The sequence below is a fragment of the Tachyglossus aculeatus genome, chromosome 6 (assembly GCF_015852505.1).
Source record: "Tachyglossus aculeatus isolate mTacAcu1 chromosome 6, mTacAcu1.pri, whole genome shotgun sequence".
NCBI lineage: Eukaryota > Metazoa > Chordata > Mammalia > Monotremata > Tachyglossidae > Tachyglossus > Tachyglossus aculeatus.
Window position 1 is genome coordinate 36,450,967 of NC_052071.1, and position 223,575 is coordinate 36,674,541.

Here is a 223,575-nt window from a genome sequence, read left to right on the forward strand (position 1 = left end):
TTCATTAGCATGGCTCAGTGGAAAGAGCACAGGCTCTGGAGTCAGAGGTCATGGGTTCAAATCCCAGCTCCGCCACATGTCAGCTGTGTGACTTTGGGCAAGTCACTTAACTTCTCTGGGCCTCAGTTACCTCATCTGTAAAATGGGGATTAAGACTGTGAGCCCCCCATGGGATAACCTGATATCCTTGTCAGCTCCCCAGCAGTGCTTTGCACATAGTAAGCGCTTAATGAATGCCATTATTATTATTATTATTATTAGCCCAGAGAAGTCCCAGCATCCCTCAGCGAGCCAGGCCTCTGGGAAACCATTACTCCGGGATGGGGGTGTGTCCCTGAAAGTGAGGCCCGGCTCTCCTTTGACCCCAACTGGATCCAGTCACCATGACTACAGGGGTCTTCTTGGAATCGACCAGACTAGGGCCAAACTTGGTCTGATTGGTCCAGATGGAAGGGGGAGTCTAGTGTGGGTAACGAGGAGGGAACTGGTGGCGTCGCTTTGGGAACAAAACATGTTCATCCCTTTGTCTATAGTGCCCAGGGGGTGTTTCCGCCCCAAACTTCCACTCCTCCAAGGCCTTTCCCAGTAAGTTGATCGAATTCATCTGCACCCATCCACTCATGTTCAACCCCGTGTACCCCCTGCAACGCCGGCCCCTGTTTGTGCGCACGGGCCCCAACTCCACCTTCACGACTGGGGTCATGGACATTGTGGATGCTGCGGATGGAAACTATAAAGTGTTCCACCTGGGCACAGGTATGGAGAACGCGTTCTGGGCACAGGGCATAGGGCTGCACCCTGCCCGCCGCGCCCAGCCGAGGGGAGCCAGAGCCCAGCACGTCTCTGCCTCTCTGGTGCCGGTGGGGACCCAGAGGGCCCCACCTGAGCTCCTGGGCTCACTGGGCGTCCGTGTCCCTCAGCCCACGGTACCGTGCAGAAGGTGGCGGTGCTCAAGGGCAACGGGACCACTGAGGCCATGAACCTGGAGGAGGTGGAGGTGTTCCAGGTGAGCCCAACCATCCTCTCACCCGTACAGATGCCTTCTAACCCTGACCCTTGGGCATCCCTTCTGGATTACTGCATCAGCCTCCTCTCTGATCTCCCATCCTCATGTCTCTCCCCACTTCAATCTACCCTGCCTTCCCTCCCAAACCCTGCCCTCTCCCTGACTTTCCCATCTCTGTTGACGGCACTACCATCCTTCCCGTATCACAAGCCCGCAATCTTGGTGTCATCCTCGACTCCGCTCTCTCGTTCACCCCTCACATCCAATCTGTCACCAAAACCTGCCGGTCTCACTTCCGCAACATTGCCAAGATCTGCCCTTTCCACTCCATCCAAACTGCTACCCTGCTCGTTTAAGCTCTCATCCTATCCCATCTGGATGACTGCATCAGCCTCCTCTCCTATCTCCCATCCTCCTGTCTCTCCTCACTTCTATCCATACTTCATGCCGCTGCCTGGATCGCCTTTGTCCAGAAACGCTTTGGGTATGTTACTCCCCTCCTCAAAATCTCCAGTGGCTACCAATCAACCTACGCATCAGGCAAAAACTCCTCACCCTGGGCTTCAAGGCTGTCCATCCCCTCACCCCCTCCTACCTCACCTCCTTTTCTCCTTCTTCAGCCCAGCCCGCACCCTCCGCTGCTAATCTCCTCACTGTTAGGCCTCGTTCTCGCCTGTCCCGCCATCGACCCCCGGCCCACATCCTCCCCCTGGCCCGGAATGCCCTCCCTCCACACATCCGCCAACCTAGCTCTCTTCCTCCCTTCAAAGCCCTACTGAGAGCTCACCTCCTTCAGGAGGCCTTCCCACACTAAGCCCCCTTTTTCCTCTCCCCCCACACCCTATCTCCTTCCCCTCCCCACAGCACCTGTATATATGTTTGTAGATTTATTACTCTATTTATTTTACTTGTACATAATTACTATTCTATTTATTTTGTTAATGATGTGCATTTAGCTTTAATTCTATTTGTTCTGACGACTTGACACCTGTCCACATGTTTTGTTTTGTTGTCTGTCTCCCCCTTCTAGACTGTGAGCCCATTGTTGGGTAGGGACCGTCTCTATATGTTGCCGATTTGTACTTCCCAAGCACTTAGTACAGTGCTCTGCGCACAATAAGCGCTCAATAAATTCGATGGAATGAATGAATGAATGAATCCCTTCCCATCTGTCTCCCCTCTGAGGATCCACTTCTTGGGCCCTGACCTTTTTCTGTTTTGCCCCTCCTGCCTCAGAACCTCCCATTCTGCCCCACGTCTCCCTCTTCTCTCTCTTTTCTGTAGTATTTGTTAAGCGCTTACTATGTGCGAAGCACTGTTCCAAGTGCTGGAGGGAGGGGATATAAGGTAATCAGGTTGTCCCACGTGGGGCTCACAGTCTTAGTCCCCATTTTACAGATGAGGGAACTGAGGCACAGAGAAGTTAAGTGGCTTGCCCGAGTTCACACAGCTAAGTGGCTGAGCCGGAATTCGAACCCACGTCCTCTTACTCCCAAGCCCGCGCTCTTTCCACTGAGCCACGCTGCTTCCCTGCTTCCCAGCAGCCATGCTGTCTCCTCCTGCCCACAGACTGCAGCGCCGGTGAAGACCATGATGATCTCGTCTAACCAGGTACGGCCAGAGTCCTTCTGCCCCAAACCATGCTGGGGGAGGTGGAAGGATGGGAAAAAGGCTGCGGTGAGGTTGCGCTGTTGGCGCGGGGAGCGACTGTGCCCTCGATGGCCCCTCTGATCCTTCTGACCTGCAGGAAAATCTATTCGTGGCCTCGGATACGGGTCTGAGCCAGCTGAAGTTGCAGCGCTGCCCACCTTACAAGACATGTGCCCTGTGCTGCAGGGTCCGGGACCCCTACTGCATCAGTCCTTTGAAGAGCTGCTCCCCTAAAGTCAAAAGGTCAGAGTTGAGAGTGGCGCTGGGGGAGGGAGGAGCAAAGCTACAGGGAACGGAGAGCACCTGTGTACATTACTGGCTCCACCCAGAAGTCTGTCCTCTCCCATGCCTCAGTGGTCCCGAAACGACCCCAAGGCCAGGCTGCCCCTGTGTAACACCAGCATTGAGCACAAGACGGGCACAGTTCTCACCTACCTCACCGGGCTGGCATCACTGTCCCCGCACCCATGAGCAGTTGCCCACGAGGCTGGGGGCTCCGCTCCACCGCTGAGCTACTTGCGGGAAAACACGTGCGTAGTCGCAACACCAATCCAAGTAACCCACATGTGATCCGTGGCTCCTGAAACCTGGGCCAGGTCTGACAGGCACAAAGCCACCCCAGCTGCACCCAGGCCAGGTTTGGCCAGGTCCCCATTTTGGTTGGCGAGGGGCTGCAGTATGGCAGGGCAGGGCCGGGCTGAGCCCCCCGCCCCACCTCCACAGACTGAAAGTGAGTCACCTTAATTCGAAGTGGCCTGGGCATCCCTCACGGGGCACTGAACCAATTCATATTATTATTATTAATCCCCATTTTACTGATGAGGTTACAGGCATAGAGAAGTTAAGTGACTCGCCCAAGGTCACACAGCAGACAAATGGCAGAGTCGGGATGAGAACCAATGAGCTTCTGAATCCCAGGCTCGTGTTCTCTCCCCTACTCCTGGCTGCTTCTCTGCTCAGCTTCTCCATGTGCTGGAGCTACTGAAACTCTCAGGAGGGTTGACCTGGCCAAAGAACAGGGGCACGAGTGGGATGAGCCAATACTGGGAAAATCTCTCCCTAGCACCTCCTCCTTCCTTAGTGCCCCTTCCCATTTCCCGCACCCACTTCCTGGCCTCCCAACTACATTCCCCGTGCCCCTCGGTCCTCCCTGACCACCTTGGCCGTTCCGGCACCTCACGGTGGAGTGGTAGTACCCGTCTGCCCGGCCACTGGGTCCCCGCTTCAAGACCAAAGAGAGGAGGGACTGGCCCCAAACTGCCCCTCCCACCGTGCAGAGCGGGGTAGGGTGGGTGGGAAGGGAGGGGGCATCACTCAGAGTGTTTGGCTCTGCCTCCTGCCCACCGGCCATTGAGCAGCTTCGGCCTGACTGTGCAGGGCTTGGGCCCAAGGCTGCTGGGGAAGGAGGGAAGAGCGAAGAACTGAGCGACAGTTGTATCCAGTGGGCACTCTTCTCTCCTGATAACCCTGTTCCCCTTCTCCACCCTCCCTCTCCCACGGGTGCTGTTAGTGCTAGTGACCCGGGGCTGGTGAGGCGGGGTGCCAACCAGAAGACTTAGACTTAGCCAAGGAGTACATATGCCACCATCTTAAGGCCTGTATATGCTAGCCTCTCCTGCCTTCACCTAGGTCCCACCTTACCTGTACAGCTGGGCCAGTGAAGACCTCGGGGTATCGGCAGGGGAGGAGTGGAGAGGCTAGCAGCCTGGGGGAGGGACTTAAATTGTTACTGCTTCATTAAAGGTAGGGGTTGCATCCCACCCGCTCTGCAAAATGGGGAGGGGAGGCGGTTGCTATTTGCTGTGGTTATTAAAGCCAGGAGTCACTGCTTTGCGTCTGGACCCGAGTGTTTGCTTCCAGCTTGTCGGTGAAGAGGGTAGGAGGTTGTGAGCTCGGCTCTGACGCATGAAAGCTCAACTGGGGCAAAGAATTCCCCTCCCGTTGGTAGGAGACACCCAAGCTCTGCCCGTCACCCCTCCCAGAACCGGGCACCAGGCTAGAAAGCCAGCAGGGTGAACGGGAGGGGAGGTTGGAGCTTTGAGAAAGCCATGTCATCACTTTCATCCATTTCCCCCACAGCTGAACCCCAGAGGAAAGGTGTGCAGTGTGGTCTAGAGCGTAAAGCACGGGCATGGGAGTCAGAAGGATCTGTGTTCTCATCCTGACTCCACTCGTCTGCTGTGTGACCTTGGGCGTCACAACTTCTCTGTGCCTCATCTGTAAAATGGTGACTAAGACTGTGAGCCCCATGTGGGACATGGACTATGTCCTATTCGATTAGTTTGCATTTACCCCAGTGCTTCATAGTGCCATGCACATAGTAAGCACTTAACAAATACCTATTAAAAAAACCAAGCCTCCCACCACCAGTCCCAGGAGGTTCAACTTAAAACCAAGCAGGCAGGGGGCTCCATCCCGGGACCCTCCTGGATACCTGTGATCTCTCACACTTTCCCCTCTCAGCTATGTGGGCGCTGGGGATTGTCCCTGCCCCATTTTTCAGTCACAGGAAAGAAAGCCCCCTCAGTGAGGCCCTCTCCGTGTCATTGCTTCCGGTGGCTGAGGGGAGCTGGGTGAGAGGGGGCAGGAGGGCAGGGATACTGGCCTGGGCTGAGTCACCTGGGCTCCTGCTCAGGGTCACGCAGGGCAAGCAGGATGGGTGCCAGCTCCCTCATCCTCGGGGCAGCCAACAGTACTGCCACCCCCACCCACAAAATCCGGGGGTTCCTGCAGCTGAATAGCTGCAGCCTGCTGTGATGGCCTGGAAGAGAGAGGGTAGGGCCTAAAAAGGTCAGAAACTGGCCCAAATCTCTTGCGTTGGGGAAGGTTAGCTACCAAGAACAGGCTCAGTCATCCTGAGCAAGACAGACTTGGCGGTTGAGGCCTCAGAAACTCCCGCATCACATTCTTTGTCTGGCAGGACAGGACCACAAGTAGCCGAGACCTTCAAGCTTTAATTCTACCTCCCTAGAAAACGTGAGAACTGGACCCATGGCTCTACAGCTCTTACTGTCCGTCTTCCCCTACCCAAAATCTTTCTTCCCGTACTCCTTTTCTTCCAGCGGCTCTGGGAGCCGGAGGGCATGGGTTCCAATCCCAGCTCTGCCGCTCGTCTATCGTGTGACCTTGGGCAAGTCACTTTACTTCCCCTGGGCCTCAGTTACCTCATCTGTAAAATGGGGATTGAGACTAGGAGCCCTGTGTGGGACAGGGACTGCATCCAACCAGATTATCTTGTATCTACCCCAGTGTTTAGTAATCAGTGCTCAATGATTATCACAATTCCTATTATTCTACTTAGACGGTGAGCTTCATGTGGGACCTGAGGTAATTTAGTTTAGTGCTGCTTCTGGCCTGGAAGGCCCTCCCTCCTCATATCTGACAGACAATTACTGCCTCCAAGTGTAAACACTTGGGATTGTACAATATAACACTTGGAATGGACGCTGAGGTTTCCTCCCATTGCTCACCCCCACCAGCTCCACGACACTTACGTACATATCGGTAATTTATATAATTGTCTGTCTCCCCCCCTAGAGTGTAAGCTCACTGTGGGCAGGGACTACGTGTTACATTGTACTCTTCTGAGTGCTTAGTACAGTGCTCTGCACAGAGTAAGTACACAATAAATGATTGACTACAGTGTTTGGTACATAATAACCACTTAAATACCACTGTTATTAGGTTCCTCTATCGCTCCTGTGCCACCGTCGTAGCTGGCTCCAAGTAGCTCTGTCCAGTTAGGAGTGGCACAAGGGAAAGGAAGGGAATTTTCCTGAGTCCCTTGATGCTATGTGGTCCCCCACCAGCCAGTGCAACAAAATTGTGTCCAGGACAGCCCCCAGGCCCCAAGGGACGCAGGGACTAGCGCGCCTGGCACCATTAAACACTGCCCACCCGCCGGCTGCTTGGACATTAGGAATGATGTACCCCGCCTGGAGCTACCGTGGTGGTCACGGGCACGTGAGAGGAAGGACTGTGGGGAATGGTTGGTAAACTTAGTCATAGACCTTTGTTGTTGTTTTTTAACTAGATGGTAAGTGTGTACGAGGGCCTTGGGAGGAGAAAGACTGTGAGCCCACTGTTGGGTAGGGACTGTCTCTATATGTTGCCAATTTGTACTTCCCAAGCGCTTAGTACAGTGCTGTGCACACAGTAAGCGCTCAATAAATGTGATTGATGATGATGATGAGAAAGGAGGAGGCCTGAGGTAAGGCTTGATAAATACGGATTCAGCATTAGGCCTTTCCCCCACTGACCCTGTTAGCACTTGATAATAATAATAATGGCATTTATTAAGCCCTTACTATGTGCAAAGTACTGTTCTAAGCGCTGGGGCGGTTCCAAGGTGATCAGGTTGTCCCTCGGGTAGCTCGCAGTTTGAATCCCCATTTTACAGATGAGGTAACTGAGGCCCAGAGAAGTGACTTGCCCAAAGTCACACAGTTGACAACCAGCGGACTGGGATCTGAACCCATGACCTCTGACTCCAAAGCCCGTGCTCTTTTCCACTGAGCCACGCTGCTTCTCTTGTAGCTCTGCCAAAGGCTGTGTGACTTTGGGCAAGTCACTTAACTTCTCTGTGCCTCAGTTACCTCATCTGTAAAATGGGGATTAAGACTGTGAGCCCCCCGTGGGACAACCTGATCACCTTGTATCCTCCCCAGCACTTAGAACAGTGCTTTGAACATAGTAAGCGCTTAATAAATGCCATCATTATTATTATTATTGTACAGTGCTCCGCACACAGTAAGCGCTCAGCAAATACGATTGAATAAATGTTAGGGAGAAATGGAGCTGACAACATAAATAAATTGGGAAGGCAGTTTGAGAGATGAGATTCCTCTCATTGCAGCATTGTTGTTCCTCCCCTCACCCACACAAAAATCAAGAGAGGTACCCACCCCTGTAACTTGAATATCTTGAACCAACTGGAATTTCCCCACCTCGCCTGGCCCCAGCCACCCTCCTATGGAGATGGTGGCTAGGGGCGGGGGGATGGCAGGACAGGTGGGCAAAGCCTGGGTAATCACATCTTGGTTTTGGAGTCAGAGGTCATGGGTTCAAATCCCAGCTCCGCCAATTGGGCAAGTCACTTCACTTCTCTGCGCCTCAGTGACCTCATCTGTCAAATGGGGATTAAGACTGTGAGCCCCCCGAGGGACAACCTGATCACCTTGTATCCCCCCTCCCGCGCTTAGAACAGCGCTTTGCATATAGTAAGCACTTAATAAATGCCATCATTGTTATTATCTTGAACTTGTAGATTCCACTGAGAGACCCAAGCAGTTTTAGTCACCCCAAGTCGTAGCAGCTGTAAGGTGTGAGAGGAGGAAGAGGGAGAAGGTGGGTTGGGGGAGAAGCATATCATGATTCTCATCTTCACCGCCACATGGCACCTGCCATTCCCCTCTCCCCTACCCCACCGCTCCCGGATGCCAGGAAGAGGAAAACTGAATGGGGAACAAAGTCCAACTTCAAAGTGGCTTGTTCCCCACATCACAGCTATTCCTCCCCACTGACCCTCAACACGTGTGTACGCGCATGCTCACATGTGCTCCTTCCTCTCAGTGCCGCCAGCCGCCCAAGTTAACCTCCCGTGTTGGGCGGGTGGGAGGGGGAGGAAGGGGAATGGAGGGAATGCCTTCCTGCCTCTCACCCCTACATTATCGGGCACCTCTTTCATTAGCTCATCCTCAGCCTGTCTCCTAGGGGAGGGTCCCTTCTGCTACGCTCAGTTCTCCCAGGTTTGTGAAAAGGGAGAACGGCTATTTTCTCACTTTACAGATAAGGAAGCCGAGTAACTTGCCCAAGGCTACACGGCAAGCAAGTGGCAAAACCAGGATAAGACTTTCAGGCTCACGCTCTTCCCACTAGGCCGCACCGCTCTGTAAGTGCCTGCCCAATCCAGAGCAGATACCGGGCCTGCCTGAGGGTAGTGAGGAGGTCTTCCCTAGGTGCAGGCAGTCTCAACTCCAATTTCTGACCAGCTGAGTGTCCAGGGCAGCAGGCACAGGCTTGGGGCTTCTGAGGAACCGTGGGCCTTGGGCTCCCATCCCATCGCTCGGTTCTGGGGGCCAATGCCGCCATTTAGGAATCTATCCTTTCCTAACCTGAACTTCTCTAAAGAGGGCTGGTTCCGGGCCCCTTACGCCCAGTCTGTTCAATCATCACCTTATAAGCACTAATTGTAAGCACTAATAAGTGCTTAGTACAGTACTCTGCACACAGTAAGCGCTCAATAAATGACTGAATGAATGAATCGCCTGAACTAGGGTGGGGCCAGAGTCTCTGGCCTTCACAGCTTCTGCTCCTCCTCCTTTTGGCCCCTGTTCTTGAGCCCAATGGGCTACCTAAGACAGCCAACCAGTCTATCCCATAACCACCACATTTGGGCACGTGAGAAATCTTCCCTGGGTCCAACCTTGCCCCCGTCCCTCACCGAATTCCGGGCAGGCCCTGGGGACGAGGCCAAGGAGAGAAAGTTAGTGAAGCCCACTGGGCTGGAGTTAGGGGAGGGCCAGAGCAGCAGACTGTTCTCAAGTGGAGCCCCAATAACAGGTAGGAGTGTGGGGGGGACGACTCATCGCTCAGAAACTATCCCTCATGGAAGCAAGGACACTGAAGCCCTAATAGCCGAAGTGGAAAGCTCGGGCTGGGAACTGAGGGAGCTGAAGAATCAAACATGCCCGGGAAGGGGATGGAAAAGGGATCGGAGGGGACAGGGATACTTACCTGTGCAGGGAGGAAGAGGAGGGAGCTGGGGGGAAGCGAGATCATCTGCGAGAGTTGACAACGGGTCGCTGGACAGAGAGCAGAAACTGGATGATCACAGTCCCAGCACCTCTCAATTCCTACCAAAAAGCCACATGCTGGGGAAGAGCTTCCCACCCACCATCTTCAGGCCTCAGTCGAGAACCGAGTACACCCAGTCCTGGACAGCGAGCCGCCTCCTGCCTCAGAGAAATGTGGAGTGGAGTCATTTTTTTCAAAAAACATTGCTAACTGCTTTATTTCTAACAAGAGGAAAATAATAAAATAAAATTAAAATAGGCAACAGCGGGAACAAAGTGTTTCCTGTTTGCTTTTTCCTTTGAACAAATTAATTACACGCCAACAACGGTCTTTCCTTACAACGTGAACCGGGGGGGTGGGGGGATGGCAGAGAGAGAGAGAGAGAGAGAGAGGGAGAAAACGAGAGAGATAGGACAGAAGAAGGAAGAGCTGAGAAGGCCATGAGGAGCAGCACCAAGGAAGCTTTCTTTAGACCACGGGGAGCTTCATTACCTCCAAAGTTTAATAAAAAAAAAAAAAAAACATAATACAATAACGTAATGTGCCCTCCCCTGGGTAGAGACAGACTGGCGAAAATGAGAGAGAAAGAGTGATACAGAGAGAGAGAGAGAGAGAGCACACAGAGGAGGTAGAGAAAGATAAAAGAGTGAAGAAGTGCGAGAAGGTGGAGAAAGAGGCGGAAGGAGTTGAGAGGAGGGGTTAGTGTAAGCACAGCCCCCGAGAAGGGACTTCTGGGCCTCTGGGGGAAGGCTTTAAGGAACCAGGTGTCGGCACCTGGGGGAGGGAGGGGCAAGAGAGAGGCCCGGCAAGTTGCATGCCTCTCACAATGACTTCTCCCTGCACGGGGAGGGTATTCAGTCCCATCACAGGGGCCCCGGAGCCCCACTGGGGCCCGTCGGTCCCTTACCCCAGCCCCAGAGTTTTGCATATTTACCAGCGATTAGTGGGAGCCAGCTTGGCGCGTCAGGGACCCCGGGAGGCCCCGGGGTCCCCCCGACTTCCTTCCCTCCACTCCCTGGAATGGTGCTGGCCAGGCCGGGGAGAGGGAGGGCCGCGTGTCCGCCCATCCGCCCCGGGGGAATGCTGGTAGGAGGCCCCATGGGGGAATGCTCCTCAGTGCCCGGGGAAGGGGTCCCGCGACGCCCCGCCCCACCTCGGGGCCCCGTTGGCCCCCCGGGGGAGAGGCGGCGGCGGCGGTGGGTGGGTGGGGCGGGGCGGGGCGGGGCTGGGACACGACTCCGGCTGGTGGCTCCGGTCCTGCGGGGTGCCCGTCGAGGCTGAGGTCTGAACAATACCTTGGATTCAGAATAGGAAAGTTACATCCTTCTGGGCAGAGTCCAGGGCACAGCTGGCGCCAGGTCCAGAAACAAGAGTGAAAGGTGGTTGGGAGGGAGGTGCCGGGCGCCTGCCCTTCCGGTGCCCCCAAATGTGGGGAATTAAGTTAGAGCCAGCGTCCTCAGGGGCTCGGGGAGGCGGGGCGGGGTCCGCGGGCCCCGCCCGCCCCGGCTGTGTGCAGCACGTCTGACTCCTGCCGTCACAACTGCTGGACACAGACACGGAGAGACGGGAAAATGGGGTCAGGAGAGGCGGGGAGGGGGGCCGGACCGGGGCCGCCCGCCGCCGGGGAGGGAGGCCGAGCGCTTCTGGATTCTCTCACCTCCACTCCGTTCTGGCTGCAGTCAGTGTCCGCGAGCTGTCCAGGCTCCAGGGCCTCTTCGCCCGCCCGCACTCTCTTTGGCTCTAGCTCCTCCTTGGGCACCGGCAGGTACTCGCCCCGTTCCGTCTTCCGTTTCCGCTTCTTCTCCGAATCCCGTCCCCGGGCCCTGGCCCCTCGCCGTTCGGCCTTCTCCAGCTGCGGGCGGGCGAGCTCCTGAGCCTCGGCCATCTCCCCCCCGCCCCGGCCCCTCTCCCTCCACACCGGTCGCCCATCCCGCCCTCCGCTCCCCGGGGGCCGAGGCCGCACCTCCAGTAGTGTGCGCAGCCTGGTGAGGTCGGGCTCCCGGGCGGCCTGCAGGAGCTGCCAAATGCTGTGGTTCTCATCCAGGGTCACCTCCAGCAGGTCGCCCTCCATCATGAGCTCCTCCAGGGGACCCCGGGCCGTCTCGGGCAGCTCCAGGACCGGGCCCTCGAGCCGCGGCAGCAAGGACGACAGCAGTTCCAAGTCTGGGAGGGGGCCCGAGGGAGAGGATTGTACACTGTAAACTCACCGCTGGACAGCCAGCTCCTTGAAGGCAAGGAGCGGGCCTAGTTTATTGTACTTGGACTCTCCCCAGCATTTAGCTCTGCATAAGCGTCCAATAAATAATAATAATAATGATAACGACGGCATTTAAGCGCTTACTATGTGCAGAGCACTGTTCTAAGCGCTGGGGGATACAGGGTGATCAAGTTGTCCCACGTGGGGCTCACAGTCTTAATCCCCGTTTTACAGATGAGGTCACTGAGGCTCAGAGAAGGGAACTTGCCCAAATATCACCGGCCGAGGAGAGAGTGTGGGGCTAGGTTCACAGCCCCCGCTCCTCCTCCTCCTGTAGTATTCCTCGGCTGGTGGGGAAGATGTCTACAGGGATCCTCCCCAGTCTCAAGTTTCTCGAAGGAACACGGCGGGCGGGGGAGGTAGGCGGTAATTGTAGCCCGACCCCAGGGCCCCGGTGGCCTCCCGCCCCGCTCCGGGTTGCACCCCTTACCTGAGCTCACTGGGCAGGCCTTCTCCGGTGTCGTGTTGTCTCCGTTCTCCAGGGCCACCTGGGAGAGGTGGGGGTGAGGGGAGCAGCCAAGACCCCCTGCTCCCTCCCCAACTCCCCCCGGCCCCGCTCCGTGAGGGAAGCCTTCCTCCCTGGGATCTCGGGGGGTGGCCAAGGCCGGGCCTGGCCCGAGACGCCCCCCTCCCGCGCGCCCTTCACCTTGGGTGGCTCATTGCAGCTGCTCTCCTTGAGGGTGGTGGCCAGGCGGGCAGGGTCTCCCTGCAGCCGCTGCCGCAGGTCATCCAGTCGCCCCAGCAGCCCTGCCACGTCCCGCGAGGCCAAAACCTGGCGCGCCCGGTCCTGCCACGTGATGGCACGCTCCGTCAGGCACTGGAGGGCCTCGCCCTCGGGCAGCCGCACCGGCAGCTTCTGCAGGGCCACCAGCAGGGCCAGGATAGTCTCCAGGCGGGGCCGGCGTGACCGCATGCACAGCGGGCACAGGAACTTGGCATCCCAGTCCCACCAGGCCAGGGAAGGGCGCTGGGTGCCCAGGCGGGGGGCGGCCACGCAGCCCCCGTGGAACCAGTCCCGGCACAGGTCGCACTGCAGCGTGGCCTCACCCGTCGGCTGCCCGCACACACAGGAGGCCGCCGACGTGGGCAGAGGCGGACACGGCTTGGCTGCGTTGGTCCGGCGCAGCTGCAGGATGCCCTCCTTCTCTTTCTGCTCCCCCTCCTTGAAGGCCAGGATCTGTGTGAGGAGGGTAGCATCAGGGGCAACCCACCGCCCGAGTCCCGCTCCGGAGCCGGACCCCCGGGACGGGGAGGCCCCGAGGCGTTCCACGTTCCCTCTTGTGTCCTCGTCAGGTGGCCCCCTCTGAGGAGAGAAGGCGCTGGCTGGAGTGACTGGCCGCGGCAACCCCGGGGTGGGGGCTGGGCCCGGGACGCGGAAACACTTGGCTCACCGGGGATGGCCCCATCCCCCCACGTCCCCATTTCCCCTCCCCGGTCGCCGCCACCTCTCACCACAGAGCCCGGGTCCCTGAGGTCTTGTGCGGAAAGGCCCAGGCTCTCTGTGTCCGATTTGTACAGTCCCAGTTCCTTCTCCTTTTTCCACTTGGTGCGTTTCACGCTGTCTGAGCCTGCATCCGCGCAGGGGCACAGCACCTGGGGACGCGAAGAGGCGGGGCCGGGCGCCTTAGAAGGTCGCAGTCTCAGCGTCCTCCTCCCGTCCCCCCATTCCTGAAACCGGGAATTCCCGGGAGTCGCCCCCCGGAAGGAGAAGCGGGTGCGCCCACCGGCGCCTCACCTCAAGCAGGGTGTAGCACGAGTTCTTCTTCAGGAAGGTCTTGGAGGCCTTTTCCCGCCACGAGTGGGCCGTCAGGACCTGCAGCTCCAGCTGCCGCAACTCTTCCAATCCCACGGGCAGATCTCGGCCCACGGCCACCAGTCCCTCCAAGTCATCCAGGCATGGGTAGTGATCTCCGTTCTGCAGGGGTTCGGAGGAAGTAAGGGTGAGGGGGAAAGAGGAAAAGGGGGCTCCTTGAGGCATCGACTGGAGGAGGGAGGATGGACTTGGGGAGGCCATCACTCACCTGGATCTCCTCCACGTCGGCGATCCAAGCCCGGGCCTTGGCCAGTGCCTCTTTGAGGGCAAGGATGTTGGGCAGGTGGACGGGGATGTTCTCAGCCTCCCTGATGATGGCTTCCAACGTGGCCGGGGGGTGCTTCTGCCTGCAGGGCCGGTGGGCATGGGGAAGGACAGGGAGGTGAGTCCTTGCGGGTGGGGGTGGGAAAGCGTCCCTCTTCATTCTGCTCTCTGGCCCCGGACTGGGTCCCCCGGAAAACAGGGACAAGCTTTGCTGCGGGCCAGGCCTCTCACGTTGCCTTTCCCACCGAGGCCCAGCTTGTCCCGTACTGCCTTTCCAATATTAAGATGCGGTGGGAAGCCCAGAAGGTAGGCCTCCAACCCTGCCATCTCCACAACAAGCAAGGACCATCCCCGGCCGGGAGGAGAACAAGGGGAAACCCCACCGCCCGGGCCTAGCCCAGAACGGGGGCCCGCAGACCTGGCCTCCAGGCAGATGTGAGCCTTCTCCTCCCAGCGCTCCGCGATGGTGAGCAGCTCCTGCAGCTCAGCGAGGGCCTTCTCCACGGCAGGGCTGGGGGCCACTCCAGCCCCGGAGGCCAAGAGGCCCCGCATGACGGCCAGGGTGCCCCGCTGGGCGGGGGGAGCCAGGGCCCGCTTCACTTCCTCCAGCCAGCGGCCCTGCTGGACCTGCCGCCTCAGCCGCTCCGCCTCAGGCACCTCCACCCCCATCCGCTGCCCCCGTTCCAGCAGTCCGGGCAGCTGTGCCAAACTAGAGGGCAGAGCCTCTAGGGCCTCCTGGACCTCCAACTGGAACGCTTCCACCTTCTCCAGCACACCCTGCAGCAAGGACGGAGGAGCGGGGAAGTAGGGAGACGGGGATGAGGCTCTGCTCAGAGCCCTAACCTCGGAACCACTTCCCCAAACCCCCTTCCCTTCCCTTGCCCTCATTTCTAACACCCGCTCTACCTTTCCTTTCCGACTCACCTTGACATCGCCGATCTGATGCATGGCACACGGCAGGTTGCCCATCTCCTCGATGAAGGTGCGCAGCTCTTCCAGAGTCAGGTGTGGGGGCTCCACCCTTCATTGCCAGAGGTGGGCGGAGGGAGAGGAAGAATACATCAGCCACAGGGTAGAGGATGGGAGACCGGGGAGGACGGAGAGACCGCCCATCCCCGCTCCGCTCCCCTCCCCATCAATTGAGGGGCCAGGTCCTCCATGAATCAAGGAGGCCAGCTGTCGTGCCCATCCTTCCCCAACACTGGATTCATTCCAGGACCGCTTCAGGGAGGCACTGGTCTTCTCCAGTTCCCTTCAGGTCACAGGACATTTCAACCCAGCCCCTTCTCCCAGCTAGGCCAGCCGACCACCCCCCAAGTCACCGCTCCACACGGTACCCTGGTTCCTGGCCGCTGACCAGCCCCAGTGCTTGGGAGACACATTTCTCGGCCTGGGTCAGGCAACTCTTGAGCCTCTGCAACAGATCGCTGTGAGGGAACCTCCGCTCCCGAGCCTCCGACTCCAGGGCCCGCAGCTCCTCCAGGCCTGAGGGACGGGGGGAGGGTGCGTGTGTCGGGGGAGTGTGAGGGGAAGGCAACCTGCTCAGCTCAGGCAGCCTCCCACTCCCCTCACCAGCGCCTGGGACACCCAACGTCGAGGGCTTTGGATGGAAAAGAGGGAGGGAAGTCGAGCAGGCCTCAGGGAATAGGAATCTGAGGCTGACAGGAGCTGGGGGGAGCCATGAAGAGGAAGGGCTTGGGAATCCGGGTGCCACTCACTGCGCTTCCGTCCATCCTCCAGCTCCAGGGCCACACGCACTTTGTTAGCCCAAGTGTCAAAGGACTCGGCCCGAACTTTCAGTTTATGCAGCATGGCAGGAAGCTCATCCAAAGTGTACCGGTACCTGGGGGTGCCCAGCGGGGGCGAGGGGGACACAGGCACATCGGACTTTGCTTCCCCTGCCTCCCCATAAAGCTCTAGCGAGCAAGTCCCAACTCGGCCCAAGGGGTAGGAAGGGCGCCTCACCGTAGGTACTGCTTGCTGCTAGGGCACTTGCAGAGGTCTTCAATGTGAGAGAGGCAGACCAGTCCGTCGGGACAGTCATAGCAGGCCAGGGCTGACAGGAAGCAGGTGGTTTTGCACTTAGCACACTGGCGCTCGTCGTCGGGGAGTAGCTCGAAGGCTTCGCGCTCCGCCTCGGTGATGCCCTGTGGGGAATTTGAAAGGGGTGGTGGAATAATAATAATAATAATGACGGCATTTTACTAAGCGTTTACTATGCGCAAAGCACTGTTCTAAGCGCTGGGGTGGTTACAAGGTGATCAGGTTGCCCCACGGGGGGCTCACAGTCTTCATCCCCATTTTACAGGTGAGGTCACTAAGGTCCAGAGAAGTGAAGTGACTTGCCCCAAGTCACACAGCTGACAATTGGCAGAGTTGGGACTTGAACCCATGACCTCCGACTCCAAAGCCCGGGCTCCTTCCACTGAGCCACGCTGCTTCGCTGGAAGATGGCAGAGGTCGGGGAGAGGGCCATCCAGCCCCGGGACCCAGCTGATTTGAGTGAAGGGTGCGGAGGGACTCCCACGTGCATGTGCCCCCTTCCCAGCCCCCCTCCAAAAGCCAGAGGAGTGCCCGTGGCTGGTGAGGAGGAAGCTGCCCGCCCCGTGCCCTCGATTGCCCTCCCCGTCCCCTTCCCACCTTCTCCAGCAAAGCCTTTCGCAGCCGCCGCTCCTCCTGGACCATGATGAACATCTCTTTGTGCACGGCCGCGGCCAGGTTCAGGTCCAACTTCTCGGGACAGGCGGCCATCTTGCAGATGAGCTCCTCGTGAGAGAAGACGCAGTAGCGCCGCAGCCGCCGGTAGTGTTCAATGCACTGACGCCCGGCGGGGAGCTGTGGAGACGGGGAGCGGTGACGTCCTGCCTCGGTGAGGAGCCGGGACCCCACCGGGACTATGCCTGTCTCCCCCTCCCCAGCCAATACAACGAAGACCTCGACCCGGGGCTCCTCCGCCACCGACCCCTCTCGGCGTCGGGCCCGCTGCCCAGCCTGTCCCTTCTCCCGTTTGCCGCCCGCTCACCCAGTCGGCAGTGCAGAAGTTCACAGCTTCGGCAAAGTTGTAGCCCTGGTTGAAGCCGCTATGGTAGGCCCGGGGGAAAGTGATGACGAACTCCCCCGCACACTGGTTGGTGCGGACCACCTGGGGAGAGGGGAGAGGTTGGAGTGGACCGAGTCGGGGGGAGGGGGTGGCGGGACTGAAGGGGGCCGGCAGGCTGGCACTCACCGGCACGCCGTGGGACATGAGGGTGTTGGGGTTCATGAGGGTGACCAGCTGATGCAGAAGGTCGGGCTGGCTTTCGAAGAGCTCCGGGGTCAACTTCTTCATCACATCCTCTAGGTGCTCGGCTGCAAACGAGGGCACCCCATACCAAGTCTTGGGCTCACCCCTGCTCGGTGGGAGAAGGGACACGGAGATCACACCGGGAAGCATCACTTGCCCCAGATCTTGCCCAGGTGTGTGTCTCCCTCCACGCTGTCCCACCAGAAGGCACACCGGGACTAACACCCACGGGTGGCACTTGGGGGGCTCTCACCAGTGGAGGTAGTTAATGGAGTAACTCCAGTGATCCTCGATATGCCAGCAGAAGGCAGAGAAGACCATGCCCACGTACAGCCAAGGCACCTTCATGCCCGAGATGTCGGCATTGATGTGACACAGGACCGACTGCTCCAGCACAGGCATCACGTTCAGGTTCCAGCCACTGGATGCGTATTCCTGCCACAATGTGAGACACAGAGATTTCATCGGGTAGTACTGGGGCAAAGAAGAGGAGGCCCAGGGGTCCGGGGCAACCCAGCGGTCTAGCAATCTGGCCCCTCTGCCTGGCTGAAAGGGGCTTTAGGGGAGCAGGTGCTCCCCGGGGGGGGGGGGGCGCAAAGGGCTCCCCTGAAAAAGCCACCAGGCCCCCAGCCTAGGCAGAGTCAGGGGCTCAGGGGGCGGGTATGGGGAGGCCCTCACGCGGGACCACCTAAGAGGGACCCTGACAGCCAGAGGCCAGGCGGATGCCTGATCTACCTCAACTCAGAGAAGAGGGAGAGGAGTGAGCCCGCATCGCCCACGCCCAGTGAGAAATCCCCAAAAAGTTTCCTTCTCCAGCCAGCCCAACCAGGCTGAGCGGTCTGAGTCAGGGCCAGGAGAAGCTCCTCTTTGCCTCTGCATCCTCACCCACCCAGATCTCCCTGCCCCACCCTCCAGAGAGCACCAAGCACCGTAAGAGCTTGGCGTGGGAGGGGAGAAGAGGAAGTCAGGGCCCGTGGTCCTCCACCGACCTCCTCTTCGGGGGACAGCTGCCTCTTGCCGTCACTGATCGGGAAGCCGCTGCCAAACTCCTTGGAGTGGATGTCGGCGCCGTACTCCACCGTGACATCCTCCTCGATGCTGTTCACCAACCTCCAGAACTCCTTCTCCACCAGCTCTGTGGGGACCATCTAGAGGAAAGGCGGGAAGGGTCACAGAGAGGGGTGGCAGGCGAGGGTCCCCTTCCTCACTGCTCTGGGACCGCTCTCGCTCCCAAGTCCCCCCCAGGGGTCTTAGCTGGCTAATCACAGATGGCACCCCGCCGGATTCCCGGGCGCCGTCTCCCTGCGTGGGGCTGGCGGGAGGGGCCGTTGGGTAAGACCGGCCACCTACGTGCACGGGCATGTTGAAATAGTCGGCCTTGAAGGAGTCGGCCATCTCGCCGAAGCTCTGCAACGTGTACTCTCGAGTGGCTTGCTCAAAGCCAAACGCCTCTGGGGGCCGCTTGCATTCCTGAGATAACGATAAAAACAACAATAATATTAATAACAACAATAAAACAGCATTTGTTAGGAACATATGTGCCCAGCAACGTCCTAAGCACCGGGGTAGATACAAGATCATCAAGTCAGACAGTCCCTGTCCGACATGGGGCTCACAGTCTTAAGTAGGAGGGAAGCAGCACGGTCAAGTGGAAAGAGCCTGGGCGTCAGAGGACCTGGGTTCTAATCCTGACTCCGCCATTCATCTGCTGTGTGACCCTGGGCAAGTCACTTAACTTCTCAGGGCCTCAGTTACCTCATCTGTAAAACGGGGATTAAGACTGCGGACCCCACAAGAAACCTGGACAGTGTCCAACCTGATTAGCTTGTATCTGCCCCAGTACTTCATTACAGCGCCTGGCACACTTTAAGTGTTTAACAAATACTAATAGGAAAAGAAAAAACAAAAGACAACATCAACGACAAAAAAAATAAAACAAACCATACACGTATTGAATCCTTATTTAATAGACGAGGAAACAGGCACAGAGCAGTTAAGCGACTTGTCCAAAGTCACACACTAGGCCACGCTGTAAGATGGGAGAGGATTTGAAATCGGGAGGTGGCTCAAGAGGGAAAATGCAAGAGATTCACCACCCCTCCACGAAGCTACTCAGTCCCTCAGCTCTAGCCTCTTCTTGGGGACCTGTGGATTCACGGGTCCCAGTGTGAGGTGTCTCACTGTTCCCAGAAGATGGAGAGGGAGGAAATGCCCGAGCCAGAGGCCAGAAGGAGGCTTACCACCCCTCCCTGCCCATTACTACAGAGCAGAAGTCTTTAGAGGTTGGGTCTTTGCCCGGCAGCTGTGAACAGCAGGCACGAGACTACGAGTTATAAGCCAGGCAGCTCCAAAACCGGGGACCCGGACCCGCTTAGGGCAGCTATGGCTAGAGAAGCGACAGAAAAGCAAGAACTCCGGCTACCAGAATCTGTCACCCGGGTAGCAGGTCTACGGTGGTTCAGCCACTGACCAGACCGGGAAATACTTAAGGAGGTGGCTGTCCTAGGCACCCCCTACTACTGAGTGCGCTGCAGCTGGAGGCCACGTCAGTTTCCTTTCAGGCCTCGGGAGCACCCCACCTTCCGCTTCTTCCCATCAAACCCTCACCCCAGAAGAGAAGGCCAAGAAGAAGCGTTCCCCATCCACCAGCCAGACTTCTTAGCACTAACACGCTTAGTTCCGGTAGTAGCAGAGTCTGTCTCTGGATTTACAGTGTAAGCTCTAAGCTAGGGGCAGGGAACGGGTCATTTTGTGACACTGTACTTCCCAAGCACTGCCCCAAACGGTCGTTCGATAAATGTTTCTACTGCTCTCTCCGGGCCCGGTCTTCGTCGGCCTGGGTGAAACTGTTTACAAGATCAAAGCTGGGATCCCTTCCGTCAGACAATCTCGGATCCAAGAGCTTTCCAGGAGCAGGTAGAAATCCTGGCTTTCTTCGCTCCCACAACCCCGGGATGAAGCAAGGGAGAGGACAAACCCAGGGCCCCCTGTACGTCTTGACTGAAGCTGCCACTGGCCCAGAGCCCAGATGGGTCAACTCAGCCCCCTGCCCGCTGTCCTTCCATCAGAGGACACTCTCTAACCTCAGCCGCCCTTGTCCAGAAGCGGGCCTTTCAATGGACGTATGCCCAGGTTTTCCTTGACACTGGCTACACCACGGTGATTTGAAGCGAACCCCTGGGGTGGGACAGCGGAGGTGGTAGTGACGCTAAGTCCGCCTCCCAAAGCGTCGGCATCACTTCTCCCGTTCCCACATCGGCGGGCCGCAGGTGTTGGGAGCCACATCAAAACGACGACTCCTCAATCCCGGTGGCTCTACAGGGGGCCGACCGCAGCCGTTCCTAAAACCCAGAGGGCACCTCTGCTTCTTAGCGGGGATGGAAAACTCACCAAGAGTTTGGAGCGCAAGCCCCGCCCTGGGACAGGGTTCAATTGGTGGGCACCTGGCATCACCCAAGAGCTAAAGTCACAAGACAGTCGAGAGGGTCCCTCCCTCCCGTCCCCGCCCCGCAGACAGCCCACCAAAAGACAGAGAAAGAGACGGAGACAAGAGACGTAGAAAGCTCAGACAGCTTGCAAAAGGCCCTAAAGCTGCCAGTCAGACTGCCAAAGGCCATGCCAGGGGGTGCAGACACTGGTGTTAATTTGATCCTGCCAGGCCTGGAAACAGCCCTTCTGGGCTGTTCAATTGTCCCAATCTGTTCCGGGATGACCAACTGAGTCTTAGACCAACTGGACTTCCAAGACCAAGTCACACCTGGACAGGCGGGGTCCCAGGGTGAGGCAAAATCTGTTCCACCAGAGGACTCGGGAGATTGGGACTGAGTGCCCTCCACCTCCTGGGGCCCCTCCTGCTTTGATGGCAGTTGGAAATGGACTCCCCCAGCTGAACTCCAGGCACCCCAACCACCACCCTCTCCCACTGGCCCGACTCCCCACGGCGGGCAGGCACCCTCGGGCAGGACAAGACTAGCTCCTAGATGCGGGTCCTCGGCACCTCCGTGACCAGGGCAGGCGAGGGGGTCTTACCGCCATGACGCACTTCGGGCAGCGCCAGACGCCCTTGGGGATCTCGGGCAAGGGAGGCAACAGGCAGAATATGTGGTAGTTGTCATCGCAGCCGTCGCAGAGGAGCAGCTTGTCATCCTCATCTCCCCGGCCACACATTCGACAGATGTACGAGTCAATCTGAAGGAGGAAGTTGGCGGGCGGGGGGGGCCCACGTGGGTTTCAGAACTCTCCGAGGCCACGTCACCCATCCCCAGGGAGCCTCGCTGATACCTCCCGGCTACCCCCACCCTCGACTGCTCCGCGGAGGGTCCTTACAAACTGGGCATTGCTGTGGTTCCTCCGCAGCCGCATCGTCATCTTGGTACAAGGCTCGGGGCTGTGACTCAACTCCTCCTTGCTGTCCAGATAGGCCTTGGGCGAAGCTGGCTCCAGCTTGAGGTCGACACCTGATTCTTCCTTCACCACCACCGTGGGGGGACACTCTGGTCCATCTTTGTCTGGGCAGAAACGCAGAAAAGGCAGCTCAGCAGGGCCCGAACTTGGTAGGAAGCCCAGGCTTCAATGCCTTAGGCTCCCCTCTGTCCAACTACCGAGGTGCCCACCCGGATGGGGTGCAAGTCTCCTGCCCCCAATAACCCAACCTGGCTCTATCAGACTCATCGACCAGACAGGGTAAGCAGCGAGTAGGCATCGGGTCTACCTACTCCGTTGTAGCGTGTTCTCCAAGCGCTTAGAACAGTGCTCTGCACACAGTGAGCCTTCCATAAATTCCACTCATTGACTCAACAGCCGCTAGCAACTCCACGTCATTTCCTGGCCCTTCTCCCGGACTGTGACCTCCCTCACCTTTCTTTCGTAAGGTTTTGTCTTTGGCCATGAGCCCCAAGCCCATCATTTTGGGCCCAGCTCCGTAGATCTGCAGCTTCTTCAGCTCTGGGTTCTTCTCAATGTCCTCTTCGGTGGGCTCGGGCTGGGAGGGGTGGGGAGGGAGGGGAGAGGAAAGGGAAAGTAGGATAAGTCACGTGCAGAACCAGGAGGCCCCCGGGGCCCTCTCCCACTGGTTTCCACCAGCCCGGGTCAGGATCCGGAGGTCAAACACAAGAAGAAACATATTCTATGGCTTCCCTCTCTCCATGAACTCCCTTCTTTCGGCCGCAATACAGCAACGAGAAAGAAAGCAGGAGAGAAGCAGCAGCTGCCTCCGCCCTGACCCTTTGGGAAGCATCCTTCAGCTCCGGGGGCCCTAGCCCCCTGGCCCCTGTGGGGTCAGAGACGGCTCCACATTTCATTTGCAGAGTGGTGATGAAGCAGAGAACTGGGAATGTCAAGCAGGCCCGGCGGGCCAGTATAAAACGGACAACCTTGGGAGTATCGGGACCAGGCTAACGAGCTTGCTTCGGACCGGAGATGCTGCGCTTCAGGAAGGACACGTGCCTGGGGTCCTTCTCCTTGGAGAAGGCCCTCCGCTGCTCTGGGGAAGGAGGGTGAAGATGCTGATGTGGGAAGCAGCAAGAGAGGAAAGAGGAAAAGAGAAAGGAGGCTCGGCGGGGAGGGTAGGGGAAGCAGGGAGGATGGCTAGACTTTCCACTCTAATTTTACTCTAGGAGGAAAGAACACTGGGCCTTAAAAATTCTCGATCTAACAATGCAGAGAGGGAGGTTTGGGTGGTCAGGGCTCTTCTGCCCCTGCCCCAGAAGCCAAGGGGGTGGCAGGACCCAAAGCTGGGTCTCTGTCCTGGAAAAAACAGCATGGCCTTGTAGAAAGAGTCTGGCTCTGGAAGTTAGAAGACCTGGGTTCTAACCCCAGCTCTGCCACTTGCTGGCTGAGTAACCTTGGATAAGTCACTTGACTTCTCTGGGCCTGTTTCCTCATCTGTAACTCACTACCTGTTCTCCCTCCTACCTGGACTGTAAGCCCCATGTGGGAAAGGGGTCATGCTCAACCTGATTATCTTGGATCTGCCCCGGTGCTTAGTATAGTGCTTGGCATAGGTCTTCATCGAGCGCCTACTGTGTGCAGAGCACTGTACTAAGTGCTTGTGAAAGTACAATATAATAGGGTTGGTAGACGTGATCTCTGCCCGCACGGAGCTTAAGAAATACCACAGTTATTATGCGGTCTGCATCCCCCGTGAAATGTCTTGGAGAAATGGGCAGCAAGGAATGAAATGCCAGCCAAGACTCAGCAGGGAGGGACACTGGTTGGAGAGATGGGGCAGCCACGTCCTCTCTGCCAGATGAGGATGGGAGAGCCATAAGGCTGGAGCCAGAGACGGCAAGACCAAGGGATAGACGGTCCTGGTGAAAGAAAGTTGCCAGAAGGCCCCAGGATCCCACTGGAAGGGGCTGGGAAGGGAAAAGAGGGAGGGGAAGCCTCAGTTCCAGTGCAGCTGGGGAAGGGAAAAGAGAAAGGGGGTAGAAGAGCGAGTGAGACGGAGATGGGGACACACAGAACATGAACAGTACCCAGGATTGAGGTGTTCGCTCGGGGAACAAAGACGGTGCGCTGGCGGGATCAGTGCACAGTTCAGACTCCTGTGTGAGAACGACAAACGGGAGGGAGGAGAGGTCAGCGATTCCAAAGGAGACCCCCCAGGGCACAGAGTGGGTGGGCAGGATAGGCAGAGCAGAGCCAGAGAACAGGGACAGGGCTGGGCACCAGCACAAGGGTCCTTCTCTCCCCTTTGGCACCGAACGCACACAAGCGACACTTCCTCTCTCTTCATGCTGAATGGGAAACTCCTCTCCCTAGACGGTGAGGGAGGCACGGGACAGCGGTGGGGAGGGTCGGGGGTGGCGAGAGACTGCGAGGAGCCCTCTGTGAACTGATGCAGGCAGAGAAGAGGCACTGGGATGGCAGCAAGAAATAGGCCTAGGGAAGGGCTCGCCCACCCCAAGCTGAATGGCAGACAAGGACTCAGTGGGCAGTGAAACCAGAGTCTAGCACCCAACCAAGTGACAATCAAGGGACTTCTCCAAGTGCTCATCTTGGTCGGAGGGCGAGGACTGACTGCTCTCTGGGAGTTGGCTCGGATCCAACAGCCACCGTCCACCCCGAGGCCTGCGGTGGACGGGTTCCAGCCACGGGTGAGCGTCACCGCTCGGGGTAAGGAAGGAGGTGGGCACTCACATCTGGTTGCAGCCTTTTTGCCCGCCGTCCGTAGCTGTTGAACTTGGACGGTTGCACAGATTGTCGCAGAGGGATGCTGTGGGGCTTGTACTCCTTGTCCTTTTCCTCGCTGTCAAATGGGCGGGCGGTGCACTGCTGGGGAGGTGGAGTCAGAGTCAGAGCCCAGTCCGGGGGGATCCGACTACCCCACCCCGCAGTCCAGCTCCAGTTGCCCACCACTCATGGGATCCTCTTCCCTAGAGCCTCCCTCAACTCTCGAGGCCTCCATCACCCATTTCCCCAGGGATGAGAGGCTCACTCCTCCAAAATCTGGCCCTTCCGAGAAGTCTCTCTAAAGCCCCCACAAAGCAACTGTTGGCCAAATGCTCTCTCAATCCTCTCCCCCATCCTTTTCCCAGTCTGCTTCTTTCAGTCGGAAGCCCACGAGGTTGGGATGTCATCTTTTCCCACACATGTCCAACCCAAATACAGACAACGAGAAGCTAAGCCCCCATTTTTCCACTGCCACGCTGTCTCACTTTGAGACGAGTGGATCAATTCTGTTAAACCAGAATTGAACAGCTCCCCCAGTGAAGACTGCCAATCTCCTGGCCCAGCCAGTTTATCGCTAGGCCATGGAGGAGAACAGAGAAGGGGCAAGGAGGACCATGCTCCCTCCTCCGAGGCCCACAAAACGTTAGGCAGGCTACACCAGTCAAACCTGTTCTGCCCAAGACAAACCTAAGGAACCCTGGAAAAAGGTGAAGAAAATCTTGGTCCCACAATTCACATTCGTTTGCCCTCCTGGTCACCCAAACTAGGCCCAGTGGGTGACTTTCATGCCCCAGTAATGGCACTGAGGGAGATGGGATTACTTGGAACCCTGACTGGCCGCTCCCTTCTTACTGAACCAGGGTTAAGATGCAGGATTCCCTGAGGGATGGGATGGGGCAATAAAATATCAGACTGTCTTCCTCGGAGCACTGGCCAAGCCCCCTGCCTGACAACCCAATCCTAATCCCCGACTCTCTGGTCTCTCAAAGACCATGATGCCCCTTCCTTGTCCTTCACCCTGTTCCCAGCAACACATAAACCTCTCGACCCTAAGAAAATCAGGACCGCACAGAAGACCGGCCTGGTGAGGCCTAAAACATAGGGTCCGGCGGACCTCCCCTACCCCCCAACAGCTGCTTACCACCAAGTTGGCTCCGGACTGGTACATCTCATAGGGGTAGACGATGCGCTCATAGTGCGAGCGAAGCAGTGAACCGATGTTTTTTCCAGGAGGGTAATTGAGGCGCTGGGCCACCCGGGCCCATCTGCGATCCTTGCAGATGGCTTCATAGCCGCCCTCTTCTACTACAATCTGGAAGAGCACCGAGTTAGCTTTAGAGGCTTCCTTATCAAGAGTGGTGTTGCTCCTTCACCCTCCTAACCAGCTCAAGGCATAGGAAGGGAGCAGTGGCTAGGGTAGTGGTTGTGGTTATCTCCCTCCCCTTCCAAAGTTCCCAAGATCCCCTTCTTTCAAAGATCCTAACAGAACCTGGGGGCAATTGACAGGTTCGACAATCTTCCACTCAGTTGGCAAGCTTCTGGGACCCGGGATTCCTCCATTTGCTCTCTCCTGAGGTGCTAGATGCCCACCCAGCCATCCCCCCGCCCCTGGGCCGAGGCAGAGGGGGCCGAAAGGTACAGGCACCCAGAGGGGGGTGAGGGCAGAAGGGCTCCCGGGCACCTACTTTGCTGAGGCTGTAGAGGTCCAGGATCCGTCGCTCCACGTTAGGAATCTTCAGGGAGGATCCTTGGATTTCCCAGAATTTGGCAATCTGGTCCAAGTAATTTAGCTTCACTCGCGTCTGAGCCTGAGGGAGACAGACAGCTTGATGAGGATGGACTAGGGGCCCTGGGGCCTACCCACCCGGTGATTTTTTCACCTCCACACTCAACCACGGGGATCAGAGTGTTGTCCTGAATGGGGGAAAGGAGGTAGGGCTCTCTTTGCTCTGCGCTAGAAAAGGAGATACCTAAGGGGTTGATTGGATCCAACCAGAAACACTTCACAAGAACTCTTGTTCTCTTTCCCAATTTTATTTTTTTTAAATGGTACTTGTAAAGCCATGTACCAGGCACTCTACTATGCACTGGGGTAAGTTCAAGACATTCATTCATTCATCTGTATGTGCAGAGCACTGTACTAAGTGCTTGGAAGGTATAATTCGGCAATAAAGAGACACAATCCCTGCCCACACTGGGCTTGCAGTCTAAAGACATCAAAACAAACAGGCATCAGTATACTTAGACTGGACACAGTCCCTGTCCCACCTCGAGCTCACAGTCTAAGTGGGAGGGAGAGAAGAACCTCATCCCCATTTTACAAATGAGGTAACTGGGGCACAGAGAAGTTAAGTGATTTGCCCAAAGTCACAGAGGAGACAAGTGGCAGAGCCGCAATCAGAGCTCAGATCCCCTGCTACCCAGGTCCAGGCTCTTCCCCCTCGGCCACACTGCCTCCCCACTTGCCCTGCAACCCCTACACTGGGGTAGGTTTAATAATATAAAGTAAGGTTTATAAGGTTTAATAAAATAAGGTTTATAAGGTTTAACCAATAAGGTTTAATCCAGTCTTATTGGTGGGTATGGGCCAACGGTTCTATCGCTCCCAGGGGACTGATACGGTGGAAGTGTCAGGCAGCCTGGCGGTTTGCTCAAGGATGTAGATATCTGGATTCAGTGCTCTGACCCATCCCAAAATAAGCCCCTTGCCCCAAGTTCCCAACAGGGCTCAAAATCAGGAGTTGTTGGTATTTCTGATACAGACTGGCCATTAACTGTCCTCCCAGCCATCCAGCTTGCCCACTGTTACAAATTCCATTCTTCTTCTGAGGGTACGTGCCTGACTCCAGGCGCATGACCTGGTGGACATTTGCAAAGCTAGCTTCGCAGGTGGTTGGGACACTGCTTCGATCTATTGAGTCTCACACGAAAAGATATCTGGAGGGAAGACGACATGACACGCTTGTCCTCCTTCAGTGAATTTAAAAAAAAAGTCTGAACTATAAGACTAGTCCGCAAAGTCCGGGGCAGTGCTAAGGATCCTTTCTGGCTGGAGTCCGTGGCCAGACAGCAGCCCCTAGAAGGACCCCGTTTCCTATAGGGACCCAAAACTCAAGAGTGACTGTCTGGGGTAGGGATAATAATAATAATAATAATAATAGCATTTATTAAGCGCTTACTATGTGCCAAGCACTGAAAGGGGACTCCAAATGGGCCCTGGAAAAAAACAAGGGGCGGGGGGAGTGGAGGCATTGGGTGTCACCTTGGCTTCTCTCCCTCTGACTCTCTTGCCCTCAGTAAACCCTTGAAGAAATCATCCATGAATCAAGGACCTCAGGCTGGCCAATCCTTGAGGTACTGCCACAATAGGGCTTTCCTAGCCACTGAATCCTGGCTCAGACTCTGAAAAACCGCCCAACACATGTCACAGCCCAGCCAAATCTCCCAACATCAACTACTGGTATTTGTGGTGTGTAGATCATCATCATCATCATCAATCGTATTTATTGAGCGCTTACTATGTGCAGAGCACTGTACTAAGCGCTTGGGAAGTACAAATTGGCAACATATAGAGACAGTCCCCACCCAACAGTGGGCTCACAGTCTAAAAGGGGGAGACAGAGAATAAAACCAAACATACTAACAAAATAAAATGAATAGAATAGATATGTACAAATAAAATAAATAAATAGAGTAAAAAATATGTACAAACATATATACATATATACAGGTGCTGTGGGGAAGGGAAGGAGGTAAGATGGGGGGGATGGAGAGGGGGACGAGGGGGAGAGGAAGGAAGGGGCTCAGTCTTGGAAGGCCTCCTGGAGGAGGTGAGCTCTCAGCAGGGCCTTGAAGGGAGGAAGAGAGCTAATCAATGTACTAAGATCAATCAGATCAATGTACTAAGTGCTTGGGTGAGTACAACGGAAGGAAGAGACATGATCCCCACCCTCAGAGCTGATAAGCGTGTCAATGCCCCACACTTGCACCAGGGTCCTACTGCTGTCACTGACAAAGGGAGATAGGTCTGACATCAACAAAGTCCCAACTCACAAGTCAGACACCATCACTGTGTGCTTAACAAAAATCACTAATAATAAAAGTAAAGAGCTCACAGTCTAAGTGGGAGGGAGAAGAGGACTTTAACCCCCATTTTACAGATGAGGAAGTTGAAGCACAGAGAAGTGAAGTTACTTGCCCAAGGTCACACAGCAGGGATTACAACTCGGGTCTTCTGACTTCTAGATTCAGGCTCTTTCTAATAAGCCACACTGCTTCTCTCCTTTGGACCCTCAACTGGCTCTCTCCTCCACCCGACTACTTCTTTCTTCCACCCCAGTTGGCATTAGAATAAATGGAGTCACTGGGCCTCATTCTTTCCTCTCCCGCCACTGACTTCATGGTTATGCCCTATCTTCGGCTTCGAACTCACCCCCATCCCCCCATCCGATCCAGTGGACCACAGCTAACTCAATCCTCAAATATGCCTCCTCTACAACTGCCACTTCAGCATTTCTGTGCCACCTAAGCCCTTGGGTACTCAAACCTCTCATAGCGCTTATGTACATTTCTTTATACTCTCTACCGCTTCCTCCTACCTACAGTTTATTTTAGCGTCTGCCTCCCCTGTTAAAACTCTAAACTCCTAGAAGACAGAGATCAGGTCTACTAGTTCTACTGTACTCCCTCAAGTACTTAGTAAGGTGCCCCGCACCCAGCAAATGCGCAATAAATATTGCTTGATACAGGGCCAGGATCAAAACATAGGTTTCAGAAGGTCCTGCTCACTTTCCAACAAGACAAACGCACCTCAAGTGAGTTCAGGTAAGGGATTTTGAGAGGTCATTCGGCAGGAGAGAGAGAGAGGTGACAGCTCACACATCTGACTGTTTAAGGAGCAGGATCACTACAGAGGGTGGCAGGTGGCCCAGGCTCCAAAGGCCACTGAGGGACAGCCACGTCGGACAGGGTAGGTGGAACAACCCTGACCTTGTTGCTTTCTTCGGTGAGAGAGTGTGAGCAATAGTGACTTGGGAGCTACCTGGGGATTAGATCACTGTACAGTCCCACAGATGGACAATCCTAGCTCATTTTGGGAGGTGAGGTGGCGACAAGCTCTCAGTTGCCCCGCAAGGTCAGGGATTCCCCAAAAGAACTGCTGCACCGCTCCTCTTGAATCAGACTCAAGCCCTTCACCTGGCATTTGCACCAATACAGAGGCCTTGAGAAATTCCTCCCTCTTCCCCATGGCACTGTGCCATCGGTTCCCTTCGACCTAGACAGGAGGCCATAGGGTCTCGGAGCTCCTCCTCATTTCAGTGTCTTAAGTTGACTCTAAAGTCCCTCAACCACCAGCAAGGCTTCTGCCCCCTGAGCCGGTCAATCACAAAAGCCAGGTGCAGCGTTCCTGGGAGAAGTGAGGCAAGAACCGTCACCGACATCCTCCGCCACACCCTTCCTTGAGAACCCAAGAGCAGGACCTCCTCTCAGCCATACCACTGCAGACTACACCCACACACCCCGGGCCCGCATTTCCCTCTGAGGAGTCACTTGCACAGGATCTCCCTCACCCTCAAATCAAACCTTAAAGAAGAAAGGCTTCCCCTCACAATTTATGGGGCTCAGTTTCCCTGACCACAAAGAAGCCATGATGAATTAGTCAGCTAATAACATCTACCGGGGGCCAATTGTGGGACGAGCACTGGACTTCACAAGGCATCATCTAAGACGGGGATGTGGTTTGATGCGATGATTTATTACGACAGTACAGAAGAGACGCGAGTGGGGGCACAGGGAGACGAATGAGCTCTTTGAAGACAGGTCCAAGGTAGCGTGGGAGGAGGGAAGGGCGCAGTCCGGCCCTGGAATCAAGCCCACCCTGCCCTGACACCTCAAAGGAAGCAGGAAATAGGAAGTAACCTATTTGGCCCAGTGGATAGAGCCTGGGCCTTCGAGTCGGAAGGACCTGGGTTCTAATCCCAGCTCCACCACTTGTGTGCCGGGTGACCCCGAGCAAGTCGCTTTGCTTCTCTGTGCCTCAGTTCCCTCAACTGTACAACGGGGATTAAGTCTGTGAGTCCCATGTCAGACATGGACTGTGTCCAACCTGATTAGCCGGTATCTGCCCCAGTGCTTAGAACAGTGCTTGACGTACAGTAAGCACTTCAATACTATCATCAACTAGAGAAGCAGCGTGGCTCAGTGGAAAAAGCCTGGGCTTTGGAGTCAGAGGTCATGGGTTCAAATCCCGGCTCCACCACTTGTCAGCTGTGTGACTTTGGGCAAGTCACTTAACTTCGCTGTGCCTCAGTTCCCTCATCTGTAAAATGGGGATTGACTGTGAGCCCCCCGTGGGACAACCTGATCGCCTTGCATCTCCCCCAGCGCTTAGACCAGTGTTTTGCACATAGTAAGCGCTTAATAAATGCCATTATTATTATTATCAAGGCCTCCCGGGGTGATGGCTGATTTAGATATGACCAGAGAGAGTTTTTCTCCTGACCCCGTTTCCCAAAAAAGCGTTTGGGAGTGGGACGGGAAGGGCAGAGGGTGCCAAAAACCAGAGCCCACAAATGGTACTGACAGGCTACCTCACTGGATGCACTCCCAACCTTCTGTGAAAATGAACGTGGGAGTCCAGTCCTCCCCGCTTCCCCCTGAAAGAGTTTTGTCTGAGCCCCCAGCCCCCGCCAAGCTCAGGAGACTAGTCCTAAGTGGTAACTACCCCACTAATCACCTGGTTCCCAGAGAGCCAGAGTCAGTTGGACCTGTTCTTGCCTGGGAGCCTCCCTCCCAAATTACTACTCTTACCTCCAAGTGTCTCCCTATAAAGCCAGTTACTGAGTATAACATCATTGGGTGAGTCCTGGGGACAGGGGAGTGAGCAATGTCTAACGAGAGCTAGCCACTCCTGGTGGCACTGAGCACAACTCCTGGGCTAGCGAAGGTCTTCCCCCAGGCCAACAACCACACCCAGTCTAGCTTTTTCTCTCTCTCTCTCCCCACCACGAGCTGAGGCGAATCCTGCCAGTGCCCCAAACCAGAGCTCTTAGAGTGAAGTTCTTAGGGACTCAAGTGAGGAACTGGATCCCCCTCCGTCACCTAGTTTCCCCTGCAACCGGTTTTGGGAGAAGGCAGCTGGGAGGTTCCATCCTAGCAATCCCAACACAGCTCAGCCTTCTTTACATTTGGTCCAGGATCAGTTTAATGGAGTGGACCCAGATGATACAATGCAGGCCAGCCCGCACCCTCAGCTCCTCTGCCGCTAATCTCCTCACCGTACCTCGTTCTTGCCCGTCCCGCCGTCGACCCCCGGCCCACGTCATCCCCCTGGCCTGGAATGTCCTCCCTCTGCCCATCCGCCAAGCTAGCTCTCTTCCTCCCTTCAAGGCCCTACTGAGAGCTCACCTCCTCCAGGAGGCCTTCCCAGTCTAAGCCCTCTCCTTCCTCTCCCCATCGTCCCCCTCTCCATGCCCCCGTCTTACCTCCTTCCCTTCCCCACAGCACCTGTATATATGTATATATGTTTGTACATATTTATTACTCTATTTATTTTACTTGTACATATCTATTCTACTTATTTTATTTTGTTAATATGTTTGGTTTTGTTCTCCGTCTCCCCCTTCTAGACTGTGAGCCCACTGTTGGGTAGGGACTGTCTCTATATGTTGCCAACTTGGACTTCCCAAGCGCTTAGTACAGTGCTCTGCACACAGTAAGCGCTCAATAAATACGACTGATTGATTGATTTGCTTCAAAAGGTACTGGGGGAGATTGTTGCCCACGGGCTCTTATGGAACAGAGGACCAGGGCCTTTGAAGAAGCGTGGGGAGAAAGTAGGGAGAGAGGGAGGAATGGAGGATGGCCTGGGAGTAGGACATTTACAGGGGCAAAGAGTTGTGGAGTTTTCCTTCTGCAGAGCCCGGGGCATCGTCTCCCCAAGTGACCCTGGCAGACCAGCCATCACCCTGTTCGGAGGGCACTAACACTGTTCAACCAACCGGGTTCTGCACTGAAACTACGGAATGCCCTTCTCCAAATTTTGCAGCCCCTGTTTGTCTACTCACTTGCTCCATGCTGAGCCCCCAGGGTAGTCAAGATGAAGGTGGTCAAGAATGAGGGAGTGCAGGTGGCACTACGCAAACCACTGTCACCAATCCTTTACATATGTTCTCAATCCTCTTCTAACCTGCTCTCTTCATTCTTCCAAAGCTCAGGTAATACTACCTCGATCTCAAGTCTCGCACCTCTGTCCCCTGGCTCTTACCACTCCCGGCCTGAAACTTTTTTTTTTAATGGTATTTAAGCAATTACTATATGCCAAGCACTCTACTAAGTGCTGGGGTAGATAGACGGTTGGACACAGTGCATGTCCCACATGGGGCTCAGTTTTAATCCCCATTTTGTAGATAACAGGCAGAGAGATGTTAAGTGACTGGCCTAAGGTCACACAACAGACAAATGGTGGGGACTGGATTAGAACCCAGGTCCTCTGACTCTTGGGCCTGTGCTCTTTGTACTAGGCCATGCTGCTTCCCTCTGCCTTTCCTTCCCAGCCAAATCCAACAGACCACAGCCCGACCCGTTATTCTAAGCCCTTCTGAAAGCCCACCCTTCTCAATAAATGTCCTGTCATCCCTGGCACTTATACTCATCCTCAGTTCTTAGGTATATGTTTAGTCAATTGATCATTCAATTATTTATCTTACTGTTTGTAAATACTTCTATGTCTCCCCCCCCACTAGAGCGTAAGCTGCTCAGGGGCATGAAATTCATTCCTTTATTCATTCAATCGTGTTTACTGAGCGCTTACCATGTGCAAAGCACTGTCCTAAGCACTTGGAAAGTACAATTTGGCAACAAAGAGAGACAATCCCTACCCAACAACGGGCTCGCAGTCTGGAAATGTGTCAGGTCTTGTTCTGTACTTTCCTCCAGTGGGTGCTCGACAAAGACTATTATTGCAACAAACTCCTCACAGGCGTTCCTGCCTCCAGCCTTTCCAGTTCACACTTCACACTGCTGCCCGGATCACTTCTCAAACAGGTTTGTGATTGTGTGCCCACTCCTCCAAACCTCCAATGGTTGTGCTTTCCTCACCACAATAACCTCTTGAGCTTCAGCTTTAAGGCACTCAACCAGCTCCCTTTCCATTACTTATCCTCGCTCCTCTCCCGCTACAGCCCAGCTCACCTGCTGCGCTAGAGACAACCTACTGCCTGTGCTTCCTTGCCATCGACCTCTTCTTCACAGCCTCCCTCCCACCTGGAACTACCTCCCACTTCACAACTGGTAGATCACTAGTCTCCTCCTCTTCAAGGCCCTACAAAAAAAATTCACATCTCCTCCAGGAGGCCTTCCCTGATTCATCTCATTTCCCCACCTTATCTCCTCCCTCCCATTGCCACTTCCGCATCAACTAAGTGCACTTGAGTCTTCACCCCCACCTAGGGCCTTATATTCATCTCTTTAAACTTTGTTGCTTCATCCAACCTAATTTATCTTAGTGTCCGTCTCCCTGCTAAGATCCTTGAGAGCAAGGATTGTGTCTCCTACCTCTACTGCTATACTCTCCCAAACATTCAGTACACAGAGAACGTGCTTAATAAATACTACCGATTAATACTATTACTACGACAGTCTTCCCACACTAGAAATACCAGGCCGAGTCCTGTTTCTGATGGGAAACTACGGCAAACTTTAGGGACGGATCCCTCTGAGCTCAACTGGAGGTTAAGGGGAAGCACCTGGAACAAGATATCTGATACAGGAACACCTGCCTATGGGGAGTGAGGATTATGTTGCACAGATGAGCTCGGGGGAGGGATGAAGCCCCCGCTGAAGGCTCCTAGGTTCAGCACAAAGCCCATCCTAATACCTGCCTGAGCACTGTTTTCACGGATAGTTGGTCAGTGGGTACAGAAGAGAAAGATACTCTACAAGACAATCTATTTCTTAGTCACAGAGCACCTGCTCTTTAGATTTTTTTAAAAGCCTCAGCCATCCTCCCCCCGCCGCCGAGACAGCCAGAGGCTCGGCTAGCCCCATTTTGCAGAGGGGAACGCAGGCGCAGATAGGTAAGGTCCCTTGCCTAGGCTCGCCGACGCTATCCGCATCGCCGGGCTACCTCAGTACCCCAGATGCCCAGCTTCAACGCCACGCACCAAACCTCCCCTGGTCCCATCCCCATACCTCCAGTTCATTCAATCTCTGAATTCGGGGCGTAAACCTGAAGTTATCCACTTCCACAGCAAATGGCGGCTGCCAGTCCTGGAAGAAATGAGAAGGGAATGGATTACTCTATCATGTATGCCTCGGGGCTGGGGGAGCAGGAGAACAAGCCAACCCAGTCACATGCAGGGGCAGGGACTCCATTTAAAGCACTCCCTCGCCTTTCAAATTCACACTGATTGTAATGCCTGCACCCAAGGGGACTGCAAGAATGTGCTCTGCCTATGGGCAGCCTTTTCGTTACATATTGTTTACTTTCCATCTCTGTACGACTGCACACCCAACCTGTTTCTCTAGAAGGTCATCTGGGTTACAGGATTATATAGGGTAAAAAATCCCATATGGAGCTTTCCTGTGACTGAGAAATGCTACGGCTCCATGAGAACAGCAGAGCTCTGAGCTGTAAGCTCCTCCTGTCTCCCCATCTGCAGAGCATATATAGTCACTAGATAGCCACACTATACGGGGTACTGTTCAGGCAAATATACAGCTACCTGCTCTAGGAGTGGACATTAAAGAGGACATAAGTCATACTTAAACACCAACAAACCACGTAACCAGATACTACTCTTTTAAAGGTGAGTTCTCCATTTTTTTTTATTTCTGCTTTCTGGAACTTAAAAAAGTTTGATAAGAGTTAAGTGCCTCCATGGGGTTGAGCACCGTACTAAGCGCCGGGCTAGATGCAAGATAATCAGGTTGAACACAGTCCCTGTTCCCCAAGAGGCTCACAGGTATCGAATCTTCATTCTATGTAAGAAACGGGCCCAGAAAAGTGAAATGACCTACCTAAGGTCACACGGCAGATAAGTGGCTGAACCCAGATCTAACGGAAGTAAGGTGGTCTAAAGGAAGAGCCCAGGCCTGGGTGTCGGAGGCCCTGGGCCCTAATCCTGACCCTGCCACCTGACTGCTGTGGGACCGTGGGCAAGTCACAAGTCATTTTACTTCTCTGGTTTCTTCATTTGTAAAACGGTGATTAAAATAGCTGTTCTCCCTCCTACCCGCACTGGGAGGTCCGTGTGGGACGGTGACTGGGTCCAACCTGATTATCTTGTATTGACCCTAGCACTTAGCATAGTACACAATAACAAGCACCACAGTTATTATCATTAGGTGCTCTGCTTCTCAGGCTCATGCTAATGAAGCAGGTCCCAAGCAGAGGAACCAGAGAGTGAGAAAGAAGCTTCCCCCCCACCCCGGGGGCTTCAGGAAGGAAAGACGGAGAGCAGCAAGGCAATGAGAGGGTGGAGAACTCTGCAAGACCTGGAGAGTTGAGCTCAGGGCTCCTGGACTGAGCTCCCCTCCTCTGGCCCTAGTCTCCCACCCCAAGACTCTGAAGGCTTGAAAGCTGCTCCCCAAACATCCAAACCGTGGCTTCTCTTAGGGGGAGTCTGTTTAATAGTTAAAGAAGTTTGAGAATGCAGAGAAGAGTAAGGGTACAGATCATATGGGCTACCTTCCTGGCAACTTGTACAGGGAACTAGGATGGCCTAGTGGAAAGGGCCCAGGCCTGGGAATTCTAATCCCCGACTCTGCCAGCTGCCTGCTGTGACAGCAGGGGTAAGTGACTTCACTGTGCCTCAGTTTCCACGGTTCCCCCTCCTACCCAGACTGTGAGCCACACTTGTGGGACAGGTACTGTTCTGACCTGATTATCTTGTATCGACCCCAGCGCTTAAGTACAGTGCTTGATACATAGTAAGCGCTTAATGCAATTATTATTATAAGGAGGAGGCCTGGGATGGCCACACGTGCCCAGGACCCTTGGCACACCCACCCCATCACCATTTCCTGCCACTCCCACGCCCCCTCCCCCCCCCCCAAGCTCACTCCCAGCCATCACCACTGCCAGAGAGGGTTAGCACATTTCCCTCTTTCCACTCCAAGAGACCGGCTGAAGGGGGTGCTGAGAAGAAACCAACACCGACTGCAAGTCTGTGCCTGCCACGGTGAGCTACCAAACACCACAACGAGCTCTTCCTGGGAGAATTCCTTTATACACTACAAGCAACTGCACTGATTTTCCCCCCCGCCCCACAATCAAGACCTCTGATTATAGGGTTCGAAGGAAAGGTGCCAATAGCAGGGGGAGGGTTGAACATCTAAATAACAGCCCAGTGGCCTGGAAGGCTTTTCTCGTACCCCAAACATTTATTAAAGTTGGAGCAGTTGCAGGGGCTGTTTACAGAATTGCTCATACTCCCCATTCCAGCTCCTCACTTCTGGTACAGCCTCTACTAGGCTCTCTCTCCCTGCCCAGTCCCTGCTGAGGTAACACCGGCCTCAAGTGTCCCTTCCACATTCTGAAAGGGAAGGGGAGTATGAACTGCAGGTTGTCATTAGTTCTCCACTCATTCCAAATCAGCATTGAAGCCTTCTCTTTTCCCCCCACTTCTGAGAGAGGGGAGGGGAATTAAACTGTAACCTCACTTTAGCTAAGAGCCTTTGGGAAACCTGGCTATAAGTTTGCCAAACTATTATTTGGATGGGATAAAATGAGACACACACATACCCCCGCCCCCTCCTCCACCACTGGCCCATACGGGCACCCCTCAAGGTCAGGACCAGTGCCAGAATGGGGGGTAAAAAAAAAAATCCACCACACACACAGACACACACATGCGTGCACGTGCAGTCCAGCTAGGGATTTTTCATTTCTCCCTTCCCACTTCTCCTGGCTCCCTGGCTGTCCATTGTTCCCCACTTCGGAAGCGACTTTAATGCTTGAGAAGGGAGTAGTTCTTGCCGCCCAGACAATGAGCAGAGCGTGGTTCTTGACATTAAGGGCAGATTCTGCAAGAATCGGCCCAAGAATACGCTGAACTGACCAAATCTGAACCGAGCCAGGGCTGAGGGGGCTCCCGGTCCCCGCTCGACCACTTTCTCCCAGCTGAGCAGCAGTAAGCCAATGTCCTCAGTTTCCCCCGTTGCCCTCCGGACCCCCATGGGCAGTCACGGGCACCACAGAGAATCCACCTGGCCGAACAGAAACCAGAGCGGTAGGGAGAGGCTGTTGCTTGCTGGGTTTCTACCTCCATTTCATCACAAGGCAAGGGTGGGGAGGTGAGGGGGAGAGAGGGGTGTTCTTTTCCCGGCTGTTATTCTAGATAAGAACAAACGACAGCCCATCTGCCGGGGACCCGGCCTCACAAAGCCCTGGAGGGCCCTGGCTAAAGTCAAACATTTTTAGGGGGATTTTCCTCCCTGAAGTTTGCAACCTTGGGAGCCGCACAGAAGAGAATGAGTTTAGGGTTTTGTTTTTTTAAAAAAAAAAACGGAGCAAACACTAGGTGGAATTGATACTGCTGCTTCTGCTCAGCAGCTCCGAGAAAGGCCCCAGAAACTCCACAATGGCTGCTGGGGGAAGTGAGGGGTTGGGAGTCGGAGGGGAGGAGGAGCAGGAGCCGAGGCCAGACTCCCTGGAGAACTGCCCGGCTCGGGCTGTCCCGGGAGGAAGGAATGAGATGGATTCACACGGCTGGACACCCGGCTGGAGGAGAGGGTGGGAGGGCGGGGGAAAGAGGAAGTGTCTCAATGCCAAGTGAGATCACAGGAAAAAGCAGGACTGGGAATCCTGGAGGGGTCTCCAATCGCCACGAGGTTGGCAGGGAAGAGGACTTCTCGGCTGTGAACCTTGCAGGCCGTGGGGCTATGTTAGGGCCGCAGGAGACAAGAGCCCTCTCGCTCTCCCCTCGGTCCCCTCCTGCTGTTTTCTAGACAAAGGCTCTCACTCTGGCAGCCATATTGGACATGTCACTATTATTAGGACTCCGTGGCATAAGGTTTGAGCCCAGGCTCATTCGCCAAACTCTCCTTCTGCCTCTTCCTTAACTAGGCCTATTCTGATGCCCTGGGAACTTGCCTCCTCTCTTCTGCCTACAGTTTAGAAACCAACACTACCAGGAACTGAGATCCTGAAAGCCTTCCCATCTAGGCATGCGCCCTGACCTCTGGGCATTCCCTCACACCCCTCACCAAACCCCCCTCCCTCACCTGGGTCATAACGCAACTTGGAAAAAAACAAAACGAAAATATGAGCAATCTGGCTGACTGTGCCCAGAGTCTCCCTGAAAGGAGTGGGGGAGGGAGACGGGGAAAAGGGAGGGAGGGAGGGAAGAAGATGAAGGGGATGTGGCTTAATACCTGTGCCAGAATCCCCAAGCGGGAGAGAGAATTAAATCCAGGGCCAAGACTTCCGCGTGGCTCAGGCCACATGGGTCCAAGATGATATTATTAACAAAACCAAACTCGACGGACTTTAGCGATTATCGCTCCAACCGCTTCTTCGCTCACCGCCCCAATCACCTGTAAAGGCCGGGTGCAACCCTAGCCCTTTTCCCAGCAGAGGCAGACTGTCCCAATACCCAGACACTGTATCAATCAATCAATCGTATTTATTGAGCGCTTACTGTGTGCAGAGCACTGTACAAAGCGCTTGGGAAGTACAAGTCGGCAACACACAGAGACAGTCCCTACGCAACAGCGGGCGCACTCCGGCAGCAACTTCACAACTGGCCTCCCAGCCCAACTGACTCTGGATTTAATTCTCAGCCAATTTACTTTCGACCACCCCAGGACCCTGAACAGTAGCAAGTGAAGTGACACTTCCCACCAACCTCCTTTCTGAAATCTGAGAAGGTGGTAGGTGTTCTCCGGGGGTCCCTGACTCCACACTTTCCCATGCTGGGCTTACCACACTCCAACTCTGGCAGAGAGGAATAAAGCTGCCCACTGTACTGGACCGATGCCTCTTTCAGTGAAGAATAGACTTCTAGACGTGTGAGCCCACTGTTGGGCAGGGACTGTCTCTATATGTTGCCAACTTGTACTTCCCAAGCGCTTAGTCCAGTGCTCTGCACACAGTAAGCGCTCAATAAATACGATTAAAAAAAAAAAAAGAATACCAACTTGGAGGCCGGCAGGCCCACAGCTAGGAAAGTTACACGCAGATCTTCCAGCCAGGAACTCATACGAGCTCTAAAGGAGAAGGCCTAGGCTACCTTACCCACACAAAAAAGAGTGTCTAAACTAACACACAGGCAGTGGGTGAGTGATGGGAAGGGAGAGGACGGCGTATCTAAAGCCTCTGAACCCAGTTGGCTGATGGGATCTAACAAACTCTCTCCTGGGTGGAAAGACAAAAGTTGTCGTAAGGGTTGGAAAATCCCACAGAAACAGAGTCCAGCTCCTTCGGTCGAGTTTTCTCTGAGCGGGGCCAGGAGGAGAATAAAGCTTAGGACAGAAAGGCCAAAGGGAGGAGACCAAAGTTAAGCAGTGGCCGGGGCAGGGTTGCAGACTCGCCCCTGGGCCTCCTAGAGCAGCCATTTCGCCTGGGCACTGCCAACTTAGCCTGCCCGGATCCCCCAACTAAGTGGGGCCGCCGTAAGTTGGCAGGAAACAGGGCACCCCGTGGCAAGTGGAACCCGTTGGCAGCCTCATTACCAGGATGCCACTAGCCCAGAGACAGGAAACCCCCTACGTGTTCCTGTATTTAGCAGCCGGGCGCACCCAAATCACCAGGTTACACTTGAATGCATTTTCTGCCCTGGCGGGGAGGCAGGGGCAACCTTGCGGAGGGAAGTGAACTAGTAGAGGCCCTCGGCTGACCTTTCCCCCCTGAGGTCTACACCTTCTGTTGTCCAGGGTGGCCGACAACGTCGAACGCGGGGCAGTTTCACCGTCCCTTCCGCCTGGGCCCCGCCCCGGTTGGAGATTTGTTGCCAAAGAGCAGGGGTTATTCAATGCTGGCCAGGCTCGACTTTTTAGGCCATCAATGGCCCAAGGATCCGGGCGGGTCTCTCCCTCCCAGCCCTGCAGAACCGGGGGTCGGGGGGGGGGGGGGAAGAGACCCTTTCCCCGCTGGTAAATCCCAGTCCGACCGTCGCTGCCATTCAGGTCGCCTGGCACCCAGGGGTGCCCGGATTCCTTCATTCCACCGTATTTACTGAGCGCGGGGCACTGTCCTAAGCGCCTGGGAAGTACAAATCTGCAACAGAGACGGTCCCTACCCAACAACGAGCTCCCAGTCTAAAGGGGGGACAGACCCCAAAACAATCGTATTTATTGAGCACTGCCTGTGTGCGGGGCACTGTCCTAAGCGTTTGGGAAGGACAAATCGGCAACGCAGAAAGACGGTCCCCAACAACGAGGTCCCAATCTAGAAGGGGGAGACAGACTGCAAAACAATCGTATTTATTGAGTGTTGTGTGCGGAGCACTGTCCTAGGCGCTTGGGAAGGACAAATCGGCAACATAGAGGGACAGTCCCGACCCAACAACGGGGTCTTAGTCTAGAAGGGGGAGACAGACCACAAAACAATCGTATTTATTAAGCGCTGTGTGCGGGGCACTGTACTAAGCGCTTGGGAAGTACAAATCGGCAACATAGAGGGATGGTCCCTACCCAGCAACGGGGTCCCAGTCTAGAAGGGAGAGACAGACCGCAAAACAATCGCATTTATTGAGCACTGAGTGCGTGCGGGGCACTGTACTAAGCGCTTGGGAAGTACAAATCGGCAACATAGAGGGACGTTCCCTACCCAACAACGGGGTCCCAGTCTAGAAGGGGGAGACAGACCGCACAACAATCGTATTTATTGAGCGCTGACTGTGTGCAGGGCACTGTACTAAGCGCTTGGGAAGGACAAATCGGCAACATAGAGGGACGGTCCCTACCCAACAAGGGGTTTGGGTCCTCCCCGGGCACGGGGGCACTTCCAGCCCTCTTCCCCATTCCCAAGCGGGCCTCTTTTTTATGGCATTTATTAAACGCTTACAATGTGCAAAGCACCGTTCTAAGCACTGGGGAAGTTACAAGGTGATCAGGTTGTCCCACGGGGGGCTCCCAGTCTTCATCCCCATTTTCCAGATGAGGTCAATGAGGCCCAGAGAAGTGACTTGCCGAAAGTCACCCAGCTGACAACTGGCGGAGCTGGAATTTGAACCCATGACCTCTGTCTCCCAAGCCCGGGCTCTTTCCACTGAGCCACGCTGCTTCTCTCTTTGCCCTGCCCTCAGCCGGGCACCTGCCCCAGGTACTTTCACTCAATCGCATTTATCGATTTTATTCAATCGTATTCCCTTCAAAGCCCTACTGAGAGCTCACCTCCTCCAGGAGGCCTTCCCAGACTGAGCCCCCTCCTTCCTCTCCCCCTCCTCCCCCTCGCCTTACCTCCTTCCCCTCCCCACAGCACCTGGATATATGTATATATGTTTGTATGTATTTATTACTCTATTTATTTTATTTGCACATATTTATTCTATTTATTTTATTTTGTTAATATGTTTGGTTTTGTTGTCTGTCTCCCCCTTCTAGACTGTGAGCCCGCTGTTGGGTAGGGACCGTCTCTATATGTTGCCAACTTGGACTTCCCAAGCGCTTAGTCCAGTGCTCTGCACACAGTCAGCGCTCAGTAAATATGACTGAATGAATGAATGGGCGCTTACTGCGTGCGGAGCAGTGTGAGCCCGCTGTTGGGTAGGGACTGTCCCTTTATGTTGCCGACTTGTATTTCCCAAGCGCTTAGGACAGTGCTCTGCACACAGTAAGCGCTCAGTAAATACGACTGAATGAATGAGTGAGAAGCAGCGTGGCTCAGTGGAAAGAGCCCGGGCTTTGGAGTCGGAAGTCATGGGTTCAAATCCCAGCTCCGCCAATTGTCAGCCGTGTGAAGCAGCGTGGCTCAGTGTAAAGAGTGTGGGCTTGGGAGTCGGGGGTCACGGGTTCGAATCCCCGCTCAGCCACTTGCCAGTTGTGTGACCTTGGGCAAGCCACGTAACTTCTCTGTGCCTCAGTGACCTCATCTGTAAAACGGAGATTCAGACTGTGAGCCCCTCGTGGGACCACCTAATCACCTTGTAACCTCCCCAGCGCTTAGAACAGTGCTTTGCACATAGTAAGCGCTTAATAAATGCCATTATTATTATTCATTCATTCAATCGTATTTACTGAGTGCTTACTGTGTGCAGAGCACTGGACTAAGCGCTTGGGAAGTCCAAGTTGGCAACATCTAGAGACGGTCCCTACCCAACAGTGGGCTCACAGTCTAGAAGGGGGAGACAGACAACAAAACCAAACATATTAACAAAATAAAATAAATAGAATAAATATGTACAAGTAAAATAGAGTAATAAATACGTACAAACATATATACAGGTGCTGTGGGGAGGGGAAGGAGGTAAGGCGGGGGGGTGGATGGGGAGGGAGAAGAGGGGGAGAGGAAGGAGGGGGCTCTGTGTGACCTTGGGAATGCCACAACTTCTCCGGGCCTCAGTGACCTCACCTGTAAAATGGGGATGAAGACTTTGAGGCCCCCCCGTGGGGCAACCTGGTCACCTTGTAACCTCCCCAGCGCTTAGAACAGGGCTTTGCACATAGTAAGCGCTTAATAAATGCCATTATTATTATCCAGTGCTTGGAACAGTGCTTCACGCATAGTAAGCGTGCTTAAATGCCATTATTATTATCCAGCGCTTAGAACAGTGCTTCACACATAGTAAGCGTCCCCCTCCCCATCCCCCCGCCTTACCTCCTTCCCCTCCCCACAGGACCTGTATATATGTATATATGTTTGTACATATTTATTACTCTATTTTACTTGTACATATTTATTCTATTTGGTTTATATGTTTTGCTTTGTTGCCTGTCTCCCCCTTCTAGACTGTGAGCCCGCTGTTGGGTAGGGACCGGCTCTAGATGCTGCCAACTTGGACTTGCCAAGCACTTAGTCCAGTGCTCTGCACACAGTAAGCGCTCAATAAATACGACAATGAATGAACAAATGCCATTATTATTATCCAGCGCTTAGAACAGTGCTTCATACATAGTAAGCGCTTACCAAATGCCATTATTATCCAGCGCTTAGAACAGGGCTTTGCACATAATAATAAGTACACTACGGGAATAACAATAATAATGGTATTTGTTAAGCGCTTACTATGTGCAAAGCACTGTTCTAAGCTCTGGGGAGGTTACAAGGTGATCAGGTTGTCCCACGGGGGGCTCACAGTCTTAATCCCCATTTTACAGATAAGGGAACGGAGGTACAGAGAAGATAAGTGACTGGCCCAAACTCACACAGCTGACAAGTGGCGGAGCCGGGATTTGAACCCATGACCTCTGACCCCAAAGCCTGGGGTCTTTCCAATGAGCCACGCTGCTTCTCTAAGCGCTCACATAGTAAGCGCTTAACAAATGCCATTATAATTATCCAGCGCTTAGAACAGGGCTTCACGCATAGTAAGCGCTTAACAAATGCCATTATTAACCAGCGCTTAGAACAGGACTTTGCACATAGTAAGCGCTTAACAAATGCCATATTATTATCCAGCGCTTAGAACAGTGCTTCACGCACAGTAAGTGCTTAACAGATGCTATTATTATCCAGCACTTAGAACAGTGCTTCCCACATAGTAAGCGCTTACCAAATACCATCATTATTATCCAGCGCTTAGAACAGTGCTTCACACATAATAAGCGCTTACCAAATACCAATATTATTATCCAGCGCTTAGAACAGGGCTTCCCATGTAGTAAGCGCTTACCAAATACCAACATTATTATCCAGTGCTTTGAACAGTGCTTCCCACATAGTAAGCGCTTACCAAATGCCATGATTATGATTTGTCCGTATTTATTCTATTTATTTTATTCTGTTACTATGTTTTGTTTCGTTGTCTGTCTCCCCCTTCTAGACTGTGAGCCGGCTGTTGGGCAGGGACCGTCTCTACATGTTGCCAACTTGTCCTTCCCAAGTGCTTAGTTCAGTGCTCTGTAAACAGTAAGTGCTCAATATATATGAATGAATAAGCACTTACCAAATGCCATTATTATTATCCAGCGCTTAGAACAGTGCTTCCCACATAGTAAGCACTTACCAAATGCCATTTTTATTATCCAGTGCTTAGATCAGTGCTTCACATGTAGTAAGCGCTTAACAAATGCCATTATTATTACCCAGCGTTTAGAATAGTGCTTCACATAAGCACTTAACAAATGCCATTATTTTCATCCAGCGCTTAGAACAGTGCTTCATAGTAAGCGCTTAAAAATTGCCATTATTATCCAGCGCTTAGAACAGTGCTTCACACATAGTAAGCGCTTAACAAATACCAATATTATTATCCGGCGCTTAGAACAGTGCTTCCCACATAGTAAGCACTTACCAAATGCCATGATTATGATTTGTCCATATTTACTCTATTTTATTTTGTTACTATGTTTTGTTTTGTTGTCTGTCTCCCCCTTTCAATCGTCTGTGAGCCCGCTGTTGGGTAGGGACCGGCTCTAGATGTTGCCAACTTGTCCTTCCCAAGCGCTTAGTCCAGTGCTCTGCAAACAGTAAGCGCTCAATATGAATGAATGAATGAATAAGTGCTTACCAAATGCCATTATTATTACCCAGCGTTTAGAACAGTGCTTCCCACATAGTAAGCGCTTACCAAATGCCATTATTATCCAGCGCTTAGAACAGGGCTTCCCACATAAGTAAGCGCTTCCCAAATACCAATATTATTATCCAGCGCTTGGAACAGGGCTTCCCACATAGTAAGCGCTTAACAAATACCATTATTATTATCCAGCGCTTGGAACACGGCTTCCCACATAGTAAGCGCTTACCACATGAGATGACTATTATCCAGCACTTGGAGCAGGGCTTCCCACATAGTAAGTGCTTACCAAATACCATTACCATTATCCAGCGCTTGGAACAGTGCTTCCCGCATAGTAAGTGCTTACCAAGTACCAATATTATTATCCAGCGCTTGGAGCAGGGTTTCCCACATAAGTAAGCGCTTACCAAATACCATTATTATTATCCAGCGCTTGGAGCAGGGCTTCCCACATAAGTAAACGCTTACCAAATACCAAAATTATTATCCAGCGCTTGGAGCAGGGCTTCCCACATAGTAAGCGTTTACCAAATTCCCGTGATTATTATCCAGCGCTTGGAGCAGGGCTTCCCACATAGTAAGCACTTACCAAACACCAATATTATTATCCAGCTCAGAGCAGGGCTTCCCACATAGTAAGCGCTTACCAAATACCAATATTATTATCCAGCGCTTAGGACAGTGCTTCCCACATAGTAAGCGCTTACCAAATACCAATATGATTACCCAGCGCTTAGAGCAGGGCTTCCCACATAGTAAGCGCTTACCAAATACCATTACCATTATCCAGCGCTTGGAACAGGGCTTTCCACATAGTAAGCGCTTACCAGATACCAATATTATTATCCAGCTCTTAGAGCAGGGCTTCCTACATAGTAAGCGCTTACCAAATGCGATGATTATTATCCAGCGCTTGGAGCAGGGCTTCCCACATAGTAAGCGCTTCCCAAATGCGATGATTATTATCCAGCGCTTGGAGCAGGGCTTCCCACATAGTAAGCACTAACTAAATACCATCACTATTATCCAGCGCTTAGAGCAGGGCTTCCCACATAAGTAAGCGCTTACCAAACACCATCATTATTATCCAGCGCTTCGAGCAGGGCTTCCCACATAGTAAGCGCTTCCCAAATACCAATATTATCATCCAGCGCTTGGAGCAGGGCTTCCCACGTAAGTAAGCGCTTCCCAAATACCAATATTATTATCCAGCGCTTGCCACATAGTAAGCGCTTCCCAAATGCGATGATTATTATCCAGCGCTTGGAGCAGGGCTACCCACATAGTAAGCGCTTACTGAACACCAATATTATTATCCAGCACTTAGAGCAGGGCTTCCCACATAGTAAGCGCTTACCAAACACCAATATTATTATCCAGCTTTTAGAGTAGGGCTTCCCACACAGTAAGCACTTACCAAATACCAATATCATTATCCAGCACTTAGAGCAGGGCTTCCCACATAGTAAGCGCTTACCAAATACCAATATTATCATCCAGCGCTTGGAACAGGGCTTCCCACATAGTAAGTGCTTCCCAAATGTGCTGATTATTATCCAGTGCTTGGAACAGTGCTTCCCACATAGTAAGCACTTACCAAATGCCATGATTATTACCCAGCGCTTAGAGCAGGGCTTCCCACATAGTAAGCGCTTACCAAATGCGCTGATTATTATCCAGCGCTTGGAGCAGGGCTTCCCACCTAGTAAGCACTTACCAAATGCCATGATTATTACCCAGCGCTTAGAGCAGGGCTTCCCACCTAGTAAGCACTTACCAAATGCCATGATTATTACCCAGCGCTTAGAGCAGGGCTTCTCACATAGTAAGCGCTTACCAAATACCAATATAATTATCCAGCGCTTGCCACATAGTAAGCGCTTCCCAAATGCGATGATTATTATCCAGCGCTTGGAGCAGGGCTTCCCACATAGTCAGCGCTTCCCAAATGCGATGATTATTATCCAGCGCTTGGAGCAGGGCTTCCCACATAGTAAGCGCTTCCCAAATACCAATATTATTATCCAGCGCTTGGAGCAGGGCTTCCCACATAGCAAGCGCTCACCAAACGCCAATATTATTATCCAGCGCTTAGAGCAGGGCTTCCCACATAGTAAGCGCTTCCCAAATACCAATATTATCATCCAGCGCTTCAAACAGTGCTTCCCACAGAGTAAGCACTTACCAAATGCGATGACTATTATCCAGCGCTTAGGGCAGTGCTTCCCACATAGTAAGCCCTTACCAAATACCAATATTATTATCCAGCGCTTGGAGCAGGGCTTCCCACATAGTAAGCGCTTCCCAAATGCACTGATTATTATCCAGCGCTTAGAGCAGGGCTTCCCACATAGTAAGCACTTACCAAATGCCATGATTATTATCCAGCGCTTAGAGTAAGGCTTCCCACATAGTAAGCGCTTCCCAAATGCGCTGATTATTATCCAGCGCTTCGAGCAGGGCTTCCCACATAGTAAGCGCTTACCAAACACCAATATTATTATCCAGCGCTTAGAGCAGGGCTTCCCACATAGTAAGCGCTTACCAAATACCAATATTATTATCCAACGCTTACAACAGGGCTTCCCACATAGTAAGCACTTACCAAATGCCATGATTATTATCCAGCGCTTGGAGCAGGGCTTCCCACATAGTAAGCGCTTACCAAATACCATTATTATTATCCAGCGCTTAAAGCAGGGCTTCCCACATAGTAAGCGCTTCCCAAATGCCATTATTATCCAGCTCTTAGAACACTGGTTCCCACACAGTAGGCGCTTCCCACATAGTAAGCGCTGACCAAATACCAATATTATTATCCAACGCTTACAACAGTGCTTCCCACATAGTAAGCACTTACCAAATGCCATGATTATTATCCAGCGCTTCGAGCAGGGCTTCCCACATAGTAAGCGCTTACCAAATTCCGTGATTATTATCCAGCGCTTGGAGCAGGGCTTCCCACATAGTAAGCCCTTCCCAAATACCAATATTATTATCCAACGCTTAGAGCAGGGCTTCCTACATAGTAAGCGCTTACCAAATACCAATATTGTTATCCAGCGCTTAGAGCAGGGCTTCCCACATAGTAAGCGCTTACCAAATACCAACATTATTATCCAGCTCTTAGAGCAGGGCTCCCCACATAGTAAGCGCTTACCAAATGCCATGATTATTATCCAGCGCTTACAACAGTGCTTCCCACATAGTAAGCGCTTCCCAAATGCGCTGATGATTATCCAGGGCTTGGAGCAGGGCTTCCCAAATGCGCTGATGATTATCCAGGGCTTGGAGCAGGGCTTCCCACATAGTAAGCGCTTCCCAAATACCAATATTATCATCCAGCGCTTGGAGCAGGGCTTCCCACATAGTAAGCGCTTCCCAAATACCAATATTATCATCCAGCGCTTGGAGCAGGGCTTCCCACATAGTAAGCGCTTCCCAAATACCAATATTATCATCCAGCGCTTGGAGCAGGGCTTCCCACATAGTAAGCGCTTCCCAAATACCAATATTATCATCCAGCGCTTGGAGCAGGGCTTCCCACATAATAAGCGCTTCCCAAATACCACTATTATCATCCAGCGCTTGGAGCAGGGCTTCCCACATAATAAGCGCTTCCCAAATACCAATATTATCATCCAGCGCTTGGAGCAGGGCTTCCCACATAGTAAGCGCTTCCCAAATACCAATATTATCATCCAGCGCTTGGAGCAGGGCTTCCCACATAGTAAGCGCTTCCCAAATACCAATATTATCATCCAGCGCTTGGAGCAGGGCTTCCCACATAGTAAGCGCTTCCCAAATACCAATATTATCATCCAGCGCTTGGAGCAGGGCTTCCCACATAAGTAAGGGCTTCCCAAATACCAATATTATCATCCAGCGCTTGGAGCAGGGCTTCCCACATAATAAGCGCTTCCCAAATACCAATATTATCATCCAGCGCTTGGAGCAGGGCTTCCCACATAATAAGCGCTTCCCAAATACCAATATTATTATCCAGCGCTTGGAGCAGGGCTTCCCACATAAGTAAGCGCTTCCCAAATACCAATATTATCATCCAGCGCTTAGAGCAGGGCTTCCCACATAGTAAGCGTTTACCAAATACCATGATTATTATCCAGCGCTTGGAGCAGGGCTTCCCACATAGTAAGCGCTTCCCAAATACCAATATTCTTATCCAGCGCTTAGAGCAGGGCTTCCCACATAGTAAGCGCTTCCCAAATGCGCTGATGATTATCCAGGGCTTGGAGCAGGGCTTCCCACATAGTAAGCGCTTCCCAAATACCAATATTATCATCCAGCGCTTGGAGCAGGGCTTCCCACATAGTAAGCGCTCACCAAACACCAATATTATTATCCAGCGCTTAGAGTAAGGCTTCCCACACAAGTAAGCGCTTCCCAAATACCGTCATTATTATCCAGCGCTTGGAGCGGGGCTTCCCACATAGTAAGCGCTTCCCAAATACCACTATTATCATGCAGCGCTTGGAACAGGGCTTCCCACCTAGTAAGCGCTTAGCAAATACCCATATTATTACCCAGCGCTTGGAGCGGGGCTTCGCACCTAGTAAGCGCTGACGAAACGCGGTGATTGTGGTGATTGTGTGGTGTCCCTTCCCCCCGTCCCGTCCCCGTCCCCCCGGTCCCCCCGTCCCCCGTCCCTCACCGCGGGCGGCCTGATTTTGCAGATGCCGGACTTCTCGGCGATGGGCCTGATCTTGGCGATGTAGCCCAGCGGGTCCCGGAACTCGGCCCAGCTGGGCTCGAACACGGGGCACTCGGGCGGCGGCAAGAAGTCGTCGGAGCCGGGCTCCATGGCGGAGCGGAGTCCCTCCGCCTCCTCTCCTCGCCCTCTCCCCTCCTCAGGGGGCCATGGCGTCGCCCACGGTCCGACCCCCTCGCTATCGCCTCACACCCGCCGCCGCCGCCATCTTGCCGCCTCCTCCCCGTCCCGTCGCCCTCCCACCACAACAAACCGTATCCCTCCGCGAGCCCCCCGCGGCCCCCACGGCCCGGGCCGCCCCCTCCCGTCGGACCCCCCGGACTTCCACGCTCCCACCGGGGACCGAAAGCGGGGATCCCCGACCGACAGGGCCGGAGGGAGCCGTCCCCGCCGTGGAGAAATAGTCCCGGGCCGGTGGAGGGACACGGCGACGGCGCGCCTGCGCCGGGTCTCGTTGCGGACGGGCACGTTTAAAGGGCGGGGTGCGCATGCGCGCTGCGGAGGGCGACAGGAAGAGAAGCGGCGGCGGCGGAGGGCGCGCTGACGAGGTCGCGGCCCGCCCCTTCAAGGAGGAGCTGAGGGGAAGCCTGGGGAATCATAATAATAATAATAAAATAATAATAAAAAAATAATAATAATAAATATAGCATTTACTAAACTCTTACTACGTGCAAAGCGCTGTTCTAAGCGCTGGGGAAGTCACAGGGTGATCAGGTTGTCCCCTACTTCCCAAGCGCTTCGTCCAGTGCTCTGCACACAGTAAGCGCTCAACAAATACGATTGATTGATTGATAATAATAATAATGGCATTTATTAAGCGCTTACTACGTGCAAAGCGCTGTTCTAAGCGCTGGGGAGGTCACAGGGTGATCAGGTTGTCCCCTACTTCCCAAGCGCTTCGTCCAGTGCTCTGCACACAGTAAGCGCTCAATAAATACGATTGATTGATTGATTGATAATAATAATAATGGCATTTATTAAGCACTTACTACGTGCAAGGCCCTGTTTTGTACTTCCCAAGCGCTTAGTCCAGTGCTCTGCACACAGTAAGCGCTCAATAAAGACGATTGACGATGATGTTCTAAGCGCTGGGGAGGTTACAAGGTGATCAGGTTGTCCCATACTTCCCAAGCGCTTCGTCCAATGCTCTGCACACAGTAAGCGCTCAATAAAGACGATTGATTGATTGATTGATTGATGGGGGGTTCACAGTCTTCATCCCCATTTTCCAGATGAGGGAACTGAGGCCCAGCTTCCCCTTTTAGACTGTGAGCCCACTGTTGGGTAGGGACCGTCTCGATACGTTGCCAACTTGGACTTCCCAAGCACTTAGTCCAGTGCTCTGCACACAGTAAGCGCTCAATAAATACGATTGATTGATTGATTGATGAGGGATTCACAGTCTTCATCCCCATTTTCCAGATGAGGGAACTGAGGCACAGCTCCCCCGTTTAGACTGTGAGCCCACTGTTGGGTAGGGACCGTCTATATGTTGCCAGCTTGTACTTCCCAAGCGCTTAGTACAGTGCTCTGCACACAGTAAGCGCTCAATAAATACGATTGATTGATTGATTGATTGATTGACTGTCTATGTTGCCAACTTGTACTTCCCAAGCGCTTAGTACAGTGCTCTGCACACAGTAAGCGCTCAATAAAAACGATTGATTGATTGTCTCTATATGTTGCCAACTTGTACTTCCCAAGCGCTTAGTACAGTGCTCTGCACACAGTAAGCACTCAATAAATACGATTGATTGATTGGTTGATTAAGTGACTCGCCCAAAGTCACACAGCTGACGACTGGCAGAGCCGGGATTCGAACCCATGACCTCTGACTCTAAAACCCGTGCTCTTTCCACTGAGCCACGCTGCCGGCCCTCAGCCTTCCCGGGAAATCCTGGGAAATCAATCAATCAATCGTATTTATTGAGCGCTTACTGTGTGCAGAGCACTGTACTAAGCGCTTGGGAAGTCCAAGTTGGCAACATCTAGAGACGGTCCCTACCCAACAGCGGGCTCACAGTCTAGAAGGGGGAGACAGACAACAAAACAAATTAACAAAATAAAATAAATAGAATAGATATGTACTAGTAAAATAAATAAATAGAGTAATAAATATGTGCAAACTAGCTCGCTCTCTTCCTCCCTTCAAAGCCCTACCTCATTCATTCATTCTTTCAATTACTTATTGAGCGCTTCCTGTGTGCAGAGCACTGCACTAACATCCCGCCCCTTGAAGGAGGAGCCTCTGGGAAGCGAAGGGAATGCCGGCCTCATCCTTCCCGGGAAACTAGCTCGCTCTCTTCCTCCCTTCAAAGCCCCACTGAGAACTCACTTTTTATTCATTCATTCATTCATTCAATCGTAGAACTCACTTTTCCTTCATTCATTCAATCGTATTTATTGAGCACTTCCTGTGTGCAGAGCACTGGACTAACATCCCGCCCCTTGAAGGAGGAGCCTCTGGGAAGCGAGAGGAATGCCGGGCCTTAGCCTTTGCCGGGCCTTAGCCTTCCCGGGAAACTAGCTAGCTCGCTTCCTCCCTTCAAAGCCCTACTGAGAGATCACCTCATTCATTCAATCGTATTTACTGAGTGCTTACTGTGTGCAGAGCACTGGACTAAGCGCTTGGGAAGTCCAAGTTGGCAACTTATAAAGACGGTCCCTACCCAACAGTCTAGAAGGGGGAGACAGGCAACAAAACAGAACATATAAACCAAATAAAATAAATAGAATAAATATGCACAAGTAAAATAGAGTAATAAATATGTACAAACATATATACATATTCATTCATTCATTCAATCATATATCTCGAGCGCTTCCCGTGTGCAGAGCACTGGACTCTTTTAGACTGTGAGCCCACTTTTAGACTGTGAGCCCACTTTTAGACTGTGAGCCCACTGTTGGGTAGGGACTGTCTCTATGTGATGCCAATTTGTACTTCCCAAGCACTTAGTACAGTGCTCTGCACATAGTAAGCGCTCAATAAATACGATTGATTGATTGATTGGACTAAGAGCTTGGGAAGGATAAATTGGCAACGTACAGAGACGGTCCCTACCCAACAGTGGACTCACAGTCTAGAGGGGGAAGACAGACAACGAAACAAAGCATATAAACCAAATAAAATAAATAGAATAAATATGCACAAGTTAAATAAATTAGAGTAATAAATATGTACAAGCATATATACATATTAATTCATTCATTCAATCGTATTTATCGAGCGCTTACTGTGTGCAGAGCACTGGACTAAGCGCTTGGGAAGTCCAAGTTGGCAACATCTAGAGACAGTCCCTACCCAACAGCGGACTCACAGTCTAGAAGGGGAAGACAGACAATGAAACAAAGCATATAAACCAAATAAAATAGAGTAATAAACATGTACAAACATATATACATATTCATTCATTCATTCAATCGTATTTATTGAGTGTTTACTGTGTGCAGAGCACTGGACTAAGCGCTTGGGAAGTACAAGTTGGCAACATCTAGAGATGGTCCCTACCCAACAGCGGGCTCACAGTCTAGAAGGGGGAGACAGGCAACAAAACATATAAACTAAATAAAATAAATAGAATAAATATGTACAAGTAAAATAGAGTACTAAATCTGTACAAACATATATACATATATACAGGTGCTGTGGGGAGGGGAAGGAGGTAAGGCGGGGAGGATGGGGAGGAGAAGGAGGGGGCTCAGTGTGGGAAGGCCTCCTGGAGGAGGTGAGCTCTCAGTAGGGCTTTGAAGGGAGGAAGAGAGCACTTCCCAAGCGCTTAGTCCAGTGCTCTGCACACAGTAAGCGCTCAATAAATACAATTGAATGAATGAATGAACCCGCAGGGACTTGGGAATCCTCGAGCTGGGCAGCAAAAGGGACCCGATTTGTTGTCTGTCTCCCCCCTTCTAGACTGTGAGCCCGTTGGTGCGTAGGGACCGTTTCTCTAGGTTTCCGGCTTGTAATAATAATAATGATAATAATGATGGCATTTGTTAAGCACTTACTATGTGCAGAGCACTGCTCTAATAATAATAATGTTGGCATTAAGCGCTTACTATGTGCAAAGCACTGTTCTAAGCGCTGGGGAGGTTACAAGGTGATCAGGTTGTCCCATGGGGGTTCACAGTCTTCATCCCCATTTTACAGATGAGGGAACTGAGGGGCAGAGAAGTTAAGTGACTTGCCCAAAGTCACACAGCTGACAACTGGTGGAGGCAGGATTTGAACCCAAGCGCTGGAGGCGGATCCAAGGTGTTCAGGTTGTCCCACGTGGGGCTCACAGTCTTCACCCCCATTTTACAGATGAGGGAACTGAGGCTCAGAGAAGTGAAGTGACTTGCCCAAGGTCACACGGCAGACACGTGGTGGAGCCGGGATTCGAACCCATTCATTCATTCATTCAATCGTATTTATTGAGCGCTGACTGTGTGCAGGGCACTGGACTAAGCGCTTGGGAAGTCCAAGTTGGCAACATCGAGAGACGGTCCCTACCCAACAGCGGGCTCACAGTCTAGAAGGGGGAGACAGACAACTAAACAAAACATATTAACAAAATAAAATACATAGAATAAATATGTACAAATAAAATAAATAAATGAATACAGTAATAAATACATAAAAACATATATCCATATATACAGGTGCTGTGGGGAGGGGAAGGAGGTAAGGTGGGGGGATGGGGAGAGGAAGGATGGGAATGACCCATGACCTCTGACTCCAAAGCTCTTGTACTTCCCAAGCGCTTAGCACAGTGCTCTGCACACAGTCAGAGCTCAATAAACACGATGAAATGAATGAACAATAATAATTGTGGTATTTGTTAAGTGCTTACTATGTTCTAAGTACTGGGGAGGATCCAAGGTGATCAGGTTGTCCCACATGGGGCTCACAGTCTTCATCCCCATTTTATAGATGAGGGAACTGAGGCTCAGAGAAGTGAACTGACTTGCCCAAGGTCACAAAGCAGACTTGTGGCGGAGCTGGGATTTGAACCCATTACCTCTGACTCCAAAGCTCTTGTACTTCCCAAGCGCTTAGCACAGTGCTCTGCACACAGTTAGTGCTCAATAAATACAATGAAGTGAATGAACAATAATAATTGTGGTATTTGTTAAGCGCTTACTATGTTCTAATCGCTGGGGAGGATCCAAGGTGATCAGGTTGTCAGACGTGGGACTCACAGTCTTCATCCCCATTTTACAGATGAGGGAACTGAGGCTCAGAGAAGTGAAGTGACTTGCCCAAGGTCACACAGCAGACATGTGGTGGAGCTGGGATTCGAACCCATGACCTCTGACTCCAAAGCCCGTGTACTTCCCAAAGCCCTTGTACTTCCTAAGTGCTTAGCACAGTGCTGAGCACACAGCGCTCAATAAATACGATGGAATGGATGAATAATAATAATTGTGGTACTTGTTAAGCGCTTACTATGTTCTAAGCGCTGGGGAGGATCCAAGGTGATCAGGTTGTCCCACGGGGGGCTCGCAGTCTTCATCCCCATTTTACAGATGAGGGAACTGAGGCTCAGAGAAGTGAAGTGACTTGCCCAAGGTCACACAGCAGACATGTGGCGGAGCTGGGATTCAAACCCATGACCTCTGACTCCAAAGCTCTTGTACTTCCCAAGCGCTTAGTACAGCGCTCTGCACACAGTAAGCGCTCGATAAATACGATTGATTGATTGATTGATTATGAGCCCACTGTTGGGTAGGGACTGTCTCTATATGTTGCCAACTTGTACTTCCCAAGCGCTTAGTCCAGTGCTCTGCACACAGTAAGCGCTCAATAAATACGATCGATTGATTAACAAATACCATAAACAAACAAACAGAAAAACCCAATTCCTTCTTTGGTCCAGGTCAAGGACGCTGAGCTCAGCCCGGAGTTTCCGGATGAAACTCTTGAACCTCAGTAACTGACGCTGCCTCAGACTCCTTGATTGTTATTAATATTATTATTGACATTTGTTAAGCCCCCATTACGTAGCAAGCACTATACTGTACCAAGATAAACTTGAATAATTAATATTAATATAGTATTAAGTGTTTTCTATCGGCCAAGCCCAAGTTAATCGGTTCAAATGCAGTCCTTGTCCCAGGAGAAGGAGAATCAGCCTCGGCCTTGTTATCAAGGTGATTAAACCCCACTGAACAGCAGGCCGGGGGTCCTGATTAGATCATCATCATCAATCGTATTTATTGAGCGCTTACTATGTGCAGAGCACTGTACTAAGCGCTTGGGAAGTCCAAATTGGCAACATCTAGAGACAGTCCCTACCCAACAGCGGGCTCACAGTCTAAAAGGGGGAGACAGAGAACAAAACCAAACATACTAACAAAATAAAATAAATAGAATAGATATGTACAAGTAAAAGAAAGAAAGAAAGAAAGAAATAGAGTAATGAATATGTACATATATACATCTATACAGGTGCTGTGGGGAAGGGAAGGAGGTAAGAAGGCGGGGGATGTAGATCCAAGGGGTAGCTTCATCTTGTTCTCAGCTACTCCTTTCAGAATCAATCAATCAATCGTATCTATTGAGCGCTTACTGTGTGCAGAGCGCTGTACTAAGCGCTTGGGAAGTACAAGTTGGCAACATATAGAGACGGTCCCTACCCCACAGTGGGCTCACAGTCTGGTCAGAAGACCAGAGAACAAAGGGAAGATGTGCTGTGAAGTGCTCCCCGTTTACAGATGAGAAAACTGAGGCATAGAGAAGCTGAGCGACTTGTCCAAGGTCACATACAGGCAAGTGGCAGAGGCAGGATTAGAATTAGAGGATTGATTGATTGATTGATTGATTGAGACTGTGAGCCCAATGTTGGGTAGGGACTGTCTCTATATGTTGCCAATTTGTCCTTCCCAAGCGCTTAGTACAGTGCTCTGCACATAGTAAGCGCTCAATAAATACGATCGATGATGATGACTACCATATTGGCCTAGAAGAGATCCAAGAGGACCCGCCCTCTTGGGTCTGATCTTCCTGGCGTCCCAACATCCTTCCGTGAGCTCGTCTCGCTGATTATGAGGTGGAGAGCCCAGATCTTGCCTGCCAGACAATCAATCAATCAATCGTATTTATTGAGCGCTTACTGTGTGCAGAGCACTGGACTAAGCGCTTGGGAAGTCCAAGTTGGCAACATAGGGAGACGGTCCCTACCCAACAGTGGGCTCACAGTCTAGAGGGGGGAGACAGAGAACAAAACAAAACACATTAACAAAATAAAATAGAATAGATATGTACAAGTAAAATAAATAAATAGAGTAATAAATCCGTACAAACATATATACATATATACAGGTGCTGTGGGGAAGGGAAGGAGGTAAGGTGGGGGGGATGGAGAGGGGGACGAGGGGGAGAGGACACAGGTCAGACACATCTCTCAGTGTGGCTCAGTGGAAAGAGCCCGGGCTTTGGAGTCAGAGGTCATGAGTTCAAATCCCGACTCCGACAGTTATCAGCTGTGTGCCTTTGGGCAAGTCACTTAACTTCTCTGGGCCTCAGTTCCCTCATCTGTAAAATGGGGATTAAAACTGTGAGTCCCCCCTGGGACAACCTGATCACCCTTGTAACCTCCCCAGCGCTTAGAACAGTGCTTTGCACATAGTAAGCGCTTAATAAATGCCATCATTATGAGAAGCAGCGTGGCTCAGTGGAAAGAGCCCGGGCTTTGGAGTCAGAGGTCATGGGTTCAAATCCCAACTCTGCCACCTGACTGCTGTGTAACCTTGGGCAAGTCACTTCACTTCTCTGAGCCTCAGTTACCTCATCTGTAAAAGGGGGATTAAGATTGTGAGCCCCACGTGGGGCAACTTGATCACCTTGTATCCCCCCCAGCGCTTAGAACAGTGCTCTGCATATAGTAGGCACTTAACAAATGCCATCATTATTATTATTATTATTATTATTATTATTATTATTATTATTATTATCTCTCCCCATCGGTTAGGGGGTCTGCAGCCATCTGCGGAGAACAGAGAAGCAGCATGGCTCAGTGGAAAGAGCCCGGGCTTTGGAGGTCATGGGTTCAAATCCTGGCTCCGCCAGTTGTCAGCTGTGTGACTTTGGGCAAGTCGCTTAACTTCTCTGTGCCTCAGTTACCTCATCTGGAAAATGGAGATTAAGACTGTGAGCCCCCCGGGGGACAACCTGATCACCTTGTAACCTTCCCAGCACTTAGAACAGTGCCTTGCACATAGTAAGTACTTAATAAATGCCATCATTATTATTATTATTATTATTATTATTATTATTATTATTATTATCTGGATCTTCCCCATCTCAGCTACCTCATTTGGTCCCTGCTGATCTTCCTCTGTTGTTGTTCCTCCACTCTCTCCAGCTTCACCGTCACCAGGCAGAGAATGTGAGGAGGGGCAGGGATGCGAGAGGAGCCTTTTTACAAAAAGCAGTGTGGCAGAGAAGCAGCATGGCTCAGTGGAAAAGAACATGGGCTTTGGAGTCAGAAGTCATGGGTTCAAATCCCAGCTCTGCCAATTGTCAGCTGTGTGACTTTGGGCAAGTCACTTAACTTCTCTGTGCCTCAGTTACCTCATCTGTAAAATGGGGATGAAGACTGTGAGCCCTCTGTGGGACAACCTGATCACCTTGTAACCTCCCCAGCGCTTAGAACAGTGCTTTGCACATAGTAAGTGCTTAATAAATGCCATTATTATTATTATTAGCAGAAAGAGCACGGTCCTGAGAGTCAGAGGGCCTGAGTTCTAATCCCGGCTCTGCCACGTGCCTGCTGTGTGACCTTGGCCAAGTTATCTAACTCCTTGGTACCTCAGTTTCCTCATCTATAAAATGGGGATTCCATACCAGTTCCCCCTCCCGCTTAGATGGGGAGTCCCACGTGCAACAGGAACTGTTCGATCTTGTATCCACCCCAGCATAAAGTACTTAACAAATACCACAGTTATTATTATCATCAGCAGCATCATTATGATTACTACCTCGTGGCTCAGTGGAAAGAGCCCGGGCTTTGGACTCCGAGGTCATGGGTTCTAATCCCGGCTCCGCCAATTGTCAGCTGTGTGACTTTGGGCAAGTCACTTCACTTCTCTGCACCTCAGTTACTTCATCTGTAAAATGGGGATTAAGACTGTGAGCCTCCCGTGAGACAACCGCATCACCTTGTAACCTCCCCAGCTCTTAGAACAGTGCTTTGCACATAGTAAGCACTTAATAAATGCTATCATTCTTATTATTATTACCTCCATCCTGCTGTGCTGGGGCCTGGAGGGAGAGGGAAGATAATGGAGAGAGGGTCTGCTACTGCCTGACTCCTCTGCAACTGATCCTCAGCTCATCCCTTTCATCCCCTTTTGAGACTGTGAGCCCACTGTTGGGTAGGGACTGTCTCTATATGTTGCCAATTTGTACTTCCCAAGCGCTTAGTACAGTGCTCTGCACATAGTAAGCGCTCAATAAATACGATTGATGATGATGATGATCCCTTTCCCCGCCAAAGTCCCGGCAGGCCCCTTCAGTCACCAGGTCCCTAGATTGTAAGCTTGTTGTTGTCAAGGGAACATGTCTACCAACTCTGATGTATTCTCCCAAGCAGTCAGTAATAATAATAATAATAATAATAATAATGATAATAATAATAATAATAATAATATTTGTTAAGTACTTACTATGTGCCAAGCACTGTTCCAAGCACTGTTACAAGATACAACCTGATCTCCTTGTAACCTCCCCAGCGCTTAGAACAGTGCTTTGCATGTAGTAAGTGCTTAATAAATGCCGCCATCATCATCATCATCATCATCATCAATCGTATTTATTGAGAGCTTACTGTGTGCAGAGCCCTGTACTAAGCGCTTGGGAAGTACAAGTTGGCAACATATAGAGACAGTCCCTACCCAACAGTGGGCTCACAGTCTAAAATAAGTGCCATCATCATCATCATGGTGATCAGGTTGTCCCACATGGGGCTCACAATCTTAATCCCCATTTTACAGACGAGGTAACAGAGGCACAGAGAAGTTAAGTGACTTGCCCAAAGTCACACAGCTGACAATTGGCAGAGCCGGGATTTGAACCCATACAGTGCACAAAATAAGCGCTCAATAAATACCACTGACCATTGGCAATCTCTGCTCATGTCTCAGAGAGTGCAACTCTATTTCGCTACCAACTCTACCTCCATCTGCCTCAAGTGGGAGCGGAGCCAGGATGCTTCATCGCTAAATGTGCTCACCCTCAAATACAGTCCCTGCCCGGAGTAGGCTTTCAATTATTTGCTGTTTGTCTTTGTTTTTTAGGACCTCTCCATCATCATCATCATCATCATCAATCGTATTTATTGAGCGCTTACTATGTGCAGAGCACTGTACTAAGCGCTTGGGAAGTACAAATTGGCAACATATAGAGACAGTCCCTACCCAACAGTGGGCTCACAGTCTAAAAGGGGGAGACAGAGAACAAAACCAAACATACTAACAAAATAAAATAAATAGGATAGATATGTACAAGTAAAATAAATAGAGTAATAAATATGTACAAAAATATATACATATATACAGGTGCTGTGGGGAAGGGAAGGAGGTAAAATGGGGGGGATGGAGAGGGGGATGAGGGGGAGAGGAAGGAAGGGGCTCAGTCTGGGAAGGCTTCCTGGAGGAGGTGAGCGCTCAGTAGGGCCTTGAAGGGAGGAAGAGAGCGAGCTTGGCGGATGGGCAGAGGGATTGGGGGCATTCCAGGCCCGGGGGAGGACGTGGGCCGGGGGTCGATGGCGGGACAGGCGAGAGCGAGGTACGGTGAGGAGATTAGCGGCAGAGGAGCGGAGGGTGCGGGCCGGGCTGGAGAAGGACAGAAGGGAGGGGAGGTAGGAGGGGGCGAGGCGATGGACAGCCTGGAAGCCCAGGGTGAGGAGTTTCTGCCTGATGCGCGGATTGATTGGTAGCCACTGGAGATTTTTGAGGAAAAAAATCTCCAAGTTCAATCTCTCCAAGTTCAGGTAGAGCTGTGAAGGTGAAAAAAGCCTGTGTAATGAGGTACAGCGTGGCTCACTGGAAAGCACATGGGCTTGGGAGTCAGAGGTCATGGGTTCGAATTCTGACTCTGCCAACTGACAGCTGTGTGACTTCGGGCAAATCACTTAACTTCTCTGGGCCTCAGTTACCTCATCAGTGGAAAGCGCCCGGGCTTTGGAGTCAGGGGTCATGGGTTCGAATCCCGGCTCCGCCACATGTCTGCTGTGTGACCTTGGGCAAGTCACTTAACTTCTCTGAGCCTCAGTTACCTCATCTGTAAAATGGGGGATTAAGACTGTGAGCCCCACGTGGGACAACTTGATCACCTTGTATCCCCCCAGCGCTTAGAACAGTGCTTTGCACATAGTAAGCGCTTAACAAATATTATTATTATTATTACCTCATCTGTAAAATGGGGATTAAGGCTGTAATCAATCAATCAATCGTATTTACTGAGCGCTTACTGAGTGCAGAACACTGTACTAAGCGCTTGGGAAGTACAAGTTGGCAACATCTAGAGACAGTCCCTACCCAACAGTGGGCTCACAGTCTAGAAGGGGGAGACAGAACAAAACCAAACATATTAACAAAATAAAATGAATAGAATAGATATGTACAAGTAAAATAAATACAGTAATAAATATGTACAAACATATATACAGGTGTATATATGTAAGCCCCCTGTGGGACAACCTGATCACCTTGTAACCTCCCCAGTGCTTAGAACAGTGCTTTGCACATAGTAAGTGCTTAATAAATGCCATTATTATTATTATTACTACCCACTTGAAGAAGGAAAAGAAAAGTTTTTTTTAATGACATTTATTAAGCGCTTACTATGTGCAAAGCACTGTTCTAAGCACTGGGGAGCAAGGTGATCAGGTTGTCCCATGCGGGGGCTCACAGTCTTAATCCCCATTTTACAGATGAGGTAACTGAGGCCCAGAGAAGTTAAGTGACTTGCCCAAAGTCACACAGCTGACAATTGGAGGAGCTGGGATGTGAACCCGTGATCTCTGATTCCAAAGCCCGGGCTCTTTCCACTGAGCCACGCTGCTTCCCAAAATTTCAGGTTGAGAGGACTCTCTAGATGGCCAAACCAGTCTCACCAACCATAGTTTCCTCGGTGGTCTGAGCTGAGGGTTAGAAACTTCCAAAATTACACTTCCCAATTCAGATTGCGGCACCAGAAACGGACTCCCCGTTCAGCCGTGATTCCCAACCCTCAAGTCATCAGGGAGTTATCGTAGATGGGGTTCAGCAAGGTTTACTGACCAACTAATAGACCCCACATTTTCAAGAAGAGTCAAACTTCACCACCGAATGATTCCGCCTAACAGCCCACCAGTCCAAGCCCTCCAGCACAAACGGACACAAGGACCCCCTTCTGATCTCTGTAATACAACCCCCAACCATAGCTTTACCCATCATCATCATCATCAATCGTATTTATTGAGCGCTTACTGTGTGCAGAGCACTGTACTAAGCGCTTGGGAAGTACAAGTTGGCAACATATAGAGACAGTCCCTACTCATCATAAATAGTCCTGTGCCTTTCTCTAGATTTAAGCTTGTTGTGGGCAGGAAACAGTGTCCGCTAACTCTGTACTCTCCCAAGTGCTTGAAACAGTGCTCTCCATATAGTAAGTACTCAATAAATACCATTGTTCGATTGCTTGATTTCTCCTGTGGGCCGAGTCCTGAGGGACGGCAAGTACCTTAATGTTTACACCCTGTGTTTACACTCAGGGCAGACAGCCTTCATCAATCGTATTTATTGAGCGCTTACTGTGTGCAGAGCACTGTACTAAGCGCTTGGGAAGGCCTTGGGCCTTCCTCTCTGAGGGGAGGGGAGCTCGGCTGTTTTGTAGTATCTTCCAGAGATGATTGAGTCATCAGCTTTTTGATGACTTCCAGCTTCTCCTGGGCTCCTCCTTAAATTCTGGGCCGACGGCTGCTGTTAACAGGAATTTTTGGGGGTGCTTGTGTTCAATTTTGGGGTCTTGACTGGCCAGGATGGAACTCAACAAAATCCCTTTTCTCCTTATTTTTAAGACAAAAGGCAAACTTTTCTCCACACTTACCAGTTTCACGTCCGTGCACTTTTACACACACACAGAGGCACTCATACCCCCTCTCCATTAGGGCATCTTTATATCCCCAGACATTTGTAGTTGTTGCTGGGAGAAGAGACTTGCATAGACACGGCTTGACTCGTGGGTCTCAAGGTTGGACAATCTATTGTTTGGATGCCCCCAGGCCTCTTTTAGGACGAGGAGATCTGAGAATAGCTGGCCAGGGAGGTGGTCCCCATTGGTGGCCAGCCGTATCGAGACCCTTCGACAAGGGAAGGAGGCCCGCCGAATGGGCAGGAATATACCGGGCCCGGGGGAATTGTCCTCTGGATGCTTGGATGTGCTTGGGCTAGGATTAGAAGTAGCTTTGGGATGGGCAGATCTTTGCTCCTGCAGATGGAAATGGAGAATTCCCGCCTGAAAACCTCCTCCTTACAGTGATGGGAAGTACAGGAGACACTAAACAAACACAAATGGGAAAGGAATGAGGCTGAGAGGCCTGGGCAGCTGCCTCAGGAGAGAACTGTAGGAAGGTGGGAAGTGGAGATGTTGGATCTGAGGGGAGCCGCTCTAGAGATGTGGAAAGGGCGAAGCTGGGAAATACATTAGAGCAAAGGGAATGATGTGAGAATCGGGAGGAAGGGAAAGCAGAGAGGAGAGGACATGATAGTGACTTGGAGGTGAAAAGATAAGGTTTTCTACAGGTCACCAATTCCACTCTGTGGCAGAAGAATGTAAGTGGAATTATTATGGTATTTGTTACGCACTTACCGGGGGCAAGTACTGTTCTGAGTGATGGGGTAGATACAAGATAACCAGGTTGGACACTGTCATGAGCTAAGAGGGAAATCAGGGAAACGCTATAGTCCTTGCATTCAAAGATGAAACCACAAGCCAGGGAAATGAGGGCCACGGTGTATGATGAAGAGGTGGGGGCCACTCTATTCCGACCTTTGTGTCAGGTCAAGGGGTGTTTAGCACCATGATGTCCGTGGAGGGCAAAGCTGGGGCTACTACCTTATTGCACGGCTGGCCCCGAGAGAAACAACGTTCTCAGTCTGCAGGTTGGAGCCAAAGCCCCTGAGGCTACGGCCCCAATTCCTGGGTCCCCAGGAACCCAGGGTTCCCCTTTAATCTCCCAACTCGATGCTAAACTCAGGACCATATTAGAGGAGGAGAAGGAAAAGAGGGAATAGGAATTTGGAGAGGCACCCGATTGTCCCGTGGCAAGGGTCTCCGTTCCGGGAGCTGGTTCAATCCTAGCCTGGGGTTGGGGTGCGCGTATACGTTGGGGGTTGAGGGAAGGGCTCTAGTTTTGAGGAAAATGGCAGAAAGTTTGGATATTCTCAACCCGGTCTCTCTGGTCTTCCTCCTGCTCACCTCCTGGCACCCAGCTGGCCAACCTCCCCATTCGCCCACCCTCCAGCTTCACGACCCCACAAGGGGAAGGAGCAGGCAGAGGCCTAGGTGAGCACACGCCAAAGACATTTGGGCATTTATGAGGCATCAAATATACATTTTTATGTACAAAGAGAAGAAAAAACCTCGATCGCAACAGCTTAAATCCCTTCCGTCCACACCCCGCGGTATCAAAACCCAGCCGCTGCTAGGGAGAGAGGGTAGTTAGCGGGGAGGAGGGTAGTGAAGGAGTCCCCGCGCACGCTCTGGTGGGCACTGCCCCTCCAGTCCAGCAGCCCCAAGTGACGTATTTATACTATATACAGTCAGGGTCTGTACAGCAACGACAAGGTGGCGGACATGCAAGGCTGAGGGACGGTGCAAGGCGAAAGCAGCGAGAGAGGGGTTGGGGGGAGGACCCAGATTGTAAAAAATATATTTATAATAAATAAAAAGGGAGGAGGTGCTCCGAGGGTGGGAGACAGGAGGCCCAGCCGGCAAGGGCAGTCGCAGGTCACAGTTGCCTTTTCCTCGGCACAGGGAGCCTCAATGGAGCAGGGTGGGCTATTTGGAGCCTCTGCAAACCTTGGGCCTGGGGTGGGGGAAGTATTGAAGGGCAGCTTTCACTTCCAAGGTGCCACCCCCCCGGAGCGTATTCCATGGACTTGGGCCTCGCTTCACTCTTCACTACATTCCATTTCCAAAGTCGCAACAGGGCACCTTCGGACTCCCCCTGCCACCCCTCTTTCCCCAAATGATCACCCCTCGCTTGCATCACCTCCGTCTTCTTGACTTTCTTAACCTCAACTGCCAGGGCAAAAATAATGCCCAGTCACATGGTGGCCCCTGAGCACCCTCTGGGGACCCTGCAGGGAGCAGAAACGGGGCGGGGGTAGCTTGGTGGCTGGGGGAGGGAGGTATATGCCCTGTTGGAGGTTGGGGGGGGGGGGGGGTGTATGCCCAGGGAGTCTAAAGTGCATTGGCATTTGTTTGGTTAGGACAGAATGGGGTTGGGGTGATGATGATGGGGCCCTCTCACTGGGCATAGGAGGGGGTTCCATCTCCCTGCTTGGAGGCTCACACACAGGGGGAAGTGGGGGAGAGCCACTCGAGAAGGGGGAGTGGCGATGGAGGGGTCGTCAGGCCATCCCCTAAACCCTAAGGGCCTCATTGAGGTCGGCCGAAGGAGAGGAAGAAAAAGGCTTCAGTTCCACCGAGTTCCAAATTCAGCCCTCCCCAGGCCAGCCTCCTCCCTCTCCCCTCCTCCAGTCGGGTAGCCCTTAATGTGTTACCGGCAAGAGCCGAGGAACAACCTGGCCCCGCGCTGCTTCCTCAGCCCTCCCGGGAAAGGAAGAACGCCGACTCTACCCCTTTTCCTCCTTGGTGCCCCCACCGTCTTCCTGACCATGTGCAAAATGGCAGCTCCTGGCCTGCCCACCAAAAATACTGAGGGATCAGGAGGCAAGGCCCAGAGTCAATGGCTGCTGCTCCTTCCTAGGAAACTGAACAGAGGGATGAAGGGGAGGAAGAAAGGGGTATCAAGGAAGAAGTCAAAGGGACTTCTTTGCATCGCTTCCGAATCCAGCTCCAAATCTGCGGCTGCAGCAGCTGGTGGGAAAGGAGAATGGAGGCAAAGGGGAATGGCGGGGGGCGGTTGGACGATTCGTTCACGCCACCCTCTAGAGAGAGCAGCATTTGAACGTAAGCACAAACGCATGTACGTCGGTTGGCCGGCTAGGGCATAAGGGGGGCGGGAAGGGGGGTGTAAGGGAGTGTGAGTGTCCGTCCGTCCCCCGTCCTGGCTGGGGCCAAGGGTGAGTGGATGGGTGGGTTTTGGGGAAGGGTGGGAGTCCATACGCATACACATACATGTCCACACGAATCCTTTTACCAACCTGAGGTGGTTGCTGAGAGTGCCTGTTCTACTGCATATACTTAGTTATGTACCCCGGGCAGGATATACCACACACGGTAGACGCCCTATCCCCCACTTCCCAGAGATAAGCCAAATTTACAATCAGGGGGCTTGAACAGCTTTGAGGGCTAGGGAGGTCGGAGTACGGTGCAGGCGGCTGCACCCTGGACCCTAACCTCCCCTCCACGGGATTCTCTCAGCCTTACGCGGCAGCTACACTGAAAGCCGGCCCTTCCTCCGCTCCCCGGCATCGCCACATTTTGGGCCTCCCCGAGGGGGGAAAAGAAAAAAAACCAAACGAACAAACACACAGGGTGAGGCAAGGGTGGAGGAGGTCCCTGCTGGTTGTAGAGTCAAGCAACACCAAAAAGAAGGGCAGAGAGGGCAGAAGGCCGAAGGCGTGTTCCCGCCCAGCCACGTGTTCCGTCCGGTTCCTCATCCTGTCAATGTGCTGAACTGTGTCCGTTTGCTCCTGAAGAATCTCGTTCGGCTCTGGTCACTCTGCCCCGTAGGCCTTCCAGGGGATCAGGGGACCCTGGGCTGGATCTGAGTAAGATTTCACAGAGGAGAGGAGAGAAGAAGGGGCAGGAAAAACTGCTCCTCGTCTCAAACTGGCCTAGAAGAGAGGACAGCGGGCAAGTCGGGAAGGGCGGGGGGGAGAAATGAGAACCCTGTGGGGGCTGAGTTTAGCCATGCCTGACCGCCTACCCCAACAGTCGAGGATGTGTCTATCAGTGTGTCCTGGGAGATTTTCTATATGGGTATAAAATTCAGAGATTTTTATATAAATAAATATATTCTATATATTTATATAAAATCCCTGAATATCTATTTGGAAAAGGAACGGTTTCAGAGGTCAGAGGTCTTCTTCCCCTAGGTCAAAGGGCGACCCTGGGGCTGCTCAGACTACGGTACTGATTCTGTTGACCGGTTTGGGCTTGGGGTTGGCGGTGGGCGGATTGGCCAGTCCCGTCGGCCCCACGCCATGCAGAGGGGCATGCGGGGCGTGAGGGGAAGTTGGGGGCACCGGAGAGTGGGGGGTCATCGGGGTGTGAGGAGTGAGGGGGGTGTGAGGCGAGGGCGGAGGCAAGGGCGGGTAAGAAGGGTGCGGGGGAATGGGCGAGTGGGGCGAGAGCGGGGACTGGGGGTGGTGGGGATGCGAGTGGGCGTGGGCGGCGTAGGGGCCGCCTGCCTGGCGTTGCCCTGGGTGCCCGCCGTGCTGCTGCTGCATCAGTTGGGGGTGGTGGCTGAAGATAAAGTGCTTGGGCCCCTGCTTGTGTATGGAGTGGCCCGGGGGCGGGCCGGGGGCCTGGTGGAGGTGCTGAGGGTAAGTATGGCTCAGGGCATGCTGGGGCGCGGGGCTGTACAGGGGCAGGGGGGAGGTGGGCTGATTGAGAGGATGGCGCCCATGCAGAGCAAACTGGGGGTGGGAGGAGGCCGGGGCGGCTCCCCCCCGCTTGGCCGCCCGCCCCACCCGCCCCAGCGTAAAGTGCTGGGGCGCCGGGGGGCCCTGCCCGTGGTAGCGATGAGGCCCCACGGGCGGGGCGGAGGCTGGCGGCGGGGGGATGACCGACTGCTGGGGAAGCGGGGCAGGCTGCTGGGGAGGGGGAGGCAGCGGAGGCTGGTGGTAGGGAGGCGGGGCGGGCCCCTGACCGTGGCAATACTGGGCATGCAGCGCCTGGATTTTGGACTGGCCGTCCCCCAGCGGGCCAGGCCCGTGGAGGTGGTGGGGATGGGCGTGGTGGGGGTGGTGGGAAGAAGAGGCCGACGAGGAGGAGGCCGAGGCCTGACTGGGAGGCGTCTGGAAGGGCCCCTTCCCGCGCTTGCTGCCAAACAAGGAGCCCAGGAAGGAGGAGGAGTTGGAGACGGGCCGCTGGCTCTTGTACTCCTCAGGTGGTGGAGGCGGTGGCATCCGTTGGTGGGGGCGGGGACTGCTAATAATAGACCCCTGGTGCGGAGGGAGGAAAAGGGGAGTCAGCCCAGATGGGGGGCGGGGGGGGGGGGGCACCCCCTACTCACCGGCTACCCGCAGCCCCGACCTCAGCCTCCCTCTTACCCCGGGGACTTCCACAGCCCTGCTGGCTGCTCAGGGGGACTGGCCAGAGCTGGGGTTCCCAAGGCGGGAGGGTCTGGGATGCCTGGGGGAAGGGACCCCCCCCTCCACCCCCCTCATGGAGCTGGCTGGTTCCTCTCCCATCTCCTGCCTATCTAAGCTGTACCCCCTGGCACTCCATTTTGGCCCGGGGGGTGGGGAGGAGCTTTCTGCCCCCACCCCTCTCCCCAAAGTCCATCTTCATTCCCCCAAAGTTGCCCTGCTCTCAGAGAGGCGAGAGGGAGTGTGAGAGTAGGAGGCGGGAGGGACAGACAGAGAGTGAGGACAGACAGACAGACAGGCCCGCCGCCCGAGCAGTAGCGCTGCCTCCCTTCCTTCCTCACTCTGGCGGTGCGCCTGGATGTGCACGGCTACGTCTGGGGGGCAGGGCACGTCTCCCGGGGCAGAGCCCCCGCCACTGAGTGGGGCCACCTGCCCCGTCACCCCCTTCCGGGTGCGGCCGAGGGAGCGGCCCATGCAGACGCGGGGGGCTGGGGGCCGGGGGGCACCCCACTTACTTCGATGGTGCTGTCCAGCGATCCCACGCTGTTACGCCGCCCCCGCTTCCCTGCACCCGGGGACGCAACGAGCCAAGTATTAGAGCAGCGGACCCCTGCCGCCGCCAGCAGAGCTCAGCCCCCCGCCCCCCCACCCACTCCCCACCCCCGGACCCCTGCGCTACACTCGCTCGCGGGAAGGTCGGAGCTGCGCTCCCGGGCCCTTGGCTCTGCTTCTCCCCATTGCTTGAGGGGGGTCGGCTCGGACCCGTGGACTACGTTGAGGCCCCCAATCCCTCTTCCCGAAGGTCTCCTAGCACAGGATCACAGGAGGGATTTGTTCCCCCTGCACAAGCTAACGGTCCATCTCTAAAGGATGCTCTCACCCCGTATCTTCCCCCAAACCCAATTCCCCAAGGCCAAGCGGGGAAGCAGAGGAGGCAGAAAAAGAGGGAGTGGAGAGGACAGAGACAGAGAAAGAACATGATCCTCCCCACCCTCGGATGCTACCTGCTCTGAACTGGCTAGACCACCCAGCTCTTGGCTCCTCTCTCCCGGCCCTGCTCTGACTGCGGCGCCTTGGCTTCCGCCAGTAGCGGCGGCGACAGCGGCAGTCCCTGGCAGCCGCGGGTGCTGCCACGTGGCGCTCGCTCCTGCCGCCGAACGAGGGGAGATGGTGGCGAGGAGGTGGAGTTGGGAGTTAGATGGTGGAGGGGTCCGAAACTGCCCGCTCCGACCGTCTGAGGAAGCCCAGCTTAGGTGAGGAGGAGACCGTGGGGAGGAACGCTTCTCCCTCGACTGGACCCCTTAAGGGTCGGGGCCTCCGACGCGGTGGGAAGGAGGGTTTTCCAGGCTCCCGACCCAGTCCCTCCATGGGGTTGGGGAGCGCTCGACAGCCCCTCACCTGCGTCTGACAGATCCCGCAGTGAACTGCTCAGGGTGCTGCGCTTGAGCCCGTCCCCCAGCCCGTAGGTGTCCTCCAGGCTGCTGCGGGGCAGCGCCCCATTGACTGTGTCCTTGGGGCCGGACGGCTGCGAAGCGTTGGGTCGCATCACCCCCTTCTGCTTCTCCAGCTCCGCTGTGGAGGGGGCGGGGGTGAGCGGAGCCTCTGCCCGGCTTCCTGCCCCCGCGCCCCAGCTCCGCGGCCTTCCGGGCCCGACGTCCCTCTCGTCGCATACCCGATCCCAACCCTGCCGAGAGCCCTTCCCTCCGCTACTCCGGTAAGACGCCGGTCCCCTGCTTGGGCCAAGGGCAGGCCGCGACACAATGGTTTCCGTAGCTTCTGCAGATGGTCCCTCGGGTCTACCTTCAAACGGGGGCTCTAGGACACTTTGGCACCGCCCCGAGGGTAAGCCTTGCAGTGCCCCCTCTCGTGCGGGCGCTCCCGCTGCCAACTGGGGAGCGGCAACGGAATCCACTCTGGTGAGGTCTCCGTTTTGTCTGGATGCCCAGAAGCCCCCTGAACTCATCCGAGCCCCAAGGGGGCCCGGGAACCGCTTTGAGCCACGGTGGGTGGCACCCAGAAGGGGCTTCCCAAACCTTCCAGGGCAGAGGCAGTCCCCCAACTGCCCAATTCCGGCCGCTGGATGACTCTCTGAGGCGCAACTCCCGGCAGCGAGTGCCGTACTACTTCTAGCTCCCACCAAGGACCTTAGTTGCCCACTGTCTCTCCTACTGGGCTGCCAGTCCCCATGGCCTCCACCACTCTCATGGAGATCCCTCCCTTTCCCAGCTCTCACCTCCCTTCCCAGCCCTCTTCTTTCCAAAGAACCAAGGGTCTCCTCTCTTCCAGGCTGGCTACCCAGAGTGGGAGGCCCTCCGGCCAGACCTCCCAACGGGAAGCCCTCCCCGCCCCCAAAAGGCTTGACCCTCACGGGAGTGTTGGGCAGCGTCCAGGCCTAGGCACTCACACTCAACACGGTACTTCTCCATCTCCTGCACCTCGGCGATGGACTCGCGCAGGTCAGAAGTGAAGCGGAGCCGGTCCTGGAGGCTGGGCGCGTTGAAGATGATGAGGACCTTCCGCTCCCCGCCTGGCACGGCCGACAGGAGCTTGATGCCAAACTGGTAATCTGTCGGGGCATCAAGGCTGGATCAGCTCTAGACTGCGAGCCCGTTGTTGGGTAGGGACCGTCTCTATATGTTGCCAACTTGTACTTCCCAAGCGCTTAGTACAGTGCTCTGCACACAGTAAGCGCTCGATAAATACGATTGAGTGAAATGAATGAATGAATCAGCTCAGGTGGTTGGAGGAAAGCAGGAGGGGAGAGGTCGGTGGAAGGATATGGCTCTCTACATCTGGTGTGGGTAGGGTTTTGGGCTCCGGAGGAGGGGCCTACAGTGCACTGGGAAAGACCCTTGGGTGGAGGGTGTAACTTGAGGAACCTGAATGATTCTGAAGGGTGGAGGGGTTGCCAAGAATGACCAATGTCAGGGTTGAGGGGGTGAGAGGAGGAAGGGTAGAGGGGAGTTCTTGGACGGAGGCACTCACAGGAGTTCTGAAAGAGCTGCATCTGCATTTCCACAAGTGGAAAGGACTGACGGAAGCTGTAGGTCACCAGGATTTTCTTCTTCTGGAAGATCTTCGTCACCTTCAGAGGACGTGGAGTTAGGGAACAAGGGACGGGTCGGTATTGGGGATTTTCCACTACACGTGGCAGGGCCCCTCCTCCCCCAGTCCCCAGGGCTCAAGGCTGGACAACTTACAGCAGGGGTATTTGGGGAACAAACAGCAGATTGTACATGCTCAATAAAAATGGACAATCATATATCTTCCAGAAGGTCTTCTCTGACTAACCCCTCATTTCCCCAACCTATCTGCCTTCCCCTCTGTGTCACCTAAGCACTGGGGTCTGTATCCCTTAAGCTTTTTGATACCTTGCTTTCAGGCCCACAGCACTTACATCCAAATCCTTATCCTCATCCAGCCCTGGGTGCTCCTGGGTCCCCAGTCACTCCAGCATCAGACCCATCAGCTGTCTGTTCTCAGTCAGGGACCCCTTCTGCACCTTAAGGTTCCCCCACATCCCCCGGGGTCCCCCTGCGGTCCTCGCGTGTCTCTGGGCATCCCATCAGCAGCATCCTCACCACAAGGAGGTCATTGAACAGGAAGACCTCACGCTGGTGCAGGCCGAGGCGCTGGGGCCGGTTGGGATCGGGGACCTCGTAGAGTTGGCAGCAGCAGACCAGGCGCCGGTGAGGCAAAGACAGCACCTGGAGGCAGGGAGAAGGCCTCAGAATGGAAACTACTCCTTTGGGGATTGAAAGCTCTCTAAAGGTTGGGCCTGGGCTGACAGTACATTTTGTTCAGCTCTCAGCACGTTGTATATGCTCAATAAAAATGGTCAATCCTATTTCCTCCAGAAGGTCTTCTCTGACTAACCCCTCATTTCCCCACCCTATCTGCCTTCCCCTCTGTGTCACCTAAGGGTCTGTATCCCTTAAGCATTTTGATACCTCACCTTCAGGCCCACAGCACTTATGTCCATCTCCGTACACCCCGCCACGTCCCCAAACTGTAATATATTTTAATATCCGTCTTCCCCACTAGACTGTAAGCTCCTTGAGGGCAGGGACTGAGTTGGTACATAACGCCCTGTACGTTTTCTCCCAAATGCTTAGTACAGCGCTCCGCACACGGTAAGCACTCAATAAATACCACTGATTGATGGATTGATAGAAAGCAGCAGCAGCAAAAGCTGGGCCATCTGGCTTTCTCATTCAGTGGACCCCAGGAGTCCTCCCTCTTCCAGAGGATAGCTCAATCTGGGGTAGTTGTGGCAACGGGAGGTGCTTCAGGAACTCCAAGCAGGAAGATTCCTGGGCTCAAGCTGGTTGGCAGTGTGGGGCTGAGCACCCGACCCTCCGTTCTCCCCCGGCCCAGGGTACTCACCGGCTTCTTGCCCACAATCATGCGCTCCACAGCCTGCACCTGGGACACGTGGTCGTCATTGGTGCGTAACTCTCGGCCCTGGATGCGTTGGTAGATGCCCACCAGGAGGTCCCGGGGAATGTCTTCCCCATTGTCCACTCCTGGAGGAGGCAATAACACAGATGCCAGGTGGCTTGGGTCCTCGGGCTTCCCACTCCTCTCCCCCTTCCCAGGCCTTTGGATTGCTAGATCATCTACTGTGCCAGCAAAGGTACCCCTAGAGCAGAGATTACTTCACCCCCTTATTTTCTCACACTGGAGAAACACACAGAAAGGGGAATAGAGCAGAATTCTCTCTCCCTACTTACATGGTGGGCCCCGTGTGGAACAGGGACTGCATCCATCCCAACGTAGCCAGCATTTAGAACAGTGCTTGGCGCATAATAAACACTTAAATAGCATAATTATGACCGGGGGGGGCGGGGGAGGAACAAAACAGAAGATCTTGGGGCAGAGTGGCAGGGGGCCATCATCACCTCTCAAGTTCTTGATGAAGTCATCCAGCTTCATCTTGCGCTCGGCCTTGACGCTGGGGCTGTACATATCGGTGTTGAGCAGGATGATGGCGAAGGCCAGGATGAAGATGGTGTCTGGGTTCCGGAACTGGCGCACCAGGGGAGGGTTACACACACAATATCGCTGGCTGGCGGGGCGGGAGACAAAGGGTTAGGCTTCCCAAGGGCTGACCCCCCGCAAAATCTTCGAACCCCGGAGGGAATGCACCCACTGCTCCTTTGGGGATGGGCACAGGTCAGGGTCCCAGCTCCCCAGTAGGCCTCAAACTAAGTCCGGGGGGAGGCAGGTAGGTAGAAGGTCCGGTGAGTAGTGGCACCAAGAGGTTTCATTTGGTTTGATTCGAAAAAACAGACCCTGAGTAACCTCAGTGTTCGGAAGGTGGCCCAGTCGAGAGGGGTCCCTCCACTCTTCCCCATCCCCCCTAAAAACCCTCCAAGCTGGAAAAACAGACAATGTTCTCCATGTTTCTCCCATACATTTTATTAGCAGCTGGGTGAGGTGGGAGGGGAGGGAAAGTGGGTCAAGATGGGGATCCACCCTTCCACTTGATCCAAGTGGGTTTCTGAGGGAAGGTGGCCTTTGCGGTAAGTTCTACACAGCGTTGTGGGGCTGGAAAGAGGACACCCTGAGGCACTGGGGGGTGAGGGGGCAGTAGGGACAGGCTCACCTGAAAGCCTCAATGAGTCGCTCCACTTTCTGGGCCTCACCCTGCACCCGAATATGTGCCTGGAACTTACGCAGGGCATCATCCAGGTCCATGGAGGAGAAGTCCATCTCATCCACCACGCAGCTGGAAGAAAAGAGGGGGTGAGGGAGGCTTCTCCCACAGATACACGCCTGCCAACACATCAGTACATCCGCACACTCATACGGCACACCCTGACATACACACACACACAAAGCCTCCTGTCAGAAACCCCATCCAGGAGAGTCAGACGTTGGGGCAACTCCTTCCCAAAAGAATTTTTAAGCCAGAGAGACTGCCCATCTTTCTGCCCTTTAAGGTCTCTCCTAGGTGCCTTCTTTCGGTGCTTTCAAATGCGATAAAATTGCTCCTCCTGTGGAGGCCAAGAATAGAGCTGCAACCACTCCCAGCCCTGCCCCTTCCCACCCCGCCTCTCCGCCCCCCACAACGGCCTGCCCCGCCGAGCCCCCTCACTCGAGCACGTCGCGGTTGAACTGCTTCTGGCGGTTTCCCAGGAACTCTCCGATCATCTGGCGACTCAAGCCCTTGCGCTCCAAGATGAAGTGGGCCACCCCGACGGGTGTGTCTGACAGGAAACCCCGCTCGATCAGATACTGGATGCCCTTCTCTGGCTTCCTGCAGGAGTTTGGGGGGGAGAGGAAGGAGGGTGGTCACATTTCTTTTAGACTGTGAGCCCACTGTTGGGTAGGGACTGTCTCTCTATGTTGCCTACTTGTACTTCCCAAGCGCTCAGTACAGTGCTCTGCACACAGTAAGCGCTCAATAAATACGATTGATGATGATGATGATGATGTCTGGAGTTCTCCAGCGGTTCCCAGGCCCAGGCTGGGTTCTTTCCTTAAGCCTGACCTAAAGCCCACCCCCCATTCTTGCTCAGGTCCGGCTCCTAGGCAAGCCTCCCGTCCCTCCCTTTTCCTCTTCTAAGACATATCAATCAATCAATCATATTTATTGAGCGCTTACTGCGTGCAGAGCACTGTACTAAGCGCTTGGGAAGTCCAAGTTGGCAACATCTAGAGACAGTCCCTACCCAACAGTGGGCTCACAGCCTAGAAGGGGGAGACAGAGAACAAAACTAAACATATTAACAAAATAAAATAAATAGAATAGATATGCACAAGTAAAATAAATAAATAGAGCAATAAATATGTACAAATATATATACATATCCCCGATGGAGCCCTTTGTAGCAGTGAATCCCAACCTCAGAGCCTTCTTGCCTCCCTTCCCACCCCACCCCTCTTGCACTCTTAGAGACGCATCCTTTTTAGGTTCTTTAGAGGGAAGGGTCCTCAAAAATCTCCAGTGGCTGCCTGTCAACCTACGAATGAAGCAAAAACTTCTCCCTCTCGGCTTCAAGGCTGTCCATCCCGTCGCCCCCTCCTACCTCCCCTCCCTTCTCTCCTTCTCCAGCCCAGCCCGCGCCCTCCACTCCTCTGCTGCTAACCTCCTCACTGTACCTTGTTCTCGCCTGTCCCACCGTCGACCCCCGGCCCACGTCCTCCCCCTGGCCCGGAATGCCCTCCCTCCCCACATCCACCAAGCTAGCTCTCTTCCTCCCTTCAAAGCCCTACTGAGAGCTCACCTCCTCCAGGAGGCCTTCCCAGACTGAGCCCCCTTTTCCTCTCCTCCTCCCCATCCCCCCCGCCCTACCTCCTTTCCCTCCCCACAGCACTTGTATATATGTTTGTACAGATTTATTACTCTATTTTATTTGTACATATTTACTATTCTATTTATTTTGTCAATGATGTGCATCTAGCTTTGTTTCTGTTTATTCTAATGACTTGACACCTGTCCACATTTTTTTTTGTTGTCTGTCTCCCCGCTTCTAGACTGTGAGCCCGTTGTTGGGTAAGGACCATCTCTACATGTTGCCAACTTGTACTTCCCAAGCGCTTAGTACCGTGCTCTGCACATAGTAAGCGCTCAATAAATACGACTGAATGAATGAATGTTGCTGACTTGTACTTCCCTTAGTCCAGTGCTCTGCACACAGTAAGCGCTCAATAAATACGACAATGAATGAATGTTGCTGACTTGTACTTCCCTTAGTCCAGTGCTCTGCACACAGTAAGCGCTCAATAAATACGACTGAATGAATGAATGTTGCTGACTTGTACTTCCCTTAGTCCAGTGCTCTGCACACAGTAAGTGCTCAATATATACGACTGAATGAATGAATGAATGAATGTTGCCAACTTGTACTTCCCTTAGTCCAGTGCTCTGCACACAGTAAGCGCTCAACAAATACGACTGAATGAATGTTGCCGACTTGTATTTCCCTTAGTCCAGTGCTCTGCACACGGTAAGCGCTCAACAAATACGACTGAATGAATGTTGCCGACTTGTAATTCCCTTAGTCCAGTGCTCTGCACACAGTAAGCGCTCAATAAATAAGATTGAATGAATGAATGCTTTGTTGTTTGTCTCTCCCATCTGGACTGTGAGCCAGTTGTTGGGTAGGGACTGTCTCTGTATGTCGCCAACTTGTACTTCCCAAGCACTTAGCACAGTGCTCTGCACACAGTAAGCGCTCAATAAATACGACTGAATGAATGAATGAATGTTACCGACTTGTACTTCCCTTAATCCAATGCTCTGCACACAGTAAGCACTCAATAAATACAATTGAATGAATGAATGTTTTGTTGTCTGTCTCTCCCCTCTGGACTGTGAGCTCGTTGTTGGGTAGGGACTGTCTCTATATGTTGCCAACTTGTACTTCCCAAGCGCTTAGTACAGTGTTCTGCACACAGTAAGCGCTCAATAAATACGATTGAATGAATGAATAAATATGACTGAATGAATGAATGTTGCCGACAATAATAATAATAATAATAATGATGGCATTTATTAAGCACTTACTATGTGCAAAGCACTGTTCTAAGCGCTGAGGAGGTTATAAGGTGATCAGGTTGTCCCATGGGGGCTCACAGTCTTAATCCCCATTTTACAGATGAAGTAACTGAGGCACAGAGAAGTTAAGTGACTAGCCCAAAGTCACACAGCTGACAATTGGCGGAGCCGGTATTTGAACCCATGACCTCTGACTCCAAAGCCCGGGCTCTTTTCCACTGAGCCACGCTGACTTGTTCTTCCCTTAGTACAGTGCTCTGCACACAGTAAGCACTCAATAAATACGATTGAATGAATGAATGTTCCCGACTTGTACTTCCCTTAGTCCAATGCTCTGCACACAGTAAGCGCTCAATAAATACGACTGAATGAATGAATCAATGTTGTCGACTTGTACTTCCCAAGCGCTTAGTCCAGTGCTCTGCACACAGTAAGCACTCAAATACGGCTGAATGAATGTTGTCGACGTACTTCTCAAGCGCTTAGTACAGTGCTCTGCACATAGTAAACACTCAATAAATACGATTGAATGAATGAATGTTGCCGGCTTGTACTTCCCTTAGTCCAGTGCTCTGCACACAGTGAGCGCTCAATAAATACGACTGAATGAATGAATGATTGAATGAATGAATGAATGAGAGCTTGTAAAATCGGCGGGCAGGAGGGAGAACCATACCACCCAACTTGCCAGCAGGTGGCGCTGGTGCTCTTCGCCACAGCAACTTGGGTAAGTTTCCAGAGGGGAAATTAATAAATAATAATAATAATAATAATGGCATTTATTAAGCGCTTACTATGTGCAAAGCACTGTTCTAAGCTCTGGGGGAGATACAAAGTGGTCAGGTTGTCCCACGGGGGGCTCACAGACTTCATCCCCATTTTCCAGATGAGGGAACTGAGGCCCAGAGAAGTGACGTGACTTGCCCAAAGTCCCCAGCTGAGCCGGGATTCGAACCCATGACCTCCGACTCCAAAGCCCGGGCTCTTTCCACTGAGCCACGCTGCGAGTGGGGGCTCTCAGCCCTTCCCTTCTCCCCAGGAAGCAAACGGTCGTTGAGCCTCTGGGGAAAGAGGGGATGAAAAGGAGAAACAGAGGAGGGGAGAAAGGCTACCCCTAGGGTCAGCTGAGGGGTGGGCAAAACCAGAGATGACCAATTCCTCAAGCCCTCTGGTCAAAGCCAAAAATCATTTGGTGAACGACCTTGGCCCTAAGAGGTCCTGAGCACACCCGTTTCCCCCTCTCCCCACCCCAGCTAGAGAAGAGTCCAGTTCAAACCCAGGGCCCTGGAGCTTCGAGAAGCAGCGTGGCTCAGTGGAAAGAGCCCGGGCTTTGGAGTCAGAGGTCATGGGTTCAAATCCTGGTTCCGCCAAATGTCAGCTGTGTGACTCTGGGCAAGTCACTTCACTTCTCTGGGCCTCAAGTACCCTCATCTGTAAAATGGGGATTAAGATCGTGAGCCTCCCGTGGGACAACCTGATCACCTTGTATAAGTGATCACCTGATCACTTAGCACATAATAAACACTTAACAAATACCATCATCATTATTATTATTATCCCACTCCATCATCCCCAGTGATGATGACGATGGCAAGTGTTAAGCGCTATGTGCAAAGCACTGTTCTACGCGCTGGGGGGAGATACAAGGTGATCAGGTTGTCCCTCGGGGGGCTCACAGTCTTCACCCCCATTTTACAGATGAGGGAACCGAGGCTCGGAGGAGTGAAGTGACTTGCCCGAGGTCACACAGCAGACGTGGCGGAGCCGGGATTAGAACCCATGACCTCTGATTCCCAAGCTCGCGCTCTCGCCGCTGAGCCACGCTGCTTCTCAGTAGCAGCTTAGGGAAACAGCGTGGTCTAGCCGAAAGAGCACAGGCCTGGGAATCGAGAGCCCTGGGTTCCAAACGGGCTCCGACACCTCCCTGCTGTGTGACCTGGGGCAAGCCACTTAACTTCTCCCTGCCTCAGTTTCCTTACCTGTAAAACGGGGATTCAAAACCTGTTCTCCCTCCTACTTAGACCGTGGGCCCCACGTGGGACTGTGTCTGATTTATTTGCACCGTATCTACCCCAGTGCTTGGGGCATAGCAAGCGCTGAACAGGTACCACTATTATTATTCTCACTACTGAGCAAGCAGGGTGGGCAGAGAGCCCTGCCAATTCCTCTGCAGGCTAGATTAAGACTAGTCTTGCCAAGAGGCAAGGAGAGGGGTCAAACTGACCTCCGAGGAACATCTTCTGGGCGCTGCTCCCAAAGAATTGTGGCTCTCTGGAAAACCGCCAAAAGGCCAGGATCGGCCCATCCCTTCCTGCCCGCCAGCCCTATGATGGACTCTGAGCCTTCGCTTTAAAGGAAGATGCCGAGGGCTGCCGGACGGGCACTGCCGAAGCGGGGGGTGTACCCGTCCCACCCCGTGCCAGGGTAGATCCGGGGGTTGTGGCTTCAGCGGGGTGCTGTGCCCACCCCTCAGTGCTCCCTTCCTGGTGAGTGGACCGGCTTGGGGCCTGCCCGTGGATGCAGAGGCGGCGGTCAGGCCTCAGCCAGTGCTCCTCTTGTCTGGGAAGAAGTTCCACCCGAGGGGGAACATGTGGGCGATCAGAAGGGTCTCAAGAAGGCTCCCCGAGCTCGGCTCAGGAGAACGACCGAGGAACCCGGTTCGGGAGTCGGGGGGAAACGACACGTACTTGTTGAAGAGGTTGAGGCCGATGCGGTACTGGCGCCGCTGAACCACGTCGTTGTTGAAAGCTGGGGAGTCCCAGCTATGGCGGGTCTCGCGCTGGTAGGTCTGCTTGCAGAGCGGGGCCGGGGGCTCCCGCAGGCTGTCCCGAGACGAGGAGCCGGAGCTGCAGTTGATGGTCTCGTTCGAGTTGGTGGTGCTGTTGAGGCTGTCGTTGTCCCCGTCCGAGTTCTCGCCCGCCTCGCACTTGTTGAGCAGCCGGCCGCCCCCGCCTCCTCCCCCGGGCCCGCCGCCGGCCCCGGGGGCACTGTTGATGGGCGCGGGGGCCGGCGGGGGGCCCGGGGGCGGCGGGGCGGGGGTCTCCTGCTGGGGGTGGTAGTGACGGTGGGGGTGCGGGGGGCGGGCGGGCGGCCCCTTCAGCTTGAGGGTCCCGTGGGGGCTGCAGTTGTCCTGTTCGTACACCAGCTGCCGATTGAGCGAGCCCCGGTCGGAGCGGTCGCTCAGGTCCACCGAGCTGTCGCTGGGGGGTTCGATGGTGAGGAGGGGCAGGTGGGCCCCCCGGAGTCGGAAGTCCCGGCACTCCATGCAGGGCGTGCTCCTCCGGCTGCCGTTCTCGCGGCTGTCCTCTCGGGCCGGCGGCGGGGCCCAGTATTCGGGCCGGGGCGGGGGGGCCGGGAGGCTCGGCCGGTTCGGCGCTCGGGGGCCGCTCCAGGGACAGGGGAGATGGGGGGACGCCCTCGTCCAGGTAGAGGGTCACGTCGCTAAAGGAAGTGGCTGTACTGTCTTCGTGCTGTTCTTTGGATTCGCTCTTCTCCAGAGGTCCCGGGCCTTCCCGGGTTTCGTCCCCGTGGAGCGCGTGGCAGTTTAGGGCGTCGTCGATGGACTCGGCCAGGGACTTCACCTGCGGAGGCACAATTGCGGGAAGAGAAGGAAGGGGGAATGCCCACAGAGTTTAGCAGGGAAAGGTGGGGGAGCCCCCCGCTCCCCAGCTTCCCTCCTTCCCCAGCAGAACTCCGCAGGAATTCCCTTTTCCCACCGCCCCCTCGTGATCTCACGGTGGCTGGGCCAATCGGCGGCCTCTAGTTTTCATTAATTGCGTCCCTCTCCTCATCTCAGCCATATAGGGTGCACAGGGGAGCGGGAAGCAGAACCATTCAAAAGATTCCAGACTAGAAGACTAGGGGAAGCAGCGGTAAAGAGCCCAGGCTTTGGAGTCAGAGGTCACGGGTTCAAATCCCGGCTCCCCCACTTAGCTGTGTGACTTTGGGCAAGTCACTTCACTTCCCTGTGCCTCATTCCCTCACCTGTAAAATGGGGATGAAGACTGTGAGCCGCTCGTGGGACAACCTGATCACCTTGGATCCCCCCCAGTGCTTTGCACATAGTAAGCGCTTAATAAATGCCATCAGAGAAGAAGGGCCAGGGTTACCAGAGGACAGGGAAGGAAGGGAGGGTGGAAGGGATAGAACCCCTGGGTCGGAATCCTGGGCTCGGAAATCATTTTGTCCAGAGGCCATCTCGTCCCCGCCTCGTCCCGATCTTATAAATCTCCAGGCAGGAAGCGGACATAAGTTGTTCCGGCCTGTGACCTGTTTCAGCGTTCTGACAATCTTAAGGTCTGGAAGTTCATCCTTCTAACAAAAAGCCTTCCTGCCAGTCTCGGTCCATCTCTTCCGGCCCGTCTTCGATGGAGACGGAGAGCGGCCGAACATCAGCCTCCTTAAAACAACTCTTCAACCTGGATGCCGCGTTTCCCCTTCTCACCCTCCCTGAATTGGGTCCTCACTTTGGTCGAGCGGCCTACCAGCGTGATGGGAATGATGGCAGTGACAAGAACAAGGGCTTCGGGTTGGGGGGCTAGGGTGCCTTCGCATCTAGAGATCTCCGCAACTGGAGATCTCACCCTGACAACAGGGAGATCTCACTCTGACAACTGAGTATGGCTCAGTGTATCCGGGCAGATCACATCACCTAAAGAGGCTTCCATCTTGTCATCAGGCAAAAGAGGCGACCACGAGTTCTTGCATCGGGGCAATATACTGGAAGCCCTGGACTAAATAGCGGTCCCTGTTTTTTCAAATTTGATCCCCAAAGGACGCCAGACCCTCTGGTAACCCATCTCAGATTTGGGGAGGGAGAAACAATCTGGTCTCCCCCAGCCTCTATTTATTTATTTTATTTGTACATATTTATTCTATTTATTTTATTTTGTTAATATATTTTGTTTTGTCGTCTGTCTCCCCCTTCTAGAATGTGAGCCCGCTGTTGGGTAGGGACCGTCTCTATATGTTACTGACTTGTACTTCCCAAGCGCTTAGTACAGTGCTCGGCACACAGTAAGCGCTCAATAAATACGACTGAATGAATGAATGAATGAGCATTTTGTCAGACGAGAAGTAGGAAGCGGAAACTCTGGAGAAGCAGCGCGGCTCAATGGAAAGAGCACGGGTTTTGGAGTCAGAGGTCGTGGGTTCGAAACCCAGCTCGGCCAACTGTCAGCTGTGTGAGTTTGGGCAAGTCACTTCACTCCTCTGTGCCTCATCTGTCGAATGGGGATGAAAGACTGTGAGCCCCCTGTGGGACCTGATCACCTTGTAAACTCCCCAGCGCTTAGAACAGTGCTTTGCACATAGTAAGCGCTTAATAAACGTCATAGAAAAAAAACTCTAGCAACTTAGAGTAGCAGTCTAGCGGGGGGGGTCCAGAGATCAAGGAAAAAACACTGTTAGGAGCCCCGTCCCAAGGCTTGCAAACAGACTGCGGGAGGGAGGGAGGGAGGGGCGGAGGTCAGGACCAGACCTGGGAAATCAGACGGGGAAACGGGTGGTCCGAAAGGTGTAGGAAAGGGGGCAAGAGGGGGATAGCGGAAATGCGGAGAGGGGCCGGTTCTAGAGTCCCGACCTGCTTGGAAAAGGAGTCCTCGAGTTCGGTGATGTCGTTGGAGAACTCCCCCGAGGTGGTGATGGAGCTGCCCCCGTCGATGCCGCCGCAAGAGCCACCATAGGGGAGGCCCCGCTCCAGCCGGTGGGTGCGGGCCCCGGACATGGCACTCTCGTCCAGCGAGGCGGGCTTGCCCTCGAAGTACGCGGCGTTCTGACTCTTCTCGTACTCCTCGAAGGAGAACTGCATGCGCATGTTGGACAGGATGATGCGGCGGGACATGCGGCTCTCGGAAGCCGAGCTGCGCAGCCGCTCGAAGTTCTTGTTCATGCGGTACTGGCGGAAGGCGGTCTGGATGGTGCGGGCTGCTCGCCGGCTGAGAAAGGAGCCCCCGTACTTCCGCTCCAGCATCTCCACCTGTCATGGAGGGGGGAAGATTCGCTGAGCAATCCAAGGTAGCAGCAGCCCGGAGATCCACCGTCCTGCCCCTTTCCGAGCGGCTCTTCCCCCCCCGAGCCCCAGCTCTCCAACCGGCTCCCTCTGCCACCCGCCTCCGTCGCTTCATTCCCACCACTGGATCCCGATTCCGACATCTCCCCGCCTTCAAAGCCCTACAAAAATAATTCCTCCCCCAAGAGGCCTTTCCTGACTAAGCCCTCCCTTCCCTTTCCCTTTCAGTGGAAGCCCTCCCTTCCCCAGCATGGCTCGGTGGAAAGAGCCTGGGCTTGGGAGTCAGAGGTCATGGGATCGAATCCCGGCTCCGCCCCTTTCATTCAATCGTATTTATTGAGCGCTTACTGTGTGCAGAGCACTGTACTAGGCGCTTGGGAAGTCCAAGTTGGCAACATATAGAGACGGTCCCTACCCAACGGCGGGCTCACAGTCTAGAAACTTGTCAGCTGCTTGACCCCGGGCAAGCCACTTCTCTGTGCCTCAGTCACCTCATCTGTAAAATGGGGATTAAGACTGTGAGCCCCACGTGGGACCACCTGATTACCTTGTATCCCCCAGTGCTTAGAACAGTGCTTTGCACATAGTAAGCGCTTAACAAATACCACTGTTATTATTATGAGAAGCAGCGTGGCTCAGTGGAAAGAGCCCGGGCTTTGGAGTCAAACTTCGTGGGTTCAAATCCCGGCTCCGCCGCTTGTCAGCTGGGTGACTTTGGGCAAGCCACTTCACTTCTCTGGGCCTCAGTTACCTCATCTGGAAAATGCAGATGAAGACTGTGAGCCCCCCGTGGGACCACCTGATCACCTTGTAACCTCCCTAGCGCTTAGAACAGTGCTTTGCACATAGTAAGCCCTTAATAAATGCTATCATTATTATTATTATCATTCCCCTATCTACCCAACCTTTGGTGTCGCTTAAGCAATATGTTTGTACATAGTTATTTCTCTATTTATTTATTTATTTTAGTTGTACATCTCTATTCTATTTATTTTATTTTCTTGGTATGTTTGGTTTTGCTCTCTGTCTCCCCCTTTGAGACTGTGAGCCCACTATTGGGCAGGGACCGTCTCTATATGTTGCCAACTTGTACTTCCCAAGCGTTTAGTCCAGTGCTCTGCACACAGTAAGTGCTCAATAAATATGATTGATGATGATGACTTCGATAACCATCCCCTCTCCCAAGGCCCACAGCTTTTATGCCCACATCCTGATATTCTGCCCCTTCCCCTATCTGTAATTTATTTTCACGTCCGTCTCCCCCCTCTAGTCTCTGAAGTTCCTCGCGGGCAGGGACCATGGCAACCAACCGCATTGTACTGTACCCTCCCAAGTGCTCAGTACAGCGCTTCTGTGCACAGTAGGCGCTCAGTAAGTACTCCTGATTCAATCACCGATCTGCCCTCGCCGCCTCGTCAAAAGCCTGTGTGCTTTCACCCTTCACGGCCCTGCTTCCCTTCACGGCCCTGCTGAGAGCTCACCTCTTCCAGGAGGCCTTCCCAGACTGAGCCCCTTCTTTCCTCTCCCCCTCGTCCCCCTCTCCATCCCCCCGTCTTACCTCCTTCCCTTCCCCACAGCACCTGTATATATGTATATATGGTTGTACATATTTATTACTCTATTTATTTATTTATTTATTTTACTTGTACATTTCTATCCTACTTATTTTATTTTGTTGGTATGTTTGGTTCTGTTCTCTGTCTCCCCCTTTTAGACTGTGAGCCCACTGTTGGGTAGGGACTGTCTCTGTGTGATGCCAATTTGTACTTCCCAAGCACTTAGTACAGTGCTCTGCACATAGTAAGCGCTCAATAAATACGATTGATTGATTGATTGATTTCACCCGGCCACAATCCCCGAGCCCATTCAAAAAAAGGTTTCCCTCTGCGTGTCCCCCTGACTTCCGACAACCGCGTCCCACAGTCCACCGTTGGCCCCATCCTCCTCTCACGACCCCTTCCCTTGAGTCTCCCACTGTCGGCGCTCCCCTCCGCCCCTCCAACCACCCCCTCTTTCCCTTCCCCCCCCCAAACCTTCTTGTCCTGCAGGTCTGTGGAGAGTTCATAGCTGTCGGACAGGGCCTTCGAACGTTTGATCTCCTCCTCCTCCTGCTTGCGCAGGGCCACACTGGCAGGTTGCAGGCGGGCCCGCTGGGCCCAGGGCAGACCGCCGGGTGGGCCGGGCATGTGAGAGGCGGGTGGCGGCAGGTCGTAGGGGTCGGCTCCCTTTCCCAGCTCACTGCAGCGGTAGGGGGGCTGGCTGCCTGGGCTATCCCCCACGGGGCCCAAGTCACCGCCCTGGACATCTCCCTCCACACTGCGGAGGCAAGGCGGAAAATGGTGAGGCGCTCGCCTGGACAACTCCGACAAAATCTCTTCTGTTTAGAAATCCGTGTCCAAGACCTGGAGCCAGGAACTACGATCCTGGAGCCAGGAGATATCGCCGGCCCACGTCATCCCCCGGGCCTGGAATGCCCTCCCTCTGCCCATCCGCCAAGCTAGCTCTCTTCCTCCCTTCAAGGCCCTGCTGAGAGCTCACCACCTCCAGGAGGCCTTCCCAGACTGAGCCCCTTCCTTCCTCTCCCCCTCGTCCCCCTCTCCATCCCCCCATCTTACCTCCTTCCCTTCCCCACAGCACCTGTATAGATGTATATATGTTTGTACATATTTATTACTCTATTTATTTTACTTGTACATATCTATCCTACTTATTTTATTTTGTTAGTATGTTTGGTTTTGTTCTCTGTCTCCCCCTTTTAGACTGTGAGCCCACTGTTGGGTAGGGACTGTCTCTATATGTTGCCAATTTGTACTTCCCAAGCGCTTAGTCCAGTGCTCTGCACATAGTAAGCGCTCAATAAATACGATTGATGATGATGATGATGATGATGATGATGATGATCCCAGAATCCCACAAGTCCCTCCCAAGCCTGCTCACGCCAGCTTCCCTGCCTTGGGTGCTATTGGGATTTCTTGGGGAAGAGCAGATTGTATGGGATGTGGAGGAGGGAACTGTCAACAGGGCTCCTGAGCCCCTCTCCCTTTCCCTCTAATCAATCAATCAATCGTATTTATTGAGCTCTTACTGTGGGCAGAGCACTGTACTAAGCACTTGGGAAGTCCAAGTTGGCAACATATAGAGGCAGTCCCTACCCAACAGTGGGCTCACAGTCTAGAAGGGGGAGACAGAGAACAAAACAAAACATACTAACAAAATAAAATAAATAGAATAGGTATGTACAAGTAAAATAAAAAAAGAGAATAATAAATACGTACAAACATATATACATATATACAGGTATATACATATATACAGGTCTACTGGGGTCTGAACAGCCACTTCAACCTGTATAGAGGGATTAGGGTAAGAACACAAAACACACACACACACCCCAAGGCAAATGAGACAGACACACCACGGGGATACTGCTGTGGATATACACGGGGAAGCGGTGTGGACTAGTGGAAAGAGCACGGGCTGGCAGTCGGAGGATCTGGGTTCTAATCCCAGCACCACCACTTGTCTGCTGTGCGACTCTTGGGCAACTCACCCAACTCCTCTGGGCCTCAATTACCTCCTCCGTAAAATGGGGATTAATGTGAACCCACGTGGGACACGGACTGCGTCCAACCTGATGAGCTTGTATCTACCCCAGTGTTTAGTGCAGTGCCTGGCACATAGTAAGCACTTAACAAATACCACAAATAACAACAAAAAAAAAAAAGCATAGAGAGGGAACATGCATGGAGATCCGGTAAAACCCTAAAGACAAGAGACAATTAGTGTGATACTTAAAGACTCAGACATAAGATTCAAGAAGAAACGGGGCCACAGACCAACACACCCACACAATAACATAGGGTAGATACAATCTGTGCCTATGTACACGCTTTAGCCCATGCTGTCTCTCACATACACACCCAGACCCACACATGAATCTGGAAGCACGAGGTAGACATCAACTCTTGAGATGACGATCATATCCCTACTGAGAGCTCACCTCCTCCAGGAGGCCTTCCCAGACTGAGCCCCCTCCTTCCTCTCCCCCCTCGCCTTACCTCCTTCCCCTCCCCACAGCACCTGTATATATGTACATATGTTTGTACGGATTTATTACTCTATTTTATTTGTACATATCTATTCTATTTATTTTATTTTGTTATTATGTTTTGTTCTCTGTCTCCCCCTTCTAGACTGTGAGCCCGCTGTTGGGTAGGGCCCGTCTCTAGATGTTGCCAACTTGGACTTCCCAAGCGCTTAGTACAGTGCTCTGCACACGGTAAGCGCTCAATAACTATGACTGAATGAATGACTGAATCCTATTCCACCCAGAACCACTTCCAACTGGGGACCTGGGGAGGAATTACCACTTCTTCCACCCTCCCAGCTGTTCCTCGGCCTGGCTTCTGTCCTTCCTTCTCACCCCACTTTGAACATCACGGGGTTAATTTTACTCGGAGAACCAGCCCAACCAGTTCTGAGAGCAGGTACCATGCCCACTCCGCCAGCCACTGGGTTATTATATAAATATCATCTTTCAGTGCCCAGGAGGAATCTCTAGCACTGGTGGGATCTGAGACGCTTGGATCTCCACATCCCATTGAGAATTCCCACTGGGGGTTCCCAGTGGCAAGCAGGTCTTCTCAGGGACACAAGGAAGTCCTTCGCAGAATCTGTTGTCCCTGGCATGGTGACTCTGGGCACCTCAAACCGATCCTAACATCTTCAGTCAACTAATAATGGACAACTTCCACAGATCTTATTGTTCCTTGGCACACGGGCCCCCAGCCACCTGACGCAGAACCTAGCACATTGACCTTAATTACCTCATTTGAACCTTGGGTCTCCGACACCCCGAATCCAGGCACCTCAGGCAGAATCCAGAGTCTCTGGCCAACAGGAATATTATAATAGGAATCTTTTCTCACAAAATGCTGCCCACTCTCCAGTGGGAGTGAAGGCAGAGAAAAGGAGACAGGCTCTAATTTCCTCCAGGTGCTGCCAATTTCCCCTCCTCTACCACAAGTCACCTCACCAGCTGAAGCTGGAGTTCCTGATTCCCCGCTTCCCAGCAACCAAGAAAGAGTTCAAATCCAAATGTCAGGGCAAGCCAGTGGAAAGAGCATGGGCGTCTTAGGACCGCCACATATCCGCGGTGTGACCTTGGCCAAGTCACTTAATTTCTCTGTGCCTCAGTTCCTTCCTCTGCAAAATGGGGTTTCAATACCTGTTCTCCCTCCTGCTTAAGACTGCGCTCCCCATGTGGGATCTGATTATCAATCAATCGTATTTATTGAGCACTTACTGTGTGCAGAGCACTGTATTAAGCGCTTGGGAAGTACAAGTTGGCAACGTATAGAGACAGTCCCTACCCAACAGTGGGCTCACAGTCTAGAAGGGGGAGACAGAGAACAAAACCAAACATATTAACAAAATAAAATAAATAGAATAGATATGTACAAATAAAATAGAGTAATAAATATGTACAAACATATATCCAGGTGTTGTGGGGAAGGGAAGGAAGTAAGACGGGGGGATGGAGAGGGGGACGAGGGGGAGAGGAAGGAAGGGGCTCAGTCTGGGAAGGCCTCCTGGAGGAGGTGACCTCTCAGATTATCCTGTGTCTACCCCAGTGCTTGGCACGTAGTAAGCGCCTAACAAATATCACGGTTATTATTTTACGACCCCTGAAAAACTGCTGCTCGCAAAGCCCCGCCATGGGCTTCCTGCCCCTCCTTCCCTCATCCCGGGGGATCCTCACATGTAGAGGGCTGCTCTGCGAGGGAATTTCTTCTTCTTCCTCATCTCCTCTTCCTCCCCTCTCTGCTCCCAGGGATGGCAGAGGGATGTGCAACGGGGTGAGGAAAGGGGCGCCCCGCAAAGAACACCGAGAGCCAAGTGTAAGTGTGGGCCGGGCGGTGTTTGTATCCCTGGCAGGCAGGACCTATCCCTAGGGGCCTGGTGGAATTTTAGGCCCCGGTTTCTTCCGGCCCTCCCTTCCCGGTGCCCTGGCAACCCTGGGGCCTCTTCTCCGATGATTCGCTCTTTAGGTACCATGGCAACTGGGCTGCCAGGTAACAGGACTAGCTAGTCAAGGCACCACAGAGCTCCTGCCCGGAGATCCCCCTCACCATCCCATCCTTTTCCTTCCCACCCTATGCCCAGTTCCGGGGGTGGGGAGGAGGACCCCCAGAAGACGAGGAGGAAAAGCTGCATCCCGGATCGACCCGGGAAATCAGTGGGAGACTCTGCACTGCTCTCACCATCTCAGGGACTGCCTGCTGGCAGGAGGGATTGAAAAGACCGAGTGCAAGGCCCGTGCCTGACACGATGCAAAGGCTGCACGGGATTAAAAGGGGGGGAACGTTCCTCTATTTTGGGAGACGGGGTGGGGAAGGGAACGTGATGATGAGGCAAGATGAGGAAGAAAGCGAGAGTCACTGGCAAAGCCTGGCACTTCGGCTCATCCACCCGAGGTCTCCTCCCCATGGTAATCTCTCTCCACAGAGGCCCTGACCCTACGGCCCCTCGAAAATCACGATGCCCACATTTTATCCATCTCTGTATTTTCTGGGTGGGAAGTCTGGCCGGGAAGATGGGCTTCGACTGGCACCTGTCTACATGTTTTGTTATGTTTTGTTGTCTGTCTCCCCCTTCTAGACTGTGAGCCCGTTGTTCGGTAGGGACTGTATACGTTGCCGACTTGTACTTCCCAAGCACTTAGTGCAGTGCTCTGCACACAGTAAGCGCTCAATAAATGCGACTGATTGAATGAATGAATAGTTCTAGTGTGAAGGCAGCTTTCCCCTAGCCTTTCCACAGGCTCCCCAGGTTCGTCCACCAGAACAGACCAGAAAGCAGCAGAGGAGGCAACCCCGGGGCCATTGTTGGAAGGAGCAGCTGACAGCAAACGCCGGGAGCTGGGGCAGAGGGGTGAGCCCTGGGTTACTGAGGGATTGATCATCCTCGAAGAGCCGCGATCTGGGAGTACAGCGGGAATACGAGGAGCACAGCGGGCTGCTCGGGCTAGCCGATCCAAGGAGGGAAACAGAACGGACGAGTCGGCTCTGGGGGCACCGACTCTGCGGGGGGAAGAGGGGCGGTGATGGACGGCTCCAAGCTGGGGGCGAAGCACCGCTGCTGTCGTGGGGTTGGACACGGCTTTCCCAGGTCTGGGAAAAGCTCACCAAGGGCCAGGCAAAGCTTTTCCGAGGTTAGGAAAGGCTCTCCTGGATCCAAGATGAGGCTTTCCTGGGGCTGGGCAAGGCTCTCCTAGGGCCAGACAAGGTTTTCCCGGGGTTGGTCAAGGCTTTTTTTAGGGGCAGATTAGGCTTTCTCGGAGCCAGGTTAAGGTTTTCCTGGATCCAGACAAGGCTTTCCCGGGGCCAGGTTAAGGTTTTCCGGCATCCAGACAAGGTTTTCCCAGGGCCAGGGTAAGGTTTTCCTGGATCCAGACAAGGTTTTCCCAGGGCCAGGGTAAGGTTTTCCTGGATCCAGACAAGGCTTTCCCGGGGCCAGTTCAAGGTTTTCTGGCATCCAGACAAGGCTTTCCCAGGGCCAGGGTAAGGTTTTCCGGCATCCAGACAAGGCTTTCTCTGTACCAGATTACGGATTTCCTGGGTCCAGACAATGTTTTCTCAGGGCCAGGTTAAGGTTTTCCTGCATCCAGACGAGGCTTTCCTGGGGCCAGGGTAAGGTTTTCCTGGGTCGAGATAAGGCTTTCTCAGTACCAGATTAAGGTTTTCCTGGGTCCAGATAAGGCTTTCTCGGTACCAGATTAAGGTTTTCCTGGTCTAGACAAGGCTTTCCTGGGACCACGTTAAGGCTTTCCTGCATCCAGACAAGGCTTTCCCGGGGGGCAGGTTAAGGTTTTCCTGGGACCAGACAAGGCTTTCCCAGGTGCAGACAAGGTTAAGGTTTTCCTGCATCCAGACAAGGCTTTCCCAGGACCAGGTTAAGGTTTTCCTGCGTCCAGACAAGGCGTTCCCGGGGCCAGGGTAAGGTTTTCCTGGGTCCAGACAAGGCTTTCCCGGGGCCAGGGTAAGGTTTTCCTGGGTCCAGACAAGGCGTTCCCGGGGCCAGGGTAAGGTTTTCCTGCGTCCAGACAGGGCTTTCCCGGGGCCAGGTTAAGGTTTCCATGGGTCCAGACAGGGCTTTCCCGGGACCAGGTTAAGATTTTCCTGTGTCCAAGCCAAGGCGTTCCCGGGGCCAGGGTAAGGTTTTCCTGCGTCCAGACAGGGCTTTCCCGGGGCCAGGGTAAGGTTTCCATGGGTCCAGACAAGGCTTTCCCGGGACCAGGTTAAGATTTTCCTGCGTCCAGACAAAGCGTTCCCGGGGCCTGGGTAAGGTTTTCCTACCTCCAGACAAAGCTTTCCCAGGGTCAGGTTAAGGTTTTCCTGGGTCCAGACAGGGCTTTCCCGGGGCCAGGTTAAGGTTTTCCTGGGTCCAGACAGGGCTTTCCCGGGGCCAGGGTAAGGTTTTCCTGCGTCCAGACAAGGCGTTCCCGGGGCCAGGTTAAGGTTTTCCTACGTCCAGACAGGGCTTTCCCGGGGCCAGGGTAAGGTTTCCCTACGTCCAGACAAAGCTTTCCCGGGCCCATGTTAAGGTTTTCCTGGGTCCAGACTGGGCTTTCCCGGGGCCAGGTTAAGCTTTTCCACGTCCACACAAGGCTTTCCCGGGGCCGGGTTAAGGTTTTCCTACATCCAGACAAAGCTTTCCCGGGGCCAGACAAGGCTCTCCCGGGACCAGGTTAGGGTTTTCCCAGGCTTTCCCAGGGCCGGGCTGGAGCCACACAGGGCGTTCCTGGGATCAAGTCAAGGGTCTCCGGGGCCTGGCAAGGTTTTCCAGGGGGGAGAGAGGGAAGAAGGGGGTGGGAGGGGGGGCTTACCAATGGAGGAGCTTCTGCTGCAGGAGGGTGGGCGCCTTGTCGGAGGCGCAATGCAGGCACCACATGCCTGGGGGCACCGGGGGCACCGGGGGCACCGGGGTCAGCGTTGGGCAGCGGGCGAGGCGGCTCCTTCCTCCATGGCAGCGGCTCCGGGGCGGTGCCCAGCAAGGGGAGGAGACGATGGAGCCGAGCAGGAGCCGCCCCCCGCCTCCGACCCGCCCCTCACTCACTCATTCACTCACTCAATCCTATGTACTGAGCGCGCACCCCTGTCCTAAGCGCTTGGGAAAAAGTGCCAGGCGCCAGCCTTACCCTGGCCCCTGGAACGCCTCGCCTGGATGCAGGAAAACCTTAACCGGGCCCTGCCAAAACCCTGGAGGAGCGGCTTGGCTCCGTGGAAAGAGCCCGCGGTCGTGGGTTCGAATCCCACCACGGCCCCTTGTCTGCTGTGGGACCTTGGGCAAGGCACGGGGCCTCAGTGACCTCCTCTGTAAAATGGGAATAAAGACTGGGAGCCCCACGTCGGACAACTGGATCACCTTGTATCCCCCCCCAGCGCTTAGAACAGTGCTTTGAACATAGTAAGCGCTAAACAAATACCATTATTATTATGTAGTATTAAGTGCTTACAATGTGTCAAGCAGTGTTCTAAGTGCTATAATAATAATAATGACATTTATTAAGTGCTTACTATGTGCAAAACACTGTTCTAAGCGCTGGGGGGATACAAGGTGATCAAGTTGTCCCACGTGGGGCTCACAGTCTTCATCCCCATTTTACAGACAAGGTAACTGAGGCACAGAGAAGTTAAGTGCTTGTGGTCGGTGGGTCTGCTGTGTGATCTTGGGCAAGTCACTTCACTTCTCTGGGCCTCAGTTCCCTCATCTGGAAAATGGGGATGAAGTTAAGTGCTTGTGGTCGGTGGGTCTGCTGTGTGATCTTGGGCAAGTCACTTCACTTCTCTGGGCCTCAGTTCCCTCATCTGGAAAATGGGGATGAAGACTGGGAGCCCCACGTGGGACAACCTGATCACCTTGTATCCCCCCACCGAGCGCTTAGAACAGTGCTTTGCACATAGTAAGCGCTTAACAGATGCCATCATCATCATCATCATTGTCTGGACCTGGTCCCGACCCAACGACGGGCTCCCTGTCTAGAAGGGGGAGACGGACAGCAAAACAATCGTATTTATTGAGCACTGACTGTGTGCAGAGCACTGTCCTAAGCGCTTGGGAAAGTACGAATCACCAACAGATAATAATAATAATAGTGATGGCATTTATTAAGCGCTTACTATGTGCAAAGCACTGTTCTAAGCCCGGGGGAAGTTACACGGTGATCAGGTTGTCCCACGTGGGGCTCACAGTCTTCATCCCCATTTGACAGAGGAGGTCACTGAGGCCCAGAGAAGTGAAGTGACTTGCCCCAAGTCACACAGCTGACAGTTGGCAGGGCCAGGATTTGAACCCACAACCTCTGACTCCAAAGCCCGGGCTCTTTCCACTGAGCCACGCTGCTTCACTGATAGAGAAGACAGGGACAGATAGAGACGGTCCCTACCCAACAACGGGCTCCTGGTCTAGAAGGGGGAGACAGACAGCAAAACAATCGTATTTATTGAGCGCTGACTGTGTGCAGAGCACTGTCCTAAGCGCTTGGGAAAGTACGAATCGCCAACAGATAATAATAATAATAGTGATGGCAATTTTTAAGCGCTTACTATGTGCAAAGCAGTGTTCTAAGCCCAGGGGAGGTTACACAGTGATCAGGTTGTCCCATGTGGGGCTCACAGTCTTCATCCCCATTTGACAGAGGAGGTCACTGAGGCCCAGAGAAGTGAAGTGACTTGATCCAAGTCACACAGCTGACAGTTGGCAGAGTCAGGATTTGAACCCACGACCTCTGACTCCAAAGCCCGGGCTCTTTCCACTGAGCCACGCTGCTTCGCTGATAGAGCAGACAGAGACAGATAGAGACGGTCCCTACCCAACAACGGGCTCCTGGTCTAGAAGGGGGGAGACAGACAGCAAAACAATCGTATTTATTGAGCGCTGACTGTGTGCAGAGCACTGTCCTAAGCGCTTGGGAAAGTACGAATCACCAACAGATAATAATAATAATAGTGATGGCATTTATTAAGCGCTTACTATGTGCAAAGCACTGTTCTAAGCCCGGGGGAGGTTACACGGTGATCAGGTTGTCCCACGTGGGGCTCACAGTCTTCATCCCCATTTGACAGAGGAGGTCACTGAGGCCCAGAGAAGTGAAGTGACTTGACCCAAGTCACACAGCTGACAGTTGGCAGAGCCAGGATTTGAACCCACGACCTCTGACTCCAAAGCCCGGGCTCTTTCCACTGAGCCACGCTGCTTTGCTGATAGAGAAGACAGAGACAGATAGAGACAGTTCCTACCCAACAACGGGCTCCTGGTCTAGAAGTGGGGAGACAGACGGCAAAACAATCGTATTTACTGAGCGCTTACTGTGTGCGGAGCACTGTCCTAAGCGCTTGGGAAAGTATGAATCGCCAACAGAAAATAATAATAGTGAAGGCATTTATTAAGCGCTTACTATGTGCAAAGCACTGTTCTAAGCGCGGGGGAGGTTACACGGTGATCAGATTGTCCCACGTGGGGCTCACAGTCTTCATCCCCATTTGACAGAGGAGGTCACTGAGGCCCAGAGAAGTGACTTGCCCCAAGTCACACGGCTGACAGTTGGCAGAGTCAGGATTTGAACCCACGACCTCTGACTCCAAAGCCCGGGCTCTTTCCACTGAGCCACGCTGCTTCGCTGATAGAGCAGACAGAGACAGATAGAGACGGTCCCTACCCAACAACGGGCTCCTGGTCTAGAAGGGGGGAGACAGACAGCAAAACAATCGTATTTATTGAGCGCTGACTGTGTGCAGAGCACTGTCCTAAGCGCTTGGGAAAGTACGAATCACCAACAGATAATAATAATAATAGTGATGGCATTTATTAAGCGCTTACTATGTGCAAAGCACTGTTCTAAGCCCGGGGGAGGTTACACGGTGATCAGGTTGTCCCACGTGGGGCTCACAGTCTTCATCCCCATTTGACAGAGGAGGTCACTGAGGCCCAGAGAAGTGAAGTGACTTGACCCAAGTCACACAGCTGACAGTTGGCAGAGCCAGGATTTGAACCCACGACCTCTGACTCCAAAGCCCGGGCTCTTTCCACTGAGCCACGCTGCTTTGCTGATAGAGAAGACAGAGACAGATAGAGACAGTTCCTACCCAACAACGGGCTCCTGGTCTAGAAGTGGGGAGACAGACGGCAAAACAATCGTATTTACTGAGCGCTTACTGTGTGCGGAGCACTGTCCTAAGCGCTTGGGAAAGTATGAATCGCCAACAGAAAATAATAATAGTGAAGGCATTTATTAAGCGCTTACTATGTGCAAAGCACTGTTCTAAGCGCGGGGGAGGTTACACGGTGATCAGATTGTCCCACGTGGGGCTCACAGTCTTCATCCCCATTTGACAGAGGAGGTCACTGAGGCCCAGAGAAGTGACTTGCCCCAAGTCACACGGCTGACAGTTGGCAGAGCCAGGATTTGAACCCACGACCTCTGACTCCAAAGCCCGGGCTCTTTCCACTGAGCCACGCTGCTTCGCTGATAGAGAAGACAGAGACAGATAGAGACGGTCCCTACCCATCAACGGGCTCCTGGTCTAGAAGGGGGAGACAGACAGCAAAACAATCGTATTTACTGAGCGCTTACTGTGTGCGGAGCACTGTCGTAAGCGCTTCGGAAAGCACAAATCGGCAACAGATAGAGCCGGTCCCTACCCACCAACGGGCTCCCAGCCTAGAAGGGGGAGAATAATAATGGTATTTGTTAAGCACTTACTATGTGCCAAGCACTGTTCTAAGCATTGGCAAGGTGATCAGGTTGTCCCACATGGGGCTCACAGTCTTCATCCCCATTTTACAGATGAGGTATCTGAGGCCCAGAGACGTGAAGTGACTTGTCCAAAGTCACACAACTATTTATTTCTTTATTTTATTTGTACATATTTATTCTATTTATTTTATTTTGTTACTATGTTTGGTTTTATTGTCCGTCTCCCCCTTCTAGACTGTGAGCCCGCTGTTGGGTAGGGACCGTCTCTAGATGTTGCCAACTTGGACTTCCCAAGCGCTTAGTACAGTGCTCTGCACACAGCTCAATAAATATGATTGAATGAATGAATGAATGAAAGTGGCAGAGCGGGATTAGAACCCATGACCTCTGATTCCCAAACCTGGGCTCTTTGCCACTGACTGAGCCACACGCCTCCCCGCCCCGGGGAGACCCGTCCTCCAGCTCCAATCAATCAATCAATCAATCAATTAATCGTATTTATTGAGCTTCCGGGCCCCCACGCAGAAAGGAGAAAAGCACCTCCCAAATAACACCCCTGGAACTGCGTGCTCCGAGGCCAAAGGGCAGCACACACAGGTCACAGGCCTACAGAATATTATTATTATATATTATAATAATTATATTATATATATTATATATATTATATATATTATTATAATTATATTATAATATAATTATATTATTATTATAATAATAATGATGGCATTTGTTAAGCGCATACTATGTGCAAAGCACTGTTCTAAGCACTGGGGGGAGGGATACAAGGTAATAATAATAATGGCATTTATTTTAGACTGTGAGCCCACTGTTGGGTAGGGGCTGTCTCTATATGTTGCCAACTTGTACTTCCCAAGCGCTTAATACAGTGCTCTGCACACAGTAAGCACTCAATAAATACGATTGATTGATTGATTGATTGAGCGCTTACTGTGTGCAAAGCACTGTTCTAAGTGCTGGGGAGGATACAAGGTGATCATGTTGTCCCACCTGGGGCTCACAGTCTTAATCCCCATTTTACAGATGAGGTAACTGAGGCACACAAAGTTAAGTGACTTGCCCAAAGTCACTCAGCTGACAATTGGCAGAGCCAGGATTTGAACCCATGACATCCGACTCCAAAGCCCGTGCTCTTTCCACTGAGCCACGCTACATATCTATTCTATTTATTTTATTTTGTTAGTATGTTTGGTTTTGTTGTCTGTCTCCCCGTTCTAGACTGTGAGCCCGCTGTTGGGTAGGGACCATCTCTATATGTTGCCAACTTGGACTTCCCAAGCGCTTAGTACAGTGCTCTGCACACAGTAAGCGCTCAATAAATACGATTGATTGATTGATTGATAATCAGGCTGTCCCACGTGGTGCTCACAGTCTTCATCCCCATTTGAAAGATGAGGTCACTGAGGCCCAGAGAAGAGAAGCGACTTGCCCAAAGTCACACAGCTGACAAGTGGCGGAGCCGGGATTAGAACCCATGACCTCTGACTCCCAAGCCCGGGATCTTTCCACTAAGCCACGCTGCTTCTCAATAATAATAATAATAATGATGGTATTTATTAAGTGCTTACTATGTGCCAAGCACTGTTCTAAGTGCTGGGGTAGATACAACTATAATAATAATAATGATAGCATTTATTAATTGCTTACTATGTGCCAAGCACTGTTGTAAGTGCTGGGATAGATACAACAATAATAATAATAATTATGGTATTTGTTAAGCACTTACTATGTGCTAAGCACTGTTCTAATCGCTAAAGGTAATCAGGTTGTCCCACGTGGGGCTCACAGCCTTAATCCCCATTTTACAGGTAAGATAACTGAGGCCCAGAGAAGTTAAGTGACCTGCCCAAAGTCACACAGCTGACAAGTGGCAGAGCCGAGGTTAGAACCCACAACCTCTAACTCCCAAGCCTGTGCTCTTTCCACTATGCCATGGTATTTGTTAAGCGCTCACTATGTGCCAGGCACTGTACTAGGTGCTGGGGTGGATACAAGCTAATTCATTCATTCATTCAATCGTATTTATTGAGCGCTTACTGTGTGCAGAGCACTGTACTAAGTGCTTGGGAAGTACAAGTTGGCAACATAGAGAGACGGTCCCTACCCAACAGTGGGCTCACAGTCTAGAAGGGGGAGACAGACAACAAAACAAAACATATAAACCAAATAAAATAAATAGACTAAATATGTACAAGTAAAATAGAGTAATAAATATGTACAAACATATATACATATATACAGTACATATACATATACAGTACATATACATACATATACATACAAAACACATAAACCAAATAAAATAGACTAAATATGTACAAGTAAAATAGAGTAATAAATATGTACAAACATATATACATATACATACAGTACATATACATACATATATATGTACAAACATAAATAGTGATAAATATGTACAAACATACATACATATATACAGTACATATATACACACATATATATGTACAAACACATATACATATATATACATATATACAGTACATATATACATATACATATATATATGAAAGGTGCTTTGCACATAGTAAATCAGGTTAGACGCAGTCCCTGTCTCACAGAGGGTTCAATCTTAATCCCCATTTTACAGATGAGGTGACTGAGGCACAGAGAAGTGAAGTGACCTTGCCCAGGGCCATACAACAGACCAGGGGCAGAGCCTGGATTAGAACCCATGACCTTCTGACTCCCAACCTTGTAAATCGGGGTGTACGAACCCCAGCCCCCCGACCGCAAGCGGAAGTATCGTCCTCTCCCAAGCGTTTAGTGCAGTGCTCTGTGCGCAGGAAGCACTCAATAAATACGGAGTGAATAATAATAATAATAATAACAGCATTTATTAATCAATCAATCAATCATATTTATTGAGTGCTTACTGTGTGCAGAGCACTGTACTAAGCGCTTGGGACGTCCAAGTTGGCAACATATAGAGATTTATTAAGCGCTTACTCTGTGCAAAGCACTGTTCTAAGCGCTGGGGAGTTTACAAGTTGATCAGTTTGTCCCACGGGGGGCTCACAGTATTAATCCCCATTTCACAGATGAGGTCACTGAGGCCCAGAGAAGTTAAGCGATTTGCCCAAAGTCACACAGCTGACAGGTTTTACCCAGAATCCCCCCTTCTAGACTGTGAGCCCGCTGTCGGGTAGGGACCGCCTCTCCGTGTTGCCAACTTGTACCTCCCAAGCGCCTAGCACAGTGCTCTGCACACAGTAATGTGTAATCAATCAATCAATCAATCAATCGTATTTATTGAGCGCTTTCTGTGTGCAGAGCACTGTACTAAGCGCATGGGAAGTACAAGTTGGCAACATATAGAGACAGTCATCATCATCATCATGAATCGTATTTATTGAGCACTTACTGTGTGCAGAGCACTGGACTAAGCGCTTGGGAAGTACAATTTGGCAACATATGGAGACAGTCATCATCATCATCATCAATCGTATTTATTGAGCGCTTTCTGTGTGCAGAGCACTGGACTAAGTGCTTGGGAAGTACAAGTTGGCAACATATAGAGACAGTCATCATCATCAATCGTATTTATTGAGCGCTTACTGTGTGCAGAGCACTGGACTAAGCGCTTGGGAAGTCCAAGTTGGCAACATATAGAGACAGTCATCATCATCATCATCAATCGGATTTATTGAGCGCTTTCCGTGTGCACAGCACTGGACTAAGCGCTTGGGAAGTACAAGTTGGCAACATATAGAGACAGTCATCATCATCAATCGTATTTATTGAGCGCTTTCTGTGTGCAGAGCACTGGACTAAGCGCTTGGGAAGTACAAGGTGGCAACATATAGAGACGGTCCCTACCCAACAGTGGGCTCACAGTCTAAATAATAATAATAATAATAATAATAATAATAATAATAGCACTTATTAAGCGCTTACTATGTGCAAAGCACTGTTCTAAGCGCTGGCACTGTTTTAACTGAATGAAGTATGGCCTCAGAGCCCAGAGAGGGGGGTACCCAGCCGCGTGATGAATTTACAGGTGTTAGCCCCTGTCCGAGAGGGCGGCCCGCCCAATGTCCAGCAGAATGGCGTCCAGGACATGGATCCTCGTACCGTAACACGCCAAAAGGGGCAAGTGGGTTCTGGATCCCGCGTGGCAACATATAGAGACGGTCCCTACCCAACAGTGGGCTCACAGTCTAAATAATAATAATAATAATAATAATGATAGCATTTACTAAGCACTTACTATGTGCAAAGCACTGTTCTAAGCGCTGGCACTGTTCTAAATGAATGAAGTATGGCCTCAGAGCCTAGAGAGGGGGGTACCCAGCCTCGTGATGAATTTACAGGTGTTAGCCCCTGTCCGAGAGGGCGGCCCGCCCAATGTCCAGCAGAACAGCATCCAGGACAAGGATCCTCGTCCCATAACACGCCAAAAGGGGCAAGTGGGTTCTGGATCCCGTGAATCATCATCATCATCATCAATCGTATTTATTGAGCACTTACTATGTGCAGAGCACTGTACTAAGCGCTTGGGTAGTACAAATTGGCAACATCTAGAGACAGTCCCTACCCAACTGTGGGCTCACAGTCTAAAAGGGGGAGACAGAGAACAAAACCAAAGACACTAACAAAATAAAATAAATAGGATAGATATGTACAAGTAAAATAAATAAATAAATAAATAGAGTAATAAATCTGTACAAACATATATACATATATACAGGTGCTGTGGGGAAGGGAAGGAGGTGAGTGGGCCGGGGGTACAATTAATTGTGGATCTGGGGGGAAGGAGCTCCCTCCTTCCCTTCCCTGCTTCCAGGCTAAATCCCTGGTGCCCCATCTCTGACCCAGGGCTGGGCCCAAACCCAGCCCCATCCTGTTTTGATCAGTCCCTCCCGGGAGTCACAGGATATCCTGCAGAGGCGACAACTCGGGTCAGAAGCAAAAAGGAGTGAGAGACGAAGGCGCCTAACGGTCCCCCACTTGCATCATCATCATCATCAATCGTATTTATTGAGCGCTTACTGTGTGCAGGGCACTGGACTAAGCGCTTGGGAAGTCCAAGTTGGCAACATAGAGAGACGGTTCCTACCCAACAGTGGGCTCACAGTCTAAAAGGGGGAGACGGAGAACAAAACCAAACATACTAACAAAATAAAATAAATAGAATAGATATGGACAAGTAAAACAAACAAATAAAAAGAGTAACAAATATGTACAAACATATATACATATATACAGGTGCTGTGGGGTCTCCCTGCACCCTTCCACACGCAGCCATGGGACAGAAAGAGGCGATGCCCATCGTCCGGAGAAGCAGCGTGGCTCAGTGGAAAGAGCCCGGGCTTTGGAGTCAGAGGTCACGGGTTCAAATCCCGGCTCCGTGTGTGACTTGGGGCAAGTCACTTCACTTCTCTGGGCCTCAGTGACCTCCCCTGGAAAATGGGGATTAAGACTGTGCACCCCCCCCCCCAACAGTGGGACAACCTGATCACCTTGTAAACTCCCCAGAGCTTAGAACGGTGCTTTGCACATAGTAAGCGCTTAATAAATGCCATCATCATCATCATCATCTGGAGAAGCAGCGTGGCTCAGTGGAAAGAGCCCGGCCTTTGGAGTCAGAGGTCACGGGTTCGAATCCCGGCTCCGCCACTTGTCAGCTGTGTGACTTGGGGCAAGTCACTTCACTTCTCTGGGCCTCAGTGACCTCATCTGTCAAATGGGGATTAAGACTGTGCACCCCCCATGGGACAACCTGATCACCTTGTAACCTCCCCAGCGCTTAGAACAGTGCTTTGCACATAGTAAGCGCTTAATAAATGACATCATCATCATTATTATTATCTGCCCCCAAGAAAAGCAGCAAAAGTTCCACATCTCCTGCCAGGATATCACCTTGGCGGAAGTATCAGTCCATGTCATTCTGTGGAGGGAAACAAAGGCTCAGATGAATGAAAGGGCCTTTAATCCAGTCATGACTGGGACTGGGGAGAGAAACTCCGAGACAAACTCATTCCAATTAGTGGATTCCATCCTTTCAAAGGCAGGAATCCTAGCTCCCGGTGACTACCTACTCTCATCCGATCCCACCTCATCAGTCACGGGGAAAGAAAACATTGTTGGAGTCCTAACTGGCCTAGCCTGGTAGTTTCCACGCCACTCCAAGTGGGATCTCGGGGTCTCCCCCTCGGCCCCCTTGGTTTGGGGGGCTCTTCCTGGCTCCTCCTGCCGACTCTAGATTTTCTGACTCTCCTCGGGATCCAAGGAGGTATGGCCAACTCTGTTAAAAATAGATTCCCTTAACCATAATCCACCCAGCCCTCACCTTTCTCTCCCCCGGTCCCTCAAACAGAAACCAGGGCTCACCTCCCCCACGCCGATACGCGAGAAAACTGACAATTCTTTTGGTTTAATTTCTCGCTCTCTTCAAGGGGCTGTTTTAGTGCACAGCCTGCGCAGAGGGCGAACCGAGAACCCGAGACGGCGTTTCCGGAGCCTGGCCAGTGTTTGATCATCATCATCATCATCATCAATCATATTTATTGAGCGCTTACTGTGTGCGGAGCACTGTACTAAGCGCTTGGGAGGTAGAAATTGGCAACATATAGAGACAGTCCCTACCCAACAGTGGGCTCGCAGTCTTAAAGGGGGAGACAGAGAACAAAACCAAACATACTAACAAAATAGAATAAATAGAATAGATATGTACAAGTAAAATAAATAAATAAATAAATAGAATAATAAATCATCATCATCATCAATCGTATTTATTGAGCACTTACTATGTGCAGAGCACTGTACTAAGCGCTTGGGAAGTACAAACTGGCAACATATAGAGACAGTCCCTACCCAACAGTGGGCTCACAGTCTAAAAGGGGGAGACGGAGAACAAAACCAAACATACTAACAAAATAAAGTAAATAGAATAGACATGTACAAGTAAAATAAATAAATAAATAAATAGAGTAATAAATCTGTACAAACATATATACATATATACAGGTGCTGTGGGGAAGGGAAGGAGGTAAGATGGGGGGGATGGAGAGGGGGACGAGGGGGAGAGGAAGGAAGGGGCTCAGTCTGGGAAGGCCTCCTGGAGGAGGTGAGCTCTCAGTAGGGCCTTGATGCCTGATTATCCCTCGGGCCGGTAGCTGGCCTCTGACCCAGAACGGGTTAACCCAGCAGGTTCAAAATTCCCAGGAATCAGGTACCGGTCCTGGGCCGGGGGCTGATGAGTAAATTTAGCTTGAAATAAGCATTCCTTAGGTAGCAGTAGCTCGGAGACCCCCACACCTGCTCCTGCTGTTCAGCTTGCTGCGCTGCTTGCACGCTCTCCCCTCTAAGCATCATGGCTGTAATTTCCCCTCCATGCCCCTCTCCTCTCCTTCTCCTCCCCCCACAACACACACACACACACACAAACACACACAGAGGAGTGGGCTCCTTGGCCTCTCCCCTTCTCTTTGGTTGCCAGGGGAACGGCACCGACGAGGTCGGATGAGAACCTCATGGGACGGATGGAGGAAGGAGGCCAAGGGTTGCATCTGATGCCGTTACGTAACAGGGCTAACACCCGGTCACCCATGAAGAAACCTATCCGGACACACAACTATTGCTTCCTACGCAATGGCAGGGGAGCACCATGGGGGCCCAGAGACACGTAAACACACAGATTCACACATACATGTGCTGCTCTGCCCACACAGAAAAGGCGCAACCCCTCTAAACCGGCTGAAACGCAAACCACAGTCACCCAAATACCACCGCTCCACCAGAGATTAACGCATAAACCTTTTTAAACATAGCGTCACGTGACAACCCCACAGCACTTGTGTATATATGTTATTTATTTATATCAATGTCTGTCTACTCCCCTAGACTTTAAACTCGATGTAGGCAGAGAACACACCTACCGATTCTGTTCTGTTGTACTCTCCCAAGCGCTTAGCACAGTACCCTCTCCCCCTCGTCCCCCTCTCCATCCCCCCATCTTACCTCCTTCCCTTCCCCACAGCACCTGTATATACGTTTGTACAGATTTATTACTCTTTATTTATTTATTTATTCATTTTACTTGTACATATCTATTCTATTTATTTTATTTTGTTAGTATGTTTGGTTTTGTTCTCTGTCTCCCCCTTCTAGACTGTGAGCCCACTGTTGGGGAGGGACTGTCTCTATATGTTGCCAACTTGGACTTCCCAAGCGCTTAGTACAGTGCTCTGCACACAGTAAGCGCTCAATAAATACGACATGATGATGATGATACCCTGTGCACAATAAAAGCTCAACAAGTACCACTAGTTGATCATTAGAGAAGCAGCGTGGCTCAGTGGAAAGAGCCCGGGCTTTGGAGTCTGAGGTCATGGGTTCAAATCCCGGCTCCGCCGCTTGTCAGCTGTGTGACTTTGGGCGGGTCACTTAGCTTCTCTGGGCCTCAGTTCCCTCATCTGTGGAATGGGGATTGGGACCGTGAGCCCCCCGTAGGACAATCTGATCACCCTGTCACCTCCCTAGCGCTTAGAACAGTGCTTTGCACATAGTAAGCGCTTAATAAATGCCATTATTATTATTTTTATCTTAGGCTGAGCCCCAGCTGGTACAGGGACTGTGCCCGATCTGATTATTCTGCAGCTTTCCCGGCAATTAGCACGTAGTATGTGTTTAACAAATAAAATTATTGTTAATATTATGAATAATAATAATGACGAGAATATTTCAATGTTTCACAAACACCGTGCTTCAATATTCCTACATGTTTGTCAGCAGGAGACATACACACACACTCACACACTACCACTAGGCATCCAACATAAACTGGCATTCTGGACAGCTAATAAATGCTTATTAGTTTTATGATTATTACTACTAACAATACGGGGGGAGGGGTGCGGTATGTGAACCTATATACACACGCGTACAGACACCAACCCATATCATGTAAATAATCACGCTTTCCATACCACATACTGACACGCGGGCACTCACTCTATATTTTGGCTCAGCACTAAATGGTGCCATGGAGGAGCGGGAATGATTGGGCCCATTCTGGCCCAGACTCACCCTCTCAGGGCTGGGCCCAGGGAGGCAAAGTTAGCTTTGCATCCATCACACAACCAATCGCGTGTATTGAGCAAGTACTGTGTGCAGAGCACAACAGAATTAGCAGAAATGTTCCCCTGCCCATAATGAGCTTACAGTCTAGAGCCTCGTATAGGGCTGAGCACACTGGGAGAGGATGAGTGTCAAGTTGATGATGATAATGAAGTAGGCTAGGACACTTCCGTGACGTTTATCTTCTGCAGTTTTTCTCAGTGTGGGGGGCTGAACACCATAGTTATTGATCTTTGGAAATTATTTTGTTGCTCTTAATGGAGACGTGAGAATTAGTGTGGATCTACATTCAATCTCTTGCCCTGTCCCCCGCCTCTTCTCCCCCTCCTCCCCTAGGCTCCCTGGACTTGTTTTTCTCCTCTCAATTTCTTTTCATCCTCTTTTTCTCTTTTCCGTTCTCTTTTGTTCAGCTTCCTCTTAACCTTTATTTTTTGTATCTATTCTATTTTATTTTGTAGTATGTTTGGTTTTGTCTCCCCCTTTTAGACTGTGAGCCCACTGTTGGGTAGGGACTGTCTCTATATGTTGCCAATTTGTACTTCCCAAGCGCTTAGTACAGTGCTCTGCACACAGTAAGCACTCAATAAATAAGATTGATGATAATGATGATGAACTCACCCCTACCCAAAGCCTCCCATTCCCTGCTCCCTCCAGATCTGCCACTCCCTTCAAAGTGTTCCTGCTGGAAGGGATTTCCCCTCCCCATTCCCGCTGGCACCAGAACACCCAACACCAACAAAACCACGGTTGGGCCCGGAGGCTGGGCTGGGAATGTGGTTGCTATGGGAATGAATGGGGGGCAAGCACGGTTGCCATAGATTCCATAGGATGAGGGCGGGTGTCTGGATGAAAGAGATGGAGGGGATGATGGATACCCAAACCACGGCAACGAGGGAGCAGTCATTCATTCAATCGTGCTTACTGTGTGCAGAGCACTGTACTAAGCACAAGGAAAGCAGCGTGGCTCTGTGGAAAGAGCCCACGCGTTGGAATCAGAGGTCATGGGTTCAAATCCCGGCTCCGCCAAGTGTCAGCTGTGTGACTTTGGGCAAGTCACTTCACTTCTCTGTGCCTCAGTTATCTCATCTGTAAAATGGGGATTAAGACTGTGAACCCCATGTGGGACAACCTGATCACCTTGTATCCCCCCCAGTGCTTAGAAAAGTGCTTTGCACATAGTAAGCGCTTAACAGATACCATTATTATTATTATTATTATTATTAATGAAGGGCCAGGGGGGGCCAGATAGGGATGAGGTGAGTGGATTTGGAGGGGGAAAAGAGGTGTCTTTTCTCGCTGGGCTCGACTGGAACTAGGGGGGATAGGAGGGTCCCAGATGTCTCATTCCTGCCACCCACACTCTCCCCAACCACAGCTATATTTAAAGATGCTTCTGTTGCCACGCTTTAAAAATCCCCAGCTATTCCGTGCCTGGCCTTGGAGTCCCTGACCGGTGGTTTAGGTTTGGGGCCTGGCAGCCTCCCCCACCAGTGCTGAGGTGCTGTTTGCCAAGAGTCCTGAGTAGCACAAGCTGCTCTCTCTCCCAGAGCCTGGCACAGGGCCTTCTGGTTTGAGCAGCCCCGAGGAGTAGTAGGGGATTAGTGGTGTGCAGCTTCGTCAGGTGAGAAGACAACGGCCTGAGGGGCAAGAGGCCCAGAGAATGAAAGAACGAGTTCACAGTGGATGAGAACTCAAAAGTCCAGTTTATCACTCCAGGCCTCGAATTGCATTCCCTCCTAAGAGCTTGGAGTCTTGTCACTTAGTCTGCTTTTACCCTTTGCCTTCACTTGATTAGATGACCTGAGGGATTTGACACTTTGCCCACACCCCCTCGTCCTGGAGGCCGCAACCATCTCCCCCTATCCTAGGTCTGGACCAAAAAGCCTCAGGATCATCCCCGAGGAGCCAGCTCAGTAGGAGGGAAGTCACTGACACAAGGCAGAACACATCCGTTCCCTACGTTCCAGGTGGGAAAACTGAAGTCCAGGGGAAGTAATTTGTTCCAGCTCACCCAGGGTGTTGGAAACAGATCCAGGAAAAGAATCCAGGATCCAGTTTCCCAGTTTTTTTTTTCCTCCTTTAAACCCTGCAAACCTTCAATCCCTTCTGGCAAGACTCTGGTTAAGTAGAAAACTGCATCCTAGCAACGGAGATGAGGTGGTCCTGACCTGGGCAGAAGGTTTGAACAGGTCGCAGGGAACATCTATAGGGGAAGGCAGGGAGCTCTAATGGCCCAAGGGTCCAAACGAGTGGGAACCAGTTTCTATAGCGGTGGGATCTGGGGCAGATATTCTAGTACCCGAGACCAAACAAAAAACACTTCATGTCACAAGAGCCATGACCTTGCCCATCCCTGCCCAGAATTCTAGGAATGAGACAATAAAAGAATAAGAGAAGCAGTATGGCCTAGTGGAAAAGCACAGGCCTGGTAATCAGAGGACCTGGGTCCTAATCCTGTTTCCACCACTTGTCTCTGTGTGACTTTGGGTAAGTCTCTTAACTTCTCTGGGCCTCACTTACCTCATCTGTAAATCCTCCTCCCTCCAATTTAGAATATAAGCCCCATGTGGGACAGGGACTGTGTCCAACCTGATAAACTTGTTTCTATACCAGCACTTAGAACACTGCTTGACACATAGTAAGCACTTAACAAATACCATAATAAAAAACTAGGCAGCCTTTCTGTGCCTTAGACTCTCCAGGGAAGGTTCAATGTCTCAAGGTCCTTTTCCATAGTTTTCCCTCCATTCCTCATCCTCCCGGGATCTTTAGCCTTCACCACAGTCTTACTTTCTTCCCCTCAGGCCCAACACAACTTCAGACCCTGCTATTTAATCCTGTTCCAACCCATCCCTTCTTTCTCCTCCTTACTCGGAGGCATCTCCTGATCTGAGGAGTCATGCACTTAACAAGGTGGACCCTGGAGTCCTCAGTCTCCAGATAAATTTCGTCTCTGGGGCTAAAGCAGAATATCAGGGGGAGGGATGAAACATCATTTAAGGCACCTGAGAGCTTTCTTCTCTCATTCTTCTTGATTCCCCCTGCCACCCACCCCCACTTCATTCATGTTTGGAGTGGGATTTCAGGGGGAGTGAGGAAAAACAAAGGAAGAACCATATCTCACACGCCCCAAACTCTCGCCTCGCCCTCATCTAGTTCAAACTCTTTGACCCTGGCTTCAAGGTTTCCTCCTCCCTAGCTTCCTTTATTCTCTCTCCTCCAAGATTCCCATCTGCTGCCCTTTCCCAGCCCCTTTTCAGTCTGTCTTACTGCAGACTCTGTGCCCCACACCTAGAATGGCAACCTGCTCAGCTGTTAAAGATCTTCCCAACAAAGCCTTCACAGAATAAGAGCAAGAAAAACGCTATCTCTTGCTCCCATCCCTTTCTTCCTCGGCCCTGTCTTCCCACCCCCAGAAAAGGAGGAGGGACAGAAATAAAAAGAGAATGATGGCCATTTGTTCATCTCATCACCTCCTGGAGAGCATAATGTGAAGAACCCAGGGACCTTTCTAGAACTAAAAGAAATTCAGGGCCACATTCGGAGTTGAACTGGAGGTGATTAGGTCAGCATTTAAGTACCTTTGAGGGGACCCGTGTGGGTATCCCACCAATGGAGATGGAAACGGCCCCCTCGGGTCTGTTCTATTTGGTTTGCTATTTGGTTTGGTCCTGACCCTTCTCAGCAGCATAGGACAAAATGCCCCCTTTGAGCCCCTGGCTTTGATGACCATGTGCCATTTGGCACTGACTCTTGGCGGCAAGTACCAGAGAGTGAGTAGGGGCAGGATGAATACCAGCTGCTCATGATCTCCAGAACAAGAAGAAGTGGTTAAAGGTGCAGTGGGAGGGATCTCAGTTAGACCCTGGGGTGCATACCCTGGATGTATGGGTCACAAGTCCCAGAAACGGGTGATTGAGGAAGGTAAAATCTCTTTCCTTAAATCTTTAAGATTTTTGAGGGGCGGGGGAGTTGAGAGGAACCTTAGTATCTAGTTTCCTGGGGTTGGCCCTCATTCCCCTCTTCTTCTCCATTCCACATCACATTTGGATTTGCATCCTTTATTCACCCCTCCCTCTTTAATGCACATATCTGTGATTTATGATTTATATAAATAACTGTCTGCCCCTCCAGACTGTAAGCTCATTGTTGGTAGGGGACATGTCTACCAACGCTGTTATACTATCCTCTCCCAAGTGCTTAGTACAGTGCTCTGCAAACAGTAAGCACTCAATAAATACGATTCATTGATTGATTGTTAGTTATGCAAGACGTGCTGAGGCTTCAGTCCCCCCCCAAATAATGGGGCAAATGTTCTGGAGAACTTCATCTCTTTAAGTCCAGGAAGGGCATGGCTAATAGCAGGGGGCTGATTTAGTGGTAACTTGTGTCCATTCTTCACATGCCTGCCCCTACCCCTCCGGGATACTTTATTTTATCAAACGACTGCCCAGTACAAAACTCTTCCTCCCCACTCTACACAGACCCCCAACTCTCTCCCGCATTTAAAGCCCCCCTCCCTCCCCGGATAAAATCCCACTTCTTCCAACAAACTTTCCCCTATTAATTTCCCAGCAGCCTGAGCCATATCATCCCTTTGGTCAGCTCTAGCATTTATGAACTCATTTTCACTCACCTCAGCATTCATGTACACATGTTTGCTCAATTATTTTGACCACTCGGGTTGTAAATATTTTTATGCCTATCTCCCCCTTTGGCAGAATAAGCTCCTTGTGAACAGGGAACATGTCATTTCTTTATTTTCTGTACTTCCTGAACGCATATAGTATACGTGTCACTTACTATGCCCAAACTCCTCACTGTTGGTTTCAAAGCTGTCCATCACCTTGTCCCCTCCTACCTCACCTCCCTTCTCTCCTTCTCCATCATAGCCCACACACTCCGCTCCTCTGGTGCCGCTAACCTCCTCACTGGGCCTCGTTCTCATCTGTACTAAGTGCTTGGGAAATATAAATTTTGAACGGAGGTGGCTCTGCCTCCTTGGATCTCTAGGAAAGTCAGAAAATCTAGAGTTGGCAGGAGGAGCCAGGAAGAGCCCCCCAAACCAAGGGGGCTGAGGGGGAGACCCCGAGATCCCACTTGGAGTGGCGTGGTAACTACCAGGCTAGGCCAATTAGGACTCCAACAATGTTTTCTTTCCCCGTGACTGATGAGGTGGGATCGGATGAGAGTAGGTAGTCACCGGGGGCAACGATTCCTGCCTTTGAAAGGATGGAATCCACTAATTGGATTGAGTTTGTCTCAGAGTTTCTCTCACCAGTCCCAGTCATGACTGGATTAAATGCTCTTTCATTAATCTGAGCCTTTGTTTCTCTCCACGGAATGACATGGAATGATACTTCCGCCAAGGTGATATCCTGGCAGGAGATGTGGAACTTTTGCTGCTCTTCTTGGGGGCAGATAATACTAATAATAATGACGGCATTTATTAAGCAAAGCACTGTTTGCTTAATAAATTTGTTATAATTTATAACAAATAACAAAAACTGTTTGTTTATTAAGCACTATGTGCAAAGCACTGTTCTAAGTGCTGGGGAGGTTACAAGGTGATCACATTGTCCCATGGGGGCTCACAGTGTTAATCCCCATTTTACAGATGAGGTAACTGAGGCCCAGAGAAGTTAAGTGACTTGCCCAAAGTCACACAGCTGACAATTACAAATACAAATCGGCAACACGTAGAGACGGTCCCTACCCAACAATGGGCTCCATTCATTCAATCGTATTTATTGAGCGCTTACTGTGTGCAGAGCACTGTACTAAATGCTTGCATGAATTGGTGTGCTGTCCCCTCCCTCCATCCAGCACTACTGGGAGGGGAGTTCAACTGCTCTAAGGTCTCAGAGAAACCCACGCTGAAAAAAAATAGGGAAGAAATCCCCATCTTCAAAGCCTCCTTCAAGGCAGGGTGGCCTAGTGGAAAGAGCACGGGCCTGGGTTCTAATCCCAACTCTGCCACTTCCTGCTTTGTGACCTTGGGAAAGTCATTTAAACTTCTCCGGGCTTCATTTTCCTCATCCATAAAGTAGGGATTAAATGCCTGTTCTCCTCTCTGTTTGACACTGAGCCCCAAGTGGGCTAAGAAGTGGGGCAATACGATTATTTTGTATCTACCCCAGCGCCTAGTACGGTGTTTGACACACAGAAAATGCTTAACAAGTACTGCATCTATTAATTATTATTATCCTGACAACCCACTTGAAAAGAGAGGCATTTCTCAATTAAGTCCCGCAACCCCTGACTGTGTCATCCCAACAGCCTCGTTTAGCACTTATATATGTACCAATGCACGTGCTCCATTTATTTATAGAATTCATTTATTTTTCCCTACTCTTGTTTTTATCAGCTGTCTCCTGCTCCCACTTATGTACACAATTTATTTCTTCCCATCTTCCCCCACTGGAATGAAAGCTCCTAAAGAGCAGGGAAAAATGTCTTTTTCTTGTGTTGTAATCCTCCAAATGCCCAATACAGTGCTCCGCACACGGTAGCTGCTCGATAAATGCTAATACTAATAACAGTCATGAAGGTATTTGTGAAGCAGCGTGGCTCAGTGGAAAGAGCCCGGGCTTTGGAGTCAGAGGTCATGGGTTCGAATCCCGACTCCGCCACATGTCTGCTGTGTGACTTTGGGCAAGTCACTTAACTTCTCTGGGCCTCAGTTACCTCATCTGTAAAATGGGGATGAAGACTGTGAGCCCCACGTGGGACAACCTGATCACCCAGTATCCTCCCCAGCGCTTAGAACAGTGCTTTGCACATAGTAAGCGCTTAACAAATGCCAATTATTATTATTAAGTGTCTACTATGAGCCGGGCACTACATTTGTACTTCCCAAGCGCTTAGTACAGTGTTCTGCACATAGTAAGCGCTCAATAAATACGATCGATTGATTGATTGATTACATTAAGCACTGGGCTTGATACAAGATCATCAGGTTGGACACAGTCCCTGCCCCACACAGGGAATTGGGATTCCTCCGTCTTGTTCCAAGATGACATCTCCTTTTCGCGACTACTCTAGGAGAGCCAGATGACCTCAAATTTTTTTTAGTAATTTTCCCAGTACATGGGGAGTCACAGTGACGACCAGAGAGCCTGTTGCAAAGCTGAAACCAACCCTAAGCTTAGATTCGGTCATTCGCTCAAGAAACTACAGCACTGGGCTCGATACAAGATCATCAGGTTGGACACAGTCCCTGCCCCACACAGGGAATTGGGATTCCTCCATCTTGTTCCAAGATGACATCTCCTTTTCACGACTACTCTAGGAGAGCCAGATGACCTCAAATTTTTTTTAGTAATTTTCCCAGTACATGGGGAGTCACAGTGATGACCAGAGAGCCTCTTGCAAAGCTGAAACCAACCCTAAGCTTAGATTCGGTCATTCACTCAAGAAACTACAGCACTGGGCTCGATACAAGATCATCAGGTTGGACACAGTCCCTGCCCCACACAGGGAATTGGGATTCCTCCGTCTTGTTCCAAGTTGACATCTCCTTTTCACGACTACTCTAGGAGAGCCAGATGACCTCAAACTTTTTTTTAGTAATTTTCCCAGTACATGGGGAGTCACAGTGATGACCAGAGAGCCTCTTGCAAAGCTGAAACCAACCCTAAGCTTAGATTCGGTCATTCACTCAAGAAACTACAGCACTGGGCTCGATACAAGATCATCAGGTTGGACACAGTCCCTGCCCCACACAGGGAATTGGGATTCCTCCGTCTTGTTCCAAGATGACATCTCCTTTTCGCGACTACTCTAGGAGAGCCAGATGACCTCAAATTTTTTTTAGTAATTTTCCCAGTACATGGGGAGTCACAGTGATGACCACAGAGCCTCTTGCAAAGCTGAAACCAACCCTAAGCTTAGATTCGGTCATTCGCTCAAGAAACTACAGCACTGGGCTCGATACAAGATCATCAGGTTGGACACAGTCCCTGCCCCACACAGGGAATTGGGATTCATCCGTCTTGTTCCAAGATGACATCTCCTTTTCGCGACTACTCTAGGAGAGCCAGATGACCTCAAATTTTTTTTAGTAATTTTCCCAGTACATGGGGAGTCACAGTGATGACCAGAGAGCCTCTTGCAAAGCTGAAACCAACCCTAAGCTTAGATTTGGTCATTCACTTAAGAAACTACAGCACTGGGCTCGATACAAGATCATCAGGTTGGACACAGTCCCTGCCCCACACAGGGAATTGGGATTCATCCGTCTTGTTCCAAGATGACATCTCCTTTTCGCGACTACTCTAGGAGAGCCAGATGACCTCAAATTTTTTTTAGTAATTTTCCCAGTACATGGGGAGTCACAGTGATGACCAGAGAGCCTCTTGCAAAGCTGAAACCAACCCTAAGCTTAGATTTGGTCATTCACTTAAGAAACTACAGCACTGGGCTCGATACAAGATCATCAGGTTGGACACAGTCCCTGCCCCACACAGGGAATTGGGATTCCTCCGTCTTGTTCCAAGATGACATCTCCTTTTCGCGACTACTCTAGGAGAGCCAGATGACCTCAAATTTTTTTTAGTAATTTTCCCAGTACATGGGGAGTCACAGTGATGACCACAGAGCCTCTTGCAAAGCTGAAACCAACCCTAAGCTTAGATTCGGTCATTCGCTCAAGAAACTACAGCACTGGGCTCGATACAAGATCATCAGGTTGGACACAGTCCCTGCCCCACACAGGGAATTGGGATTCCTCCGTCTTGTTCCAAGATGACATCTCCTTTTCGCGACTACTCTAGGAGAGCCAGATGACCTCAAATTTTTTTTAGTAATTTTCCCAGTACATGGGGAATCACAGTGACGACCAGAGAGCCTCTTGCAAAGCTGAAACCAACCCTAAGCTTAGATTCGGTCATTCGCTCAAGAAACTACAGCATCCGAAACCCCCCCAGCAAAACTCAGCACGCACTTGAGATCTGGAGCCCCTTATACCCCGGTCCTTGCCAATCGCTGGTCTGATACCAGCCTCGGCCTAGTCAGCTCCCTATCCCAAATGGTTCAGATTGAATACCGAGTTCTCCCTATCCAGGAAGAGGGAAGGGGGAAGGGAGAAGGATACGTTTGTGTCCTCACCCTTGCCCCAGGGAAAGATCCTTGTCAGTCCTGTGCGACTGTGAGCCCACTGTTGGGTAGGGACTGTCTCTATATGTTGCCAACTTGTCCTTCCCAAGCGCTTAGTCCAGTGCTCTGCACACAGTAAGCACTCAGTAAATACGATTGAATGAATGAATGTGCACAGTAAGTGCTCAATAAATACGACTGAATGAATGGCTTTGTAACAGAAGCTACTCTCTCTGTCTGTCTCTCTCTCCCCCCATCTACTCCAAATTCCCCTTCCCCTCCACATTACTCCCCTAGTTATGAAACCTGGCCCTTGCACCCTCGGCCCCACAGCATTTAGGTACTTATCTGTAATTTATTTTATTGTCTGTCTCCTCCTCTAGACTGCAAACTCCTTGTGGACAGGGAACTGTAGACTGTGAGCCCGTTGTTGGGTAGGGACCGTCTCTATGTTGCCCATTTGTACTTCCCAAGCACTCAGTACAGTGCTCTGTGCGACTGTAAGCCCACTGTTGGGTAGGGACTGTCTCTATAAGTTGCCAACTTGTACTTCCCAAGCGTTTAGTACAGTGCTCTGCACACAGTAAGCGCTCAGTAAATACGATTGAATGAATGAATGTGCACAGTAAGTGCTCAATAAATACGATTGAATGAATGAACTCTGTTATATTGTATTCTCCCAAGAACTTCCTACAGTGATCTGCACACAATAAATACCAATGGTGTAAGCCTGACCAATAACACTGTCCCATCTCTCTGAAGCACCTGGAACTCTACTGGAGAATGGCCAACGGCTCCATTTGTGTTTATTGATATCATCATCATCATCATCATCATCATCAATCGTATTTATTGAGCGCTTGTACTAAGCGCTTGGGAAGTACAAGTTGGCAACATATAGTCCCTACCCAACAGTGGGCTCACAGTCTAAAAGGGGACAGTCTTAAAGTTGGACAGTTGGGCAGACACTTGCACGGGTGGGTTCTTAATACTATTTGATGATAATGATATCTAACCCTAATGACCTCTTTTATGGCTCTTGTTCTTTCTCTGTCTCTCTCTTTCTCCCTTTTTCACCCCTCTCTCACCCACACACCCTGCCCCACAGGTGGGTTCTTCATATTATTTGATGATAATGATATCTAACCCTAATGACCTCTTTTATGGCTCTTGTTCTCTTTCTTTCTCTCTCTTTTTCCCCCCCCTCTCACCCACACACCCTGCCCTCTCCACATGCTGATTTCCTTGGGCACCGTTCAAATCAATCTGCCCAAGGATGGACTACGGAGAGACCGGGCTCTCCTCCTCCTCCTCCTTCTTCTCCCCCTCCCACTGGGCTTCTCAGAATAGCTGTTTCTCTTTACCTCACCCTCCTCATCTCTCTCCCGAGTCTGATCCGAGCTGGAATTCTGTGAGGCTGTCGGTACAACAGCAGGGCCATGGAAATGGGAAGCGTGACTTTCCAGGGAGGGGTCCCCATCAAGGGGTGGAGAGAGTAGACACCGGTCCCAGTTATACAGGATGGGGGCAATGTGAGGTTGGATTCCTGGGTTCCCTCTGCCTTTTTCTGGTTCAGAGGAATGCAAACCAGTGGTTGATGTTCCAAGGAAGGCCTGGTGACCAGAAGCAGGTATTTCCTTCTTATGCAAGCCGAATCCCGAAGCCAAGACTTTTCCAGTCACCATATTTCCCCCGCCACAAACTCGCTACTCAAAATCTCTCTTCCTTTTTTGGGCTAATCCAATCTCCGGCTTCCTCACTCACCCGCATTTCCCTGGCCCTGTAAATTGTTTCGCTGGTGGTGTTCATCTGTTCCTGAAACAGGAGCCTGGGTTGAAGGGGTGGGCCTCAGGCTCCCCAGCCTCCCCCTCCGACCCACCTTGCAGGCGATGGAGTGGATGCGTGGGTTCACCGTTGCCTGTCTGGGCAGTCACCTGGTTTTCCCACTCCATCCTAAAACCTACCAGGAAACATGAAGCCCGTGGGAGCTCCCCACAGCCCCTGCTCCAATTCTAAATTGTGTGGAGATTCAATCCACCTCTTCCTGCTTTAAGTCAGTCAATCATATTTATTGAGCGCTGACCACTGTACTAAGGTGGAGTACAATATAACAACGTGACAGACACGTTCCCTGCCCACAAGAAGCTTAGAGTCTAGAGGGTGAGCCAGGCATTAATGTAAATAAAAAAATTACAGATATGTCCCTAAGTGTTGTGGGGCTGGAAGGGGATATGAATAGACTGTGAGCCCACCTTTTAGACTGTGAGCCCACTGTTGGGTAGGGACTGTCTCTATATGTTGCCAATTTGGACTTCCCAAGTGCTTAGTACAGTGCTCTGCACGAGAGGCAATATTCTATTCTATTTATTTTATTTTGTTAGTATGTTTGGTTTTGTTCTCTGTCTCCCCCTTTTAGACTGTGAGCCCACTGCTGGGTAGGGACTGTTTCTATATGTTGCCAATTTGGACTTCCCAAGTGCTCAGTACAGTGCTCTGCACATAGTAAGCGCTCAATAAATACGATTGATGGTGAATAAATACGATTGATGATGATGATGATGAATAAAGGGAGCAAGTCAGGGTGACGCAGGAGGGAGTTGAAGAAAAGGAAAAGAGGGCTTTGCCGGGGAGGCTTCTTGGAGGAGATGTGCCTTCAGTGAGGCTCGCCATGACCTGATGTCTTAGCCATCTCGGACCCGGCACTACCCTTCTTCGTTTGCCAGCCAAAACTGGCCTTCTGATTCCAGGGCTGTCCCAGCTGCGACTGCTCAGACAATCAGAGTCTCCAACTGAGATTCCCTCACTTATTCACTCAATCAATCGTATCGGTAGCGCTCAATAAATACAGTCCGCTCAATAAATACAATTGAATGAATGAATGAACCTATTGAGCGCTTACTGCGTGCAGAGCACTGAACTAGGCGATTGGGAAGCACAAATCGGCAACGTATAGAGACGGTCCCTACCCAACAACGGACTCACGGTCTAGAAGGGGGAGACGGACAACAGAACAAGATGGAATGGGGGCCCTTCCAGGGGCCTGGGGCACCATGCCAACTTGCCATCATCATCATCATCAATCATATTTATTGAGCGCTTACTATGTGCAGAGCACTGTACTAAGCACTTGGGAAGTACAAATTGGCAACACATAGAGACAGTCCCTACCCAACAGTGGGCTCACAGTCTAAAATTATGGGCAAACTGGGTGGCCTAGAGCATAAACCTGGGAGTCAGGGTACCTGGCTTCTCATCTTGGCCCCACCACTCGCCTACTTTCGTGACCTGGAGTGAGTCTAAACCGTGCCTCGGTTTCCTCATCTGATCCCCTCTTGAAACTCTGAGCCCCATTTGGGTCTCAGATTAAGCTGGCTCTAACTCAGTGTCCAGAACAGTTCTTGGCACATAAAAAGCTCTTAACAAAAATCAACATCATCATCATCATCATTACAATGGCTCTACATTCCAGCTTAGCCAAAGAGCAAATAGTTTGAGGGGTTCGATTTCCTAATCCAGAAGGAAGCGCTCAATAAATACGACTGAATGAATGAAGGAAGGAAGGAAATCAAGACGGATAGAAAGACCCAGATGCTCAGCCTGACCCTTTCTGGTTTTGCTCTCCCAACTCCGCTGATGCTCCTAGCTGCTCAGGAGGAGACCGGACAGATGGCAGAAGGAATCTGACTCGTCCCTCTTCCCGAGGCAGACCGTTCACCCGTTTTCTGTCGGCCTGTCCCAGGAGAGCGGAGATAAAGGGGTTCTGGAGTTCAACAGGTGCATGGGGGAAGGGGCGTCGGCATTCCCAGCTCCCCGCTCCGTGCCTTTCCGCTCCCCCGCCCAGCCTTCTGGAGCAGCCAGACAGGGTGAGCACCCAGGGAGCAGGTTGCATGGCAACGACAGCGCGAGAGCTCCCCTGTCACCACTGAGCTTTTTATAACTTAGCAGTGGGAAGTGGGCGGCAAGGGAGCGAGGGAAGGGCCGCCGGAGGGGCGGGGGGCTGGGGGAGAAGGGATGTTGCCTCCGGAGAGCCGAGGGAATGACAGCACGGGTCAGGGCCCCGAGGTACCGGGGAACTGACGGTTGGGTGGCACGATGCCAACGGGCTGGGGAACAGAGCCCTCCCCAGCCCCCGAGATGCACAGCCTGGAGGAGAGGGGGGAGGCAGAAAGGATGACAACACCCTAATGTCATTGGGGGTTAGTGGGAGAACTGGTGTTTGTTTCGCACTGGAAAATCCCGAGATCACATCCACGTCCACGTGCTGTCGGGGAAAGGGCAAGGGCTAGGGCACCGGGGGACTCGAACACCCCTGCCCAGTTCCACCGGCTCACGGTGGACGCTAAAGGAGGGTCACGTGATGAGGATGATGGTGGCGGCGGTGATGATGATGACAGCGGAGGGCCTGAGCGTGGAGGGCGCAGCTCCTGTGGGTGTGAATAGCTCTGAGAGGACACGTGTGTGACACACGAGAGGCAGCGGTGTATGACATGTGTGGGAGAAAAATGGATGCCTTTGAGCAACCTCCCCTTAAATCCCGTGTGAATGTCGGCCCTGGGGAGAGGATGACAAAGAAAGGAAAGAGGCAGCGGGTTGGCACGCAGACAACAAGAGGGAACTTGGCTTAGCGGGTCAAACTCATCCCCGGCAAAAATCATTTCCATCCCGGGCCGCCCACGCCCTCACGCCCGCTCCCTCGGAAGGGCTGGCTCACCGGACCGAAAGCGCCCAATCAATCCGTCCCCGTTGCCCTTGGCATCGTCCTCCAGGATTCGGGTGGGAGAGTTGGGGGCACACCTCCGGGAGGGACCCCCGGGAGCGCGGCCGAGGCGGTGCGGCTGCACCATCTCCTGGTGATGGAGGACGATGGCTGGGGGAGGCGAGCGAGGAGTTCTACCACCTACCGCGGCCTAAACCCAGACTCACCCCCCCAAAGCTGTCCCTCCCAGGCAGGACCCCCCTAAAGTAGGCTCCATAGCAGAGCGCAAGGAGGGTCCCAGTCCGGTTGGGATCTAGGATTCTGGCCCCGATCCAATCAATCAATCAATCAATCAATCGTATTTATTGAGCGCTTACTATGTGCAGAGCACTGGACTAAGCGCTTGGGAAGTACAAATTGGCAACACATAGAGACAGTCCCTACCCAACAGTGGGCTCACAGTCTAAAAGGGGGAGACAGAGAACAGAACCAAACATACCAACAAAATAAAATAAATAGGATAGAAATGTACAAGTAAGATAAATAAATAAATAAATAAATAGAGTAATAAATATGTACAACCATATATACATATAATCCCTTCCCTTCATCCCAGGAACACCGAATATTTTCCAGTTCCTATCTTTAAGGGCCTCTGGGAGGTTGTGAGGGACAGGGCCCTTTCGTCTGCTAGCCAACGGAAGGGACGGGATCACATCGGGGAGAGGGCCTGCCTCACGGATCATTCAGGGAATCAATCGAACGTCTTCATCCCGGATCGGCAGGAACGGAGAGGCAAGGCCTGGGACCCCAGGATCATCATCAATCATCATCAGTCGTATTTATTGAGCGCTTACTATGTGCAGAGCACTGTCGGTTGACCACAGCCATGACTCAGGCTCCTTATGTTTCCTCAGAGAGAAAGAGACGAGACTCTCTCGAGCCCCTGAGTCTCAGGGGACAAATGCAGGAGTCAGTTCCCTCCCTAAAGGGGAAGTAGGTGGAAGAGTCACACAGGTCCTGCCCCTAAAAAAAAAACTTCCTTGACCCTAAGCCATCTCCCTTGGTCTGACTCACTGGGGGTGGGGAAACTGAGTCAGAAGTCAAAGAAGAGGTGAGAGGGTTACACCAAGCAAGCAAACGTAGGGTCCTGCAGGAGTCAGTTCCCTCCCTAAAGGGGAAGCAGGTGGAAAGAGTCACACAGCTCCTGCCCCAGTTCCCACCCTAAAAAAAAAAAAACTTCCCTGACCCTAAGCCATCTCCCTTGGTCTGACTCACTGGGGGTGGGGAAACTGAGTCAGAGATCAAAGAAGAGGTGAGAGGGGTCCACCAAGCAAGCAAACCTAGGGTCCTGCCTCTCAGTCCCCAGCTTTCATTCCAGTCGATCAATTTCTAGACCGTGAGCCGGTTGTTGGGTAGGGATTGTTTCTGTTTGTTGCCGAATTGCGCTTTCCAAGCGCTTAGCACAGTGCTCTGCACAGGGTAAGCGCTCAATAAATACAACTGAATGAATGATCAAGTGCTTACTCTGTGTGGAGCACTGTACTAAATGCTTGGGAGAGTACGATACAACCGAGTCGGTAGGCACGATCCCTGCCCACAACGAGCTTATACTCGAGACTTTGCTCTCCCAAGCACTTTGTACAGCGCCCTGCACATAGTAAATGTTCCATAAATACCACCGATTGACTGAATGGGTAGGGATTGTTTCTGTTTGTTGCCGAATTGCGCTTTCCAAGCGCTTAGCACAGTGCTCTGCACAGGGTAAGCGCTCAATAAATACAACTGAATGAATGATCAAGTGCTTACTCTGTGTGGAGCACTGTACTAAATGCTTGGGAGAGTACGATACAACCGAGTCGGTAGGCACGATCCCTGCCCACAACGAGCTTATACTCGAGACTTTGGTCTCCCAAGCACTTTGTACAGCGCCCTGCACATAGTAAATGTTCCATAAATACCACCGATTGACTGAATGGCGGAGCCCGCTCTCATTCAGCAATTTCCAAGCGAAAAACCCCGGGGCCGGGACCGGGAAGGGTCAACCAAGTGCAAGCTCTAATCCCACCGGGACGCGGCTCCCTAGGGAAAAGGCATTTAGCCATTTTCCCAGGTGGCACCGGGAAATGGCTGGACTCAACTGGTTGGACTCAAGAGACAGGAGAAGATAGCAGCCTTTTGTTTATTGAAACTCCTTTGTACACAGCAGCACAGCCTCAGAAAGGCCTTTTCATCCCGTGTCCCATATTTACAGGGGGGAGTGTTGGGCAGGGAAAAAAGAGAGGAGAACAAGTCACAGAGCAAAGGCAGCAGCGACGGCGGAGACGGCGGGAAGTGGAGGCAGAGGGGGGCCGGGGAGTATCATTACCTTCTGCCCGCCAGGGCCACGGGGAAGCGTGGAAGGGGAGGAACAGGGCTCCCTTTGCTTCCCCGGCCTGCTCTTGCGGCCCCCATCCCTCTAAGGTGCCTGCTTGTGCTTGGGAGCGGAGCTCCTTTCCCTGGTTCTCAAAGGCCTCCCTGCCCACCCCGGCACCTGAGACAGAGCTGCAGTCCCTATCTTCCCAGGTCCCCGTCCTGCTCCTGTCCCACTCCCGGAGCTCAGTCCCTCCGTGGCCGCTGGACTAGAGATGGACCGGAGCTGGAGGAGGCTCGGGCGGTCCTCCGTGAGGGCCACGGCACGGCCATTCCACATCCGAGGCTGGCATCCTGCCTCAGCGGCCCGGGGCCGGCTCGGGTGGGCAGGCATAGGCGGCAGCAGCAGCGGCTGCCCATCTCCCTCTCCTTCCAGGTTCTCGGCTGGCAGGTCGAAGCTCAGAGTCACTTCCCGGGCTGGGCTGGTCCAAAGGGGTCCAGGAGGCTCCCGGTCTCCCCGTAAGCAGCCAGCCATCCCGCGGGAGGGTGAGTGATTTTGATGCCGCTCGGTGGGCCAGCACTGGGCTGGGAGATGTTCCCGGAATCCGTGGGGATGAGCAGCAGGGGCAGGGCCTGGCTGGGGGTGCCCGTATTCCCAAACAGGGGGCCCGACTCCCAGCTTGGGGTCCGGAGGTCAGGGACATCCTCACCAATCCTGTTCCTGAAGCAGGGGCGGAGGGGGAAGCGGAGGGCAGGGGAGAACGGGGAATGCCAGACAGCCGCTGACACCCTCCCGGCAAAGGGACCCCCGCACCCCCGGCTACCCTCCTTAGGGGAAAAAGAATTGGTGGGGGCAGCGGGGATGGCAAAGAGGTGGGGTTAAGGCTTTCGCTTCTCTGCATAGAAAATGTCGGAGGGAGAAAATGGGGGGCGGGACAGAGGGGAACGACCCCACTGCCTTCAGGACAACCAGTCCTGAAGGCCTCTCTGAACCAAGGTGAGGAGTTGACCCCCGAAAGGGGACAGGAGTGTGCATTGCCCCAAGGGGCAAGGGGGGAGAAGGGGTCATGGGTTGGGCAGAACTGTGAGGTGTCCTTGGCCTCCTGGCAGAGAGGAGAAGGAGGGAGGAGGCCTAGTTCAGAGAGGAGATGGAGGGAGAGAAGACTGGGGGCTCAGAGAAGCTCCTGGAGGGATCCCAGTAAAGTAGTAGCTCCAAAGATCCCTTCAGGGGGAGGGCAAAGAGCTAAGGCGGGCACACTCTTTCAGCGCCTATGGCAGGGGGCGAGGAGGCGGGGCACTAGCAAACCAAGACTTCTGAGCTCCCTGACTGAAGGGTGAAGGCTGGGTCAGAGAGCCAGGGCGGCCCCGGGCATCTTTGTGTTGGTTGTCTGATGCCCAGGGCCGGGGTCCGGAGCGAGGTGCGGGGCGGGGGGGAGGGTGCAGTTATCGGGCCTGAGAGGCGCAGCCCCTCACCTCCAGGTTATCTAGAGGAAGGGCTGCTGCACTCGGAGGCGGGGCAGCAGAACTGGTGGCCATCTTCATCCTCCTCATCTCTGGGGAAGGGGCAGGAAGGTGGGGGGGGGGGGGAGAAGGGGGCAGCAGGGCCACAAGCAGCAGGTGACAGAAAGAGGGGGAGAAGTGTTAATCGCCTGAGGGAGGCAGGCAGGCAACGGAGATGGAAGCATGCATGGCCCGAAGGAGGAAGGCAGGCAGCAGGAGCTCCTGGGTCCCTTGGCTGTTTAAGGAGAGACGCAGCGTGGCTCAGTGGAAAGAGCCCGGGCTTTGGAGTCAGAGGTCATGGGTTCAAATCCATTTGTCAGCTGGGTGACTTTGGACAAGTCACTTAACTTCTCCGTACCTCAGTTACCTCATCTGTAAAATGGGGATGGAGACTGTGAGCCCCCCCATGGGACAACCTGATCATCTTGTATCCTCCCCGGCACTTAGAACAGTGCTTTGCACATAGTAAGTGCTTAATAAATGCATTATTATTATTATTCTAGACTGTGAGCCCACTGTTGGGTAGGGACCGTCTCTATATGTTGCCCACTTGTACTTCCCAAGTGCTTAGTACAGTGCTTTGCACATAGTAAGTGCTTAATAAATGCCATTATTATTATTATTATTCTAGACTGTGAGCCCACTGTTGGGTAGGGACCGTCTCTACATGTTGCCAACTTGTACTTCCCAAGCGCTTAGTACAGTGCTCTGCACACAGTAAGCGCTCAATAAATACGACTGAATGGGTGAATGAATGAGAAGGGGTGAGGAGAAAAGGCAGTCTTTCCGGGTATGGAAAGTGGGTAGGGATCCCAGGAATCAATCCCATCGGGTGCTGACTTGATGCTCCAAAGAGGGCAAGCTCTAACCACAGTGGTGACTGTAAACTTCCAGCTCCTCCCTGGGCCTTAGGATGTCCCCAGTCTTGCCGACACTTCTGGCGGAGAAGGGTCGGCCACTGGAATTAAATTCTTCTTCCCTCATTTGTGGAAGGAGGACGACGGCGGCATTAAAAAAGGAGAAGCCAGAATCTGCTTCCAACATCACTGCAGAGGTAGGAGGTGGACTCGCTAAGGGGGAAGGAGTCGGATTCTGCTTCCAACGGAGGAAGGAATTGGATTCTGCTTCCAACATCATTAAAGGGGAAGGAGTCAGATTCTTTTGTGGGCAGGGAATGTGTCTGTTATTCATCATCAATTGTATTTATTGAGCGCTTACTGTGTGCAGAGCACTGTACTAAGCGCTTATTAGCTTAGTACTGTTATTATCTGTTATTGTTATGTTATTGTTATATTGTTATGTTATGTTATTGTTATGTTGTACTCTCCCAAGCGCTTAGCACAGTGCCCTGCACACAGTAAGTGCTCCATCGATCGATTGCTCCCAATATCATTAAAGAGGAAGGAGTCGGATTCTGCTTCCAACATCATTAAAGAGGAAGGACTTGGATTCTTCTTCCAACATCATTAAAGAAGAAGGAGTCGGATTCTGCTTCCAACATCGTTAACGAGGAAGAGCATGATTCTGCTTCCTACCTCAGCGTGGCTCCCTACATCAGCGTAGAAGCAAGCATGGCTCAGTGGAAAGAGCCCGGGCTTCGGAGGCAGAGGTCATGGGTTCAAATCCCAGCTCTGCCACTTGTCAGCTGACTTTGGGCAAGTCACTTCACTTCTCTGGGTCTCAGTTACCTCATCTGTAAAATGGGGATGAAGACTGTGAGCCCTCCGTGGGACAACCTCATCACCTTGTAACCTCCCCAGCGTTTAGAACAGTGCTTTGCACACAGTAAGCGCTTAAGAAATGCCATCATGATTATTATTATTACATTGCTATCAGAGAGCGAGCAGGTTCATATGTTTTCAGAGCCCAGAGGCCTTCTCAGTCAGGTCCGAGCCCTGCGGTGGTTCCTAGCTTTTGTCAGTCCCATTCCCTCCTCATCGTTTGCAGGGCTTCCTGATGGTGTTGGGCTCGGACCATCTTGGACTTGAACAGAGGTGGGAGAAGGGGAAAGACCTCATCCGCAGTTTCAAGACTGCCGGAGCCCACTCCGAATTCTGTCTTTCTCGTCAGGGCCGCTGCTCCCGGCCTAGCCCCGTTTTCTTGCAGAATCTTTGTTCCTCTTCAAGGTTTGGGGATTGGACAGGCCCCCCCTCGGGACCCTGTGTTTTGATGGTTGCCTCCAAACATCTGAGGGCCAGTCTGCCGTGGAATATTCCCAGGGAGGAGCTGGAGGTCTGTTTCACGAATTAGGCAGCATCAGAGTCACTCTGCTTCATACATTACTAGAATGCTCCTGGAGAGCGGTCCTGCTTCCCGCATCGTCAGGAGAGAGGGTAGAAGTCACTGCCTCAAGGCCAAGCCTCCTACCATCCACTCCTGGTTCCTGCTGCAGGCTTTCTGCTTCCAGGGGATTGTTGCCAATTTGTACTTCCCAAGCGCTTAGTACAGTGCTCTGCACATAGTAAGCACTCAATAAATACGATTGATGATGATGATGACTGGGAAAATGGGCACCAGGGTTCCTGCCGAACAGCCAGCCACACTCTCCCCCGGGTGCCACCTGTGATACCAGTGGTTAAAGTCTCCCCTAAACTGGCCGGAGGTGAGCCGACGTGAGGGGGGCTAGGCGCTCCCAGAGCTGAGGTTTACAGTCACCTTTGGAGCCAAAGTCTGACCTCCCTGAGGAACGACCCTGCTGGGATGGAGCCAGGAGGTTGCGGCCTTGGGTGGGAAGGAGGAGCGCATATGGCCCTGTTGGTGGGATGATCTTATGGAACCCCGGAGACTGTGGCAACCAAAAATGCAGTATCTCCTCATATCCCGTTCCCACCCAGAGGAAAGGACTATGGGATGAGCGAGGGGGGAAAGGGTGAGAGCTTCGGAGGAGAAGGAGAGAGAAGACAGATCAAGGTCGAGGGATGCCATGGTGACGGTCTCTCTCACACCTACATACATCCCTAACCCTAACCCCAACTCTTAGGTCTTCCTGTCCACTCCCCTGAATCACCTCTCCTCTTCCAAACCAGAAACCCCACGAACATCCAGCCTGTACAAACGGCCTCATTTTTCACCCCTTGGCATGGCCCTGCACATACATGTGTTCTATTATGTCTTCCCCACGATCACCTGATTCTCCGCCCACTCTGTTTTCTCTTTTTTCTAATGGTACTTGTTGAGCACTTACTATGTACCAGGTACTTCACTAAGCACTGAGGTGGATACAAGCTAATCAGGTTGGACACAGACCATGTCCCACATGGGGCTCCAAGTCTTAATCCCCATGTTACAGATGATGTAACTGAGGCACAGAGAAGTTAAGTGACTTGTCCAAGGTCCCAGAGAAGACAACTGGTGTAACTGGGATTAGAACCCAGGTCCTTCTGATTCTCAGGCCTGTGCTCTTTCCGCTAGGCAACACTGCTTTTCTTCCCCACACTTCTTTCATAGAACATAACACTAACACTCAAAATAGTCCCATTAACCCAATCTCATGTGATAAATTAACCCACATCCCCTACCACATTTCTGCCTCTTTTTCCTCTGCCGTTTGTACGCCTGTGTCTCACACATTTTTGCAGTCCTTCTTTCTCTCTCACACCTCTATACCTCACACCCACCCGTCTACCTCATAAGTGTAGACCTCCTTAAGCAGCGTGGCTCAGTGGAAAGAGCCCGGGCTTTGGAGTCAGTGGTCATGGGTTCAAGTCCTGGCTCTGCCAATTGTCAGCTGTGGCAAGTCACTTAACTTCTCTGTGCCTCAGTTACCTCATCTGCAAAATGGGGATGAAGACTGTGAGCCCCCAGTGGGACAACCTGATCACCTTGTAACCTCCCCAGAGCCTGGAACAGTGCTTTGCACATAGTAAGCACTTAATAAATGCCATTATTATTATTATTATCTATTCCATTCCTGCCCCTTTTTTCCTACACACACTTACTTCTCCCTTACCCTGACTTACATGGACACATTCAAATCCTTCCCTTGCCACAGAAATTCATACAACCCAAATTCCCACAGACATATTTACTGTCAGTGGGGACACTTCTTCCCTATGGGTTCATTCGTTTTGCCCTGGCAATTCTTCCCTGCTTAACCTCCCCAATCCACCATGGGCCTAGACTTTCACCCATGTCATTCACACTCCAACTCTTGAATAGCAACGGGTGCTACATACCTCATGTACTGGCTTACTTTTTATGGTCTTTATTAAGCACTTACCATGTGCCAGGCACTGTATTGTTCACTTGGGTAGGTACAAGCTAATCAGCTTAGTCACAGTCCCGGTCCCACATGGGGCTCTCAGTCTTAATCCCCATTTTCCAGACCGAGGCACAGAGAAGTTAAGTGACTTGTCCAAGGTCACGCAGCAGATGAGTGGCGGAGCTGGGTTTAGAGCCCAGGTCCTCTGTCTCCCAAGGCCGTACTCTTTCCACTAGGCCATGGCTGCTTCTAACCCATATATATCTGTCCCACTTAAGTGCAAATAAACTCTCAGTCTCATTATGCATCACTTTTAACTGTTTTTCACCACATCTTCACACATACACACACACACACACAAAAAAAAAACCACTGCCTCCTCCAGGCTTTGATTCTTCTGCATATTCACTCCTATCAGCCTACAGTTCCCTCGAACAAGAAAAATAAATCCTCCGCTCCCTTCTCAGAGGCAAAGCCAGGAAACAGGCTACTAAGTGCTCTTGAGACTGTAAGCTACTGGTGGACAGGGAACATGTCTACCAACTGTTATACTTACTCTCCCAATCACTTAGTACAGTGCGCCGCACACAGTAAGCACTCAGTCAATACCACTGCTCGATTGTGACTCCTGGCGATCTCACTCCACCTGAGATCAGACACCAGGAGCCCAGAGTCGCAACTCCTTTTCCCTTCCTCTTCCATCCTCTAAGTCTCACTTGAAGATTTGGGAACAGAACCCACATGATCTTTCTCCCTGTTTCTTGTTTCCTTGTCCCTGAGAGCCAAAACAATTGCATTCTGCCCCCCCGAACCCATCTAACCTCTTAACCCAGCCATTAACCCATCACCTCCCTGCACTTCCAGAGCTTAAGACTCGCTCTCTCTCCTACCTCTCTGTCCCCCCTCAGCCTCATCCATGCCAGAGGTAAGTCAGCAGGCACATGAGCAGGAGTGGAAGGATCACAAAGGAAGAGAGGTAAAGGTTTAGGGGAGAAACTATGGGCCAGGCTGAGGAGGTACTGCATTTTTAGGTGGGAGTGGGAAGGGGCTAGCTCTTACCTGCACTCAGCGTGCCTGGCAGGGGGGACTAGCTGCATGGAGAGGAGCGACTGAGCAGGGCAGCAATACTGGTGGAGTGTGTGAGACGTTGTGGACCTGCAGGAGCAGACAGAAAGAGAGAGAGAGACAGAGACAGGGATGTATGGAGAGACAGAGAAGCAGAGAGAGGGAGTCAGAGGAAAGAGAGACAGCGAAAGAGAAAGAAACGGAGGGACAAGGTGAGAGAAGCAAGATTAGAAGAGGAAGAGAAGAGGGGCAGAACGGGGAGAAGAGGGAGAGAAAAGGAGAAATCAGAGGTGAGAAGGGAGAGAAGCAGAGAAGGATGGCAGGGCAGAGGATAGGGAGGAAGGAGTGGAGAAAAAAAGAAAAAACACAAAGTCAAGAAAAAGAGGACAGCACTGAAACCACAAACAAAACACGTAACAACAGTGGCAGCAGCAACAACAAAGGGACATGGGCATCTGACACACCTTCACACACAGCACAGTCCCACCCCGGGAAGGAGGGTCCGAAGGGGGTGGGGTGGGGGGATGCCCAGGGGGAGAAGCTGGGCCACAATGGCATGCAAGGCAAGAAGGAGGAACGGGGAGGTGGGGGAAAGAGCGAGGTGGTCCCTCTCAGCCTGGAGTGCCACAGCAGGATACAGGGTTGAAAGAAATGGGCGTGGGGGGTGAATGCTACCTCCAGCCACTTTTCCCCCCAGCCCCGCCAAAATAGAGACACACGGGTGCCCACACAGCTCTGACACAGTGAAGGTGAGGAGCGGGCAGACACAGATGGAGGAAAAGGGAGAGAGGAGGCAAGGAGAAAGGAAAAGAGAGGTCTCAGAAGCCCTGGTACGGGGGACGAGGGGATGAGAGTCAGGCAGGGAGAATGTATCTGAGTGGGAGGTTTTCCGCGATTAGAACCACAGCAGAGATACTACGAGGTTCTGGGCCGGGCCCTGGGGCGCTCTCTCTAGAAGGCCATGGGTTGAAATCTCCAATACTTCTCTCCTTCTCCCCTCCCCTCAGTGCGTGACACCAGTGACTAAAGTCCACGAGGCTAGGAGGGGCGGCGGCGGGGAGGGAGAGGCGGGTAGATGGCAGGGAGAAGGCGGTACTTCAAGGATAAAGGGCGAGAAAAGGCCACTGTCCTGCCTGGAACTGACGGTCAGGCTGGGTGCAGGGAAGTCCCAGGAAGATCCCACCAACAACCACCTCAACTGCCATCCTCATCAATCCTAACACTGGGACAAGGAGCATGGAGTCTGAAGCTAGGCTCCATCCCCAAGGTCACGCGCGTTTGGCACTGAGGCCCTCCCTTAGGAGATGTCCAAATCCCCCCAACTCAGTGGCCCGTCTGCTCCAATATCCAACCGAGGCTGCAGTACGTGGCGCCCAAGCCCGCGTGCCTATAGTTTGCCCAGCATGCCTTTGCCCGTTATCTGCACCATGAAGCTCAAAGCCCTGCTCATACGCATATGCCCATCCTCACCCGCATCGATCGCCCCAAAACACGACAAAGCAAAGAACCAGAGGTTTCACGAGAACCTAGCTGTCCCCACTGTTAGGACTGCTGCTCCCCGGCTGCCATGAGGTGGCTTTCCTTCGCTGGCTCTGAACGACACGTAAGTTCCAGGAGTTGTGCTTAGCCGATCGCCCAAGCACCCAAAACAATGCCAAGAGGACGGGCCACCCAGCCAATTCCCCATCATTTTCCCTTAGCCAATTGCCCCTTCCCAAAATGCTAATGGGAGACACTAGCCCCTGCGGTCTCCCTTCAACAGTTCCTCAACTGCCTCTGGAATGCCGTAACCCAAGCGGGAAAGTCAAATGTGACAGTGGCATAGCAGTGTGACCTAAAGGAACGAGCACAGGGCTGGGAGCCAAAGGACCTGGGTTCTAATCCCAGCCTACTACTGGGTGACCTCGGGCCAGTTACTTCTGTGCCTCAGTTCCCACCTCTGCAAAATGGGGATTCAATGACAGTTCTCTCTCTTATTCAGACGGTGAGCCCCTTGTGGGATCTGATTGACTTGTATCTATAACAGTAATAATAATAATGGCATTTATTAAGCGCTTACTATGTGCAAAGCACTGGGGAGGTTACAAGGTGATCAGGTTGTCCCAAGTGGGGCTCACAGTCTTAATCCACATTTTACAGATGAGGTAACTGAGGCACAGAGAAGTTAAGTGACTCGTCCGAAGTCACACAGCTGGCAATTGGTGGAGCCGGGATTCGAACGCATGATCTCTGACTCCAAAGCCGGCGCTCTTTCCACTGAGCCATGCTGCTTCTCTTACCAGCACTCAGTACAGTGCTTGGCATATAGTAGGCACTTAAAAGCACCATAGTTACTTTTAATACCACAATCCTAGTGACACAAACGGTGTAGCCGGATAGAGCAAGACAAAGCCAGAAGACGGGATCTGGGACTTTGGGGCCACATTTAATTCCCCAAAGCCCAAACCGACGCAGTGGTCCTACAAAGAAGACAAGACTCCACATTATTCATTCTTTAAAGCGTGATTCCTCCCTGCCCAGCTTCCCCTCGGAGGAGTGAGGTACTCTCCCTTTCCCAGTGGGAAAGACAACCCAGGTAGGCAGGACTTATTGGACAGAGAAGGCTGGAGAGGGGCCGGGATCAGTTTTTCAGGTCCCAAGCAAAACATTCTCATTCATTCATTCATTCGATCGTATTTATTGAGCGCTTACTGTGTGCACAGCACTGGACTAAGCGCTTGGGAAGTCCAAGTTGGCAACATATAGAGACGGTCCCTACCCAACAGCGGGCTCACAGTCTAGGAGGGGGAGACAGACAACAGAACAAAACATATTAACACTGCTCTAAGCGCTGAGGAGGTTACAAGGTAATCAGGCTGTCCCACGGGGGGCTCACAGTCTTAATCCCTATTCTAATAATAATAATAATGATGATGATGACATTATTCACTGTCCACGTTGAGTCCACACCTCTCCACTTCTGAAAAACCTCCGAGGGTCGCCCCCCCCCAAGCCCCGCCTCAAAAAAGCCTCCTTATCACCAGCTTGCACCCTCCTAATAATGACGACGGCATCTATTAAGCGCTTACTATGGGCAAAGCACCGTTCTAAGCGCTGAGGAGGTTACAAGGTAATCAGGCTGTCCCACGGGGGGCTCACAGTCTTAATCCCTATTCTAATAATAATAATGATGATGATGACATTATTCACTGTCCACGCTGAGTCCACTTCTGAAAAACCTCCGAGGGTCGCCCCCCCAGCCCCGCCTCAAAAAAGCCTCCTTATCACCAGCTTGCACCCTCCTAATAATAATGACGGCATCTATTAAGCGCTTACTATGGGCAAAGCACCGTTCTAAGCGCTGGGGAGGTTACAAGGTAATCAGGCTGTCCCACGGGGGGGCTCACAGTCTTAATCCCTATTCTAATAATAATAATGATGATGATGACATTATTCACTGTCCACGTTGAGTCCACACCTCTCCACTTCTGAAAAACCTCCGAGGGTCGCCCCCCCCCAGCCCCGCCTCAAAAAAGCCTCCTTATCACCAGCTTGCACCCTCCTAATAATAACGACGGCATCTATTAAGCGCTTACTATGGGCAAAGCACCGTTCTAAGCGCTGAGGAGGTTACAAGGTAATCAGGCTGTCCCACGGGGGGCTCACAGTCTTAATCCCTATTCTAATAATAATAATAATGATGATGATGACATTATTCACTGTCCACGTTGAGTCCACACCTCTCCACTTCTGAAAAACCTCCGACGGTTGCCCCCCAGCCCCCCCTCAAAAAAGCCTCCCTATCATCAGCTTGCACCCTCCTAATAATAATGACGGCATCTATTAAGCGCTTATTATGGGCAAAGCACCGTTCTAAGCGCTGAGGAGGTTACAAGGTAACCAGGCTGTCCCACGGGGGGCTCACAGTCTTAATCCCTATTCTAATAATAATAATAATGATGATGATGACATTATTCACTGTCCACGTTGAGTCCACACCTCTCCACTTCTGAAAAACCTCCGACGGTTGCCCCCCAGCCCCCCCTCAAAAAAGCCTCCCTATCATCAGCTTGCACCCTCCTAATAATAATGACGGCATCTATTAAGCGCTTATTATGGGCAAAGCACCGTTCTAAGCGCTGAGGAGGTTACAAGGTAACCAGGCTGTCCCACGGGGGGCTCACAGTCTTAATCCCTATTCTAATAATAATAATAATGATGATGATGACATTATTCACTGTCCACGTTGAGTCCACACCTCTCCACTTCTGAAAAACCTCCGAGGGTTGCCCCCCCCAGCCCCGCCTCAAAAAAGCCTCCTTATCACCACCTTGCACCCTACTAATAATAATGACGGCATCTACTAAGCGCTTACTATGGGCAAAGCACCGTTCTAAGCGCTGAGGAGGTTACAAGGTAATCAGGCTGTCCCACGGGGGGCTCACAGTCTTAATCCCTATTCTAATAATAATAATAATGATGATGATGACATTATTCACCGTCCACGTTGAGTCCACACCTCTCCACTTCTGAAAAACCTCCGAGGGTTGCCCCCCAGCCCCCCCTCAAAAAAGCCTCCCTATCATCAGCTTGCACCCTCCTAATAATAATGACGGCATCTATTAAGCGCTTATTATGGGCAAAGCACCGTTCTAAGCGCTGAGGAGGTTACAAGGTAACCAGGCTGTTCCACGGGGGGCTCACAGTCTTAATCCCTATTCTAATAATAATAATGATGATGATGACATTATTCACTGTCCACACCTCTCCACTTCTGAAAAACCTCCGAGGGTTGCCCCCCCCCAGCCCCGCCTCAAAAAAGCCTCCCTATCACCAGCTTGCACCCTCCTAATAATAATGACGGCATCTATTAAGCGCTTACTATGGGCAAAGCACCGTTCTAAGCGCTGAGGAGGTTACAAGGTAATCAGGCTGTCCCACGGGGGGCTCCAAGTCTTAATCCCTATTCTAATAATAATAATAATGATGATGATATTATTCACTGTCCACGTTGAGTCCACACCTCTCCACTTCTGAAAAACCTCCGAGGGTTGCCCCCCCCAGCCCCGCCTCAAAAAAGCCTCCTGATCCTAATAATAATGATGGCATTTATTAAGCACAGTCTTTTAGACCGTGAGCCCACTGTTGGGCAGGGACTGTCTCTATATGTTGCCAACCTGTACTTCCCAAGCTCTTAGTACAGTGCTCCACACACAGCAAGCGCTCAATAAATAAATAAGATTGATGATGATTAAGCGCTTACTGGTGATCGGGTTGCCCCACAGGGGGGCTCACAGTCAATCCCCATTTTCCAGATGAGGGAACTGAGGCCCAGAGAAGCGAAGCGACTTGGCCGAAGTCACACATTCTCGCCTCGGCTTTCCTCAGACCACGCGGGGGGCAACTCTCAGCTGCCAACCTGGGTGCCCGGCCTCTCCTACCCGCCGCAATTTCCCCTTCTCAGCCGGGGCCTCTCGGAGACACAAACCAGGAAGCGAGAGGGGACTGTCGAGTCAGCAGCTGAGAGGTTGGCCGGAGGCCTCGAGCAGGGGGGGATCTGTGATTTTGACTTACCAGATCATTGCGGGGGTCTCCATGTGGGTCTGAGTCTGTTCCAGTGGGTGGACACCCCTTGGCAGGCCTCACACCTTTCTTTCTCTCCACCTCCCCACCCCCAAGTCTTTCTTTTTCTTTCTTTCTTTCTCTCTCTTTCACAACACCCTCAGCCTGAAAGGAGGAACCGGGGGAGGGCCGGGCTCCCAGCCAGCCTGAAACTGGAAACTGCTTCTTCCCTCCCAGCCGAGAGGCTCGGAGAAGGGCTGACGGAAGGAAGAGGTGGCAATCCTGAGGATGGAGGAGAAGAATAATAATAATGATGGCATTTATGAAGCGCTTGCTATGTGCAACACACCGTTCTAAGCGCTGGGGAGGTTACAAGGTGATCAGGCGGTCCCACGGGATAATAATAATAACGATGGCATTTATTAAGCGCTTACTAGGTGCAAAGCACTGTTCTAAGCGCTCGGGAGGTTACAAGGTGATCAGGTTGCCCCTCGGGGGGCTCACAGGCTTCATCCTCATTTTACAGATGAGGGAACTGAGGTGCAGAGAAGTGACTTGCCCAAATAATAATAATAATGATGATGGCATTTATTAAGTGCTTACTATGTGCAATGCACTGTTCTAAGCGCTGGGGAGGTTACAAGGTGATCAGGCGGTCCCACGGGATAATAATAATAATAATAATGATGGCATTTATTAAGCGCTTACTATGTGCAAAGCACTGTTCTAAGCGCTCGGGAGGTTACAAGGTGATCAGGTTGTCCCTCGGGGGGCTCACAGGCTTCATCCTCATTTTACAGATGAGGGAACTGAGGTGCAGAGAAGTGACTTGCCCAAATAATAATAATAATGATGATGGCATTTATTAAGTGCTTACTATGTGCAATGCACTGTTCTAAGCGCTGGGGAGGTTACAAGGTGATCAGGCGGTCCCACGGGATAATAATAATAATAATAATGATGGCATTTATTAAGCGCTTACTATGTGCAAAGCACTGTTCCAAGCGCTCGGGAGGTTACAAGGTGATCAGGTTGTTCCTCGGGGGGCTCACAGTCTTCATCCTCATTTTACAGATGAGGGAACTGAGGCACAGAGAAGTGACTTGCCCAAATAATAATAATATTGATGGCATTTATTAAGCGCTTACTATGTGCAATGCACCGTTCTAAGCGCTGGGGAGGTTACAAGGTGATCAGGCGGTCCCACGGGATAATAATAATAATAATAATGATGGCATTTATTAAGCGCTTACTATGTGTAAAGCACTGTTCCAAGCGCTTGGGAGGTTACAAGGTGATCAGGTTGTTCCTCGGGGGGCTCACAGTCTTCATCCTCATTTTACAGATGAGGGAACTGAGGCACAGAGAAGTGACTTGCCCAAATAATAATAATATTGATGGCATTTATTAAGCGCTTACTATGTGCAATGCACCGTTCTAAGCGCTGGGGAGGTTACAAGGTGATCAGGCGGTCCCACGGGATAATAATAATAATAATAATGATGGCATTTATTAAGCGCTTACTATGTGCAAAGCACTGTTCCAAGCGCTTGGGAGGTTACAAGGTGATCAGGTTGTTCCTCGGGGGGCTCACAGTCTTCATCCTCATTTTACAGATGAGGGAACTGAGGCACAGAGAAGTGACTTGCCCAAATAATAATAATATTGATGGCATTTATTAAGCGCTTACTATGTGCAATGCACCGTTCTAAGCGCTGGGGAGGTTACAAGGTGATCAGGCGGGTCCCATGGGATAATAATAATAATAATAATGATGGCATTTATTAAGCGCTTACTATGTGTAAAGCACTGTTCCAAGCGCTTGGGAGGTTACAAGGTGATCAGGTTGTTCCTCGGGGGGCTCACAGTCTTCATCCTCATTTTACAGATGAGGGAACTGAGGCACAGAGAAGTGACTTGCCCAAATAATAATAATATTGATGGCATTTATTAAGCGCTTACTATGTGCAATGCACCGTTCTAAGCGCTGGGGAGGTTACAAGGTGATCAGGCGGTCCCACGGGATAATAATAATAATAATAATGATGGCATTTATTAAGCGCTTACTATGTGCAAAGCACTGTTCCAAGCGCTTGGGAGGTTACAAGGTGATCAGGTTGTTCCTCGGGGGGGCTCACAGTCTTCATCCTCATTTTACAGATGAGGGAACTGAGGCACAGAGAAGTGACTTGCCCAAATAATAATAATATTGATGGCATTTATTAAGCGCTTACTATGTGCAATGCACCGTTCTAAGCGCTGGGGAGGTTACAAGGTGATCAGGCGGTCCCACGGGATAATAATAATAATAATAATAATGATGGCATTTATTAAGCGCTTACTATGTGTAAAGCACTGTTCCAAGCGCTCGGGAGGTTACAAGGTGATCAGGTTGCCCCTCGGGGGGCTCACAGTCTTCATCCTCATTTTACAGATGAGGGAACTGAGGCGCAGAGAAGTGACTTGCCCAAATAATAATAATAATGATGGCATTTATTAAGCGCTTACTATGTGCAACACACCGTTCTAAGCGCTGGGGAGGTTACAAGGTGATCAGGCGGTCCCACGGGATAATAATAATAATAATAATAATGATGGCATTTATTAAGTGCTTACTATGTGCAAAGCACTGTTCCAAGCGCTCGGGAGGTTACAAGGTGATCAGGTTGTTCCTCGGGGGGCTCACAGTCTTCATCCTCATTTTACAGATGAGGGAACTGAGGCACAGAGAAGTGACTTGCCCAAATAATAATAATATTGATGGCATTTATTAAGCACTTACTATGTGCAAAGCACTGTTCTAAGGGCTCAGGAGGTTACAAGGTGATCAGGTTGCCCCTCGGGGGGCTCACAGTCTTCATCCTCATTTTACAGATGAGGGAACTGAGGCACAGAGAAGTGACTTGCCCAAATAATAATAATAATGATGGCATTTATTAAGCGCTTGCTATGTGCAACACACCGTTCTAAGCGCTGGGGAGGTTACAAGGTTATCAGGCGGTCCCATGGGATAATAATAATAATGATGGCATTTATTAAGCGCTTACTATGTGCAAAGCACTGTTCCAAGCGCTCGGGAGGTTACAAGGTGATCAGGTTGCCCCTCGGGGGGCTCACAGTCTTCATCCTCATTTTACAGATGAGGGAACTGAGGCACAGAGAAGTGACTTGCCCAAATAATAATAATATTGATGGCATTCATTAAGCGCTTACTATGTGCAACACACCGTTCTAAGCGCTGGGGAGGTTACAAGGTGATCAGGCGGTCCCACGGGATAATAATAATAATAATAATGATGGCATTTATTAAGCGCTTACTATGTGTAAAGCACTGTTCCAAGCGCTCGGGAGGTTACAAGGTGATCAGGTTGTTCCTCGGGGGCTCACAGTCTTCATCCTCATTTTACAGATGAGGGAACTGAGGCACAGAGAAGTGACTTGCCCAAATAATAATAATAATGATGGCATTTATTAAGTGCTTACTATGTGCAAAGCACTGTTCTAAGCGCTCGGGAGGTTACAAGGTGATCAGGTTGTCCCTCGGGGGGCTCACAGTCTTCATCCTCATTTTACAGATGAGGGAACTGAGGCACAGAGAAGTGACTTGCCCAAATAATAATAATATCGATGGCGTTTATTAAGCACTTACTATGTGCAAAGCACTGTTCTAAGCGCTGGGGCGGTTACAAGGTGATCAGGTGGTCCCACGGGATGAAATGGAGCACAGCCTAGAGGATAGAGCCTGGGCCTGGGCATCAGAAGGACCTGGATCCCAATCCCGGCTCCACCACTTGTCTGCTTTGTGACCTGGGGCAGGTCACTTAACTTCTCTGGGCCTCCTCTGTAAAATGGGACTAAAGACCGTGAGCCCCATGTGGGACAATCAATCAATCAATCAATCGTATTTATTGAGCGCTTACTGTGTGCAGAGCACTGGACTAAGCGCTTGGGAAGTCCAAGTTGGCAACATAGAGTCCCTACCCAACAGTGGGCTCACACCCTAAAAGGGGGAGACAGAGAAGAAAACCAAACATACTGTGTCCAACCTGATTATCACCAATCGTATTTATTGAGCGCTTACTGTGTGCAGAGCACTGTACTAAGCGCTTGGGAAGTACAAGTTGGCAACATATAGAGACAGTTCCTACCCAACAGTGGGCAAGTACCCCTGCAAGTACCCCAGCACTCTGTGAGTCCGTTGTTGGGTAGGGACCGTCTCTATATGTTACCAACTTGGACTTCCCAAGCGCTCTGTACACAGTAAGCGCTCAATAAATACGACTGAATGAATGAATAAATAGTACTTGACACATAGTAAGGGCTTCACAAATACTATTATTCCTCTTATTATTATTATTCCCACTGCTAGAGGCCTCCTGTCTAGAGAAGAGATGGGCTGGACTGCCCCAGCTTGAGGAGGATTTGCTTATTGTTGTGGGCAGGGAAAGTGTCTGCTTATTGTTGTATTTTACTCTCCCAAGCTCTGCGCATAGTAAGTACTCAATAAATACGACTGAATGAATCGCTGATGAGTTCCCTTCCCCACAGCACCTGTATATATGTTTGTACATATTTATTACTCTATTTATTTATTTATTTATTTATTTATTTATTTATTTATTTATTTTATTTATTTATTATTTTACTTGTACCTATCTATTCTATTTATTTTATTTTGTTAGTATGTTTGGTTTTGTTCTCTGTCTCCCCCTTTTAGACTGTGAGCCCACTGTTGGGTAGGGACTGTCTCTATATGTTGCCAACTTGGACTTCCCAAGCGCTTAGTCCAGTGCTCTGCACATAGTAAGCGCTCAATAAATACGATTGATTGATTGATTGATTGATTGATTCACCAGGTCCTGCTCAGAGGACTGGGATCTGGGCTGATCCAGGTGGGCCTCTGGGGGAGGGGGGGAACTAGAGAGGGGTGTGGGGAGGGCAAGGATGTTGCCAAATGGCTTGGCAAATGGCCCTTTGAGGAAGGCTGTCCCGGGCCCCCCAGCCCTAAATAATAAATAAAGATGGTGTTTGTTAAGCGCTTACTATGTGCCAAGCACTGTTCTAAGCACTGGGGTAGCTACAACGTAATCACGTTGTCCCACGTGGGGCTCACCGTCTTCATCCCCATTTTACGGATGAGGTCACTGAGGCATAGTGAGGTGACTTACCCAAGGTCACCCAGCAGTGGCGGAGCCGGGATTAGAACCCACGACCTCTGACTCCCAAGCCCGTGCTCTTCCCATCGAGCCTCGCTGCTTCACACTGTTTTTAATTCCTTTTAATTTAATGACTGGCTTAATTTAAAAGCCGACTGCTTTTAATTCCAGAAACAGAACCCTGGGATCCCAGCGCGGCTCAGTGGAAAGAGCCCGGGCTTGGGTGCCAGCGGTCATGGGTTCAAATTCCGGCTCTGCCACTTGTCAACTGTGTGACTTTGGGCAAGTCACTTGGGGATGAAACATTTGTCCCCGTGGGACAAATAAGACTGAATGAATGAATGAAAAGAGCTCAGGCCTGGGAATCAGAGGACCTGGGTTCTTGGCTCTGCCACTTGTCTGCTAAGTGACCTTGGGTAAGTCACAACTTCTCTGTGCCTCAGTGACCTGATCACCTTGTAACCTCCCCGGCGCTTAGAACAGTGCTTTGCACATAGTAAGTGCTTAATACCATCATTATTATTATTATTATCCCAACACCAAGGCACCCCAGGGCCTAATTCCCTTTCAGCTGAAGTTTAGGGCAGCCTTTTGGCAAGCACTAGGAAGGGGCAGAGAACCCAGTGACCTTGGGTAAGTCACAACTTCTCTGTGCCTCGGTGACCTGATCACCTTGTAACCTCCCCAGCGCTTAGAACAGTGCTTTGCACATAGTAAGCGCTTAACAAATACCATCATTATTATTATTATTATCCCAACACCAAGGCACCCCAGGGCCTAATTCCCTTTCAGCTGAAGTTTAGGGCAGCCTTTCGGCAAACACTAGGAAGGGGCAGAGAACCCAGTGACCTTGGGTAAGTCACAACTTCTCCGTGCCTCGGTGGCCTGATCACCTTGTAACCTCCCCGGCGCTTAGAACAGTGCTTTGCACATAGTAAGCGCTTAACAAATACCATCATTATTATTATTATTATCCCAACACCAAGGCACCCCAGGGCCTAATTCCCTTTCAGCTGAAGTTTAGGGCAGCTTCTCGGCAAGCACTAGGAAGGGGCAGAGAACCCAGTGACCTTGGGTAAGTCACAACTTCTCTGTGCCTCGGTGACCTGATCACCTTGTAACCTCCCCGGCGCTTAGAACAGTGCTTTGCACATAGTAAGCGCTTAACAAATACCATTATTATTATTATTATTATTATTATTATCCCAACACCAAGGCACCCCAGGGCCTAATTCCCTTTCAGCTGAAGTTTAGGGCAGCCTTTCGGGAAGCACTAGGAAGGGGCAGAGAACCCAGTGACCTTGGGTAAGTCACAACCTCTCTGTGCCTCGGTGACCTGATCACCTTGTAACCTCCCCGGCGCTTAGAACAGTGTTTTGCACATAGTAAGCACTTAACAAATACCATCATTATTATCCCAACACCAAGGCACCCCAGGGCCTAATTCCCTTTCAGGTGAAGTTTAGGGCAGCCTTTCGGCAAACACTAGGAAGGGGCAGAGAACCCAGTGACCTTGGGTACGTCACAACTTCTCTGTGCCTCAGTGACCTGATCACCTTGTAACCTCCCCGGCGCTTGGAACAGTGCTTTGCACATAGTAAGTGCTTAATACCATCATTATTATTATTATTATCCCAACACCAAGGCACCCCAGGGCCTAATTCCCTTTCAGCTGAAGTTTAGGGCAGCCTCTCGGCAAGCACTAGGAAGGGGCAGAGAACCCAGTGACCTTGGGTAAGTCACAACTTCTCTGTGCCTCAGTGACCTGATCACCTTGTAACCTCCCCGGCGCTTAGAACAGTGCTTTGCACATAGTAAGCGCTTAACAAATACCATTATTATTATTATTATTATTATCCCAACACCAAGGCACCCCAGGGCCTAATTCCCTTTCAGCTGAAGTTTAGGGCAGCCTCTCGGCAAGCACTAGGAAGGGGCAGAGAACCCAGTGACCTTGGGGAAGTCACAACTTCTCTGTGCCTCGGTGACCTGATCACCTTGTAACCTCCCCGGCGCTTAGAACAGTGCTTTGCACATAGTAAGCGCTTAATACCATCATTATTATTATTATTATCCCAACACCAAGGCACCCCAGGGCCTAATTCCCTTTCAGCTGAAGTTTAGGGCAGCCTTTTGGCAAGCACTAGGAAGGGGCAGAGAACCCAGTGACCTTGGGGAAGTCACAACTTCTCTGTGCCTCGGCGGCCTGATCACCTTGTAACCTCCCCGGCGCTTAGAACAGTGCTTTGTACATAGTAAGCGCTTAATACCATCATTATTATTATTATTATCCCAACACCAAGGCACCCCAGGGCCTAATTCCCTTTCAGCTAAAGTTTAGGGCAGCCTCTCGGCAAGCACTAGGAAGGGGCAGAGAACCCAGTGACCTTGGGTAAGTCACAACTTCTCTGTGCCTCGGCGACCTGATCACCTTGTAACCTCCCCGGCGCTTAGAACAGTGCTTTGCACATAGTAAGCGCTTAATACCATCATTATTATTATTATTATCCCAACACCAAGGCACCCCAGGGCCTAATTCCCTTTCAGCTAAAGTTTAGGGCAGCCTCTCGGCAAGCACTAGGAAGGGGCAGAGAACCCAGTGACCTTGGGTAAGTCACAACTTCTCTGTGCCTCGGCGGCCTGATCACCTTGTAACCTCCCCGGCGCTTAGAACAGTGCTTTGCACATAGTAAGTGCTTAATACCATCATTATTATTATTATTATCCCAACACCAAGGCACCCCAGGGCCTAATTCCCTTTCAGCTGAAGTTTAGGGCAGCCTCTCGGGAAGCACTAGGAAGGGGCAGAGAACCAAGTGACCTTGGGTAAGTCACAACTTCTCCGTGCCTTGGTGGTCTGATCACCTTGTAACCTCCCCAGCGCTTAGAACAGTGCTTTGCACATAGTAAGCGCTTAACAAATACCATCATCATTATTATTATTATTATTATTATCCCAACACCAAGGCACCCCAGGGCCTAATTCCCTTTCAAGTGTGAGCCCACTGTTGGGTAGGGACCGTCTCTATATGTTGCCAACTTGTACTTCCCAAGCGCTTAGTCCAGTGCTCTGCACACAGTAAGCGCTCAATAAATACAATTGATGATGATGAAGCTCAGGGCAGCCTTTCGGGAAGCACTAGGAAGGGGAGGAGAACCCAGTGACCTGAAAGAAACAAGAGCTGACGGGCCACCGGCAGGGAGGTGAAGGGCACTGCCAAGGCCCCGCAGGCGTCCTGCCTCTCCACACAGCCGGCTCATTTCCTTCCCAGGAAGGCCGGACCCACTGTTCCGGAACAGGAAGCCCGAGGAATCCCTCGCAGGCTCGAACCTCCTCCCCCCGGCCCCCACCGTCTCCAAGCCTGATATCCCAATTCCCAGCGTGGCTCGGTGGAAAGAGCCTGGGCTTTGGAGTCAGAGGTCATGGGTTCAAATCCCGGCTCTGCCAATTGTCAGCTGTGTGACTTTAGGCAAGTCGCTTCACTTCTCTGTGCCTCAGTTCCCTCATCTGGGGATTAAGACTGTGAGCCCTCTGTGGGACAACCTGATCACCTTGTAACCTCCCTAGCGCTTAGAACAGTGCTTTGCACATAGTAAGCGCTTAATAAATGCCACCATTATTATTATTATTATTCCCCTTTTGTCAGGTGCCCCAAATGGGGGGCTTTTTTCCCCAAATGACCTTGTGGGAGGTGATGGACCTATGAGTTGGGAAAAGGAGAGAGGCAGTGTGGCTCAGTGGAAAGAGCCCGGGCTTTGGAGCCAGGAGTCATGGGTTCGAATCCTGACTCTGCCAGTTGGCAGCTGTGTGACTTTGGGCAAGTTGCTTCCCTTCTCTGGGCCTCAGTTCCCTCATCTGGAAAATGGAGATTAAGATCGGGAGCCCCCCGTGGGACAACTGGATCTCCTTGTAACCTCCCCAGCGCTTAGAACAGCGCTTTGCACATAGTAAGAGCTTAATAAATGTCATCATTATTTTCTAGACTGTGAGCCCACTGTTGGGTAGGGACTGTCTCTATATGTTGCCAACTTGTACTTCCCAAGCGCTTAGTTCAGTGCTCTGCACACAGTAAGTGCTCAGTAAATACGATTGATTGATTGATTGATTGATTGATTGATTCACCACCCACCCCCAGGGAGGACAGGGTCGGGGTTGGAAGCGCTTAGTACAGTGCAAGCGCTTAGTACAGTGTTCTGCACATAGTAAGCGCTCAATAAATACGATTGATTGATTGAACTAGGTTGCCGCTGGCGGAATCCCTGTACATCTGGGCTGACCATGCATCCGCAAGACATTTGGATTTTGACTGGAGTGGACTGCACATCAATCCATCAATCAATTGGGGCTACTCATTAAGTACTTAGAGAAGCAGCGTGGCTCAGTGGAAAGAGCCCGGGCTTTGGAGTCAGAGGTCAGGGGTTCGCATTCCGGCTCCGCCGCGTGTCTGCTGTGTGACCTTGGGCAAGACACTTCACTTCTCTGAGCCTCAGTGACCTCATCTGTAAAATGGGGATTAAGACTGTGAGCCCCACGTGGGACAACCTGATCAATCAATCAATCAATCAATCAATCGTATTTATTGAGCGCTTCCTGTGTGCAGAGCACTGTACTAAGCGCTTGGGAAGTACAAGTTGCCAACATATAGAGACGGTCCCTACCCAACGGCGGGCTCACAGTCTAGAAGGGATTAAGCCTGTGAGCCCCACGTGGGACAACCTGATCACCTTGTATCCCCCCAGCGCTTAGAACAGTGCTTTGCACATAGTAAGTGCTTAACAAACGCCAACATTATTATTATTACTTATTATCATCATCGATCGTATTTATTGAGCGCTTACTGTGTGCAGAGCACTGGACTAAGCGCTTGGGAAGTCCAAGTTGGCAACATCTAGAGCCGGTCCCTACCCAACAGCGGGCTCACAGTCTAGAAGGGGGAGACAGAGAACAAAACCAAACATACTAACAAAATAAAATAAATAGAATAGATATGGACAAGTAAAATAAATAAATCATCATCATCATCAATCATACTTATTGAGCGCTTACTATGTGCAGAGCACTGTACTAAGCGCTTGGGAAGTACAAACTGGCAACATATAGAGACAGTCCCTACCCAACAGTGGGTAGGTGCAGAGCACTGGGATAGGGGCTTGGGAGAGTACAATACCACGGAGTTGGAAGACTAATTCCCTGCCCACAGATTGATTATGTTGCCAACTTGTACTTCCCAAGCGCTTAGTACAGTGCCCTGCACACAGTAAGCGCTCAATAAATACGATTGATGATGAGATAGCTTACAGTCTACAGGGGGAATAAAATTCACCAGGGACACGGTTCGGCTTGTCATTGCCGGATTACGAATCGCCAGATGTCTCCGTCCCCAGGTGCATACACCCCTACTCCTCTGCTCTCCGCACCAGCCAGATTCCCAGATCCATTTTCCCAATCCCTCTCCTTCACCACCCAGCCGAACCTAGACCTTCCTGGCCTCCTCCAACCATCTGGCAGGACCCCAGGGTGGTACGGTGCTGACACAGATACCGATGGAAACCCCTTTATTGCAGGTGGTTGTCACCGGAGCCTGGGCTTCCAGGCTGTCCATCCCCTGGCCCCCTCCTACCTCACCTCCCTTCTGTCCTTCTCCAGCCCAGCCCGCACCCTCCGCTCCTCCGCCGCTCACCTCCTCACCGTACCTCGCTCTCGCCTGTCCCGCCATCGACCCCCGGCCCACGTCCTCCCCCGGGCCTGGAATGCCCCCAATCCCTCTGCCCATCCGCCAAGCTCGCTCTCTTCCTCCCTTCAAGGCCCTACTGAGAGCTCACCTCCTCCAGGAGGCCTTCCCACACTCAGTCCCTTCCTTCCTCTCCCCCTCGTCCCCCTCTCCATCCCCCCATCTTACCTCCTTCCCTTCCCCACAGCACCTGGATATATGTTTGTACATATTTATCACTCTATTTATTTATTTTACTTGTACATATCTATTCTATTTATTTTGTTAGTATGTTTGGTTTTGTTCTGTCTCCCCCTTTTAGACTGTGAGCCCACTGTTGGGTAGGGACTGTCTCTATATGTTGCCAATTTGTACTTCCCAAGCGCTTAGTACAGTGCTCTGCACATAGTAAGCACTCAATAAATACGACTGATGATGATGATGATGATTTATTACTCTAGTTATTTATTTATTTATTTTACTTGTACATATCTATTCTATTTATTTTATTTTGTTAGTATGTTTGGTTTTGTTCTCTGTCTCCCCCTTTTAGACTGTAAGCCCACTGTTGGGTAGGGACTGTCTCTATATGTTGCCAACTTGGACTTCCCAAGCGCTTAGTCCAGTGCTCTGCACACAGTAAGCGCTCAATAAATACGATTGATGATGATGATGATGATGGAGCCCTTCCAGCTCACCCTCTAGAGGAGGAGTTTACCGTCTTATATTCTCTGTTACTCCCTCATCTGGAATTCCTTTGAATAATAATAATGGCATTTATTACGCACTTACTATGTGCAAAGCACTGTTCCAAGCGCTGGGGAGGTTACAAGGTGATCAGGTTGTCCCACGTGAGGCTCTCAGTCTTAACCCCCATTTTACGGGTGAGGGAACTGGGGCCCAGAGAAGTGAAGTGACTTGCCCAAAGTCACCCAGCTGACAATTGGCGGAGGCGGGATTTGAACCCATGACCTCTGACTCCAAAGTCCGGGCTCTTTCCGTTGAGCCACACTGCCTGGCACTCCTTGCTACACTGAAAAGCATCTTGAAGGCAGGGATCGTATTTTCTATTCATTCATTCAATCATATTTATTGAGCGCTTACCGTGTGCAGAGCACTGTACTAAGCGCTTGGGAAGGACAAATCGGCAACAGATAGAGACGGTCCCTACCCAACAATGGGCTCACAGTCTAGAAGGGGGAGACAGACGACAAAACAAAACATGTGGACAGGTGGCAAGTCGACAGAGCAAACAGAATTAAAGCTAAATGCATGAAAACTCTTTTTAACTCTTTGGTTCTTTCCCAAGTACTCAGTACAGTGCCCTGCACCCAACAGATGCTCGATAAATGCTATACTCGATAAATGCTCCACTGATTAACAACTGACCATAATTACTACTTTTAAATGGTATTTGTTATGCTTTTACTGCAGTGTGGCTCAGTGGAAAGAACACAGGCTTTGGAGTCAGAGGTCATGGGTTCAAATCCCAGCTCTGCCAACTGTCAGCTGTGTGACCTTGGGCAAGTCACTGAACTTCTCTGCGCCTCGGTTACCTCATCTGTAAAAAATGGGGATTAAGACTGTGAGCCCCACGTGGGGCAACCTGATCAACTTGCCACCTCCCCAGCGCTTAGAACAGGGCTCTGCACATAGTAGGCGCTTAATAAATGCCATTATTATTTTATTACGTCAGGCACTGTACTAAGGGCTGAGGTAGAAACACTACATTCAGGTTGGATACAGTCCGTGTCCCACATGGGGCTCAAACAGCCTTAACCCCCCCCATTTTCCAGATGAGGGAACTGAGGCACAGAGAAGTGAAGTGACTCACCCAAGGTCACACAGCAGGCAAGTGGCAAAACCATAAATAGAACCGGTGGCTCCCAAGCCCTTGCTCTTTTCACGTGGCCACTCGGCTCCTCACTAGAACTACCCTCTTCCCAAAATAAGGAATGAATCCTAGTACATCATCTCCTAGCCCCCGGCTCTCACAGGGAGACCCAACTCCAAGAGGTTGGTGGGAAGACGCTTCCTGAGAAACTAAGCGCTTAGCACAGTGCTCTGCACACAGTAAGCTGGGTGACTTTGGGCGAGTCACTTAACATCTCTAGGCCTCAGTTACCTCATCTGGAAAATGGGGATTAAGACTGTGAGCTCCCCGTGGGACAACCTGATCACCTTGTAAGCTCCCCAGTGCTTAGAACAGTGCTTGGCACATAGTAAGCACTTAATAATATAATTATAATTTATATTATTATAATTTATATATTACATCTAAGCGCTCGGGAGGTTACAAGGTGATCAGGTTGTCCCTTGGTGGGCTCACAGTCTTCATCCCCATTTTACAGATGAGGTAACTGAGGCACAGAGAAGTGACTTGCCCAAATAATAATAATAATAATAATGGCATTTATTAAGCACTTACCATGTGCAAAGCCCTGTTCTAAGCGTTCGGGAGGTTACAAGGTGATCAGGTTGTCCCTCGGGGGGTTCACAGTCTTCATCCCCATTTTACAGATGAGGTAACTGAGGCACAGAGAAGTGACTTCCCCAAATAATAATAATAATGACAATAATGATGGCATTTATTAGGCACAGAGAAGTGACTTGCCCAAAGCCACACAGCTGACAATTGCCGGGGGCCGGCATTTGAACCCATGACCTCTGACTCCGAAGCCCGGGCTCTTTCCACTGAGAGGCTGCACTCTCCCTACTGACGGAGACTGTGTCTCCCCACTCGGCTGTGTCGGACTCTCCAAGGGCTTAGCACAGTGCTCTGCACATTGTGAGCGCTCAACAAATACCACCGACTAACTTCTCTGGGCCTCAGTTCCCCCCTCTGTAAAATGGGGACTCAAACTGTGAGCCCCACGTGGGGCCACCTGATCACCTTGTAACCTCCCTTAGCGCTTAGGACAGCGCTTTGCACATAGTAAGCGCTTAACATATACAATCATCATAATAATTAATTAATAATAATAATTATATATCATAATGTACATTATATATTATATAATGAAATGTATAATTATAAATATATAATATATGTTATATAATATATAATAATATTAATATATTGTTATAATTATTATTTATAGTTATTTATTGTTGTTGTTATTATTATTTTTGTTATTGTTATTATTATTATTATTAATAGCAGGCAGGGAATAAGAGATAGCTGGGGAACGGATCCAGCCACTAGAGGGCACCATTGGCAACGAAATCCTAACAGAGACGGGAAAAGCCACGGGCAAAGACTACGTTGGACAATCAATCAATCAATCAATCAATCAATCATATTTATTGAGCGCTTACTATGTGCAGAGCACTGTACTAAGCGCTTGGGAAGTACAAATTGGCAACATATAGAGACAGCCCCTACCCAACAGTGGGCTCACAGTCTAAAAGGGGGAGACAGAGAACAAAACCAAACCTACTAACAAAATAAAATAAATAGAATAGATATGTACAAGTAAAATAAATAATAGAGTAATAAATATGTACAAACATATATACATAATCCATAAATCAATCCATCAGTGGGATGTATTGAGTGCTTACTATGTGCACAACATTCATTCAATCGTATTTATTGAGCGCTTACTGTGTGCAGAGCACTGGACTGAGCGCCTGGGAAGTCCAAGTTGGCAACATTCATTCAATCGTATTTATTGAGCGCTTACTGTGTGCGGAGCACTGGACTGAGCGCCTGGGAAGTCCAAGTTGGCAACATTCATTCAATCGTATTTATTGAGCGCTTACTGTGTGCACAACATTCATTCAATCGTATTTATTGAGCGCTTACTGTGTGCGGAGCACTGGACTGAGCTCCTGGGAAGTCCAAGTTGGCAACATTCATTCAATCGTATTTATTGAGCGCTGACTGTCTGCGGAGCACTGGACTGAGCGCCTGGGAAGTCCAAGTTGGCAACATTCTTTCAATCATATTTATTGAGTGCTTACTGTGTGCACAACATTCATTCAATTGTATTTATTGAGCGCTTACTGTGTGCAGAGCACTGGACTGAGCTCCTGGGAAGTCCAAGTTGGCAACATTCATTCAATTGTATTAATTCAGCGCTTACTGTGTGCAGAGCACCGGACTGAGCGCCTGGGAAGTCCAAGTTGGCAACATTCATTCAATCGTATTTACTGAGCACTTACTGTGTGCACAGCACTGGACTGAGCGCCTGGGAAGTCCAAGTTGGCAACATCTACAGACGGTCCCTACCCAACAGCGGGCTCACAGTCTACAAGGGGGAGACAGAGAACAAAACAAAACATATTAACAAAATAAATAGAACAGCAACTATGCACAAGTAAAATAAATAGAGCAACAACTCTGTACAAATATGAGAAGCAGTGCGGCTCAGTGGAAAGAGCCCGGGCTTTGGAGTCGGAGGTCATGGGTTTGAATCCCGGCTCCGCCAATTGTCAGCTGTGTGACCTTGGGCAAGTCACTTCACTTCTTAAGCGCTTAGTACAGTGCTCTGCACACAGTAAGCGCTCAATAAATACGATTGATGATTGATTCTCTGAGCCTCAGTTACTTCATCGGTAAAATGAGGATTAAGATTGTGAGCCCCACGTGGGACAACTTGATCCCGTTGTATCCCCCCAGCGCTTAGAACAGTGTTTTGCACATAGTAAGCTCTTAACAAATGCCATCATTATTATTATTATTATTATAATATACAGGTGCTGTGGGGAGGGGAAGGAGGTAGGGCGGGGGGGGAGGGGGAGAGGAAGGAGGGGGCTGAGTGTGGGAAGGCTTCCTGGAGGAGGTGAGCTCTCAGTAGGGCTTTGAAGGGAGGAAGAGAGCGAGCTTGGCGGATGGGCAGAGGGATTGGGGGCATTCCAGGCCCGGGGGATGATGTGGGCCGGGGGTCGATGGCGGGACAGGCGAGAACGAGGTACGGGGAGGAGGTTAGCGGCGGAGGAGCGGAGGGTGCGAGCTGGGCTGGAGAAGGAAAGAAGGGAGGTGAGGGAGGAGGGAGCGAGGGGATGGACAGCCTGGAAGCCAAACACTGCGCTAAGCACCTGGGAGAGTACACTACAGAGTTGGTAGACCCCATCCCTATTTATTACTCTATTTATTTATTTATTTATTTATTCTACTTGTACATATCTATTCTATTTATTTTATTTTGTTAGTATGTTTGGTTTTGTTCTCTGTCTCCCCCTTCTAGACTGTGAGCCCGTTGTTTGGGTAGGGACTGTCTCTAGATGTTGCCAATTTGTACTTCCCAAGCGCTTAGTCCAGTGCTCTGCACACAGTAAGCGCTCAATAAATACGATTGATGATGATGATGACCCCTGCCCACGAGGGGCTTAGGATTTAGGCGATGAGGGGCCTGGAAGAGCACGAGAAAGCTGTCGATGGGGTTTCAGCTCTCGGAACTCAGCGACTGAACCTCTCTCAGTTGCCCGAAGTCCAAAGATTCTGCCGCAAGACGACGAAGCTGCTTGGGGCTCTGCCAAGGGGCAGAGAAGTGGCTCGGGGGGGAACAGATGAACACAGGTGTAAGCAGGGAGACCGAAACAAGTTTCTTCTTGGTCACAACCATCATCATCATCATCATCAATCGTATTTATTGAGCGCTTACTGTGTGCAGAGCGCTGTACTAAGCGCCTGGGAAGTCCAAGTTGGCAACATCTAGAGACGGTCCCTACCCAACAGTGGGCTCACAGTCTAAAACAACCAGATTCGGTTCCATCTTTTGTTGGCTGATAGTTATCATCATCAATCGTATTTATTGAGCGCTTACCGTGTGCAGAGCGCTGTACTAAGCGCTTGGGAAGTACAAGCTGGCAACATCTAGAGACGGTCCCTACCCAACAGTGGGCTCACAGTCTAAAACAACCAGATTCGGTTCCATCTTTTGTTGGCTGATGAGGGGCCGGAAGAGAAGAAGAATATGGGGGAAGACAAGAAGAAGTACAGTGCTCTGCACATAGTAAGCGCTCAATAAATACGATTGATGATGATGAAGACAACTGAATGGCCTGGCTTATAGAGGAAGAGTAGTGGGGCTTGGGTGAAGGAAAGTTCAGGAGCTTGTGAAATAATCCAGTTCTCAGTTTTCTGATTTCAATTCACTCTCCTAAAGCTTACGACGCCCAGGCCCCTACTTAATCCACTAGGCTAGGCTGCTTCTGCTTCTCCCCAGGTCAGAACCGCCTCAATCAATCAATCAATCATATTTATTGAGCGCTTACTGTGTGCAGAGCACTGTACTAAGCGCTTGGGAAGCACAAGCTGGCAACATATAGAGACAGTCCCTACCCAACAGTGGGCTCACATCATCCTCATCATCATTAATTGTATTTATTGAGCGCTTACTGTGTGCAGAGCACTGTACTAAGCGCTTGGGAAGGACAAGTTGGCAACATATAGAGACAGTCCCTACCCAACAGTGGGCTCACAGTCTAAAACAACCAGATTCAGTTCCATCTTTTGTTGGCTGATGAGGGGCCGGAAGAGAGGAGGAGCACGGGGGAAGACAATTGAACGGCCTGGCTTATAGAGGAAGAGTAGTGGGGCTTGGGTGAAGGAAAGTTCAGGAGCTTGTGAAATAATCCAGTTCTCAGTTTTCTGATTTCAATTCACTCTCCTAAAGCTTACGACGCCAAGGCCCCTACTTAATCCACTAGGCCAGGCTGCTTCTGCTTCTCCCCAGGTCAGAACTGCCTCAATCAATCAATCAATCGTATTTATTGAGCGCTTACTGTGTGCAGAGCACCGGACTAAGCCCTTGGGAAGTACAAGCTGGCAACATATAGAGACAGTCCCTACCCAACAGTGGGCTCACATCATCATCATCAATCGTATTTATTGAGCGCTTACTGTGTGCAGAGCACTGTTCTAAGCGCATGGGAAGTACAAGTTGGCAACGTATAGAGACAGTCCCTACCCAACAGTGGGCTCACAGTCTAAAAGGGGGAGACAGAGAACAAAACCAAACATACTAACAAAATAAAATAGAATAGATATGTACAAAGAAAATAAATAGAGTAATAAATATGTACAAACATATATACATATATACAGGTGCTGTGGGGAAGGGAAGGAGGTAAGATGGGAAGGGAAGGAGATAAGAAGGAGCCTCAACTACCTGGGGCTCAGAGCTTCCACGTCAACTCTGCACATAAGTACTCACACGGAGCCACAGCTCTTCCGCGCATATTGATTTTCATCTGCTACTACTTAAGCACTTACTCATCTATGTATTCATACCCCTTTCTCTTCCGCAACCTGTAAAATATTTTGTGCCCGTGCTTGTTGAGGGTAGAAATCAGATCTTCTCCCTCTGTTGTACTGAAGCTTTTATACCACCTTTCCTCCTCAGCTGCCTTTTCCTCTGATGAGAAGCAATAATAACCAAGAGAAGCGATGAAGCCTAACGGAAAGAGCACCGGTCTCGGAGTCAGAGGCTGCTGTGTGACCTTTGGCAAGTCACTTAACTTCTCTGCGTCTGTTTCATCATCTGCAAAATGAGGAATCAATACCACTTCTCCCTCCTATTTAGACTGTGAGCCCCATTTGCAACCTGATGCTCTTACATTTACCCCAGTGCTTAGTACAGTGCTTGACACATAGCACTAAACACATATTACAGTTATTGTTATGACTGGCTGAGGAGTGGGGAAGCCTAGGGAATATCCACGGATCTTAATTAATCATCATCATCATCATCATCATCAATCGTATTTATTGAGCGCTTACTATGTGCAGAGCACTGTACTAAGCGCTTGGGAAGTACAAATTGGCAACATATAGAGACAGTCCCTACCCAACAGTGGCTCACAGTCTAAAAGGGGGAGACAGAACAAAACCAAACATACTAACAAAATAAAATAAATAGAATAGATATGTACAAATAAAATAAATAAATAAATAGTATTTGTGCACCTACTATATGCAGAGCACTGTATTAAGCACTTGGGACAGTACAGTAGAGGAAGAAGACCTGATTTCTACCCTCAACAAGCTTACAAGCCTGCAGAAGAGACAGCAGCGTGGCTTAGTGGTAAGAGCCCGGACTTGGGAGTCGGAGGGCATGGGTTCTAATCCCGGCTCCCTCACATGTCAGCTGTGTGACTTTGGGCAAGTCACTTAACTTCTCTGACTTTCTGTACTTCCCAAGCGCTTAGTACAGTGCTCTGTACTCAGTGAGTGCTCAATAAATACGATTGAATGAATGAATGCGCCCCAGTTCCTTCATCTGTAAAACAGGGATTCATACTGTGAGCCCCACGTGGGACAACCACAATTGATGATGATGATGATGATTACCTTGTATTTACCCTAGCGCTTATAGTAAGCACTTAACAAATACCAACATTATTCTTATTATTTCACAGATCGTGGAAGAGGAAAGAATATGGATTTATAGATGAGTAAGTGCTTAAATAGTAGCAGATGTAAATCAATAGGCACAGACGAGCTACAGCTGGGAGTGAGAGCTTCGGTGCGGAGTTGACGCGGAAGTTCTGAGCAGGATGGTTGAGGCAGATCTGACCTGGGGAGAAGCAGAAGTAGCATGGCCTACAGGACAGAGTACGGACCTACGAATCAGAAGGATCTGGGTTCGAAACCCGGCTCTGCCATTTATCTGCTGTGCGATCTTGGGCAAGTCACTGTGCCTCAGTTACCTCTTCTGAAAAACGGGGATTACGACTGTGAGCTTCATGTAGGACAGAGACTCTGTCCAATCTGATTAAGTTGTATCTAGATTACGACTGTGAGCTTCATGTAGGACAGAGACTCTGTCCAATCTGATTAAGTTGTATCTATCCCGGTGTCTACAGTGGCTGGCACGTTGCAAGCGCTTAACAAACACCACAAAAGAAAAACTAGTCAGGGAAGGTGTCTTGGAGGAGATTTGATTTCCAAAGAGCCTCGAAGATGCAGGGGGAGCTGTGGACTGGCAGAACAAAACAAGCATCTAGGCTGGACTCCATCCCACCACTTTCTGGCTTTGGGCTGAATCAATCAATCAATCAATCAATCGTATTTATTGAGCACTTACTGTGTGCAGAGCACTGTACTAAGCGCTTGGGAAGTACAAGTTGGTAACATATAGAGACGGTCCCTACCCAACAGTGGGCTCACAGTCTAGAAGGGGGAGACAGAGAACAAAACCAAACATATTAACAAAATAAAACAAACAGAATAGATATGTACAAGTAAAATAAATAGAGTAATAAATATGTACAAACATATATACATATATACAGGTGCTGTGGGGAAGGGAAGGAGGTAAGATGGTGGGGATGGAGAGGGGGACGAGGGGGAGAGGAAGGAGGGGGCTCAGTCTGGGAAGGTCATGAGTTCTAATCCTGGATCTGGCACTTGTCTGCTGTGTGGCCTTGGGCAAGTCACTTCCCACTCCATCACTTGAAAACCCCCAGTCTCCAACCAGCCCCACCCCAGAGGCTTCCAGATCTCCAAGGATTCAAGCACAAAAACTCAAGCAGGGAACAGGCCAAAAAGGCAGGGTGAGGTCTAGGGTAGCCATCATAAGAGCAGGGAAGTCAGACTGGGGGGCGGGGGGAGGATGCTCCCGGGATTGGCGCGCACCATCTTGCTTCCCTTCTTCCTCAAGTCACATTTCCCCCCCTCTTCCTTCTGGTTGCCTCTAGAATGAACAGCTGGGCAGTGATAGTGGGAAAGAGTGATACTCGCGCCTCCTCGGCTGGGAGTGCCCCTCCCTCCTGCACCCATATCCCTGGGTCCTTTTTGGTGTGTGTGTGGGGGGGGGTCCGTCTACCTCCTTGAGGGTGTGAAAAGTGCCTCAAGGTGGGCGGGAAAAGCTGAACACGGACACTCTGCCCGCTGCATTTGAGAACTGCACGGAGGATGTCCATATGTCTCACTTGTGTAGTGTGTCTTTTTTCTTGTAACATGGTTTTCGTCAAGTGCTATGTGCCAGGCTGGGGTAATAATAATAATAATGATGATGGCATTTATTAAGCGCTTGCTATGTGCAATGCACTGTTCTAAGCGCTGGGGAGGTTACAAGGTGATCAGGTTGTCCCACGGGGGGCTCACAGTCTCAATCCCCATTTTGCAGACGAGGTAACTGAGGCCCAGAGAAGTGAAGTGACTGCCCAAAGTCACACAGCTGACAACTGGAGGAGCCGGGATTTGAACCCACGACTAAGCCCATGCTCTTTCCACTGAACCACGCTGCTTCTCTCAAGCAAGGGTAGTTACAAGATTATTGGGTCGAAAACAGTCCCTGTCCCTCATAGGGTTCACAGTCTTAATCCCCATTTTACTGATGAGGGAACTGAGGAACGGAACAGTGACTTGCCCAAGGTCACACAGCAGACAAGTGGCGGATTTGGGATTAGAACCCAGGTCCTCGGACCCTCAAGCCCGTGCTCTTTCTACTAAGCCCCGCTGCATGTGTTCAAAACACATGAACAGCTCTTCTTCCATGCCTTTCTACCCTGTCACTGGATCCACCTCTCCTCAGCTTTTCAAAAGTTCACCAACCCTAACAGTCTAATGATGAGCCAATGTAATGTAAATGAGCATCGGCACGCTAATGAATTACAGAACTGGTGCTCCGGGTTATATTGAAATTTTTATAGAAATTCTTACTTGATTGCAATCTGACTTCGTTTCAGCTCTGCCAATTTCTTTCAGATCCCGGGTTAGGGAGCCCTTGCTAAAATTATATGTTCTTTCTTCGTCTATACAGAATCACATCCACACTCCCGTGCCCAAACGCACGCATACACACACCGTGACACGTACCTCCATGCATACATTCCTACTCCGACTCACATCCTCACACACATATGTGTTCATTTCAGGGCAGGAGTTTGGTTATTGTTCTTTGCTGATTACCCTCTCTCCCCAGCTGCAGTGTGACTCATGTGGAGAGCTACTAATTAAAACAAGGGAAGGGAGAAGGAAAAAAAAAAAAGAGTGAGATTTATTTTGGTAATGTCGACCATAGAGCTAAAAGGCTTAGAGGTCACCCCCTTCTCCAAAGAGATACCGGGCCCAGGCACCCAGAAAAACAGACCCCCCCAGGGGCTATAGGGGTCATTAGGGTCTAGGACCAAAAGGGCACATAGAGTGAGAAATAGCTGGGGTTGGAGAGACTCATTTCCCAAAGTGAATGACAGTCATAAACAGGAGCTATTCCCTGGGGGAAGAGGATTGGGGAGGGTGAGGGGGATAAGATTTAGACTGAGGAATGGGGGAGGGTGAGGCCCCCAAAATGGGCTTGAAGAAAGCGCCTTGTCTCAAATCAAGGGCTGCCTGGCCAGGGAGACTGTTACTGTAGGGTTGCTCTCCTGAGTCAGGGTGAGGGGCCTTGCTTATTGCGGGGTGGACTGCCAAGGTTGGGGCACAGGGGTTATAATTGAAGGGTGGCACATGAGAGAGGGCATTTTAAACCGCTCATTAATCTAAGAAGGGGAAAAGTATCGCAAATCTGGCACACGAAGAACACAAAGGTGATGGTCCCCGTTCCCTCCCACCAGCACCGTTTCCTACGAGGGATGGTAGACCAGGTGGTAAGAGGGCCACTCCACAACCTGCTGTCCTACTGGAGAGGCGCTGGCTGCCAACCCCCTTTCCTCTGCGGAGAGTGGAAGGTGGACACGAAAGGTCATCCCCCGTTTGGGTGGGCAATGCAGGGCTGAAACAGCTCTTCCACTCAGCAGGGTGCTGACACTAGCAAGGAAAGGCAACCTCTAAGGGGCTCTGGGAGAGTTTGGGGCTCAATGGAGGGTATTTATTTCTCCCATATCTAGGAGAGTTTGGGCAACCACCAGAGCTCTCCTTAACTCTCTGCTCTCTGGAGTGCCATGCTCCAGACCCGAACCCGGGGCACGAAAAAGGGAACAAAGTCTCCTCTCAACCCGAGGAAGCTTATTTCCCTTAGGCGAGGAGGCTGGAAGAACCCTCCAAGCCTCTTGCCTCTCCCCAAAGCTGCTCTTCTCTCGACAGAGCGTTTTCCGTTGCCGTGGAAATGGATCCCAGCTCTGCTGTGAAGTGTCAGTGTCTCCCCCCCATCATTCCCTAGCAACCTTCCCGGCACTAGCCTCCCGCTGCCACGCTCCCTGCGTGCCTAGCAACCCGCTTGCCGGGCAACCTGCCACCTTGCCAGGCCCCTAGATACCATCCCCACACCCTCCCAAAAGCCGCTCCCAGGCCTTTACTGGGAAGGGGATGCTCAGGGGGCAAGAAAGATCCCACTGTAGGCATCAATCCACCTAAAAGGATTGGCAGATTCAGTATGGCCTAGCGGACAGAACACGGGATTGGGAGTCAGAAGGACCTGAATTCTAATCCTGACCCTGCCACTTGTCTGCTGTGTGACCTATTCTATTTATCTTATACCTATTCTATTTATCTTATTTTTTTAGTATGTTTGGTTTTGTTCTCTGTCTCCCCCTTTTAGACTGTGAGCCTACTGTTGGGTAGGGACTGTCTCTATATCTTGCCAATTTGTACTTCCCAAGCGCTTAGTACAGTGCTCGGCACATAGGAAGCGCTCAATAAATACGATTGATGACCTTGGGCACTCAACTTCTCTGTGCCTCAGTTACATCACCTGTAAAATGGGGATTACGGCCGTGAGCTCCACGTGGGACGTGAAGTGTATCCAACCTGATTAGCTGGTATCTACCCCAGCCTTCGTACAGTGTCTGGCAATAGTAAGCGCTTAGCAAATACCATCAAAATTACAAAAAGGTGGAAACCAAAGGCCAGGAGCAAGGTCAATCAGTGACAGAGTGAGAACCGGGGTAAGAGAATGTGTGTCAGGCCCCTGGCTCGGCCATGTGAGAGGGAGGGAAAAAACAAATCAGAGAGAGGAGCTACTGCTTTTGTTACTGGAATTAGCGGGTCAGAATATCAATCAATGGTATTGATTGAGCGCTTGTTATGGGCAGATCACTATACAACAGATTTAGCGGACACATTCAGAGTAGCTCTCTTCCTCCCTTCAGAGCCCTACTGAGAGCTCACCTCCTCCAGGAGGCCTTCCCACACTGAGCCCCCTCCTCCCCCTCCCCATCCCTCCCGCCTTACCTCCTTCCCCTCCCCACAGCACCTGTATATATGTTTGCACAGATTTATTACTCTATTTATTTTACTTGTACATCTTTACTATTCTATTTCTTTTATTTTGTTAATATGTTTTGTTTTGTTCCCTGTCTCCCCCTTCTAGACTGTGAGCCCGCTGTTGGGTAGGGACCGTCTCTAGGTGTTGCCAACCTGGACTTCCCAGGTGCTTAGTACAGTGCTCTGCACACAGTAAGCACTCAACAAGTACGACTGAATGTATGAATGAGTGAATGAATAGACTGTCCCTCCCTCCTCACGATCATTCAGGCCACAGTCCTCTTAATAGACTCAGATCAAGTGCCCTAAATAGACCTATTTTCTTCCCTTTCGTCAGTGGGCCCTTGGGAAGGTTCGACTTACAGGAGGGAAAATCTGGGCTTGGCCGTGTCCTTCTAAAGTTATTCTTCCTGCCTCACCTAGTAGGGCACCTGGGACTCAGTGAAACCACAACAGGCAAAGCCTGAGTCCAGAATCGGGGCCTAGAAGGAGGTTCCCTTGGTGGTTCCCTCTCCCCCTCGTCCCCCTCTCCATCCCCCCCATCTTCCTTCCCTTCCCCACAGCACCTGTATATATGTATATATGTTTGTACATATTTATTACTCTATTTATTTATTTATTTTCTTTGTACATATCTATTCTATTTATTTTATTTTGTTAGTATGTTTGGTTTTGTTCTCCATCTCCCCCTTTTAGACTGTGAGCCCGCTGTTGGGTAGGGACTGTCTCTCTATGTTGCCAACTTGTACTTCCCAAGCGCTTAGTGCAGTGCTCTGCACGCAGTAAGCGCTCAATAAATATGATTGATTGATTTGTACAGATTACTCTATTTTACTTGTACATATTTACTACTCTATTTTGTTAATGATGTGCAGATGGCTATAGTTCTATTTATTCTGACCGTTTTGACACCTGTCTACATGTTTCGTTTTGTTGTCTGTCTCCCCCTTCTAGACTGTGAGCCTGTTGTTGGGAAGGGACCATCGCTAAATGTTGACGACTTGTACTTCCCAAGCGCTCTGCTACAGTGCTCTGCACACAGTAAGCGCTCAATAAATATGGTCGAATAAATGAATGGTTTTCATTATCCCTCAACTTTTCCCCGCAGGTCCCCAGTTGGCAACAAAGGAAGCCAAGGTAAACTAGGCCTTCAGCTTCCCTTCCCAATCCCTGCCAGGCTGGGGATGGGCTCTACTGGAGGAGAAAAAGACGGTTCTTTAACCGGTAGACATGGCCAGTGGTGACAAGCTAGCAGCAGCATGTAGACTAGCAAAGGACTTGGTATTCTGGTGATTCATTCATTCAATCGCATTTATTGAGCGCTTACTGTGTGCAGAGCACTGTACTAAGCGCTTGGGAAGTACAATTTGGCAACATATAGAGACGGTCCCTACCCAACAGCGGGCTCACAGTCTCCATTCACAGTCTACAGTCACATTTCAGAGGGGATGTTCCCTCTGAGAACAAAATACAAAGACCTATACAGCGATGTCAATTGCATTCATTGAGCGCTTACTGTGGGCACAGCCCTGTACGAGAGAACAATATAACAGACATCATCATCATCATCAATCGTATTTATTGAGCGCTTACTATGTGCAGAGCACTGTAATAAGCACTTGGGAAGTACAAATTGGCAACATATAGAGACAGTCCCTACCCAACAGTGGGCTCACAGTCTAAAAGGGGGAGACACAGAACAAAACCAAACATACTAACAAAATAAAATAAATAGAATAAATAGAACATTCCCTGCCCACAATGAGCATACAGTCTAGAGGGGGAGACAGACATGAATATAAATAAATACATTACGGACACGTACATAAGTGCTGTGGGGCTGGGAGGGGGATGATGAATAGAAGGGAGAGAAAGAAAAGGAACAGAGGACTTAGTCAGGGAAGGCCTCTTGGAGGAGATGTGCCTTCAATAAGGCTTTGAAGAGCCTTGTTGGTGATGGCAACTGGAGGGCCAGGGTTATGTTGCGCATGAGAAGCAGTGTGACCTAATGGAAAGAGGTCTTCCCAGACTGAGTTCCCTCCTTCCCCTCCCCACAGCACCTGTATATATGTTTGTACAGATTTATTACTCTATTTATTTTACTTGTACATATTTACTATTCTATTTATTTTAGTTTGTTAATATGTTATGTTTTGTTGTCTGTCACCCCCTTCTAGACTGTGAGCCCGCTGTTGGGTAGGGACCGTCTCTATAAGTTGCCAACTTGGACTTCCCAAGCGCTTAGTAAGCGCTCAATAGGGACCGTCTCTATATGTGGCCGACTTGTACTTCCCAAGCGCTTAGTATAGTGCTCTGCACACAGTAAGCGCTCAATAAATACGATTGAATGACTGAATGAATAAATGAATAAATACGACTGAATGAATGAATAAAAAGAGCTCATGTCTGGGAATCAGAGGAACTGGGTTCTTGGCTCTGCCACTTGTCCGCTATGTGACCTTGGGAAAGTCACAACTTCTCTGTGCCTCAGTGACCTCATCTGGAAAACGGGGATTAAGACTATGAGCCCTGTGTGGGCCAAGGACGGTGTCCAACCCTATTATCTTCTGTGTTTAGGACAGTGATTGGAGCATACCTCAACAAATACCGTAAGAATGAAAAAAAATCAGGTTCTGCTATTAGAGCTGAATTGAGGAATCACAATCTCCGTGTTCACTGACTTGCCATCTTACACTGAACAGCCCAGTTAGGGTAAGGAATTGGTTAATGATCTGGTTCCTGTGCTTCAGGTCTAAATCCACCCCACCCATTCTTCGACCAGCACAATGAGACCCACTCCTTTCCATTAATTCAATCTTGTCATTTCCGTACAAACACATGTGTACTATTGATTGTAAATTAGTCTCTCTTATTCAGGGACAAGTTCTACCAACTTTTTTGTATTGTCCTCTCCCAAGTGATTAATACAGTACCCTGAACAGTAAGCACTCCATAAATACCACTGATTGATTGCTTGATTGATTATTCAAATGTTAACTCTTTGAGGGCAGGGGACTATACTCCAAAGTCCCAAACAAGCATTATCCCGTAGGTACGTGACAAATGCAAGTCAAAGGTCTAACTGGACTAGTTATAACTTTCAGGAAATTGCTCCTTCTGAATCACTGAGTCTGTAGGGGTTGGGTTTTTGAAGCTTTAAGCCTTTTCAAGATCAAAAAAAGATTTTTTGATACGCATTTAACTATCACACAAATGGAATGTCGGAGGAATAGACAGCTTTCTTTTTTCCAAGCACCATTTCCTACTGTTTCCCTTTTCCCATAACTCCCACCCTGCCTTCTTCCTCTGATTCCCCGCCAGCACGTCCTGGGAATTTCACTGTTGGGGGAGCCTGACTGTTCAGCGGTTTGGGAATTGGGCAGGCCCCATCTCACAGAATTCCTGCCGAGGGTTGAGGAGGAACTTCCGAATCAACTCCTCAACTTCCTAGAGTTGACAAAACTGAAGCAAGCTGAGCTCAAGATTAGCTCCTGAAGTATCCAGATCAGCCAAACCAGGAGCACTAAAGAAATCAACATTCAGACTGTCTTAGCAATCAACTTCAGTGTAAAATTATTTTCCTCCCCCCTGCCTTTTTTTCCCCCAAGTTTCACTGTTGTCTAGTAGCAAACTGAAATTCCGCTCAGCTTAATACAAGCCCACTGAATGGGACAGGTGAAGAGAATGGATAACATCAGAATACTCAAACACTTGTCATATGGTGTGCTGAAAACCGAAAGAAAGGAGGGCAGAGAAAACATTTTAAGGCTGCAACAGAGAAGCAGCATGGCCTGGTGGAAAGAACACAGACCTGGGTTCTAATCCCAGCTCCGCCACTTGTCTGCTTTGGCAAGTCACGACTTCTCTGTGACTCATTTCCCTCATCTGGAAAATGGGGATTCAATACCTGCTCTCCCTCTTACTGAGGCTGTGAGCCCTATGTGGGAGCAAACTGTCTTGTATCTAGTACGGTGCTTGCCCATCCTTGGTGCTTAATATTTTAATATCATTAAAAAACAAAGGATCAAGCAATCCTGCATCTCGGAGGAAATACTACAGCTCAGCATTTCCCAGAAAGATAACTGTGGCAGACGGACGATCCTAGCCTAGCCCACTTCAATTAAAGAAGGTGCAGCTCTTCAGCAGGGTCCATGAGATAAAGACATAAAAATGAAAAGCAACATCAGGCACTAACAACAAGAGATGCAATAACACCACAAAGGATAATTTTTGTGTGTCCACAGTGAGGCCATGACTGTGGGTCCCACACTGGCCCTTTCAGCTGCACATGTTCCCATAAGGGAATTTCACCTTCACTGGAGACTCATTCATATTCTTTGTGGCTTTATGCCCAGAGCTAATCTGACTATTTCAGAAATTGTCTCATAACACTTAGACTTTGAGCCCCATGCAGGAGAGAGATTGTATCTGACTTGATTAACTTGTATCTGTCCCAGCTCTTAGAACTGAGCTTGGCACATAAGTGCTTATTATTATTATTATTATTATTATTATTCTTATGATACTCTAACGCATTTGGTCAAAAGGAGGCTCTTTATTTCCCTTTTGGGCCCCTTTCTCCAAATTAATATACTTCTGAGTTTAAACATGGCTTGTTAAACAGTATATATTAATTAGCAAGGGTGGTTTGACAGGAAGATGTAAATTGAGTCTTGGTGAATTTGACTTTTGAAATCATGCTATGTGAGATTGTTACTGAAACCCTTAATATTTTATCAATCAATGGCATTTACTGAGCACTTACTGTGTGCAGAGCACTGTACTAAGAAGCACTTGGGAGAGGGTAATACATCCGAGTTCGGAGACATGTTCCATTCATTCACTCAATCGTATTTACTGAGTGCTTACTGTGTGCAGAGCACTGTACTAAGCACTGGAGAGTACAATTGGAGCAGCGTGGCTCAGTGGAAAGAGCCTGAATTTAGGAATCAAAGGTCATGGGTTCTAATCCCGGCTCCGCTGCTTGTCAGCTGTGTGACTTTGGGCAAGTCACTTCAATTCTCTGTGCCTCAGTGACCTCATCTGTAAAATGGGGATTAAGACTGTGAGCCCCCCGTGGGACAACCTGATCACCCTGTAACCTCCCCAGTGCTTAGAACAGTGCTTTGCACATAGTAAGCGCTTAATAAATGCCATCATCATCATCATCATCATCATCATCCCGGCTCCGTCGCTTGTCAGCTGGGTGACTTTGGGCAAGTCATTTCAATTCTCTGTGCCTCAGTGACCTCATCTGTAAAATGGGGATGAAGACTGTGAGCCCCCGTGGGACAACCTGATCACCCTGTAACCTCCCCAGCGCTTAGAACAGTGCTTTGCACATAGTAAGCGCTTAATAAATGCCATCATCATCATCATCATCCCGGCTCCGTCGCTTGTCAGCTGGGTGACTTTGGGCAAGTCACTTCAATTCTCTGTGCCTCAGTGACCTCATCTGTAAAATGGGGATTAAGACTGTGAGCCCCACGTGGGACAACGTGATCACCTGGTATCCTCCCCAGCGCTTAGAACAAGTGCTTTGCACACATTACACGCTTAACAAATGCCTCATTATTATTATTATTATTGCTACAATATAACAATCAACAGACACATGCCCTGCCCACGACGAGCTTACAATCTCTGCCCACGTGCCTGTAAATGTATTCTATATAAATATAGCATTTCTGGGTATTGGGTTTTTTGGAGCATTTGCGATTTTTCTCTCCCATTAGACTGTAAATTTTCCCAAGCACCTCCCGAGGTGGGCCTAGGTGTAGGTCCCTGTGGGGGCCCGGGGTTTGGACGGGGTGGGTGAGTGGGGTCTTGAATTTGAGAGCGGAAGCCCCGGAACCAGCGGGGCAGGACGGGTCCCAGCAGCTCGTCAGAACTGGGAAATCGTGGGAGGAGAGGCCGCTGCGGCGGGGCGGCTGATAACTGCTACTCCACAGCAGCAGGCACCTTGCCGCCTCCCACCCCCATCTCTCCTCCTTCTGCAAATGGTACAGCAAGGGGAAAAAAAAAAATCCTTGCCGATGCCTGTTCTCGAAACTTCCATTCCTAGGCAGCATGCCACATCCCTATTCATATGGAAGTGGTTCACACATTCTCACGGCATGGGTCTCTGCCCGGCCTCATCGGGCTTAGGGTGCCAACTCCCTACCCGGCTCAGTGGAAAGAGCCTGGGCTTGGGGGTCAGAGGTCATGGGTTCAAATCCCGGCTCCGCCGCCTGTCAGCTGTGTGACTTTGGGCAAGTCACTTCACTTCTCTGGGCCTCAGTTACCTCATCTGTAAAATGGGGATTGATTGTGAGCCCCACATGGGACAAGGACATCTCCATCTGGATGTCTGCCCGCCACCTAAAACTCAACATGCCCAAGAATGAACTCCTTGTCTTCTCTCCTAAACGCTGCCCTCTCCCTGACTTTCCCATCACTGTTGACAGCACTACCATTCTTCCTGTCTCACAAGCCCGCAACCTTGGTGTCATCCTCGACTCTGCTCTCTCGTTCACCCCTCACATCCAAGTCATCACCAAAACCTGCCAGTCTCACCTCCGCAACATTGCCAAGATCCACCCTTTCCTCTCCATCCAAACTGCTACCCTGCTCATTCAAGCTCTCATCCTATCCCGTCTGGACTATTGTGTCAGCCTCCTCTCTGATCTCCCATCCTCTTGTCTCTCCCCACTTCAAACCATATTTCACGCCACTGCCCGGATTGTCTTTGTCCAGAAATGCTCTGGGCATGTTACTCCCCTCCTCAAAAATCTCCTGTGGCTACCAATCAACCTATGCATCAGGCAGAAACTCCTCACCCGCGGCTTCCAGGCTGTCCATCACCTCACCCCCTCCTACCTCACCTCCCTTCTCTCCTTCTCCAGCCCAGCCCACACCCTCCTCTCCTCTGCCACTAATCTCCTCACTGTGCCTCGTTCTCGCTTGTCCCGCTGTCAACCCCCGGCCCACGTCATCCCCCGGGCCTGGAAGGCCCTCCCTCCCCACATCTGCCAAGCTAGCGCTCTTCCTCCCTTCAAGGCCCTACTGAGAGCTCACCTCCTCCCGGACGCCTTCCCAGACTGAGTCCCCTCCTTCCTCTCCCCCTCCTCATCCGCCCCACCTTACCTCCTTCCCCTCCCCACAGCACCTGTAATATGTATATATTTATTACTCTATTTTATTTGTACATATTTATTCTATTTATTTTATTTTGTTAATATGTTTTGTTTTGTTCTCTGTTCTCCTCCTTCTAGACTGTGAGCTCACTGTTCGGTAGGGACCGTCTCTATATGTTGCCAACTTGGACTTCCCAAGCACTTAGTACAGTGCTCTGCACACAGTAAGTGCTCAATATATACGACTGGATGAATGAATGACAATCTGAACACCTTGTATCCTCCCCAGCGCTTAGAACAGTGCTTTGCACATAGTAAGCGTTTAACAAATACCAAAATTATTATTATCAGTGCTTACAACAGTGCTGTGCACATAGTAAGTGCTTAATAAATGGCATCATTATTATTATTATTATTATTATTACCTGTCCCCACCCCCATCGGTCATGGGCAATTCCCTCCCTGCCAGCCATGGCCACAACAACCGGAAAAGCTATGGCCAAGGTGGGAGGACAAGGAGATGGTCACTGGGATAATAATAATAATAATAATGGCATTTATTAAGCGCTTACTATGTGCAAAGCACTGTTCTAAGCGCTGGGGAGGTTACATGGTGATCAGGTTGTCCCACAGGGGGCTCACAGTCTTCATCCCCATTTTACAGATGAGGGAACTGAGGCACAGAGAAGTGAAGTGACTTGCCCAAAGTCACACAGCTGACAATTGGCGGAGGCAAGATTTGAACCCATGACCACCCCCACTTTATGTGTGGTTGCTTATGTACATATCTGTCATTTATTTATTTATATTAATGTCTGTGCCCCCCTCCGGACTGTAGGCTCACTGTGGGCAGGGATTATGTCTGTTTATTGTTATATTGTACTCTCCCAAGCACTTCAGTACAGTGCTCTGCACACAGTAAGCGCTCAGTAAACACGACTGACTGACTGGCTTAGGTGTGGTCCCACTGTTGGGTAGGGACCGTCTCTATATGTTGCCAACTTGTACTTCCCAAGCGCTTAGTACAGTGCTCTGCACACAGGAAGCACTCAATAAATACGATTGATTGATTGATTGTGGTCACCACCTTCCCTCAAGCAGAGGAAATTATGAGGCTTTGCCATTTCACCCCCCTAAGCCTGTGGCAACTGGCACAATGATTACACCTTCAGTTCAGCTGAGCAATCGCGTACTCACAAATCCACCCAGAGCACTTTTTAAGGTAAGTATCAGGTGTGGGTAAGTGGTGGGGTAACTCCGCCTGGCTTTTTTCTACGTTTCTCATTTTTTACGCTTGCAGTGAAACCCTGAAGAATGTTGCTTCACTCCCATCATTCTCATTCATCTCATAAATAGACTGTGACTGTGAGCCCAATGTTGGGTAGGGACTGTCTCTGTTGCCAATTTGTACTTCCCAAGCGCTTAGTACAGTGCTCTGCACATAGTAAGAGCTCAATAAATACGACTGATGATGATTGATGATGATAAATACAACTGATTGATTCATATTCCCTGAGGACCAAGTGGAATGAGGGAATGTGAATTTGGACTTGGGATCAGGGATCCTGCTCTAGACTGTGAGCCCACTGTTGGGTAGGGACTGTCTCTATATGTTGCCAACTTGTACTTCCCAATAATAATAATAATAATAATGGCATTTATTAAGCGCTTACTATGTGCAAAGCACTGTTCTAAGCGCTGGGGAGGTTACAAGGTGATCAAATTGTCCCTCGTGGGGCTCACAGTCTTAATCCCCATTTTACAGATGAGGTCACGCCCAGAGAAGTTAAGTGACTTGCCCAAAGTCACACAGCTGACAAGTGGCGGAGCCGGGATTTGAACCCATGACCTCTGACTCCAAAGCCCGGGCTCTTTTCCACTGAGCCACGCTGCTTCCCAAGCGCTTAGTACAGTGCTCTGCACACAGTAAGCACTCAATAAATACGATTGAAATACGATTGAAATCCTGCTGCCCCAGCTCCCTGGATTCCTCTAGATTGTAGATTGCTGTGGGCAGGGAACATTACCGACTCTGTGGGATCGTACTCTCCCAAGTGCTTAGTACAGTGCTCTGCACACAGGGAGTGCTCAATAAATACCATTGATGATATGATGATGATGATTTAACCAGTGACATTCCTCTTAGCAATGGGAATAGGAATCAAGAATGACATTTCTCTTCAACTCAAGCCCTTAGTTTGAGTACAGTGCTCTGCACACAGTAAGTGCTCAATAAATAGCAATGGGAATAGGAATCAAGAATGACATTTCTCTTCAACTCAAGCCCTTATTTTGAGTACAGTGCTCTGCACACAGTAAGTGCTCAATAAATAGCGATGGGAATAGGAATCAAGAATGACATTTCTCTTCAACTCAAGCCCTTATTTTGAGTACAGTGCTCTGCACACAGTAAGTGCTCAATAAATAGCAATGGGAATAGGACTCAAGAATGACATTTCTCTTCAACTCAAGCCCTTATTTTGAGTCCAGTGCTCGGCACACAGTAGGCGCTCAATAAATACGACTGAATGAATGAGTGAAATAAGTTCTTGTTCCCTCCACAAATTCTCGTGCATATCATATGGGGCGGGGTTCCACGAAGGAACTGGAGATAGATAAAACTCTGGAAAATGTAGCTTCAGGATCTAGCAGAGGTGTTGATGGATAAGCAAGGGCAAAAACTTGCAGAAGGTTATGCGGAGAAAAGTATAAAAGGGAGGGAAGGCATGTATGGAAAGAACCAGGAAGGTAAAACGAGGGGAAAAAAATAGGAGGAAATAGGGAGCGGGAACATCATCATCATCATCATCATCAATCGTATTTATTGAGCGCTTACTGTGTGCAGAGCACTGTACTAAGCGCTTGGGAAGTACAAATTGGCAACATATAGAGACGGTCCCTACCCAATAGTGGGCTCACAGTCTAAAAGGGGGAGACGAAACCAAACATACTACAAAATAAAATAGAATAGATACAAAAAATAAAGATTAAGAGGAAGCTGAACAAAAGAGAACGGAAAAGAGAAAAAGAGGATGAAAAGAAATTGAGAGGAGAAAAACAAGTCCAGGGAGCCTAGGGGAGGAGGGGGAGAAGAGGCGGGGGACAGGGCAAGAGATTGAATGTAGATCCACACTAATTCTCACGTCTCCATTAAGAGCAACAAAATAATTTCCAAAGATCAATAACTATGGTGTTCAGCCCCCCACACTGAGAAAAACCGCAGAAGATAAACGTCACGGAAATGTCCTAGCCTACTTCATTATCATCATCGACTTGACACATCCTCTCCCAGTGTGCTCAGCCCTATACGAGGCTCTAGACTGTAAGCTCTTTATGGGCAGGGGAACATTTCTGCTAATTCTGTTGTGCTCTGCACGCAGTACTTGCTCAATACATGCGATTGGTTGTGTGATCATCATCATCATCATCATCAATCGTATTTATTGAGCGCTTACTATGTGCAGAGCACTGTACTAAGCGCTTGGGAAGTACAAATTGGCAACATATAGAGACAGTCCCTACCCAACAGTGGGCTCACAGTCTAAAAGGGGGAGACAGAGAACAAAACCAAACATACTAACAAAATAAAATAGAATAGATATGTAGAAATAAATTAAATAAATAAATAAATAATGTGTGACGGATGCAAAGCTAACTTTGCCTCCCTGGGCCCAGCCCTGAGAGGGTGAGTCTGGGCCAGAACGGGCCCAATCATTCCCGCTCCTCCCTGGGACCATCCGGTTCAGGTCGACTCTGAGCCTGCCTAAAGGTTTCAAGTTCAAGTCTCTTTTAAGAGGTAATAATAGTGATTTCAGCACTTACTATTTGCCAAGCACTTGGCGCTGGGGTAGTTACAAGATAACCAGGTCCCACATGGGACTCACAGTGTAAGTAGGAGAGAGAAGAGGTATTGGAATCCCCATTTTGCCGACGTGGGAACTGAGGTGTAGAGAAATTAACTGACTTGCCGAAGCTCACGTAGTGGGTACGTGGCGGAGCCGGAATTAGAACCCGGGCCCTCTGACTCTCATCCCGACTCTTCATCATCATCATCATCATCATCATCAATCGTATTTATTGAGCGCTTACTATGTGCAGAGCACTGTACTTAGCGCTTGGGAAGTACAAATTGGCAACATATAGAGACAGTCCCTACCCAACAGTGGGCTCACAGACTCTTCCCACTAGGCCATGATAATTCTCCACGTGGAGAACATCTGAGGCCGCCCGAAACTCTACCTGAATCTTTAGGCCAGGCCTCAGTCTGTCCTCTGGGCTGAGGGGCAGAGCACCATCAGCTGTGCTTTTCTCTCCAGGGGATGTAGCGCTCCGTTGCACTCCACACTCCAAGTAGGAGTGAAAAGAAATAGTCTCCTATAGGGGAAACTGAATTCAGAAAGAAAGGAATGACCCCTTCATCACTTGGTAAACTGAGGTGCGGAACCCAAGGGGACTCCACTCTGAATGTGATGTCTGGCAGTTGTACATATTTGTTACTCTATTTATTTATTTATTTTATTTGTACATATCTATTCTATTTATTTTGTTAGTATGTTTGGTTTTGTTCTCTGTCTCCCCCTTTTAAACTGTGAGCCTACTGCTGGGTAGGGACTGTCTCTATATGTTGCCAATTTGTACTTCCCAAGCGCTTAGTACAGTGCTCTGCACATAGTAAGCGCTCAATAAATACGATTGATGATGATGATGATGTACTCTCCCAAGTGCTTAGTATAGTGCTCTGCACATGGTAAGTGCTCATCAAATATGATTGATTAATTGATTGGTTAGTGGGCACTGGCAGGGGAGAGGAGGCTGGGTAGCTGGATCCTGTCTTCTGCAACTTACTTGGGATCTAACCCTTGGGATCTCCCCCTTTTAGACTGTGAGCCCACTGTTGGGTAGGGACTGTCTCTATGTGATGCCAATTTGTACTTCCCAAGCGCTTAGTACAGTGCTCTGCACATAGTAAGCGCTCAATAAATACGATTGAGTGATTGATTGATTGATCTAACAAAAGGGAGCCAGTCCTGGAAAAAGTCAAATTTGTACAGGGAAAAAGGGTGTGTGTGTGTGTGTGTTTATTCACAGAGGGTTGAACTGATCCTAAGAACAAGGGAAGCAGCATGGCCAAGTGGACAGAGCACAGGCCTGGGACTCCAAAGGATCTGAGTTCTAATCCTGGCTCTGCTGTGTGACCTTGGGTGAGTCACTTCATTTCTTTGTGCCTCAGTTACCTCATCTGTAAAATGGGGTATACGACTGTGAGCCCTAGGTGAGAAAGAGATTGTGAAAAGTTTGTATTTACTCCGGCACTTAGTACAGTGCCTGGCACATAGTAAGTGCTTAACAAATACGATGAAAAAAAAATCAACCCAAAATCCAAGAAGATACTTGTAGGCTGAGCTTTCTTTGTAGTCGACCTACCCAAGGCTAGGGAGAGAGGAAGAGGGACCTGCAGAACACCCTTTTTTAGCTCTTCCCCTCTTTGCCCTACTGGATTTGTGTATTCTGGTGTTTGTGGGCCTGGCATTTTGATGAGTTTGAATATATGCATGTGGATACACATGGAAGGCTACATTCAGGCTGCACTGGTTTCTGTCAGCAGCCCTAGAGCCAAGGGTGTCCCTCGAGGGGACGGTTGGCTAATATAGCCCGGGGGGGATTTAGGGGCTAAAGGTAGGAGAGAGCTGCCGAACTGAAAGCTGAACATCCCAATCTCCCCTACAGCCCTAGAGAGAAGTCATGGTTAAAACTGACTCGGAGATTTAACACAATGCAGGATCGGGGGCAGTACCTCAGTTGCAAACTGGATCCTATCTTGGACCAAGCCTTTGAGATGGAAGCGCTCCGCTCCGGGGCAGGGCATTTCCTAAAATAGTGCTTCCTGCTAAATCCCAAGGCTACCACTAAGCACCTCTTCTCCCCGGATGCTTCTCTTATTTTTTGTTTCTTCACAGTTGCTTCTAACCTCCACTCCCTATCATCATCATAATAATAGTGATAATTATGGTACTTGTTAAGTGGTTACTATGGCCCAAGCACTCTTCTAAGTGCCGGGGTAGATACAAATTAATCAGGTTGGACACAGTCACTCTCCCACCCGGGGCTCACAGTCTCAATTCCCATTTTTCAGATGAGGCACAAAGAAATGAAGTGACTTGCCCAAGGTCACACAGCAGACAAGTGGCCAAGTCAGGATTAGAAGCTATGCCCTTCTGACTCCCAGGCTTGATCTCTATTCACCACTCCATGCTGCTTCTTATGATTTCTTTGGTTGGCCAGGGCAGAAATTCATTCAATCATTCGATTTTTTTCATGACATTTAATAGTAATAATAATAATAGTAATGATAATGGCATTTATTAAGTGCTTACTATGTGCAAAGCACTGTTCTACACGCTGGGGAGGTTACAAGGTAACGAGGCTGTCCCACGGGGGGCTCACAGTCTTAATCCCCATTTTACAGATGAGGTAAACTGAGGCCCAGAGAAGTTAAGTGACTTGTCCAAAGTCACACAGGGATTTGAAACCATGACCTCTGACTCCAAAGCCCGGGCTCTTTTCCACTGAGCCACGCTGCTCCTCTATTCATCCAATCGTATTTACTGAGCGCTTACGGTGTGCACAGCACTGTACTAAGTGCTTGGGAAAGTACCGTACAGCAATAAAGAGAGACAATTCCTGCCCACAACGAGCTCACAGTCTAGAGCGGGAGGGAGACAGACATCAATACAAATACACGGTATCCGCCTCTCACCGTGCTAGAGCTTCCCTGATACCACCACATTCCCGCCTTGGGAGAAGCCAGCGCCGAAATCCCTGGAAATTTGTTGAGTGCCGCCCTTTCCCATATAGTACCCCCTACTGAATAATTATTAGAGCCACCATGCACCGGCATCAGGCCCGGTGACAAGAATGGCAGACGTGCCCGTGGGAGAGCTGCCTGCTCCAAACCAGTGCCAGCTGGTCCACCCTCCCTCCGCCCCCCTTCAGCCGGCCTCTCCCCACGGGCAGCTCCCGGCTGCTGGGACCTGTCTCCTTTTTTTAACCAGTCGGGGTCTTCAGCAACCAGCAAAGAGTTGTATCTCCCTGCCCTCCTTCCCAGCAGTACCATCAACCATTTTGTCTAGGGGAACGAGGGTTATTGTCATTGCACACCTCCACGTCAGTATTTGCGACCGACCCTAGGGTAACGAGCCCAGCCCCTTCCAGTGAGCGACCCCATAATGACAACCCAATCCAGGCAACGGTGAGCTATGTTGTGTTACAATCGCCCACTGCTGAATGACAAATGATCCAGTGCGACCTGCTCTTTCGTTTTTCAGTAGTTCTTGAGAGAGTGCTCTCTTCTCTCTCTCTCTCTCTCTCCTACTTTACCCCTCTGCCATACCAGTATGAGGATAAATGAGCTAGCACATGAAAAACTACTCTGAGATCTTGGAAGGGATGAACTTCGAGATGCTCCAAGGGATGCTACTGGTGCTTCTGAAGATGATTGATGATCACTCATTTATCTTTCCTAAATATACTCCTCCTCATTGTTTACTTGAAAACCTGAGATGCAGAAAAGTGAAGTGACCTCCCAGAGAAGCTCTTGGTAGAGGTTGGCTGATAGAGGTGCTTATCACCTGCTCTCTCCAGTTAAGACCTATTTCCCGTCCATCCCTTCCATCACCGAGCTGATTAGGCAAGCTGTGTGAAAACTCCACAGTTGAAACTGAAGGGTGGGTGGAAAGTCATTTCAGAAGGTCATCTGCAAAACAGGGATTCAATACCTCTTTTCCCTCTTATACTGTGAGCCCCTGAGGGACCTGATGATCTTGTATCTGGCCCAGTGCTTAGCACACAGTAAGTACTTAACAAATACCAGTTATTGTTATAGAAGAGGCCTTGCCATCCATTTCCCACTCTGTATTAGGGGCCCACATTTAGTGTCGGTTGTCATCCAGCCCAGCAGGGAAAGACTCTTGGAACCCTCTAGAGACTGCAAGCTCGTTGTGGGCAGGGAATATGACTGTTTATCGTTCAGACAGTCCAAGTGGTTTAGGGTTATGTAGGAATATGCAAGGAAGAACTGCAGCTCCAGTTCTGGGTTCCAGGGTCGCCGGAACGTGAGTTCCCCAAGGATACTGGGGTTATCAGTGTAGCTGGGAACTGGGCTTGGGTTCATCTAGGTACAGAACAACCTGAATCAAGAGTGGGTTCATTTTGTCTACTCTGTTTACTTCAGGGAGACGGTGTTAATGGATTTCAAAAACTTTCTGTTTACTTTGACTTCCCAGGTAGAAAGAACCCCACTCTCTCCGTGCCAGACAATGGGAGTTTCCAGGCCAACTCTGGAGGACCGAAACCTGCCAGGATGTCAAACTCAAAAGGATCTCTGCAACCACTGAGAGCGAGGGAGATGAGAGCTGAGAGTTCTTACCCCATTTCTAGAGCTCCTCACCCTACCACATCCTTCGTTACGGCTGCAATGCCTAGTCCTTCCTACTGCCTGGGCAGTCATGTCACAAATACCAGCAGTGAAACCTCCAAGTCACGAAGCCACACGGAATCAGACAGACTCTCTGGAGGAGGAGAATAAGAGCTACCGGCCGAAGGGAGGAAGGAATGAAAGCAGGTACTGACCTGACAGTTCGGGAATTCTCACCATCAGACCTGAAAGGAAAGGAAAGAGAGAAGCAAAGACGGGGTTAGATTCCAAGGCTTCACTTTTTGAGGCTCTCCTAGGCCATTCTCTCTATTAAGCAAAGTTCTCACTCTGTCTATTAATTAGGAGTGGGGCAGACCCTTTCTCTTGGGCTCTAGTTAACCCCTCCCCAGAATGTCAGCATTCCAACTCCTTAGTCTACTTAAGAAAAAGTAGTAGCAAGTAGCAATAGTATTTATTAAGGGCTTACTATCTGCAGAGCACCGTACTAAGTGCTGGGAAAGAATACACAGTGGGGAATTAGACCCAATCCTTGCCTCTGTGGGGCTTACAATCTAAAACCAATAAAAAAATCTAAGAATATACAGTTAGTGGCCAATTGGACTTAGGAAAGACTTAGCAGATCTGAACCTGGAATGGGGATGGGGATATGACGTCTCCTTAAGCCAGGTCTTAATGCAAAGGATCGGAATAAGAATCAGTTCCCGGAATTAGAGACTCAATAGGAAAGAAAGCCAAAGGGCCCTCCATGGGCTGCCTGTTCACTGGAAACAGAAGTGGCCCTCCGTCTCTCTGGGTTTTGGAAAATGCCAACGAAGATTTGGAGAAGCTACTAAAGCGAGGTTTGGAAGGAACTGGGGGGAGGTTTGGAAGAAACTGGGGGGGAGTCAATTTTTTGGGTAATTTGCTATGTTTGCACCTCCTCCTTATCCCTTGCTCCCCCTGCCTCCATTTCCTGCAGCTTTTCTCCTTGGCCTTGCACCCCCACACGCCCAAGTCTCACACCCCTGCTTCCCTCGATTTTCCCCATACGAGCCAGGTGTTCTTCCCAGGAACCGCAGCACCTCCTCCCCCAGTCTTCCATCTCTGCCCACACCTCCCTCCTCTACCCCATAAACTCCTTGCTTCCTCGCCCTCTAATTCCCCACCGGGAAGTTCGCTGGCTTCTAGCCTCCGTTTCTCCCCACTGGCATCAGGGTATAGGGTCACTCAGGAAGTAAATTAGGGCAGGGCTGTTCCCCGGATACCAAGATAGGGGTGTGGCATAGATGGAATGCAATGTCTGGGAACCTTGGACTCCTGTGTCTTCCTCCTAAGTTGACAGTGAGCTTGGGGGTTGGGTGCACAGTTTCTATAGGAGAAGCTGGCATCTAGTGGAACAAGGGGGATGCTGTGCGTATTTATAATTGTGGTATTTGTTAAGCACGATGTGCCAAACACTGTACTAAGCACTGGGGTAGATACAAGATAATCAGGTCCCATACATGGGAACCATGGACTCCTGTGTCCTCCTCCTAAGTTGACAGTGAGCTTGGGGTTGAGTACACAGTTTCTATGGGAGAAGCTGGCATCTAGTGGAACAAGGGGGATGCTGTGTGTATTTATAATTATGGTGTTTGTTAAGCACGATGTGCCAAACACTGTACTAAGCACTGGGGTAGATACAAGATAATCAGGTCCCATACATGGGAAACTTGGACTCCTGTGTCCTCCTCCTAAATTGACAGTGAGCTTGGGGGTTGGATGCACAGTAGTGGAACAAGGGGGATGTTGAGTGTATTTATAATTGTGGTATTTGTTAAGCACGATGTGCCAAACACTGTACTAAGCACTGGGGTAGATACAAGATAATCAGGTCCCATACGTGGGAACCTTGGACTCCTGTGTCCTCCTCCTAAGCTGACAGTGAGCGTGGGGGTTGGGGGCACAGTTTCTATGGGAGAAGCTGGCGTCTAGTGGAACAAGGGGGATGCTGTGCGTATTTATAATTGTGGTATTTGTTAAGCACGATGTGCCAAACACTGTACTAAGCACTTGGGTAGATACAAGATAATCAGGTCCCATACATGGGACCATGGACTCCTGTGTCCTCCTCCTAAGTTGACAGTGAGCTTGGGGTTGGGTACACAGTTTCTATGGGAGAAGCTGGCGTCTAGTGGAACAAGGGGGATGCTGTGCGTATTTATAATTGTGGTATTTGTTAAGCACGATGTGCCAAACACTGTACTAAGCACTGGGGTAGATACAAGATAATCAGGTCCCATACGTGGGAACCTTGGACTCCTGTGTCCTCCTCCTAAGCTGACAGTGAGCGTGGGGGTTGGGGACACAGTTTCTATGGGAGAAGCTGGCGTCTAGTGGAACAAGGGGGATGCTGTGCGTATTTATAATTGTGGTATTTGTTAAGCACGATGTGCCAAACACTGTACTAAGCACTGGGGTAGATACAAGATAATCAGGTCCCATATGTGGGAACCTTGGACTCCTGTGTCCTCCTCCTAAGCTGACAGTGAGCGTGGGGGTTGGGGGCACAGTTTCTATGGGAGAAGCTGGCATCTAGTGGAACAAGGGGGATGCTGTGCGTATTTATAATTGTGGTATTTGTAAAGCATGATGTGCCAAACACTGTACTAAGCACTGGGGTAGATACAAGATAATCAGGTCCCATACGTGGGAACCTTGGACTCCTGTGTCCTCCTCCTAAGCTGACAGTGAGCGTGGGGGTTGGGGGCACAGTTTCTATGGGAGAAGCTGGCATCTAGTGGAACAAGGGGGATGCTGTGCGTATTTATAATTGTGGTATTTGTAAAGCATGATGTGCCAAACACTGTACTAAGCACTGGGGTAGATACAAGATAATCAGGTCCCATACATGGAAAACTTGGACTCCTGTGTCCTCCTCCAAAGTTGACAGTGAGCTTGGGGGTTGGTTGCACAGTTTCTATGGGAGAAGCTGGCGTCTAGTGGAACAAGGGGGATGTTGTGCGTATTTATAATTGTGGTATTTGTTAAGCACGATGTGCCAAACACTGTACTAAGCACTGGGGTAGATACAAGATAATCAGGTCCCATACTTGGGAACCTTGGACTCCTGTGTCCTCCTCCTAAGTTGACAGTGAGCTTGGGGTTGGGTGCACAGTTTCTATGGGAGAAGCTGGCGTCTAGTGGAACAAGGGGGATGTTGTGTGTATTTATAATTGTGGTATTTGTTAAGCACGATGTGCCAAACACTGTACTAAGCACTGGGGTAGATACAAGATAATCAGGTCCCATACGTGGGAACCTTGGACTCCTGTGTCCTCCTCCTAAGCTGACAGTGAGCTTGGGGGTTGGATGCACAGTTTCTATGGGAGAAGCTGGCGTCTACTGGAACAAGGGGGATGCTGTGCATATTTATAACTGTGGTATTTGTTAAGCACTATGTGCCAAACACTGTACTAAGCACTGGGGTAGATACAAGATAATCAGGTCCCATACAGGGCTCACAGTCTAAGTAGGGGGAGGAAAACGGGTATTGAATCCCCTCTTTGCAGATGAGGGAATTGAGGCACAGAAAAGTTAAGTGACTTCCCCAAGGATACAAAGCATGTGCCGGAACCAGGATTAGAACCGAGGCCCTATGACTCCCAGCCCCACGCATTTTCAACTCGACCACCCTGCTTCTCTATTCTGAGGGAGGGCATCCTATCGACGAGAGTCTGGGCAAGAGCTGGAACCCTCCTCAGGCCCCCTGGCCAAGTCTCCTCAAGAATCCCAGCTCCGCCACACGTCCGCTGTGTGACCTTGGGCGAGTCACTTAACTTCTCTGAGCCTGTGACCTCACCTGTAAAATGGGGATTACGACTGTGAGCCCCACGTGGGACAACTTGATCACCTTGTATCCCCCCCCCAGCGCTTAGAACAGTGCTCTGCACATAGTAAGCGCTTAAAAAATGCCATCATAAATAAAGAAAGAAATAAATAGCCTAGAGCAGAAGGGAGAGAGATGGTGCTTTCAGCAGGCTGGGCTGGCGGAGGCTATCGGGCCTAGTGGCCTTTGTCAACTGGGCTGATTCGGCTGCCTTTCCGCAAGACCCTGGGGGCCTGTCCCCTGCTGAGCTTCTCTCCTCTCCACCAAGGCCCAGCCCTCCCCACCGCCAGGCCTGGGAAGAGTGGGAGAAAAGGAGAGAAGGAGGACAGGCCTAAAAGCAAACGTTTTCCTTCATGAGAGAACGAGGTGTGGGCGAGTGGAGCCAGAGTAACTCCTACTCCCCTTGACGCAGTGGTCTTATGATGCTGCTGCTGCTCTAGCAACTTGGGGCGTGGGGAGCGGAGTCAGTGAGAGAGGGGCTTAAGGGGTCTACTGGGACCCGGGGGGGGCCAGCGGAAGATTTGGAAAGGAGGTTGGTGCTCGTTAAGAAGGGGACAAAATCCCAAATTAGGGTGGGTTGATTCTAGGAGGAGAAAGAGAAGGAAAAAGAGGAGTGAGAAGAATGAAAAAAGGAGACTGGAAGAAGAGAAAGGGGGAGGGGGAGGAAAACAAACAATGGGAAGTAGAGTTCCCCATCTCACTATCGATCGATCGATAAATTGGTGATAGATACTGGGCTCCGAACACTCCTCCTGGAGATGAAGGGATAGTTGTGGGCAGGGAATTGTCTGATGTTAAGTTGTACTATCCCAAGTGCTTAGTTTGGTGCTTCGCTCACAGTTAGCACTCAATAAATATCATTATTAATATAATTAATAAAGTAATATAATTATTAATTAATATAAATTAATATAATTATCATTAATAATAATAAAGTGAAGAACCAAAAAGTGAAGATCTTTCAGCAGGTGAGAAATATAATCTAGGGATTTGGTCTTCTCATTGACCAACCTGGCTTTCTTCCCTAGAATGACCTCTCTCGGAATATGCAGAATTAAAATTTGGCATCCCCCTTCTTCCTCTAGATCCCCAGCTCTTCCAATAGAAGCTATGCACCCAACCTCCGGGCATACTGCCAAATTAGGAAGAGGACAGGAGTCCAGAGCCCTGCGCTCCTTCCATCCCACACCCCCAGATCTGGATCCAGGGAACAGGCCTGTTCTAACTCTCTGGCTGCAGGCCAATGGGGAGTCCACCAGGCCCCCATATTCCATCACGCTCCCTACTTACATGGGGCTAACGAGTGACCAGCCTGGGCCCCAATTCAGTCATAACATTATTTCCTACTCCAAAAGAATATAATGGAGGATCCACTGATTCAGAATGGCAAGGAGGATGGGTAGCCCCATATCCTATCCAGCTCAGGTCCCCAATTTTCCATTGGCTCTTACCTGAGACCACTAGACACATTTGGACTTTGTTCTCTAAGGGTTAGAAAATGTTGGAGAATTCCATTAGACAGCTAATCTATCTGCCTCCTCACTGGTCTTTTAGACTGTGAGCCCACTATTGGGTAGGGACTGTCTCTATATGTTGCCAACTTGTACTTCCCAAGCGCTTAGTACAGTGCTCTGCACACAGTAAGCGCTCAATAAATACGATTGATGTTGGTCTCCGTTTCTAGCCACTCTCCCTACATTCAGTCTATAATACAGACTGTTGTATCGATCAGCTTCTTGAACTGCTGCTCAAAATGCATCTCCCCATTATTCTGAAATCTCCAATGTCCACCCATTTCCCTCCACATCAAGCAAATACTTCCTACATCAGTTACAGATGATTCTGAGACACAGAGAAGTTAAGCGACTCACCCAAGATCTAACCAGGACTAGAACCCAGGTCCTCTGCCTCCCATGCTACTTAATAATAATAATAATAATAATAATAATAATGATGGCATTTATTAAGCACTTACTGTGTGCAAAGCACTGTTCTAAGCACTGCGGAGGTTACAAGGTGAGCTGGTTGTCCCACTTGGGGCTCACAGTCTTAGTCCCCATTTCACAGATAGGGTAACTGAGGCCCAGAGAAGTTAAGTAACTTGCCCAAAGTCTGCTCAAAATGCATCTCCCCATTATTCTGAAATCTCCAATGTCCACCCATTTCCCTCCACATCAAGCAAATACTTCTTACATCAGTTACAGATGATTCTGAGACACAGAGAAGTTAAGCGACTCACCCAAGATCTAGCCAGGACTAGAACCCAGGTCCTCTGACTCCCATGCTACTTAATAATAATAATAATAATAATAATAATGATGGCATTTATTAAGCACTTACTGTGTGCAAAGCACTGTTCTAAGCACTGCGGAGGTTACAAGGTGAGCTGGTTGTCCCACTTGGGGCTCACAGTCTTAGTCCCCATTTTACAGATAGGGTAACTGAGGCCCAGAGAAGTTAAGTAACTTGCCCAAAGTCTGCTCAAAATGCATCTCCCCATTATTCTGAAATCTCCAATGTCCACCCATTTCCCTCCACATCAAGCAAATACTTCTTACATCAGTTACAGATGATTCTGAGACACAGCGAAGTTAAGCGACTCACCCAAGATCTAGCCAGAACTAGAACCCAGGTCCTCTGACTCCCATGCTACTTAATAATAATAATAATAATAATGGCATTTATTAAGCACTTACTGTGTGCAAAGCACTGTTCTAAGCGCTGTGGAGGTTACAAGGTGAGTAGGTTGTCCCACTTGGGGCTCACAGTCTTAGTCCCCATTTTACAGATAGGGTAAATGAGGCTCAGAGAAGTTAAGTAACTTGCCCAAAGTCACACAGCTGACAATTGGCAGAGCTGGGATTTGAACCCATCATCACCATCAATCGTATTTATTGAGCGCTTACTGTGTGCACAGCACTGTACTAAGCGCTTGGGAAGTACAAGTTGGCAACATATAGAGACAGTCCCTACCCAATAGTGGGTTCACAACCCATGACCTCTGACTCCACTGAGCCACGTTGTTACTCTAGGTAGACACATTTCCTGCCCCCTACGGGCTTACAGTCTAGAGGGAAAGATAACCATTATCCAATAAATTATGGATATATACATAAGTTCTGAGGGGCCGAGGGAGGAGTGAATATTAAGTGCTTAACGGGTACAGATCCAAATGCATACGCGGCGCAGAAGGGAAAGGGAGTAGGGGAAATGAGGGCTTAGTCGGGGAAGGCCTCTTGGGGAAGATGTCATCATCATCATCAATCGTATTTATTGAGCGCTTACTATGTGCAGAGCACTGTACTAAGCGCTTGGGAAGTACAAATTGGCAACATATAGAGACAGTCCCTACCCAACAGTGGGCTCACAGTCTAAAAGGGGGAGACAGAGGACAAAACCAAACATACTAACAAAATAAAATAAATAGAATAGCTATGTACAAATAAAATAAATAAATAAATAAAATATGTACAAACATATATACATATATACAGGTGCTGTGGGGAAGGGAAGGAGGTAAGATGGGGGGATGGAGAGGGGGGCGAGGGGGAGAGGAAGGAAGGAAGATGTGATTTTTAGTAAGGTTTTGACAATGGGGAGAGTGGTGGTCTGTCATATATGAAGGTGGGGGGAGTTCCAGGCCAGAGGGAGGATGTGGACAAGGGGCCGGTGGTGAGATGGACCAGAAGGAGGTAGTGTGAATAAGCTGGTGTTGGAGGAGGAGAGTATAAGGCCTGAGTTGTAGTAAGAAATCAGTGAGGTAAGATAGGAGGGGGCGAGACGATTGAGTGTCGTAAAGCTGATGGATAAGGAGCTTCTGGTTGATGCGGAGGTGGATGGGCAACCACTGGAGTTTTGGGAGGAGTAGGGAGATGTACAGAATGTTTTTTAAAAAAAATTGATCCAGGCAGCAGAGTGAAGTAAGGACTGGAGTGGGAAGAGACAGGAGGCAGGGAGGTCAGCGAGACTGTACAATCCTCTAGACTGTAAGCTTGTTGTGGGCAGAGAACGATATATATACATATATATATATATGTATATGTATATATATGTGTGTGTGTGTATATATATAGTATGTGTATATATATATGTATATATGTATGCATATGTATATATATAGGGAACCTGTTATATTGTACTCTCCCAAGCGTGCTCTGCACACAGTAAGCGCTTAATAAATATGATTGACTGACTGATGGAGGCCGGTGTCAAGGCAGGATATGATAAGGCTTGAATCAGTGTACTAGCAGTTTGGATGACTTGTACTTCCCAAGCGCTTAGTATAGTGCTCTGCACACAGTAAGCGCTCAATAAATATGATTGAATGAATGAATGGAGTGAAAAGGCCAGGTTTTAACAAATTGTGAAGGTAGAACGGGCAGGATTTGGTGACAGACTGACTATGTGAGTTGGATGAGAAAGAAGAATTGAGAATCATGCCAAGTTTACGGGCTTATGAGACAGCATGGAGAGTGGTGTTGTCTACAGTTATGGAAAAGGTGGGGAGGACAGGGTTTGGGTGGAAAGATGAGGAGTTCTGTTTTGGACATGGTAAATTTGAGGTGTAGGACAGCCAAGTAGAGAAGTCCTGAAGGCAGGGGGAGAAGAAAAAGAGAGAGGTCAGGGTTGGAGAGGGAGATTTGGGATCATCCACCTAGAGGTGGTAGTTGAAGCCTTGGGAGCAGATGAGTTCTCTAAGAGAGTGGGTGTAGACGAAGAATAGAAGGGGACTCAGAACTGAATCTTGAGAGACTCCCACAGGGGGTTCACAGTCTTAATCCCCATTCTGCAGATGAGCTAACTGTGGCCCACAGAAGTGAAGGTCACACAGCAGACAAGTGGCAGAGCTGGACTGGAACCCAGATCCTCTGAATCCCAGGCCCACGATCTTTCCACTAGGCCACGCAGGTTCTCTTCTCTGCTTCTCCCTTCTCTCCCCTGCCCAGTGGAAGAAAGCCAACTTGCTGCGCTACTTCAGGACCAGAAGGACACAACCCCACAGAGAACAGCAGGGAGCCATTTCCTGCCGCTTCCTCTCTCAGGCACAGACAGTCACCTTGTCTGCAGGGCTTGGAAATGAGATGAACACAAAAACACAAAGGGGTGAGTTCTTGGGCAGGCACTGGCACTTCAATCCACTCCCAAAAGCCAACCTGGCTCATCCTAAGCACGGTGGGCCTGGGCTGGGCACAGTCCCAAGAAAAGGCTCCAGTCTTAAGGAGTCTCAAGTCAAACTCGGCCTGAAGGACTCTTGGAATCTGGGTCACTTCTGGAATTTCCCCAGTGACTTGGCTCCTCCCTAGGGTGATCCTGGGTTCCTCAAGTTCCCCCAAAACACTGGATCTATTCGGAGTGGATGTAAACCTCTCTGAGGTAACCCACACCTGCTTCCCCCTCCCAGAAATAGAGAGTACCTGCGACTTCAAAAGACTGGAGAGGCTAATCCAGGTGCCCAAAGTCCAAATCCAGGTCACCCTGGGCTATAATAATAACAACAATAATATATGTTCGTACATATTTATTACTCTAGTTATTTATTTATTTATTTTACTTGTACATATCTATTCTATTTATTTTATTTTGTTGGTATGTTCGGTTCTGTTCTCTGTCTCCTCCTTTTAGACTGTGAGCCTACTGTTGGGTAGGGACTGTCTCTATATGTTGCCAACTTGTACTTCCCAAGCGCTTAGTACAGTGCTCTGCACACAGTAAGCGTTCAATAAATACGATTGATTGATTAATAATAACGGTATTTGTTAAGCACTTACTATGTGCCAGGCACTGTAGTAAGCGCCAGGTTAGATACAAGCAAATTGGGTTGGACACAGTCCCTGTCCCACATGGGGCTCAGGGTCTTAACCCGCATTTTACAGATGAGGTAACTGAGGCACAGAGAAGTGACTTGCCCAAGGCCACACAGCAGACAAGTGGCTGAGCCGGGGTTAGAACCCATGACCTTCTGATTCCCAGGCCCGTGCTCTAGCCACTAGACCATGCTGTTTCCTAGAGCTGCCTCTGGGAATGTGAGTTTCTTGCTTTCCCCTGGCTTCCTAATAATAATAATAACAATAATGGCATTTGTTAAGTGCTTACAATGTGCAAAGCACTGTTCTAAGCGCTGGAGAGGATACAAGGTGATCAGGTTGTCCCACGGGGGGCTCACAGTCTTAATCCCCATTTTACAGATGAGAAGTTAAGTGACAGAGAAATTAAGTGACTGGCCCAAAGTCACACAGCTGACAATCGGGGGAGCTGGGATTTGAACCCTTGACCTCTGACTCCCAAGCCCGTGCTCTATCCAATGAGCCACGCTGAAGTAGTATTTGTTTGGTAAGTCACTGCTATGTACCCAGCATTGGAGTAAGCATTACGGTGACATGACAAGCAGATCAAAGTCCCTGTCCCACACGGAGCTCACAGTCTCAGAAGAAGGAGAACAGGTATTTTACCCCTATTTTACAGATGAGGAAACTGAGGCACAGAGAAGGAAAGTGACTTTCCCGAGATTACCCAGCAGGTAAGTGGGGGAACCACAATTAGAACCCAGGTGTCTTGATTCCTGGACTTCTGCTCTTTCCACTTGGTCAGGTTGCTTCTCTGACTTCTGGCCCAAGGCCGTTGGTTACGCTAACTCTGTAAACGGGGCGAGATCTCCCCCTCCACCCCCTCCCTATCCCCCATACCCTACCCCCTTCCCCTCCCCACAGCACCTGTATATATATTTGTCCATATTTATGCCTCTATTTATTTTACTTGTACATATTTACTACTCTATTTTATTTTGTGAATACGTTTTGTTTTGTCGTCTGTCTCCCCCTTCTAGACTGTGAGCCCGCTGCTGGGTAGAGACCGTCTCTATATGTTGCCAACTTGTACTTCCCAAGCACTTAGTACAGTGCTCTGCACACAGTAAGCGCTCAATAAATACGACTGAATGAATGAATGAAAAGAGGAAGGGGTCTGGCCGTTACTCGTGGAGGTCGAGGGTAAAAAGTAGAAGGAATAGGGAAGGAGAGAATGAAAATGGAAAAGGGCCCCCAAAAGTCATAGCCACCGGTGCAGAAGTCTTTGCAGTGAAAGGCTGGGAATCCCTGCCTCTGTTTTATCAGCCACTGAGATCAGAGAATAAAAATGGAAAAGGGTCCCCAAAGTCATAGCCACCGGTGCAGAAGTCTTAGCAGTGAAAGGCTGGGAATCCCTGCCTCTGCTTTATCAGCCTCTGAGATCAGAGAATAAAAATGGAAAAGGGCCCCCAAAGTCATAGCCACCGGTGCAGAAGTCTTAGCAGTGAAAGGCTGGGAATCCCTGCCTCTGCTTTATCAGCCTCTGAGATCCTTACGGTTGAGAAGGAGAACTCACTCAACTACCAACCTGCCCCCAGCAGCCGTTCAACCAGCTGCTCCTCAGAATTTCCAGGCCTCTAATCTACTCTTAGATACCTACAATGAACTGTATTAGAGTGCTTACTGTATGCAGCGCATGATACTAATGAACTGTATTAGAGCTGCAGAGCATGATACTAAACACAACAGGTTGAGTACAATACAACAGGTTTGATGGACACATTCCCTACACACGATGAGCCTAGAGTATACAGGAGTGTCCTTCAACCCATTAAACCCAGGGAGAAGAAGCTGAGAGACCAGAGAGCGTATTTGGCCCCCTTTTAGACTGTGAGCCCACTGTTGGGTAGGGGCTGTCTCTAGATGTTGCCAATTTGTACTTCCCAAGCGCTTAGTACAGTGCTCTGCAAATAGTAAGCGCTCAATAAATACAATTGATGATGATTTGGCCGAGACTCTGGTTTATGCTCCATTCTGCATCCCTTCTCACTGGACACCCATTTGCTCCCCAGAAAAAGGACACTACGAGCCTCGCACTGAATTCCCTGCCCACTGCCACCAAGGCTACACGGGGAGCAAGTCATTACCATTTAAGCGCCCACAAACCAGACATATTCCCTTCAATCCCAGTGTTCCCTGGGGGCTGAACGTGGCCATTTGGGTGGGTCTGCTCCCTTGGTATAGTTTGTGGACCAGGTGGGGAGCCAATAACTCCTTCTGGCTGGCAGCTACCTGCAACCAGATGCTGGAGCAGCATGGTAAGGAGTGGGGAGAGGCCCAGTGCCCAGGAGCCCTTGGCATCCGTGTAGATTCCTGCCCATCTCCCCATCTGCTGCTTATCTGCCTAAGGGAAACGGGGGCGCAGAGTGTCCGGAAGAGAGACCCTGGAGTCATGAAAGGTGGGGAGTTCAAAGTTTTTTGACCCACTCACCTTCGAATACTGCCTAAGAAGCGCTGAGGAGGAAATAGGTCCTCCAGTCAGGAAGGGGTGGATCTAGAAATAAGATCCCAAATCCCTAACTCCCCAGTTTGAATACTTACTCCAGGATTGCAGCTGATGCATCCCCACCCCCCATTCCCTTTCCAGTTCCCCTCCTCTGGAATAGTTAAGGCGCCTGGGGGAAACGTCATGCTGATACTCATCTCCTGCCCTCTGGGCCCTGCAGAGTGACCTGTCTCCCTGTGGAGGAATACCTGCTGGTCACCATGACAGCAGGAGGAAGCACCGGGGGTCCTGCTTGGTGTGTCGTTACCTAGCAACCACCAGCATTGAAAGACGGGAGCTCTGAGGGAGGCAAGGAGGAGCTAAAAGAGGGCTGCCGCTGAGAATGTTATGCTATGCTCTCACAAACTGTCCTTAAGCTGGAAGAGAGGCGCGTCAAGTGTTACTAGTGCAAATTATTACTTCTCCCCCATATTTAATCCGGTGCACCCTGAGCTAAGCTAGGAGGAGTAGGAGATGACCAACGTTGGGAGATCTCCCCACTAGGCTGGACATGAAATTACTGAACCTTCGAAGAATATGAAGAGTGCTGACTTCTGACCCCAGAAGTCAATATGAACTTGGGTGCCACAGAGCCTAACCGTTCACCCCACCAGCCTCATCCCTCTTAGCCATCTATATGTCGCTCGCTTATCTATTCTATTTATTTCATTTTGTTAATATGTTTGGTTTTGTTCTCTGTCTCCCCCTTCTAGACTGTGAGCCCACTGTTGGGTAGGGACTGTCTCTATATGCCGCCAACTTGGACTTCCCAAGCGCTTAGTACAGTGCTCTGCACACAGTAAGCGCTCAATAAATACGACTGATTGATTGATTGATCCCCCCAACTCATCCCTTAGGAGCCCTTCATACCAGCCCCTTTTGGGAGATGGAGTTCTTCTCTGGGATAGGGGACACACAATGGAGCACCACTAAGCAAAAAGTATGAAGGCACAGAGGCCTGACTCACTGACACGATGACTCTGGGTGGCTCTGGTGCTTGACACTTTGTGCTTCTTCGGCATGGTTCTGAGTTGGCTTCGAACAAGTACATCAAACCTAGACTTTCTTTTCTTTTCTTTCCGGCATGGTGATTTGAACTGGCCTGCGCTCGGAAAGCTGGAAGCGGCCCTAAGAGCTAGGGCATCTTGTGGGTGGTGGATTGAGGCCTCCCCTGGGGAAGAGAATGGCAGCGGCTTTCCAGACTCTCACAGTGGGACAGGCCAAGAGGGGAAACACAGAGGCAGAACTAACAAAACGTTTCAGGGAAAAGGATTCTAGGAAAAATGGTTCAACTTGGAGGGAAGTTACATCCTGGTCCCTTTACACTTTTCCGATGTCTAGAGATCAATGGCTATGCGGTTAGGTCCTCTCAATGGCCCTCTAGGCCTCATCAGAGTAAATCCTGAAGAGCAGCGTGGCCTGGTGGAAAGAGGATGGGCCTGAGAGTCATCGGTTCTAATCCCAGGTCCACCACTTGTCTTCTATGTGACCTTGGGCAAGTCATTTAACTTTTCTGGGCCTCAGTTACCTCATCTGTAAAATAGAGATTAAGACTGTGAGCCCTATGTGTGACCGGGACTGTGTCCAACTGAATCATCTTGTGACTACCTCAGCATTCAGAACAGTAACTGGCACATCATCATCATCATCATCAATCGTATTTATTGAGCGCTTACTGTGTGCAGAGCACTGTACTAAGCACTTGGGAAGTACAAGTTGGCAACATATAGAGACAGTCCCTACCAAACAGTGGGCTCACAGTCTAAAAGCACATCTTAAGTGCTTAACGAATACCATAAAAAATAAATCCATTGTTGGAATATGAGCTGAAAATGGGCAGCCCGAATTCAACTGCTATCTCTATCTGCTGGCGAACTGTACTCTCCAAGCGCTTAGTACAGCACACAGTAAGTACTCAATAAATACGATTGAATGAATGAACCCAAGTTGGAAGAAAATGGTTTATCTCCCCTAAACTCAAGGGGCTTGGGCTGGAATTAATAATACTAATAATAATAATGGCATTTATTAAGCGCTTACTATGTGCAAAGTACTGTTCTAAGCACTGGGGGGGATACAAGGTGATCAGGTTGTCCCACATGGGGCTCACAGTCTTAATCCCCATTTTCCAGATGAGGGAACAGAGGCTCAGGGAAGTTAAGTGACTTGCCCAATGTCACACAGCAGACATGTAGCAGAGCCGGGATTTGAACCCATGACCTCTGACTCCAAAGCCCGTGCTCTTTCCAGCGAGCCACGCTGGAATTGGTCTTCTCCAGGTTTCTTGAGGGGACTGGAGAAGCCTAGACCATCCCTGACATGAGAATCCCTGGAAAGGCTGGGATGAATTCAGGAAAGCTTGGCTCCCAAGAGCTTGGTGATCCAGACGGTAACAGACCAAACTACCTCAGATCCTTGGGACCACAACCCTCCAGAGCAAAAATTTTCCTCCCCAAAGTTTAAGAGGGTTGGTCCAGACACGCAGAGTCTTCTGTCCACAAGAACGCTCATGGAAGTTCTTGGTTGCATAAGAAAGGAAATTGCTCACCACTTCCATCTTCCTGTGGCACAAACCAGCTGCCCATGAGCAAGTTTGTTAGCTACAGTGAAGAAGGAAGACAGCTTATGGGACACAAGCTCCAGACTAGCTTGGTGCCAACCCCTCCCACGCCAGCCATTGTTACATATTTACATCCTACACTCACGTAGCAGAGCAAACCACACTGACCTCTACCACTAATGTACCTTCGCACACCAGAACTCCACCCTTGAGCCTACAAAATACTACTCTGCCTCTCTCATTAACTTCCCTGCCCGTAACCTCCACTGACCACCAGCCTCTTTCTTCTCAAGTCTTTAGCGCCTCCATGTCTTGTCTTTTTAACCTCTCGGAATCTCACTGTTTCGTTTAATTCCTCGTTTTGGGGCCGGGAGTCTTGAAGATCCACCGCAGTGGCAGGGCACGTCGGATGATGAAGGTGAGGACATGAAAATTACATACAAGGAGTCAGTTACCATCATCAATCCTAATATTAACTGAGCTATGTCCAAACTCCAGGCATCCCAACTTCTAGAGATCCATCTGGTTCCTGGGATCCTTCCTCATACCTTCCTGAGATCAATCAATCAATCAATCGTATTTACTGAGCGCTTACTGTGTGCAGAGCACTGTACTAAGCGCTGAGATGCCCCAGAGGACAATAAGCACTACGGATGAGAAGGCCAGAATGGGCTTCTTCTTCTCTTTTGCCTTTCCAGGACTGAGGTGAAGGCAGTGGGACGCTATCTTCAAATGCACACTGAGCATGGCCGACATCATGACCATTTCCCCACTCCCTCCCTCCTGTCCCAAGCTTAACACTGGAGCCAAGCCCAGAAACTCCACAATTCATCCCTCTCCAGTTTAACCGGACTCCTCGCTCCCCTGCCTGTTCTATATAGCACCGCTGAGAGACACCACAACTTACAATAGGATCGGGGAAGAGGTGATTCAACTGACGTGAGAGGCAGAGCTTAGCCATCCTGACAATAAGGAAGTGAAGAACAGGAGAGGATCTGGACCCTCCGCTCCTTCATTTCCTTCAGTTAGGTGTTGGGTGTACTGTGTTCGAACTGGCTGGAACATTCCTGGGTTTTCGCCTTTGCTGGGATGGTCCACAGTGGGGTAAAATGTCTAAAGAATTGATGACCAAATAAAAGATACTATAGACAAGAAGGAATTATCACATGCCAATCCTCCAACGGAATAATTCAGCATTATCTCCTTATGGGCAGGGAACCTGTCTGCCACTTCCATTGTACCGTACTCTCCCAAGCACTTAGTACAGTACTCTGCACATAGAAAGATGCCCTCTAGACTGTAAACTTGTTGTGGGCAAGAATGTCTCTGTTATATTGTTCTCTCCCAAGCACTTAGTACGGTGCTCAGCACACAGTAAGCACTCAATAAATATAATTGATTGATAGAAAGCACTCAATAAACATCATTAATTGATATTTGCACATTACCTTGCCACCTCAGCGATTCACTTCCAAGAGCAAAGTATTTAAGATTCACCCTTTAAACTAACCTTGCAGGTACTTTATGAAAATCAGCCCACTTTGTTCACAAGCTTTTCACACTTATCAGTGGCACTGTAGGGCAGGAAATACCACTAACCTGGAGGAGTGTGGCATAAGGAGGTTGAATTTTCCATTTTATTAAAGGTTTTACTTGCCTATAACCTGATCTCCAGGTTCCACTGGGTCTGGCCCAATCCCCTTGAAGCCCCAGGCTGACGCAGAGTTGTATGGTAGCTTTAAACATTGACCAATTCCTCCAGAAAAAAGGGGTGGAGACAGAAAGGCTGGACAGTGATTAGTGAAGTATGTCAGGGGTAGCTTCTCTTTTGGGATTCCAAAGATTCCTGAATGGATTGCCTAACTTTAGCCCTTTCTTCCTTTTGGGGTCGGGTGGGGGGGGGGGGATAGTTAGGTGGCCCTCCTCTGACCCCATTTCCCCATCCTGGACTTAGAGAAGGGGTTCAGGAGAGACACTCTGAATTACGAATAACCTTGTAATTCTGACCTCCCAGCCATACGATCCCTCTGCCTGCCACAAAGAGGTAGAGTCCCAGATATCATAAGCCAGACTCCAGCTCTTCCTCCATTTGTTACAGAAAAAAGGACCAACAACTTGACAGGGAATTTGGTGACTCCCAGTACTCCTCTTCAGTAATGATTCCCTTTGAGACTGGAGAGTTCATGAAATGCTTTACTGGGCCTTTCCCCTCCTAACAGAAAAGTGACCAGATAGTCTTTGAATTAAACACTTAGTACAGTGCTTTGCACACAGCAAGCGCTCAACAAATACGACTGAATGAATGAATTCCATTATCACTGGCCCTGACAAGGATGAGAGAGAGAGCTCTGGATACGCTCCTCACTCCTTTATCAACCTGGTGACTACGGTTTCTTCCACAGCCCCCGCTTGGGAGGTGAGAAGGCCTAATCCTTCCCATCTCCCCAGACTCCTTCCCCCTTTCAGTGAGGAACTACTTCACGCAGAAAAGATGGGCAGGGGCAAATCAGTGGATGGGTCATAGGGATTCCTGGGCAATTAGTTCATTCATTCATTCAATCATGTTTATTGAGTGCTTACCGTGTGCAGAGCACTGTACCAAGCGCTTGGGAAGTACAAGTTGGCAACATATACAGACGGTCCCTACCCAACAACGGGCTCAATGTATTTTCTAAGTGTTTACTATATGCCAGACTCTGTGCTAAGCACTGGGTGAAGACGAGATAAAGAGTTCAGACCCAATCCTGTCCCACATGGGGCTCATGACTTAGTCCAGGCAGCCCTGGACTAGGATGACTCCTTGGTGTCTTTCCCAGATTGAACTGACACATGCCTCACCTCCTCTAATACAGAAATGGGGTGACTGTCTACCTGAGGTTATCAAGGATTCTTCCAAGATCTCCAATGGAGAAACTGAGTCACGGGAAGGCACCCAGTTTTCCTCGAATGGCACAGTAGGTCAAAGAAGGAACTAGGGCAAGACCTTAAGAGTCCCCATTCTCCAACCTCCAACTCCACCTACCCACCGCCTCTCGGGGCGGAGGATGGCTGTAGGGAGTCTCCCGTGGTTGAGATTCAGTCCTTGGCTGTAGGGAGTCTCCCGACGGGAACGGTGGTTGAGATTCAATCCTGAGACTTCAGGATCGAGAACCTGCGCAGGGGAATTGATTCTGGTGCTAGAGATTTGAGCAGTGCTACCCCCATTCTTTCATCCCTGCCCAACATGGGGCCCAGAGTGCCACAAGCAAACAGGCGGGCAGGGGTGCAGCAGAGGCTACTAAAGCTCTGCCTGCAGGGGCCGGGGATGTGCTAAAAGGGGAAAACGCGAAAGGAGGAAAGAAAGCAAGGAAGCCGTCCAGCACAGCTCTGCTGTCACAAAATGGAACATGAGTTCCCAGCTCTCCCTCTGCCGCAGAGCTGAATTCTCAGCTGCGATGGGGAAGAGTGGGTGTTAAGGGGGGAAGGAGAGAGAGCGGCCTGCTGCATTGTGCTCAGAGCTGAGATCTGCCTCCTGCCCGCCTCTGTGCGAAAGGCCACGAACAGTCCGACGCCTGGCAATTGCAACCCAGTCCAACGCCCGCTCTTTTCTTCTGGGGGGGGGGGGGGGGGGGGGGGTTGCGGGCTCCTGGCTCTCTCGGTTTCTCTCAGACTTTGTGGGAGGACAGGAACAGAATGGCTTCTCCCCGAAGTAGCGCAGGGAGGCCTGGGAGTGGGAGGAATAAAAATGGGGGTACGCCCTTGTTTTGGAGGGCACGGGGGGCTAGGGTAGGGTTGGGCTACCTCGGGGAATGCTCTAAGGCCAGAGGCATGACCTCCACACCCCTGCTTCCACAGAAAGACGAGCTGGAGACACTGGGGTCGCTACTGAAGGGACACAGGCTACAATTTGGAGCGCTTGGCTCTGATCTGAGGACTTGAGTTAGTAAGGTGTAGCAGGGAACCAACGCGTATGCACACACAGACACACACCCGTATTTGTGTGCACACCCCCCACCCCCAGGATCCCCTTCAGGCAGAGAAGCAGCGTGGCTCAGTGGAAAGAGCCCGGGCTTTGGAGTCAGTGGTCAGGGGTTCAAATCCCGGCTCCACCAATTGTCAGCTGTGTGACTTTGGGCAAGTCACTTAACTTCTCTGTGCCTCAGTTACCTCATCTGTAAAATGAGGATTAAGACTGTGAGCCCCCCGTGGGACAACCTGGTCACCTTGTAACCTCCCCAGCGCTTAGAACAGTGCTTTGCACATAGTAAGCGCTTAAAAAATGCCATTATTATTATTATGCATGATCCCTACTGGTAATCTTTATGGCTTTTTCACTAACCACCCCAGGATCCTACTTTCCTTTCACATTGAGTCACTCCCTAGGGACAAGAACCGGATTCAGTTGAGACATCCGGCAACACTGGCAGAATCACCTTGTTCATCCTCAATCTACACTGGCAAGGTTCAGATATCAACAAGGAATTTGCCAACCAGAAATTTGCCTATTTCACTTCCCACCTTTCCCCATTTCTCCATTATCACTCTCCCAAGTCTCCCGAGTTCTGAGGCTAAAGGGGAGGAGGGTGAACCTGGAAGAGAGGCACCCTTAGCCCATCTGGTTCAACAGGAAGGCAGGACTGATGCCCCGAAGTTGAAAAGCGATGCCAGGGAGGAAAGGGCAGCTACATGGGAGGGGAAGGAGGGCCAAGTCAATGGGGCAGGAGATAGGCAGCCAAGAGGCTTGAGTTCGATGAATCCTTAACTCCTACTTTCCTTTTCTGGCTTCGATTTCCTTCTTCCTCTACAGATCAAGAATGGGGAAAGTACAGTTGATTGTACTTCAGGCCCCTTCAAAGTGCCATTTCATCAATGAAGAAGTCAGAAGTGAAATCTGGTAAAAATAGGAAATGAGACTGATTAGCTGAATTCCCCTGGCCTAGGAGGAACAAAAGACCAAGGAAGAGAAGGAAAATGCAACTTTTTGGTTTAAATTGCCAAAACGGGGCCTGGGTAAATTACGAAAATCCTCTGTACCTTTTTTTCTTCATCTAGATTGTTTGCTCATTGTGGGTAGGGCTTGGGTCTGCCATCTCTGCTGTACCGCACTCTCCCAAATACTTTAGCATAGCGCTCTGCACAAAGCGCTTGATAAATACCATTGATTGATTTTTTCTTTTATCTTTTAGGGGGTCAAGGGAGCCTTGAGACCGAGGGACGTGTGCTGGGAGATTGCACTCACAAACTCCCTTTCCACTTTTTATGAGTTTTGTAAGCCCTGCACCGCACTAAGCACTGGGGCAGATACAAGATAATCAGGTTGGACACAGTCCATGTCCCACAGGGGCCCACAGTCTTCATCCTCATTTTACAGATGAGGTAACTGAGGCCCAGAGAAGTTAAGCAACTTGCCCAAGGTCACCCAGAAGAGAAGTGGCAGGGTGAAAATTAGCAAGTAGGTCCTTTTGAATCCCCAGCCCGTGCTAGGCCACGCAGCTTCTGACATTACCTCTTGTTGTCACCCTCTCCACCCAGCTACTGATCTCTGCCCTCCCTAACGACACAAACAGTCCCCTCCTAGGATACGCACTGTCTGTAATTTCCCCAACGAGCAGGCTTCTGGGGGGAGAAAATGCTGCCACTTACTACACTTATGTAATATGAATTATGCAGCAGTACTACGAATTGCCAATACGTACGAGCGCACCAACTCGACCGCTCTTCTCCCCCAGGTCCCCAGATATGGGCCAGCCGCTATCGAGGGCTTGGGGAGACAACAGTCTTGTCGGTTTAGCCACCAGTGTGTCAGGAGGCGGAGCTGGAGTTTAATTAGAGAGCAGACTGAAAAAAGGAATAGCCAGAACGCGATTGGGCTCGCTGAAATTCAGCTGCTTCTGGAGTAGGGCTGTTCTGCAGTGTCACCGATGCACAGAAATTCTGGAAACCAAGTTGGCCTGACAAGACAGATGATGCTGGTGATGATAATGATGATATGATGATGATGAAGGACTCTGCCGCTGGGATGAGCCTTGGTCTTTCTCATCATTTTCAGCATCGCCACCCCGGGAGAAGAGGGCCCCAGAGGCTGAACCCCATTTCCCTCTCCAGACATACACCTCCCGCCGAGCTTCACGGTGGGACGACTACAAAATCAGGGTCATCTCCCCAGTATCCCACAGGGGCTCAGGGTCCAGGACCCACACAGCTCGAGTTCTTCCCTTAAGGCAGAGTTTTTCCGACTCTAGGGCTAGCGAGGGAGAAAGGGCACAGGTCTTTGAAGAACTCAGAAGACTTAGAGAAGCAGCGTGGCTCAGTGGAAAGAGCCCGGGCTTTGGAGTCAGAGGTCATGGGTTCAAATCCCGGCTCCGCCAATTGTCAGCCGGGTGACTCTGGGCAAGTCACTTCACTTCTCGGTGCCTCAGTGACCTCATCTGTAAAATGGGGATTAAGACTGTGAGCCCCATGGGGGACAACCTGATCACCTTGTAACCTCCCCAGCGCTTAGAACAGTGCTTTGCACATAGTAAGCGCTTAATAAATGCCATTATTAAATAAATACCATTATTAACTCCAACCGGGCACGCCACCCCAGTATGCAGCTGGGGCCCATTTTTCTGCCTCTCAAGAGATCCTGAGTTTCTCCAGGCAGGGAGCGGTGCCAGCCCAGCAAAATGACCATTCAAAGTCAAGCCGAAGAAAGTGCCATCCTGGAACAGAGGAACCCGGCCCACGCTCCCACCTCCACAAGTTCAGGACAGGGCCTTGATTTATTCCCTTTCCTCTGTGGGGGGAGGAGGGACTGTGCCTCGGGGGGACATTTTCCTAGGCTTTTTAACTTCCCGGGACTCCCCTCTTTTTCTCAATCCCAACACAGTGGGGCCAGAGTGAGCCAGGGACTGTAAGTGCCTGGAGGGGTGCCAGCTGCGCTCCCCTCCCCCAAAAACTGGCTGGCAGCCTGTGGAGACTGGCTCCCGCCCGCCCCAGCCTTGCATGGCAGTTCCCTCGCCCACTTCTTACAAACCAAGACAGCTCTGGCGGCGTGGAGCCATTTGCAGCAGAAGGGGCAACAGTGAATAGCTTTCCTGAGTTCTAACCCGGAGGAGGGAGTGGGAGATCGTGGCGAGTGGGGTGAGTGGGGGAGGAGGAAAACCACACCCCACTCCTCCCCAAGTTACCTTCTCCCCCACCCTCAGCTCTGCCTTACGGTCCTTGGTTCCTTTAAAATCCAGAACTCTGCTGGGGGGGGAGGTTATGGTCTGGATTTCATTGCGAAAAATCAAGAAGGGAAGCCACATAGTCCAGTGGAAAGAGCTGGGAGCCAGAGGACCTGGGTTCTAATCCTAGTTCTGGCACCTACCTGCCATCTCACCTACTGCAAGTCACTTAACTTCTCTGTGCCTCAGTTACCTCATCTGTAAAACGGGGATTAAACCCTCCTCCCTCCGATTTAGATTGCGAGCCCCAGGTGGGACAGGGAATGGGTCCGACCTGATTATCTTGTAACTACCTCACTGCTTAGTACGGTGCCTGGCACAATAAGTGCTTAACAAGTACCCTTTTCAAAATTCACTGCTTAAAATCCCTAATCCCACCCTGCAAACTGTGTTGGAAAACCTCATCCAACAAGCAACTGAGAGGAATGACTTGAGTGAGGGGATGAACAAGTCTGCTAGGGGAAAGAAAATAGGGGGAGGTAACTGGGGAAGGGAGCACATAACCTCCCGATCTCTTGAGAGGCTCAGACTCGTAGTGTACAAGAGAGGGAAAGTGGATTCCCTTTGGGACAGAAGTTGAGAAGAAAGCAGCACTGCCAAAATAGAAATGGAAGTCACACCCGGTCCTGTGGGATACACATAACCGGTTCAGACCATGGGGTTTAATCTTCAACCAAGAAGGATCCCCTTCTTGCTCTGTTCCATCCCACGTTCTATGTCTGTGCGCAAAGTATCCGGACCCCAAAATATCTGTGGGTCAGAGCCCCACAGGTTCCCACCGTTATGGTCCAGGCAGTGGGGGCTGGTGGAGAGACGGAGCCTAAGAGTCAAGAGAGCTAAGCTCGGCCACTAGCCTAGAACTTGGATCTAGCTCTTTTCGTCTGTGAGCCCACTGTGGGGTAGGGTCTGTCTCTTTATGTTGCCAACTTGTACTTCCCAAGCGCTTAGTACAGTGCTCTGCACACATTAAGCGCTTAATAAATACGATCGATTGATAGTTCTGGGCCTCTGGTACTTCTGCTGTCAATGGGAATAACGATATCTGCCTCTCCCAACCTCACAGGGATGTTGGGAGGGTAAGATGAGATCGACGACGGGGAAACGCTTTGGAAAAATATAACTGCCCTACCTACTCAAGACACTCTAGTCGGTGAACTCGTTGCGGGCGGGGAATGCCTCCGATGCTGCAGTGTACAGTCCCAAGCGCTTAGTACGGTGCTTTGCATCCCGTAAGCGTGCCATAAATACGTTATCCAGGATCCCAATCTCCCGGCCCATGACTGAGTGCCATCTACTCTCCCGACGGTCTCCAAGGAGGCAGCGGGCTTCTCCTCCCCCAAACGCGGTCCTCTGGACCCCGTTGGTCACGGCATGGGTGGGGTCGGCTGAGCCACGTGGGAAGGGGGAGAGCTCCCTTGAGGAATGGGAAGTTGTTTTTGTTTTGTTTCGTTTTCAAGTCCCGCAGAGGCCCGGAAAGGATGAAGTGGTGAAAAAGCCTCAGACCAGGTTGTCCTGGCCCCCGCTCCCACCCAAACCGACTTCCTCTGGCTAAGATCTGGGCCGCTACCGCTAAGGCTGTGCCCCCTCGATGGTGGAAGAGGAGGGTCCCGCTCCCCTGCTCCAACTCCCAGGAAAAATGCCAACCGTCACCACCGATGCCAAGGCAGGGAGGGCCAGACCCCTAGCGCAGTCATCGGAACAGGGCCGGCCTAACGGGAAAGTTCCGTTAGCCCGGGAAACGGGACGTCTCTGAGTCGTCCAAAAGGGGCCCAGGGGCCCTGACATCTTCTTAAAGAGTAGAGGGAAGTCCGGAGAGGGAGCTGGAGAAGGATGGCTCTGGGAGAACGAAATGGGCCCCGGCTCCCATTCCTTCTGGAGGGGCGAAGGCCGACTGCAAGCCCACTGTTGGGTAGGGACTGTCTCTCTATGTTGCCAACTTGTACTTCCCAAGCGCTTAGTACAGTGCTCTGCACACAGTAAGTGCTCAATAAATACGATTGACTGATTCAACTGAAGCAGCGTGGCTCAGTGGAAAGAGCCCGGGCTTTAGAGTCAGAGGTCACGGGCTCAAATCCCGGCTCCGCCAATTGTCAGCTGTGTGACTTTGGGCGAGTCACTTAACTTCTCTGGGCCTCAGTTCCCTCTTCTGTAAAATGGGGGTGAAGACTGTGAGCCCCCCGTGGGCCAACCTGATCACCTTGTAACCTCTCCGGCGCTTAGAACAGTGCTTTGCACATATCAAGTGCTTAATAAATGCCATAATTATTATTATTGATTGATTGACCCCGTGTCCATCCCCCCCACCGCCGTCCCCCAGGGTGGTAGGGGGCCGGCTGGTTCCACGGAGGGGCCTGGCCTTCCTCCGGTGGGCAGCGGGCGAGGGGATCCGATTCAACGAGAAGCAGCGTGGCTCACTGGAAAGAGCCCGGGCTTTGGAGTCAGAGGTCACGGGCTCAAATCCCGGCTCCGCCAACTGTCAGCCGTGTGACTTTGGGCGAGTCACTTAACTTCTCTGGGCCTCGGTTCCCCCCTCTGTAAAACGGGGATGAAGACTGTGAGCCCCCCGTGGGCCAACCTGATCACCTCGTAACCTCCCCGGCGGTTAGAGCAGCGCTCTGCACCCAGTAAGCGCTTAATAAACGCTATCATTATTATTTATTATAATGTCACGGGCTCCTTACTTTCCGTGCGGGTTGGAGGGAGGGATCTGGACCGTGTCTCTATGTTACCGACTTGGACTTCCCAAGCGCTTAGTGCAGTGCTCCGCACCCAGTGAGCGCTCAGTAAATACGATTGATTGATGGATTGATTGATTGGAGGGGGCAGAGACCCGGGTAGAAAGAGAGGAGCCTTACTTTCTCTGCAGGGTGGTGGCCGGGCTGGTGCTAGTGCTGGTACTGTGGCCCCCGCCAGCCCCGGGGCTGGAGCTCCTGGAGGCTCCCCGGCTCATCTGGCCCCGCTCCCGCTCCCGGGGGAGCCGGGGTCCGGGCGGGTAGGCGGCGGGCTCCTTGTCCCGGTTGGGGTGGGCCGGGGGGGGTCCCTCCCGCCCGCTCCTCTCCCGGCTCTGGGCTTGGTTCTCCCGGTGCAGCTGGCACTGGCCCCCGTCGCGGTCCCGGCCGGGATAGGCGGGGTCCCGGCCGGGATAGCGCGGGTCCCGCTCCTTGTCCCGCTCCCGGTAGAAGGCCTCGCGGGCCTGGAAGGCGCCCTCCCGGTGCAGCTGGCTCTCCCGCAGCTCCCGGTGGTGGAACTGGGTGTCCCGCAGGTTCTGATACTGGCTCTCCCGGGCGGCGGCGTGGTTGGGCGGCTCCCGGGCGGGGTTGTCCCGGGGCAGCGGGGGCAGGTCGCGGTGGGCGTGGAGGTCCCCCCGGTGCATCTGGCTCTCCTGCCGGAGGTCGCGGTTCTCCCGGCTCAGCTGGTCCAGCTGGCCCTCCAGCTCCTCGATGCGGCGGCGCTGGCTCTCCAGCAGCTGCTGCTGGCTCTCGATGATGTTGTTGAGCTCCAGCAGGTACTCCACGGCCCGGTTGGGGCTGTCGGAGCCCCCGGGCCCCCCGGCGCCGCCCTCCATCCTCCCGGGGCCGCGCCCGGTGGCCGGCGCCAGCCTCCCCCGGGCCCGGGCCCGGGCGGGGGAGGGGGCCCCCGGGGAAGACCCCCCCACACCCCACCCCAGCCGCAGCCGCAGCCGCAGGGCCGCCGCCTCCGCCGGGGCGCCCGGGATTGCCGCTGCCGCCGCCGCTGCCGCCGCCGCTGCGGACTCACTGCGCACTGCCGCCGCGCCGGCCCGCCCCCCGCCAACCCGCCCCCCGGCCCCCGCAGCCCCGGCCCGGCGACCCCCCGACACCGGGCCGCGCACCCCACCGGACTTACTGAGCGCCTACTGCTGCCTGCGGACCACTAGAGTCGCCGTTCATTCATCCAATCGTACTGATGATGATAAGAATGATGATGGTGGTATTGGCTAAGCGCCTACTATGCGCGAAGCGCTGGCCGAAGATCGAGCCCCTACTGCGTGCGGAGCACTGGAATCATCATTCATTCATCCAGTCGTATTGATCAGGCGCTTACTGCGTGCGGAGCACTAGAATCATCATCCATTCATTCACTCAATCGTATTGATGATAATAAGAACGATGATGGTACTTGCTAAGTGCTTACTATGCGCAAAGCGCTGGCCGAAGATCGAGCCCCTACTGCGTGCGGAGCACTGGAATCATCATTCATTCAATCGTATTGATCGAGCGCTTACTGCGTGCGGAGCACCAGAATCATCATTCATTCATTCATTCAATCGTATTGATGATAATATTAATGATAATAGTATTTGCTAAGCGCTTACTATGCGCAAAACGCTGTTCTAAGATCGAGCGCTTACTGCGTGCGGAGCACTAGAATCATCATTCATTCATCCAGTCGTATTGATGGTAATAATGATGATGATGGTATTGGCTAAGCGCTTACTATGCGCAAAGCGCTGTTGGAAGATCGAGCGCTTACTGCGTGCGGAGCACTGGAATCATCATTCATTCAGTCGTATTGATCGGGCGCTTACTGCGTGCGGAGCACTGGAATCATCATCCATTCATTCATTCAGTCGTATTGATGATAATAAGAATGATGATGGTATTTGCTAAGCGCTTACTATGCGCGGTCCTAAGATCAAGCGCTTACTGCGTGCGGAGCGCTGGAATCATCATTCATTCATCCAGTCGTATTGATGGTAATAAGAATGATGATGGTATTTGCTAAGCGCCTACTATGCGCGAAGCGCTGGCCGAAGATCGAGCCCCTACTGCGTGCGGAGCACTGGAATCATCATTCATTCAATCGTATTGATCGAGCGCTTACTGCGTGCGGAGCACCAGAATCATCATTCATTCATTCATTCAATCGTATTGATGATAATATTAATGATAATAGTATTTGCTAAGCGCTTACTATGCGCAAAACGCTGGCCTAAGATCGAGCGCTTACTGCGTGCGGAGCACTAGAATCATCCTTCATTCATCCAGTCGTATTGATGGTAATAATAACGATGATGGTATTTGCTAAGCGCTTACTTTGCGCAAAGCGCTGTTCGAACATCGAGCGCTTACTGCGTGCGGAGCACTGGAATCATCATTCATTCATTCAGTCGTATTGATCGATAGCTTACTGCGTGCGGAGCACTAGAATCATCATTCATTCATTCAACCGTATTGATGGTAATAAGAATGATGATGGTGGTATTTGCTAAGCGCTTACTATGCGCAAAGCGCTGTTCTAAGATCGAGCGCTTCCTGCGTGCGGAGCGCTGGAATCATCATTCATTCATCCAGTCGTATTGATGGTAATAAGAATGATGATGGTATTTGCTAAGCGCCTACTATGCGCGAAGCGCTGGCCGAAGATCGAGCGCTTACTGCGTGCGGAGCACTGGAATCATCATTCATTCAATCGTATTGATCGAGCGCTTACTGCGCGCGGAGCACTAGAATCATCATTCATTCATCCAGTCGTATTGATGATGATAAGAATGATGATGGTGGTATTTGCTAAGCGCCTACTATGCGCGAAGCGCTGGCCGAAGATCGAGCCCCTACTGCGTGCGGAGCACTGGAATCATCATTCATTCAATCGTATTGATCGAGCGCTTACTGCGTGCGGAGCACTAGAATCATCATTCATTCATCCAGTCGTATTGATGGTCATCATCATCATCATCGTCAATCGTATTTATTGAGCGCTTACTATGTGCAGAGCACTGGACTAAGCGCTTGGGAAGCACAAATTGGCAACATAGAGAGACGGTCCCTACCCAACGGTGGGCTCACGGTCTAAAAGTGGGGAGACGGAGAACAAAGCCAAACATACTAACAAAATGAAATAAATAGAATAGCTATGTACAAGTAAAATAAATAGAGTAATAAATCTGTACAAACATATATACAGGTGGTGTGGGGAAGGGAAAGAGGTAAGATGGGGGGATGGAGAGGGGGGCGAGGGGGAGAGGAAGGAAGGGGCTCAGTCTGGGAAGGCCTCCTGGAGGAGGTGAGCTCTCAGCAGGGCCTTGAAGGGAGGAAGAGAGCGAGCTTGGCGGATGGGCAGAGGGATTGGGGGCATTCCAGGCCCGGGGGAGGACGTGGGCCGGGGGTCGATGGCCCATCATTAATAATAATGATGATGGTATTTGCTAAGCGCTTACTATGCGCAAAGCGCTGTTCGAAGATCGAGCGCTTACTGCGTGCGGAGCACTAGAATCACCATTCCTTCAATCGTATTGATCGAGCGCTTACTGCGTGCGGAGCACTAGAATCATCATTCATTCAATCGTATTGATCGAGCGCTTACTGCGTGCGGAGCACTAGAATCATCATTCATTCAATCGTATTGATCGAGCGCTTACTGCGTGCGGAGCACTAGAATCATCATTCATTCATTCAACCGTATTGATGGTAATAATAATGATGATGGTATTTGCTAAGCGCTTACTATGCGCAAAGCGCTGGCCGAAGATCGAGCGCTTACTGCGTGCGGAGCACTGGAATCATCATTCATTCATTCAGTCGTATTGATCAGGCACTTACTGCATGCGGAGCACTAGAATCATCATTCATTCATTCAACCGTATTGATGGTAATAATGATGATGATGGTATTGGCTAAGTGCCTACTATGCGCAAAGCGCTGTCCGAAGATCGAGCGCTTACTGCGTGCGGAGCACTGGAATCATCATTCATTCATTCAATCGTATTGATCAGGCGCTTACTGCGTGCAGAGCACTAGAATCATTATTCATTCATTCAATCGTATTGATGATAATAATAATGATGATGGTATTGGCTAAGCGCTTACTATGCACAAAGCGCTGTTGGAAGATTGAGCGCTTACTGCGTGCGGAGCACTAGAATCATCATTCATTCATCCAGTCGTATTGATGGTAATAATAATGATGATGGTATTTGCTAAGCGCTTACTTTGCGCAAAGCGCTGTTGTAAGATCGAGCGCTTACTGCGTGCGGAGCACTAGAATCATCATTCATTCATTCATTCAATCGTATTGATGGTAATAATGATGATGATGGTATTGGCTAAGCGCCAACTATGCGCAAAGCGCTGTCCTAAGATCGAGAGCTTACTGCGTGCGGAGCACTGGAATCATCATTCATTCATTCAGTCGTATTGATCGAGCGCTTACTGCGTGCGGAGCACTAGACTCATCATCCATTCATTCACTCAATCGTATTGATGATAATAAGAACGATGATGGTACTTGCTAAGCGCTTACTATGCGCAAAACGCTGTCCGAAGATCGAGCGCTTACTGCGTGCGGAGCACTGGAATCATCATTCATTCAATCGTATTGATCAGGCGCTTACTGCGTGCGGAGCACTAGAATCATCATTCATTCATCCAGTCGTATTGATGATGATAAGAATGATGATGATGGTATTTGCTAAGCGCCTACTATGCGCAAAGCGCTGGCCGAAGATCGAGCGCTTACTGCGTGCGGAGCACTGGAATCATCATTCATTCATTCATTCGTATTGATCAGGCGCTTACTGCGCGCGGAGCACTAGAATCATCGTTCATTCATCCAGTCGTATTGATGGTCATCATCATCATCATCATCATCGTCAATCGTATTTATTGAGCGCTTACTATGTGCAGAGCACTGGACTAAGCGCTTGGGAAGCACAAATTGGCAACATAGAGAGACGGTCCCTACCCAACGGTGGGCTCACGGTCTAAAAGGGGGGAGACGGAGAACAAAGCCAAACATACTAACAAAATGAAATAAATAGAATAGATATGTACAAGTTAAATAAATAGAGTAATAAATCTGTACAAACATATATACATATATACAGGTGCTGTGGGGAGGGGAAGGAGGTAAGGCGGGGGGATGGAGAGGGGGAGGAGGGGGAGAGGAAGGAAGGGGCTCAGTCTGGGAAGGCCTCCTGGAGGAGGTGAGCTCTCAGCAGGGCCTTGAAGGGAGGAAGAGAGCGAGCTTGGCGGAGGGGCAGAGGGATTGGGGGCATTCCAGGCCCGGGGGAGGACGTGGGCCGGGGGTCGATGGCCCATCATTAATAATAATGATGATGGTATTTGCTAAGCGCTTACTATGCGCAAAGCGCTGTTCGAAGATCGAGCGCTTACTGCGTGCGGAGCACTAGAATCGTCATTCATTCAATCGTATTGATCGAGCGCTTACTGCGTGCGGAGCATTAGAATCATCATTCATTCATTCAATCGCATTGATGATGATAAGAATGATGATGGTATTTGTTAATCGCTTACTATGCGCAAAGCGCTGTTCTAAGATCTAGCGCTTACTGCGTGCGGAGCACTGGAATCATCATTCATTCAATAGTATTGATCAGGCGCTTACTGCGTGCGGAGCACTAGAATCATTATTCATTCATTGAATCGTATTGATGATAATAATAATGATGATGGTATTGGCTAAGCGCTTACTATGCGCAAAGCGCTGTCCTAAGATCGAGCGCTTACTGCGTGCGGAGCACTAGAATCATCATTCATTCAATCGTATTGATCGAGCGCTTACTGCGTGCGGAGCACTAGAATCACCATTCATTCATTCAATCGCATTGATCGAGCGCTTACTGCGTGTGGAGCACTAGACTCATCGTTCATTCATTCAATCGTATTGATGGTAATAATAATGATGATGGTATTTGCTAAGCGCTTACTATGCGCAAAGTGCTGTCCTAAGATCGAGCGCTTACTGCGTGCGGAGCACTAGAATCATCATTCATTCAATCGTATTGATCGAGCGCTTACTGCGTGCGGAGCACTAGAATCATCATCCATTCATTCATTCAATTGTATTGATGATAATATTAATGATAATAGTATTTGCTAAGCGCTTACTATGCGCAAAACGCTGTTCTAAGATCGAGCGCTTACTGCGTGCGGAGCACTAGAATCATCATTCATTCATTCAATCGTATTGATGGTAATAATAATAATGATGGTATTTGCTAAGCGCTTACTATGCGCAAAGCGCTGTTCGAAGATCGAGCACTTACTGCGTGCGGAGCACTAGAATCACCATTCATTCATTCAATCGTACTGACGATAATAATAATGATGATGGTATTTGCTAAGCGCTTACTATGCGCAAAGCGCTGTCCTAAGATCGAGCGCTTACTGAGTGCGGAGCACTAGAATCATCATTCATTCATTCAATTGTACTGATGATAATAAGAATGATGATGGTGTTTGCTAAGCGCTTACTATGCGCAAAGCGCTGTTCGAAGATCGAGCGCTTACTGCGTGCGGAGCACTAGAATCATCATTCATTCAATCGTATTGATCGAGCACTTACTGCGTGCGGAGCACTAGAATCACCATTCATTCATTCAATCGTACTGATGATAATAAGAATGATGATGGTATTTGCTAAGCGCTTACTATGCGCAAAGCGCTGTTCGAAGATCGAGCGCTTACTGCGTGCGGAGCACAAGAATCATCATTCATTCATTCAATCATATTGATAATAATAATGATGGTGTTTGTTAAGCGTCATTCAATCGTATTGATGATAATAATAATAATGATGGTGTTTGTTAAGCGCTTACTATGCGCAAAGCACTATCCTAAGATCGAGCGCTTAGTGCGTGCGGAGCACTAGAATCACCATTCATTCATTCAATCGTATTGATGATAATAAGAATGATGATGGTATTTGCTAAGCGCTTACTATGCGCAAAGCACTATCCTAAGATCGAGTGCTTACTGCGTGCGGAGCACTGGAATCATCATTCATTCAATAGTATTGATCGAGCGCTTACTGCGTGCGGAGCACTAGAATCATCATCCATTCATTCAATTGTATTGATGATAATAAGAATAATGATGGTATTTGTTAAGCGCTTACTATGCACAAAGAACTGTTCTAAGATCGAGCGCTTACTGCGTGCGGAGCACTGGAATCATCATTCATTCAATCGTATTGATCGAGCGCTTACTGTGTGCGGAGCACTAGCATCATCATTCATTCATTCAATCGTATTGATCGAGCGCCTACTGCGTGCGGAGCACTAGAATCATCATTCATTCATTCATCCAATCGTATTGATCGAGCGCTTACTGCGTGCGGAGCACTAGAATTATCATTCATTCATACATTCAACTGTATTGATCGAGCGCTTACTGCGTGCGGAGCACTGGAATCATCTTTCTTTCATTCATTCAATCGTATTGATCAAGCGCTTACTGCGTGCGGAGCACTAGAGTCATCATTCATTCATTCATTCATTCAATCGTATTGATCAAGCGCTTACTGCGTGCGGAGCACTAGAGTCATCATTCATTCATTCATTCATTCAATCGTATTGATCAAGCGCTTACTGCGTACGGAGCACTAGAATCATCATTCATTCATTCATTCATTCAATCGTATTGATCAAGCGCTTACTGCATGCAGAGCACTGTACTAAGCGCTTGGGAAGTACAACTTGGCAACATTTAGAGACGATCCCTACCCAACAGCGGGCTCACAGTCTAGAAGGGGGAGACAGACAACGAAACAAAACATATTAACCAAATAAAATAGAATAAATGTGTACAAGTAAGAAGAGTTACTGAGTGCCTACCGCGTGCGGAGCACTGGACTCATCATTCATTCATTCAATCATATTGATCAAGCGCTTACTGCGTGCGGAGCACTGGAATAATCATTCATTCATTCAATCGTATTGATCGAGCACTTACGGCGTGCGGAGCACTAGAATAATCACTCATTCATTCAATCGTATTGATCGAGCGCTTACTGCGTGCAGAGCACTGGACTAAGTGCTTGGGAAGTACAAGTTTGAAACCCACCAGCCAGCCGCGCAGTCGATCGTACTTACTGAGCGCCTACTGTGTGCGGAGCACTAGAATCATCATTCATTCATTCAATCGTATTGATCGAGCGCTTACTGCGTGCGGAGCACTGGAATCATCATTCATTCATTCATTCAATCGTATTTATTGAGCGCTTACTGCGTGCAGAGCACTGGAATAATCATTCAGTCAGTCAGTCAATCGTATTTATCGAGCGTTTACTGCATGCAGAGCACTGGACTAAGCACTTGGGAAGTCCATGTTGGCAACATCTAGAGACGGTCCCTACCCAACAGTGGGCTCACAGTCTAGAAGGAGGAGACAACAAAACTAAACATATAAACCCAATAAAATAAATAGAATAAATATGTACAAGTAAAATAAATAAATAAATTCATTCATTCACTCATTCATTCAATCGTATTTATCGAGCACTTACTGTGTGCAGAGCACTGGACTAAGCGCTTGGGAGGTCCAAGTTAGCAACATCTAGAGACGGTCCCTACCCAACAGTGGGCTCACAGTCTAGAAAGGGGAGACAACAAAACTACACATATAAACCAAATAAAATAAATAGAATAAATATGTACAGGTAAAATAAATAAATAAATTCATTCATTCAATCGTATTTATCATTCATTTATTCAATCGTATTGAGCGCTTACTGCGTGCAGAGCACTGGCCTAAGCGCTTGGGAGGTCCAAGTTGGCAACATTTAGAGACAGTCCCTACCCAACAGTGGGCTCACAGTCTAGAAGGGGGAGACAACAAAACTACACATATAAACCAAATAAAATAAATAGAATAAATATGTACAAGTAAAATAAATAAATAAATTCATTCATTCAATCGTATTTATCATTCATTTATTCAATCATATTTATTGAGCACTTACTGTGTGCAGAGCACTGGACTAAGTGCTTGGGAAGGACAAGTTGGCAACATATAGAGACGGTCCCTACCCAACAGCGGGCTCACAGTCTAGAAGGGGGAGACAGACAACAAAACTAAACATATAAACCAAATAAAATAAATAGAATAAATATGTACAAGTAAAATAAATAAATAAATTCATTCATTCACTCATTCATTCAATCGTATTTATCGAGCGCTTACTGTGTGCAGATCACTGGACTAAGCGCTTGGGAGGTCCAAGTTGGCAACATCTAGAGATGGTCCCTACCCAACAGTGGGCTCACAGTCTAGAAGGGGGAGACAGACAATAAAACCAAACATATTAGCAAAATAAAATAGAATAAATATGTACAAGTAAAATAAATAGAGCAATAAATATGTACAAACATATATAGATATATACAGGTGCTGTGGGGAGGGGAAGGAGGTAAGGCGGGGGGAGAGGGAGAGGAGAGCGCCTACTGTGTGCGGAGCACTGGAATAATCATTCATTCATTCAATCATATTTATTGAGCGCTTACTGCGTGCAGAGCACTGGACTAAGTGCTTGGGAAGTCCAAGTTGACAACATATAGAGACGGTCCCTACCCAACAGCGGGCTCACAGTCTAGATGGGGGTGACAGACAATAAAACAGAACATATTAACAAAATAGAATAAATATGTACAAGTAAAATAGAGTAATAAATATGTACAAACATATATAGATATATACAGGTGCTGTTGGGAGGGGAATGGGGTAAGGTGGGGGGAGGGGGAGAGGAGAGCGCCTACTGTGTGCAGAGCACTGGAATATTCATTCATTCAGTCAGTCATATTTATTGAGCGCTTACCGTGTGCAGAGCACTGCACTAAGCGCTTGGGAAGTACGAGTTGGCAACATACAGAGACGGTCCCTACCCAACAGCGGGCTCACAGTCTAGAAGAAAAAATCATAATAATGGCATTTAGTAAGCACTTACTATACGCAAAGCACTGTTCTAAGCGCTGGGGAGGTTACAAAGTGATCAGGTGGTCCCACGCGGGGCTCAGAGTCTTTATCCCCATTTTCCAGATGAGGTAACTGAGGCACAGAGAATAATAATAATGATGGTGTTTGTTAAGCGCTTACTATGTGCAAAGCACTGTTCTAAGAGCTGGGGAGATACAAGGTGATCAGGTTGTCCCACGTAGGGCTCACAGTCTTAATCCCCATTTTACAGATGAGGTCACTGAGGCCCAGAGAAGTGAAGTGACTTGCCCAAAGTCACACAGCTGACAATTGGCGGAGCCGGGATTTGAACCCACGACCTCTAACTCCCAAGCCCGGGCTCTTTCCACTGAGCCACGCTGCTTCTCATAAACGAATGAACTCAGCCCATTGTACTTATTGAGCACCTACTGTGCGCACAGCACTGTACTAAGCACTCAATAAATACGATTGAATGAATGAATGAAATCAGCCCATCGCATTTACTGAGTGCCTACTGTGTGCAGAGCACTGTACTAAGCGCTTGGGAAGACAATTCAGCCACAGGGACCGTCTCTATATGTTGCCGATTTGTACGTCCCAAGCGCTTAGTATAGTGCTCCGCACACAGTAAGCGCTCAATAAATACGATTGAATGAATGAATGAACAAACATAGAGAGACAATCCCTATCCGACAGCGGGCTCACAGTCTAGAAGGGGGAGACAGACAACAGAACGGTGCTTGGCACATAGTAAGCGCTTAATAATAATAATGATGGCATTTGTTAAACACTTACTATGTGCAAAGCACTGTTCTAAGCGCTGGGGAGGATACAAGGTGATCAGGTTGTCCCACGTGGGGCTCACGGTCTTAATCCCCATTTTACAGATGAGGGAACTGAGGCACAGAGAAGTGAAGTGACTTCCCCAAGGTCACACAGCTGACAATTGGCAGAGCGGGGATTTGAACCCATGACCTCTGACTCCCAAGCCTGGGCTCTTTCCATTGAGCCACTCTGCTTCCAAATACCGTCATCATCAACAAAACAAGTAGACGGGCATCAACAGCATCAATATAAACAGAAATCAATCAATCAATCGTATTTATTGAGCGCTTACTGTGTGCAGAGCACTGTACTAAGCGCTTGAGAAGTACAAGTTGGTAACATATAGAGACGGTCCCTACCCAACAGTGGGCTCACAGTCTAGAAGGGGGAGACAGAGAACAAAACCAAACATATTAACAAAATAAAATAAATAGAATAGATATGTACAAGTAAAATAAATAGAGTAATAAATCCATACAAACATATATACATATATCCAGGTGCTGTGGGGAGGGGAAGGAGGTAAGGTCGGGGGGTGGAGAGGGGGAGGAGGGGGAGAGGAAGGAATGGGCTCAGTCTGGGAAGGCCTCCACATCATACACCACATATATACACATCATTAATAGAATAAATAGAATAATAAATATGTACAAATATACACAAGTGCTGTGAGGCAGGGAGGTGGGTAGAGCAGAGAAGCGAGTCAGGGCGATGGAGAGGGGAGGAGGAGCAGAGGAAAAGGGCGGCTCAGTCCGGGAAGGCCTCCCGGAGGAGGTGAGCTCTCAGTAGAAGGTGAGCTTTCCCTTGATGATGATGATGATGGCATTTGTTAAGCGCTTACTATGTGCAAAGCACTGTTCTAAGCACTGGGGTAGATACAAGGTAATCAAGTTGTGCCACGTGGGGCTCACAGACTTAATCCCCATTTTCCAGATAGGGAACTGGGGCCCAGAGAAGTGAAGTGACTTGCCCAAAGTCACACAGCTGACAAGTGGCAGAGCCGGGATTTGAACCCATGACCTCCGACTCCAAAGCCCGGGCTCTTTCCACTGAGCCACGCCCTTCTAGACTGTGAGCCCACTGTTGGGTAGGGACCGTCTCTATATGTTGCCATCTTGTACTTCCCAAGCGCTTAGTCCAGTGCTCTGCACACAGTAAGCGCTCAATAAATACGATTGATTGATTGATCGATCCCTCCAACTCCCTGTTGGTTCGATATCTGCTTCAGAAGGAACCCCTCGGGGAAGGTGGGGGGTGCGAATGACCCGTTGAACAGTTACCCTCTCGTAGAGCAAGGGCAGGAAGGGGCGAGTTGTCATCCTCAACAATTGAGTCGCTTACTGTGTGCACAGCATCCCATTAGATACAGTCAAGAACCTCTCTACGACTGAGGGTTGGACTTACCATATCCGTAGGATATTCCGGGCAAGCAGTAATGCGGATGGAGAGTTGGGATGGCGGGGGCTCCTCCTGATAGAGGGTATCCAGATATCATCTCCTCTGTCCATCGGCACTCCTGCAGAGGTACACCCAGACAACAGGTGGTTGGTTTTGTTGGTTTTTTTTAACATTTCACTCACTCTGGAATCAATCACCCCGTCCCGTCACACCAAAGGACATCACCTCCCAGTCCCGCCATTCCTCAAGAGGAGAACGGAGACCCAGAGAAGCAGGGCGATTTGATGATTCTGATATCACACCTCGGTAGAGGAAGCAGAGTTCAGAGTTCAAATCACTGGTAAGCTTAATGCTTCCCTTTGGCCGTCCATCTGTTTAAGGCTGAAGTTTCCTCCTGACTTTTTAACTGCATCTCCTGGGTGGCCCTGGACACATTCCAATGGGGGAACCTTCTTCAGAACGTTCTCTAACGTTTGAACTCCTTATTCCATAATCCTCATACAGCCCTTCTTTACGGCTGCCATTTGGGAGTCTGATTTAGTGAGAAACACAGACGTAGATCCAAGGTTGTGTTTTCTGGGGACTGCAATCCAGTCAATCGGTTGTATTTACTGACTGCTTACTCTTGAGCGGGGCACTGTAATAAGCACTTGGGAGGGTACAATTGAACAGAGTTCACATCCAAGCTGTCACCAAAACCTGCCGGTCTCAGCTCCGCAACATTGCCAAGATCCGCCCTTTCCTCTCCATCCAATCCGCTACCCTGCTCGTTCAAGCTCTCATCCTATCCCGTCTGGATTACTGTATCAGCCTCCTCTCCGATCTCCCATCCTCCTGTCTCTCCCCTCTTCAATCCATACTTCACGCCGCTGCCCGGATTGTCTTTGTCCAGAAACGCTCTGGGCATGTTATTCCCCTCCTCAAAAATCTCCAGTGGCTACCAACCAACCTACGCATCAGGCAGAAACTCCTCACCCTGGGCTTCAAGGCTGTCCATCACCTTGCCCCCTCCTACCTCACCTCCCTTTTCTCCTTCTCCAGCCCAGCCCGCACCCTCCGCTCCTCTGCTGCTAATCTCCTCACCATGCCTCGTTCTCGCCTGTCCCACCATCGACCCCCGGCCCACATCATCCCCCTGGCCTGGAATGCCCTCCCTCCGCACATCCGCCAAGCTAGCTCTCTTCCTCCCTTCAAGGCCCTACCGAGAGCTCACCTCCTCCAGGAGGCCTTCCCACACTGAGCCCCCTCCTTCCTCTCCCCCTCCCCCCCCCCCCGCCTTACCTCCTTCCCCTCCCCACAGCACCTGTATATATGTATATATGTTTGTATGTATTTATTACTCTATTTTATTCTGTTAATATGTTTTGTTTTGTTCTCTGTCTCCCCCTTCTAGACTGTGAGCCCACTGTTGGGTAGGGACCATCTCTATATGTTGCCAACTTGGACTTCCCAAGCGCTTAGTACAGTGCTCTGCACACAGTGAGCGCTCAATAAATACGATTGAATGAATGAACAGAGTTGGTAGACACCTACCCTGTCCACAAGGAGCTTTAAGAGCTCTTCAGGGCCCATACATTGAAAGGCAGAGGGAAGATGGAAAATGACTAAATCTGAGGGAGGAAAAAGTACCTATCTTTCTACATGGACCTCCCCAAGCAGAGACAATGCCTAAAGCCAAGACTACCCTTGCCAAACGGCCAACTTATCCTGAAAGACCCCATTCCCCCTCAACGGGATGGAACGCATAGAGAGAGAAGAAAATCCAAAAGGTCAGCAAATGCCAGGTCAGAATCCAAAAGATGACCAAGGAGTTCCTTGCCCCTAATCCTAGCTTGGAAATGGGTATTATGGTTTTGCTTTGGGCTCCAAAAGAACCCTCCAGCCAATATAGGTGGCAGCTCTGGCTGGACAGCTGGGACCTCAGAGTTTCAGAGCGACTGGAAAAAAAACCCCACCTAATTAAGGTTAGGGTTGGGCTCAGGGGCTCGGAAGTTTCCCACCACAGGAGCTCCAAGTCCACAGCTGGGAGGGTGAAGGCCAGGATCATTTCTACGTAAAATGATCTTGTTTCTTCTGAAATGCTTCTTCAGATGCAGCGTGGCTCAGTGGAAAGAGCACGGGCTTTGGAGTCAGAGGTCATGGGTTCAAATCCCGGCTCCGCCAATTGTCAGCTGTGTGACTTTGGGCAAGTCACTTAACTTCTCTGTGCCTGTTACCTCATCTGTAAAATGGGAATTAAGACTGTGAGCCTCCTGATCACCTTGCTACCTCCCCAGCTCTTATAATAGTGATTTGCACATAGTAAGTGTTTAAAAAATGCCATTATTATTATTATTATTATTACATCTCCCCATGCCTACATGGGAGCCAAGCCCCTACTCCAGCAGGGGTGGAGGGCAAGGAGAAGCCCATCTGTGCGACATTTGCGTTGTCTGAATGGGGCGGTCTGAACTCCCAGAATCAAGCGTTAATGAGACAACAAATAAACCATTTTCTTTGTTGTTTCTATTGTTTTTTCACATTTTACTTAGTTTTCAGTCTTATTTTTTCCCATATGTCTATTCTCTCCCCTAAAGTACTGTGAGCCTCTGGAGGCTAGGGATCATTTTTGAAACAATCCATGTATTTAATTGCAATTGCAGGCGCTTAATAAGTGTCACTATTGATCCAAGACAGATGAAACAGGGGCCGAAACAAGTTTGAAATTTCCTGCCGACTCAATATCTCCCAAGAAGAAAATATTTTACCATCAATTGATTTCCTTCCCCCTGCCTCTCACAAAATTTCTTACTTGGTTTTGTTTGAGCCCACTGTTGGGTAGGGACTGTCTCTATATGTTGCCAATTTGTACTTCCCAAGCGCTTAGTACAGTGCTCTGCACACAGTAAGCGCTCAATAAATACGATTGATTTTATCTGGAGAGCAACCAGCTTCCAGTTCCCTGGGTTGGCACCAAGGAGAAACTGAAAATCTGGTCAGAGAAAGGTCAAATAAGTTGGCGCGAAGTCCTGGATCATAAAAATTGGCAGCATTTTGGATCCAAAGGACCACAAGTCAGGACCATCTCCTTTCTTCCTTCCTTCCAAATCAATGAAAGCTTCACCTTCTCTGTGAATTCCAGGACCCAGCCCTTACCATCTCTCTAATTACCCCTGCAGCACTTGTGTACTGTACATTTAAATACAAGTATATATATATATATATGTTATTAGTGTTTGTATTTGTGCTTCCCCCAATTGTAAAAGCCTCGAGGCTCTTCGTCTTTCTTTACTACTTCCCACTGTTTAATAGAGTGCCAGCAGATTCATATAGTAGATGATCCGATCCCGTTGAGTGGCTGACTCCTAGGTTAAACTCTGAATTTTGTCAGAGCCTTCAAAAGAACCTGTACGACTGTTCCTAACTTTAACTCACAAGGGATAAGAATAGTTTCGAAATATAAATTCTCCTGTCATCCCATGTGGAAAGAGCAGGGGATGCAGTCAAGATCAATCATTCAATGGTATTTATAAAGCACTTACTGGGTGCAGAGCACTCTACTAAGCTCTTGGAAGAGTACAATACAACCGAGTTGGTAGACTCTGCCAAATGAAATTTGTCTTGTCTGGACTGCCCAACAATGAGCTTACAGTCTAGAGAGAGCTGGGTTCTAGTCCCAGCTCCGCTAGGCCTGTGTGACCTTGGGGAAATAACTGAACCTCTCTGGGCCTCAGTTCCAAATCTGTAAAATGGAGATAAGATAGATTGCAAATCCCATGGGGAAACAGCAATGGCCCAATATGAGAACCGTATATCCTGTAGACTGTAAGCTCGTTGTGGGCAGGGAACAGGTCTACCAACTACATTATACTGTACCCTCCCAAGGGCTTAGTACAGTGGTCTGCACACAGTATGCGCTCAATAAATACCCTGTGCTTAGCACATAGCAAGTTCTTAATATGGGCCATAATTATTATACTCCCCAACCTTTCTCCATCCAGAGAAATTTGGTATCAGTTCCACTTATTTGATCCCCCTTTCCTCTATAACACTTTGCACCTACTCTGGTTTTCACGGGGGGAGTAATCAATGAGGGCAGAAACACGAGACCCTATTGCTCCTCTGGATAATAATTAATAATAATAATAATAATTTTGGTATTTGTTAAGCGCTTACTATGTGCAAAGCACTGCTCTAAGCGCTGGGGAGGATACAAGGTGATCAGGTTGTCCCATGTGGGGTTCACAATCTTAATCCCCATTTTTCAGATGAGGTAACTGGGGCGCAGAGAAGTTAAGTGACTTGCCTAAGGCCACACAGCTGACAGGCGGCGGAGCCTGGATTTGAACCCATGACCTCTGGCTCCTAAGCCCGTGCTCTTTCCACTGAGCCACGCTGCTTCTCTTCTGGGTGGAATGGTATCCTCCTCCAGTGGTTGCAGCCTTCGTGGCAGAGAATCAAGATGCAGATCCAGCAGGGAAAGCTCTCCTTCAGCTCACGTCGAGGCAATGAAGAGACAGAAAGAAGGAAAGGAAGAAGCTGTGACGTTCTAGGGCACAAAGAGCTGAACGTAAAAGCCCTGAGCAGCCCGTAATGTATGAAGAGGACAGAGTAGTAAGAAAGGAGAACGGAAAAAAATGGTCATATGCATACATCTTGGCTTTCTCAATCCCTCTGGTTTCCAAAGGGTAATTGATACGGGCAGCAGCTTCTCAGGGGTATGGAGTTCTGTACTCCTATCACTGCATCTTCCAGGCCATCTGGCCGTCCCAATTCTCCACAAACTAATGCCATTGGCAAGATCTGGGACCTGGAGCTACAGGAACAGCCAACATGTGGTGCCAAGATAAAGGGAAAACATTTTGATACAGTGGCAGGAAAGGAAGGGACAGAGCCAGCCCAGACAAGATGAATTTCAGGCAGCCATTTACAGCCAGGCCAGAAGATCCATCGTCTGACGGGCTCTCAGTCTCGGGAGCTGATGTTACAGGAGATGGATAACCTAGGGACAGAGTATCCTTTATAGAGTGCCTCTCAGGAAAAAGGCTCATGAAATCAAGATCACTGCCCACTACTCAGGTTCAGGGACCCTTTTGGCTTCCATATGAGGAAGAAAACGCAGGGAAAAGAATGGTATCTACTGGATTGGGGCTGGGGGAGATTAAGAAGTGGGGGAGGAATTGACTTGGGGAAACCTGGTTCAGACTGGGAAGGTAACAACAGAGCTGACACCCTGCCCAAAATTGAAAAGATACAGGACACCCAGCCAAGAGGAAGCTGATTTGGCCCCTCCATTCAGCAGTGACTAAAAAGGAACTTCTCCATTCTCCCCATCTTTGAGCAACCCCCCTTAAAAAGCAGTTCCTACCATTCTCCTCCATTGAGACAAATTTGCAAACTCCCACATCGCTGTGGAAACGGAACCAAGCCAGGGGGTGGGGGGGAATCCACCCACGTATGGAAAGAAAAATAATAACCAGTGTCTTGTCTCCCTCAGCTGCTGGTTTGCCACTCCCTCCTGCTGAGGCAACTGCTCCTGTGTCTCTGACCAGGACCTGACCTTTGCCTGCAGGAGGGGAGGCACCATTCATCTCTCCCACCCCAATCTGTCTTCTCCCAAGGCTCCTAACCAGAGCAGAATAATTAGACTGCAAGCTCCTTGAGGGCAGGGGCTGGGGCTTTTAGTTTGGTAAAGTCCCGGAGGACGTAGAACAATATTCTACAGCCAGCGAGAACTAAATACTGTTGAAGGTGGGCTGAGGAGGAGATTTAATAGAAACGTGGCAGAGGAGGGAGGTTTGTCCTCACTACCCACCCAACTTGCATCACTGACTCCAAACCCGTCTCCTCCTCCCAGTGGTGGAGTCAGCAGGACAGGAATCTGTGAATTCTTCAAAACCTTGTAACATCCCCCTAGCCAAACAACTGGCTTCGGCTTCTCCTCCTCACACTCCCTTCCGGTCCTCTTCACTGGTGTATCACCATCTTCGAACAAAGGCCAACTCTACTACTACCCTTTTCTTCTCCTCGGGTAGAGTTGCTACCCAGAGTTATCGCTCTACCTCGGAGCCAGACTCCTACCAAAGGCCCAGAAGTGGCCCTTCAAAATGTCATCACTTACACATTTCTGCCCCTGGGGCCTAGCTGCCCTTTCTTTCCCCCACCTCCTTCCCACAGCTAAACCTCCTCTGCCCCTGGATCCAACTGTATTCCATTTAACAGAATCACCACAACTGGGCCTTTCCCCATTTCCAGCTGTTACCCCTCAAATACCAACCACTCAGTTCTCTCTCCCACCCCAGCTCCACCTGACTCTGTTTTTGCATAATTCCCACTGTGGCTTCCTCACCTCCATGCCACCAATTGGCACTCTCTGCTCCTTTTCCCTCAAAGGGCACTGAGCCCGCAGAGCGACAGGCCTGGAAAAACCATAGGGAAGGCAGGGACAACAGAGAAGGGACAGCTAAAGAGGCCTGACTCTAACTCTGTGAAGCTTCACACTACTGTGTGTGTCAAAGCCCTGACTACCCTGTAATTACTGTTAATTATGTTCAGGAGGAAGAAGGTGGGGGAGAGAGAGAATCTCACAAATTATATCCTGGTGGGAGGGGAGTGGAGGGGGAAGGTGAAGCCAAACTCCTTTGGTGTCCGGAAGTTTCAAGCTTCGGCAGTTCCTTTAGTGACAAATGAATCACCGTGCCCTAGGGGAGGAAGTTGATGCTAACCGCATTCTTCAGGCAGGAGTCTCCCCTCTGTTTTCCTTGGGCATTCATAAAGGGGTGCCATAGAAGTAGAAGAAAGCTTTGGGGCGATAGAAATTATCCTCAAGCAGTTCCAACTGGGGACATTTGGACAGCCAGGCACTGCGACTAAATTTGAAAGGGAGAAATTGATTATCAGTGGTAGGAGCGGTAGCTTCGGGGCTGTACCTTAGGTTTGGTTCCTACAACTTAACCTCAGATCTCAGTGCTTTCTCCTTCCATTCCTTGATTTACCCAAGTCCTGGGAGCCCTGAAATCTGCAGGATGGAACCCCGGGGCTGTACCCTGAAGCCCCCACGTAAATGGGATGGAGTGAGTTGCTACATGGCCATAACAACTTAGCCCTCACTCACCCTGAAGTCCACAATGGGGTCACCTCCCACTGAGAGGAAGGAGCTGAGGGATTTAATTTCTTTTTATCCCAGCCACAGCATCTCCTCCCACCCAGGGCCTCACAAGACCCACATTTCAACTTGACAACAGAACAGTTTCCATGGAGCTTGATGTTGCCAAGGGATTTTGAATATACCAATGAGTTTGCCCTCCTTTCCTCAGGGGATGGGGCACGGCAATTACTCTCCCCATTTTACAGATAATGAAACTGAGGTTCTGGGTCAAGGTGGGAAGGACTCACTAAGTCACCGGCTGCGTAGGGCAACACCGGGAGGAGAAACCATGACATGAGGCTCCCACTTCTTTGCTCCAACCTGAGAATAAAGAGAAACCCAGATTTTCAGCAGCCACTATAGTGTGATTTTCATAGACCAGAAAACTGTCAAGAAAATCCCACACAGGCCGAGTGGACATCTGGGTTTTATTTCCCACTGGGAGTGTCCTCTAGCAGGTGGAGCAAAGATTTCATTAAATGCTCCCCCAGGAGACGGCATCTTTGCTCTTGCTAAGTAAAATCCTCTGGCCCACCCTTGCCCACTCAGGGTGAGAATCCAAGGTGTTTTTTCTTAACTGTAGGGATTTGTCGGCATGGGGCCCCTGCCACAGCAACATGGAAGCCAGGTTTGGACTGGCCCACCCTGAATGCCCTGAACTTCCCAAACAGAAACACCTGCCCCAATTTGCCTGCATCTGAATCATGGCTTGGGAAAATGGGCACAGAGCAACCCCAATTTATAATAATAATTATTATTATTATGATACTTAGTAAGCACTTACTCTGTGTCAAGTCCTGTGCTAAGCACTGGGTTAGATACAAGATAATCAGGTCAAGATACAGCCCCAGGCCCACATGAGGCTTATAGTCTCATGGAGAGGTAGAACGGTTATTGAACCCCCATTTTACAGATGAGGAAACTGAGGCATAGAGAAGTGAAGTTACTTGCCCAAGGTCACCCATCAGCCAAATGGTGGAGCTGGGATTTATGTTCTTGCACTGATTTTTTAAATACCTTCTCACAGGATCAGAATCCCCATACCAAATGGAATGCCATGGAATAAACTGTAGGGAGACAAACAGCGGCTTGTCCCCAGCCCTGGAGGCCAGTCTAATTCAGACTTAGGTCAAGGGATGGGAGTCCGAATGAAGGTAGGGCTAGGGCGCTCTGGGCCTGTTACTCCCCTCCTCAAAAATCTCCAGTGGGTCCCTGTCAACCTACGCATCAAGCAAGAACTCCTCACTCGGCTTCAAGGCTGTCCATCACCTCGCCCCCTCCTACCTCACCTCCCTTCTCTCCTTCTCCAGCCCAGCCCGCACCCTCCGCTCCTCTGCCGCTAACCTCCTCACCGGGCCTCGTTCTCGCCTATCCCGCCGTCGACCCCCGGCCCACGTCCTCCCCCTGGCCTAAAATGCCCTCCCTCCACACATCCTCCAAACTAGCTCTCTTCCTCCCTTCAAAGCCCTACTGAGAGCTCACCTCCTCCAAGAGGCCTTCCCAGACTGAGCCCCCTTTTTCCTCTCCTCCTCCCCATCCCCCCCACCCGACCTCCTTCCCCTCCCCACAGCACCCGTATATATGTTTGTACAGATTTATTACTCTATTTATTTTACTTGTACATATTTACTATTCTATTTGTTAATGATATGCACTTAGCTTTAATTCTATTTGTTCTGACGACTTGACACCTGTCCACATGTTTTGTTTTGTTGTCTGTCTCCCCCTTCTAGACCGTGAGCCCGTTGTTGGGTAGGGACCGTCTCTATATGTTGCCAACTTGTACTTCCCAAGCGCTTAGTACAGTGCACACAGTAAGTGCTCAATAAATACGATTGAATGAATGAATGCCCTAGTTTCCAGCAGCCGAGAAGATCTGTCCTAGCTAAGAGTTATCCGTGTGCGACAAGAAGATCACTGAGACTGGATTCATTCTGGGGCTGGATGGAGGAAGAGCCAGGGGTCCAGTGCAGCCTGAGAACTAATCACCCAACCCTGCCTGGAGTGGGCCAAACTCTTCACTTGGCAAACCAGTCTGTCTAGGGGACTTTGGATGGGGAGAAATGGAGTGATCCGGGGCCATTCCACAGCAGGGAAGGCTCCCCCAAGACTTCCCAGGTTCGACTCGCACCACCAGGACCGAGCCAGAGTGGAGGAAAGGGTGTGGGACAAAGAGCTATTTACCTACCTGCATTCCATCACATGCCAGACTAGCAATCACCAAGAAGAAACTTGGGAAAAAAAAGCACTTCTCAGCATCATACCCAGTTTGTTTTCTTTCTCACCAGACCCAGAAATATCCTGTTGTGAGCTACGGTGACTGCGGGACCAAGCCCGATGGGATAGTAAACAGGGCAGGGTGTGCGGGTGGGCTCTGGGGAAGGATGAAAGCAGGAGGCACAGAGGGATTCTGCCTGTCCCATCCGGGGCCACATATGTAGTTCGTGACAGAAGTGAGCATCGGAAGGGCAAAGCAAAAACATTACATGGCTGAGAGCCACAGACATTCCTTCAACCAGAACAGCGAGAGGGCATTCAGGGAGAGGGCGGTGGCATTGAGAGGTAGAGAATGAGCGTTTCTGGAGTGGGAGATGAAGGGGGTCTGAAAGCAGGAGATGACTGGGGCTGAGGCAGGGGCTGTGGTCAGGCGGCACCCTTTTTTTCCCCTACGATATTTGTTAGGCTCTTACTTTGTACCACGCGCTGTTCTAAGCCCTGCCGTCGATACAAGCTAATCAGGTTGGACACTGTCCGTGTCCCACGTGGGGCTCACAGTAATAATCCCCGTTTTAAAGATAAGGTAACTGAGGCACAGAGAAGTGAAGTGACTTGCCCAAAGTCACACAGCAGGCACGTGGTAGAGCCGGTATTAGAACTCATGTCCTTCTGACTCCCAAGCCCGTGTCCTATCCACTAGACCATGCTGCTTCTTTGGTCCAGGGCCAAGTGGGCCACAAAAAGGACTAGAACAGAGACACACTCCCCACAGGGGCTGTGAAATAATAAAGAATAAAACCTGACGTTATCTAGCCTTTGACATCAGCCACACGGCAAGTGAAGCAGAGCCACCTTTGGCTCACAAACCACAGTTTGACCACGTCTGCCGGATGTAATTCTACATGACACCCACCCCCATCGCCCTGTAAAGCCATTTGATCCAGTGCTTAGAACACTGCTTTGCACATAGTAAGCGCTTAACAAATGCCATCATTATTATTATTATTACTTTTGTTTAATCAACAGTATTTACTGAGCGTTTGCTGTACTTTAGTACTGTAGCAAGCACTTGGGAGGGTAGACACTATCCCTGCCCTCAAAGAGTTTGCAATCTAGCTTCCCTTGTCCTTTTACCAGTCCCACCTACCAGCCCTGCAGCTCTCCTACCCAATTCCCTCCCCCTCCCTGCACCTCATAACCCCAAACCCACTTCCCACACGTCCCATGGCTCCCCTGCTCCATTCCCCAACTGGCCCGTCTATACCATGAACCCAGTTTTAAAGCTTGTTTTGCCAAAACTGCTCCTGCCCCTTCCCAGTTGCTTAATTCCCATAAATGCTGCCTCCCCACTCCTGCCTGGGACTCCAAAATAATGGGGCAGCAAGGATGGGACTTAGTGGGATGGGGGGTAGGGGGAAGGAGGTTCCTCCTTCCTTCTCTCCATCTTCCCTGGTTTCTTCCCATCACCCCTACTCTGTTACATTGAGGGTCATGGCTGGGGGCGACTGCTAAAGAGCTGCCACAGAGAAAAGCAGGGCAGGCCCCAAGGCAAATGTCTGATGTGTACATATTTATTCTATTTATTTTATTCTGTTAATATGTTTTGTTCTCTGTCTCCCCCTTCTAGACTGTGAGCCCACTGTTGGGTAGGGACCGTCTCTATATGTTGCCAAATTGTACTTCCCAAGCGCTTAGTACAGTGCTCTGCACAGAGTCAGCGCTCAATAAATACGATTGAATGAATGAATGTGCCCAACTCTCGACCACTAGAACCTTCACACGGCCTCAGGATACAGGCTGTCCCAACAACATTTTTGCTGCCCTCATGTGACTAATCCCATCCCCATCACATTATGCTTGCTGTATATGCCTGCTTGCTGGAATCTAAACTATCAGCTCAATAATAATAATGATGGCATTTGTTAAGCACTTATTACGTGCCAAGCACTGTTCTAAGCACAGGGGGAGATACAAGGTGATCAGGTTGTCCCATGTGGGGCTCACAGTCTTAATCCCCTTTTTACAGATGAGGTAACTGAGGCACAGAGAGGTTAAGTGACTTGCCCAAAGTCACACGGCTGACAAGTTACAGAGCCAGGATTAGAACCCACCATCTCTGACTCCCAAGCCCGTGCTCTTTCCACTGAGCCAAGCTGCTTCTCTACCTTCAACCTTCGCAACATCCCTAAAATCTGCCCTTTCCTCTTCATCCAAACTGCCACCATGTTCATCCAAGTATTTATCTTATCCCGCCTTGATTACTGTATCGTTCATTCGTATTTATTGAGCGCTTACTGTGTGCAAAGCACTGTACTAAGCGCTTTGGAAAGTACAACAATAAACAGTGACATTCCCTGCCCACAATGAGCTTACAGTTTAGACTGACTGACATCAATACAAATAAATAAAATTACAGATATGTACATAAGTGCTGTGGGGGCAGAGCAAAGGGAGTAAGTCAGGGCGTCACAGAAAGGAGTGGGAGATGGGGAAAAGTGGGGCTTTGTCTGGGAAGGCCTCTTGGAGGAGATGTGCCTTCAATAAGGCTTTGAAGTGGAGGAGAGTAGTTGTCTATCGGATTAGAGGAGGGAGAGCGTCCCTCACCCTCCTTGTTAACCTCCTTGCCTCCTGTCTCTTCCTACTCCACTCTTCATTGTGCTGCCTGGGTCATTTTTTATTTCAGAAAAACGTTAAGTCCTTGTTTCCCCACTCCTCAAGGATCTCCAGTAGTGGCCCATCCACCTGCGCATCAAATAGAAACTCCTTTCCATCGGCTTTAAAGCATTCAATCACCTTGCCCCCCATTACCTCACCTACACCCCAGCCAGCACACTTCACTCCCCTAATGCCAACGTACTCACTGTACCTCAATCTCGTCTATCTTGCCAACGACCTCTCGCCCACGTCCCGTCTCTTGCCTGGAACGTCCTCCTTCTTCATATCCAGCAGACGATTACCCTCCCCCCCTTCAAAGCCTTATAGGAGGCACATCTCCTCCAAACGGCCTTCCATGACTAAGCCCGCATTTCCTTTTCTGCCTTCTTCTGCGTCACCTTGATTTACTTCCTTTATTCACCCCTCCCTCAGCCCCACAGCACTTATATTCACATCTGTAATTTATTTATTTGAATTAATGTCCACCTCCCCCTCTAAACTGTAAGCTCGCTGTGGTCAGGGAATGTGTCTACCAATTCTGTTATATTGTACTCTCCCAAGCGCTTAGTACAGTGCTCTGCACCCAGTAAGCACTCAAATATAATTGAATGAATGAACTCCAAGTCCCCTAAAGAGGAAGGAACAAGCTAGGAGTTGTGCCCCCAGCCAGGTGAAAATTCCCCGAGCATGTCAACCTCAGCTGCTCCCACTGCTGCAAAAGGCAATAATAATAATGATGGCATTTATTAAGTGCTTACTATGTGCAAAGCACTGTTCTAAGCGCTGGGGAAATTACAAGGTGATCAGGTTGTCCCACGGGGGGAATCACAGTCTTAATCCCCATTTTACAGATGAGGTAACTGAGGCACAGAGAAGTGAAGTGACTTGCCCCAAGTCACACAGCTGACAATTGGCGGAGCCGGGATTTGAACCCATGACCTCTGACTCCAAAGCCCGCGCTCTTTCCACTGAGCCACACTGCTTCAACGAGGGGTAGGGGGACCTGAGGGGTTGAGGTAAGGCAGAATAATAATAATAATAATGGCATTTGTTAAGCGTTCACATGTCAAAAACTGTTCTAATCATTGGTAGATACAAGGTAATCGGATTGTCCCATGTGGGGCTCACAGTCTTAACCCCATTTTACAGATGAGGTAACTGAGGCACAGAGAAGTTAAGGGACTTGCCCAACATCACACCGCAGGCGTGTCGGAGCCGGGATTAGAACCCGCGTCTTCTGATTCCCAACTTCATGCTGTTGCGACTAGGCCGTGCTGCTTCTCTTCCAGAAGGGCTGGGATATTCCAGAGGATAGGTTGGTTAGCCAGTGGTGGGGGGTGCCCATCTAGTAGTTTGGAGAGAAGGGCTCTCCCATTTAGGGGTGAGCAGCCTCCAAATGGGTGGCAGCCGGGGAAGGGACTGAAAAGCTGAGGTAGAATGGTGGCAGAAGGCAATGACTAGGATCTCTTTCACGGGTCCACCCACCCTCTGGCTCCCAGCTACACCCAGGAAGTGGAAGGAGAGGGAGGCTACGAGAAAAGGAAAACTGGCTCCCGTGCAACTCTTGGTGCTTAGAAAAATTAATAAACCTTTGTGGATGTGCTTTTATTTCAGCAACAGTGGGAATATATCAGGGAAAGGCAGGGAGAGTGGAAAAAAACTGGGGAAATAAAAGATGGCTCCCACAAAAGTGCAATGTCAGAAGCAAGACACGTTCCCTGCCCTCAAGAAGCTTACAATCCAGTGATGTCTAATAATAATAATGGTAGTTGTTAAGTGCTTACTATGTGCAAAGCACTGTTCTAAGCGCTGGGGAGGTTACAAGGTAATCAGGTTGTCCCACGGGGGTCTCACGGTTTTAATCCCCATTTTACAGGTGAGGGAACTGAGGCCCAGAGAAGTTAAGTGACTTGCCCGAAGTCACACAGCTGACAGTCAGCGGAGCTGGGATTTCAACCCATGACCTCAGTTTTAATCCACATTTTACAGATGAGGGAACTGAGGCCCAGAAAAGTTGCGACTTGCCCAAAGTCACACAGCTGACAGTTGGTGGAGCCGGGATTTGAACCCATGACCTCCGACTTCAAAGACCGGGCTCTTTCCACTGAGCCACGCTGCTTCTCCAATGGTGCAGGGATCACATCTATTTAATCTACTGTACACCCTCAAACACTCAGTATAGTGTTCTGCACACAGTAGGGTCTCAATAACTACTGACTGATAGTTTTATGTGCCCAGAACAGCTGTTCTCAATCCACCCACTAAACCACCTCCATCTCCTCATTAAAAAAAAAGATCCAGATCCAACTTCCT

General features: G+C 50.5%; 2 protein-coding genes across 6 annotated transcripts; both read right to left on the reverse strand.

Annotated features, from left to right (window-relative positions):
• Positions 1 to 10,665: 10,665 nt before the first annotated feature.
• KDM5C (lysine demethylase 5C) lies at positions 10,666 to 49,763 on the reverse strand. 5 transcript variants are annotated; one of them, XM_038747879.1, is made up of 28 exons: positions 49,538 to 49,763; positions 34,433 to 34,510; positions 25,927 to 26,049; positions 25,383 to 25,553; positions 24,209 to 24,340; positions 23,545 to 23,613; positions 21,926 to 22,049; positions 21,395 to 21,576; positions 21,098 to 21,256; positions 18,419 to 18,538; positions 18,058 to 18,216; positions 17,322 to 17,503; positions 17,012 to 17,174; positions 16,808 to 16,927; positions 16,426 to 16,620; positions 15,751 to 15,932; positions 15,504 to 15,628; positions 15,123 to 15,270; positions 14,710 to 14,806; positions 14,204 to 14,562; positions 13,730 to 13,868; positions 13,444 to 13,623; positions 13,161 to 13,301; positions 12,355 to 12,885; positions 12,139 to 12,196; positions 11,415 to 11,614; positions 11,109 to 11,303; positions 10,666 to 10,994 (listed from the first exon to the last, which is right to left on the reverse strand). In XM_038747879.1, the coding sequence occupies exons 1-28, from the start codon at positions 49,685 to 49,687 to the stop codon at positions 10,986 to 10,988; spliced, it is 4,491 nt and encodes a 1,496-aa protein (XP_038603807.1). In that variant the 5' UTR covers positions 49,688 to 49,763; the 3' UTR covers positions 10,666 to 10,985. The 5 variants fall into 5 exon arrangements, with proteins under 5 accessions (XP_038603807.1, XP_038603805.1, XP_038603804.1 ...); XM_038747877.1 differs by having other exon boundaries at positions 10,666 to 10,991; positions 24,209 to 24,343; XM_038747876.1 differs by having other exon boundaries at positions 24,209 to 24,343.
• A 14,365-nt stretch (positions 49,764 to 64,128) lies between these two features.
• Positions 64,129 to 197,943, reverse strand: IQSEC2 (IQ motif and Sec7 domain ArfGEF 2). The gene is given in 16 exon segments (XM_038747655.1): positions 64,129 to 67,921; positions 68,584 to 68,633; positions 69,467 to 69,640; positions 70,473 to 70,634; positions 71,054 to 71,153; positions 71,650 to 71,775; positions 72,455 to 72,594; positions 72,970 to 73,136; positions 73,677 to 73,799; positions 74,169 to 74,330; positions 79,262 to 79,929; positions 79,931 to 80,155; positions 82,156 to 82,551; positions 84,618 to 84,900; positions 172,619 to 172,648; positions 197,205 to 197,943. Coding segments are annotated over 16 exon segments (4,563 nt in total). The 5' UTR covers positions 197,915 to 197,943; the 3' UTR covers positions 64,129 to 66,874.
• Positions 197,944 to 223,575: the final 25,632 nt, after the last annotated feature.

Excerpts from the sequence above, each read along its gene's own strand:
- KDM5C (XM_038747876.1), bottom strand. The coding sequence starts at position 49,687 with ATGGAGCCCGGCTCCGACGACTTCTTGCCGCCGCCCGAGTGCCCCGTG. Across the intron at positions 16,928-17,011 it reads TCATGTCCCACGGCGTGCCG|GTGGTCCGCACCAACCAGTG; the intron begins GTGAGTGCCAGC and ends CCCTCTCCCCAG. Across the intron at positions 11,304-11,414 it reads GGCTGCGCACACTACTGGAG|CTGGAGAAGGCCGAACGGCG; the intron begins GTGCGGCCTCGG and ends GCCCGCCCGCAG.